Below are 274064 nucleotides of genomic sequence, written 5' to 3'. Positions count from 1 at the left end.
GCATAGTGAGTGAAGTTGTACAAGTCTTACTATGTGTGGTACGAATAGAGGGCATCCTTCAATCTGTCTCAGTCAGGTTAATTGCATGGAGTCTAGTTAAATTAATATATAGTTGGATAAATTGGACATGTCGTGATACAACAAGTTTGATTGAATTAATTGTTAAATAAAATAGATGTACAGTTATAGGGATGGGTTCAACTGTGGATGTTAATAGTCAAATATCGGAATAAATTAGGTTGAGTTGAAGTTGTGACTTGGGAGGATTATGGTTTACGTGGAAGGAGTTAAAAACTCGAAAATTATAATTTGATGGATTTAAAATTAAGTTTTTTACGTCAATAATTAAAACATCATTGTGTTCGGTTAATTTCATATTAATGATAATACATTATAAATTCTTAAACTCGATTTATTTTTTGAGTCATTATAGAGGATTTATCCAAATTATCTATTTGAATGTTGCCAGAAAACTTCCATGATTCCAAATTTCAGGTAAACACCACCCTTCATGAGCATATAACTTCCCAGAACTCACTAAAAGTACCCCTTCAAGAAGTGGTCGGGCACAAGATTTTAGTATGGAAATTCTCATGTTAGAATCTTGGGTGAATGTGTATTAGGTGCGTGAACGTTTCAAAAAAAATAAAAAATAAAATCAAGAATTGATCCTTTAAAATGTATATTTGTCTTTTTTAATGATTAATCAACTTGACATTCGTGCTTATATTCTTACATCTAAGTAATTAAAACAAAACAGCAAGAACGTCACAATCAGCCCCAATCCTCGACATAAAAACACCCACAAAAAGCTAATAGTAAGACGGATTAGCAACATGGAATCGGATTAAGTGATCATTCAGAAAGCGAAATTAGCCAAAAACAAACGTAGTTCCAAAGTAGTTAGAGGGAGCCCCAAACGCTGCCGACTAGTTAGTTCAAAGCTCCCAAAGAGAAGACAAGAAATCTCATACTAATTTTCAGGTTGCAAGATCTCATGGAAATGGGACCAGTTTGGTTGTACAGTTTTGGTTCCAACCCATGTGACATTTCGGTACGACCATATGACAAATTCTATTGTCAATATTATGATGAATGGGCATCAGTATCACCCCCAACAACATTGCACATTAAAGGCCTGGTAAAATAGACGGTGTTTAATGGATCCCTACCCACTTGCATCAAAATGCCCAACTGCTTTTCTTGGATGTTTCACCACTTGTTTATATTTTTTTTTTATTAGACAGACGAGGGTCGATCAGTGTAGCAATTCCACTTGAATGTTCTCTGTATAAAAACTTGGGATCGGACCGTAACTGTTTTTTAAATAATGGGTTTTGTTATATTTTCACTGTAAATGATGGATTTTGATATAATCTCACTGAAAGTCACCGGTCTGGTTATAGTTCTTAACTTGCTGCAAACTGTTGGCAGATCGACAAATTCAAATGCGTAAAAAATAACGAATACTGTAAAAATTTAAGATTAAGTTGTAACTGTTAATTAAATGATGAGTTTTACTGAATTGCGAATTTGATTGAAGTTTTTTACTACAAACCATTGACAAATAACTTCAAACACAAAAAAATATCATGGAAAAGTAATAGGTCAGATCAAGTGAAGTGCAGTCCAGAAAGTCCTTCTGTTTGTTTGAGTTTGTTTTTCTCATTTTAGTGGCCCACACTTGAAATGGACTGTGATAATTTTGCTGGAGGAAGAAGTATTGAAGAGAAGAAAGAATCGCAACGATTTTCTATCACACTTTAGTGTCACATCAATATAATATATAATTTATATGAATCATTTTTTATAATTAAATTAAATTATAATAAGGTCGAACTTTGTGTTAGAAAAGTAGCTAACTAGACGAATCATGTAATCATACAGACTCCAATATAATATTAAAAACACTAAAAAACTATAATTATATTATCCCATTTATGATTATACTATAGTCCCAATTAACTATGCCAACTAAAAATTCTTTTGATGGGGAGACATGGAAACAACATGTGGCATAGAAAAAAATAGAAAAAAAAAAAACACTTAAAGATTCTTGATATTTCTAATAACTGAGAACTAATCATTCAGAGAGCCCATTGACAGATGGGCCCACAGAACTTCAACGGTCCTGATCAATTACTAAGTGAGCTAGCCCAGTGGGTCCAGCAACACCCACCACCGATCTTCATGGCGCCAGCTTTACCTTCTTCTTCTATTATAATACACAGGCAATTTCCGGCATGTGGGCCTCACCACCTGAGAAGCTGATAAGGTATGGGCCCCCACGCAGCCCAATTACCAGCCCATCCTCTCCAACACTAAAAAATATTATTTTTAGAAAAAAAAAAGTAAAAATGACAGTCCGATTTTTTTTTATTTTTAAATTTTAAATTGATATTTTATCTTTATTTCTACATATATATTATATATCCTAAAAATTTTATTTAAATAAATTAATGTATACATATTTAGATCGAAATAATAGATGAAATACTAATTTATAATAATAAAAATTGAAGCAGTAAAAATTAAAGAACCCTCGAATTTCATGATCCAATGCTTAAGGAATAATATATAGTAGTGTGACTATTTCATTTCCCCTGCTACTGCATTGGTGGTGTACAATGTAAGGGTCGGTCCCAACATAGTTTGAATGTGTAATGATGAGATAGTCAAAAGTTAATTACTCTAGAAGTTGGAGATGATGCTTGGTTTACTTCCAATACTATATATTAACAAAAAGTATGCATCTTTAATTAGGGGTCAAGATATTCCATTTGTATCTATGCTCTAGGTTACTTTTAGTAAGTTAAGAGAATAGGTTGTTTTTACTGTATATGTATCTTATTGAGTTAAACTTAAATCATCTGAAGAAACTGTAAAGAAAGACGAAAAACTCACCAGTATTGAGGACTTGTGATTGGAAGTAATTAACGTTGTTTTTTATACACATGTATATAGTTCAATGATATTCAAATTATTAAGAAAAGATCGCAGTTATAGTCGTTTGTGTTGTATGTGCATCAAATTGTGATGAATTCAAGTTATTTGAGTCGAAGAAGGAAAAAATAGTAAGAAGTAATAATGAGTTTATAGTATAGTTATCTGGTTCAGTAAAATTTAAATCATATGAAGAAATAATATGGAAGAAGAAAAGTGGTGGAGAATGGAAAAGGGAGACTAGTAATTTGCAAGTTAATGGGAATTGTTTATATATATGTAGCATATATAATGCAAAATCAAATCATAGAATTACATTTATCTCTTGGGGAAAAAGGGAAAAAAAGAAGAACAAAATCAAGAATGCACAAAGCAATAGTGATAAGATATTGTGTGACAAAGAAAAGGGGTAGAAAAATCAAATGTGACTTTTCAAAAAAACAAAGGGGGGAAAAAGGAACAACCAAATTGTAATCCCAATTGTTAAAAATATTGGCTTCCCCAAACCCTAAATTCCCAAATATTAATCACACAAAAAATTAGGACCACATCAAGAAAAGGAAAAATAATAGAAAATCCAAAAGAAGAAAACCTCAATTTTAGGACAAATTAATCAAACCTCACGTGTGTGTTTTACACATCAAACTACACAAACATCATTCAGGAATGGTGGCTGGCGGCGTCGTGCCGATCGTCGCCCCCTCCTCCGCCGTGTGACCCACTCGCCTGAGAATCCGACACTCCACTGCCTCCAGTCCGATATGGGTTCAGCCCAGCGAGCATGCCCAGTTGCCCTTCTCCCAACCCATTACCGCCACCGCCGCCGCCGCCCAATTGTTGGCTGGGCAACAACGCGACGGGTGCCGGAAAATTCATAAAATGCAATCCGCTAGACATAGTTCCTCTATACAAAGCAGCAGCAGCGGCGGCACTGCTATTATTGATATTAACAGAAGGGAATGTCCATATTGGATCGCCACCCATGACTTGATTGTTATTCGAATTCGCCACCATCCAAAAATTCGCCGGAATCGAAGCGTGGCTCGCCGGCATGGCTCCGGCGCTCGACTGCAGCAAATAGCTTCCAATCTGGTGATGCTGCGGTTGTTGCAGCTCCTGCTCCGCCCTGCGCTTCCGCCCTAAGCTCTCCTCCGTCTCAGTTAAGTCCAAAGTGTTTTCCCGCATTTCCTGCTTCGCTTGCATCAGACTAGGGTTTAAGTTCGCCGCCTGAAAATTCAACAGCGTGGTGGAAGAGCTCTCCGACGACAACCCAATACCCGGAAAAAGCCCCCGGCGCTGTGGCATCGTGTAATTCGGATTGAAATACGTAGATCTTAGCTGAGATGGCACCGACATGCTTGAGCCGGAACTACGCAGAGAGATGTTGAGAGAAGTAAAGTTCGCGGGAATCGTACCGGTACCTGTTGCCGCGATGACGGCTGGCTCGGCCTGTTGGAGCAGCCACTCAATGGTTTCTCCATCGGACTTGTGGCCGAGCTCGCGGGTGAGCTGAAAAACCCTAGCAGCGCAGAGTGCCGGCATGCGAATGCGCCGCCCGCGTCCGTCAACCTTCGTGTGGCGATCTTTGGTTGATGTGCGCTTGGGGGGTGGCTTCTTGGATGGCTCTGCGGCAGTAGTGGCGGCGATTTGGAGGCTGGAGGAGGCGGAAGTAGTTGATCGAGGAGTGGTGCTAGTACTAGGGTTTGATGAGATGTCGGCAGAGATGGCGAGGGAAGGGTAGGCGGAGCTGGTGGATTCGTCTTCTTTCTTCTCGAGCAATTGGAAAGGGAAGTTGGGGCGGCCGTGGTGGTGGTGGTGGTGGTGATGGTGGCGATGGAGGTGGAGATGATCATCACCTCCTTCCATGATCACATTAGAGATATATGAGAAAAATGGAAAGTATTATAACCCCACTTTCTTAAAAAACCTAGCTTTCTCCATTCTTTTCTTTATGAGAAAAAATAATAATGGATATATAGAATTGTAGACCCTTAATTTTGATACTATTTGTGTAAAAAGAAAAAATTAAGGGGGGGAAAAAAGATTAATGCTAATTATTGTGTCTTTTTTTCTTCTATCTTTTTGGAATGGTGCCCTGTAATTCCTATCACATTCTATGTGTTTTTTTTGCTTCAACAATGGAAGAGAGAGAGAGAGAGGATAAGAGAGGAGGACAAGCTTTAAGCAACAAAGATAATGAGTGGAAATTATATGGGGTGAGCTTTAAAAAGCAAAAAAAAAAAAAAAAAAAATGATCAAAGGGGGAAAAAGGAAAATATGTGCTTTTGTTGGGGTCTTTTTTTTATGTCTTTTTGACAAAAACCCCTTTGTTGAAATGCACCAAAAAGAAGAGTTTGTGATGATTCTTGATTTTTCTTTTTAATTTTGATTTTAGGGGGGAGGGGGTGTGTGTGCATACATATACATATATATATATATATAAATAATTTTGTTTTATTGTAAATTTTTATTGTGGTTGGAGAGAGGGTTTGGGTTTGGGTTCAGAGTCCACGTGAGGTGCTCTTTTTATGATTCAATCCATAAAGACAATGGTGGGGGAAATGGGTCCCAAATTGAAGTCAAAAAAATAGAGAAAAAGGAAAAGATTTAATGAAAGGTGGGGGCTCTCCATTCATGTAATCATTTCCTTTTGCCTTTGCCCCTTTCCCTTTGTTCTCCAACTTTGAGCCTACTTCGGGATTCCTGCACCACCTCCATTTCCCAATTCCCCCCTTTGCTTTTTCCCCACATTCCCCTTCCTTCAATCTTTGTTTTCCCTAAATTTACATCTCTTTAGTTACTATTTATATATATATATATATGTTTTATTAAAGAGCTAAATCTTTATATTATGTTTATATATGCCACATCATTTTGTTTTCCAAGCATGGAACTCATATAATGGTTTGGCGTCCCGGTCATAGTCCAGATACCGAGTCCCAACATCCCCGGCTGATTGTTGTATTGGGATTGGGACGTCACCGATTGGGGGTCGAGGGTACATGTTCGGGAAGAATGAGGGTTTCCCCATGTGCGTGCACATCCTACTCAAACAATGCTTGATTTGCTCGATGTCAGACTTCAGCTAGGGGTCTTGGGTGAGGAGGCAAATGTGGAAGGTGCTTTTGTGATCCACAGGCAGGTGCCTCCAAGCTCATGCCAAAGACTCGACCACTCCCTCCGTCCCTCCCACAGCTTCAACCCATAGCTCATCTTCCTACAGTTGTGGGTCACTGCCACCTGATAAGAAAACGTCTGAAGATAGTTATGTGGCATGATCCTCTATTATCTTCTAATGGGCTCCCCCCCACCCCCACCCCCCCCCCCCCCAAAAAAAAAAAAAGAATTAGTTAGCATTTTTAATTTTTTTTTAAAAAATGACCTCATATTTACTTATTGCAACCTCCTTCTTAAACGGGCCGCTCCAGGAGTCGTCCCCTTTCTTTTTATAGCAATCAACGAACACCTCCACCCCTTTAAGGGACTAGCCAATTACTGAGATTGTTACAAAAATATTTAGGAAATATAACAAAAACTAAAAAATATACTGATACAACAATTATTAAAAGTTAATTAAACTTGTAAATTACTTAATTATCGGCTTCCTTTTGTGCATGCCAACCGAGTAGGACCTCCGTACTAGATGTTGCTAGCTGATGCAACATTGACTACCTAATTGACTTTATTCTTGGCTAACTTGCAAGCTTAAGCTCAACATGCGATTAAAAATATTGTGGCCCAGCAGCATCATAAACGATCCTCTGGTCTCACTTCATTTACTGATAATCATCCTATTGCATCGCCAACTCAGGTGCAACAAGAGTTGGCGCAAGAACCGATGCAGAAGGAATATCATTGTACTCCAGTACCATTGGCTTGCTATGCGCAAGTCCAATTGCATTATCCCTTCACTTACCTATTAATTCTTACATATCGAGTATAATCTCATCCGTTGTTTTGAACCTACGGTCCTTTCCTTTCGTCACTAAATTCCAATCACCATCCTCAAATTCCTACATAATTTCCACATTTCTTGACAATTTTTTCTCGTACTTTCTTCTCATCAATTGTCTTCACATTTTCACCTAATTAATAATAAGCATGCACGAACATAAAAGACATTTTTGAAAAAACACTCAGTGGAATTATATGATCATAATAATTAATCTCATGATGCATGGTTTCGTTGTAAAATATTATGTACAACATTTAATCTATCAGGTGAAAATAGATTTGATTGCAGGGCCAACATGCGATGTTGATAAAATATACTAGTGAGGATCCTAGAAATTAATAATATTATTCTTCTCTAAAATCAATAACTACGTAAAAATTACCTTGTTATAATTAAGAACAAGAACAACATAATTAGAGTTTCAGTGTTTTATTATCTCAATAACAATGCACCTTCTTTGGGTATATCACATTTTTGGTCCCATAAGTGGATATATTTTTTAATTTCAGTCCCACACTCAGGCTAGTTCACACATTTAGTTCCATACGTGGTGTTTTTTTTTTTTTCAATTTGAGAACCAAAGAGGGGATTCCGTCCAAAATTTAACGCTAGCTTGAAGTTTAAATATTTTATATATTATTTAAAATGTAAGATAAAAAATATGATATTGAGAGTATTATAAGTTCTTTTAAATAAAATTAAAAAGGTCAACATAAATGCAGTTACATAAATATATGTTGAAGCCAAGAAAGCAATAGATGTTTTATTAGGTGCGTAGGTGAAGGTTAGGGTGTTTCCATGCGTGCTTGTGCAGCCTCACGTCTAATTAATTAATTGTAAAATATCAATATGGAATATGAATAATTTATATATAGATATAGATATAGATATAGGATGATGATTATAAGGCATTGTGGGGGAAATCTGAAATGGGAACTTTACATATTTTATTAATTGGTGAGACGCCTTTTGGGAAGATAAAAATGAAAGAAATGGGTATGGCTGCTGCACCCCACCCCACCCTCAATTTCCACATTCAAATACTTGTTTATATCTTTCATTATAATTAATTATGTCTCTAGGTAAGCGCCTTCAATTCTCTTTTCCTCTCTCTCTCTCTATATATATATATATTATGTGTCTGTGTTAGTATATATACATATATGGAAAAAAATATAATTTTTATCTTGTAACTCATGAGGGGTGGCAATTTTGGTTCTGCACAAATTGATTTTCATAATTTAGTCATGTAATTTTAAAATTTTGATTATTTTTATCATTTTTCGGCCAATTTGGCTGAAAAATTATATGTGACTTGCACATAATCAATTTAAATTATAATTTAGTCATATAACTTAGGGGCCGTTGGAATTTTTAATCTACAAGTTGGAAGAGTTGGCATTTTTTGTCCGTCATGAGCAAAAGGACCATTCTTCCTCTTCCATGCGAGTACCCAAAAATCAAGATGATATTACAGAAATTATCATGTAATTCAAGGGTGAAAATTATAGAGACCGCTATTAGTAGGAAGGAAATCAAAATGGCTACACGCACCAATGTCAGGGTTCAGAACTATAATATTTTATAGTTGTCGCTGGCAACCAATTCAAGAATTGCTTAGCAGATCATAACCACCCAAGTTATTTATCAGATTTTATCAATCCTCCACTTATTTTCTCTCACTATATTCCCTCTACTAAAGTAAATCAATCCATGACCACTCTTGCTAACGAGATATATTGAAAGGAAAAAAAGAAGAGGGACAATGCACTCTCTCTCTTTTCCTGTTATTGCTCTTAATTTCAATAAATACTCATTCATATCAGATAAATAAAAAAGAGAATACACATCTACGCAAGCACACAAGACCACTCTTGCTAACGAGATATATTGAAAAGAAAAAAGAAGTGGGACAATGAACTCTCTCCTATCCTATTATTGCTCTTCATTTCAATGAATAATCTTTCGTATTAGGTAAACAAAAATAAAAATATACATCTACACAATCACACAAAAATATTACGAATGACATAAATAGACCACAAAGACACACAATACCCGTAATGAGCATAAAATATTGTGAAATTATGGTGACATCCTGCACGAGAAAAACGCTTGTGTAGATAGAAATGAAGACTTAGAAATTGAAGGAGAATGACAAATGTAACAAGACGCCGATGGCATTCGTTGGCGCAGAAGATAAAAGTAACACCTCACTTCTTCTATGTTCAAAATGAAAGTAAAATATATTCTACCGTGACACACACACCACACACGCGCACACACACACACACATCCAGCACACACACACACACACCCACACACCACACACACACACATAAAACAAAAAGATGCACAAACAAGAAAATGGAAAAGTCATAACAAGGAGGGGGCATCATTTAGCAAAATTTCTCAAGAATTGGTTAGCAATTCTTAACCACCCAAGTCATTTATCATATTTTACCAATCCTCCACTCATTTTCTCTCACTATATCCCCTCTAGTAAAGTAAATCAATCCAAGACCACTCTTGCTAACGAGATATATTGAAAAGAAAGAAGAAGAAGGACAATGAACTCTCTCCTATCCTGTTATTATTCATCATTTCAATAAATACTCTTTCATATCAGATAAACAAAAATGAGAATACATATCTACGCAAGCATACAAAAATATTACAAAGGACATAAATAGACCACAAAGACACACAATACCTGTAATGAGCATAAAATGTTCGAAACTATGGTGACATCCTGCACGAGAAAAATGGTTGTGTAAATAGAAATGAAAACTTAGAAATTGAAGGAGCAAATGTAACAAGACGCAGATGACATTCGTTGGCGCAGAAGATAAAAGTAACACCTCACTTCTTCTATGCTCAAAATGGAAGTAAAACATGTTCTACCGTGACACACACACGCACACGCACACACACACACACACATCCTGCACACGCACACACACCCCCTTACACACAGCCACACACCGCACACGCACATGCGCACACACACCCCCTCACACACACCCACACACTGCACACACACACACGCGCACACACACACACCCCCCCCCTATAGACACACACACCCACACACCACACACACACACACACACACAAAAAGACTCATAGACAAGGAAATGGAAAAGCCGGAACAAAGAGGGGGCATTATTCAACAAAACTTCTCAAAAATTGGTTAGCAGAATATAAACAACCAACACATTTATCAGATTTTGGTCAATCCTCCGCTCATTTTCTCTCATTATTTCCCCTTTAGAAAAGTAAATCAATCGAGACCACTCTTGCTAACGATATATTGAAAAAAAAAAGTGGGAGAATGAATTATCTCCAGTCCTATTATTGCTCTTCATTTTAATGAATAATCTTTCGTATCAAGTAAACAAAAATAAGAATACACATCTACGCAAGCACACAAAAATATTACGAAGGACATAAATAGACCACAAAAACACACACTACCTGTAATGAGCATAAAATATTGTGAAAATATAGTGACATCCTGCACGAGAAAAACGGTTATGTAGATAGAAATGAAGACTTAGAAATTGAAGGAGAATGGCAAACGTAACAACACGCAGATGGCATTCGTTGGCGCAGAAAATAAAAGCAACACCCCACTTCTTCTATATTCAAAATGGAAGTAAAACATGTTCTACCGTGACACACACACACACACACACACACACCGCACACGCATACGCACGCACACACACACACACACAGATACCCACACACCACACACCACACACACACTCACACACACAAAAAAAAAAGACGCACAGACAAGGATATGGAAAAGCCGGAACAAGGAGGGGGTATCATTCATCAAAACTTCTCAAGAATTGGTTAGCAGATCATAACTACCCAAGGCATTTATCAGATTTTATCAATCTTTTACTCATTTTTTCTCACTATATCTCCCCTCTAGTAAAGTAAATCAATCCAATACCACTTTTGCTAACGAGATATATTAAAAAGAAAAAAGAAGAGCGATAATGCACTCTCTCTTTTCCTGTTATTGCTCTTCATTTCAATAAATACTCATTCCTATCAGGTAAACAAAAATTAGAATACACATCTATGCAAGTATACAAAAATATTACAAACGACCTAAATATACCACAAAGACACACAAAACTCGTAATGAGAATAAAATGTTGCGATACTATGGTGACATCTTGCATGAGAAAAGGGGTTGTGTAGCTAGAAATGAAGACTTAAAAATTGAAGGAGAATGACAAATGTAACAAGATGCGGATGGAATTCGTTGGCGCAGAAGATAAAAGCAACACCTCACTTATTGTGTGTTCAAAATAAAAGTGAAATATGTTCTACCGTGACACACACAACGCACACACAATCACACATCCCGCACACGCACACACACACACACCCCACAGACACACACACCTACACACCACACACGCACTCACACACACACACATAAAAAAAAAGACTTACAGGCAAGGAAATGTAAAAGCCGGAACAAGGAGGAGGCATCATTCAGCAAAGCTTCGCAAAAATTTGGTAGCAGATCATAACCACCCAAGGCATTTATCGAATTTTATCAATCCTCCGCTCATTTTCTCTCACTATATCCCCTCTAGTAAATTAAATCAATCCAAGACCACTCTTGCTAACGAGATATATTGAAAAAAAAAAGAAGTGGGACAATGAACTCTCTCCGGTCCTATTATTGCACTTCATTTCAATGAATAATCTTTCGTATCAGGTAAACAAAAATAAGAATACACATCTACGCAAGCACACAAAAATATTACGAAGGACATAAATAGACCACAAAGACACACAATACCCGTAATGATCATAAAATATTATGAAACTATGGTGACATCCTGCACAAGAAAAACGCTTGTGTAGATAGAAATGAATACTTACAAATTGAAGGAGAATGACAAATGTAACAAGACGCTGATGGCATTCGTTGGCGCAGAAGATAAAAACAACACCTCACTTCTTCTATGTTCAAAATTAAAGTAAAATATGAACTATCGTGACACACACACCGCACACGCACACACACACATACAAACACATCCCGTACACACACACACACCCTGCACGCACACACATACACCCCACAGACACACACCCACACACCACACACACACACACGAAAAAAAAAAGAAGCACGGACAAGGAAATGGAATAGTCGGAACAAGAAGGGGGCATCATTCGGCAAAACTTCTCAAGAATTGGTTAGCAGTTCTTAACCACCCAAGTCATTTATCAGATTTTATCAATCCTCCACTCATTTTTCTCTCACTATATCCCCTCTAGTAAAGTTAATCGATCCAAAACCACTCTTGCTAACGAGATATATTGAAACGAAAGAAAGAAGAGGGACAATGAACTCTCTCCTATCCTGTTATTGTTCTTGATTTCAATAAATACTCATTCATATAAGATAAACAAAAATGAGAATACACATCTACGAAAGCATACAAAAATATTACAAAGGATATAAATAGACTACAAAGACACACAATACCTGTAATGAGCATAAAATATTGCGAAACTATGGTAACATCCTACACGAGAAAAAGGGTTGTAATAGAAATGAAAACTTAGAAATTGAAGAGCAAATGTAACAAAACGCAGATGACATTCATTGGCGCATAAGATAAAAGTAACACCACACACACACACACACACACCCACACCCACACCCCACACGCACGCACGCACACGCACACACCCCACACACCAGACACACACACACAGCACAAGCACGCGCGCACACACACACACCGCACACGCACGCACACACCCACACACCACACACGCACTCACACACACACACACATAATAAAAAAAGACTCACAAACAAGGAAATAGAAAAGCCGGAACAAGGAGCGGGAATCATTTAGATAAAAACAAAACCTCACTTCTTCTATGTTCAAAATGAAAGTATGGTGACATCCTGTAATGAGTATAAAATGTTGCGAAACTATGGTGACATCCTACACGAGAAAAAGGATTGTAATAGAAATGAAAACTTAGAAATTGAAGAGCAAATGTAACAAGACGCAAATGGCATTCGTTGACGCAGAAGATAAAAGTAACACCCCACACACACACACACCCCACGCACCACACGCACGCGCACACACACACACACCCCACAGACACACACACCGCACACGCACGCACACACCCACACAACACACATGCACTCACAAACACACACACATAATAAAAAAAGACTCACAAACAAGGAAATGGAAAAGCCGGAACAAGGAGCGGGCATCATTTAGTAAAACAACACCTCACTTCTTCTATGTTCAAAATCAAAGTAAAATATGTCTATTGTGACACACACACCACACGCACACACACACACATACACACACATCCCGTACACACAAACACACCCACACACCCCGAATGCACACACACACACACCCCACATACACACACCCACACACCACACACACAAACACAAAAAAAAAAAGATGCACGGGCAAGGAAATGGAATAATCGGAACAAGAAGGGGGCATCATTCAGCAAAACTTCTCAAGAATTGGTTAGCAGTTCTGAACCACCCAAGTCATTTATCAGATTTTATCAATCCTCCACTCATTTTCTCTCACTATATCCCCTCTAGTAAAGTTAATAAATACAAGACCACTCTTGCTAACGAGATATATTGAAAAGAAAGAAGAAGAGGGACAATGAACTCTCTCCTATCCTGTTAGTGTTCTTGATTTCAATAAATACTCATTCATATAAGATAAACAAAAATGAGAATACACATCTACGCAAGCATACAAAAATATTACAAAGGACATAAATAGACTACAAATACACACAATACCTGTAATGAGCATAAAATATTGCGAAACTATGGTAACATCCTACACGAGAAAAAAAGGTTGTAATAGAATAGAAAACTCAGCAATTGAAGAGCAAATGTAACAAGACGCAGATGACATTCGTTGGCGCAGAAGATAAAAGTAACACTAGACACACACACACACACACACACCCACCCACACACCACACACACACACACACACACACCCCACACGCACGCACACACACAGCACACGCACGCACACACACACACCCCCCCCACACACACACCGCACACGAACACACACACACACACACCCCACACACACACCCACACACACCACACACACACAGTACACGCACGCACACACACACACACCCCACAGACACACACACACACACACCGCACACGCATGCACACACCCACACACCACACACACACTCACACACACACACATAATAAAAAAAGACTCACAGACAAGGAAATGGAAAAGCCAGAACAAGGAGGGGGCATTATTTAGATAAAAACAACACCTCACTTCTTCTATGTTCAAAATTAAAGTAAAATATATTCTATCGTGACACACAGACCGCACACGCACACACACACACACATCCCGTACACACACACACACCCACACACACACACCCCGCACGCACACACACACAAACCCCACAGACACACACACACACACACACCGCACGCGCACACACACACACACACACCCCACACACACCCACACACCACACACACACACACACACCCACACACCACACACACACCCCACACGCACGCACGCACGCACACACACACACCCCACACACACCCACACACCACACACACACACACACACACACATAATAAAAAAAGACTCACGGACAAGGAAATGGAAAAGCCGGAACAAGGAGGGGGCATCATTTAGATAAAAATGACACCTCACTTCTTCTATGTTCAAAATTAAAGTAAAATATGTTCTATCGTGACACATACACCGCACATGCACATGCACACGCACACACACACACACCCACACACCACACACACACACCCCGCACGCACGCATACACCCCACAGACACACACCCACACACCACACACACACACACACATAAAAACAAAAGATGCACAGACAAGGAAATGGAATAGTGGAACAAGAAGGGGGCATCATTCAGCAAAACTTCTCAAGAATTGGTTAGTAGTTCTTAACCACCCAAGTCAATTTATCAGATTTTATCAATCCTCCACTCATTTTCTCTCACTATACCCCCTCTAGTAAAGTTAATAAATCCAAGACCACTTTTGCTAACGAGATATATTGAAAAGAAAGAAGAAGAGGGACAATGAACTCTCTCCTATCCTGTTATTGTTCTTGATTTCAATTAATACTCATTCATATAAGATAAACAAAAATGAGAATACACATCTACGCAAGCATACAAAAATATTACAAAGGACATAAATAGACCACAAAACAAATAATACCTGTAATGAGCATAAAATGTTGCGAAACTATGGTGACATCCTACACGAGAAAAAAGGTTGTAATAGAAAAGAAAACTTAGCAATTGAAGAGCAAATGTAACAAGACGCAGATGGCATTCGTTGGCGCAGAAGATAAAAGAAACACCACACACACACACACACACACACACACACCCACACACCACACACACACACACCGACCCACACACCATATACACACACACACACACCCCACACGCACGCACACATGCACACACACAGCACACGCACGCGCACACACACACCCCCCCCACACACACACCCACGCACACCACACACACACACACACACCCCACATGCAAGCACACACACACACACCCCACACACACACAGTACACGCACGCACACACACACACACCCCACAGACACACACACACACACACCGCACACGCACGCACACACCCACACACCACACACACACTCACACACACACACATAATAAAAAAAGACTCACATACAAGGAAATGGAAAAGCCAGAACAAGGAGGGGGCATCATTTAGATAAAAATAACACCTCACTTCTTCTATGTTCAAAATTAAAGTAAAATATGTTCTATCGTGACACACACACCGCACACGCACGCACACATGCACACACACACACACATCCCGTACACACACACACACCCACACACCACACACACACACCCCGCACGCACGCACGCACACACAAACCCCACAGACACACACACACACACACCACATGCGCACACACACACACACACACCCCACACACACCCACACACCACACACACCCACACCCCCCACACACACCCACACACCACACACACACACACACACACCCCACACGCACGCACGCATGCACACACACACCCCCCACAAACACACACACACACACACCACACACGCACGCACACACCCACACACCACACACACACACACACAGACACATAATAAAAAAAGACTCACAAACAAGGAAATGGAGAAGTCGGAACAAGGAGGGGGCATCATTTAGATAAAAACAACACCTCACTTCTTTTATGTTCAAAATTAAAGTAAAATATGTTCTATCGTGACACATACACCGCACATGCACACGCACACCCACACACCACACACACACACCCCGCACGCACGCACACACCCCACAGACACACACCCACACACCACACACACACACACACATAAAAACAAAAGATGCACAGACAAGGAAATGGAATAGTCGGAACAAGAAGGGGGCATCATTCAGCAAAACTTCTCAAAAATTGGTTAGTAGTTCTTAACCACCTAAGTCAATTTATCAGATTTTATCAATCCTCCACTAATTTTCTCTCACTATACCCCCTCTAGTAAAGTTAATAAATCCAAAACCACTCTTGCTAAGGAGATATATTGAAAAGAAAGAAGAAGAGGGACAATGAACTCTCTCCTATCCTGTTATTGTTCTTGATTTCAATAAATACTCATTCATATAAGATAAACAAAAATGAGAATACACATCTACGCAAGCATACAAAAATATTACAAAGGACATAAATAGACCACAAAACAAACAATACCTGTAATGAGCATAAAATATTGCGAAACTATGGTGACATCCTACACGAGAAAAAAGGTTGTAATAGAAAAGAAAACTTAGCAATTGAAGAGCAAATGTAACAAGACGCAGTTGGCATTCGTTGGCGCAGAAGATAAAAGAAACACCACACACACACACACACACACACACACACACACCCCACACGCACACACACATGCACACACACAGCACACGCACGCGCACACACACCCCCCCCCACACACACACACCGCACACGAACACACACACACACACACACACACACACACCCCACACACACACCCACACACAACACACACACACACACACACCCCACATGCACACACACACACACCCCACACACACACAGTACATGCACGCACACACACACACACCCCACAGACACACACACACACACACCGCACACGCACGCACACACCCACACACCACACACACACCCCACAGACACACACACACACACACCGCACACGCACGCACACACCCACACACCACACACACACTCACACACACACATAATAAAAAAAGACTCACAGACAAGAAAATGGAAAAGCCAGAACAAGGAGGGGGCATCATTTAGATAAAAATAACACCTCACTTCTTCTATGTTCAAAATTAAAGTAAAATATATTCTATCGTGACACACACACCGCACACGCACACACACACACATCCCGTACACACACACACACCCACACACCACACACACACACACACACACACCGCACGCACGCACACACACACACACACACCCCACACACACACCGCACGCGCACACACACACACACACACCCCACACACACCCACACACCACACACACACACACACACCCCCCCCACACACACACACCCCACACGCACGCACGCACGCACACACACACACCCCACACACACACACATAGTACACGCACACACACACACACACACCACACACGCACGCACACACCCACACACCACACACACACACACACACACATAATAAAAAAAGACTCACAGACAAGGAAATGGAAAAGTCGGAACAAGGAGGGGGCATCATTTAGATAAAAACAACACCTCACTTCTTCTATGTTCAAAATTAAAGTAAAATATGTTCTATCGTGACACATACACCGCACATGCACATGCACACGCACACACGCACACCCACACACCACACACACACACCCCGCACGCACGCACACACCCCACAGACACACACCCACACACCACACACACACACACACATAAAAACAAAAGATGCACAGACAAGGAAATGGAATAGTCGGAACAAGAAGGGGGCATCATTCAGCAAAACTTCTCAAGAATTGGTTAGTAGTTCTTAACCACCCAAGTCAATTTATAAGATTTTATCAATCCTCCACTCATTTTCTCTCACTATACCCCCTCTAGTAAAGTTAATAAATCCAAGACCACTCTTGCTAACGAGATATATTGAAAAGAAAGAAGAAGAGGGACAATGAACTCTCTCCTATCCTGTTATTGTTCTTGATTTCAATAAATACTCATTCATATAAGATAAACAAAAATGAGAATACACATCTACGTTAGCATACAAAAATATTACAAAGGACATAAATAGACCACAAAACAAACAATACCTGTAATGAGCATAAATATTGCGAAACTATGGTGACATCCTACACGAGAAAATGGGTTGTAATAGAAATGAAAACTTAGAAATTAAAGAGCAAATGTAACAAGACGCAGATGGCATTCGTTGGCGCAGAAGATAAAAGTAACACTACACACCCACACACACACCCACACACCACAAACACACACACACACCCCACAAGCACGCACACACACACACACGCCACACACCACACACAGACACACACACAGCACACGCACGCACACACACACACACACCCCACACGCACGCACACACACACACGCACCCACACACCACACACACACTCACACACACACATAATAAAAAAAGACTCACAGACAAGGAAATGAAAAGGCCGGAACTAGGAGGGGGCATCATTTAGATAAAAATAATACCTCACTTCTTCTATGTTCAAAATGAAAGTAAAATATGTTCTATTGTGACACACACACCGCACACGCACACGCACACACACACACATCTCGTACACACACACACCCACACACCACACGCACACACCCCGCACGCACACACACACACCCCACAGACACACACCCACACACACACACACACACACATAAAAATAAAAGATGCAAAGACAAGGAAATGGAATAGTCGGAACAAGAAGGGGGCATCATTCAACAAAACTTCTCAAGAATTGGTTAGCAGTTGTTAACCACCCAAGTCATTTATCAGATTTTATCAATTCTCCACTCATTTTCTCTCACTATATCCCCTCTAGTAAAGGTAATAAATCCAACACCACTTTTGCTAACGAGATATATTGAAAAGAAAGAAGAAGAGGGACAATGAACTCTCTCCTATCCTGTTATTGTTCTTGATTTCAATAAATACTCATTTATATAAGATAAACAAAAATGAGAATACACATCTATGCAAGCATACAAAAATATTACAAAGGACATAAATAGACTACAAAGACACACAATATTTGTAATGAATATAAAATGTTGCGAAACTATGGTGACATCCTACACGAGAAAAAAGGTTGTAATTGAAATGAAACTTAGCTATTGAAGAGCAAATGTAACAAGACGCAGATGTCATTCGTTGGCGCAGAAGATAAAAGTAACACCACACACACACACACACACACACCCCACACACACACCCACACACCACACACACACACACACACACCCCACACGCACGCACACACACACACACACCCCACACGCATGCACACACACACACACACCCCACATACCACACACACACACCCACAACACACGCACGCACACACACACACATACACACACACACACACACCGCACACGCACACACACCCCACATGCACGCACACACACACACCCCACACACACCACACACACACACAGTACACGCACGCATACACACACACACACCCACACACCACACACACACTCACACACACACACACATAATAAAAAAAGACTCTGCAGACAAGGAAATGAAAAAGCCAGAACAAGGAGGGGGCATAATTTAGATAAAAACAACACCTCACTTCTTCTATGTTCAAAATGAAAATAAAATATGTTCTATCGTGACACACACACCGCACACACGCACACACATACACACGCATCCCGTACACACACACACACCCACACACCCACATGCACACACACACACACACCCCCACACACACCCACACACCACACGTACACACACCCCGCACGCACGCACGCACGCACACACACACACCCCACACACACCACCCACACACACAGAGTGCACGCACGCACACGCACACACACCCCACTCTCACTATATCCCCTCTAGTAAAGTTAATAAATCCAAGACCACTCTTGCTAACGAGATATATTGAAAAGAAAGAAGAAGAGGGACAATGAACTCTCTCCTATCCTGTTATTGTTCTTGATTTCAATAAATACTCATTCATATAAGATAAACAAAAATGAGAATACACATCTACGTTAGCATACTAAAATATTACAAAGGACATAAATAGACCACAAAACAAACAATACCTGTAATGAGCATAAAATGTTGCGAAACTATGGTGACATCCTACACGAGAAAATGGGTTGTAATAGAAATGAAAACTTAGAAATTAAAGAGCAAATATAACAAGATGCATATGGCATTCGTTGGCGCAGAAGATAAAAGTAACACCACACACACACACACACACACACCCATACACCACACACACACACACACACCCCACACGCACGCACACACACACACACACCCCACACACCACACACACACACACACAGCACACGCACGCGCACACACACACACCCCACAGACACACATACACACAACGCACACGCACGCACGCACACACCCACACACCACACACGCACTCACACACACACACACATAATAAAAAAAGGCTCACAAACAAGGAAATGGAAAAGCCGGAACAAGGGGCGGGCATCATTTAGATAAAAACAACACCTCACTTCTTCTATATTCAAAATAAAAGTAAAATATATTCTATCGTGACACACACACCGCACACGCACACACACACACATACACACACATCCCGTACACACACACACACCCACACACCACAAACACACACCCCGCATGCACACACACACCCCACAGACACACACCCACACACCACACACACAAACACACAAAAAAAAAGAAGATGCACAGACATGGAAGTGGAATAGTCGGAATAAGAAGGGGGCATCATTCAGCAAAACTTCTCAAGAATTAGTTAGCAGTTCTTAACCACCCAAGTCATTTATCAGATTTTATCAATCCTCTACTCATTTTTTCTCACTATATCCCCTCTAGTAAAGTTAATCAATCCAAGACCACTCTTGCTAACGAGATAATGAACTCTCTCCTATCCTGTTATTGTTATTGATTTCAATAAATACTCATTCATATAAAAAACAAAAATGAGAATACACATCTACGCAAGCATACAAAAATATTACAAAGGACATAAATAGACCACAAAGACACACAATACCTGTAATGAGGATAAAATATTGCGAAACTATGGTGACATCCTACACGAGAAAAAAGGGTTGTAATAGAAATGAAAACTTAGAAATTGAATAGCAAATGTAACAAGACGCAGATGGCATTCGTTGGCGTAGAAGATAAAAGTAACACCACACACCACACACACACACCCACACACCCACACACCACACACACACACACACCCCACACACACCACACACACACACACAGCACACACACACACACACACACACAGCACAAGCATGCGCGCACACACACACACACACCCCACAGACACACACACACACACACCGCACATGCACACACACACACACCCCACACGCACGCACGCACACACACACACACCCCACACACCACACACACACACACACACACATAGCACACGCACGCACACACATACAGCACACACACCCCACATACACACACCCACACACCACACACACAAACACACAAAAAAAAAAGATGCACAGGCAAGGAAATGGAATAGTCGGAACAAGAAGGGGGCATCATTCAGCAAAACTTCTCAAGAATTGGTTAACAGTTCTTAACCACCCAAGTCATTTATCAGATTTTATCAATCCTCCATTCATTTTCTCTCACTATATCCCCTCTAGTAAAGTTAATCAATCCAAGACCACTCTTGCTAACGAGATATATTGAAAAGAAAGAAGAAGAGGGACAATGAACTCTCTCCTATCCTGTTATTGTTCTTGATTTCAATTAATACTCATTCATATAAGATAAACAAAAATGAGAATACACATCTACGCAAGCATACAAAAATATTACAAAGGACATAAATAGACCACAGAGACACACAATACCTGTAATGAGCATAAAATATTGCGAAACTATGGTGACATCCTACACGAGAAAAAGGGTTGTAATAAATATAAAAACTTATAAATTGAAGAGCAAATGTAACAAGACGCAGATGGCATTCGTTGGCGCAAAAGATAAAAGTAACACCACACACACACACACACACCATACACACACACACACACACCCCACACACACACACACAGCACACGCACGCACACACACACACACACACCCCCACAGACACACACACACACACCGCACACGCACGCACACACATACACCACACACACACTCACACACACACACACATAATAAAAAAAGACTCACAGACAAGGAAATGAAAAGGCCGAAACAAGGAGGGGGCATCATTTAGCAAAATTTCTAAAAAATTGGTTAGCAGATCATAACCACCCAAGGCATTTATCGGATTTTATAAATCCTTCCCTCATTTTCTCTCACTATATCCCCTCGAGTAAAGTAAATCAAAAATAATAATACACATCTATGCAAGCACACAAAAATATTAAGAAGGACATAAATAGACCACAAAGACACATAATACCCGTAATGAGCATAAAATTTTTATGAAATTATGGTGACATCCTGCACAAGAAAAATGCTTGTGTGGATAGAAATGAAGACTATTGAAGGAGAATGATAAATATAACAAGACGCCAAGGGCATTCTTTGGCGCAGAAGAAAAAAACAACACCTCACTTTTTCTATGTTCAAAATGAAAGTAAAATATGTTCTACCGTGATACACACACACCGCACACGCACACGCACACGCACGCACACATACACACACATCCCGTACACACACACACACACACACACCGCACGCACACACACACACACCCCACAGACACACACCCACACACACAAAAAAGATGCACAGACAAGGAAATGGAAAAGTCGGAACAAGAAGGGGGCATCATTCAGTAGAACTTCTCAAGAATTGGTTAGCAGTTCTTAACCACCCAATTCATTTATCAAATTTTATCAAACTTCCACTCATTTTCTCTCACTATATCCCCTCTAGTAAAGTTAATCAATCCAAGACCACTCTTGCTAACGAGATATATTGAAAAGAAAGAAGAAGAGGGACAATGAAATCTTTCCTATCATGTTATTGTTCTTCATTTCAATAAATACTCATTCATATAAGATAAACAAAAATGAGAATACACATCTACAGAAGCATACAAAAATATTACAAAGGACATAAATAAACCACAAAGACACACAATACCTGTAATGAGCGTAATATATTGCGAAACTATGGTGACATCCTGCACGAGAAAAATGGTTGTAATAGAAATGAAAACTTAGAAATTGAAGGAGCAAATGTAACAAGACGCAGATGGCATTCGTTGGCGCAGAAGATAAAAGCAACACCTCACTTCTTCTATGTTCAAAATGGAAGTAAAATATGTTCTACCGTGACACACACACACACACATACACATCCCGCACATGCACACACACACACACACACACACACACACACCCCAGACACGCACACACACACTCACACACCACACACAAGAAAAAAATAAAAGCCGCACAGGCAAGAAATGGAAACGTCGGAACAAGGAGGAGGCATCATTCAGCAAAACTTTTAAAAAATTGGTTAGCTGATCATAACCACCAAATGCATTTATCAGATTTTATCAATCCTCCACTCATTTTTTCTCACTATATCCCCTCTAGTAAAGTTAATCAATCCAAGACCACTCTTGCTAACGAGATATATTGAAAGAAAAAAAGAAGTGGGACAATGAACTCTCCCCTATCCTGTTATTGCTCTTCATTTCAATGAATAACCTTTCGTATCAGATAAACAAAAATAAGAATACACATCTACGCCAGCACACAAAAATATTACGAAGGACGTAAATAGACCACAAAGACACACACTACTTGTAATGAGCATAAAATATTGTGAAACTATGATGACAACCTGCACGAGAAAAACGATTGTGTAGATAGAAATGAAGTCTTAAAAATTGAAGGAGAATGAAAAATGTAACAAGACGCCGATGGCATTCGTTGGCGCAAAAGATAAAAGCAACACCTCACTTCTTCTATGTTCAAAATGAAAGTAAGATATATTCTACCATGACACACACACCACACACGCAAACACACACACACACACACATCCCGAGCACACGCACACACACCCACACACCACACACAGACACACACACATCGCGCACGCACACACACACACACACACACATCGCGCCCGCACACGCACACACACACAAAAAAAAAGATGCACATACAAGAAAATGGAAAACTCAGAACAAGGAGGGGGCATCATTCAGCAAAACTTCTCAAGAATTGGTTAGCAGTTCATAACCACCCAAGTCATTTATCAGATTTTATCAATCCTCCACTCATTTTCTCTCACTATATCCCCTCTAGTAAAGTAAGTCAATCCAAGACCACTCTTGCTAACGAGATATATTAAAAAAAAAAAAAAAAAAAGTGGGACAATGAACTCTCTCATATCCTGTTATTGTTCTTCATTTCAATAAATACTCTTTCATATCAAATAAAGAAAAATGAGAATACACATCTACGCAAACATAGAAGATAAAAGCAACACCCCACTTCTTTTATGTTCAAAATGGAAGTAAAACATGTTCTACCGTGGCACACCCACACACCACACACACACACACTCACCCCACAGACACACACACCCACACACACAAAAAAAAAGACTCACAGACAAGAAAATGAAAAAGTCGGAACAAGGAGGGGGCATCATTCAGCAAAACTTCTCAAAAATTGATTAGCAGATCATAATTACCCAAGGCATTTATCAAATTTTATCAATCCTCCACTCATTTTCTCTCACTATATCCCCTCTAGTAAAGTAAATCAATCCAAGACCACATTTGCTAACGAGATATATTGAAAGGAAAAAAGAAGTGGGACAATCAACTCTCTCCTGTCCTATTATTGCTCTTCATTTCAATGAATAGTCTTTCGTATCAAGTAAACAAAAATAAGAATACACATCTACGCAAGCACACAAAAATGTTACGAAGGACATAAATAAACCACAAAGACACACACTACCCGTAATGAGCATAAAATATTGTGAAACTATGGTGACATCCTGCACGAGAAAAATGGTTGTGTAGATAGAAATGAAGACTTAGAAATTGAAGGAGAATGGCAAATGCAACAAGACAGAGATGACATTCGTTGGCGTAGAAGATAAAAGCAACACCTCACTTCTTCTATGTTCAAAATGAAAGTAAAACATGCTCTACCGTGACACACACACCGCACACGCACAACACGCACACAGACACACACACACATCCCCTACACGCACACACACACCCACATACCACACACACTCACACACGCACAAAAAAAAAAGACTCACCAGACAAGGAAATGGAAAAGTCGGAACAAGGAGGGGGCATCATTCAGCAAAACTTCTCCAAAATTGGTTAGTTGATCATAACCACTCAAGGCATTTATCAAATTTTATCAATCCTCCGCTCATTTTTCTCACTATATCCCCTCTAGTAAATATAAATCAATCCAAGACCACTCTTGCTAACGAGATATATTGAAAGGAAAAAAGAAGAGGGATAATGTATTTTCTCCTGTCCTGTTGTTGCTCTTCATTTCAATAAATACTCTTTAATATCAAGTAAACAAAAATGAGAATACACATTTACGCAAGCACACAAAAATGTTATAAAGGACATAAATAGACCACATAGACGCACAATACCCATAATGAGCATAAAATATTACAAAGCTATGGTGACATCCTGCACGAGAAAAAGGGTTGTGTAGATAGAAATGAAGACTTAGAAATTTAAAGAGAATGGCAAATGTAATAAGACGCAGAAGGCATTCGTTGGCGCGGAAGATAAAAGCAACACCTCACTTCTTCTATGTTCAAAATGAAAGTAAAACATGTTCTACCATGACACACACACACACACACACACACACACACACACACACACCGCACACACACACACCCCACACACACCCATGCACCCACACACCACACACACACTAACACATACACAAAAAAAATACGCACAGACAGGAATCGGAAAAGCCGGAACAATGAGGGGGCATCATTCAACAAAACTTCTCAAGTTTGTGGTCGATAAAATTGAAAAAGAAATGCAGTAGCTAATTAGAACATATAAAAATATATTCCTAGACATCATGATCTCAACAGAAAACTGCTACACCAGATCATGATTTTCAAAGAGGTTGATCCAGAAACTGGAAAATATTTATCAAAAAATCATTGCCCTAATGCAATTACATAAATAAAACACACTGGGAAATGCTACAATCTTCTTTGCTCCAATAATAGCACTGGGTTCAAAAGAGCAGCAATAGTAAAGCTTTTCTGGATGCCCACAGGTAGGCTTCCCCCAAAGCATCGAATAACAACCAACAAGTAAAACAACCTTAAACTCAATAAAACTCCAAAGCATTACTGCAATATTTCAACTAATAGGACCGATCACATGTCGGAATCATACATAGCATCAGAATTTTTATAAACAGAAAAATAAAGCAACAAATCCATCACCACACAACAGTTATGATTTAATTTTGCGAGTATGGTTAATATATTTATCATGGTTGACAACCATGGTAAAAATATAGCCATAGTAAAAGTAATTTTTCATGGTGAATAAATTAAGTTTTTGCACTAATTTTATTTAATCATAATTAATTTATTTACCACTGCTTTAATCCAAGCTAATAAAATTGTAGATAATATATAGTAACTTTTTTCTAGTGCATATTTTATTTTGTCAAACTTTTTTTTTTCATTTTCAAAATTCTTTTCTCAAATATTATTAAACAAATCCCTATTTATTACTATACATATATATAATTATGATAAATTACATTAACACTCCTAAAGTTAGATTTAATTACCAAATAATATCTCATGTTTTTGTAAAATTACAAGTAGATTCGAGTTATTACACGTTTATATACATTTAAATTATTATATTAGTTTATAAATATTATATAGACATCTTTTAATCATTAAAAGGTTTGTTATGATGATGTGACACCACTAATTGATTAATTAAATAAATAAACAGTTTGTTAATATAAAGAATAAATGAAGCACTAATACTACACTCTTTTCCCTTTATTTGTAAAAAGGAAAGTTAGAATATGATAGGACTCATCAACAAAATTAGAATATCCACCATGATTTAATTTTGCCACTAACGTATGATTTTTAGGATAGAAGTGACCTCACATTATCATTACAAAAAATATTTTATTACAAAGGAAAATTTGCGACAGAATCAAATACTCTACGTGAACTAATAGTTTTCATAAAAATTCATCGTAAAATCCGTCGTAAATATACAGACAATACTTGTGAAGTTGGGTTTATTTCAGAAATCAACGATAAATATGGCGGGACTTTGACAAGAAAAAGATGTCGTTCCATGTGGTCGCAAAAGTTGTTTTTTTTTTACAAACATAATCCATCGCACGTTTACATGCATCGACATGTATATGTCGTAATATTATTTACATTCATGGGTAAAATTACAAATATCGTCGCAAAGAATTTCAATATATAGATTCGTCTACAACAATTTCCACAACGAAATAATAATGTTGTCATAAGAGTATTCCACCTATTAATTACGATGACTTTTAGTATTTTGCAGCATCAATAAAAGTCATTACAAAATTTGTCGTGAGTCATTTTGCAGCATCGAATACTAATTAATTATGACCGCGCAACGACTATTGAACGTTGTTTCTGTAAGAGGAACCAAAATATTAGCTACAATTAAGAACCACAGCAAATATTTTTGGCATAGACGATGTTGCGTAGTCAAAATTTAAATTTTTGCATCGATTTTGATTGACTGTAAAAATATAACCTGCATTGTTTGCTATTATTTTTAAGTCGTTGTGATCTATAGTGTAAGAAATAGTGCAATCTTTTTTAGTGAAGTTACATTTAATATATAAATTATCTAATAAATAAATATATATCTAGATACATACATCCATATATGTATCGAAATTCGAAAATGGGGGGTTGGGTGTTGGGGGAGAGGGAGTAAGGGGGAGGGAAGGGGCCATGGGCTATTATAGGAATGGCAGTTGTTGAGGATCATATTCATGGGGATGGGGGTAGGCTTTGGTGACGTTAGGAGGCCAAGATATGTATTACCCGACAAATATTATATAAGAGTAAATTAATTGCATTGAGGTTTTTTTATATTTAATATAATTATAAATATTTTTTTACTATTTAAAAAATTATTTATAGCCTATTAAAATAACGATCGTTCAACAATAAATCTATCCCGTTAGTTTATATTAGAAGTGTATCAAGATTTGCGATGAATTGACCTAAATGTCCATTTAAATCCTAAATTATAATTTTACGTACTTTTTAAAATATTTTTATGAACTAAAATGCCTTTTTAAAAATATAAATGGCATAAACAGATAGGAGCAAATGGGACACTGCACAATATTAATAATATTTTTTTAACAATTTTTTTATATATTTTTAAAAAAAATGAGAATTAATAAAATATAAAAGGCATAAACACAGAAACAGAGGAGCAATGGGGTGATGTGAACGCTTCATTCATTAAAGCCTTGTCAGTATTAATTGATAGCATTGTGCAAAAACACTACAAGCAATAATAATATGTATACATCCACACACACACACACACACACACACACACACCACCTTACTCATAGACAACTCATGATAATTGATCAACAGCACACACCTAAAATTGCTATGGTTTAAATGGCATGTGCCTTTGACCTACTCATCTCCAACATTTATACCCAAAAATATAATTTTACTTATGTAATTCTAGCGAGTCACACTTTTTTTTTTTTTTTCAATTTTCAATTAGCAATCGAGGACTATAATTTGAAAATATATACATGACATTTAATTCAAATATCATTGAAAAAAATACTAAATTCCTCGAAAATCAGCACATGCTTTGCTTGTGGCCCTTTTAACTTTTCTATCAATTTTGCTGATGCGACACTTTTATCTTAATGATATTTGGATTAAATGTGTCCCCCCCCCCCCTCTAGTTCTAAGTGTACAATTATTATTTTTCCTTATGCTCGGAAAAATTAAAAAGCCGAAATTAACTGGGTCACATGCAACACATGAGACAATTTCCAATCAATTTAGCATTTTTTTGGACTAAATATGTTATTGTTTTAATTACAGTCCTTAATTATAATTTTTGAATTGAATAGGATTAAAAGTGTCACCACCCTATATTTAGTCGACCAAATATGCACTTTTTCCAAAAAAATGATTATTAAATAAACATTATTTCTCATAAGTAATTTATTCTTTTTTAAAGCAAAAAAGAGCTTGCATTTACTTTTATGAAAAGTTTTATGCAAATATTCATAATTAAATTTGGCTAATTGTGACATATATAGAGGATATATAGACGTTATATAGTAGATTAACAAACATAGGTACACATTTTAAATGGCGCCATATATACATATAGTATTTTTTGTAACAAAAAATTTAATTTAATATATATGATATGACGAGTTGTATATATAAGTAATAACATAGAATTTTAAATTAAAAAAATACACCGTATCCCTTAAAATTCACCATAATTTTATAATTCATTATCGAGGTAATTCATAAAATAATAATATATAGTTGTATATTATGGGTTGAATTTTAATTAAAATATCAAAGTACTTTAATCAAGAAAAGAAAAAACAATAAGATTTTCAAGAATTGAATGATAATTAGGGCTATACTTAGATTTCCTTTCCAAATGCAAAATTACACTTGTAGTCCCTAAGAGAACTTTCCATTTGTAATTGTACCCATAGCATTGAGGTTTGGATGAAAAAATGCGGATATCAGTAATTTCTTTTTTCTATTTTATGTCTCGTTTATCATTTCATATAAGCATTGACAACATGACTAGTTTTTTTATTTATCAACTACTACTTTTTATATAATAATAATTCAAGAACAATATTTTATTACAATTATATTCTTTTGACTTTATATATATATATATTACATTTATCCTCTTATAAGTATAAAAATATTATGATATTTTTATAAAGAATGCTGAATCAGGAATAAAATTAAAAATTTATATATATATATATATATATACATTTTGTGACATAGTCATTTTATGTCCAAACACTAGCGAAAAGGGTATAGTTAAAAATGAAAAATTCTCGAAGGGAGCACAAGAATAATTTTGAAAGCCTTTTAAGAAAAAATACAATTTTACATTTCTTAGGGGTCTTAATTGAATTAATCCTAATAATTAATTAGGCAATTTTCACAAAATTATAATGCTTTGCAAAAATAGGCTGGAGTTAAAGAGAGAGAGGAGAGAGAAATGCGACATAAATGATGTGCCCAAAAATTTGCAACATTAGAACAAATGATAAGTTGTTGGTCTAATCAGAAAGAAAGAAATGGTAAAAGAATTCCAGTTAGGATGTGTGGTGTAAGTTGCAGTTATTTGGTGTCCCATGTGATGGCGCTGTTGGCAATGCTGCTTCTTTTGAGACCACAGCCTTTGCTCAATATCCACACCTCAAACATCATTTTTCTTGTTTCCTTTCACATTTTTATTTTTAATTGGTTCTTATATTTTTTAGAATATTGTATTTTTTATACCATAAATTTACGTTAATTTATAATATTGGTACTATATTTTTTTAAACAGCTTAAAATAGTAACAAAACAAAAAAGATTCTATTTGCATTTTTTATATTGTTATTAGATTTCTAACTGTAAGGTCACGTGCGTTGTACATGGTTGTTATGTCATGCAACAAGGGTGGATAAAAAATGAGAAAGTATTTTAAGAACCACAATTTAGGGTATCTTGCAACATTGGTATCATATTTTTCAATTCCGTTAAAAATTTGTATGTGACTCTTTAAGTTTACATTCAACCAAATTTGGACTTGATCACATATATAATTTATTTAACAGCTCATTTGCCACTACATCAATTAATCATCTTTAATTAACTGCCCTCAATTAATCCCTTAATTGTGTTAATAGGAGGGTTACCCTGTTATCATGAATGCACATCGCCAGAGAATAACAAAAATTTACATAAACCTATCAGCTATATATATATCATGAAGATACAATCTTTTTCCCCTTGACCTCCCGATCAAAACCTAGGACCTGAAATTGGTTACCGATTTTCATCTTTCGCTTCGATAACTATGTATCAACTAATCAAATTATGCTTTTTATTTTATTAACATCAAAAAATCCCTTTTCTATTGATCTTGTGCTTCATAAACGCAAAAATATAGAGATCATATGAAGTTTTTTTATCATTTCACAATGAACAACAATTTCTACCTTGAAATCGATAACTGATTGCCCTTGATCTAACATATCATTAATGATGGGGATTAAGAAAACTATGAAAAAAGGCGAAAATGCCCTCGAGATAAACCAATATTACAGGAATACCAGGAGAATCCGAGATCCGCTGGTCAGCATATTGGGTCAGGTATTAGGTCATGACCCGACCCTGAAGACCCGCACTTATGAACCGTTGATCTATATGTCTTCATTGGGCTAGAATGACGACACGTGGCAGAATATGAGCGGACCTCTCAAGCATGCAAGTGGACCCATTCAAGCACTATAAATACTCTCTGTATAATACATTAATGGTAAGACATTTTATTGCACCCATACCCCCACTTCAGATCACACTCAACTTGCATTTGTCCTCTTTCTTCTATCTCGAACTCCACTAACTTAAACATTAGAAGGTTTTAGCTGAAGGCCTCCCAATGAACCTGCGATCTGCTCTTTTTTCTTAGGTCCCAAAACCACTCCAAGAACGCGAGGTAACTTACGACCTGAGATCTCAATTACTAATTACCACAAATGTTAATACAACAACAAACGTTTTGACTGCAAAAGATATACATACAAATAGACATTACACACACATATATATATATATGTATATATTGGGATAGAGAAAGATATATAGATATAGTGGGCATGTATGTATAATTAAGAGGAGGGATAGATGATGTTGGTAGAAGAGTTGAAAAGTGAGACAGTTGGAATCTTTGGGGGTTGAGTGGAAGAGAAAAGGATGTGGTGACGTCCATCTCAACTTTCTCTCTCTTCTCTCTCTCTACAGCAACCATAGACTTAATAATTTGGAGTCACATCAAACCTAACTTTAATTTCCTCCAAAAACAGTAACCCACAATTCCCATCATTCTCCTAATAATTCACCACTTCATCAATCAATCCCTGCGTTTTCCAACTCCCACCCTCATTCCCTCCTTTTCTTTTTTTTTTTTTAATATGAAATAATTTGAGTAAATTATATTTATACCCCTCAATATTAGATTAATTAGATACACAACATTTTATGAATTTTGTAAAATTCTAGGTATTTTTTTGAGGTATTAGTATAATGTATTTAAGGACGTATTTATGTAAATTTTTATTTTTGAATAAAGAATATAGTTATAATTATAACTATAATTTAAATATGTGTACTTGTAATTTAATAAAAGATAAGATGTGTTTGTATATTTAGATATAATGTTAGAGTTGTCAAAGTCAATTACTCAAATAATTGTTATATACAATGACTGAATTATTTAGAATTAGCGATACAAGAACATTCATATATTTATTTGACTAAACAAAGAATGAGGAATATAAAGTGAATGAATAATTAGAACTAATGATGAATTAATTTCAAATGTATATTAATAGAAAATTAATTAATGAGATGGTTATTTTGTGGATTAAATAAGCAAATTCAATGATATTCACGTAGGATATCTAAAGGCACACGCCGCCCCTCCTCAAGAACATGTGGTGCTCCTAAATGGAAATAACCTATAAATCTTAAAAATTTGGACTCCAGTTGGGCCTTCTTACCGAAAATTTAAGAAGACATCCTTAACTTCAGAAAATACCTCCACCACAACAGACTCTAATCGTTCCCAAGAATCGCGAATCATCCCGCCGTTGGGAGATAAACCTCCACAAAATCTCGGGGTGATCCCCTAACTATTGGAAGATGACAGTCGATTGCCTATAAACAGAGAGCTCTCCAAGCAGCAGGGCCACCTTATACTTTCATCCTACAATTTTAGCTGAAAAGAACACTTTAGTCATACTTAGTGTTTTACTTCAATTTTAATCCCTCATTTATACAAACGAAAAATAAAGCATAACACTCTCATTTTTACTCTCTTAATTCATAACATTCTATTTCACTATTTTCTACTTCAACTAAACTCAATCATTATTTTTTTTGCAGTATCAAGTATAGACATAGATAAAATTAAAATATTTTAAAAAAATTATTGAATCAAAATATATAATTGAATAATTTTCAGTGCACCATTAGAATACATCAAGACTTAAAAATGTCAAATATGTTAGAGACTGGTCTGGCACAACATGTTTTGAACATCGTGTCCAACGTATGTTAAGTTGCGTGTTCATAATTAAATAAATTCAGACACATATGACTATGTATTCTACAAATTTCTAAAGAGCGTCCCACTTGATTTAATGCCATATTTGACATACTTTAAGGACTTGTCTGACATGTTTTTAAACTTAAATGATTTTTCTGAAAAAAAAATATCTAAAATTACTTGAAAGAACAGTAAATAACATCAAAGTTATAATTGTTTATAGTATTTCTTTTCTATAATTACATTGTTATTTCTGAAAAATTATTACCAAATGCTTGAGTGTATGTATATGTATACATTTGTATTCACACACGTGTGTATATTTTATATTAACGTATATTTATACAAGATTTTAATATTTATATACAACAAAAATTGCATCATAGCCATATGATATTTTAATTTTTTTTTAAAAAAAAGTATTGTATTTTATATTTATATTATTTCGTGTATAAAATTCAGACTGGCTTTATGAAATCACTATATAAAATAAAATAAATGTTGAAAGAGGGGTGTAAATATGGTATTGTGATTTGCCGGGAGAATCTTCTTGATTACAAAATTCTCGTTAATAATTTTAAAAATTATAAAAAAATTATTTTTATCATATTATCATATTTTATTTTAGATAAAGTCGCCTACTTAGCATGTTATCGTTTCGATAAAATACTAATAAAATCAAATAAAAGAATTAAAAATATTTTTTTTATATTTATGAGACTATTAATAAAAATTATGTAACTAAGAGACTAAAAATATACTAATTCTAAAATATGCCACAAAAAATGGTAGTTGTCTGAAATTGAGTGTAAAAGCAAGTGGTGGTAAAGGTCATTTTCATAGGCTTTAACCCATTGGGACAATGGGCACTAAAAAGCTGCCAAAAGGACCAATTCAATCGGCATCTTATCTATACAAATTTAAGGATGTCCAATCAAAACCCACCAAATCAGCTTCAAACACCAATGTACAAGCAACAGCCCCAAATTTGTCAAATTATATATACATGTTGGAAAAAGTAATAAAATGATATATCTATATACATATATATATATATACACTTTAAATTATGAAATCTTCAGAAAGAAGAAAGAATGGATATAGCAGTTATTTTTTACATTTATTTTAACTAATTTGTTATGTTGAATAAAGTTAAGCATTAGTTGATTCATTACATATAAATATATATATTCTTTTTTCTACAAAATTAATCGATTATAGAACAGATGGAATATAGCAAGAAATAAAATGATTTTTTCTTTTCCGGTCTTAGGTAGGTTCAAGGATGAATCGTGTTCATCCTGTTGAAACTTTTAATGTGAAAATATTGGTTGAAGGGTTTTTATTTCACCCCTTCAAGGAGTAGCCAATAGTGTACAAATGAATTTTATTTTAGAAATTTACACACACATCAAGTATATTAACATCGCTAATTTAGATATCATATCGTATCCATTTGTTAAATGAATTATATTTTAAAAATTAAAGATGATGCAGCTGCAACCCACAAGTGGTTTTGGCACCACCTGATCTGATCATCCACCGACCGGTAGAATCCTTTGCTACCAGGTGCGCTATCATGGGTGGGTGGAAATCCTACGCTCACACAGCAAGCCATGAATAGAACCTCAAATATTTGGCAGGCACCTAATCCGAACCCTAAAGTAGGATGGCGATAAAAACACAAGGGACATGAATTGATCAATGAATAGGACCCAAAACCAGCTTTACACTAAAAGATAATAAGTTAGCTATATTCTGAATGGCCATAGCAATATTGACTAAACGCGTCTCAGTCGACACGAGACATCCCATTTCGACAACCCCATGAAAAACAGGAAACTAATATAGGACTTCTAAGGGGGGACAGACAGTACGAAAGTTCAGCAAGACGACTAGGGTTTAAACAAAGTCGATAGTTTTCAACTCTATTCCTCTCAGAAACCTCTAACCTGTTTACAGACACTGTTGATAGTGGAGAAAAAACCATGATAGTTAACTTTCTGAAAGAGTTCTGTAGCCTCACTTGTTTAATCTTCTTCGCCATCATCATCTTCGTCATCCTGATCATCATCATTTTCAGATCCATCACTATCTTTGTCCTGCATTAATGAGGAAAAGAATCAGTGGATTACATTACAAGGTTTCCCGATGCTATTCAAATATCAAGAAATGCTAGAATCTTGTGTTTCGATTGGAGGATTTCGAGAGCTAGATTTCAAATCTATAGTGACATTTCGTTTGTGTTTCACCCGGATGGTGCCAACCTTTCACATTTTTCTATACAATTGGCAGACATTAATCAGCTAATAGTTACATTCAGATCAGGTTTTCATACATAGTCTGAAAAGCAAATAAAGTAGCTCTAGTAGAAGCAACACATGATAATACTGTATAATTTTACATAAATTAAAAAATGAAAGGATAATCGACTAAGAACGCAATAGTAACAGGCATGCTGAGCAATAGAGGAATTTATGTACCATTCACCAAAATAGTAGTATAGTTCATAACCTATCTACGACAAAAGAGTGCAGAAGTAAGAAGTAAGAAGCAAGAAAATATAAGGCAATTTTCTCAGATTACCTCATCATCCTCATCCACCATTTCAAATTCCTCTTCATCAGCCTCCTACAACAAAGATATTCAAAATACCAAGAAATTTAAAATAGACAGTTAACAAGCACTTCAGATTTAAAATTGAGAATTCCATTAACATGTATAAATAAAAAAAGTGAAAGCTACAAGTCAAGGAGGAACTGTACATTGTTAAAATATGTGAGAGGATTTGGCCACAAATCATCCTTGATGATTTCAGCAACCTGCTACAAGAAAACAAGGTTCACCATATACAAAAATGTGTTACTTGTAAGAAAAGCATCAAGCTTATGTAGTGATTTAAAAATAATCTCAAGTTCGTGCGACAATCTGCTTGAGACAGAATTACCTCATCCTGAATCTCATCAATATCACCACTATGCTGGGTGTCACTAAACCACGAAAAGAAGCTGCATTTCACAGTGTTATTTAAGTAAGAACGCAAGAACGAAGTGGAAACTAGGAATACAAATAGCCCACAGTTTTCTAAGTAATTCAGCTTATCCCCTGAAAATTATGCAAGTATGATTGAGAAAATGTGTATGATCGGCCAAACTGAGGCACAAAAGGACCTTAGTTTCAAGGTAAGGCATTGACTACAGGTTATGAACGTGAAATCTATTTTTCCATCAGAGGAATAAAATGACAAATATAGAATAGGATAGTTGATTAATATATGCTCCTGTCCTACAGAGAAGCAAGTGGCTGTTAATGCATGAGGCACATCTAGACACCAATGCCGTTTGGCAGATGGTGTCCATTTTATCTCCCAGCATAGAATTTTCATACGTGCACATCACTGAAACTTTCAACAGCGACTTTCAGGCTTTCAGCAAGAGCAAAACCTGATTGCAATACTTATACATATATATCAGCTGACACAAAAACACCACCCAACTATTAAGGTGATAAGAATCAGAATGGTCAATGGCATTTCTTCTGTTAAACAGAATTTAGACGGTGATGTTCAGACATTTTTTGAGACTCCATTAATCCTGAAGCTGTTCGCTTCAAACAGCAAAAAGAGGACCACATTCCTTCTTTGTGATTAGCTTCATGCCCTAGGGAAACTTATAATATGGAAAAGATAACTTTTAACAACAATGAAAACTACATCGGCAGTATCTGCTTATCCCACAGGGTTAAGGGTTTCCTCAACAAGTACCTTCCACAACAAAAGTGATGCCTATGTTTGACCAATCTTGGATGTGAGTAAGAATAAGAAATATTTATACTTAGGAGAAATATGAGTAAAAGGCAAGTACAGGATGTATCTGTCAAATCACATATATTTTATTTGTCAAAGGCTAATTAATTACAATGAAAATGTTGTATAAGTTAGTACTTATCTTGTTATAAAAGAATCGGTAGTAAGATTTTCATTTCTTTTGCTTTTCGATTCCATTTGCAACAAAATGTAGAAGAAAGATTCAACCTATTTGAAGCACATAAGTTAGGCAGCTATAAAACAAACAAAAACACTGAGTGAACAAACTTAAATGAAAGAAAATATGTATAGCATGCACATACTGGTGAATTTCCATCTCAAAGGCATAGAGGTCCAGACAAAGGGAGCACTCAGAATGTAACCCTGGACAAATAAGTAATTCCTAGGAAAGACTTCTCCACAATATTTTCATTTTTCATTCATGGGATGCACACAAAAGCCACCCCTTTGCAACACAGAAATTTGCCTTTAGAAAAGTACCCTTTATAAAGTACGTTGGGTGATTGAGAATCCTTTCCAACAACTGTTTCCAAGTTCAAAACTTTTTAATAAGTCTCCCCTAATATTTGTGCTAATTCAGGCTAGATATCAAAATGTGGACCAATGAAGCCAAATAAATTATCATATTCAGTAACTACAAGAATCTGACCACTGGGCTGTGCTCAAAGAAAACATTACATTTCATCTGCTTCCAGATGAGCCAATTCCGTGGAACTAAGCAACAACAACATTCTAGTAACATAAAATAGGATGTCTAACCGTGAGTATTTAGCTATAACATTTTTTCTTTCTTGAAAACCAAATCTTTTTAGAGCATCAATTTACTGGTTTCCTGGTCTTTATCCCATTTTAACCAGATTCAACTGGCCATAATCTTGTGAGTTCAGTAGCCTCATGCAAGGAGTCACAACCATTCCTTGTCCAGAAAACAAATGGACATTATTTTGTGCTGAATCTTAGCAAGTTTATAGCGACAATTTTTCACGTAGATTATCATCATTAATCAATTCCATTGACAGTGGTTCAGGTGAACATATTGTTGGAGAATGATTGCTACTCAGCTCTGCTTTACCATACAATTAGCGAAAATAATAGAAAGCGAAAAGAAAACATACGGAACCAACCTTTCCTCAGCATGAGATCGCTTGTTTCCTTTCTTCTCTTCAGCTACGCCATTAGAAATGCCCTTCAAATGACAGACATGCACATAGATTCAAAACCCAGGAAACAGAGACATGAAATGCAGCAACCTGTATGTGGAAGCTTACCATCCCTTCTTTCCACTTTATGGATGTTGCTGTGATTTTTGTTGTTCCCTCCTCGAGGAAGGTAAAGGTCTTTGTGAGCCTAGTATCTTCAAAATAAGGATTGGGCTTGAAGTGCTGAAGGGGAAAGAAGATGATCCCAAAACTTTAGAATTTCACATAAACTAGATGCAACAACAGCATTTCCAATTAAGGGGACTCCGAAAAACAGGGTAAAAGATGAAGACTCACAAATGCAATGGAGTAACCAGATTTGACATCTTCACAATCTTTCACTTCCAGGTTACTTAAATACTTGAAAATCTAACACAAGCAAAAGGAAACAACTAAACATTAGAGAGAATACATATGAAGTGTTGAAATTATGTAAAAACCAATGTTGTAAAAACCACTGCATGAAGACTGTAAAGGAAGAACATTATAACTATTCCCATGTTTTCCTTTTCTTGGGGAACTGAAGGGAGAAAGATGAAAACCTTTTGGTCTTCTTCAGTTAAAAGCTCACTGAGAGCAGGATGACTCATGAACTGCAAGATCAGGGAATATGTGAATCAGAGGAAACGACACATCTTCAAACATTGGATGAACTAACAAGCACTATCTGTACCTTTTCCTTAAAGAACTAGTCAGAAAAGATCACTCACCGCAGTCAACCAGAAGTCAGGAATGGTTTTTATGATGTCATTTCGCTTATCATAGACAGGCTTGCGTATCTTATTGTACTTCTGTTCCACTTCCAAAACTTTTTCACTTGCTTCTTCATTGATCTGAAAGCAAAGGAAAGTGAAAGAACTTGTTATCTAGCTTCAGTTGCAGGTTAAATATGGATCTCATTAGAGCAAAGCAAATGAACAAATACCCAAGCAAAGGAGATTTGTGAGTGAAAACGACTTAATGTCTGGCAAGCAAACATAAAAATTAATTCACTTGAACACCAGAAACTCCTGTATACAACCTGGAGAAATAATTATGACAAAGATACAAGCACTACCACCTTTGTAGGACGAACACCTAGATTTTTCTCTGCCCACAAGCATGAACAGAAGCTAGCATAGGCAAGAAAACACTGTAAAGCACATCTAAATCCTGGATATAGACTACAGACTCGCAAATGTAAAACTCACAACTTTTTTAGTTGTGAAACATAAGAGAATATCTTTTAATCCTAACTGCATAACATAGAATGTGGAATCAAGAAATCAGAAACTTTAATTAATAATTACACAGATTCTTGAGCATACAATATATAAAATTGAAATCATCACAAAACTTAAGTATCGTGCATAGTTCGTGCAAATAGAGGTGCTGGCCAACAAAGTGCAGACTTTATCAATTAAAAATTCACTTTGTAATTGATCCTTTTTCATCTCCTAAGAAGTAGCATGCTTGAACAAGAAATGCTAACCCCCAAGTAATTAAATTTTGGAAAAGCTTTATTATTTTCAAATTTCAGGAAAAGTGTCCAACAGAAAAAGCTAATATATTCTGTTCCACCCTAAGGAATCCACTAGGAAAAGCTAGTGTATCTTCTCTTCCATTCACAATTGGTACTCAAATGATTCAGGCCACCACGTTTACGATTCACCCATTGACTCGTCTTCCACAAAAGCCCTTTTAACACCAATTACAGATAAAATTGTTCGACTGATAACCACCGCATTGAATCAAATCCGCAGTCTCTTCACTGGTTGAACACACAATCGGAGACACCTCACATGAAAAAAGTGCTTCTCGGCTCGGTTCAGAAACACCATAAAATCTTTAAAAACAAAAGAAAGATTGAACTTTTCGCAATAAAAAATTCCTCTCTTGATAAATCAATAAACGAAACTGAATACCTTTTCAAGCTCATCTTGAATTTCCTGAAGCTTTTCGATTGAGAGAACGAGCTCTCTGTCAATGTGCTCGGTCCCGCCGTTCTCTTCCTTCACCTCTCCCACTTTCTGCTTCTTCCCTTTGTCTACTCCCATTTCTCGTCCCAGCCCTAGAACTGTAGAGGAAAGAGAGAAATTTGGGTGGGTTTCGATTGTTTGCGACACCTCTGCTTAAACCCTAAATAAACCCTCAAGAGAGAGAGAGAGAGTTCAATGCAAAAGGCAGAGGAGATACAAAAATAAAAGGAATTAGGGTTGTGGTGACTGCACAAAAAGACAGTGGGTTGGAAATAAATAGGCAGTAAAGGGGGGTTAAAAAGCAAATATGAATAAAAAAATGGGTATTTTTCACAATTTTGGTTTTTGTAGAAAAAGGAAATCTACTATAATTTCTTAGTCCTGATTTGGCTGCATTTTATTTTTCCACTGTCCATCGTGGCACGTAATAGTTATTAATATAATTAGATAAATATAATATATATTATAAAAATAAATTAAGTAATTAACACAAGTAAAATTAGAAAATAAATATGATAGTATATTAACGATCAAAAAATAACATGAATTATTTAAAATAAAAAAGTAATTATATTAACACAAATATTTAAGAGTATAATTGATATTTTAAAATTTAGTATTGTTGTGTCACAAATTACTGATTGTAAATAAGAGGTGAGTTAATGCATGACAAATTGTACGAACGATCATTCCTATAAAAATATAGTTCCTACATGATAAGATTTCACTTCAACCAAAAATAACAAATAAGGCGAGAAGTGTAATTTTTAACCGACACATAAATACATGTGACACTTTTCGATCTGTTTTAAATTCTCTGTCAAATATGTCTTTTAATCCAAAATTTTTAAAAGTAGAGGATTAATTTTGCAATCCTAACAAAATAAAGGACTAAAAACTAAAAATATTTTTTAAAAGGAACTTATAAGCTTTCAAAATCCTACTTTTAGATCTTACGAGCTCCTTTTTTTAAAAACTTATAAAACACTATTGAATATTTTATCAAATAAAAATTCAAAATTTCAAAAAAAAAAAAAAAAAGTTAATCCCACAAAAAGTGATGATCTAAGGAAATGTAAACCCATGATATCAAAAAATTATAAATAAGTTGGAAGCTCATAAACAAGTCAATTTTTGGGTGGTTTAGTTAAATGATCACAATTTTTTAATTTTTTTTGCCTAATTATAAGTCCTGAAATGAATAAGAAAAAAAAGTAAAAATGTATATATATATATATATATACTTTTTAGAGTAAAATGTGATTAAAAAAATATTTTATTTTTTATTTTTTATTTTTAAGGAAAAAAAAAACTAAATTTGCCCATACACAAGACTGTGTAGATAACTTTAGCTTCCAAACAAACAAAAAGTTTCCTAGAGACATCCAAGCAAAAAATTTGTTTGATTCATATGTTGTTCCAATAATTGATATTTCTATCCAAACAGGCCCTAAAGTTGGCCTAATACCGACACCATAGCCCACAAATGGTGCCCAATTATGATATGCAACAAATATTAAATTTCAAGCCAGATTTATAAATTGGACAAACTTTTAGGGCCATTATGTAAATTCAAACAAATCTCCCTGAGGTTGTAAGTTTATTAGTTCACATGAAATAATAAATATTAATGAGTTGAGTGTAAAATGTTTATTTTTGTTGATGTCATATGATGTTTCCTCACCAAGTTCATAGATGTGAAGGACAGTTCTCTTCCTGGATCGTTTTTTAATAAAAAATAAATAAATGGTAATTATGAGAATATCTAATTCCCTCTCGAATACTATTTTCTATTTTATTTTATACAAATTAAAACCTTTAATTTTTTTAATTTTTTATAATTTTTTAAACAATGAAAATATTTATAATATGGGATAAAAATGCATAAAACACCCATTTGTTTTAAAAAGTCGGCTAAAAACTCATTACTGTTTTAAAAATATACTAAACCCCCCATGTATTTTGTAAAATTCAGCAACAAACACTCATTCCATTAGTAATTCAATGGACGGTACATTACACGCGCTTTTTGTACATGTGGGGGTATTTTTTAACAGTTTTTGACATTTTTCTTAGGTATTTTTTTTTTACTAAAATGCCCTTTTTGTTTTTGTATTTTTTTATAATTTAAATTAAAATATTAAATCATATTTAATATTAAATATTAAATTAAATTATATTTAAATTCAAATAGTTTTATAATTGTTAAATCTAAAATTATTTTTAATATTAAAATATGTATTTAATTATAATAAATATTATTATAATTATTCTTAATTAGCTAAAGTATTTAATTATTATAATTATTTAAAATATTCTTAATTAACTAAAATATATTTTAGTTAATATAATTAAAATTAATTAAAAAAATTTTAAAAAAAACTTAACAGGTTTCGCCCTTTTTCGCCAGAAACTTGTTTCTAAGTTTTCAGACGCCAATGGTACCATTCGAATTCTCTTTTCAAAATAAACATTTGAGTTTTCGTCAATCGGAGAGACTGGGCTCAAGCCACGACCGACGAACATGTTTGGCATTGATTTGTCGTCGTCCAATCAAATCTCGATTTAAGACTGCCTCCATGAGACTAGTCTCTTCAAGATAATTCTAATGAGTCCAATCTCACTTATTTGACTAAAATATTTGTGAAGATCCGACGATTTGAAGAATTCGCCTTCAATTCTAACTCGACGGAGATGGGATGCGGGGGTAAGGGGGTGGGGTGGGGTAGTTAGTCTTTTTTATATATATAATAATACTATATTTTTTTAATTTTAGATTAGTTTATATATAATATAAGTTAAATAATTTGTTAAATCTAAACCTTTCATTTCTTTTAAGTATAACGGTTGAGATTAATTGATTAGATCTAACGATCAATATTTAATCAAAAAATATCTAATGGTCATTAAAATAAGAAATTATATATTTTAAGTAAGAGTATAACGGTCATAGTATTAAAAAATTAACACCGTTAGTTAGATTTAACGGAGATGCGGCAATTGAGCTACGTTTAATAAACACAGGGGGGGTTTAGTAAATTTTTAAAATAGAAAGGGATTTTTAGCCGACTTTTTAAAATATAGAAGAATTTTATACATTTTGTCCTATAATTATATCAAATTTAAAAAGAATCACTTATAATTTACTAACTATATATATAAGCATCGGAATTTTAAGTGTTCATGACAAATTAAATAATTCCATATCTTACTACCCCTCAACGAATAATTACTACATAATATTCTATAACAATCATAGGCGAACATCCTAAGTCCTAACCTTATGAAATGACTGTAAAATTTAATAACATCCCAAAATTATAAACATTGTACGTCTATATATTTAATATGTCTGTCGAGAATTAAATAAAAATAAGAAACTGGGCGTCAATGATCACTCCCCTAACACCATACAAGAGCAACCATATTTGTAGGGACCAAATTTTTTACTACTTTGTAGACGATCACAAGATTTATGATACATCATCCATCAGCCACTTATACAATTCGATTTTCTATTTTAAATTATATTGAGTTCTTTATTTTATTTAATATATAAAACACATTATGTGTACAAACATTACGTCCTATTTTTTTTTAAATATTTGGCTCATATGACGTGTATATATTAAATAAAATAGAAGATGCAAAAAAGATTTAAACAAAATAAGAGATACAATAAGCTTTAAAATAGAAAGTTCAGTCAACTGCTTATATACCTCCATATTAATTAATAGGTAAAATTACAATTATTTTTCTTGATATCTGACATAATTATAAACACCCCCTCATTACTTAAAAAATTATAATAATATGGACACCAATGCTTTATCCTTGCTGATCTTTTTAAAAAAAAATTAAAATAAAAAAATGAGGATGGGTAAAATAAATAATATATAGGGGCATATTAGTCCACGAAAGTATTTTAGAAAAAAATAATATATCTATATATATAATTCATAATTCAAAAGAGTATTTTGATCAATTTATTATGAAAATTGAATAAAAATTTAATAGATGCTAACGACTTAAATAGACATTAAAATTAGGAAAATATTTTTAATTTTTTAAATAACAAAAGATATTTATAATTATGTTAAATTTGAGAGACGGTGGTTGTAATTTATGAAATGATGCAATAGTGGTCCATTACAAGCTTTAATATTGCATGTTCTGAACAGAAACCTTGATACCTACATTCTTTACTATGACAGTGATGTCCAACCTAAACTGGCCCTTCTTCAGAAACATTCCTATTCCGGGACCTCATCCTCATCCTCATCATCATCTTGTCTTAATTAATTCTACCACTACCTACTACTACTTCACCTTTTTCTATCTTCATAACATGTGTTATGTGGTTGGTTTTCTTTTTATGGAACGGAAAATTTAAATAATAATCTTTTTATATGAAAAAATGTGATAGAATGAATTTTTTTAAAAGTTTTATGGTCAAATCCCATAGAAAAATGTCAGACAAACACGAACTCACAATTTAAAATAGTGCAGAATTGAAATATAATCACGTTTTGCTTGAAAATAGATCTGTAAGATTTTTTTTTATCCAAATCAGGTTTGTTCAAGTCAAATTAAACATAAAGTAGGTGTAATACACTTGTCATGTGATTGGTCAGTTTTCATGAACTATACACTAATTACACGACAATTGTGTTATAATTATCATATAATTAGTTCAAGTTGGATCAAATTTGAATTGAATTAGAATTATATCACAGACTTAAAACATTGAATAATTTTGTTAACCAATTTGATAAGGAACTTTCCTTGTGAAAAGACAGTTTGGGAATTATTCAATGTTGCAAACCATGGCTCTACATGCAGTCACTTGTACCTAGTCTATATCAAATATTAATGCCCACGACGTGTATATTATGGCGAACCAAGCACATTGAATAATTCGTAATTTAAATTATATGGAATACTTTATATTATGCAAATACTTTATATGGAATATAATATGAAACAGAAAATTAGAATAAATGATTTAAATTGAGACATTTTTGTCTGGATACATGCATGCATGGGTACGTACAACTCATTTCTACTCCATAAACTCGAATTTATATATAGGTATGCGTGTAAAAATATATATTACATGGTTTTTTGCACCCAATGCAACCATTATATTACTCAGAATCTTCCTGGAAAGGGAAAAATGGCAGTCCTTTTTTGAAAATACTCTAAATTGAAAAGTGAAATACATACACGCGTTGGGTGACATCATTATATGATAGTAAAGTGGGATGAAAAATCCTTAGTGACAAGAAGAGCTTAAACTTTTCAGATATATATATGCATGCATGACAACATGGAAAAGAACAGAAATGTTGGACCATGATAATTAAACAATTGTCATCTCCAAAAAACCCTTCAGAAGTAGATAAGTTTTCATTCCCACTGTATAACAACTTATACAAAGCATGGATTATGTAGTAAGAAAACACACAAATATCAGACTTAATTTGTTCCATCAATAGATCAAATCCACACACATAATGTTCATCAACGCTCTAATTATGGATAGCAAGATCATTCACCCTGCCTCTACTTGCTTGTGATTTCCCAAATGATACAGACAAATCCAGGCCCTGATTCTTTGTCTTCTCATTACTCCTACAGCACACATTTTCAGCAACTTCCACCGCTTTAGAGCTCTTGCATCCCAAAAGCCCGCCGGCCCGGTTCTTTTGTCCCTCTTTAACCCCTTCCCTTCTGGTCTCTGAGCTTCTATCAGCCACATTATAACTCCTTGAGACTATCATGTCTCCGGAAACGCTGACGTTCATCTCGTCGTTGTAATCAGAAAGAGCAGAGTAGTCTGCAGCACTGGCTGTGACCACACTCCACTGGATGCTGGCCTCGCTTGGTGCATAATGGGAAATGACGGAAACATCGTCTTCTTGTTGCGATTTCAGCACCGTGTACATGGACCCTGATGCTTTTTCGATCTCGAATAAGTCAGAACTGGCATCACTGGCCATATCATCACAGATAGTGGTGCTTGAAGTTGACAGGTTCTGGCCTGATCTGGGAATAGCATCCCAAGTCAGCATGGAGAGTTTCCTCTCCATGTTTGCGGCTATGTTATCTCGTTTCAGCGATGTCGCAGAGCCGAAAACATCGATCGAATGCCTTGCTTCGTCTAACTGTTCAACTCTCAGCAGCTGATTATTGATCATCACTGGCAGGATTTCAGTTCCAGGATCGGAAACCGGCGCTAATATTGCACGTCGATCGGTGCGTTCTGATCCAGCTCGACTACGGTTTGAGGCGTAGCTTGCGACAATTTCATTGATGTGAACAGATTTCCTGTCAAAACAAGGTCCCCTGCAGCCAAATCCTGTCAAGAAATTCCTGCCAACTGCCTTTTTCTGCTTAGTTTGCATTTGCAGATGAGGTAACAGGCCTGTTTGGCTATTCCAGCTGCTTCCTTCAGAACACAAGCTCGGAGTTCTCTGCCCGATATTCAATCCTACTCCAGGCCCTTTATTCTTGAACTCGTGTTTCACCTCAGTTAGGTTCATGTTGAAGTACCTGTCAGCACTGAAAACGCTGATCTGATCGCGGTCTTTGGGGATTTCTCTAGAGAAGCTGAATGCAGAAGTGGGATCATGGACAGGGCCTGGAACCTCAAAAACAAGGTTGTGATCTGATGAATTGTTGAAGTAAGAAAACGAGTCGAGTCGAGGACTTTTACTGAGGCTACCAGGACCTTCCTTTGGTTTCGAGAATTTGATGCTAAAGGGTGGTGGATTTAGGGTAGGGGAGTTAGTTTTTTTTGCTGAGGTTAATGGAATAGGAGTCCGATCCTGAGCTGAGATCCTGTGTGCTATGTTGTTTTCTCTAGCGGTGTCTAGGTAGTAAGAAAACGAGGCGACACGAAGGCTCCCGTTGTCGTGATCAGTCTCCATGATCAGTTCTTGAAGCTTGTCTGATCAGATGTGTGAAGAAATTGGTTGCGAATCAGAAAGAAAGACAAAAACATTCACGGCAGACAAAAGAAAGGGCTTTGTTTTCATTTCGCTTCATAACAAGTTGTTCCTTAAGTAGGCATGGCAAAATGTAGGTGAGTGGGTGTATCATAGCGTGGGGTGATTGGGTATATTACAATAGTTAAAGGGCATAATTGTCATTTCACATGCAACTTGGAATTACTGCTTTATAATTTTTCTTACAAAGAATCTGACTTAACCAAAGAAAAAGAAGAAACAAATTATTATTCGAACATTTACAATAACTTTGAAAATTTATAAATATCGTAAGTCGATTCATTTTATCATTCTATCCAAGAGAAGGGAGTGAGTTGTTTCAGTGAGATGAGTGAATAAAGTATTGATATTATTGTTGTCATGACTGTAACTGAAAATGATAAACATTCATTACATGATCTTGAGTTTAGAAATATTCATTTATTAGGAAGTATGAAATTCTAATAGGTGAGGAGGGGTGGCTAGAAACCAAGATTTAAGAGCCTCCATTCATTCAAGAATTGAGCCCACAAATGTCCAAATCATAATTAAATTTCATGATTTTAGATCTCCAATTACCTTATGGTCTGTGAGTACTTGAGAGAGTTTGGTCTCACAATCTTTTCAGCCGAGTAGAAATAATTGTTAGATTGAAAGCTGACAACATGTTTACAACACAGGGTTTAATGTGGGGCCTCCATGCCCACACACCTACACTATACAATTCTTAAATATTTCAACAATTCGTGTCATTTTTTTTTATGTGATATAAATTGACGAATAATCCAATTATATCAGAAAATCTTTCACTTGATACTCTCCACTCGGCCTTATGTGATTCTGGCCTAGTTATTATATGACTCGTTGAAGCTACGCAAAGCTATAAATAATTTGCTATTTTAGCTATCAAATAACACATTGTTTTTTCTTAATTCTCTAATTTCTACGTTCAATTATTAAGATGTTCGAAATTTATTATTGTGACTTCAAGACTCTCTGTTATCGTAAAGGATCACGGTACTCTATTTTGATACTTAATCGGATCGAATCAATCTAAAAGTTCGACTTCTCATTATCGAAATAAAAAATTTTGTTTTATATTTTTAATATAAAGTATTGACTTTTTAAAATTAAAGAAAAAAGAAAAATATTTTTTTGGATGGTTCTTTACTAACTCACAAAGATGTCATTCTTCGTCAACCAAACATGTCGTAAAAGATTTGAAATAGGATGATTTTCATATTAATTAATCTGAACAATAATAATTAAATAAATAAAAATATTAATCACATGCAAATAAATAAATAAACTCAAGAAGACGCATCAAATATGTCATTGCTACTAAGCCATACTACTAAGAAATTATTTATTTAAGAAATAAAAAATTTTAAGATCAAAATCAGCTTTTACCTAATTGTGACTTCAAAAAAAACTCAAGAGTTTAATAATATCTTTTATTTTATTTAATATAAATAATATATATATATAAATTACGTTATTTATTTTATTTAGAAATAACCATAGGCTATATTTAGAATATGTTTCTGAGTGCTAGTCCCCCTCCTTTCATCATTCATTGCACTACAGACCCCTCAAAAAATTTGATGAATCGCCCTCTTCAAGTTCGATTAGCCCAATTCCTTCTCCAAGAACGACCCTCGAATCTCCTCTCTCCACTTCGACTCTTCCAAGTGCACTCTCTTCTCATCACCACAGGCCTCCAATCTCAGCACCCATCAACTCTCCTCTCTCTCCTTAAGCTCTATCTCTCTCACCCCTCAACTCTCGCCCATGCCACCAGTCTTTTCCACCGAATCCAAGAACCCAGTAAATGGAATCTCATGATCAGACATGCATCAGCTACAAGCCCTTTAAGGGCACTGTTTTTGTTCCAAGAAATGCGGGCTGATGTGGTAAGTGCCAATGGAAGCCCACCTTTTCGTAGCGACCCTTTCATTTATGCTTCTTTGATTAAAGCTTGTAGTAAAGCTCAGGCGTTTCTTGAAGGTAAGTCGATACATTGCCATGTTATTAGGCTTGGATTGGATTACAATGTGAATGTATTGAACAGTCTTGTTAGTTTTTACATGGGCTCTGTGAATTGGATGAGTTACGCAGCTGTGTTGTTTGGTTCGATTTTGGAGAGAAGTGTTGTTAGTGTTAATTGTATGATATCCGGGTATGTTAATAGAGGAAATCTTGATGTGGGTCTGAGCTTGTTTGTTAAAATGTTGGGTGGTTGTTTTGGTTCAAATGTGAAGCCCAATTATATTACTTTTGTGATTCTGATATCCGGTTGTGTTGAATTTGGAGGATGCAGAACCGGAAATGCACTTCATTGCTGTTGTTTTAAGATAGGATTGGATGGAAATACTGAAATATGTAACGCGCTTATTGATTTGTATGCTAAATTTGGATGTGTTGTTGATGCTGTCAGTGTATTCAGAGACATGCCGACGAAGGATTTGATTTCATGGAATGCTATGATTTGGGGGTATGTTGATAGTGGTAATTGTTCAGAAGCATTTGCCTTGTTCAGGAAAATGAGGATTGAAGACGTAGGAGTTGATAGAGTGTCTTTCAGTTGCTTGTTGTCAGCTTGTGCCGCTTGCAAAGATCTTTGCTTGGGCAGGATGATCCATGCTCATGTCAAATCTATTGGGCTGGGATCTGATGTTTCTGTAGGGACAGCCCTGATTAACTTGTATGCAAAATGTGGAAAAGTGGAGTTGGCTAGGAAACTTTTTGATGAATTACCAAAGGAAAATATTGAATATTGGAATTCTATGATACATGCATATGTTGAAAATGGACTTGCTGGAGAGGCTCTAAAGCTACTAGATCTAATGAAGTCCAGAGATTTAGAACCAGATGAAGTAACCATTCTGGGAATAATTATGGCTTGCCGTGATACAGGGGAACTGCATCAGGGTATTCTTGTCCATTCTATTTTGGAGAATAATGTACTCTTAAAACGAAGTATAGTTTTGGGAAATGTTCTTATTGATATGTATGCAAAATGCGGGAGCATGGCAAAAGCTAGAGCTGTTTTTGATAGGATGCCGCAGAAAGATGTCATCTCATGGACGTCAATGATAGTGGGTCATGCCATAAATAGTGAAGGAGTTAAATCTCTGGCTACTTATAGACACATGTGTGCCAAGAAATTCATTCCTAATTCTGTTACCTTCATCGGGGTTCTATCAGCATGTGATCATGCTGGTCTGGTTGATGAAGGAAGAAGATTGTATGATGTTATGCGTGAAGTGTACCATATCAAACCGCAGATTGAGCATTGTGGCTGCGTAGTTGACATGCTTGCTAGAGCTGGAAAAATTGAAGATGCCCAAATGTTTATTCGAAAGATGCCAATGGAACCGAATGCACTTGTTTGGAGAATGCTAATAAATGCATGCAGAGTTCATGGATACATTAATCTTGGATTGAACTTAGTTACTGGCATAGCAGAACTAAACACTTCCTATGACTCTGCAGATTCTGTAATTTCCTCCAATATATATGCTGAAGCCGGAAGATGGGGTGAAGTTATTTCTCATAGAAGTTTTATGGTTGTTCGGAGAGTTCCTAAAATGGCAGGAAAAAGCTCTGTCTCTTATCTGACGGAGTGATGTGAGTCTGACGGAAAGATTTCAGTCAGTTGACTCTTCATCCCTGAGATTACCTTGATCTAGTTTCCTTTTTACATCTTCAGAAGCTAAAGGGTATCTCAGAGAACTCCAAACATGGCAGAAGATCTCTCTTATTTGGAGTTTGCTGGTGGCATTGTGACAATGATAAAATCACAACCTTTCCCATCTTGATTTTGCTGAAGCAATGCCGGGTTTGGATCATATGCAGGAGTGCCAAAGGCGGGAAAGTGAGAAGTGGATTTACAGTTTCATATTTATTATTCTTGAAAAGTAGCCTTAAGACGGTTCCAAACAGCTTTGCTGCTGAAATCAGCCTCCATCTACAAAAGACATACAAACTGAGATAGCATAATCTGATTCATATGCATCATGCAAATAAAAGATTCTGCCTTGTAGCTTCTACTGTGAACAGAGCAATATGAGACTGAACTTGCCTATTCTAGGGTATGAGTAGAATTTTCGTTGAAGTTTTGCTTTTCATTTATCCCTTAATGTTTAGTTTTCCAGTTCTGTTAATACTTTACCTGAGTCATGCGATTGAGCCTCATTCTGATTACAAAGTCTGCCAGTCTCCTGTTTGGGGGATAAAAAAATAACAGTCATAATTTCTGAATAATTGGTATCAGCTATAAAAGTACTAAATATAAGGGAGAGAAGTTCATATTTTTACCATAAATCAGTTTATATATTCTCCTGGTTTGAGAACTGCACCCTGTCTGACTTTTCCAAAATGTGCTCTTGTTCCATACAGCTGTACTGAAAGAAGATACTGTTATTACAAGATCTAAGGTAGCGGCACTTAGGGAACGCTTCAACAATTTGCGATATATGCTGGTGGCAAAGAGGTAATATATTTTTGGTCGTCTGCTTTATTTGTGGTTTGTTGGAAGATTCAACAATATCTACCTCTTGTAGCTATTGAGTAAACATATAGTTTGGAAGATCTTGTGGGGATTATTTTTATTTTCTGTTACAGGAGCGTAATATGTGGTGTATAACTGCTGAAAACAATTCCATGTTTAGCCCTTTCTTCAGAGACATCTTTAACATATTTATCTTCCCTGTCATCTTGTCATTCGTAGTGTTACTTCTGACTTATCGAACACAGGTTGTCATATTATAGCTAAATTGGATTATGCAATAAAAAGTCCATTTAGAATTTATCATTTGATGTTTGTTTATTTTCTTAGCTCTTTTCAAGCCTCTTTGGCATCTATGCTGATTTTCCAATCATAGGGACCCCATAACTCTGTCAGGCTCATATTTTCATCATCCACCAAATAATAACTTTCCAAGAAATTCTCCTATAGCCACGATCTTCCAAGGGCCGCAAGAGAGCAATGAATGTCTCCACACTCTGGGATTGTCAGCTTCAAAGGTTGTCTGTTCTCTGTATATAAGGTGGCAATAGTAACCAAAGAACATCAATTTGAGCAAGACAGAAAACAAATTCACCAGTAATCTCTGCAGGAGCATATGCCATTCTTGAAAGAGTGGAAGCGACTTCTATCTCTCAGCATAATTTCCAATTTATAGACCTCAGAAATCAACTTCATCACAGTATGACAGTCTTTGCAAACTCTCAAGTTCTTCACAATTCTTATGAAGCTACCCTCGGGCAATCTTGCCATCCCAAAAGCAACAGCCAACTTCTCACTATGTGTAATTATTGCGTCTTCTTTTTCTTCCTCTTGAATATCATGCAAAACATTGATAACTTCTGGGACATAACCTCCTTCAACTCTAAGCTTCAGCATTATTTCCTTTAGCTTCTTATAAGCCTCCTTTGTCACATCATCTTGTTTTGCACCTGCTATAAAAGTATAAATGGCCTTATCCACTTCAATCATACTCCAACCAGGAGTTTTTGTCAGCTTAAGCTCAGCCATAGATTTTCTCACTGTTGCAACATCCTTCCATTTCCCTGCAACTGCATAAATGTTTGACAACAAAACATGATCACCAGAATTGTTAGGATCCAACTCTGAGAGCCTTCTCTTCACTTGCTCTGCCAATTTCACATTGCCATAGAAACTACAAGCACCAAGAAGCGTCCGCCAAATAACAGCATTGGGTGGAATTGGCATCTGAGTAACAAAATGGTACGCCTTCAACAGCTGTCCAGCCCGACCATATAAATCAACCATACATCCATAGTGCTCAATTTCAGGCTTAATCCCATACACTTGGGTCATTTTATCAAAAACTTTTTGTCCTTGTTCGACCAAACCAGCGTGACTACATGCATAAAGGATAGCAATGAATGCAATCCCATCTGGATAAATACCAGATCCCTCCATCTCATGAAAAAGAGAGAGTGCCTCTTCACCATACCCTTGAATTGCCAAACCCACAACCATGGATGTCCAAGATACAATACTCTTTTTCCCTGGCATCCTCTGAAATACCAAACGAGCCATATCTATATTCCCACACTTCGAATAAGTGTCCATAAGTGCATTATTTACTGGAGTAATCCAAACTAATCCCACTTTCTCAATAAAACCATGTAATATCTTTGCAAACTCTAGTGCCCCAGCGTGTGCACAAGCAGACAAAACGCCTGTCAAGCTTACCTCATTAGGCCTCATCCCCACCCTCAGCAACTCCCTAAAATATCCAAACGCCTCATCAAAACAGCCATGTTGTGCAAACCCCACAATCATAGTACTCCAGGATACCTCATCCCTCCTCGGCATTTCATCGAACACCCTCCTTGCCAACTCAAACTCTTCGAGTTTTGTATAACCGGCGAGCATCAAATTATAAGAAGCCAAGTTCTTCGCAGGCATCAAATTAAACACTCTCTCTGCACTTTTTACATCACCACACCTAAAGAACGCAGTCGCCATGGCATTCCACGTCACAACGTTTGGTTCAGGAATTTCGTCGAACACCTTTTCCGCGAATCCAACACACTCGCATTCTGCATACATACTGATCAATGTAGTGCCCACAAAGAGGTGAGTATCAAGACCACGCGTCAAAGCCTGGCAGTGAAGCTGAATCCCAGTCCGTAAACACCGCATATTCGCTGCAGATTTAAGCGTAAAGGCCAAGGAGAAACTATCAACTGGGGAATCCATATTCTTGAGCATAAGAGAGAACGTGGAGATTGAATTCTGGGGCAAGTCCGAATCAGAGAAGCCGCGAATAAGTGCGTTGTACATAAACGGGTCGGGATTCGAGGAGTAGCGGAGGAGGCGGGTAGCATAATCGAGTGCCCCACAGAGATGAACAGCGCAGTGGAGGAGCAGCTTCCCGGCGACAAGGGGATCGGAATCGATACCCGTCTTCGCGACGTGAGCATGGATCTGTTGGAGGGATCTGAGGGTTCTGCAATTGTTCAATAGCGACAAGCAGAAATGCTCTGCGCTGTTCATTACATGCAATCATAGTCCTTGCAAACTGCAAACTTTTTTCTGCAGATGAAGAGCTTTCATTTATCTGCGAATTCCCACATTTGTATGAATGCTGTTCTCGGAGAAATCCACAAAATCTAGTACCAAAGCTGTTCGTCCCACTGTCTTGGCGCCTCTTTTCATGATTTCAAAACATTTGTGGGCGTTGTTTGTTTTATCTTTTGTATGTGTTTATTTATCAGAGTTAATCTCTCAAATTTATACGCTCCAATAACTTTGCCCGAATAAGCAATTAATTGAGAAGAAACTCTATTTAGCTTGCTAAATCCGTGGAGAAAGTGTGGAAGCACTTCCTCTTCACATCAAGAAGCAAAGAGAAAGCAGACGAGGCTACTCAACTCTTCTTACCATGTGACTTCATCTTTTGTCTTGTTTTTGTGTATAATGGTAACGCAAAACAAACTAATAGATTAATCTAATGCAACTGACCACACAAAAAAAGCACATCAAGATTGTTCCAAATATTTTCAAGTAGTCATCAACATCAATCATAGATTAATATTTAAGCCTTTTATTCCGTATGCTGAAGTAAACATGGTGTTTAGTATAGAATTATGCGAGTGATATGATAAAATTGAATTAAATGTATGATAAAAAAGGGTCTGAAATTAATTATAAGTGGCTTATTTTTATATATTCACATATGGTATCATATGTCTACTTTGAATGATAACTAGTTATTTTAATTAAAGTTACCCATAGCTCAATAGTGGGCCTTACCCTTATTTACTATGGATGTCGTAAATTCGGACATTTGGGTCTTTGTAGATGCCTGTCCGATGGTGGGCCTTAGCAATGTGGGAATAGATAGCAAATTATATATTTTATATTCGATCTTGTGACAACAAGTCAAGATGGCCGAGCGGTCTAAGGCGCCAGTTTCAGGTACTGGTCCGAAAGGGCGTGGGTTCAAATCCCACTCTTGACATCTGTTTTCACAAATCTCATTATTTTGAGATTTTCGTAGACTTTATAGTATGAATCCAAATTTCAAGAATTAATTACCCCACCACAAAAATATTTTTCAACTAATTTTCCAATTCATATATATATATATACTGAAAAAATCAACTCCCGCGAGCTCCGCCACCAACTCCAAGAAAATCTTGATAAACCCTGTTGGATTCTACCCTCCAGGCTCCAGTAATGGCGTCCGCTGCATTTCTTCGTCTGCCGTCGTCATCTTTTGCGCTTTCGTTCAAATCAAACCGGCCCTTTTCTCCTCAATCTCTTTGCGTCTCGAAAAACCTAAGCTTTACGGTCAAGGCATCAACATCGCTCGACTACTCTGCTCCATCGAAATCTACTTCCATTTCCAAGAGCAACTCCAGCAGCTGGAAATGGAAATTTGAGGGGAACTCTGTGAATATCCACTTCGAGAGACTGGAAAAGGACGGAGCTGATGATCGGCCACGAAGGAATATTCTTATGGTGCCTACAATTTCTGATGTCAGCACCGTTGAGGAGTGGAGGCTTGTAGCGGAAGAAATTGTCGGGAAGAATGGTGAGATCAATTGGAGTGCGACTATTGTGGATTGGCCCGGTCTGGGGTACTCGGACAGGCCGAAACTCGACTATAATGCTGGTGTTATGGAGAGGTTTCTGGTGGATTTTGTCAGTTCCCCTGATAGTCCTATTTCCAACTTTGTTGCAGGTGTGTGATTGAGGTCATTTCTTCTTAAAATTATGAATCTTGATGCGCATCTATTTGTTGTTTGGATTTCTGGTTGTGTGCAATGAATTACCAACTGCCCTGCTGGTATTAAGTTTTCTTCTTATGGAATAAGGATTGATTTTAGTGTCTATTGGTATTCAGCGTCTGTTATTGGGTTCTTAAGATCAAGGAATTTGATATTGGTCCATTGATTGTGAATATGAAATGAACCCCAATAGGCCAGTAATTGTTGGATTTTATACTTCATGATGGGATTGTGCGACATGGGAAATGGAATGAAAATGAATCCCATCATCCATTGTATAGTGTTTGGTTTAATAAGTGTGATATTCCATGTAATAATATAGTTTGGTGTTTGGTTGAAAGGATTATAAAGTATGATTAAATGTAAAAAGAATATTAAGGGTATCATTTTTTTTTCATTTTAATATTGTAGCTTGTGAATAGTTACAAAAGATAAAAATCCTCTCTGTATTTATTGAAATATTGAAATACAGTTTTTAAAATAATAATCTTGTTGAATATTTACCTTTTTTCTATATCCATATGAAGCAGAAGTTCACTATAGACATTTAATAATAATAATAAAAGAAAGAGAACGGATGTTTAATTTTTTTTCAAAAGTCCAAAAAAAAAGTTGAAGTAATATTTTTATTATTATATTTTATTATTCAATTATTATAATTTGAAGTACATTCTTTTAAGCATGCATGCATTTTACAAGTAAGGAAAAATCCAAAGTGAGAAAAAGTGGTTCCATCTTATTTTTGTGAAAAAAGTGAAGAAAACTGAAGGACATATAAAGAAGAGATTTATTAATCCTACCCTTAGTCCCAGTGAGCTGGGATACACTATCCCACAAATTAGGGTTGCTAAGACCGGGCTATGGAATTATTACCGGGTTCTAATACTATAAACCAAACGTGTGATTATGCATGATAATCAATCTTATCGTGCCTAATTACACAAACCAAACCAGTCCAAAGCTTATTATGGCTTTTATGAGATTTTTCACAGGTCTCTGATAAACCATTTGCAGTGTGGCATTATCTCCAGTGTAACCAATTTGTCCACATCCAGTATGAATGAGACTCTTGGGCCTAGTCAATAGAGTACTATGGGTTTTAATTACTAATATTTTTGCTTTACAATGTTAAACGGATATCGAATCCATGTCCCCTGCTCTCATAAAAGACATTGGGAGCAAAAACGTCATCCAGCAGCAGCTGACAGTACTTACACAATTTTTGCTTAGAAGCTAAGATGACAACGGGACCGAGAAAGTGAAAACAACAAGAAAGTTGATTAGTATGTAATCAAGAAGGCTGTGATGTTGCTGGGAAATCAAATGGCTGGCTTAAATTAATGGGAAACAACTATATTGATTAGAAAGAAATGTAAGTACTTGATGGCTGGATATTTGAACAAATGGATTATGGCTTTGCTAAAATAAAAAATCCCATGGAGCCACTTGGAAATAAATAACTGAAGGCTGGAAATTTAAATGCCAGGAAAAAGAAGATATCTTTAGGATGATTTGGAATGGGGTGGAGATGATGGGATCTTTTAATTCTTTTAATGGTAGTTACTGGCTATTTACATCTGATAGAGCTTCCCAAATATCTGGTGGCGCACTTCCGTATCACAGCTTCAAGATTCTGTCATTTGCCAGTGTTGCTCTCTTGCCATTTTTGTTATGCAATGAAATAATATCAAGTGGAGATCATTTTCAAGTTTAGGGCAGCATTATCATTAGTAACCTTCAAAATAATGTTGTGCATTGAACAATCTTGCACTTTGTGCTATACTGCTATTGTCTTTAATTGATATACATCCGTGTATGTTGTGGCTCGCGAGATACTCAAATTCACTAGTTGTAGCGGATGACTAGATGTTGTGTTATACCTTTTGGAGCTTGACAAAATTTCACTTGATATTTGTGGATAGTACATGAACATAATAGTTTTGATATATGCAGAATTTATACATGATATTTCTGGACAGGCCATTAACATAATAGAAGTGTATGGTAGACTGCTACAGATTGTTTGACAATAGAGTTCTGAGAAAGTTGCACCTTTTTTTCCTTCGCATAACCTTCTAATTTTACTGATACCCATGTATGTTGTCCCTCAGTATCTGTACTCGAGTTCTGCAGTTGAGTTATGGATGGCTATAAAAAAATCTTCTTCAATCGATGATAATAGTGTTGTGAATGGGGCCACTGAGTTTAAACTAACTAGAATGCGTAATATTTAGATGTGCTGAGCCTATTTTGCGTTCAGCCTCAGTAAAATAACTGATTGACAATTTGACCAGGCCTAAACGAATGGTTCAAAAACTCAGCCTTGCCTCAAATGAATTCTTGGCTCAACTCGAATATAAGCAGGCCTCATGCTTTTTCGACACAATTGATAGTCTTAGATAATATTCTCATACCAATTGATAGTCGTAGACCAATTGATAGTCATATGTTCATTTTGGTTTATTAAATTTCCATATTGCCTTACAGTAACTTCTTATGCATCATCACTTTGCCAACTGGGTACGTTTGGGATATATATATAGTTGTCAATGCAAAAGTCATTATATTTCTATGTGTAGTTTCTTTACCACATCCAGGTAAAACTCGAACCCCTGCTAATATGTTGTTTGGCAACACAGATAATGAGTATGTGGTCTTTGGAGGAGGGCATGCTGCAACCATAGCAGTTCGGGCTACAAAAAGTGGTTTCTTGAAGCCGAAGGCCATTGCTGCTGTTGCTCCCACCTGGGCTGGTCCCCTCCCTATTGTGTTTGGTAGAGATTCAAATATGGAGACTAGGTTGAAAATTATCTGGAACCTTCTGCATACTTCATTTATCCTACTTTTTATTGATGAAAATTCTTTATCTGGAGGTTTGTACTTTTGTCAGACTGTTCATCGCTGCCCTAACCATGAAACAATCATATGTGATTTAACCTCATTATGTCCTACGGCTAAAAGTATTTTATCTTGGATGCCTACATAGTCAAAATATTATCCAGAGCATTGCATCCTGTTAATTTTAAGTCAAACCATTTCAAAGTCATGCATTTGCTTGATGCTGTGAGACCATGCGTAATGACTTCTTGTTTACCTAAATGAATGTAATAATCTACAACTCACTAATGATTGTACCATTTAACCTTGTCTCCGTTTATCTTGTGAATTTATAGGTATGGCCTTCTAAGAGGCACCTTGAGGGCTCCTGCTGTGGGTTGGATGATGTACAATGTGCTGGTCAGCAACGAGAAGGCAATCCAATCACAGTACAAATCCCATGTATATGCAGATCCAGAGAATGTTACTCCTAGTATTGTTGAGAGCAGATATGAGCTTACCAAACGGAAAGGTGCTCGTTATGTGCCTGCTGCTTTTTTAACTGGATTGCTTGATCCAGTAAATTCCAGGAAGGAGTTTGTAGAACTATTTGCAGGACTAGAGGGAAGAATTCCTGTCTTGGTTATGTCAACTTCAGGCTCGCCAAAGAGATCAAAAGCCGAAATGGAAGCTCTCCGAGGAGCAAAAGGTGTTAGCAAATTTGTTGAAGTGCCAGGTGCTCTTCTTCCTCAAGAAGAGTATCCGAAGGTTGTTGCTGATGAGTTATATAGGTTTTTGCTGGAGATTTGAATCAAAGGCTTAAGAAATTATTCACACTTCCAAAATGGTGGAAAACAGGAGATAAATGGTCATCTATATTTGATAGTTTAGCAAATAGTGGCAAGTGCAGTTTCCTTCAACCTTTATATGATTTTCAAAGTGATTATACAATGTTGTGGATTAAAAATGTTGAACCTGATATATGTAGAGTCACAACATTTACATAATAAGTTCATGGGATATATCATCCCATTTTGTGTAATACCTGAGAGAATGAATTGACTTTCAGTCACTTGAATATTTTCAGGATCTATTAATTTTATTATGAGATGGCATCAAATTTCACATATAGACAGTAGACTTTTTGTTCATCGGTCGTGTTGCATGATGTATTGTTTTGTATTATGTACTTCAGATGGTCACGGATCCATCTTTTTTGTTTTGTTCTTTACTCCCCTGAACTAGTATCATTTGATGATTAATGCTCATTTTATTACATATATATAAGTTGTAGGGGACAAGAATGTAATTATAAACTGTGATGCTACTACAAATGTGAATAGTCACAAGGCATATACGTATTCCCAATGAGATTTCACAAAAAGGCCTTCTAACCACTATAAATGACCAATGTAATAAATTGATAAAACCATATTAAGATGTTATAATGTAAGAAGAAACAAATTCAAATACCGAAACATTAAATGATTCTCCAAAATCAAGGCAAATATATATTTCAACTTTCTTTCCTACTTGTTAATGTGCATTGTAAGTTCAGGCTTTTTGAATTGTACGTCTTTCCTATAGGAAAGTTGTATGCTCCTCTTAGATTTCTCTTAGTTGCTACAAAATTTGTGGTTCTTTTGTTGTTTTCCTGGTGAGGCTACTCCCACCTTAATCACCAAACTTTTCCCTGAACAAGAATCTAAGTACTTTAATGTTTAGACTAAAGCTATTGAAGGAGAGTATAAGCTGCTGATAGTAAAATCCAAACTTGCTGCAGTGGAACAAGGGGAAGAAAGTATTATGGTATTGGTGTAGCAAAATTGTAATAGTAAAGATATGCTGTTTCAAGTAATGTGCTTGACCTTATTTTGTGTAGTTTTGTTTGAGGTGAACTTAGGATAGAAACTTATGAATTTGGACGTTGTCAGGAAGAAGGGAAGTTACCTGTGGTAAGTAGCGGTAAACTGAGGGCGTGAGTGACCATATATGCATACGTCTTTGAAACTCACTACACAGGTATTGGACCATCAATATTTGTCCTAGACCCATCCCACCTGGGTTATGACTTGACTTTTACCGAACTACCTTGAGCACAACTCCCTCCAAAGATAGATGGCTGTCTGTTAGAATCCGACTCTTGCTAAACAAGAGTTCCGAAATAGCTTTATTAAATTGTCGATGCATAATTTCTGCACCAAGATAGTCTACTTCCTTATCAACACCCACTTCTTTGATTCTTTTAGTCAAATGTGAGAATCCAGTTCCACGGGCTAACAACAAATGGTGCTGGTGTATTATCTTGTTTATGCATATAGATGATCACAAAATACGCTTACGAATAACGTACACCTTTTTGTGAGTTACATCAGCAGCTTTAGCCAAATGGATTCACAATAACTGCCCATGGAAAGTCCTTGTGTATGAACTTCAGTATTAAGCTGTGGAGAACTTTCATACTTTTACATGCTAGCTTATACAGGCAATCACAATGTCTGCAACTTTCTCTACTGCAAGTGCTTGTCACTATGAAATTCTTGTTACACTGAAACTGCTGATGATTTCTACTACTTACCCTGCAAAAAACACTACTAGTTTAGACTTCATTTGATCCATTTGTGATTGCAGACAATTATGTGGAAATCACATCAAGGGACAGCTGTAGGGGCTCGTGTTGATATATTTCAATTGACGTACTTTATGTTTTTAATGTGGATGTGACCACTTCTTAATATTGGACCTGACTCTTTAACTAACATCTGCCAGAATTCAATGTCCTAGAGAAAAATTGGTGTTGCTGCCAAAGAAACTGAGGTATATAACTGAGATCATAATGTCAATGCCATAAAGTGAAGCACTGGATGGGATTGTGACAATGTTATAAAATTGTTGATATTATATGTATGATCTAATGGTTCTCGGTTCATGACGTGACCTGTTTTCAAATTGTCGAAAAGGACCTACTTTTGTCCATGTGATTATATTGAAAAGGACAGATTGTTGAGATATAAGCACAGATTGCTGTTTGTTGAAGAAGCAAGATTATGATTGAGATATGAATTTTTGTTCCCAGTGGAAGTGTTTGATGTAGTGCCTCTGAGGAGGTGAACTTTCATCAAACAATAATAGCTGTTTAACTTCATTTGATGCATTTGTGACCATAAGCAAGTATGTTAAATCACATCATCAGACAGCTGTGGAGGCTATGGTTCGACTTAAATTAACCTATTTTACGGTATTAATGTTGATATGGCTACCGTTTCTAAATATCTAACCTGATTCTTTAGCCAACATGTACCAGAATTCAAGGTGTTAGAGAAAATCCAGTGTTGCTAACAAACAAACAGTGTCATGAAACTGATATTTTAAAGTTATTCCATACTGTTGAGATATAACTAGGGATTACTATGTGTTGATGAAGCAAGATTGTGGGTGAGATATGAATTCTTGTTTGGTGGTGAACGTGTTTGATGTATTGCCTCTGAGAGGGTCAACTCAATTGTCATATGTAGAGGGAGGTTTTGTGCCTATGCAAATTTGAGTTTTGCTTCTGGTTTTTTCCAAGTTCATGTGTGTATGCAAATTTGAGTTCTTGACTTTGCAGCCTAATATGTACAATTATAGGAAACAGGAAACCTAATCAAATCCTTTGGCCTTACTTCCCTTTGCTCGTCCCAATCGTTCTATGACCCGATTAGGGTAATGGTTCTCGTGTTTATCTCGATTGTTTGATTCATCTATGGGATATTGCTTAATTAATGTATGAGAACTATACGACTATGTAGCCATCGTCGTAAGCGATGAACTCATGCAACTACAAGCATGTCATAGTTAATACAAACGAAGATTTGGTCAACCCCTCTTTACCCAAAGTTTAATCTCAAAACTAAGCAGTCCGTATAAGCATAACTAATCCAAGATACGACTGAAAAATAAATCAAACTCAACTCGATTAGCGCAAAAATAAGAAAACATATTCAAAAACATCAAATTACTTGCACTTGATTCATGTTTTCATCCATTCAAAATCCATTTGGATTCGATTAAATTAATAATCAAATTAAATTTAAATATAACTTTTTAAATTCAATAATTATTCAAATAAATTTAGATAATAATATATTCGACTCGAATTAAATAATTTAGCGTGCTGATCGAAGATATGGTACAATTGTTGGGTAGACAATGAGAAAGGATTTTGTTCATAACTTAAACTATGAACTGATATGACGTTATCTTTTCCTTTCTCTTTCACTCTTAAAAACTTGGGTTTTAAAGTCAGACTTTGCAGCCTCATCTTTCCCACACCAAATATTATGTGCAAAATATTTGTATGCTTTATTTGGATGTAAGTCGATCGATTTAATTATGAGCTGTTGGATTTATAAATAATGTTTTTCAAAGCAAGATACTAATAATTCAATAAATTACTTTTGAAAAAATATTTTTCTCGCAATGGATATACTCAAAAGGCGTATTATTGCACGCGACAATTAATGTAATATTTTATTTTTATACTTTATAAAAATTTATGGGTTTTACGGATCTCGAAATTATACATATGTGTATAATACGATTGACAAAATTCAACAGAATAATAACGCTCCATCCAAATTGTCTTATTTTCTCTTTGTATTTTTCAATTAGATTCGTTTCATTTTAGCTTTTGGTTAATTATACTTGATTTACAAATTATATTAATATACGTTAAATGATCACCCACTTACAAGTTAAAACTATGAAAGAAGAAATCATTTAATATTTAATATTCTAATACACACATCTTTCATATGTAATTCTCATATAATTTGTACGTAAAATAGTTATTCTTTAAATTGACGGTAATGGAATTTGAATTTATAATCTTTTATAATTAATTTAAATTTGATGACATATGAAACGTCATTTGATCAGAAAACTTAAGTTGCTAAAAGTGAATTTTTTTATTATTTAAATCAAATTCGTTTAAACAGTTTAAAAATAAAAATTATAAATCAAAAATATTTTTATAAAACTTATTCTAATTATAATAAGCTAATAAATATTTATATTAAACGGGTTATAATTATTAATTAGTTTAATTTCGAATTAAAAAGTTTATAGGTGGGCACGTAGTACAGCTAAGTATGCATCATTTAATCTGATGCAACGAATTATCCATATCTAGGGGAACGTGTTGGACGTTCATTGGTAGGGGCCTAGCCTTTAAGTCGGGCCACCGCCCCTAGGAAGAGTAGAGGATATCCACCCAACCCCAGAAGGAACAAACCACGTCAGCACCTCCCAGAATTAAATTTTATTTTTATTACCCAAGTCAACACTGCACCCAATCATTTCACACATGTTTTTTTATTAATATGTGTTGTTATGATTACTTTTCTGAAAATCGGACCGGAGATAGAATAAAATTAAAGGTTTTGTTTGGATTTGTACAATGTTTTGTTCTTATTGGTTTTGATTAAAATTTGTTCGAATTCTATTTTTATAATTATGATTTCGTCAAGTAATGATGTCTTAATTTAGTGGTTGAGTCAAGATAATTTGATCTTACCACAAAATAATTATTAATAATATTAGTTACATTTTAATTTTATTATAAATAATCAGTGAAAAATAATTCTATTATTTTCATTGTATTATCATTATACACGTCAATTATATGAAATTGTCACATTAATTTTTTGTTTCATTTTTATCCTTCTTATTAATTTATAGTAAGTAAAATCTATACTATACTATTATTTTAAAAAAAAAAAAACCTTTTTGTAGTGCCAATTTTTGAATATTTAAATTTACCCTTTATTTCATTTCTTCCCCTTTAAAAAATTTGGTCAGATAAGTAATTTAATATTTTTTAATAATTTCAAAAATTATTATTTTTCTTAACTATCCACTACTCTATATTTCTCTTACCTTACTTCTTCACATTTATAATAATTCGTACTTTTCACAAATTTTTCTTTTTTTATCATCTCACACCAAAAATTTTTTTATATGCTTGCAAGAATCGCGTACGATGATAACTAGTTATTATAAAAAAGAACTTTTTGTCAGCTCAATTTTTAAATATTTAAATTTATCCTTTAATTCATTCAATTACTTAAAAAATGTAACTATAATAGTAATTTCAATATTTTCGAACTCACAATTATAATTTATTTTTTATTTCTTATATCACTCTACATTTCTTTTTCATTTTCCCTTATATTATTATTTTTTATTTTTTATTATAATCTCTTTTATATACTGGTAGGACCACTCAGGACGAGTATAAAAAAAAATCACAATGTCGACAGGCCAAGTCGCAATCTTGCCTAATAACAACAAAACCCGCCACATCAATTCAAAAACGTCACAGCAATTTTGACAACTAAGGGACTTGCGGGCCCGGCCCATTTAAATGCAAATTAAAAATGCCTTTTTTGTGATGGGCTCAATTGACAGCCCAATCATGTGAATCCTCATCCCCATACGTGTCCCCCACTGCCTTCAATTGGCTGCGACGTGGTGTACCACGTGCCCTGCATGTGGTACATCCAAGATTGCAGCATTGACGGGCTGGGCCCATTGGGCCCGCACTTTTGATACTATAAGAAAAAGGAAATTTTTGTTTAATTATTAACACTAATAATTAAATACAGTGGACGTGTGTGCATAATATAAAAAGAAGAATATTTATATAGTTGAGAATTGAATTGAACTAAAGATGATATGCTAAAAAATTGGGTTGTACTATCATTTTTAATATTGTATCTCACTCATAAATAAAACAAATAAATAGATAAGATGGTCCATAATTTGACCTCAGCATCAACCATAGAATGTGATGTGTATCATAAATCATAAAGCTTCTAATAAAAAGATAAAATGTGTAGTATTAATGCTTGTGATTGACATAATTTATAAATACAAATACCAATAATGGGTAATATATCATAGTTAGTCATGATTTAAGTTTGTGCTTATATAATCACCTTAATTTATTATCTTTTTTTTTTTTTAATGTTAGCATCTGTAAATTTTAGATTTTATTTCAGAAATAGTCGTTTTTATCAATTTCTGTCTAACGTTTGGGGTTTATTTAAATTTGTAAGTATAATATTGTAGTATTTTGTATGGTGTATTTTTCTTGGATTTTTGTTATGTTTCATATCCAATTTGAGGATTGGGGAATATTTCCTAGATTATATTGGGATGACAATCAATTAAGGGCATACCTGAGGACCAATTGCTAAGTTATAGGACTATAACATGTTGCATCACATGAACATAACATATTCCCATCATTAGTGAACCGTGCAATGTACGTGTCTAGCAGTCAACCATATTGACGGAAACAACAACACTTAGGGGTGGAATGGAGACAAGGGACTAGATGTGTTAAAATTTTCTAATTTTGAAACAAAATTAAAACTTTTGTAAAGTAAAGAATTAAAAGTGTTGCCTCCTTTTATTCTATGGGACGAAAAATATAATTTTACAGTAGATTTTCCCATCAAAATGGTTGTCTGACAAACACGTGTATTGCATTTATTCTTTCCGTCTAATTTTCTTTTTTAATAGAAAACTTGACATGAGACTAAATGTGCACAATTATCTCAATATTGGATTAAATTAGAACTCCCGTAAGACAAAGGATAAAAATATTGCCCCATATTCTATGGAACTAAAATTGTAATTTTGTCCATGCGGACGTTGGCTACAAAAGTTTTATCATATTATAAGCAGAAAGTATCACTGACAAAATATTGAATGAAAACAATGACATTTATTATATAATAAAAATAAATTTTGTTTTGTTAATTGATGATTTTTAAAATTTTAGTATAATTAAACGTAAACTCTCTGTGATTTAGAAAATTACATCTAGGACCCTTGATGGTTGCTTTTGTCTAACAAAAAAGTCCCGTCGTTGATCAAAATTAATTGAATTTGATGATATTAACAAAAAGCCTGGATGAAAATTGGTTGACTCATAATTGGCTAATTGTAGGTCAAATAATATTTTTCGAACTAAACTACTCTTATAACGGTGAAGATAAACTTCCTCACATGCATTAACTTGTGAAGACATATGAAGATAATTTGATTATAAAAAAATTATTTGACTTGTAACAACTTAGTAATAAGTCAATAAAAGGTAGATAAATTTTTTTTTTATTAATATCAGTCAATTTGGTGAATTTTAACTAACGGAGGGACTTATCTATTAGATGGAAGCAAAGTTAAGAAGTGTTAGATGTAATTTCTCAAACCACAAGAGATCTGCGTATAGTTACGCCAAATCTCAGGGAGGAGAGTGTAATTATCCCTAAGGATTACATATATATATATATATAAAGATATAATATGTTGCGAGCAATTATGTTAGATTATGATGATCTACTAAAGAAAATTATTATTGGCTACAATATTAATGGTCATGACTAAAAATCATGTTAAATAACTAAAACTAGTCACGGTACCGGTCAAATAAAATCGATAAAAAAATAGTTTTCTCATCATGGTAAAAAATATTTGTTATGTCTTTTAACCATATCTAATATTTTAGCCACCTTCCAAAAAATCACAACCAACATCCAATATATGATCGTGATTAATGACTATTTGTTATAACTATTTATTATTAATTATGATAATTAAATTATAATTATATATTATATTTCTTGTAGTGATTCTTTCTTTGATCACACGTTGTACTAACTAAAAACCCAACATCGATCTCAAATTATATATATATATATATATATATATTATAGTCATTTATTATTAATCAATTTAATACGCTCTAGAATTTACAGGTTGTGATAGGTTAGAGTACTTTACCTTAAGATTTAGGCATATGGAATCTGCTTCTTATTAAGATCATTTATCCCTAGTAGTCGAACTTTATTCACCATAGAACTCATAGTTTGGCCTCCTAAGCTACCTTTTATATATATATACCTTATTATTATTGGAGAGTACATGTCCAAATTTTTTATGATCTTTATTGTTTTATTTTTTGAAAAAGTTCAGTAATTTCTTTTATTTTTTTCTTTTCTCAGCTTTCAATTATCTCTCTCCCTCAATTTTCATGGTTTTTTAAATAATTACTCACAATATGTATATTTTTAATATTTTTTTATTTATTTACTTAAAAATATATTTTTAAAAAGTAAAAATTATATTATTTATATTTTAAATGAATTAAACACATATTTGGATGTGCAACACGCACTACTATATACATCACTATAAAAAAGAATATTTTATTGAGATGAAAATTTCGGACAGCTCGTATTGGTTCCAAAATTCCTTCCAAATTCTTACGATTTTGTAACACATTTTATTACTTTCCGATGGAATCCTTCAATAGACAAGCAATATGGGATCAAGATGATCATATCAAAAAGTTGGATTTCAAATTGAATTGTTGGATTGAATTATGTAGTGTAAGGATGGTTGATTAAAACAACATACTTGTAACATTCAATTTTCATATTCTTGTTTTGTAAAAAAGTATGAAAAAAATATTATTTTTTATATTCAATTCAGTTGTGTTGTAATAACAATTTATTACTCAATGATGAACACTTAGGAGTCCTAAACATAATTATTTGGATTTGTTTTAGTTTTTTAAAATAAATTAAAAAGAATTTTCCAACTATTTTGGAACGAAAGTGGAACGGATTCACAAGTTTTGGTAGGAAATCAGTCGAAAATGTCCTCCGTGTTCATCCTAGAAAAGTAACATAAATTTTCAGATACAAAATATTGAAAAGCCAAATTTATGTGAAATTTAAAGAAAGGCAGTATGGGATCAAGATGATCGTATCTTACGGTTGGATTTCAATCGTATTGTTCGATTGAATTATGTAGTTATTTACTAATATATTTTATTATTTATTGACTAATAAATTTTATTTAATTATTTACAGAAACTCATCAAAAGCTGCTCGAGGAGCATGTCTCTCAGCCCGCGTCAAAGGAGGTGGTCTCATCAGATGTTACTGCCTCAATTGTTCAAGAAGACTAGTTGTGGCCTGAGGCCGCTGGTGGGAGAAAGCGGGAGTCTTTGGCATGGTGTTTGATGTTTTGATGTCAGATGCCGCTCAACCATGGACTACAAAAGCCTCATTTGAGGGAGCAATGCAACTAGCAGCCGAGGGTGTTGCTGACCCTGAGCTTTTAGACGATCCAAAAGCATTAGATTATGATTTATTTTAATTTTTAATTTTGCACGTTGTATAACGATACTATTTATATTTTTAATTAAGTGTACTTTTGTTGGACAAAATATGGATCAAAAATTTATTTTTTATAAAATATTAAAAAAATTATGTAAAACATAATAAATATTTGGGACGAATTTTGGGATGAAAACTGTCGAAAATATTTGGGACGATAGTTATCACAAATTATGTTAGAATAATTTGGGATGGAAATTGTGATCTTTTCAGTCTCGAATTCCATCCCAAATTCATTGCAATTTTCAAAACAATTTGGAATGTTTTTAAAAAACATTTCCGACGATAGAATATACGTAATAATTTTTCTGACTAATTTACCGACAAACTTTCCGATGGCAATATAAAAAATTTCTAGAAAGAAATATGTCGAATTTTTATTTTTTGTCCCAACATCCGTCTCAAATAAAATACTAATTTTTGATACGGTGTATGAATTTTTCAATGAACCATCGTAAAACTGTCACAAATATTCCAACAGATATTCATTTTATCGGAAATATCGTCGAAAATATTTTCTGAAGTGCCTTTTTAAAATGGCCTTCTGTTTATCGAAAAACCATCGAAAATTTCGTTGGACCCCTTATTAGTGACGCAATTTTGTCGGAAGTTCTGTCCCTAAAAAACCTTTCTTTTGTAGTATATAATTTAAAGGTTAGGATGGAATAAGTCCATTGTCCGTGACCTAAAAATTCTTAAGTACAAATGAAATTATTTTTCACAAAATAACCCAAATAATTCATAGCAATTAATTGCACGTCAGAAGCAACTTATTCATCTTCCTCCTCGTCAAATATTATTGAACAAATTTTCAATTCATTAATTATTGAAAAAATAGCTAATAATAAATAAGTAAAATAATAATATTTTGTTAATATTTGAACTTTAGGACATTCTAATTTAGAAAGAGAAGCCATATTGATAAGTGAAGAAAAATTAAAATAAAAAATTACGTACTTATATTAGACTAGGCCGAGTCTTTAAAGATCCAGGACCCGTCCTATTAAACATAAGTCTAAAGCAGATTATAATAGATTCAGATTGAATTACCACCCAATAAAGTTTGAATGGAAGACTTTTAAGTGGAAAATTGAAGCACTTGAAGACTAGACCACCATGTCGGTGGTGCTTTGCGTAGTACTTGAAAAGGATTCTCTTGCCATGCCATAATATTTCTCCATCCATTATTTTACCTTCGTTTTTCTCCACTATTTTTGTAACTAATGTTTAAAAAGTTAAAAGCATGAACATGTGAATAATTTATAATAATTAATTAATATATATATCTTCGAACAAGGGCCAGATGTGGAGTCGTACCAAAAGAATTAAATGAGACTTAAAAACTTAGGTGTAATAGAAAATTGAGAGTGTTGGTGGATGGCGGGGTCCCGTTTTTACCACCTCGGCATCGGCATCGTCTAGAAGAACTAGGTCTTAGGTACTAACCCTGTCACACACAGACCAATCACTTCTCTTTTACTCCCTAACCTTAGACTTTTCATCTTCTCACCATTCTCAATGTAGATTGAGTTGCGTATATACCCACCTAATTTTAATTAATATATATGTATATAAAGATTATAATATATATGTATTTGATTTGATGAAAAAGTTTATAATTTATACACAAGGAATGAAATTCAAGATGCAATTCTATCAATCTAATTATATACTTTTGTTATTTAATTTGATTTATGAATTGAATTAATCGAGGAACTACGAGTTTTTGATCACATGACTAAATATTTTAAAAGATGAACATCAAAAGTGAGATGTCAAGTGATAATGAACAACGCTGTGGTAATTTATTTCCTTTTCTTAGTTATGAAGAATAACATAAGATTCCAAATTGGAAGGCTGCAGCCATCTGTAGAACTTAGTGGTGGGGATTAATAGACCAACTTAAGTATATATAGATTAGCTAAATATTTAAGGAGAGGATGATATGTAATTTAAATTCTTTGGGGCAATATTTAATTTTCGGCAAGTACATCAAAATGTTAAGCAACATTGATTGCAAGGCGTGTGTGTGTCCGAGAGAGAGAGAGAGCTGACTTTTTGCAAGCATAAGAGTAAATGCTGTGCTGTCCGGTTTTGACTCTTTTATGGAGGGGATAATACGACGTAGCTCTTTTTTACCTTTTCTTCTGCATATAGTCAGCCAGCTTGCCCTCCACTGCACTGCACAAAACCATTTCTCTTGCTCTTTTCCCTCTATATATTCCCCTCACACCATTCCCACCCCTCCACTTCCACTCCTCTCTCTCTCTCTCTCGCTCTCGCTCTCTCTCCACACAACACACACATATATATATATCTACAAATTAAAATAGAGACAAAAGAAACCCTTTAATTTATATGGTTTTCTTGTATAATTATTAATATATATATAATTATGGGAAGACCACCTTGCTGTGACAAATTTGGTGTGAAGAAAGGGCCATGGACTCCAGAAGAGGACATCGTCTTGGTTTCTTACATTCAAGAACATGGCCCCGGAAATTGGAGAGCTGTTCCTTCTAACACAGGTTATAATTAATTAAAAGAAAACGAGAAATTTCTCCTTTTTTTTTTGGGTTGGTTGTGATCATTAAAAGCTGTGTAATGAATATTCTGCAGCTCCATCACCATCAGTTTCTTGAATGCATAATTTACTGTTTGTTCAGAATTCATTTCTGTTTGAAATTTGGTTAAGAATCATTTGCTTTTCTCTCTTTATGATGATGATTTATATATCCATAAATCTGCAGGTTTGCTTAGATGCAGCAAGAGCTGCCGGCTCCGGTGGACTAATTATCTCCGGCCGGGCATCAAGCGCGGCAACTTCACCCAACAGGAGGAGAAGATGATCGTTCACCTCCAAGCTCTTCTTGGCAATCGGTATGCCTTTCTCTCTCTCTCTCTCTCTACACCCACACATAGATACAGACACACGCCCTTTTCAGTAACTCCAGAGACAAGCACAACACACACTAAATATGGAGGCCATGCAAAGATCCCAACATGTTCAATTGTTTGGAACTAGGGTCAGATAACTAGATCTGAAACACACACTGTTTGTTTGCAGATGGGCTGCTATAGCTTCGTATCTTCCCCAGAGGACGGACAACGACATCAAGAACTACTGGAACACGCACTTGAAGAAGAAGCTGGGAATCAAGACTCAAGGGGATGATCATGACAAGAGCGAAAATGATGGGGGGAGTTGTACAGATTCACAATCAATTTCAAAGGGGAAGTGGGAGAGAAGGCTCCAAACAGACATCCACATGGCCAAACAGGCCTTATGCGAGGCTCTCTCCCTCCACAGATCCGACAAGAATTCATCGACGGATTCGACAATCTGTTCAGAAACTAAGTTGATTCAGACGTCGACGTATGCGTCTAGCGCCGAAAACATCGCTCGTTTGCTAGAAAACTGGTCGAAAAAGTCTCCAAGCTTGTCTCAAAGAGGCTCATGTGAGAGCACTCACAGTACTAGTTCCTTTAACAATTATAACCCTTCAGCTGGAATTAGTTCCAGCGCGAGTGAGGCGGCGATCAGCACGGCGACAACGACAAGGTTCTTGAATTCTCCGAATTTTATTGAGGATCAAGAAGCCAAGTTTGAGAGTGGAAATGCGAATGGGATTTTGTTGCAAGAAGATGATCATCAGAGGAAGCACAATTATAAGTTGGATATGACTCAAGTGCCCCTTGGCCTGCTGGAGAAATGGTTATTCGATGATGCAGGTGGACAAGGGCAGGATGGGGATATGATCATGGAGATGGCCTTGGTGGGGGGAACTGCTGATTTGTTCTGAGGAAAAAATGTTGTCTTAAAATCTTCAGAACAACTTACCAGTTTTTTAATTAGGGTATATTTTCTTAATTTCTGGAGATTTAGGGTTTGATGAACTGATAATAGGTTTTAATCATGAATATAGAAAAATTAGGTTTTGTCCTTTGCAGAAAGTGTATATTGCTCACTTTGTAGTAGTGGATAGGAATAAGCTTTCATATGATATCATCTCATCCCTCTTGGAACAAATTAAAGTGTTTGTACCCTTGTGCATCATTGGGTGTACATTCCTGAGAAATGAGAATTAGGGTTTGACTTTTGATGCTTTGGAAATCACAATATGCTCTGTTTGGCGGCTTGATTAATTAACTAAAAAGCTTTGGAAATTAAGTATATTCAAATTTGATTAGGGATTAGGGTTGGGATCATTTTTATATTTATATAGAGGTTTTATCAACCCCAGTTCCGAGTTAATTAATTAACCTAGCTAGTAAATTTAACGTAGTTTCGCACATCCGAGAAATCAGATCAGTGTGATTTAATTTGCCTGATGTGGGTGGAATATAAAACTCATAAATGCCAAAAGTAGTAATAGGAAAGAAGTACAATAACATGAAAGTAGATCCGATCATCCGAGCATTTTCGTATGTGGGTCGAACCGACCTGGCCAGATCAACCTGGAAACCCACAATTCTGGCTCTTGTTAACAAGATATGTGGCAGAATCAGGAGAGTCCTCATGAACGTCGTGGCATTTCGCCAAAACTGATATAATGATGGTGGTAGTTTCGGTACCTAGGTCATCATTTCAAATTTTACAATAAATGGTCGTAATTTATGAAAAAGAGCAAGTTTGGTAAAAAAATTCCTAATTCTGTCGGAATTTTTCACATGCTGGAATATGACATTTAGCAATTGGGAATTTTTAAACTTCCAGACCAAATTAAGGTTTTTGTATTGAAATTGCTATTTTTCAAATATATATATATATATATATATATGAATTGATTTGGATTGAAATTGACACCACCCTTATGTTAGTGGGCCAAAATTTCATTATTTTGCATTTTTTTCCTGATGCAATTTTGGTTCAGTAACATAGGGGTACATGTATTCACCTTTTTCTCTTGTATGAGAGGTTAGATTTTTCTCTCACACGTAGAGGAGATTTTATTGGTCTTTGCGTAAACGCACGGCTGAAGGAGAAAAATTTGAAAAAAGGTCTTCAAATTGGAAAGGTAAAAATTTTGTGATTATATTTTTGTCACTCTTTATTACAACAGCCACTTGTTTTATTTCAAACATATATTATGTTTGTTGAGTGCCGAATACCTGGAATTAAGAGACTAGTTTCGATTTAGAACTTAAATATATTTATTTTCATGCTTTCTTTGCATTCTTGTCAAGTCTCGTGACATACCGATTCTTTCATAATCGAGGTGAAAAGAGAGTACATTGGGTAGTGTGGAGGAAATTGTGTCGTGCACCGGTGACGGGAGGGTTGAGCTTTCGTGAATTACGGATTTTCAATATAGCACTGTTGGGAAAGCAAGGGTGGAAAATTTAACTAGGCCAGAGTCTTTACTGAGCCGAATCCTGAAGGCTAGATACTTTCCAATGTCATCGTTTGGAGAGGTAGACGTGGGCTCTAGACCATCTCAAACGTGGCAGGGTATACGGGGGTTGAAACAGGTTTTGATACAAGGTTGTTGGCAAGACAAAGAAGGGACGTGGAAATGGCACTTTGAACAGTCGGGACGTTTCTCAGTCAAGAGTGCTTACAGGCAGGTGGTGGCGATGAGAGGTCGAGATATGACGTCGTCCTCTCACTCCAATTTACATTTGACTAGGGGGCGGAGGTCTTTGTGGATGGTACTATGGCGTGTTGAGGCTCCCCCGAAGGTTAGGCTGTTCATGTGGAAGATGTGTATGGAAGCTCTTACCGACATTGAAAGATTGGCATCACAAGTCAAGGGTATTGACGCGGCATGTGTAGTGTGTGGTGTGCCAGTGGAAATCAATAAGACATGTATTTTGGGACTGCCCGTTTGCAAGACAGATATGGGCAATATCAAACATAGCATGGAGAAATATGTCAAATTGGTTTGGAGGACCAGCAGAATGGATTTTACATGTGGTTCAACAATTGGACAAAGAGCAGCAGAAATGGTCCTTTACCTTATGTTGGGCACTTTGGATGCATCGGTGCTAGAGGCTGATGGAAAGTAAAATTGGAGATCCCTGGAACCTATGGGGAAATGCTTGAGAAATATTGTAGTGCTCGCAGTTGTCTGAGGATTCAGAAGTAGTAGCTTATAGTAGATGAAATGTGATGAGTGATTAAGCTTATATGGTTATTGGCTAGTAGGGGTTGTTTTATTCTTAGGCATGTAGAAGCAGGTTCTAGTTGTTGATAGGGTAATTTTAGTTCATCAATCTGAGAATTGCAATAGAAAACAGTGTAATTAATTTATCAAAAATGACAATTTTGGTCTAAGAAATTTTAATTTGGCCCGAATTTGCCACATGGTCTACACATGACACCTAGAAATTAGCACTATGTTTGTTTTCATTTTCAAGTTATCTCCGAAACAAGTCAAAACATATCAATGTTTGCCATCATTCAAAAACACCTTATTTAGGTGTTTTAAACTGTTTTAACATAAATACATACATACATATATATATCAAACATGATTTGACAATAAATAGTAATTTTTGTCTCCCAAAACACAACATTAAACATATAATACTTATTCTAAATTATCTCCAAAAATAAATACAAACATACATACTATCTCTAACACACATTTATTTATCTTTATTTTTTTCCCTCTATCTTCACAAAACACAACAAAACACTTAGAAACATTATGTAGGGGTTTTTAAACTTTCCTAGTCAATCAGAGTCAATGGCAATACCAATATATTGAAAAAGTCATCTCAAATTTTGTACAAAGTTAAATTTGTGACAATTTTGGGGCGAACTTACAACCAATTTTGTGATACATGTGCCGTTGCAAACACTGGTCAATTTTTTGTGATGAAATTTGTGCCGGCTAATCCATCCAAATACATCGTAAATTCCATCGCAAATTGAGATGAATATTTTTCATCCAAAAATTTCATAAAATAAACTATTTTTTCGTATCGCTCTTTCTTCCAAAAATAAAAAAATGATTATCATTCATGTCTTGTATAAAATTGTCATATTTTATATGACGCTGAAATATTTATAATTACTAACCACACGCATTTTCTGGTAATGTGGGACAACATAAATTAAATTATTGATATTACCATTGCTATTATTAATTGATTCATAAAATTTAAAATACAGATATATAATAAAGGATTAAATGTTCACAAAGTTGCTTATAATTGCCTACTTATATGCTTTATTCCCCTTTAATTAAAACAAATACCCAAAATTTATATGTACATTTTGATGGGACTTACGTGGCCTCGAATAATTGAAAAATGAAATTACTCATAAGCTACTTAGGGTGAAAATAAAAATATATATATATTAAATATCAAGCACAGGAGATTGAAAGCATATGAATTAATCAAAATTAATATGTCATTTCAACTCATATCTTTAGAAACGTGATTCTTAATTAATGCGCCACATGTGGAGGAGCTTGACTTTTATCCCATTTTACAATGACGTTTTTTGGGTGCATGAGAAATATTTATCAAACGTCAAATTACATTAAGAATTAGGTGAAGACAAGGCACGATTTTTCACTATTCATATTTCATAATTTCTCAGCTTTTAATATCATAACGATACCGCGGAAACCTTTTTTTTTTATTTTTAAATTAAATTTCCTCTTATATTACACATGATATATATACATATCAAGTCACTATTAATATTGTAAAATTTCTCATCCTTTAACACAATAGCACATGGTGAATATACATATATATATATATATAAATTTTCGATAAAAGTATTTTTTATTAAGTAAAAAAAAATTACCAAATTAAGATCTGTGCTCTCCTGTTTCGGGTCCGGCAAAAGACCCGGCCTTAAAAACCATTTATCCGCTTGACAACACTTAATGAGGGATTACGAAACATGGTTCAAGCAAGTAGATATTTTTTACCCTATAAATACGCCATTTATACTTCATTTATGGGAAGACATTTATTACACCTGCATTCGTATTAAATACATTTAGGTCGGATTCTTCTATCTCGATCCCAAAACTAACTTAAGTATTAGAGGATTTTAGTTGAGGAGATCACAGTGAGCCTAACGATCTCCTCTTTTCTCAGGTCCCAAATACTGTTCCGGATACACTCGAAGTGACCAACAATCCCAACCCGGATCAAGTTCATATCTTTTCTATTTGATCCAATTAAATTTCGTTTGGCATTTATATATATCCTCATCTTATATACACATATTTTAGTGAAACATTTTATACTTTTATAATGTACATATAATAAACAAAAATATTATATACTAATTTGTAAAATAAAAAAATTGAGACAGATGAAAGTATATGAGAAAATAATAAAAAAAAACTTGCAAAAATATCAATCACATAAGTTGCAGGACTAAAATTACAAAATAATCGATTCAAATGCAAGTCAATGCAATTTTTCGACCAAAGTGGTTAGAAAAAATTTAAAAGTACAAAAAAAATTAAATTAATACAGAACTAAATCATCATATCCCCTAAATTACAGTGCAAAGACTTTATTATTTTTTTTTTCCCAAGCTCATAATCCCCATCACATGAAAAAAGACCCTTTAAAGCCCCACATGATTATGAATATGGATCCTCATGAATATCAATTAATAAGAAGATGGAAAAAGGTCCCCATTACCAGTTTCAATTTTCTTGATTGGCAGAAAGAATTTATGGAAGACCTGATAAGTCTAACCTTTTTTCAAGGAAATAAGTTTAAAATAAAACTCATGGTCTCAATTCAACTTCCAGTTTTAATTAATTCAAAAACATTTATTACATGTGTGTGTGCAATGAAGCTGTCATAAAAATTAAAGTTATGGTCATGAAACAGCCTCCCAAATTTTAGATATTCTTATTCCTATTTATTTCTTTTTCAAGAATTAATGTTATCCTCCTATGCCCCATCCAACAATCCCATTCATCTCCCAACACTACAAGAAATTTGTTTTTTTAATTACTATAAAAAATGATAATACATAATAATTAATTTGCAATTTCTGAAATTACTATTAACCATTATTTCAGCCCACAATGCTAAAATATTAATCACAAAAAAATATTATGACAAATGATTTGCATTGTCGTCTTACAAATAAAGGAATTCATTTAAGTATAATTTGAATCACATTTATAATATATTGTGTCTTCAATTTTAGACTGTAATGAGTGAAATCGATATAATTTTATAACGTAATTTTTTTTTGATTATATAAAGTAAAAAAAATCAAAAGTGAAAAAATATTGAGTTTGTGAAGGTTAAAATGATTAGGTGTATTTAATTTTCACAACTAAAAACCTATAATGCGCCATACTCTAAAATATTATCTGCTGTTGAATTGGTATGGGCACCTCTATTTTATTAACTTAGCGGGCTGGCAAGAGTGTACCTATAATGGGCCCATTGTCAGCCCAACACTTATTGAATGCAATACATACCAATGGTGGATTGGGAATTTTGATAAGCACTTTTTTTGTGGCCCAAACATAGAGACATTAAGTATTATTTATTTATTTATTTATTTATTTGGGGGGGGGGGGGGGGGACATGAAGTCTACATAAAAAAAAGTATGTTAGGAATTGGGAAATAAAGATAGTAAATGATAACTAGGGTATGCATTTATCCAAAACCTGAAAAAATTGTCGAGCCCAATTGAGGCAAGAGTTTAAGTCCAAGAAGCAAAAAGCCACTTCCAGCATAGCTGAAATTTGTTAGCGAGATCAAACTAGTTCAAAAACAATTTTAATTTAATGGTGGTTTAACTAATTCAGCTGGCACATCGACAACACTTCTTATCTCATATGACACATCATTAGTAGATAACTCTACTAGCCGAAACTTTCAGAATAAGATCAAGTTGTCTTGGATAGGTAACTAATTCCCCCAAATAGGCAATTTTCTTATTCATGTGATAGACTATATTCCTACTTGTGTAGGACATAAATAATACGGCATACAATTAAATTAATGTTATACCATGAGAATAAACTTTATAAGAAATCCAATAGAATCTAGATTCTGCTCAATCTTCTCATGTGACTCCTATAAGTAGGGGTTAAAATAGGTTTAGGGAGATAACTTAATAATTTGAGATTTGCATGCATTCTTCACTCTTTCTCAGCTCCCTAGCTCACTAATTTGCAGACCCTCTCATTTTTGTAGCACTCCACACATTCTTCACATGTACCCTCACTGAGCCTACTCAATTTCATACATTTTCTATGTATTCTTGCTTTAGTCTTCACTAAGCTCATTACTGACTTAAATATCAAAGTGTTAATTCCTATTTTACATATTATTCCTCCAAAAAATTTTAAAATCTTGTCCTTTGACATTTATAATATTGTTGGACTTCGCATTCGTAAAAAGTAACAATATAATAAAAATGGCCAGATTTGAGAATCAAATATGAAAAATGAAAATCAAGTAGGTAAAATATGGACAAACTTATATGTCAATTGTGATTAATGCAATTTTTTGGTTTAATTTACTCATCAAAAGTGAAATACTTCATTTATTTGATTTTACATCCCATTAGAATTTAACAGTTAATAAGTAAAATGTACTTGAAAAATATGGATCATTATATAGTATTCATTAAAATGATACTGCATTTATCGTTTCTTCCCTAACTTGGATAATCAGAAAAAGAAAAAAACAATCTTGAATTGATCCCTTCATGTCAAAATTCGACAACACATGAACATCAATATTAGGTATATAGGGTTGGTAAGGAACAAATTGTCCAAATTGTCGGCTCTTTGATAATTTCGTTACGTCCCGACTCCCATTGTTCATGTCCCTTGTCTTTGTAAGCTTGATTGCTTGCTTTCTTTTCTTCTCTTTCTTTCTTTTTTTCTTTTCAATTATATAAATAAAAAAGTAGGGGTGTTCTCGACAAACTCACAAGAGAATTAGGGTTGCGCCTATGCCATTTGTGTTGATTAGAGTCATTATAACTGATCTATTATTACTAAGAATCAAATTCTAATTACACGAGAATGAGTCAGTTGGTAGGTTTAGCTAGCCGCATCAAATATCGTAGCGAAAAAACGTCTTCAAACACCAATGAAAATATGTAATTTCCATAGATAATACAACAAAATTAAAAATTTATAATTTTAAATTTACCATCTCAGATTTATAAGCCGCGTCAAAATGCCACCTCCTAATTACATGACAAAAAATGCAGGTTTACCTAATTAGATATAAGGGAAAATCAAGTTTCTTATTATCTACTTTGATATACTATTGAATTTCAATATATAACACCTTTTATTAGGTAAATATAAATATATAATTAATTAAACTCATAATCTAGCTTCACAAAATTACACTATTGAATGATGAAAAAATCAATCTAGAAAAGAAAAGGTTGGCATTCATGAAAACGGTAACTTAAATAAGTAATTATTATTAATATTTTTCGTTATTAAGTGATTAAGTGTGATATGGTAAGTAGCATGATTTTCTCTAATGAATGAAACCTATAAATCGGTCCAACTTTAAGGGGATTATGTATGAAACTCAAATAGCTATCCAGGTTTTAATGTAGTGGTTACTAGTAAAATAACTCAAATGAATAAAGCCCAAAAAAGAATCCAGATTCAAGAAGGTAAATGTAGACATTTCAGGAAAGGAAGGTGTTGAAGAAGGATTAAAGAAAATGGAAAGGTTGACTTACCACCCTTTTTAAAAAAAAAAAGAAAAAGAAAATAGTACTTATATGTTACATTAATGTATCAATAAATTGAACAACTGATCGATGTATCAACATAAATAATAACTATTAAATTATAAATTACAAAAAATTCTAATAAAGTGATATAAATACCTATATATTCAATAGAATTCAAATTCATGAACTGCTATATCGAGTCATAAATCAGACAAATTGGCGTTAAAGATAGGATTTGAGAGGGGGCATTACTCGGTTTTATGCATATCATCAACTGAGGACCCACAAAATGTAGGATTAGATGTCATCACAGCTAAAAACCAATCACTTTAAGCGACATAGAAAGTAATGCTTTCCCATCAAATTTTTTCAGTCTTTGATGGGCAGTTGGAAGATCATTTCCAATGCTTCCTCCACCTCAATTCTCATTGCTTCTTTGTTTGTTTCCATGAGTGTGATTTAAAGAAAAATTGATTTAAAATAGTTTCAAAATGTCAATATCTTTTTATCAATTTTATTTTAAAATCAAATGGGGATAGGGTCATTGGCCTCAAAACTCTCCCTAGACCCCCCACGTTGTCATTTATAACATTATTTGATAGACTTTAACCAAACTCTCATCAACTTGAGAAAAGGTGCAAGGATTACAATGTCACTTCCATTATTTTTCCCATTATATAGCTGTCACATTTCCACTAAAAAAAAAGATTTCAAATGCCTCGACGTGGCATTTTTAGAGTGGGCGTTGGGCTACACCAAAATTTCTGGTTAATCTAAATTTGTTAATACGTAGGGTCTTATCCTATTCAGGTCAAACTCGAAAAAGACTCAAATAAATTAATTTTAAATTCAAATCCTACCCAATTTACTGAATCCCACTAAAGACCCATGGGTCTCTAGACCCGATCAGACTCAAATTTGATTTTTTTTTCTGTTTTTTAATTATATTTTTTAACAAATCGTGCTAATTAAATTTATATTTTAAATTTTTTATTTTTATCCATAACTTATCAATAAATTCAAAATTATTGAGATCAATTTATAAATAACTATTTTGCTTAATATATCATTTATCATACTATTTACAAAATATTACACATTAAACAATGTTATAATGTCTTAAATTTTTTAGATTTGTTCACTTGAAATTAAATTGATTGATGAATAATAATTCAATTAAATAGCAAAGAAATATAAATATATTTCTTATATCCGAATTGGGTATATAGACCCAACCCAGATCCAATCTATATCTTTTTAATGGGCTATGTATTTGGATAGAATTTTACTCTACCCATTGATACTTGTAAGTGAAGCAGAATCTATCATACAAATCAAATTAATTAACTGTAATAAAAAATTTATAAAAAAATATGTGGGTGGACTAGTTATGAAAATCTGTACTTCTTCAAAGTGGCAAGAAAACAAACTTGACAAATATAAATATTGCAGCACGTTAGGGTAATTAGGTTAAGGTCCTGTCACCCCATTATCAATTAGCTTTTTCTTCAAATATTGTTCCATTCTTGACAACAACCGTTCTTGAATTGGAAAACTTATACTTAAGTAATTTTTTATTACGAAGATTAAGATAGACAAGAATTAGGGTAATATATATAGTTTTGTGGGAGAAATAGACAAGAATGAAGAAGAGACAAGTAGTGATGAGAAATGAAGGATCTGAGAGAAGCTCTGCCACGCAGGTTGTCCGAATAGTTGAATACGCCGAATGCCGGAAGAACCATGCAGCCAATATCGGAGGATACGCTGTAGATGGGTGCCGGGAGTTCATGGCCGGAGGCGAGCAAGGGACAACGGCCGCACTCAGCTGCGCGGCGTGTGGCTGCCACCGGAACTTCCACCGGAGGGAAGTGGTTGACAAATGAGAGGTGTGGTTTATGAGAAAACCCCTCATATCTTTATAAAGACATTTATTCCCATGTTGCACAATTTTACATAAAATACAAGTATTTAGGTTTCAAAATTATAACCAGAAGTTGAGTATTTGTAGTTGATGTCATGCATGGTTAATTAGTTAATTTTGAATTGATTGCTTATTGGTATAGTTTTTAATAGTAATCCATATGTATTCCCCCTCCCCTCCCCCTCCTCTCTATATCACAAAAATTTAGGAGGAAGGAAATTGTAAATGACAAGTATAATTAATATGTATTCCATTACCATATGAGGGCCGGGGTTTATTAATTAATTAATTAATTATATATTCAATTAAGTTTCCTTTCTTTTTTTTAATTTCGATGATATTATTTCTGCACACACACACTTGTGTATATGTTAAATGCTATAAAAAATACAACAAGATTTGGATTAGAAAATTCAATTCACCTTTTATTTCTTCCTAAATTTATTTTGAATTTGCAAAAATATGTAATTTTTTATTTATAAATAAATCTTAGCTCTCAATACGTACAATTACAAACTGGTTGTTTAATTAAATCATCCTAATCATCTCTCTCGAATTCCAACCTCCCAAGGGATGAGTTTAGACTAATTTGTCTGATTTTTCATTAATTATTCATCATGCATCGTTATATATATTCGATTTATGTGGGCATTCGTGCAATTTCACCTTCATCATCATCCCATTAAACCCCACAATCAGTATAATACGGATCTCGTTCTTCAATTAATATTGATGACGTAGCAAGTACGTAGAACCCTATTGTTTTTGTAGTTAGTGTGGGTTAGGAGCACATGAATCCAATGATATAAAGAGTTTTGTATGAAATTGAAATGGTGAGGGTGAGCAGGACATCATTTGTATTAATTATCAAATAAAAGTGATTCTCATCTCATGTAAATAGTTAGAAGACAGGACAGGAGAGGACAGGACAAGACAGCAAACCCAATATTGAAGAACAAAGGGGAATTAATAATGCATCACTAGCTATAAATACAGATCATGAATGATTTAATAATGGTTGAGTTTCACATTTTTCACTTCAATCATCCTTTTATTTTTTTTATTAACTTATTATTGTTGAGGGCGTCTGCCAATAAATTTTTAAACTCCTCAATACATCTTATAAGATATTTCAGAGTTTTTAAATTTTAAAAAAGTATTTAACAATTTTTTTAAAAGCTTATAAGCTCTCAAATTAAGATGTTTTGAATCTTATAAACTCTTTTTTTTTAAAAGTTAACTTCTCTAACTTTTTTCAAAATATCTTATAAGCTTTATAAGATTAATATGTCATTAGACAAAAATATCCTTATTTCCCTCTCACATACACTCTCTCTCTCTCTCTCATACACACACACACACTCTTTCTCTCTCTAATTTTTAAGCATTTTATTGCTATTTAATTTTTTTTTGCATTTGAAAAAGAAAAAATATTTTATTATTTAACAATAAATTTTTATAGTTAAACATAAAAAACTATTATTGATATTATAGTTACTGAAAAAATATAAATTCAATATATGACTAGAAACAATCATTGACAAAGAAAATATCAGTTATATATTTGTGTTAATATTCGACTAGCAAAATTTAGGTAATAATTCATTATTTTTTTATTTTTTAAAATTAAATTTTTATTTGTACTGAAATTAATGTGAACTATTTATGAAAGTATTTTTAAAATATTTAAATATAAAATATGTCAAGAAATAATAATTTATTTGATTATAACAGTAGCATGTCCTTTTTGGTCATTTTATCAATAAAATATCTTATAATGCTAAACATCCTAACATTTTATAAGATGTGAAAATATCTTAATAAGCTCATCTTATTTTATCCAAACGGTTTGAGAGCTTATTTTTAAAATAAAATCCAAAATCTTATAAGCTTCTAAAATATCTTATAAGATGTTTTAAAAAAATTTAATCAAACACCCTCCTATTGTATATTAAATAAATTTTTTTTGACCAAATTATCCCTATACATCTTTACACGCTAGTGTATCTTCACTCTTACAAGAATAGTTCGATCAAAAAAAATTTGTTTAACTTACAATAAATCAGTAATAAGTTAATTTAAAGTCAAATATAAAATTTTGTTCATTTTTTATTACTAATTATCAACAAATTCAACGAATTTTGACAAATAAAAAAATATATTTATTAGTTGAAAATAAATGTCAATAGTATTAAATATAATTTGTTTATTATATAATAGATCAAATTTGACCGAGCCGAGCTCGGACTAAAATTTCTTTATTTTCACTCTGTTTTCTATTTGGTTAAAAAAAAGAATTATGGGTGCTATTTTTCCCTGTTTTAATATTCAGAAAAGAAAGCTCCATTTCGAAAACAAAATATAATATTTTTAAAAATATTACTTAAATATAAATAAATATATAGTATGATTGATCTTCAATTATCATAAAAGAAATATAACTTTTTACTATACTTAATACTCTAATTTAAAAAAATGACGAATATAAATTAACTACAACTACATGAAGGGTAGTAGTCGTTGTTTCTACAAATTAGATCAAAATATTAATTATAGTAAAAAATTGTAGGAAATGTTCTGGTTATAACGAAAACCATCATAAAACTATGATAAAAAAAAAAAAAAAAAACTTAAGCTTTCCAGTTCAATTATTTGATTGTGATATATAGTAATAATTTATTATAATTTTTAATTTTAGTTATTTATAGTACAAAGATTAATTCATGTCTTTTTTAGTATGTTTTAAAAATTAGCTGTTGTGGCACGTTGTTTCTGTGTGGGTATTGTAATAATCTTTTATATTTTAAAATATATTATAAACAAGAGTAAAATATATAAACTAATTAATTACATTTAAAAAGAAGAAGAAATAAAAGAAATTTAATTTATCTATTAATGTAAAATTTTAAAAATTGAGTTATTTTACTAAAGGGAATTTTTAACTTTCTAAAAAATAAATATATAACAATATTATTAATCACTATTTATGACTGTAGATGATATCTTTATATATATATATATATATTAGTATATATAATATCGCAAGGGCCAACATTGTATAAATTAACACTTCTTTAACTTTGCATAAGAGTAGGTGATGGGCCACATAGGCCCATAAATTTGATGGAATTCTTAGACCAATAGCAATGGGTTAGGGCTAATAATATATGGATTTAAAAAACTGGCCCAAATCACATTTATTCAAAATATTTATTTGTCTTAAATAGAAATATATATATATATATATATAATTTCAGCTGTTTTAATTTTATAACCTTCATGAGACGAATAAATTAATTAAATTGATGAGGCATAATTAAAGTAGTCCAATTAAGGTCTTAATAAATTGTGTGGTCATGTCATTTATGTTTCAACAAAAAATTAGGTGTGTAATAAATTATTATTAATGATCGACTATTTATTGTAGAAAACATATAAAAGAATTTCCATGTATAAAAACAAATTCTATGATGATATACTAATATTTTTATTATTATTGATGCTTTAATTAGTATAGCAATTTAAACTTAATAAACAAACTATAAAGTCATTGTTCACCTAAATTCCAGCTAATATATTGAGATAAGTACCACCCCATTTAACACCTATTCCATGAAAGTTAATTCTTCCGATATTATTAATTTAAAGAAAGGGAAAATAAAATTTTCCGATGATATAAGCACGCGTTTCATTTTGATTGTAAATGAAGTTTGGACAATTTATAAGTTTAAATTTATTTTTTCTTAATTAATTTATTTTTTCTTAATGAAATATCTTCCAAAATAAAATTATAAAATTAAAAATAAAAATAAATAATATTTTGCATGATGAGATATCGATTGAGTCACAATACTGATAAATTGATAATAAACCTGACTTTAGAGAAAAGACTTCCTTTCCCAATTGAACTGTTCGGGGGACAAAGTGTTTTTCTTTTTCCTAAAATTTTCTATTGGACCCGAAGAAGTCTTGTCCACCTACTCCACCACTAGTCCAAATTACGAACCTAAATCAAGAAGAAATCATGAAACATACTTCTGAATAATGAATAAAAATCAATGTTTTTGTTATGAAAACTTTTAGCTAGCTTAAAAAAAAAAAAAAAAAAAGTTTGCTGTTTCACACAGTTTCTCTTTGATGATCATAGTGAAGTGAGAATTTCAAGAACCGAAGCCGCTTTTAAGTTTTAAGCAGACAGGCCGGCCTGAAAGCTCGGGAGAAGGAAAGAAAAGCTGTGCCGCCATGTGATTTCTCCACTCTACACGAGCTGAGGTATTTTAATTTTCTTCTTCCTCTGGGTTTGTTTCTTTGTTTTGGTGGTGGCTTTTAGGAAAGAATATGATGAATCTTGATAGCCCACATCATAAAAATTGATTCTTGGTATAGTTTTATGCAAGTTTTGTATTCATGCTCAGAGTTCTGAGTTTCTTCTCTTCTTTTCCTTATTTATTTGTACATTTTCTTCACACTTGCAGGTTGATTTTCGGGTATATTGATTCTGCTATTTGCAGTGGAAAAGATTTAAGGTGAGCAGAGGTAATCTATGGGTTTTGGGTTTAGTTTCAGCAGCTCTGGCTGATTGAGGTGGCTGGTATTTCTTGGTTTATAAATACCGCCTTTAGAGTATTTCAAGAAAAGGAAAATCTTTTGTGAAGGATAGTTCTGGATTTGGCATATTAACTGTGCAGGAAAGAAACTTTTCATTGAAGATTGGTGAAATCTGACTGGTGTTTTTAGGATCCATAAGTTGAATTTTGTGTAGGGTGAAAATTTAGTGAAGTTACCATAAAATGGGAGTTTGAATTTAAGTCCATCATCTGCCTCGGATCTTGACTAGAAAAGAGTTTGAATGCAATCTTCCTGGATGGTGGAGTACTCAGAGTGATTTAGATGTATTAGTTCTGATGTTGAAGATGTCTTCAGTTTCAGAAAAGAGCTTGCTGCCCTCAAGGCTACTTTCTTGTCTGATAGCATTTTCGATGTTTCTTTTCATTTCGGCTTCACTGTCCCTTGTACAACTCAGTCACACTTCTTTGACACCTAAATCAGTTCTTCAGTTAATTATTGCCGATAATTCAAAAATCAACTCAGAACCAGATGGTAAGGGCTATGCACAGAGAAGCCCTCTTTTCAAGATTGGAACTTCAGAGAAAGGAAAAATTGCAATTCAAGAGGGGAACTCTGAGGGTCTTTATCCCCGAAGGGTTATGGATGGACCGGGGATATATAGGAGGGAATCATGCGATAAACGGCAGGCTCTTCTTAGAGTGTATATGTATGACTTGCCTCCTGAGTTTCATTTCGGGTTGTTGGGTTGGAGAGGTGATGAAAACCAAACTTGGCCGAGTGTTAATGGACGAAGTAGAATACCATCTTATCCCGGTGGGTTAAATTTACAGCACAGTGCTGAGTACTGGCTTACTCTTGATCTTCTTGCATCAAATACTCCAAGTGTAGTCAGGCCGTGTAGTGCAGTTAGAGTAAAGAACTCGAGTGAAGCGGATGTGATATTTGTACCCTTTTTCTCGTCTTTGAGTTATAATCGGCATTCAAAGATTCAGGGAAAGGAAAACATTAGTATCAACACAATGCTGCAGGAGAAATTGGTGGAGTTTTTGAAGGGTCGGAAAGAGTGGAAGCGAACAGGTGGGAGAAATCATCTGATTGTAGCCCACCACCCAAATAGCATGTTGGTTGCTAGGGAAAAGCTTGGTGCTGCCATGTTTGTGCTAGCTGACTTTGGGAGGTACCCTATTGAAATAGCCAACATCGAGAAGGATGTAATAGCTCCTTACAAACACATGGTGAGGGCGATTCCAGCTGCTGATTCAGCTCCTTTTGATGAACGGCCGACATTGGTTTATTTCCAAGGTGCAATCTATAGGAAAGATGTAAGTTACTATATCCATTTGCTATAAACCTGTTCAAATATTTGATGCTTATATCTCCAGGTGGTATTGTTTACGATTGCTTTTTACTTTAAATGGTTCAATTGAAAGCCGAAAAACTATATTACACGGTGGCCATGTTCAATTTGTATGAACACATCAGTGGAAAAGAACATATAATTTGCCAAATTTTACTTTGCCTGATTGCATATATATTCTTTTGATATGGACCTTAATTTGGCTGATGTTCAGGGTGGAGCAATTCGCCAAGAACTATACTACCTTCTTAAAGACGAGAAAGATGTTCACTTTACATTTGGAAGTGTTCAAGCAAATGGGATAAGCCAGGCGGGCCGAGGGATGGCATTGTCCAAATTTTGCCTTAATATTGCCGGAGACACCCCATCATCGAACCGTCTGTTCGATGCTATTGCTAGCCACTGTGTTCCTGTGATCATTAGCGATGAGATTGAGCTACCGTTTGAAGATGTCCTTGACTACTCAGAATTTTGTTTATTTATCCGCTCGTCTGATGCTGTGAAAAAGGGTTACGTTCTGCATTTTCTTAGAGGGATCAAACGAGAGAAATGGGTGAAAATGTGGGAAAGATTAAAGGAGATCAGTCGACACTTTGAGTACCAATATCCGTCTCAGCCTGGTGACGCTGTTGATATGATTTGGCAGACGGTTTCACGCAAGAAAACGTCTACAAGGTTGAATGTCCACCGGAAGAATAGATACAGCAGACCGCAGTTTCTTTGAGGACTAACCCGAATTATGTTTTTGCCTACTAGGAATTCATAGGTGATGTATTTGCAGTAACCTTCTGGGCTGGTTTTGACAAATTTACACATGATTCTTGATTCAGTAGTTCCTGTATCTCTCTCTATTTCTCCTTTATGTGTGTGTGTGCAAGCACACATTTCTGATGGATGTAAGCACAGCAAGCTGATATAACATATCTAATCTAGCAATGCAAGTTCTAAATTCCTTACAGGACAAGAACATCAAAGGATAAGAGAATTATCTGACAGAAGAACTATATATTTCTATTTGAAAATCATAATCCAAGTATTTGAGCTATGTCTAGAATCTATAACATATGATGCTTACTCTTCCTATAAACAAAAGGAATAAATGAAACAATCATGCCAAAACAAACCTATACTCTGACCTTCAGAAGCAGCAAAATTTCCTCATCACAACCGAATTTCTGCATCCATGACCGAGAGCTCCAAACACTTCTTCTGCATATATATATCAGCTTCTGTTGTGAATAGGGTCTGATCCTCCTCGTACTTGTCTTTTTTCAGATTGATTACGATCGAAAGCCATTGCAGGTGAAGGGGCAACATTTAGAGGCAAGCTCATTGTTTCTTGCAAGGCATCAGTGTTCAGAACATGTGAACTTCTTAGGAGCAATCTCCCTCCTCCACTCCAACTTCTCGAAGCTGAAACATTCTCTGTTTGGACAGACAGAAGCCCGATACAAAAGAGTACAAGGATGATGATCTTGTAGGTTAAGCAGCACATGTTTAGGAGGAAGTTCTTGTTAGAAACAATGATGAAAGAATAGATGCTTTGTCTGGGAATGAGATGGGCTCATTTGTACTTCATCTGTTGTGAGACTAAAGGCAATAAAGCAGAAAAGGGGCCCCAAAGCATCTAGAGAAGCTAGATTCACTCCAATCATAAGCCTGGCACAGAAGCAAATGCAAGGCTGCTGTAGAAGACTCTGACAGGTTTGAACAAAAGTTGGTTGGAGAAAGAGATCATTCTTGAGAAGCTTGCTTCTTTGGTTTTATTTCTCAAGTATTTTTCTTTGTTTTCCAGAGATAGGCAAAGATAAAACTAAGTTTCTATTTTCAAGATGTTTCGTTTTTTATTTTGTATTGGTGTAAATAAACTAAATAAAAATACGTGAATATAAATTGAACTACATACGTTGTAAAATATAGACAAATATTCAGAATACTTTATGTTGTCTTTCGAACGGTGAAAAATTTAAAACAAACAAAACCATGAAGACTTTAATTTGGTTCTCCACATCCTGTTTCTTTCCTTTTTCTTTAGACCATCATGCATAATTTCAAACAAAGATCAATCTTTCGATGTCATGAGTTCATGGCCAACATGTTCATGGTATAATGCTCATGTTTATTTGCACAATATTAGTGCGTGATTAATATGTAGATAGAGTAAATACAACGTTGTATCTTGATAGTGTCGACACATTCGCGGAAATAACCATTAAAGACGACGATTCTGTTGCTTTTTTTTCAAGAAGTAACTCCTAAACGTGTTGCAACTGAAAAGAGTATTAATTATCAATTGATTTTCCAGTTTAATGTAAAAACAAATATAATTGAATATTGTTAAGATACTATTACACAATAGTTTCTTGTCAAAATGTTGTCATTTTTGTTGGATTATTACCATCTAAGTAGGTGATAATTAGATGGAAAGGAATGGACAAACAACAAAAGCCAAAGTTAGGATTACAAGAGTTGCAAGAAAGCTAGATAAAGTGGAGGTGTTGGGGACAAGTTGATGATAGAGGACTAAAAATTCCCTCCAAAAAATACCACAACAAGCAGCTGCTTTATGTAAAACTCTCTACTTTAAGAATTCCAAGCTCTTCCCTCTATGCAACACACAAAATTTGAGAGTCTTGTTCTTATTGGATTTCCTTTATGCTTTTCTTTTGCCCCTCTTTAGATTGTGAAGCACTAAGCCCCTTATATTCAAACTTCTATTAGCCCTTTAAATACACTTCTCTTTCTTCAAAAAATAAAAGGAAAAAAAAACTCACTTACCTATGCATACTCCCTTTTCCTTTTTATTGTTCATTTACCAAAAAAAGAAGGGATGTTTGTTGTTTTCATTATTAGTTATCTAATTATACATGAGAGGTGAATATAATTGGTTTAGTTTTCACTTAAACTTGCAAGGTTTTCTTCAGATTTTAAGTCCATTTGGTTCTGCATTTTGAGTAATAATCTATTTTTTTGGGCTGATGTTATAACTACTTTTATTTTATTTTTGAATCCATGAATTTCAAGTTAAAAATTTCAAATTCGTAATAATATTTTTAATAATAAAAAATTAATTAAAAAAATTATATATTTAATAATCAAATTCGTAATAGTTAAAAAATTTTGAAATCGCGCTCGTCATAATTTTATTATATATTTTAAAAAAAATTTAATAATATAATTTTTTTTAATAATAAAAAATTAAATAACTCTACTTATAAATTATAAAAAAGAAACTATTATTTTAAAAAAATAAAATTAACCCCCGACTCCCTCGCCCACCACAATAGCGGGCGACGATGCCCTCGTCCCCAATTTGGCAAACTACGACTGTGATTGCCCAGAACACATTTGGATGATAACTGCCGTAGTGGTCCAGGAGGCATATTTGGACGACGACAACAAAAATATTAATTTCTTTTAAGTTTTTAAAAAATTAAGAATATTAATTTATTCTTGTCAAAATTAAAAATAATTAAAAGAGTATTGATTGTGATTAAACTTACAATGATAATTTAAATCTAAATATGATTTATAATAATTAATAAAATTTATTTAAATATACTAAATAATAGTTTAAATTAATTAATAATATATAATTATTATAATTAATTAACATTTATATTCATATAGATATTTGAATTTGGGAAAGTGATTTTGAGTATATTATTTTTTGTGTTGTGAATTTAAATTATAAAATTTTATATACTTTTTTGATAATTTGACATTTAAATAAATATATTTGAGAATTAAATTATTTATTTTTTAGAAGTGATGGAAAAAAAAGATGAAATGGTTCATAGGACTCAAATGGATTTGTTGTATAATTTGATAAATTAATAAAAATTATAAGTTGTTTACTGAATTAGATTAAAGGACGGAGAAGTTCAAGTGAAGTGATTTGGGGCCCAAACTCAAACAAAGAAAAATATCATACTCAAAGGGCTATTGCATTACCAGTGCAAGCCCATCCAGAGATCGAGAGAGAGAGAAGGAAGAACTATAAGCATAAATTCCATTCCAAAAGGAAGGGTTTTAAACAGTTAAAAGCTAGGGTTTAAGTTTAACTAGCTGCTACGTCATTCATGGCGGACGAGGCAGCTTCAGAGGTTCCAATGGAAGTCGAGCCCAAAGCGGAGGTCACTGTTGATCCGAAGCCGGAGGAGGATTCTGAGAACGTGGGCTCGAAGCGGGCAAGGGACGAAGATGAGGAGCCGGAATTAAACGGTGAGAAAAGAGCAAAAACCGAGGATGAGAAGTCTGTCGAGGAGGTACGGCTCGACAGTTCTGGCGATGGAGAGGGGAAAGCGGAGGAAGAGAAGAAAGGGGAGAAGGAAGAGGGGGAAGAAGCGGGTGGAGCCACCATCGGCCCGAAGACATTCGGGTCCTCTGTTGAGATGTTTGATTATTTCTATAAGCTTCTTCATGCTTGGCCTGCTAATCTCAATCTCAACAAGGTAATGCGAAACTGTGATTTTCGGTTTATTGGTTGTGTTGATTTTTCCTTTCTTGTTCGTGATGATCGGTGCAATTTGCTGTAAGAAGTTAGCTTTTTATACCAAAATATTGAAATTTTCAATTCAGATGTTTTCAGTAGTGTCTGCTCTGTTTCTCATGAACTGAAACTTTTAGTCATCTTTGAGGCTTGTCGACATACTGGTTTTAATGATGATACAATGTGCTTCCAATTACTTGGAAGTTGAGAATGACCTTGAATTGGATTAAGCTGTGTGGATCAATACTAAACAAAAATGGCATTTAGTGTTGGTGAATTTGCAATTGGATGTTCTTGAGTCCAATTAGTATCCTCACATAGATACTTGTTGCCGATTGTGCTTCCGTATGTTCAAACTATGAGTTTTAAGGCATCCTACCTGAGAAATTGATTTGGTACTTTGCAGCGATAACAATACTAGTTTTGACACTTGCCCCAAATACAAAAAAGTCCCAACTTCTTTTTACTTATTTCGAAAAGATGCACTTGGAAAAACCTTTTTTTGGATTATAGTTATTCTTTAATGACCTGGACTCATTTGTCAAATTCACTCTATCTTACCTTTAATGCTTAAGGAATTAGGTTCTTCATCTTTCAGTTAATTGTTGTGGGTTAAATTTTCAAACTAGGAACTTTAATATTCTTGTATGTCTTACTTATGAACTACTATTTTGTCCATTAGTGTGTGTGGAGAAACACCTTGGTAATAGTTTCCAAATTGGGCACCTGACATGGGCTATACACTGCTTTCCCCAAACCTATATGCTGGCTGTTGGCAAGAATATGATTATTTGCTATTATCTTTTCTGGCTGATTGGTTGAAGTTGACATGTGATTTGCAAATCACGGAGTTAGTTTGCTTGACCTTGAATTACAAACACATTATTGTCTCTTGTTTAATGCGGTCAAACACTGAAGACTAAATACAAAACGAAGCAGTTTTCTTATGTGTTGTTGCTACACCCTGTTGAGTCTGGCAGAAATCATTCTATGGTAAATCACCATAAAAGTTTGCTTGTGAGAGCTCACAAAGTTTAATATGATGTTCCTGCATTTTGCAGATGACACGATAATTTGAAATAATAGGATATCAAAGATCATTATGCATCTATTCAATTCAATTGGTAATTGGAGTTCAGGGATCACAATCTTTTAATTTGTTTTGTTATGATGGGCAAAAAATGTGGTAAGCCATCCATTATTACAAATGACGAAATTTAAGACTCTAAGTATGCCTGACATTATCTATTTGATCATTTCCAGCATTGTTAAATGTATCAATCTGCTATGATGTTGGATATCTTGAGCTGGATTTGTGATAACTGTTGTCTTCTATATAGTCACCTTTTCTGTCTGATAGAGTGTATATTATCTAGTGGCGGATATCTTTTTCTGCAGCTTTGTATGTTGTGAGAAAAATAAAGATTGGTCTTAGAATCTTTAGATCAATATAGCAAAGATTTAGCAATCTTAGAAACTCATGCTTCATTGAAATAGAGATGGTATCCTAGTATAGCAAGCCCCTTGCAAAGTCAAATCTTTGACTATTTAAGCAGAATTATTTTTATCCAGTTTACAGGCATTTCACTAGTTCATGTTGCTTATTGTTTCAGTATGAGCACATAGTGTTGCTGGAGCTGCTAAAGAAAGGTCATTTAGAAGCAGAAAGAAAGATTGGCAAAGGCGTCAAATCTTTCCAAGTTCGATTCCATCCTCAGTTTAAAAGTCGCTGCTTCTTCCTGATAAGGGAGGATGAATCAGTCGATGATTTCAGTTTCAGGAAGTGTGTGAACCACATACTTCCCCTGCCTGAAAACATGCAAGTTAAACATGATGTCAACAAGGCATTGCGTGGTAGAGGAGGTGGTCGTGGACGTGGTCGCGGCCGCGGCAGAGGTGGGAAATGAAGAAACGTCAATTAATCTGGTCTTTTTGCATAAAGTTGCTAAACTGAAACACTTGGAGAGATGTGTTGGAAAATGAAAAATTCAAACTCTTGCTATTTACTTTTGTTTGAGCTTTGTAGTGATCTTTAAGTTGAAGTTGCAGTAGCTTCAGTTTGCAGTTCAATCATTTATTTTGCTACATACAAAATGTTTATACATGCAAGAGAAGAAGATATGAACTTTTAGCGCGTGCAACATCCCACGATCTGTTAATGCAGTAAATACACCATAGTTAACAGGTTTCACCCCTTAATTCACTAAAAATACCCAAACAACACTTGTTCTCATTCCCCACTCAAACTTTGCTATTGGTTTGGTCTGAGTGATTAATCTCAGTTTGAACAAACAGTTGTTCTAGTTCTGGACCTGTGGGCTCTGAAGTTTTGGACAATCATAATCGTATATATCATCACATGAATAAATAACCTAAAATTTCAAGTCCTTAAACATCCGAAAAATGGCTGTAACGTCCTAGTACCCTCTCATAAATCAAAATTATCACATACATTAGAATTTTTATAAATTAATAGTTGACAAATTAATAATTTTTCAAAATAATGATTTATCTCGATTCCAACTTAGACCTAAGGTCTAAATTAAAATTTCAATAAATTAATAAAATAATAATTTTTGGAAGACCCTTATAAATTTACAGTTCCTTTAATGTTATAATTTAATAATTCTATAAAATTACAAGTATAACTAGGACATTTTAGTAAAATATGATTTTATTGTCGATTTTGATTTGGATTGACTAATTAGGAATATATGATGTTGTTTATATAATTGTAATTTTTTTTTGTGATCACACATGAACTTGAATTGAGTTTTAACTAGTACTACGTGCTATGTACAATGAACTTTATTTTTCTTTTTAAGGGGATGTATTATATTTAATTAGTCACATTGTACATGAGCATCATTCAATTAGTCAATACAATACACATGTTTTGTTCATGAATAATAATGTAAATTTGTTAAAATCTCTTTAAATTAATAAATTATTAATTTATCAATTAATTAATATATCTTTAAATTTATAAAATTACATAGTCCCGATATTATTAATTTATATTTGTTTGACTTATATGTGAAATCATGTGGATTTCTTTTATATATATATATATGCTAGTAATGTTTTTTTTTTATTTTAATATCTGTATTTATATATGTAATAATAATATAAATGAAAGCAACAATTCTTATTTATACATATGTAACTACAATACTTATAATTTTAATTATCTTGAAATAGTCATCTTTCTATACGTTTTAATACGTTTTATATTGAATCAATCCCATTTCATAATAGAAAAATTACAATTGATGCGAATAATACAAATGTTTGAAAGCTTTTAAGCAGACACACTACCAGATAATTGGTAAGCGCCTAGTGCACGCAGCGGCCGACGTTGGCTGCCGAAGAGTAGAACTCCGATGAACGCAATCCATCAAGAAAGGGCGATCATTTCCCTTATAAAATCATGTACCCGGAAATGCCATTTGCTCCAGCTCCACTCCCAACTCCTCCGCTCCTCTCATTTTTACAACCCCGCCGTCTTCCTCTCCTTTCTCTGTAGTTTCGCTCTACCTCCATTGCGCGATTTATCCTACTCTTGTAGGATTTTTTCCGAGTTCTCGGAGCCCAATGTTTCTTTATACAACACCATGATCAGGGCCCATTCGTTGAGCCGTGATTCAGCTCGCAACGGCTTTTTGTTTTACCAAGAATTACTTCGAAAGGGCATTTCTGCAAACGCTTTGACATCAACTGCTGCTGTAAAGTGTTGTATGAAGATTGAGTCTTTGTTTAGTGGGATGCAGGTTCATGCAACGATTTGGAAAGATGGGCATTTGTCTGATGGCCTTTTGTTGACCACCTTGATGGATTTTTATTCGTGTTTACAGAAGAGTGCGGAGGCCTATAAGGTGTTTGATGATATGGCTCATAGAGATGTTGTTGCTTGGAATGTGTTGATTTCCTGTTATACTCGGAATGGACGGACTCGCGATGCATTGGCCTTGTTCGATATGATGACAGATTCAAACGGATGCCAACCTGATGATGTCACTTGTTTGCTTGTTCTTCAGGCTTGTGCTAGCTTGAACGCAATGGAATTTGGTAAAAAGGTTCATAACTATATTGTGGAAAAGGGTCTTTACAATGCAAAAAATGTTTGTAATTCTCTCATTGCCATGTATTCTCGTTGTGGCTCCATGGAAAAAGCATATGAGGTGTTTAAGCGGATGGTCAGCAGAGATGTAGTCTCGTGGAGTGCAATGATATCTGGTTTAGCAAGTAATGGCTATGGCAGGGATGCCATTGAAGCTTTCAAAGAGATGCAAAGAGAAGGCATTTTGCCTGATGATCAGACTTTTACTGGAGTTCTATCAGCTTGTAGCCACTCAGGGCTAGTTGAAGAGGGTCGGATGCTTTTCAAGTGTATGAGCAGAGATTTTGGGGTAACACCAAATATTCATCATTATGGTTGTATGGTCGATCTCTTGGGACGTGCTGGATTGCTGGATGAGGCTTATGGCCTCATAAATTCGATGAGGATCAAACCGGATGCAGCAATGTGGAGGACACTGCTTGGAGCCTGTAGAATTCATCGTCATGTTGCCCTTGGAGAACAAGTCGTTGAGCATCTGACAGAGCTCAAGGCTGCGGAAGCAGGAGATTACATTCTCTTGTTAAATATTTATTCTTCGACAGGAAACTCGGAGAAGGTCGTACAAGTGAGGAAAATGATGAAAGACAAGGGAATTCAGACAACACCTGCTTCTAGCACTATCGAGTTGAAAGGACAGGTGCATGAATTTTTTGCAGATGATATCTTACATCCAAGAAAGAAGGAACTTTATGAAATGCTTGCGGAGATTAATCAGCAACTGAGGATTGCTGGTTATGTTGCTGAAATAATTCCTGAGGTGCAGAATAGAGAAGTCAAAACCGAGCCATGTGTATTATCCTACCACAGTGAGAAATTGGCCATTGCTTTTGGAGTTCTTGCCACCCCACCCGGCACGACAGTAAGAGTTGCAAAAGATCTCCGCATTTGCATTGACTGCCATAATTTTTCCAAGATTCTATCTGCAGTTTATAACCGGAAAGTGGTTATTAGAGATCGCAATCGCTTTCATCATTTCCGAGATGGACGTTGCTCTTGCAACGATTATTGGTGATTTGCTAAGAGAAATCTCATGTATCATACCTGGGATGGACATTTTCTTTTGCAACAATTATTGGCGATGTGCATAAAGTTTGAGAAATCTCATACTACAGCAAAATAGAGGCAGCTTGAATCCTCTTGTTCCAAATTGGTATTTCATCTTTATCCCACTTTGCCTATACTCGCCATGTGTATAAAGTACTCCTTCAAATATACAGGGATTTAGACTTTATGCACATTGCAGGTGCACATGAATTGGAATGTTAGATAGAACAATAATTTGAATTTAGAGTATTCTGATTGGAACAGAGGAGGTAAGAGAGCGATCAGATTCACATATCCTATGTAGCTGCCGAAGCTCACCAGTCCTTGTCTCTTGAACGAGAAAACAACCCTGTGCTGCGCTGGTGATTTTCATGCTGCTTTCATCCAATTCATGGAATGGCTAGTGCAATAATAGAAACATTTGGCTATCGGATGAAGGTCTCATCAATGAGCTTTCAAGGTTTTCAGTGGTAATGGCCCGTGAGAGTTTGATGACACGAGCGGAGTGCTGAAGCCTGTAGAATTGAGTTTAACACTTTCAGCTGAATAGTGAAGTAAATAGGTAAAATTGTACTTTTGGTCTCATGCCGTTCTCACTTTTAGTTCCCGCTTTACGGGATTGATATTTCTACTTTCAAAACTTCTAAATATTGACACACGATTAGTCTTGTGCTGTTAGATGTTTACGGCAAAGAGTGATGTAAATCTTAGAAATTCTTTCTTGCGACCTATTGTAAATATATCAAACCGATAGTTATATACGAATCCGAAATCAATATTAATTGATGGTCATGTAAAAACGCAATATATTCGTCTAACATCGATTCAACTTTGAAATATTAATGTAATCACAAAGTTAAAATATATATGGGCGAATTTGCCAAAATCCATAACCCAACCACCAAAAATTTCTTGGATTTGGGACTTAATTTAAAATTTCTACAATGTTAAAAATTATTCTTTAAAAATAATACTGTCATTATATAGAAAATATAAAACAATAATATTATTAAAAAATAAATATTTTTGGTTGTAACTTTATGAACGCATGTCTCAAGCTCTAAAGATATCTTTCGAAGTATACAGTGTATGTTGGTTAAATATACATTAAAAACTCAAAAACTATTCGTACATTGTTCTTGTAATGGTATCATCAAATTTGAAGTACCACATAATTAGCACAACTTCTACAACATTAAATGCTCATCTTCACTTGAATACAGAAAAAGGGAGGACCACATGGTTCAGTAAGTTGCCTACAAAACTGGAATCTGATGCATCAGTGAATGTGCAATGGCCCGGAGTTTATTTTCCATCAAAGATTCTTCAGCTGCAGTATAAACTTAAGCAGTCACTGGTTGCTTCTGAACAAAAGCTACACCTTTCTCAATGCTAGCCTTCAACTCTGGTTTAAGAGCTTCCAAAGCCTTCTGTTCAAACTCGGTTAGTCCTTGAAGCTCTGATGAAATCACAGCCTCAACCCCATTCCTTCCAAGCTTAATTCTTGAGGCAAAGAATGGGAGTTCAGTCAGATCGGACTGGACATAAGAGCATTCATAGACGTCACTATCCCCATCAAGAGCACGGAGGGAGGACTCAACAAATCGTGCCGCAGCATATGCCATAGATAGAGTTGCAGAACCAGCTCCAGCTTTTGCCTCGACAACTTCTGTTCCGGCATTTTGAATCCTTACAGTTAGCTCTTCGACTTCTTCATCAGTGAAAGCAACAGAAGGCTTTGTCTTTGACAACAAGGGCAAAATAGTAATCCCCGCATGGGCCCCCACAACTGGGACATCCACGTCAATCAGCTTCAGGTTTTTCTTCTGAGCAACAAAAGTATTTGCTCTGACAACATCAAGAGTGGTCACCCCAAAGAGCTTTTTTGGATCATAAACCCCTTTCTGTTTCAAAACCTCAGCAGCAATTGGCACTGTGGAGTTTACTGGATTGCTGATAATGTGAATGAAGGCATCGGGGCAATTATAAGCAACAGCCTCGACCAAGGTCTTCACTATATTGGCATTAATGTTAAAGAGGTCATCACGGGTAATACCTGGCTTACTTGGAACACCAGCAGGTATGACAACAACATCTACGTCTTTCAAACAATTGGCCAACTCAGATTCTCCCGTATAATCCGCAACCTGAGACGGCGTGTTGCAGTGACTAAGGTCAGCAGCAACTCCCTTGACATTTGCTATATCATAAAGGTTCAGTGCAGAAACTAGTGGCGACATCTTGATGAGAAGGGCTAGTGGCTGGCCTATACCACCCGCAGCCCCAAGAATAGCTACTTTATATGATGCATGAGGCTGAACATAACTGTAAGATCTCTGGCTGTGTTTCTGGGCTTCTGTATTGTAAGAGCGCTCGAGAACAAGGCTGCTTCCACTGCCCAAGAATGATGATTCTGATTCACAGCTTACAGAGGTTGCTGCCTTGAGGCCGCTGAAACTCCGAAGGTGGTTTTTCGGGTTCAAATTGATGTTAAAGGCCAACGACTGTATACGGCCAACTTGAGGGCCAGTTGGTGCAATAGATCCAATGGAAAAAGTGGTTGCTGATGTTGCTGCCATCCTGCAACCTGCTTGCAAAAATCAAATTTTGACATTCTGAGGACGTTATAATGAAATCAATAACCTTTACAACATAAACCCACTAAAACTAAGCTAAATAATGGCGATTTAGTGTCTGAAGGGAGTCACAGCAAAATAAATGCTGTTTATAGGATTTCTCCAAAACATAAACAGCAAAAAGGTAGATAGACCAGAAGCTCATTCAACATGAATGGTTTATGCACGGTGATCAATACTCTTCTATGGGATCCTGGAGAGGTGAAATAAGTATGGTCATCAACAAGGATTGTGTCCAGATAGAGAGAGAACTTGTTTGTGCACAAGACTCAACAAGAAATTAAGATGCAACATGGAGAAGGCAACAGAACCCGTAAAATGCTATCCACAACTAATCAACCCTTGAAGGATAGTTTTGCATAACATCAAATAAGTCAAAGGAACATCTGATCTCATCCAATTCGAGTTCCCAAAGCTTCAATCTTCTCTTATTAACCTCACAGCCAAAAAGAAAAAAAGAAAGAAAAGAACTAACCTAACAACCCCTCAAATATTTTCTGGGACTGAATCCCCCCGATTCTCAGAATGTCAAATGATAAAGAAGCTGGGATGAAGGAAATCTCGTAATTTTTCATCCAAGACTCAACTGCATGCATAAAATCTCGAGCAGAAAACTGAATGAAGAACTGAACTGAATCAACTGAACGCATCACAATCAAACAAGAACATCAGACCTACCACAAATCTGTTCACATTAATTCTCCAAGAAGATGCACCAAACTGTAAAAATTTCCACATTTCCAAAATCTACAACACCACTTAAAAGTTAAATTTTTTAAAATTAATAAGTGGGACAGGCAGAAAATAAACAAATACAAAAAAGAAAGCATAGAGAAAAGAATTATCTATATACAAGTTGACACATTCTCACCCAACCACTATTCACAAATCCATCATAATGCAACTTATCTACGCGCTGAAACAGGCCGAATCGAATCTAACTTTTATTCAGGAAATTGAGAATGCAAAACATTAGAAATTCCACATAAATGAGTTGAGTAAAGAGAAAACGAAAAAGGAAGAAGAGCGAGCGTACCTTTCGGCCAGAAACTCCGAGTGAACAGAAATGGGATTGGGAGGGTTTTCGGTTTAAAAAGGGAGTGGGGATTTTGGACACAGAGACAGGCTCAAGTGCGTGTATTTGGTTTGGTTATCTCCGTCGAAGGGCCTCCATCAAATCTACACGTGTGTTCCTTTTTGCCTTCCCCCCCTCATTTTTCCATTTTTTGTTGTCTAAACTTTCGGCTGTTTCGTCCAAATATTGACTTCAGCAGTCGTTAATAAATAATAACTTTAAATATATCATTATTTTTTTATATAAAAATATTGAATTAGACGTCAAATTATGAGTTATATATTTTCTTTTTTAAGATTGTCATTTTCTGTTCAATCCGAATAAAAGAGGTATAATTGTGCATAAATTGTCCATTACAAAATAATGTCAATGACTATTATTAAACTCTAATAGAAGACGTGAATGACTATTATTAATCACGATTAAATAAAATTAATGTAAAAAGGTTAGCTTTTGTCATGACTTTTAGTCCTGTTAATTTTTTGGCTACACTCACAAAATCGTGCTTACAGTTAACAAATACGATCGATTTATTTTTAACTATGATAATTTAGTACAACTATATTTCTTGTAGTTTTTTTTTTCCCTTGTGCGTGTGTGTATGTGTTTTTTTTTTTCTTTTCTTAATTAAAGGTCATTTTTCGACGCTAAAATTAGTGTAAATTTTACTGATACTATATGAATGGTTTTAGTTCCAAGGTTTTGATTGTTCTAGCACTTGATTTGTTTACAATTGAATATGTAAGCTCGAATAAATGAGTTTAGATAATTTTGTAACGATTTATCTCAAGTCAAGCTATCGATGAAGTAATGATTCTTGATGAGCAAAGTCCTCAGCTGAAAATAGCTATTACCCAAAATGTGCATGTATCAAAGAAACAATGACAAGTTTTCCAATATCTTAAAATCAAATAATTTAGTTAATGGTAGGTGAACTTGCCATGTCCGATTCTGAAAAATCACTATTACTGCTTTCTCATGAATTAAATTATGAAATTGAATTTAAATATGAACTCACTCACGATAACAAATGCACAATCACTTGATAATCCTTAGTGATTCTAAATCATTTTGGATCACAGTATAGCCATGGTGACCTGATAACCTTTATAAAGTAGTTATAGATCAACTCAAAAAATTCAGAGTAATATAAGACTCCTTATCTCGTTGCAGGAGGATTGTTATGTTCATCACATTTTTCTTGCATATTAACCGGCTATTGAAAGAAAAAAAGAATAAAAACCTTTTGTTCCAGACCAAATAAATAATATTTAGTCTACGTAATTTGTAGATTTGAATTTTTCTATTTCAAATTATATTGTATATTTTATTCTATTTAATGTATTAGTAAGGTGTACAAAATCTTTCTTTAAATAGAATAGACGGCACAATCTTTATACGTCTGACAAATATATGTTAAATTAAATAAGATGAAATCGGATTTAAAATAGAAAATTCGATCTGAAAATTATTTGCAAACTAAGTTTATAAGACATAGATTCAATTTATTGCAACTTGGTCCGGTTAGGCCTTGAACCGTTGTATCCGAAGACAAAGGTAGTTGCAGTAGGTTGGAATCCGTAGCTGTTGGTTCATCAAACTTACTCAACCCCTCACCTCTTTTTGTCTCTCCAGTCCAAAACGATCCCATTTTCACCAAAAAAAATGCAATCCTTCTCTCAAGTATTAAATCCACACCAGGCTGTGCACATTTCCAGCCCTCCGACGTTAAGGACATCTCTCCATCAAAATCCAGACGGAAAAAATGACCAAGACTAAAGTGGAGATGGCGACGTTACTAACGACTCTTACTATCGTTGTGTCGTTTCTTGTTCGTGGACATGACTGCAAGGTAGTTCAGTTCATCTTTGGGGATTCTCTGTCGGACGTCGGCAACAACAACTACCTCGCCAAGAGTCTCGCTCGGGCTAGCCTGCCATGGTACGGCATCGATTTTGGCAACGGATTGCCTAATGGGAGGTTCTCCAATGGACGAACCGTCGCTGATATTATAGGTCAGTAACAACCTTTGCTTGATGTTTTTGATGTTGTACATGTGATGTTTTCTTATGTTATTGTGAATTAATTGTCAGGTGATAACATGGGACTTCCGAGGCCTCCAGCATTCCTGGATCCGTCGCTGAATGAAGATCTTATACTTGAAAATGGAGTCAATTACGCATCTGGAGGTGGTGGGATTTTGAACGAGACAGGATCATACTTCGTAAGTTGAACTCCTCCAACTAACTCTTTACCTCAAATATTGCATGTTTCGCAACAGAAGTTAGAAAATTGCAAGAGAGAGTGTAAACATATGTTGAGTCAGAGTTGGATATATGCAGGTGCAGAGGTTTGGGTTGTACAAGCAAATAGAGCTATTTGAAGGGACACAAGAGTTGATAAGAGCGAAGATTGGTGAGAGAGAAGCTGAGAAGTTCTTCCAGGAAGCGAGGTACGTAGTTGCACTCGGAAGCAATGATTTCATCAACAACTACCTAATGCCAGTTTATAGCGATTCCTGGACCTACTCCGACAACACCTTCGTTCAGTATTTGATGGAAACCCTCCGAAACCAACTCACCGTAAGTCAACACCATCACATCACATGGACCTAGTTTTTCTGTTCAAATTTTGTTGTATTTTCTATTTCATTTAATATATGAGGTAAATTGCATGATAGGTCATTTCTAATTATATAAATATTCCATGATTTTTGTAAAAATTATAAGTACACCCCTCATATTTAGTGGTGAAATTTTACACAAATACGTACTTCTTGAGATACGTAATTACATTAATCACACCACCTCAAGGGTGTATTTGTAATTTTATAAAGTACAAGGAGTATTTATATAATTAGATGAAACATCAAGGATTGTCAATGCAATACTTGCTAATATATATACATCATGTGTATACAATATTTCCTTAAACAAACTAGATGACCATAGTCTTTTTACATTTATATTTACGATTTAATAACAACGCAAATATAATAAGAACTAATAAATAGTATTCACTTTGCATGTGTCATTAATAATTTTATTATTATTATTATTATTAACCTTATGTGAGATTCTTCTGTATGCTAGTTATTGCTAGCTAGTGACAATTTTCATTTCAGAGAAAAGAGAATGAGACGAAACATTAAGTGAGGATACTAAGATTGTAACTAATTAGTTATACGTATATATGAAGTGTCAAGAACTTTTATTTTATCAGTACCATAATATTTTCATAATTTAACGATGACAATATATATGCACTTCAGTAAATGTTGTCGTTTATGGAAAAGTCATAAATAAAGTTGTCACTATAAACAATTAGTAACACATTATAGTGACAATGTAATGACAACAAATATAACGATCATTATACTTGTCTTGATATTAAGTTATCACGATATATATGTATCACTACTGTTGTCTATAATGACAACTTAATGCGCAATTTTTGTCACAATAATTATATTGTAATGAAATTAAAATTATTATGACTTAAATTAAAATATATTTTTAGTTAGTTTTCAATATTAAAACTACGAATTCTCGTTATTGTCTATTGTCTGTTATGTTAAAAGTTTAATATCGTCACTTATTTTTTATTGCTCGTATTGCTTTTTTTATTTTTTTTTCTCTAGCGTGTAAATAATATTGATGTTTATGATGGTCATTTTCGCCTAACCGATAGATATTGCACGGGTTAGGCGCGCGAAAGCTGATGGTGTTTGGATTAGGGCCGATGGGTTGCATCCCCCTTCAAAGGGTTCTGAGTTCATCAGGTGAATGTCAAGACAGGACAAACAAACTAGCTCTTAGCTTCAACCAAGCAGCAAGCCAACTCGTGACTGAACTCTCTAGCAGCCTCCCAAACGCCACCTTCAGATTCGGAGATGCTTATGATGTTGTTAATGATCTCATCTCCAATCCCAACAAATACGGTCAGCAAATATAATTTTCGTTATATTTGTATTGTCACTATAAATGTATTATTAATTATATTTAACAGCAACAACTTACACAAAATTCATGTATATAATAATAAATGTTATACTTTTTTATTTAGTGTCTGACAGTTCTTCTTTGGACCAAATGCATTTATATATGTAGGATTTAGCAATGCAGACTCTCCGTGCTGCTCGTTTGGGAATATCCGACCGGCTCTAACGTGCATACCTGCATCTACATTGTGCAAAGACAGAAGTAAGTATGTGTTTTGGGATGAGTACCATCCATCTGATAGAGCTAACGAGCTGATCGCTGGTGAGATGATCAAGAAGCTCGGATTTAAGCCCGTTAATCAAACGGATTCTCCTTCTCCTGCTATGGCTCCATCTGCTAGCTGACCACGATCAGATTTTTTGAAATTTATTCGTCCCGTTTAATTTATTTACTACATATGGTGGTTAAACTTAATATTTGAGTCGCGTATACACGGTGCAAATTTTCTCAAACATCCGATGATTTGTGTGATTGATAATTGTGTAAAATTTAAGTGCCCTTAATGTTTTTAACCCCTAGAAATTCAAACTTTTTGAGGCTTATTTAACATAATTCAAATTCTACCTAGTCTTGGTTTCTTACATGTGTTGTAAAAGTGTGAAATACATGTAATATGTCAAATTGGGAGAAGATGTTAGTTCAATTATTTAGGTTTTATTAAAAAGAAACAATTAAGAGAAGGGAATTTCATTTATTTTTCCACCTACTACTTATAATTTAAAAAAATAAAAAATAAACTTCCCATAACAATGACACGAAATTTAGGTGTCAGTCAATACCACGATTTTGAACCATGTTCAAGTGAAACACTTTCACTAGAATAAAGAATTATAATAGTCCTCCCTATCTTTGTATTATTAATTGTTTATAGCTAGTGACAATTTTATATATATTATTTCTGTCATCAGTAATAATCAATAATAATAATCTTTTTTATAATTTCCGTCACTCTCAAGATATTTTAAAGCTACAATAAAATAAAGATTATTGTAATTTTCGATACATAAAATTTTAGTGATAATTTTAATATAAGGACATGGATTTTTAGCAGTATTGTAGTTAATATGAACTTAAAAATTAATTAGTTGAAGCGATAAGTGGAATATGCCTAACATCTCAAAATATGCACTTGTTCATATTAAGTAATGGTGAAGTTGGTGGACATAGTTTTCACTCACTATAAAGTGGACCATCCAACTACTTATATCTCATGTACGTATCCATCGTCTCCAAGACACAATCAAGAGACATGTATTGTAAAAAATGAAATAAATTAAATTCCTCTGGTAAATAAATATTTTTTTCTCATTAAAAAAACTAGTGAAATTAATCAATTCAGACCAATTCTTGCAGTTTCTCAATTTCTGAAAAAGCATAAGCTACTTTGATTAAGACATAAGTAGAAAAAAATATATATCACGAGTTTCAATTAATCTTCAACAATTTACATATTAATTATAAGCACCAAATATTGTTGTTAGTAACCAATAACTACTATTACAAAGATAAATAGCTATTATTAAGGTTAACAGTACCCACACATCAATGGAATTAATTCAACGAGCTCGTGGCAATGAAACCTTAACTTCATCAACTAAATTACTGAATATAGAGTGCAAAATTTACGCGAAAATTCATATTATCTATCTATATATATAATCCATATATATGTGTGTGTGTGGTTTAGCAGTCGGTGCAGCCTCTTCCTAGTTGAGGTCTTGGTGTGTGGCGATTGTTAGCCCCCCAACCAGGGTAGTCATTCACTTCAATTCCCATTCGTCTCATTCTACTCTCATCATCACCAGATTTTTCCATGCCCTGCATCAATAATTAATTACCATATTAATAATATTAAATATACAATTACTTATATTGATACCCTTTTAAGTTAGGTCTAATTATACAAATATTTTCTGTCATAAACAAAATTATAAGTACATCCCTTGAGTTTGTAATTGTAATTACAAATATACTTCTATTTAATTGTGAAACTTTACACAAATTCCCCCTGAGTACACTGCACTGACCCCTCAAAGGGTGTACTTGTAATATAAAGGACAGTAAGCATTTATATAAAGAGGTCGAATTTAAGAGGGGTATTGATATAATTTACTCTTAAATATATTATCATTATCTATCAGATTCAAGAACAGTATTCTTTGTGGGGTTATTAATGTTAAATTCTAAAAAAAAAAAAACATGATTAATTTGGTTAATTAAGTACCAAGACAACTCCTTTTGCAGCTAAGTAACTTTGAGGTTTCTGCTGTACCAGGTCTGAAGTTCCTGCAATATTTCAAGAAAAAACAGCAGAATTAATATATATCAATGTCAATAAGAAGATAAAATAGTAATTAACTATAAGAAGAAAAATATGCGAAGGTATTAAAGGAATAGGTTAAATTGCAGGGGGGGGGGGAGTGGAAGTTTATAGATTCGTGAAAAGTTGATTTGACATTAATTAAGTAGACAAATTTATCAATTTTCCAGGATTGACGAATTTCCTTTTTGTCGGAAGTTTCAAAATCCAAAATATATGCCCTCACGTGACATGCACGTGGAAAACTCCAACGAGTTCTAAAGATTCAGAAGAAGAAAATTGTGAGTAGCAAAAATTGATAAATTGGTATGCTGAATAGTGAAATCAAGTTTTGGGGAAATGAAAACTGGGACGCCATTCATATATATAGAGAATGAGGAGTGCAATTATATTTACCAGTAACTGCAGGGATGGCGCCATTCATGCAAATAAGGAAAGAAAGACATAAAACAACCAACATTTCCCTCTCTCTCTCTCTCTCTCTCTGTTTATATGTATAGCAAATTACTGCTTTGAAGAATTAAGGTAGGTAGTTTACACAAATCGATTCAGCCCTGGATTTATATCTATATATATATATATATATATATATAGCAGCTGTACATACATTGTTGTTTTTGTGGGGATGGGAGTAGGTAGTAGAGCACTTTGTGTGGTGGTTCATATATTTATTAGCACAAACAAGTCAAAAAGGTGGTGGGCTTAAGGCCATTGGCAGTGATGCATGCATGCTTCCCCTGACTTCATTTTACTACAAAAACATAATACTTGATTAATTAATGAAATTTCTATGTCTTTGATCCATGTATGAAACCTTAGATAGAGTTGGACAAAAAATGAAATATTTGGACATACTTGTATATATATTGAGTGTCCAATGCACAGATCAAGATGTGGACAGACATTATCTCAATTACCACAAGTCGGAAAGAAAATCAGGACTACATTCATATCAATAATTTTGATTAAATCTTTGCATTTCTTCCTCTTTTCGATGTCAAGGAATGTGAAGTGTATAGTGATGAAATGGTGAGAGGCGTACATGTGTACTACTACTTGGGTTTTTGACAATCAAAGTGGATTTATTTTATATATTAAGTCAGTCAAAAATGGGGAACAAAAGATGATTCCACAATTGGAGAAGTGGAAGATGACAATTACTGCGTCTGATGTGTGTTTCCATAATTGTTCCATTGCTTTTGGTTAGGTTGAAATCGTTCATTTCCAAGTGTCTAGACTCGTCTTTTAATAATTGTTAGCTGTTTTTGTTGCTCCTCACATCACCTTTTTATTTTAAAAATTAATTATTTCATATCATCTAATATTTTTTGTATGTGGATTTTTTTTTAATAAATGAATGATGATGAGATTTGAATTCATCGTGCCTTTTGTTTGATCCGCCAAATGTAATATCATTGAAGGTCGATTCGACTAATGTAATACCGTGTTGAACGAATTCTCCAAATATTTAAACTTTTTTATAAAAAAATTATTTAATTTTTAATATCTTTAACATGCTCCATATAGCATGTTAGACTCTTATTTTTCTGAACGAGGCTCCGACTCAATTTCTTCTTTTAATTCGACTTTACTATCATATTAAATGATCAACTCATCCGAATCTAAAATATTGAAGGAGAAAATTATTTAATTTGTAATATGTCTAACATAGAGCAAGTAACAATATTTAATATTTTTTTATCATGTGAGATAAAAGAATTTCACAAATAAAAATATATTTGCAGGAAAAATATTTTATGGCATGAATACCACGTTGCTACTCATTGTCGATTTTGTACTTCTTTTTCTCTTTAAATTCGATTAATTTCCTTTAAGAATTCATAATTAGAGAGAGAGCCCATAAATCTTTGGGCCTATGGCCAATAAAGAAAAGCCCAATTACCAGCAAGTGGGAAGGGCCTTTCAAATTACTACAATTTCTTCAAGAAAACATGAAATTGCATTCCATTTTATTATTTGTAGAACATTTCTCGGTTGTAAATTACATCCAAACTTTTTCAAATTAATTTTAATTATAAAAATATTTTTTTTATTTATAAAATAATAAATAAGGAACTGTCGATGTAATTTACTTAAAGAGTTGTACTTATAAAATTCTGATCCTGAATAAAGAGTGTATATATAATTACAACAATAATATCAAGGGGGACATACTTCAAATTTTAAATAGATTAGGGAGTGCTTATGTAATTAGATTTAATTCTAAGAGCATCCGTGTAATTTACTCTATTTCTTATTAATTTTTTAAGTTCGATTTACCTATATTAAATATTTATTTATTTTTATAATAATAATAATATAGTAACTAATTCTGGTTGCCAAAATGTATATCGACATAAATATCCCACTTCTTCCTAAAAAATTAAATTCGATTATTTAAATAAAAAAATTTGATCACTCAACTAAAATACACATTTTCAAGCGATCTATGATATAAACATTTTTTAAAACTTCATATTTTCATAAATTTATCTTTAATTTTCTTTTTCTTTTTACAATTGTCATTAATTTTAGATAATTTTGATTTATATTTTATTTAAAACTGATTGCATCATCATCAATTCATTAAATAAGTGATATAAATTTTTATAATTTTCTTTTAGTATAACTATTTTATATATATTCGTACGCATCAAATATGTATAAACTGTTGATATCTATATATGTCTCGACGTGCATATATCCTTTGATCACTTATAAAAGAACCTATTTAATTAAATAAGATTTTGTCCTAAGCTATTAAATGATATATATTTTATCATAAACTACTTTTTGTAATAATCCGACGTGGCCGTCACACATTGGAACACATGTTAATTAACAAATAAAAAAATTGTCTTGTTCGAAGGAGACTAATTGTAATTATATTAACCAATCAATAATCAATTGCCCAACTTTTTGACCTTATTAATTTACGCCGAAAGAGAAAAAAGATATCTTTTTCTATTAAAAAATTAATATTTAAATTAGATAATAGCAAGGAAAAAGCTTTCATAGATCTCAGCCCTTTTTATTTTTTTATTATTTTTTTCCTCCTTTTTTGGATAATTAAATTAGGGTTTGTTGGGACATGTGTTCAACTCCCCAAAGCTTATGGGACAAGATGAGAATATTTATTAATTAAGTTTAATTAGTATTATTTATACGTGTCATCAACACAGATTTCCATATAATAAAAGATTATTATATTTTTTTATTTAAATATGTGTCTTATACAAATAAACACTTGGTAAATGCTGATTTGTTAGCATTATATATTTCTGACATTCTTTTCAACAAATATTTATTTAAAAGTATTGACATGACAATTAGTGGTAGGAATGCAGTTAAAATTAATGATAGAGACCACATTGCAATGTGAAATAACATGTTGGTTGCCAACGTGCTCTTGCTCAGGTTCAATCGACTTAATCCAACCATCATCACTACAATAAAACATAATACTAACGTTAAATATCAAATGATAATTATAAACTTATATATATATATTAAATTGTATAATTTTAATTTCATCATAATGTAATTACAAGTGACAAAAATTATTATAACTATAGATAATTAGTAACGCGTCTGTAGGTACAATTATTTTTCAACACTATATTATTGTTATGCCTGTATCGCTAATTATTCCATGTGTTTTTAATTTTATAAACAATTTTTAATACTTATTAAATCGAATCATATTGTGAAATCGAAATTACGATTATTAATTGCTTACTGATCTTGACCATGGAAGCAACCTACCCTGTGGTCAGCTCAGCCCTTAGCTAAAAGGCGGTGAGAAAAAGACGTTCCAGTAATAAATGCTATATATGAAATATCTGCTCATAAAACTATTAATTATTAAAATCTTAGGACAAGAAGATAAAATAATAGTACAAAAGGAAACATCCCTCACATGGACCATAATTTCTCTTCAATAAATATCTCACACTTATGAGATATTTTAATTCGCTCAAAATATTAATGTATTATGATTTTATATAATATATAACATCGATCGGGCGTAGATTTTGTGAACTTTCTTTTAGAATTAAATGAATAGATATGTTAGTTATCATGAATTTGATGCAATGTATTTACGAAAAGTATTGTGATAGAAAGAGCACTTGAGTTATTTGTTTTTATTATGTTCTGTACCAGTTTCATAGTCTTCTAAAAAGCAACCAGTAGTTAGTTTGTTCATCACAAACATTGAGTTTATTGCTACAACATCATCTGCATGCGAAGCAATGTGGTTAAGCAGGATGTTGGCGCAACTACACCAGAATCATGAGAAATTGACCACTATTTTATGTGATAGCAGCTCAACAATCAAGCTTTCTAAGAATTCAGTAATGCACACTATGAGTAAGCATATCGGTGTGTTTTTATTTTCTTCAAGAGCTAACAAAGGTTGGCAGTGGTGCACTGGTGTATTGTGGTTCACAAAATTAAATTGATAGATATTCTAAACCTCTCAATTTGGATGAGTTCTTGATGTTGCGAAAACTGTTGGGTGTTTATTCAGAAACTGATGTAAACTAAATGCTTAGAGTATTTCAATTTAAAAATTATCTATTTAATAAAATTCTGATTCATTATGTATATTTTTCTAGTTTGTTTCTAGTTGTTGAGTCATTGACTTTTTTTCTTTCTCATTCCAATTGTGGTGTACAATTATATATAGTTGATTTTCCTCTTTCAAATATATATCGTGTCAAATTTTTTCAATTATTTTACTATTCTTTTCAAATATTTTAACACGACGACAAATAATTGAGATTATTATCTGTGATTACTTTTTGAAAAAAATAAAAATGTGGAATATTTATACTTTTTTAACTTTAATTCAAATTTTTTGTACATAATTAAAGTTTACCCATGATCTTGAAACAATGAGAGTACAACTTTAAAGGCGTTTGGGGGTTGGATAGATGGTTTCTGTTATTGCATTATGTGAATCAATAGCATTAATCACAGCCGTCAAATTTCGAAAGATGCGTCACCCAGTGATTGGTCAAGATTCATTCCTCAACTGTCAGTCCCCCTAATCACCTGAACTGAAGTACAACGGAAAATCAAATGCCAGCCAATCGCCTTCCTCCACGTCACTGGACACTGGACAGTCGGGGCTTCCGGAATCGAGTGACAGAAGTTTTGTACAACCGAAATATTGGTAGCACCGAACTCTCCGTGCACCCTCCGTATCTAGTTTAAATTTCTTAAGGTCCACATATATAAAAACTTGTGGCTCAGATCATCAGACCCCTTGTGACGTGGCACCCGACATCTTCATGAGAGAGAGAGAGAGGGGGGTGTGGGGGTGGGGTGGGTGTAATTTTTATTACATAGATTTTAAGAGATCAAAACCATTTCAGTGACCATTGCCAACAAAGCCTTTTCGGTATCTTTTTCTATTCTTTTCTCCACTTTCAAGATTCATAACTATTTGGGCCTCGGCTGGTCGTCGACACCGGAGGAAATGAAGGACGTGAAGGAGCCGGAAATCAAGTTGTTTGGGAGGAAGATTGTGTTGCCGGAGCACGGCGGAGTTCCCGCCGGCGGGGAATCTTCCGGCGAGAGCCATGGAGGGAGTGGTGGCGGCGCCGATTGTGATCGCTGCTCGGAGGTGAGTGGAGGGGAAGGAGAGGAAGAGAAGGCTGATGAAGAAAAGCAGCCGCAGGGGACTGAGGAGGTAACTGATGGGCTATGAATTTTCACACACAACACACACTAACAAAGAGTGATGAACATATACATACGACTGTATGTATATATGTACGTACACATATGTATTGGGATTTAAGGTTATCGTGAAGTTTAGGAAAGAGCCCAGATGCTAAAACAGTGAGAAGATTAATGGGTTCATGTTACTTTTTGAAAAATTTCAAGAACAGTCCGTTCTTCTTCTTTTTATTTTTTTTCCTCGCTGAAATTTGCAAAAAATCTGGGTTTTAATGGGGTTTTACTATCCTATTTATTTAGTTATATTTTCAAAGTGATAGATCATTATCATCTCGAATTTAACTGTTCCTCTTCCTCCAAAATTTAATCATTAATAAGAGAGGTAAAGCAAAAAAAAAATCCTAATTTTAGAAATCAAGAATTTTTTTAATTAATATGTGAGATACTTAATAAATTTAATGATGACCAAGACTTTTCAGAGTCCACTGTTTGAAAATCTTGTAATTTTGTCCGTTTCAGTTTGATCTGAAGTTAACTTGAATTTACATTGTCGGTTCAATTTTCTCTTTGATAAGAATTCCAGAAAGTTCCATTGGGTTTAAGTTGTATGAGTTTTCTTGGTCCCCTGCCACTTTAAAACTATTTGATTCTTCTTGTTGTCTTCTTGAAACCATTGGTTTCCTCAAAAAGGCAATTTGTTGTGGAAAGTTCTGAGTCACCAGTTCTGTTTCTTGTAGTGTTTGAGCTCCTGGATTATTTGGATTTTCCATTCACTAAGGATTCTCAATATATGCATATATATATATAAAAAAAAAAAACAAGAAACAAATATTCAACAAATTTCGATGATTTCTATCTGTTGATATTGTTATTCTATTTGCAAATTGAAGAAAAAATCTTGCATTTTACTGTGGTAATAATAATAGGTTTGTTTGCTTGATATGGAATAGATTCCTGTAATAAAAGCTCGTTTAGTTTGACAGAATGATCTAGAATTGGAGTTGATGGAAACTTTTGCCTGAAAATTTCAGGACCAAGATGCAGAAACCTGTGAAACTAAGCCACAAGGACAGGAAGAAAATCTAGGTGAAGCAGAGGAATCCCATAATCCTGATGCGGTAGTGGAGTCCGATGAGAATCCTAAAACGCCGTCCATTGACGAAGGTATTGTCTCAGAAGAACATCCCAAGACTGAAAACGGGCAAAGTGATGCAACAAACGGGCAGCAGAAGACCTTGAAGAAGCCCGACAAGATTCTTCCCTGCCCTCGTTGCAATAGCATGGACACCAAGTTCTGTTACTACAACAACTACAACATCAACCAGCCTCGCCACTTTTGCAAGAGCTGTCAAAGGTACTGGACTGCCGGAGGCACAATGAGGAATGTCCCTGTGGGGGCTGGTCGGCGGAAGAACAAGAATTCAGCGTCACATTGTCGTCACATTACAATCTCTGAAGCCCTGCAGGCGGCTAGGATCGATGCGCCTAATGGATTTCATCACCCGGCTTTCAAACCTAACGGCACCGTCCTCTCGTTCGGTCCCGACTCAACTCTATGCGAATCCATGGCGTCCGCTTTGAATCTTGTGGACAAAAGAGTGCCAAATGGGGTGAAAAACGGGTATTACAGGCCTGATCATGGATCAGGCTCAGAATCTTGCAAAAACAGGGAGAACGGCGATGATTGTTCTAATGGATCTTCTGTCACAGCATCGAGTTCAGTGCAAGATGGAGGCAAAAATGGGCCTCAACAACCCCTGATGCATAGTATAAACGGCTTCCCATCTCCGGTTCCATGTATTCCAGGGGTTGCCTGGCCATTTCCCTGGAATTCGGCAGTTCCCCTACCGGCCATGTGCCCTCCGGCTTACCCAATGCCGTTCTACCCTGCCCCGTATTGGAATTGCAGCCTTCCTAATGCTTGGAATGTTCCGTGGCTATCGGTGCCGTCTCCCACTGTAAACCAGAAGGCAACCGGCTCCAACCCCAGCTCGCCCCTTGGCAAACACTCAAGAAACGGCGAATTGCTCAAGCCAAAGAACACAGAAGGTAAAGAGCACTTGGAACCAAAGAATCCAGAAAGCTCAATTGTGGTTCCTAAAACGTTGAGGATCGATGATCCTGAGGAAGCTGCAAAGAGTTCTATATGGGAAACACTGGGAATCAAGTATGATACCATCAGCAGAGAAGGTCTTTTCAAGGCCTTGCAACCAAAGGGTGATGAGAAAAAGCAGGCAGTTTCCGCCTCGCCGGTGTTGCAGGCCAACCCTGCAGCCTTGTCTCGATCCATTAACTTCCAGGAGGGTGCCTAAATGAATTCATTTTTCAGGGATCAGCTTATGAGCAGTTGATTTTGCTCGATGGAACGGTCTTTAACCTCTTACCGGCTTCTAAGACAAGCCCATCGATGTCCAAATCTCGTACGTGGAACTCTTAAGATGCTCTTGAGGGAAATGGTTGATTTCTTTTAGGGGTAATTACATTAATATCTCCTGAAACATATATATTACAAAAATAATCTTCAATTTTGAAAAATTACAGCATGCTCCTTGTAGTCTGTTTTACAATACAAGATTACCCTCAGAGACTGAATAATTTGCGGTAATTTGTAATGTAAAACACGACGGTGGCAGAGGATGCAAATGTTATTTTCAAAAATTGAAGGATATTTTTACAATATATTGAGAAAGGAGCTGAGGAGATGTCTATGAAATTACCACTTTGTGCTTTCATGTACATAATTTTGCAGACAATACTGACATATGTGAAGAGTGAGAATATATTATTACCATGGATATAACTTTGTCTGAAAAATGGCTCTCTCTCTCTCTCTCTCTCTCCACAACTTGCAAATGAGTTTTTTCTTCTTTTTCCCTTTTTGGAGTGCGCCTTTTGGAAATAATTAAGATTTCTTGTGCTGCAAAAGGAGAAATATAAAAATGCGACTTCTCCAAACGTGTATGAACGACAATAATTGGTTACATGGAGTTTAGTGCAGTAGCATAATGGCCAATGGATGTCTCACACAATAGATTTCTTCCATAGGATCTCTCTCCCTCGTAGGGATCCGATGCTTACGAGTCCTAAACCGACTCATTTGGATTCTTTTCTCTTTTAAACTTTTTGGTATACACTAAATTCAACCTATCATAAAATTTCGAGTAGGTTATTTCGAACAAAAATTGGATCCTATTTACCTAATCAGATACCCAACACTTTGGGTACCCAATCATACTGAATTTGATCAAAATTTAATACTAAAATTGGTCGAAAGATTGGATTTGGTATCAAACTGTCGGATATGCAATTATATCAAATTGAATCCAATAACTCAGCTCTCAACTTAAACCCATCTATGCCAAATCAACTTAAGTATAAAAAGAAAATAATTTAATATATATGTACTACAATCAAACTCGAATTATCTGAATTCAAGATAGAGCCCTCTTGATTATCAAAATGCGAACTAGCTTCAAGTTATTGAATTTTGTTTTTCTAATATATCAAAAGCAAGCAAATTTAAGAGACAAAGAGATTACATTCCCAATATTTTATAATTTAAAATTTAAGATAAATAATTTGGTATGAAGAAGCCTATTCTATTTTTTATTTATGAAATATTCAGAGTAGCTATGTGAACTTTTTGCTTTAGCAAAATAATAAAAAATAAAAAAGTTTGTGTTGTTGACTTTTCCAAAAAGAGAGATGAAAATATGTGGAGCAAGTGGATAAGCAAGTGAGATATTTTGATTGGTAAGAGCAAATGAAAACCACATGTTTGTATAAGAGTAGTAGTTGTTATGGGGTCCCCCAAATTCCATATGCACAAACTACTCATAAATGCTTTTGGCTTTTTCATTTTGCTTTTTCCTACTTTTCTTTTCTCCTTTTTGCCCTTTTTTTTATTTGCTTTAGATGCATATTTCATGATATTTTTTTCCTTTTTCCTGTCGCACGTGCCATCTTTCAATGTTTGAAGCTGCAAAATAGTTCCGTTCAAAGCACAACAGAAAGTGATCACATTCTAGCCATATCTTGAAAATAAAAAATCTCTATACGAAATGTATTAATATCGTATATATTAAAAAGGGGGACATATATAATCTGGTCTTGTGTTTTTATGTAAATTTTGGGCTAATTATTTAACAACTCTCACATTATTAGGTCATGTACATAAAATTATTTATTCTGAATGCTCATACAATATATTTGCATAATTTGGTGTTTTTTGTATCAATAAAAGATTACAATACAATATTTTTTTCTCGAAATGATTGTTTTGGATTGAGAATTACATTTTAAGAAAGTGCTGGAAACTCTTAAGGCTAGAGAATTTCTTAAGAGAAGTGTATTCACTTGAAACTAACTTATCCGCAATTTGATCACTTTCATGGCACTCAAACGTTAAGACTCATATATATCACATTTTAAGTTCTGTTCTTGTTATTTTTTCGGTCTCTTTTGCAGTTTCAACACAAAGCAAAAAAAAAAAAAAAAAAATGCATGTAATGATTATATTTTAGTGTTGACTCTTTCTTGTATGTCAACTTAGTGGTAGAAAAGAGTGTCACTTGGCTTAGAGGCATCATTTTGGATAATGCCATGGCCAACAAAGCATAGCTTCTTACATTCTCCACAAAGTAAAACATTTGTGTCACATTGGACTTGTAAGTCAAAATTTCCCACTACACAAAAACTTTTCTTGCCACTTTATTTATCCTATGTTTAGTGCTTTTTTTTGTCATTCATCAAGAAGTAGTGTAAAGTGAAGAAACTATAAGTAATTTACACAAAAGTCAAGCCCCACTATGCAATATTCTATGTCTAAGTCATTGAAATGATGAGCATTCCAATTGAATTTGTTTAATGAGATTGACCAATCAGAATCTTGTAAGGAGCACTGACATGTCAAGTATTTCTTCTAATTATTTTGAAAAGTTGTCGTGTATACACCAAGCATGTACTAAATAAATGATTCTCATGCTCTAACTATTACCAAGAATTTGGTCATGAAATCATTTTATTTGAATTGATTATAGTCCTTTGGTTTTATTTTTTTCCATAAGAATGCATATAGTTATTAAAAAGGTCTACTTTTCTTACTTGATCAATCTAAGATTCTACGATAGGTAAATACTATAAATACTATCTTAAATTTGTGTTTAAAATTACTTTAGTTCTTTATTATCATTTTCTGACCCTAAAGTTCATCCTTTGTTAGTCAATTGAAATTCCACATTTTCTAGAACAACAGTCGTAACGACTTTTACCACCCATCACCATGTCATATCTAAACTTTTTTGTTCAATTAAAAACAAATCAAACACTTGAACAATCAGGCCAAATGCTGATCCTGTAAAAGCTAAGGGTAAAAATGAAAATTACATAATTAAGGACAAATATGTATATAATAAACCCAAGAAATTTAAGAAACGAAAAAACAAATAAATAAATCAAGAATGTCATGTCATTGAGCAGAAATAGGTGCAGTGGCATGAATCTAGAGCACAAAAATTGCCCACACTCCCTCTTAAGAAAGGAGGGCCATAAACTGTCTGTACATAAGGGCAAAAGATGGGACAAATTATATGAAGATATTCTCCATTCTTTAATAAATACAACTAATATCAGAAGTATTTATTTAAAAAAAGAAAAAGGTTGTGGATGAGAAAGAACATTTGGGAAGAAAGTGCAGTTGGGGGGCTATCACTTTCTCATAAAGTTAAGCCAGTTATTGAGAAATGAATCAAAGGGCTTCCAACTTTACCTTTGGCAGTGCTGATCAACATATCAAAAATCAAGCAATTTAATAAGTAGGTGATAAAGATAAAGGTTGCCCCCTTTATCAGTAACCACAATTAACAACTAAAGTCAAATCCCATTCACAAAGCTTTAACCAATAAACTAAGCTAAAAGTTTGATGGGTTATTATTTTATAGAGTTTACTCTTTCCTTTATTCTATTAAAGTTCAAATCATTGTAACATGTTTCACATTGTTTTACAGAAATTATCGAGATCGACTTTGCAGGTTTCACATCGTCCAACAGAAATTATGCGAGGGATAGGATTAAGGAGAAAAAACTTTAATGTGATCAGTATGTGAATTTTTTCTCTGTCTGATCATATCACAAGAAATTCTAGTTACATTACATTTGTCATATTATTAGTTTACAGTTTAATGAAACTGACACCAATCACATGTCTAAGCAAATATGACACTATATGACTGAGCAGGGCCTCCCAGACTTGATTGGAGCAAAACGTTTCGGGAACCAATGCCCTAATGGAGGCTAATAAACTAACTATTGAATTTTACATCCGCCGGAATCTTGGGCACGACGAACGTTACCATAGGCCGACAACTCAAGAAGGTCCATATCACGACCTGCACCAATCAACATAAAACCACAGTCACATATTGTTCTCGTTGGAAAGATCCACCATGAAGATAGAACATGTTCTCTTTTCTGGTTCTTGGTTGCCTTTGGGGGCTTCTGCGTCTGACGGGTTTGATACTCGTAACGAAATGTAGAAGAACAAAACATACCAGAAACGCGGCAGTAAGCACTTTTCTGAATAAGATCGCTTTTTGACATCTCGGTTCGGTTTCCCTTGGATCGATTAACAGTTGCCTATGAAACAAGAATGAAGGATTCGGGTAAACCATGTTACCAAAGAAAACATGAAACGGATATCGTCAGAGGGAAACGAACAGACCAGATTGCATATGTGCAACAGTCATCAGACTCGATCTAAAAGCAAATAGTTCACTGTACCAGGCTGCTGGAATTTGTGAAAACCAAAAATACTAAAACAAGGAAATTCTTTTCAATTATGCAAGATAAAATTCATCAAATTTGATGTTGAGATGAGCTAATCTGGTTCCTATTATTCAGCTTTATCTATAACATAACATAATTGAGTAGGAACTGAATAAGCATTATTTTGAAGTCCCTTCAATCTCTTCATATCACCTAGTTCACTGTTTAACGGAGATAAGAACTAAGGTTTTGAAGGTCATTCGATACAGCAACAGTTGCGTATCATCAAATCCATATTTGTTAAGGAAAAGGAAGGAAACTGCTTCACCAATTAACAATGTAATATGACAACCAATTTTCTCTTAGAAAAAGCTAAAATTAAAAATAATGCTAATACTAATACTAATAATAATAAGGTCAAATTACAACTACCTCCCCTAAGGTTTGGCATAGTTACGAATACACCCTTATTGTTTGAAAAATTATCAACACCCCCCTAATCTTAACGGTCGTCTACCAATTAGCCCAATCCATTAGGTTTCCATCTATTTTTTATGTTGAACTGACCAAAATGCCCTTGTAGATTAAAAATTATAATTTTATTTATTTTTATTTTCTTATGGACTAAGTGGATAATTATTTTATAATTTTTAAAATTTTTCCATCCATCCCATTCGATTTTTTTTATAAGTTTTAATATTTTTAATAAAACAAAAAAATATAGTAAGGGTAAAGTTGACAATTTCATACCTACATCCAATGATTACATAATTTCATCAAACATTAGGGGGTATTCGTAACCTCAGAAGAGGTCGTTGTAATTTACTCTAAAATAATAATGATTGCCTCCGAGTAAATTTGCATTCACTGCATGGATATTTTTCCTACAAAATGTAAATAAAGCAGCCAAGAGAAATATGATTAACTTCACCTTGTTAAAAACAAAAAATAAGACTCACGAGAGAAAAGAAAAGGAAGAGGGGAAAAAACAAGCATTTTATTAATGTTAATATACCCAATCAAAATCCCAACCAGATGCTATGAGTAAAAAAGATGTTCTTGAGTAGATTGATTCGATAAATTAAATTGTCTGCAACACAGAAGACATAAACCTTCACCCATCAATCTGAGGCTTCCATTTTGAGGAAAAAGAAAAGAACAGTCAAATGACAAGTTAATACTTAATTATCAAGGAAATTAGAATACCAACAGAAACTCATTGGAACGAATTAGGAAAATAATAAAGCAAAAATTTGAAAGCACTGGAAGCAAATGTATACGCAAGGCTGATATTTCTACGTCTGTGAGCTGATTATATTCACAGATGACCAGATTTGTCCCACATACCAAATATAATAACATACCAACCAATGAACAAAAGACATCTTCAAAATGCTGCAATAACAGCAATTGAACATTTATCCAAACAAGATAAGTTTCTGACTAATTTATGAAGGCTGCAAAAGATTTACCTGCAATACTTGACAATTCTCTAATGTGCTTTTCCCTCCCTGCAAATATAAAAAAAAATGCATTTTACATATGCAGTTCCACCACAAATAACAGGCTTAAGAAACAAAATTTTTTTTTTGATGATTCACGAGTTAAGAAACAAAATTTGGGTAGTATAAAATGACACCCATCAATTCTGACTGTATTTTTATACCCTACAGAAACCAAGTTGATACAAAAAGTAGAAATTTCTTTCTACACGAACAAATTATAGTGCAGCAACCACAGTCCATTAATATGAAAGAAAAAAGAAACCATCATTGGTAAGGAAGAGTAGCAGCCTCCGGTTTGTGACCAACGTTCTCTCTCTTCCTTTTCATCCCCCAGCCCAAAAGAAAAAGAAAAAAGAAGGAACAATCTTTAGGTATGCTGCAAACACCACAACAGATATACCAAAACTTAAGAAAAAAGTTAACTGTATGGTTAGAGATTTTCTACAGTAAATTGTCCTAGCAGAGTAGGTTCTCTCCTCAAAGGCACTAAAATTTTTCTCCTTCCAAAAGTCCCAAAACGCAAAAGATGGGTATTTACTTGATGCATCCACTTCCCATTCGCACCAAGTCCAACACAATTATAATGTCTTAGCTAGACTGCAGAGTCTCAAGTTAAGAATTAGTCCCCTGGGGGGGCAGCTCAATCGTTTGGATCAAGATTTTCTACAGGAGATCTTGTGTTTGAACTTGGGGAGTGCGAGTTTAAGGAGAAAAAGAAAAGGTTAAGAATGCACAAAATTGCAGTTCATAAACAACCAATTATCAAGTTAGTAATTGGATTTGGATGACAAAGGTTCAGAAATTAATTGTCAACAAATCATAGTATAACTTTTTATTGCAATATAATACTTTATTAAAGAAGTCAAAACAGAAAAAGAAAAACATTAAGCTAAAGAACAACATTACATAGGGATCTAGCACCCTGAACTCCATGGTGAGTTAAAGTGAACCAGCTAAGATCTGAACATGTATGGTGTAAAGTATTCCAAATATTATAACAGGTTTGAATCAAACGAAAAACATATGTGTTTGTCTTGAAACCCAAATCAATGGACCAATGACTCTAGTCTTTATGAATTCATATAGTAGTAGATCTTGAATATCAAAAATATTTGTTTATACAAGGTTGATCTTGAGTTTATGCTTTTGTATTTATGCAATTTTTTAAATACTCCTTCACAGCTTGTCTAGCAGACCATCATGCTCCCCATTTTGGTTGAGTATGAAAAGATTTACTTCTTGTACATTCCACCTTATTCACATCAGGAGACATCCTTCATGAACTACAGATATTTCAGGTTCCCAGTCATATTTTGCATGATTATATCAATTCCCTCTGGAAGTATGAATCAACTACAAATATCTAATTTTGCATCATTACCTAATGACTAAGTATATATTTAAAAACTAAGGACTCCTACTGTACTTCTGTATTAAGTTAAGAAAACTAGTTTGCAGTATGTATCAGCGAACAGTTGATCTTTATTTTGAAGAGATTTGGTTAGACACAATAACTTATTTCATGTAGCTACTCACAAAAGCCTGGCCTTTCCTAAATTTCTTTAATGTATGACTAAAATGCTCGATTCTTAACTCACCCCGTCATTGAAGCATATGGAATCTTATGGGTACCACCTCTAGCAGTCTGCAGTCACTACAATCCATTAACATGTAAAGCTCCCTTTCTTTTTTCTCTCCTCCTCATAGACATATCTCATCTTCAATACCAATATTGTAGAGATTGGCTTGACTGGTTTTGAACAGTGGCCAACTCAATTGTTGCCCATCTTTTTCATATACATATTTTGGAAGTGTAAAGTTATGGCTCATTTTGGTGTAGAGACCGTTCAGAATTTTTAGGCTTTATATCGAATGACTAAGGGTGGTAATAGTGGTTGGAGTTTCTTTTATTTAACTAAACTATCTTAATGTGATTCTTCTTCCATCTCCTCCAGTTGACGGAAAGAAAGTAAATTTTCATGTAAGCTCCTCGTAGCCAATCCCGTCCTTCCACAAGTCTGGATAAGCACAATTCTAAGTTATAGTCAGCACCTGGACTGAATTGGGATCAAGGGTAGTAGAAAATGAGTTGACCAGAAAGTGGTTCCAAAAATCGATGAATGAGGAGATTCTTGGTATCTTGGACTTCGTATAATTTATGTTTTGTACTCAAATGAAGTTGCTCCTGCTGCAGTGATTGACAGTAAGATGAAGAAAATATGGTGAAACGAGCACGTGAGGGACAAGCATCCAGCTTGATCCCTCACCGCTCAGGCTTAGCTCCTCCACAAGGTCATGGTCGTTGATCATTACCCCCTTGGTTGAAACGCTCTCTGGTCATAACCAATCAGCAAAGAAAGCCCATTCTGCAACATCCATTCCCAAATCCTAATAACTCGAACTTCCAAAATTGACCCTCCTTCAGCATTATCAAACACGAATTCCTTATAACTACTACACAAACAATGAATACCCACAATTTCCAGTCACCTAAACATCTAAACACACAGAATTGCAACACAGACATACATATACGCTAAAAATTCCACCAACATGTGTACTACTGGAACTTAACGATTACCTTAGAGTAAGGGATAATGTGGTCATAGTCATGGCAGAGGCAACCGGGGCAACCCACAAGCTTCCTGAAGACAATGTTACCCAACGGGTCCCGGCGCCACCTATCCGGGTCACGCCCCTTGATTTTCTCGGCCTTCTCCCAGCATTGCTGCTTCACGCTGTAGGGGAAGCTCCTCGGGTTCGGGTTCTCGGGCGAGATTCGCAGGGCTTCGAACTGTGAGAGCTCTTCCGTTAAGAGTTCTCGATCGACAAGTGAAGTTGCAGAAGGTGGAGGGGAGAATGATCCAGTTGGGGTGGCGGGTCGGGTCCGGCTTGGCGAGGAGAAGCTTTTCTTGTTCCTCCGTTTGTTTTCTCTGGTAGAGGAAGTTGGGCTCATTTTTGGGTCAGATGAAAGTGGAAAATACCCAAAATGGCTATGAAATACGGATAGGATATTTGATTTGTGAATTTATGGTTTTTTATATTTAATTTTTTTAAAATAACTTTTAATTGAAATTTCAGAGAAATTTTATCAAATAGAATATCTGATTTGAGCCACTAAATTTATAAATATTTTATAAAATCAAGTACTCATGAAAAAAAATCCGAACATCTTATGTTTATTACAACAAAATGTTCAACCTAAAAATCATCTTTTGAATAGTGAAAATATTCCAGTAATAAAAAATATTAGGATTAGTTTGCAGTAGAGCAACTTATTGTAAATTTAGAAAAATCAAAATAAGCACAAGTTTTCTAAAAATTAATGAACACTTTTTTAGCCAAACAATGAAACAACAACAACAATAATAATAATAATAATAAAATACTTGAGTTGAAACCTTATTCTATATAAATTAATCTTTTATGAAATAATCTGTTATTAGGGTTAAATTTAAATTTTTAAATGTGAAAATTGAAATGTACACAAAACCCCCCAATAAACTCCCAAAAATAGGTTTAGAAGATACTGTAATATTTTGAAAATGAAGCATATATGTCCCCTCAGGCTTTGTTGTGTTCTTCACTTACCCAATTTATTTTTTTATTTTTATACTTTGTTGTGCATATTATCTATTTTACCCCTATTTAGTAATTATGATAGTATAAATATCACTAACAAAAATAGGTTTTAAATGATGAGTATTGCCAACGGTCGATAGATGTCGCAAATTGCAAACGAAGTTGGCGACATGCTGGGAATGAATGCCACCGAGATGCTCAGAATTATTGCAACATTTGTTGCTAAATCTTGAACAACATAAGCTCTCTCAACTTTCTTAACAAATTTGGTGGGAGAGTATTTCATCGCAATGTTTACAACATTGTGGGAGTTGAGCGACAGGATGTTAATGATCTTATTCCAAGCCCGTCTCTTAATGTAGGGTCAGATTCGATAATAACAAAGATTGCCACACAGTCCTGCTAGGAGCCACGAAGCTCTTAGTCTAGAACTGTCAGAGATTTGGGATCCCTTAAACAGTTTGAATACTCACTAAGCTAGTTAAGCTCCACGACTCCAGCTCGGTTGTATCTCCAAAACCAAGTGTAAATCAAATAGATACGAGAAGCTGAAGGAATGGTTAAACTACTTCGTCCTTAGGGTTGATTCACAAGGTAAAGGCGGAGGTGTTCTTTTACATGGCGCAAGGATCTCGATGTTTGGGTGCAATCTTACTCAACAAACCATATTGACACAACAGTAAAATTAGATGACACTCCGAAAAGGTTGAGATTTACGGACTTATACGGTCATTCTCAAGTTGCTAAACGCAAGAGTCGTGGTCTCTACTGCGTTAGCTTAATCAAGCATCCTCAAATTGAATTTTAAAAAATTAATAAAATTGGTGAATTTTGTGCATAATAAAAAAGAATTAAAAAAAAAAAACTTTTGCAACGAATTCGTGATGGTCTATGCTGTCTTAAAAAGGTAACATGCAATTCTGTGCAAGAACGTCGTAAAAAGACTATCCATCGGAAAATACCCATACCAAAATTTGTGAGGAACAAGGTTATTGCAGCAAAAATAAAAAGTACCCATATATTTTTTGTGACAGCCAGATGTCGCAAAACTCATCTATGGCATTTTGCCGCAAATGCCCATCTTTAAATTCATTCCAAAGTTTCACCATCATCTAAAAATATATGTTTGCCGCAAATTATGAATTTCGTTGTTGGTCAAAAGTTGGTGTTTGCAGTGGACATTTGCACTTGTTGCAAAACATTGCAATGGAGTCATTTGGTCGGTTGCAATTATGTGGTGGGCTACTTTCTCTTGCAACGCCGTTCTATCTGTCTCAATGCTTGTCGCAAAATTAAATTTTTACAATGAATTTTTTATTAAATTCATCACAAAAGTACTTTTGTTTTCTTAAATAAATTTAACTAGCACTTAATTTTATTTTGTCTTCAATCTTGACAAATCTCATTCTTTGGCGATATCAAAATTACCAAAGAAATAAATCCTATTTGGCCAATATAATTTGAATTGAAAAAATTCAACTTACCATAAAGCATCCTTCAATTGCCCAATTAAAATAATATGGATATGTTCAATGTGTGTGAGAATAATACTTTTTTATAGTTTTATGGACAACAAAATGACAAACGTTCAATCAAAACTTAATATTATTTCCTTATTTCATTATCAGAGACGACTACAACATAAGGGTTTACTTCTCGCATTCGAAAATTCCGACCAACTTGCAACTTTACAACGACTCATTTATCAGTACATCACTTTAATTAAGTGGACAGTGGGCTGAGAAAAAAGTGGCTCAATTAATAGTAATGGAACTTGAAGAGAAGTTTCTTAAATTGTTCTTTATTTCTTTGTTCAATAGTTTTTTCCATTTGAAATTGTTGATGTATTGAATCAATTCTTAAATTTGGACGTAATAAATTATATTGTATCTTTTGTGAATTTAAATGTATTTTTAGTCCCGTAATTTTTTTCATCATTTAACTTTTTATGGTAGCATTTTGGTCTTACATTTATTCAATTTTCACAATTTCAGTACTTTTTCCATTGAAGTACACCTTTACTGACGAGAAAACTGAATTCCAACAAAGAAAAGCGACTAAAATCGTAAAATTAAAAAGATATTGGATTAAAATGGTATTCTAGAAGGTTGAAGGACTAAAATGCTAGAAAAAAAATGAGCTAATAGAAAAAATAGCCCCAATTTCAAAAGGTTACTTGAGATGCAATACTTTTTTTCCAAGGGCAAAATGCATCTCGTCCCTCTATGTTATACGAAATAGCATTTTACCCCCTTATTAAAAAAATAAGCAATCCACCCCCTTGTGTTTTCAAAAAATAAGCAAGATACCCACTCATGCGAGAGGTGCAGCACATGCACCCTATGTGCGATTTTGATTAAATTTTACCTATTAAATAACATTTTTACCCTTAATTTGAACCGTTAGATTTTATATATATATAAATATATATATATATATGCATATTAACAGTGGAGATTTGATAAACAGATCGATGGTTTAATTCAATTTTTATTTAGATCAATAGTCCATATTTATATATAAGATCAACGACTCGTACATATTTGAATTAGATCGACAGTTCACATTTATAAAAGTTGTAAACATAATTATAATCTATATATACATATATAATATAAATAAAAAATAAAAAATATTTTGAAATTTACTCTCATATATATTATTTACATATAAAATCTATAAAAATAAAAAATTACAAATAATTAAAAAAGAAAAAAAAAAGCAAAAAAGGTCATCTTCCTCATCCAGCCCCTCTTTCCCCCCCCCCCCCCTCCACCTCCGCGTCTCTGCCACCGCCTCCACCTCTCCCCCTCGCCTCCGCCTCCGCCTCTCCCTTCGCTCCCGCCTCCCCAGCTCCCACCCGTCCCCGCCTCCCCAAGCCCGCCGCGTCCTCGCGTCCCCGCCTCCCCATCCTCGCCTGCGCCTCCGACTCCCGCGGCCACCCTCGCCGCCTCCTCCCGCCGGCGACCGAGGTTGGGTGGTTGGGCTATACATACATGTATATATATAATATATATATATATATATATCATATATATAACATTATTTCAAATTATATTTTAAAATTTTGTCTATAATTATATATGAATTTAAATGTAGACCATTAATTTTTAAAAACAAGATGCCAATCGTTAATTTAAATAAGATTTTATATGAAGTGTATATGATTATAGATGTTCGGAACCATTGATTTATATTAGATAATATTCAACTATTGTAAAAAATACAAAAAAAATAATTTCAAAAAGAAAAGAAAAATAAGCCTGTGTACCACACACTCGCGTAAGTGGGTTTTTTTGCTCATTTTATTAAAACAAAAGAGGAAAATTGCTTATTTTTTTAATATAAAAAGGTAGATTGCTATTTTCGCATAAAAGAGGAGTGTAGGATGCATTTTGTAAAAAATCGAATGAAAAGGGTGAACTATAGTATAAAAAAAGAAAACTAAAATAATAAAAATTAAAAAAATACATATATATATATGGTCGAAATATTACTCTAAAAAATAATAAAAATTAAAAGATACATATATATGACTGAAATACTACTCTAAAATTAAAGCAGAAAAACATAAATTTACCTAAAATTAGGAAACAAAAAGTCTGATTTGTGAGGGTTGACTTAACTCTGAGTGTTGCCTTCCATCTACCTAGAAATAATATTCTTAGGCGTGTTGCCACACATAAATCCGTGGACTCTGGGAACAAGACGTAAACTATCTTGACTCAAAGTCTAGGCTCTTGTTCTTCTTCCTTGAGATGATGGGATGTGCTAAAGCCGAATACCATCTATTTCTCTACTTTTAATTAAACAAATAGCTCTACCAAAATTTACAGGGGATGTTACAAAAGTATGCTCCACAAACCTTTTTTTTACTATAATTTGATTATTTTTAGAATCAAATTTCAAGTAATGTGTACTATTTTTAAAATGAAGTTCAGCAATAAAGAGGTGAAAATATATATATATATATGTATATACGACGACATGAGAGAGACGAAAAAAAAAAAAGAAATAAATGGGTGTCAAACGTTGTTATTCATTTTGGATATTTTGATCACTTTGTCAAATTTTATCTAAGATTTTTTTTCTTTTAATAGAAAAGGGTGAGGTATTTAAGTGGTTTTGCACTTTTTTAATAATATTCTCAAGAAACGTAATTGTAATTTTTAATTTATTAAAGATATATTTATAATTATATTAAATTTTAAGAGGTGCAGATGTAATTTCCTAACTTATTTCTTGCTATTTAGGGTATTAATTTATTGGGACAATTTATTTTTGTTAAAACTCAAGTATGATGATATAATTAATTGAGAGTTCAATCCATTTCAACTTAAAATCACAAACACATCAAGGCCATAGAGTAGGAAAAAAAAAACAAGAAAAAAAAACACTGATGTTTAAGTATTAAATTGAGACTCCAAAAATTCTATACATAGGTGTAGTTCTAATTATAATTGTAATCTTAAAAAATATACTTTTAAATTTATAAAGAAAAACACACACACACACACACAAAAATAATTGTGTAATTAAATTTAACCTTAATTAGGGGGAGGTGATGTAACTTACCCTTTATATTTTAAAGGGTTAATTACTTTTTCCATTCAAACTATGATTATTTTTACATTTTGACATTAAACTTCTTTTTTGTGTCAATTTATCATCTCAACTTTACGAAATTTTACATTTTGCCATTTATAACTATTTTTCCACCAAATTTTTTGTCAAAAAACATCATATGCAGTGCATGTAATATTTAAGAATTATATGATGTGATACTTTCATATATGTACATCATGAATGATGTTTTTTCAACAAAAAAAAAGTTTCATATATAGTAAAATACAAATTTTGCAAAGTTGAAATGGTAAGTTGACACGAAAAATAAAAATTTAATTATCAAAGTATAAAAATAAATATAATTCAAATGACAAAATATAATTTACCCTATCTTAAATGTTAAGGGAAGTATTAGAAATTACGGGTAGACCTAGCTAATATAGTCTCCTCTTTTAGGTAAACAAACAACTCTTAGAGCTTCTTGGAACTGTCCCGTACCACTCTAGGAATCAAATAATTGAAAAGCTCTTGAAAAAAAAATACTATTCTCTGATTGTCTTTTTGTAAACATAAACACTTATTAGTTTCAAAATAGTTGCTCTCAAATGAATTTTTTACTCAAATGAGGTATTATTCAATTAAATTGATCATATTATAAATGTATTATATATTTATTATATAATTGATTATAATTTGATGATGTTCGATTCAAATTTAAATTTCCTATATGTATGATTCGTAAAAAATTCAACCCAATTAATTATTTATATCTAGATAATGTATAATTAAGAGAAAAAGAGAGCCCAAATATATGACTTGAAAAGCGTGTTTCACACTTCCTTCTTGTTTGGAAGTTCAAACTACCACGAAATTCTAATGAAAACTCCCTCCAAATTTCACTTTCATAAAAGCTTTATCTAATTTCAGAGAAACTTCCTCTTATCTTTTCTTCCAGAAATTTTTTCCCTATAAATCTCTTGACATAATCAACCAAGAAAATCAGTGTACTTCACTACTACTTCATACACTGATCACTTGTTCACACATGTCCTACAAGAAAATACATTAAAGAAAAAAACAAATAGAATTAATTATTCACATCATGATGGATTCAAAGATGTCAGCAGCAGCTGGGCTCATCAGCATAGTCAACAAAGCAGCAAATCTTGGCTCCTTCATTTCCCTCATTTTGTGGTGCATCATTTGCAGCTGGATAATCACATTCCAAGACTTCTACACTTGCTTTCGTCGCGTTTTCCATCTCTTTTCTTATCTCCTCCTCGACTCGTGGAAGCGTTCCCACCATCATTCACGTAACGTTTCGACCCCAGAACGGGTGTGTTGCGCTGGGAACGATGTTAGTAGGGACGATGTCGAGGTAGTGATGGAGAAGTTAGGGCTACTTAGAGGGCAAAGGGCTGAAGAGCAGATCACAATGTTATCAGAGTGTTCACTTGAGAGTGTTGTGAATGTGTTTGATGGGGTGGAGCCTAGTTTGGGTGAATTGAGGGAAGCATTTGAGGTGTTTGATGAGAACAGTGATGGTTTTATAGATGGAGGGGAGTTGAGGAGAGTGATGAGTTGTATTGGGTTGACAGGTTTTTCGGAAGAAGAGTGCAGGAGGATGATAATGGTTTTTGATGATAATTGTGATGGGAAGATTGATTTTGGTGAGTTTGTGAAGCTCATGGAGGATTGTTTTTGTTGTTGTTGTTAATCATGCATCCTTCAATTTTTACTTTGCTTTATTATGTTTAAAACCATGAGATTGAGGGTTTTTGTCTTGGCCTAAAGGTTAAGAATGAAACTTAATAAAAATAAAATCGAGATCATAAGTTCGAGCCATATTAAAGGTGTGGATATTTAGCACATTTTATACGAGTTTATTGTAATTTTTTTTATTAATTTTAATTATGTTGATGTATTACTCAATTTATTTAGATATTAATATATAATCCACTTATCATTAAAGAAAAAAGAAAGAAAAATCTTTTTTTTTTTTTTGTAAGTTAATTTAAGTGTTGTTGTGAAGTAGACTGGACTTAGAAAGGCACAAGTGTCCAAAAGGGATGTTTTAATAATATCTACCCAAATCTTACATTTAGAATCAAGTTTGTCGATAGAAATGTCAATAGGGTGAGTCTTAAGATGGGTTTGTCAAAATTGAGAACCCATCCTGTCAAGAAAATTTTGGATTTGTAGCCGACCTGGACCGATTGAGTTGGACCAATAGACTCAATTAATATTTTAATTAAAATACTAAAAAATATATTTTTTGAAATAATACTACCATAACTTTATAAATATGAGATACTAATATTATTGAAAGATCATTTTTTTATAAATCTATACATGTATGTTTAAGTATTGAATATTAAATATCAGTTACTTATAAACATTAGAACGTTTACCAAATATTTATATCACTATTTGATATGACTGGAGTACGAACTTCCTATAAATAAGCTCAGGAGGTGAAACTACTACTAAGTATGAGAAACAGAACCACACACGAGGAGCCCCAAAAACGAAGCTGTAGGGTCATAACCAAAGGAGTACGGGGCTTTAGGATAATGATATGGGTGGAATACAACTTCCTTGTAGAAGAAGCTTGGAAGTAGAAGATAAAGTACGAAGGGTACGAGCTTAGGCAAAGCGCATCCCTTGTAGATAAAATCCAAGAGAAGGGGTTACAAAGGTACAAAGTCTTTAAAAATAAGATACGAGGGATAAGCTGTCGACATGAATACGAGGGGAGAAAAGGAAAAGCATACGAAAGGAGGGGGGGGCAATCACTGAGTCCGAAGCCTGAGTAGGCAGATACGAGGCATTCGATGAGACTCCAATCATTAATCTTTGAAGTAAAGAAAGAAGAGGCTAGAGAAGAGAAACGAAGGGTTTGGTTCGCCCCAAAAATACCCAAGTAAAACTCTACGAGAGGATTAGATCAATGAAGGATTTGCGGGCGTATCTTTTTCTAACAAAAGATCTCTATCAAAGACTTTAGGGGGGATGCATTAAGGAATTTGTTGAGAGCCAACTGATCTATAAAAGGAGTACCTCTTGATAGCAGGAGGATCATCTTGCTTGAGTTTACCAAAATCCACCACATCATTGTTTAATTTATAAAAATATTAAGTTTATCTGTTATATGTAAGTATAAATAAATTTTACTATTTGTTATATATGTACAAAATTACATTTTATATATAAGTATATATGTATAAAATATGAAAATTTTTAAAGAAGTCATTGGAGTTGGTTTGGATCCAAACCATTCAGATCCAAAATCCGCTTAAGACTTCAAAACTCTCTCTAACTGGGGTGGGTCCAACTAGACCCATTGCTATCCCTTTTGTAAAGCGGGATCGGGATCTAGCACAAAGTATATAATTATGATTAATTTATTCAATAAAATCTTATTTTATTTTAAATGTTTGGATAATATAAAATATTTAAAATGGGAATGAATATAAAATATTTTAATAATGAAGGTGATGTGAGCAAAAAATAGTTCTCAGGTTGAATTGGAGTAGAAAGTAATAAACTAAAATGATGGAAAATAAAAGATTGTAGAAAGTGAAATTGAAAGTGTTATTCTTCATATTTTGTGTACAAAGGAGAGATTGACATTTTAGTTTGACGTGTAAAACTCTAAAATATAAATAAAAGTGTTCCTTTCAACTAAAATTGTAATATGAAGGTGAAAGTTGTAGTACGATGGTAAAATTTTCCTCTCCCACTTTGTGAACTCTCAATTTATAAGCCATCTTTAGCCAGTGGATAAAATTTAATCCACCCAGATTTGGTCCAGGATTCATACCAATTTGGTGGAGCATTATAACAAGGTGATTAGATAAGATCGATTTTCTCATGGATTTGGTGGAGGGTCATCTCCTATTGGTTGGAGACTAACAATCCTTGGAGACGATTGGAGGATCCCTCAAAACTCGGTGAAGGGTTATCTCCTCAGAGATCAACAATTCTCGAGGGTGATTGGAGTTCAATGCGGATGAGGACATCTTTTGGGGATAATGATGTCTTCTTGGATTTTGAGTAAGGTGGTTCAGAATATGACTCGAAGGTTACTTCTGTTTGGAACATCTCGTGTCCCAACTGAGGTGGTCGCTATTTGATTCTATATGGTGTTCCCCCAAAAGTCTTGCGTAAATGCTACTTATGCCACTCATGAATGTCACCCAAACTACCCGTAGACGCCTTTGATATGAGCTTTTGCTTTTGCAAGGAAGTCTAAGTTCCTAAATTTCCTTGTAGGCTTACGAGACCCTTTTGGATCTGGGCCCTTTCAGATTTAGATTAATTAGACTTCTTTTAACCAATTTATATTTTTGGACATCTCTTGCTAAACTTTGTATAGGCCCTACTCAGATTGAGCTTCTTGGAACTATCATAGACCCTTACTTGAAATAGGCCTCATTGGGACACCTTGAGCCTTGCATTATATGGACTTTTGTGACCTCTTTTATTTTTGGACTATTTGGAGCTCTTTGTACCGATGCATTATTATGGACATTAAAAAAAATATTTATGAAAAATCAAATAAAAACATAAAAGGGGGGGGGGGGCATGTGCTTGGAATTAGCATAGTTATTCATTAGATAACTAAAAAGTGATCATCGATAAAACATTGCACAACTTTAAATGATCTAAGCTAATAACAATTCTAAATGACATAAATGTAAATCGATTGCACTATGGTAGCAAAATCAAATCCCCAAAACCCGTTTTAAAATTTTGCAGCGGGGATGAAGAGGAGAAATCGTTAATCTAGAAGCCCTTTTCTTGTTTTTCACCACCATACACGTATGGGAAAAGCTGTCTACCAAACAACGTTGGGGGGTTCGTTTCTCCCGCGAGTTTCAACTGCCGAAATCATAGTACAGCCCATTTGTCTCCTCCTCACATCTCTTTTCTCCTTCTCTTTAGCCTCATCTGTCTCTCTGTCTCAGCTTCCGTTGAACCATTTTTTTATTCTTCGTGTGTTCCCTGTTTTCCCTTTCCATTCTTTTTTTCCCTTAAGACTTTTACAAATGATCGATATTATCATGTCTGCTCGTCGTTCCCTCATTTATATGGCCCGTTTCTAGGGCATTTTCCATTTCCAAATTTATTTTAGATGTTGATATATGTAGCTCCGACGCCACCATGCAAATGGGGTTTCGTTGTTCCATGGAAATCCTCAAATGGGATAGTCTGATGCTTCTTGTTCTGCCAGCCATCGGCTAAAATTTTCATTTCTCTTTATATTTCAACCACTTCTTTTTTGTGGGAGTAGACACATTTTGTGAGTGGTATTTACCAATTTGAGCATTTCTCAAGGTTTTACTTAAAGGGTATGGACGAAAATTGGACATAATAGGAAAGATCTTATCTTATTTATTTCTCCTTTAAATGCTTTTTGGAAATTTAATTTTGATATTTATATACGGACTTTATTTTTCTCTTATTATTCTGAATATGATATGAATGATTAAAATGGGAATTCTTTTGTGTTATTAATGTTATTGGATGAAGTGGAAACCTTTACACAGTTTAAAAGAGTTTTGATTTTGGTAGGATGGGAAGGGTGAAGTTGAAGATACAGAGACTGGAGAGCCTGAGCAGCAGGCAAGTTACGTATGGCAAAAGAAGGAATGGGATCCTTAAGAAAGCCCAGGAAATATCAGTGTTATGTGACATTGATATCATTCTTCTCATGTTTTCTCCAACGGGGAAGCCTTCTATATTTCGTGGACAGCGCAGGTATTTATCAAGCATTTGAATTTGATTCTTGTTGCATGTAATTGTGCTTGTATCTTTGTTGCCGGTCCAAGACTTCATTGTTTGTTGAAGTAGGAGCACAGTTACAACACGACACTAGGTAGTAGCTGTAGTGTCTTGTTAGGTTGGGATTAATAATGTTCATAACTTTATCTCAAGCTTGTTAAAGGGAAGGTGCATGGAGGATGTGTGAGAAGGATGACATTTAATGCTTGTTTAGCTCTGCTGCCAACGGAAGTAAGGCACTTCAGATAGTGGTGAAAGTAACTCAAAGGATTTAAAGTCTGGGTATATAGTTTAGTATATATATCTACATTTCTACATCTGTCATATGTTAAATAGAGGAAAAGCTATCTAGAGCTGTCATAAATAATGTTGCGGTTGCTCTTTTGTAAAGTTTTGATTCCATGATAGTGTTGAACTCACCTAAGGATTTGAATCAGTTGGTTATGTCATTGGGCAATGGCAATAGTGAAAAATCATTTCACCTGAACATGTTATATATTTAAAATGGCTTTGTTCAAGCACATGAAGCTTCAACTGTGTAGCTAAGATTTCCTGAACTCAGTTATGGGCTATTCAGTGACTCAAGTTATGATAAAGAATGAGTTTGTAGAAGTATTCATTTTATAACCACAGATTACCTTGAATATCCTTGACAGTGGAGAAGATAAATCTTTCTTGTCCTGAAAAAGTAGAAAGGTTGAAGTCGCTTATGACTGATCATTCTTCATCACTGTGTTTTGATTGACAATGTAGACAAATCTCTGAAACCATCACCAGCACAGTGCACTTTACAGTGTTCAGTATGTTGATGTTTGCTTGGTTGTGATGCTAAAATAAGATATTATTTGGGCATTGGGCTTGGAATTTTGCTCTTTGTGAGTTTGTTTTGTCAATTTTTGTTTGTTTTGTGTGTGTGTGTGTAAGACAGAGAGAGAGAGAGAGGATCTCAGTGTGATCGTGGATCTTCAAACTCTCAATTAGCATATAAGCATTTTGAGCAAGTCAGTGGAGCACTAACATAAGAGACCTAGATTAGTACAGATGACATTGTTGAAGGACAATGTTTAGCTTCTGACAAGTGTACACTGTTATATTGTGTGACCTGAATCCTGATGCTGAACAAATAAGCACCTTTGATTTTCACTTAACTAGATATCATATGGTGAAAAAAATTCAGCAGTATTAAATTAAATTACAAAATTCGTATACGAGAGTTAAAACACACTAAGCATACTAAATAAATCATCATCAAAACTGGTCATTACAACGCCGTAAAAGCATAATATGTTAGCATTGTTCTGTGTAAAACTTTTAGATAATTTTGCCACCCTTTGGCAATGTAAAAATAAGTTCTTGCTTTAACTCAAGAAACAAGAAATGAGGCCCTAAGAATGACTTACTAGCCTCCAGTGATGTTTCAGTCTGAGTTATGATTACTAGATGTTCTGCTTATGAAGTCAGAGCAGTAATTAAACCAGCTGTTTCTGGAATTTGTTGCACAAGAATGATTTTGTGTTTTTTCCTGATGATTTTTCTTTTGGTTTCAGCAACATTGATGAAATGATTGCAAAATATGCTCAACTTACACCAAAAGAAAGGGCAAAAAGGTAGATGGTAATTCTTGCAGTTAAATTTGTCTGTCAATTGAAATTCAGTTACCAAAAATAATTCTGTTGATTTCCTCCTTGTTGAATTTCTAACAGGAGGTTGGAGAGTCTTGAAGTAAGTTTGTATTTTTCTAGTCCACTGTACTTCTTGAAAAGTTTGATGAATTTGATCACTTCTATTCATTGGCGTGATAGACTTTGAAGAGAAACTTCAAGAAAGTTGACCAGGATGTGGATATAGAAGAGTTTCTTGATGCAAGGTAGGTACTTAAATCAGTATATTTACTAAAGGTTTATGTAGCATCTGGTTGATTCTCTCTTTTTTCTGCCTTTTCCTTTTTGCAGCAGTCCATCAGTAGAGGTATCTTTCACTTTTCAATATAGCGTCCTTCTTTTTGAGAATTTGAGCCGACTATAGTGTGGCCCAGTCCGTTAACATCTTCTCATGGTGATGTGTTACTGATAGGAAATGCAAAACCGAGTAATGGTGCTGCAGTCTCAACTTACTGAAGTACATAAAAGACTAAGGTGCAAACTGGAACCTCCAAAATCAGTACCTGCTTTTAAACTTTTAAGAATTCTGTACTATTATTAATCTATTGACTTTGTTCTCATGTTAAACTTCGACTTCTACTATATAGTTTTGTGGTCATCGATATATATTGAATGAACTCTTCCCTGAGTTTTGTTTATATCTATTTAAGTATTTCCTTTTTCCTCAGCTGGTGGACTAATCCCGACAAAATTGAGGACATTGAGCATCTCAATCAGATGGAAAATTCACTTAGGGAATCCCTGAATAGGATGCGGCTGCATAAGGTAAGTGATGGATGGCTGACCGAATGTGCTAATAGTTGGAGGAATATGAAACAACAATCATATGTTGGATGGAATAAATTGCTCAATGGTTTGAATAGTTCTTTTGGACTAATCTGCCTCATTGTCTTTCAGCAGGAGAAGTTTGCGCAGAACCCAATTATTTCATTTGATTGCACAAGCCAGGTAATTAAGCAATCTAGTGGCGTAAAGTTCTCTGTCTCTGCTTCTATTTGTGTTCACGAGGTATATCTATATGAATATTTGGGTTTTGGATGATTTACGAGAGTCTAAGAGCAAGTATGTCCAAAATTGCAGTCCCAAAATGGCATGCATTTTCCAATAATGGCATCCAATGATCCAGATTGCCAAACACAGACGTGGCATCCAGGTGGTGTGAGGGAACATATGATACTACCAAATGAACCCCATTTCTTGACTAGTAGGTGAGTCCATTTCTTTATTCGTGTCCTTTTGAACATCTAGCAATTAGTGAATTTCTCTGCTTGTTTACTTTTTCTGCATCCGACAATTCTATCTCTCATGTGAGTTGGCGATGTCTTCATTTTACATAATAACTTAAGCAGCTATTATATAAGGCTATGGATTAATGGTAGGGAATTTTTCATCTATCTAGATTCTCAATTTTTGCGTTAACTTGTTTTAAGTCTTGTTTTCTAAATGTACCCAAGTTGACACAATATGATTTTTAAATTCAAGTCTTAGTTGTCTTTGGTATCATTTCGATTTTTATTTTTTCAGTTTTTAAGTGGAAAGATTTTTTTTGGGGGGGGAGGGGGGAGATTTTCATGAGAACTAAAAATGTGTTTAGATTATTGATGACGTTGTATTTTTACTGTAGTGGTGTCATCCACATAAATTTTATTTGAATGAAATCGACAGTTCTAACTTTAATTGATGTAAGATAGCTAATTATGTCGCGATATTTGCTAAAAGTATATATTATTATTTTATTAAGTTAATGATAAAAACATATGTACATATATACTGAAAACATAATGACTTAGGTACAAAGATGATGAAAATATATTTAGCGGAAACACATAAAAACAAACACGTTTTAAATTTCCAAGCAGCTGGAAATTGCAAACTGAGAACTGGAAATGAAGACGAACAATGATTTACAATCTTATGTTTGCCTGAACTTTGATATTAAACTAGACTGAAGTTTCGGCGATTGCTTACTTTACTGCTAACTTTTAGCCTTAAATGTAATGTCCTGCTCTTCTTTTCAGAGATATGGAGTGCTCCAGAGATATGTCCTTTCCTAGCTGTTCTGGTTTCTTTGGAAATGTGAAAAATCAAGATATCGACAAAGCAATACCACAGAAAAATGACAGACAAGATGATGGCATTACTATCGATGATTACGCCGGCTCATCTTTCTTGAGACTCCCTCTTGCCGAACAATATCCCTTTCATACATTTGGAAACTTTAGTTTTCCAGATATGATAGAGCCTGGAAGAGACGCAAATTTTCAACCGGCCCCTATAGACTATCAGATAAACGGCAATTTCGAACTTCCAAGATCTGTTTACAACAGTTTGGTTCCTCCAGCTGCTTCCTGTGCCATTTCTATCTTTAATGACAACTCCTACCCACAGGTCAGTCTACATCGAATTATGAGATTTCTTGAAGCCTTTAAATTACTGAGCAGTGTTATGATTTGATCTGTGAACTGGAAAGTGGGCTTGAATTTCTTTGACCCTTCTGTCCTTTTATAGTTGAAAATTGACATAAGAAACATGTCTTTGCTTGGTTCTATTTTTAAGGCGTTTCCTTTGTTGTGGGTAGAGAGAGAAAGTCAAAATATGTGTGTGCACTTTTGAGTATTCTAATATTTTCGGTTGTGTTTTGAACTGATGTAAGATAAATAAAAAGTAAGTTGACTGCCTATTTTCTGAAAACATCAGGATGTCTTATGCTGTTCTTTGGGGTTTGTAGTCTACTGGTTTCAGTATACTCAGAGAACGGCACTGTATTAGTTTGTGATCCTTTCAGTATTCTGACCCCTAATAAATTGGTAGTTAACCCAAATCTGCAACTTCTGCAGCCACCAAATCAGTTCAATGCTTAAGTCAAAGCTCATCAACTCATTGGCGCTCAAGACAATCCGAAGATCAATACTTTAAAGATGGCTCAAAACAGATAGCTTACTCAACCGCAAACGACTGCCCAAACAAAGAGATCTGCTGTTCTTTACATCACAAGATAATAAGAAGTTGCTGTGGTATAGCCAGGCATCGTTGTTTGCCGTTCTCCTTGCCTAATTTTAGTTCAGCAGTACTCAAATATCCTATATATATAGATATGAATGTATGCCCCAAACCAGGGTGAGAAATGAACAGTAAGAACTTGAAAAACTATGGAAAAAATATATATATATTGTAACAATAATAATTACTAAGTTGTTTGAATGAAAGATATGCTTGTTCTCCTGAAGTGTTTCTTGAGACCATACTAATTGCTGTTGATGATTTGGTTGGGACTATATGAATGATAAATCCCTGTACATTAAAGCTTGCCTTGTTTACAAATACAACTCAAATCTCATTGAAAACCATCCACTCAAGATTACAGGAACAACATTTTGTCTTTCATTCCATTTTCAGTATGAAAATTTTAGCCCTTGAGTGTTTGGATAATTGTGTTGTGCCATGGGTCAGAAAGGTGCTGCAACAGGTTGTCAAATGGCCCTTTTCCGGTCACATTGTGCTGAACAATGAACCCCAAGAATGCCAACATTGCTAGCCTTCCTGCAATCATATATATACCACAAAATCACTACTTAAATCTTCTACATAATAACACAGGCTGAAATTTAGACGCCATTTTCGAACAGACCTGGCGAAGGTGTGCTGTAATTTTTCAGACATAAAAGGTTTTCTGCAACCTGTTTTAGAAAGAAAATGGTGTCTTACCGTTGGCGAGCTCTTTCTCCTTAGCCTCTGTAGTCGGGGCGAAATTGAGGGGGTTGAAGATGCCGCCAGGGTAGCCGACCTCGTTAGGAGGTAAACTGTAGTTCTTGAAGATGGGGTCTTGGTTGACACTTCCGGGGTTCTTGATGTCTTGCCATCTCCTGATCTCGACGTAGTGGAAAAGGATGAACTCGATCACGAAAAGGGTAGACGAGGAGGCGAAGTACTCGGATTTTCCAGCATCGTACCACTTGGGAACGTTGATGATGCCGATTGATGTGAAAACTTCCGGCAGCAGCATTCCAGCAACCCCCAACATTGCCCATCTGCCGTTCACAAGCTCAGCCTGCACAAACCATTTCAAGTTCTCCGGGTCCTCCGCGAGTCCCAATGGATCAAATCCATTGTCTCCTGGAAGACTGCAGAAACAAAAGAGATAATTACATTTGCACCTCCTTTGAAAATACTAACTATACCGACTCCTGATTCTAACTTCTGAAGTTATAGCTATACAATCTCTACAATGCAATGCATGTAACTTCATATGTGGTAATAGTTTGCATTGTACGACGTAACTGAACTGAAACTACACATGAAATGACTCAGACAATGCTCGACGAACCTGCCATCAAGATAGGTGGGAGAGGCCAATCCCGGCAGCCATTCACCTTTCTTGGCTTCAACCTTGAACGAATTGTAGGACGATACGGCCTGTCTAACAGACACTTCCCTGTTCAATTTCCCAGAAGAGCCCGTCAAGAACCGAGTTCTGGACGCGCACGCCGGCCGGAAACCCGCGACGGAAGCTTGTGCTGCGGCCATTCTCTTCCCAACCTGAAGAACTTGGACTCGAAGTTGAAATTTTGGAGTGGTTGGTTTCCTGTTTTCTGGGGTTCGATTGAATCTTTTTGGTGTATGTTATTTGTATTTCATTTGAGTGGGGGACATGTGGCGCTGGTTGGAGGTTGAATTCTGGCTGTTGGTTTGCAAGATTTTTGGGATCCAACGGCTGTTATTTGATTGTGAAATTTGATGTAGCCAATGGGAATGAGTAGGGCTTATCCTTATCTGGGATGGGATAATCCACAAATCAATTTCTTTGCTGCTGTTGGAGTTTTAAGATCATGCGGGGCCCCTTTTTTGGCTTCAAGATTTTAAGATCTCAGAGAAAGATTTCACCTGTGTGGAATATATTGTACCAATTGCTTTTTGACACTTGTCAATTTGAAGCTTATGTGGATATTTTGATCAGTTTTGGTGTTGTAAATTAATTCTTATACTAACTTCTACTTCTTTTGCTTTTAGTAAATCGATTACAATTACGTTATGAATTTCAAGCGTTATAATTAATATATATGAATTATTAATATAAAATATATTTAATTGATCCATAACTATTATTAATAGGACTCAAATTTATACTCTCTTTATTGAGGTAGCTTAATTTCACCAACTGCAGCATGCCACATTGGCTAAAACATAAGTTGCATTTGACAACACCGAAAGAACTCAAATTTTGGATTAGAGAGTAAATTTTATATTGGTATCTAATTTATCATTGATATTATTGTGTTATTTCAGTAATAATAAATAATTTAATTGGTATTTAAATTTGATCATTAACATAATTTTGTAATTATATAATTTAATCGGTACTCAAATTTTATCTTTTAAAAACCATTTTGCTATCCCATGAAATGACCATTTTATGCCTCAAATATAAAACACAAAAAGAAATTCAGAAATTTCAATCATTATATTTTATTTTTATTTGAGTTGTTTAACATCTATTTTTGTGCATTTGATTATTATACTTAATAATAACTAATATTTTTATTTTTTTATTATAGTTCACTAACTTTATTTATCAATATTTGTAAGATAATTTAATACTTAATAAATTCTATCTTGTTTTCATTGTGTTCAAATAGTTCGGGTATTTAGCTGCCAACATCAATACTAAATACTAGGGTGACACTCTAAAAAATTTGGTATAATTACGAATACTTTTTATTATTTAAAAAATTACTAATACCTCTAATTTTAACTATCGTTTAACAATTAGTCAATTCCATTAGTCTTCGTTAGGTTTTTATCCATTTTTTATGGTGAACTAATCAAAATGCTCATATGGACTAAGAGTTATAATTTTATTTATTTTTTAATTTTTTATTGACTAAATGGATAATTTTTTATTACTTTTTAAATTTTTTTATCTATCCCGTTCGATTTTCTATAAATTTTTATTTTTCTTAAAAAATACAGCAATGGCATAGTTGATAATTTTATACTTTCATTCAAGAATTACATAATTTCTTCAAATATCATGAGTGTATTTCTAATTTTTTAAACAATGAGGGGTATTCGTAATTATGTCAATTTTTTTTATATTTCAAAAATAATGCAAAAAAGTTTTTTGGGAGAGGAGGCTAAGTGCATCATTTTTCAAACGCCATGTCTTTTTTGTTTTCTTCTATAGGAGATTTTTGAACTTTTCAAATTTTACAAGGGTTAAAGTGTATTTTAACTTTTCAAAACACAATAATATTTATAAAAATATTAAATAAGAGGCAAAATTTAAAATTTATGTAAATATTTTTTGCTAATATTAGTATTTTTCGTCCAAATATAATAAGAGGGAGTGAGATGTAAAAAATATTTTTTTTTTTTTGGAAAGGATGTAAGTGGTATTTCAATATTTCTTTGAAAGAAAATATAATTTCACATTTTTAGAGCTGATCTAGCTGCAATTTTTTTAAAGAGGTTTAAATGTTATTAAACCTATATATTATATCTATTTTTTGTGCTTATTTTATCCCTTTCTACTACTAAAATATATTATTCTTTTTATTTTTTTGTTAAAAGAATTTTTGTTTACAGGTTTAATTTCTCAATTTAATTTTTATTTAACTTTTTTTTAGATAAAAGTAATTTTCATAAAATAATGAATAATGTACAACAAATTAAGCTGAGTTTGGTATAATGATTTTTCAAATGTAATTTATAAATTCATTAGGAGTAATTTCGAATTATTATAATAATTATAGTAAATAATAATAAAAAACCAATTTAATAATTATAAAAAATAATAATATTCCACTCCACTTATAAGGAAGTTCCTTTTGAACATATTAATACGGATATACCAAACAGGGGACCTCCCAACCTTTGCCAATAAGGCTGCCCAGCCACGCCGCCGGCCGCCCCAATTTCCGACGCCGGTCTAACTATCTCCCTCTATCTCGCTTTTCATCTTCATTTGCTTACATATTAATCTATTCAGTCACTCAACCATTCCGTTTCCGAATTGGGACTTTTTATTTGAAGTTGCAACTTGCTGCACTGGTCCGCCGGCGATGACTGCAGCGCGGAGCTTTAAGTATTCCGGTAACTTGCTATCAATTCTTTCCTATTGGATTTCTTCAATTGATGTTGTAGGTATGGTTTTACGTCGATTGCCTTCAAATAAAGTTTGGTTTTTTATGTCAGTTGAGATTACTTTTGGTTAGGGGGATGATTCTTCTTGCTAGTAGTGTTGTTCTTAAATTAAGCTCATCAGTTTACATGTTAATTGAGTTGGGTTCTGGTGGTTCCGAAGCGATTATTGCTATTTTCACGAGTTAAAGGTTGGTGTTGTTTGTCTCATAGTTTTGGACGCCTAATTAAATCATCTTTTACTGCCTCTAATCTAACCGATTGTCTCTTAATAACGGATGGCTCAGTTACCGGAGATATCTTTGGGATTCTACCTGAGTTTTGGTCTAATCATTTTACAATTTGAAAATTAGCATCTGAATTATGCACATAGGCTTGCACATTGCTCATGTGCAGTGTGCTACACAAAGTAGCATAATCGTAAATGATGACTTTCTTGGCGTAGGAAGCATTTGGTCTAAGGTCTACTTGAAATCTTGATACATAAGGGTGGTTTAGGCTCCAGGTAATATGAGTAGATCTTTTTCAAATTTGATTTCATTTTTCTTTTTGGTCTAAAAGTCTGTGTAGTAGCATAATAAACAAGATGCAATATGAAGTATTTACTTTTTGCTTTAGGGTTTTAGTGAGTTGAATTAGTCACTCAATTTGCATATATTTGATCTTTAGCGAAAGTGGTTCAGTCCAACTCATCTACAGTTTGACTTTTACAACTTGTTTCTCAAAGAATTTGGACTAGCTAATACCTTATTTCATCTAAATATTACATTTTCTAAACTAACAAAAGCTAGTAAAATGATTAGTTCGGTTCTTATTTGATTATTTCCAAATACTAGCTAGTGTACGCAAGGAGATTCTGAAATTTGGCATTATCTTGGAGAAAGAACCTTGTTAAGCTAATTTAGTGCCCCATCGCATCCATATCTTGTAATTACTAAATAAGTCGAAATGAAAAATGAGCATCGATTATTATATTCTCATAAGCACGGTATTTTCACTCCATTGGATGGAAATAATGAAATCCTTTCAACATCAAGTTCAATAGACTAATTGATATTTTGAATTATCAATTATCCTTTGTGGTTACGTTTGGGGAGGTAGAAGTTTTGTATACAGAACTCTTGCAAGAATCTTCTTATTACCAACCGCAAAGGGATCATTCAGAAATCGCTCGCGTCAAAGTCTGTGTTCGGCATCTGGTGGTGACATCAGTAGGGGGCATAGGTCTGGGTACCCAGTTTTTCTTTAATGGTGTATTTCCATATTCTCTGTTTCCCACTGAGCTTTTTTTTCTTTTTTCCCTAATGAAATAATATTTTACTTTTGTTTATTTGATCTTTCATCGTGCTAAGAATGTACATTGAAGTATGCGAAAAGATTGTGAAAATTCGTGAGTTTTAATTGTTGGTTCCTTCTTGTCTTTGATAATGCACAAAAGTTACCAGACTAATTGGATTGCTATTCGGAAGCTATTTCTTTATCTCGTTTCAAGAATTTACTTCTCATGGCTCCATAAGCATATTCATACACGTAAAGAAGTGTAGGTGAGAATGAGGTGCTTTATTGTTCTGTACATACTAACACAGTTGAGTTCCAAAATAATTCACTACTTGGAGACCTTATATCTTAAAAGTTCAAAGGGGAAAAGTGACCTAAAAGATGGTAGTAAATGAAATATATAATTCTACAAAGGTGACAAGATTGAACGCCATGAGCCTATTCCCAGCAGGATCAGTTTCTTGCTTTATTTTGTAACCTGATATCATAAAGGTGGACATGATAGTTGATGAACCCGGTGGTCTGGTTTTTTCTTGCTTTATAGTTTTGTATGTCCTGTCCTCCAATTAAGGTGTTGAGCAACTAATTTGGTGATGTTTACAGATTGAAGATCCAATGCAATCATTAGTCATGAAACCCATATCAAGATTCAAATGCTATAGCATCAGCTTGCAGAGAACCTCATTCCCTCTATCACTAATAGCTATCTTTCTTGGTCGTTCAAGCTTCTCTTCTGTGGCAGCAGCTGGATGGAGGACAGAACCAAGTGCATTGCCACGTAATCCTCTAAGTATAGTGAATGACTTCACCATGTACTGCTACCAAAGGGATCTTGGCAAGGCAATGGAAGCACTGGACTCTATGCAAAGACATAAACTATGGGCTGATTCCATCACTTACACAGAGCTCATTAAGTGCTGCATAGCCCATGGTGCTGTCAAACAAGGCAAACGAGTTCACCAGCACGTTTTCTCCTATGGCTATGAGCCCAAAACTTTCCTTATAAACACACTTTTGAACATGTATGCGAAATTTAATTTGCTAGATGAAGCCCAAACCTTGTTTGATCAAATGCCTGAAAAAAATTTTGTCTCCTGGACAACAATGATTGCTGCGTACTCTAACGCTGAGCTTAATTATAAGGCCTTGGAAATGTTGATTATGATGCTTAGAGATGGTGTTAGACCAAACATGTACACGTACTCTTCAGTTCTGAGAGCCTGTGAGGGGTTTTCAACCCTCAAACAAATTCACTGTTGCATAATCAAGGTTGGTTTAGAGTTGGATGTTTTTGTTAGAAGTGCTTTAATTGATATTTATTGCAAATGGGGTGAACTGAAAGCGGCACTTTACATATTTGATGAGATGGTAACTTCAGATCTTGTTGTTTGGAACTCCATTATTGGTGGGTTTGCCCAGAACAGTGATGGTGATGAAGCGCTAAATCTGTTTATAAGAATGAAGAGATCTGGTTTTTGGGCCGATCAGTCAACTCTAACTAGTGTCTTGAGAGCTTGCACTAGTTTAGCCCTATTAGAACTGGGGAGACAAGTTCATGTTCATGTCATCAAGTTTCATCGAGACTTGGTCCTTGCCAATGCACTTCTAGACATGTATTGTAAGTGTGGTAGTCTAAAAGATGCTAACTGCACCTTCACTCGAATGATTGTAAAGGATGTGATCTCTTGGAGCACCATGATAATAGGTTTTGCCCAGAATGGTTACAGCCGGAAAGCGCTGGAGTTATTTGAGGAGATGAAAGCTTCAGGAACCAAGCCAAATTACATCACAATTTTGGGAGTTCTCTTCGCTTGCAGCCATGCTGGGCTGGTGAAAGATGGCCAATATTACTTCGAGTCAATGAAGATGCTTTATGGCATTGATCCTGGAAGGGAGCATTATGGCTGCATGGTTGATCTGCTTGGGAGAGCAGGGAAACTTGAGGAAGCTATGAAGCTAATCCACAAAATGAAATGTGAACCAGATGCTGTGACATGGAGAACTTTACTTGGCGCCTGCAGAGTTCATCGTAACATGGATCTAGCTGAGTATGCTGCCAAAAAAGTTTTGAGCTTGAATCCTCATGATGCAGGAACCTACATACTGCTGTCTAATTTATATGCTAATACTCAGAGATGGGATGATGTTGAAAGCTTGAGAAAAACCATGAAGCATGCAGGAATCAAGAAAGAACCTGGATGTAGTTGGATTGAAATAAATAAACAGGTTCATGCTTTTATTTTGGGCGATAAATCACACCCGCAGGTGAATTCTATTTATCAGGAGTTGAATCAAATCATTTGGAGACTAAAGGCAGAGGGCTATGTGCCAGACACAAATTTTGTCTTGCAAGATCTTGAAGGAGAACAGATGGAAAACTCGCTTGCATACCATAGTGAGAAATTGGCTATTGTTTTTGGTATGATGTGTTTGCCAGAAGGGAAGACAGTAAGAATTAGAAAAAATCTCAGGATATGTGGCGACTGTCATGATTTTGCAAAACTGTTGGCCAAAATGGAAAATCGAAGCATTGTCATTAGAGATCCTATTCGCTACCATCATTTTCAGGGTGGAATTTGCTCTTGTGGTGATTATTGGTAGCATGAAATCATTGCAGTGACAAAGCTTTTATATCACAAGCTGATACCTACTCCAACGACAAATTGAACTATGATCTTCCTTTTTCCAGGTATGCAACTGAGGTTTTATGATCAGTCTATCCATGTATTTGTGAGTGATGAAATATAAACTCATTCTTGTGCACTTTGTCCTAATTGATCTCATGAAATCCAGTGATATGCTTGCCTCTAGGTATATGAGAAGAAGCAGAAGTTTCTGGAAGGCATTTGTGCTTGAGCTATGTTATTTTGCACATTTCTTTGGACCCATGTTCATGGATGGCTAATATTCATCTTCTGATAGGGATGACATGTGAATGAAGTCAGAGTGACCATCATGCATCTCTATGACTTCAGGCAGGTTTCTTTATGCTTGTTTGCATAGATAATATGATTAATCTTTCTAATTGGGAGTATGCACCATCTCTGATCATGGTAAAGTCCATCAAACATATGGCATGTCATGTTTAAACACCTCTTTATTTTGATTAATTTTTTCATCACTAGAATGTCAGTTGACTTTCTGGTACAAACCCCCATGGGTTGTCAGAAGCAAAAGGCAACAGAATAAAGCACCGGTCGGAAAATGTGGAGTTTTATAAATTTGGGACCCGTTTGACGTTTGAACTGAATGATTTGAGACCTAAGCATCTCAAGTTCATAACAATCAATCTGATACTTGTTTGGATAATTTTGATTAGAGTCATTTAATATCCTTGGCTCCAGATCCTTCAAGCCAAACGCAAATAATGAACTTTAGGAATTATCACCAAGCTAGTGAGAGTCTGGAGCAGAATAGTATTATCTTATCCTCAACAAAATCATTTCGTAGAAAGTGACTGTCTATTAATTGGAAAGAATCATTTGTATAGAACAAAGCTAACCCTCCACATCCTGGTTTCCTGTTAGACTAATTCAGAGACGTAAAATTACCATCAGGGAAAGTATTCTTACAAATTGAAAAGAAATACCATCGACGATAAAGGTCATTTTCTTATTTTTCAGAAAAGGGAAAGCCGTCCAATATGCATTGTCTTCCTCCCATTATAAATAATCATGTGGCTCTGTTAAGTTCTTTTCATGGGATCAAACTAGTTCACTTTGTTGCATTTTACTCTAGAAATAATGACCATCCAAGAAGTTGGTTGGAAAAATTAGGTTAGCACATTTATGCTGGTGTGAGAGAGTAATGAGAGGAGAGGGACAATTCTTCTCTCATTTACAAATCTGTATTTACTATATTTGATCTTTGCTTATAGTATTTTCATTGTCAGAAATTAGTTAGCACCTCAACTGGGATTAAGATATTAGTTTCACAGCTCTCTCTTGGAAATGCATGGTGATACTGATGCAAATAAAACATGCGAACCATTTGCTCTCTTTGAAAGAAGTTCAAGAAATCTTCATTTTGCTATAAATGCTTTGTGAAGTTGGACCATTTCAACTATGATGTAGTTCACGATTGAGGAGTCCTCAAAAGTCTGTAATGTGTAATAATTTTATTTTGATATGCTGATGCCCCAATTGCTTTAGCTAGTAAGATTGGCTCCAAATCTGCATGTGAAGTTTTACTTCCATAGGTCCCATCCCTTCACTAACAAAAATTCAGATGTTCTTCTGCTCCTCTTTTTATATCCTCTCTTGGAAGATTATGCCTCTCATCATCTCTCTCTTCTCTACTCCATTGGCGTCGCATGAATAAATTGAAGTTCTTCTAAGCTCTCTTTCACTATTCCAGAATTCTTAAGAGGTTGGCATTGACTGATATGCATTGATTGATAAAGCAATCTAGAACACACTCTAGTTGCACCCCCGTTACTTGTATTGATTTTCGTTATTTATATCATCTATTGGTTTACAAATAAATTATTTGCCTTTGTCATTTTAATGTTTTCTGTTTGTTATGTTTGTCAAGGGGACTGAAGGTGAATGCTCGTCTTCTGGGAGAATCAGATTATAATTCTCATAAGAAATTCGCATGGTCTAAGACCTCTCATGTTTTTTTCTGATGAGCATTGTCCAGTGAAGTACACTTGCTAAGTTAACTATAGCCTCATTTTCGAGTTCTTTTGACATGACATCTGCCGGCTAATGAATAAGATTCTAGCAAGTATTTCTGAGCTTTGGAAAGATAGGGTGGGTGATCGAAGCATAAATTGATAGCTCATGTAGGCATATTTTTGGCCTTTGGCATGTACTGAGCTGCCCATCAAACAGAAAATATAGTTTGTTAGATTTGTTGTACTTGAACATTCTTTTGTAAATTAACCTCATGGACTGCGTTATGAATTATAATATTGGAAATGAGATGGGAGAGTTTAGATGCCATGTAGTGTTCCAGATATATCTATTGTTGGCAGGGAGGCTTTTGAGTTTCTTGATTTTTGTACAAACACTTTGTCCTTGTGGGGTGTTTTTGGAGTTTAAAGTAACAAGATTAAGGCATAATAAAGTATCATCTTAAAACATTTTACTTTGTAGTTTTAGATGTATATTTAAAGATTTTTAGTTGGATTGTAACTTTAGTTGCAGTGAAAGTTGGTAGTATTTTAAATAAAAGTGAAAAGTAGAAAAAATTGAAATTGAGTGTTTGAAAATAAGATAGTCAAGACAAACTTTAAAAGCAGTTGAAAAATATTAATAAGGTGAAGTTTATAACTTGTGGTTTAAATGAATTTAATTTAAGTAGTTCAAAAACATAAAGCTAATCTAAACTTATTTTTAACAAAAACCATAAGCTATTGCAAACACCCACTTTCAAATAAAACAATTACAAAGTTGAAAATAACAACTCACAGAGGTTTACAAGAGAAAAAAACAGCAAGCTAGCTACTCCATGAAGACGTAGCGGCAAGTGGTGATAAAAAACCTAACCACTGCCAAATTTCCATCAATCCTAAGACAGAACCCTTCATGGATATAATACCAATTCTTAAAATAAAACCTTAGCTCTCCCCATTTCTGACTACATTATTCTATGCAATTTGGCTTAGTTTACATGCATAGCTACCAGACAACAGTAAACTACCTAACAGAACAAAGTTTTCAGACGTAAGGGCAAAACTTCGACAATTAACTTGGTATTCTTTCCTTCCCACATAGTCGTGAAGGTTGATGAAGTTTAAGTGAATTGTCCGCCCGTGAAGGTTTGGCCGAAGGACCAGTCAGCGGGGGCTACGTTGTTGCAAAACACGGTGCGACCGTTGCTGGTGGTGACCTTGAACGAGAGGGACTGGCCGTTGAGGTAAGAATCGCTCTGCCAGTTTTGGCCCCAGTTCCTGGACATGGGTTCCCAGTTAGTCCGTGAGCCTTTGATTGAAACGGAGTGGACATCACCAGCACCTCCAACGTTGGTGATGAGAACCAGGTTGAAGTAAGAGTGGCCGTTTATTGTGAACCTGATGCCTCCCCTCTTTTGGCATGCTACCCTGAAAAAAATTAATTTATATATGTAACAATTTAGCATAACGAATTAAATTAACTTAAATATACCAAAAGTAATATTGCAATATACGTATAAATATATATATATATATATATATATATATAGAGAGAGAGAGAGAGAGAGAGAGAGACACCTTCTGTAAAGAACAGGTACAATCCCAGCTTCATACTTGGCAATTTGCTGGAAAACAGGCTGAGAGAGGTCAAAGTGGTGGTGTGGAGGATTGCACCACCCCCCAGCATTGCTTGGTAAGGCGTAATTTGGAGGGCAGAAATTGGTAGCCGTAACAACAACCGAGCTTCCCAGGCACCACCTTTGGTTATTCACGCATTTAAGCTCGAAACAAGCCCCACATTTCTCTCCATTCTTGAACATGGCTGTACTCAACGCTGCTGTGTTTGTACCATACCCTTGGCTGTACAAATTCCCATACCCACAAGCCCCACCTGCATCCAAATTCATCATTCTTGAAATCAATCACTACCATTCAATTTTGTATAAATTCATGAATATACATGTATATATGAGGAAGTTGAATATATTACCCATAGTTCCAGAAGCATCACCACCTCCATAGAAAGTGGCATGAGCCTGTTTCCATATTCTTCCTTGTCCGTTAATTCCATGGCTATTTGAGAGTGGAAGTAAAGAGAGGAAAGGTGCAATAATTAGGACAATGTGAGCCCCCCTCATCACTTCTTCCAGTAACATAACAAATATATATATGTATATGTGTGTACTTTGATTTTTGCTGTTTTCCTCTTTACCTTAAACTATAAGAAAACTCAGTACAGGAAAATGTAATGTGTGTGAGAAGTAGGCTTGGTGATAGAGGTTAGAATATATAGATGCTTTGGGGGGGGGGGGGGTAGCCGGGCAGAGTGGGGTTACGGACAGAAGTCAGAATTTTGATTTTGGTGAGTGTTTTGTTGTGTTTTATAGGAATATATGGAGAAAAATAAAGATAAATAAGTGTGTGTTAGAGATATTATGTATATTTGGATTTATTTTTGGAGATAATTTAAAATAAGTATCGTATGTTTAATGTTGTGTTTTGGAAGACAAAAACTACTATTTATTGTCAAATCATGTTTTTTTTATGTATATTTATGTATATATATATGTGTATAAAAATGTATATATTTATGCTAAAACAGTTAAAAATACTTAGATAAGGTGTTTTTAAATGATGGCAAACATTGGATATGTTTTGACTCGTCCTGAAGATAATTTAAAAATGAAAACAAATATAGTGAATATTTTTGGCTCACACATGATAAATTAATTTAAATCTTTAGAAGAAAATCAAATTTTGAGTTTATTTAAGTTGCTTGTTCAACTTGAGATTTGTAAATAATATAATAGGTGACTTGTTAGGCCAAATTTATAGTTCAAAGTATCCATCGAATAATTAAATATAATATTTTGCTAAAAGAACATCATCATAAATATAAATTAATCATAAATCAACAACAATCACTAGCATTTATTTCTGCAAAAAAGATCAAAATATTAGCTATGACTAATACAATGACAGATATTGATTAATCATGGTAAAGTTTTAAGTTTTCATATTGATTTTGTTTGACTGTGATTAATCATATTAATTTGTTATGATTTTTAAAAGTTATGATAATTTTAGTATAGTGAAAAATTAATTATTATTTTTTTTGTGATGGGTTATTTGATGGAGTTAATTTTAATCCCATATTATAGGATGTTTTACAGAATTAGTCCTATACTTTTTATAATAGTTAATTTTAGTCGAAAATACAAAATTGCCTAGCATATTGATATACATAAAAGAAAACAAAAATTCCATAAGGAAATATGGAGAATACAAATTTATCACAATTTTTTCATTTTGCATCTCATCGAGTCCTAAATTAAAAGCATAGAAAATACCATATATTCAGAAGCATGTAACATTTATAAGGAGACATTATTTAACCAATTACGTGACGTATTATGGATTTATCAACATACGTATCCGGTTCAATTGTTGTCAATTTTGAAAATATTCTGTATTACAATCTTTTTGGATTATTTAGCATCTTATAATATATTGTTTTATTTTATATGACTTGATAATGTCGCACCACACATCATATTTAAAATACAACACCATCTCTCAATATTTTCGATCAAATCTGAACTATGATACAAATCCCTGTATCAGATCTTATTTCATCGTCAATTTCATTTAGTATTTACACATTATGTATGTAGATATTTTTTAAAAATAAAATACATAGCATAATTTTTATACAACGTAATCTAAAATAAAAAATGGACTCCTATCTTGTCATTTTGTATAGGAATATAATTGGGGGAAGGGAGGGGTGGGATACACGTTGAAAGGGGTATTGTGTTTTTGCAGTATTCATAAGAGAACCAAAGTCATCCCCATCCCCATGCACCGTTTCTGCAAATACCAACCCACATTTCTTGCTCTCACACTACCCTATCCTACTTCCAAATTCACAACCCCCAAAGTTACTGTAAATTTGGTGCCTTGTGTGTACTACTCATAACCTTAGACCATCCTATCTATATCAATATATGCCGCTTTGAATTTGACTTCGTACTGCATTAGTTGTAGACAATAAATTTTAAAATTTCGATTTCTAATTAGACGTTTTTTCAAAATAAAATCGTACAACTTTGATCAAAATATCAGTACCTCAAACAAAAATTTCAATCCCAATGCATGATGAAATTCGAGCTCGTAGCATTGTTAAATTTGTAACAAAATATAGAAAGACAATAAAATATCAAAGTTGTGAACGAAATTCGTATTGCAAAAGAGGTAACGGCGACTTTATTGATCTCTTTTACTAAACATTTGGGCAATTGCAGAAAGTGAGGAAAGGGTTTGGGAATTTGGTTGACCCCATTTGTCAACAGCTGCAGCTGAATGTGAGTGACAGATTCCACATATCTTCATTGGACCGATTTGATCCATATCAGGACTTTGAGAAAAAAACCAAGTGGTGAAAATTTCAATGCCAATTTTTGGCTCATTAATTTATTACTTTTGACAAATTGTTGTGGCAGCAGACTGCAAATATTTCTATATGCACATGCATTCTGATTTAGGGTTGAAAATAAAGGTGAAATTTCTTCACATTTTTTATTTATTTTTTGTTGTTAAATCAAAGAGTGATGGTGATAGGCTTATGGACCCAACTGGCTCAGATGAGAATATAAAAGTGCCCAACACCCATCCCAACCTGATGGTGGAACGTGATGGGGGAGAACTTAGAAAAAGTCGGATATACTCCCGAAGAAGGGTAAAAGTGACTTTATGCGCTAAGATGGTCTGACCTAAATTTGATACGATTTCAAACAAAGCAAGTAAATGCTTAAGGGCGTAATTAATGGGCATAATCACGGATTTCTAGCACATCACGTGTGATCATGGTGCATAATTTAAGGAGATGTGCATTTAAGTGGGATCTAAAAGTCGGAGATCGTGGGCAAGTGGCATTTCCGGTATGGGAGCTTCATTCAGTATAAGAAGGGGAAAATCTCTCCAACAGAGGTAATTTTTGAGATTCATAAATAATCATATCTTACATCTCAGCATTTTTACATTTAAGAACGGTAACTGACTTGAGCGTCGGAGTGTTTTCGTCGGGTGTCAACCCGACTAGATAACGTTTTCTTTTGTCCACAGTATTTCAAGGATTTGGGAGCGAAACGCGATCGTAGATTGACCTAGACGATTTCGAGCCCGATGGTGGAACGGAATAAGCTCAATAGTCCAAAAGACTTTGAAGGATTGAACGGTCATTGTTGAGAGGGCTTGCTAATGACTACTACTATTAATAAAATAAAATTCTATATAGAGTACAAAAGAATTGTTATTAGGACAATTCTAAGGACTTAAGATCGAGTCACTTGATCTATGATCTATTTATACAAATATTTTTATATTTTATATAATTACAAAAATTATCCCATAGTAATAAATGAATAGGATGTTGTTTTTTAGAGGGTATACGTATAATTTTTTAGAAGGTGGGAATAATTCATATAAACAACATTGATGGATTACGGTTTCTAATGAGTGTATATATAATTTTAAAAAAAATATATAAATAATTTGTATAAATAGATAGCAGGTCAAGAATTATAAGTATAATTATCTGGGATTCAAACAATTCAGAATTGTCAAAGGAAAGAATTAAAAGAAGAGCCCATAAAAGTAGTGGATTACTGAACAAAGTAGAAGCTTCCGGGAATAACGGGCCAAAATTAAATTACACTATTATAAGGACATCCCTGCACACACGTCTCTTTTAAACATCAGCAAGAATCCTCTAGAGTTAGGTATCTCTCTCGCATATGATCAAGCAGCGTCCCAGCCTATTTAACTTCTTGGTAATTTCTCTCATCATTCTCATTTAAATTCATGAGTGACATCTTTTCATATTTTCTTGGGTTATTGGGGTGTGTGTGTGTTGTAATTTTTCTGTATTTGGCGTTTGATTAAGTCAAGAGTTGTTGTTTTGAGCAAGTATTGTGAGATTGATTGGTTTATCTTGTCTGAATCTTGCCTTGGGCCAATGATGAACAGTTGTGTAATTATGAGTTTATGCTTTGATTATGCCTATAAAATCATCGCAGCAGCTGAGGCTCTTAAAACTCTTCAATTCTTGTTCTTGTTCGTGTGGCGTTAGTAGTGTAGTCCAACTGAGAACAAATTCGACATCTGTTTTTATGCCGGCAGTGGTATCTGTTGATTCACATTGTGGGCAGTTCCAAAATTGGTTTGCCGATGATGTATTTGTTATTGCACGTATTATCTGAAACATAGATGATGATATGCATATAATTGTGAGTTCTGAGGCAAACCTTTTGATGCTTCAAAATTACATGATTCTTTTCCATCCTATTGGCTATGAATAACTTGGTTAGGGTTACAGTGTACATTAGGCTTAGAGGGTGTTTAGCTCTGCCTAAATGCAATTTACCTTGTGTTATGGAGAATGAGCAAAAAACACACCTTGTAAAACAAAAGTTAGCAAATTTTCCCATTACGTTTTGATAAATGAAGCAAATTACCTTCTATCAATAATTTATACGGGGTTTTCTTTACTTTATTTTTCCATACACATGGGTATTTCGTTAAAAAAATTCACAAAGAGTTTTTTTGCTCTTTTTCCATGTCAAAGAGGTAAATTGCATTTTACTCGTTTAGCTCCAAATGTTTTAAGAGCTTGAAGATGTTTAAATCTTATTTTAATATTAAGTTTTTTGGATAAAATGAGGCGTTAGATTGTTTGGTACGGTGAGCTTCTCATACTATAATAATAGTTGAAAAAAAAATCATAAAAATATTGAAATTTAAAATCATATAAATAAATAATTTTGCTTTGGAGAAGTCAATTATACAAAGGGTAAACTTGAAATACAACAAAATTATGAGTGTGTTTTCTGTCTATTGAATGTAAAGATTACAGAGATTATACAATCTCCTAAAGAGATAATTAGGTGAAGTTACACTTGTTTTTTAAAAAGTTGGTAAGATCCAAAAAACTGTCAAACAGTTTTGGTCATAGTATTCCTTCACCCTTTTCTTCTGGTTTTTGTTTGAAGCCTGGCTGTCAGTTTGGCTTCAGAATGCATTGATGTAATAAACATATTCCCAGAGGATGTTGCTAATTGTGATTCTGGCTTCTTTTTGCTGTGTGCTACAGATGTTGCTGGTGAAGATTCACAGACTATGTGCTAAAGTTTTTGTCTGAACATAAATCTTTGTTAATCGTGTTACTAATGAACTAATCAAAAGCCACCTACGTTATAAGATTTCGAGATAAATTTTCTTCTATCAATACAATATGTTGAATAAATATTTTTTAAAATAATAATCTTATAAAATATGTTTGGTTGTAATATTAGCATGCAAGGTCATATGAAGTAAAGCATTCCTACAGCTTCTTTGCAGGTAAGCTCTTTGAACATGTATACTTTGTTAATCAAGTAGCAAACATAAGGTTCAGGACAAAATTCTGATACAAAGCAAGTTATTGAAAGTGAAAGTTGATGAGAAGAAAAAACAAGAACAGTAAAGCAGGAGAGATATGCCAAACTGCTAATGCATTGCAGTCCAGTGCACAGTTTGTCATCACTAACCTCACTGCAATATCATACAACCACCGATAAATAACACAAAATGCAAACAACTATGAGGTGTTTTGGAAAATTAGGTCCATAATTTTTATAATTTAATGGCGGTGTGTTTTTGCACACCATTCACTAATATTTATGGCTAAAACTTTTGACATGTTTTTTTAGCTGTGTCGGGCCTTGCTTGAAAAACCATAGTTAGTTGTCGTTTCACAACCGTGATTAATTAGTATTTGTTATGATTTTTTATTTTTAATAATTGTAATTTACTATGTCAATAAGGTCTAATTCAATTGGTAAAGTTGAACCCAAAGTCATGAGTAGTGTGAAACTGTTATACTGCATAGTAAATGTTGTCTTTCCGTTGAAATACTAATACTCGGCTTTGTTTAGATACAATTTATTTGATATTATTGATCATCGTATAATCGTTGTAATTGTTTTTGTTAAATATAAATATTCAACATGTATGATTATAATTGATTTTTTTCAAATAATAACAGTTCATCGTTTTCATCTTAAATAAAAAAGTAATACTAATTAACTAAAATAAGAAATCCTATTTCTTGTATAGGTGTACTGATTTAACATTGTAAATGGTCACCTGTACTTAGATTTGTCCCTTAGTTATCTATTGGTGATTATGTAAGAAATATGTTAGTTATAATTTAATTGTAAATGTAGGTTATATTGGTGGTGAACGAAGGATCCATCACCAATTTGGGTTATTATGTAAGAAATATTCTTGACTAAAATTCTGGGCTAAATTATTGAAGGCAAGTTGGCTATTAGGTTTCTAACTTTATTCATCAAATAGTAAGGAATATTAATTTTAATATTGCAAAAAATAAAATCTCAGAATACCTAATACATATATTACTACTTCATTAACTCATATTTGTCACAAAATGACGAGCTTATACAAATGATGGCTTATATTTGATTAATGTTGAGGTTTTATGAATAAGTTCAAGGTTATAGGTCTGAGTTTTACTAGACGTATTGATATTTGTCTCATTTGATATGAGTTTATTCATTTAATATGAGTTTATTCGTAATGAATGTTTGTCTCACTTAATGCAAATTTACTGTAAACCCAGTTTGTAATGTAAATTTTAAATCAATGTAATACTGAATTTACAATATTGATATAATTATGCAATCATTGTTTTTATACCATAATAAATGAATAAAACGAGCTTCTTTTTCTTCTAATTCTTGTCTCTTTATTCCCAGCTTCAAATTCATCCATGTCTTTCCAATTGATTTAAGTTAGTCCATTTCATCAAATTGTGGGCATTAGTTAATTTTCTGATTAAGTTTTCTTGAATTACCCTAAAAAGTTTTACCTTATTGACATAAATTGTTTTGAATCATCACATTTAAATTTCCCTTGCTACTAAGAGGGTGTCTGGGTAAGTTTATAAGCTCTTACTCATTTTAAAAAGATGTGTGGAGATTTATAAGCTCCAAAAAATGAGTTTTACCCATTATCTTAATTATGAAACTAAATACTAATCGAATAATATTATCAACAAATATTAGTTTTTCAGTTCTATAAAAAACTTAAAAATAATGTTCACATAAGTATATAATACCAAACAAGAAAGTTTATGAAATTAGTTTTTATTATAATATATCTTAATAAACACGAGCGCGCACGCGCGCGCGCAGACACACACACATATATATATATATATATATATATATACATTAAAAAAAAAATGTAATCACGCACATCCCATGGATGCCAACCACTCTTACACCTCATTGATTGTTGTAGGTCCGGTGATTGTGTACAATTGGGGCATCATATCCTAATGATCAGCTCCAACAATATCCACTCTCATTACATCTCTAATTATGTGGGGGTATAAATCATTGGAAATTTAATTTCACATTAGTTTTTCTTTGAAAAATCTATTATATTTTGTGTCGAATTTAACAAATTCACATTTTTTTATATAAACTTAGGTCAGATATTTATCTAAAAAAAAATTTATACAAATAATGTGTATATATTAAATACAATACATTAAATCTAACAACCACCAAAGATTTTTTTTCCTCAGAATTCATTGGGGTTTTGCTTATTTTCCTAATCATCATAATCGTAAAAGCACACCCCAAAAGTCTTGATTGAAACTTATGCTAAAAAAAATTTTGTGTATTAATTATTTTCAGTTTTAGTACTAAGGTAAAATGGCCATTACCTAAAAAATAAAAAAAATCATTTGGCTATCAAAGTCATATTAATGGTGAAATTTGCGCACCAATTGAGTCATTTGTATTTAGGTATCAAAGCGACGTTTAACAAAATTCGAATATCGAGATGAATTTGCTTTATAAATTAGACCCCTTGGAATATGAAAATTTGTGCTAAATCTTTTTGGCTCTAAATTGAATAATTCAAATTATGTTTGAAGGTGATACTGTTGCATATTAGTATATTTGAATAATATAATTTTGATTTATTCAAAAATAAATGCTTTTTCCCATAATTTAAGAGAAATGAAGGATAATATTAATTCATATGATGTCAGTAATCATCATAAAAACTTAGTTGAATGCTACAAGAAATATAAATCTTTATCATGACTAATTATGATACCTAAAAGGAAAAAAATATGCCAAATTATCATTAGCCCCAATTATACAACGACTATTAATTTTGTTTCAGTAGGCGAGGCAAAAAAATTAGGCATAGTTGGATAAAACTCTCATACTTTTTCTGTCGTAGCTAGTTTAATATATTTTTAAGGAATCAATTTCATTTTTTTTTCATAATTAACTTTTTCATTAATCATACGGCAATAACGTTATTGAAAGGAAATTCCTACACTATTTTATCATATTTAATTAAAATAAACATACATTAAGTAAATATTACCCAAATATTGTTATTAATTGTGTATGATGCAATATCTTTTTGCAAAGGCATTTGATTAATAATTTTAGTTACTTTGTTTTTAAGAAGATTAATTTATTTAAAGCTCAAAAGACCTTGATTAAATTTATCATAAGCATATAAATATCGCAAACTAAAATAATATAAAAAGAGTAATAAGTATGATTAATCAATTGCGGTTCATTTAATTTTTAATATGTGTCAAGTTGGTAATTTTTATATATTTGTGAATAACTTACCGGAGGACCTACTTAATAATTATATTTACAATGTCTATTGCAATCTTGTTAATAACTGTATCAATAAAGTTATAATATGTAATATTAAAAAAAAAGGTCAATTACACTTACGCTTTCTGTAAAAATGCTAAATTACATTTTTCTCTAAAGATGTTTTGAAATTGCATTTATACCTCCTCTGAAATTTTTTATTTACACTTGACCCTTTTTCGTTAGGGTTTGAACAGAAAATGCTAACATAAGCTAATAAAACTCACATAAACTTTTAATCTTTCCCCTCATTAAACAATCCCCATGTATATTTTTATACTTATAAAGGGATATATATATATATATATATATATATATAAATAGATAGATAGATTGAATAAGGTTAACATTATTATACTTTTTTTTTTAAATTTTAATTTCTTAATATAGAGTTATTTGAAATTATTTTCTTAAATTTTTACTCAATTTTCATATTTTAGTAATTTCAAATCAAAACGATACATATATATATTCAAATAAATTTAAAAAGAATAGAAACTATCATAAAAATAAATATATAAACACATATATTCATGATCTTGAATCCCCACATTTTTTAATTCTAAAATCTCAACCTTAAGATCAATGAATCCACTTCAATTCTCTATTACACTTTAATATGTACACTAAAACGTCCTTCACCAAGACTCCGAATTCATAATTTTCAAGACCCCACATAAATAAGTATTATCATTTAAATATACATGAAATCTTGATAATTTCTTCACATTAATTAATCTAATATCTAAATTAAATAATTGAATATAGTCCACAAGTGTAAAAAATACACGTGACATGCTTTTCGATAAAGGCTAATAATGTAGGCCTTGGGAAAATATATGGTATTCAATCAAAGCAATCTTGTCTCTATCCTTTCATAACAGACAGCTGTTCTCTATTTGATTAGGCACCTCATTTGTCCTAACGTTAATGATGTCTTAATTTTGTGTGATTAGTGATCTACTTCTACTGTTAATCATTTTGTTGCACTTTGATTTTTCAAGTGTTATGGGATCCACATAATATTAATACTTTGTCAATTAGGACAAAATTGTACAATGATTCAGCATAGCAGGTTCACTACATGACCAACGAATTTTTGGCTTTTCTTTGAACAATAATTTAAGTGAAGATAATTAATTAAGGTTCCATGTTCTTGGACAAGTTATTTTTTGTCTTTAATTTTTTGGGGTTTAGTAAATCCAAATTTAGTTGGTGAAATTGAGATTTTGAAACTTTAGACGTTATGGATTCAAATTTTACCAATGTGTGAAATGTTGTTTTATTCCATAGTAGATATTGTCTTTCTACTGTAATTATATGTGGTGTTTAGATATAATTTATCTAATATTGTTTATCTGCAGGGTATGATTGTTATAAAATTGTCTTTATTATATATAAATATTCGACTTCTATGATTATAATCAATTTATTTCAAATACATAGTTTTGCTTTTACTTTTAAAAAAAATTATTTGGGGCAAAAATTGATTTTCTTTTTTAACTTTTGCATTTGCAAGAAAATGCTTTGGAAGGAAGAAAAATCGTTTGTACCATCTAAATAAATAATAAGGAAAAATACATCGACACCCCTTAAGTTATAATTAATTACACAAATATTTCATATATTTTGCAAAATTAAAAGTCAAACCCTTGAATTCAGGTTTGATTGTACAAATATTTCTTATGATTTACAAAATGATAAATAAACTCCCTGAGGCTGTGCTGATGCAATGTATTTTAGGGTATTTTTCTGCAAGATTTTTTTTTCTAGAAGAAAGTATTTTATATAAATTATAATTAAAACTTCGAATAATATACTCATAATTAATTATACAAAGGGCAAAAATATTTGTTATATTGACCCAACATAGGAATGTCATTATAATATATTGAAATAATAAAATCATGGCCTATTACTTTATAATTACTGTGAATTTTGTAGACTTTTATGACCTAACATCCAGGGAAGAGAAAATGGTATATTATTTGAAGATAGATGTCTGGCTGTGGCCTTTTGCAAGCCAAATTCCTTGTACATGAAAAGACTTGCTGGAAAGGCCATCATATGTATTTTGTCTCTTTACTTTTCTTCTGTGTTTCGGTGCAGTGTCTTATCCAACGCCTTCTCATCAAATACACTGCCACGTCTCACTCCATTGATCTCTTGATTTTTCACTTTTTTCAAAAAGTAATTTATATTATAGTGGGAAAAAAAGTTGAAAATGACAGTGATAGCAGAAAAAATGAGACATTGTTCAACCACCTGCTTCATTTCTAACCATAAAGTTTGGGACCGAATCATATGTCTGAAGTGAAAGATTTTACGTTTGTCGTCCAAGAATATGATGACGGATATAATATCCAGTGAAATTTTGGTAGTAGAATCTGGTTCGTTCAAGTGGTAAGATTGATCCCGTTTATGAGATCATGAACACAAACAAACTAATAATGCCCCTCAATCCCCACAAGTGCGTCGTTTGCGTTTGATGTTTTCTTCTTTCCTCTTTTGCTGATTTTATTTGTCCAATATATGTTTTTTAGCATAAATATGCAACTCGATTTGATGAGATTGCAGAACGTAACTCTATATGACCCTGATATGTTCTAACTGATAGAGATTAAATTGGTGAAGAACGCATTTTGAATGGTGTGTTTCCACCATTGCATAAAAAAATTAAATAACATTTTGAAGTCCATAATTGTAGATTATATTCTTGGCAATCCTCTAATGCCATATGGTTGCCAGCGCAACTGCAATAAAAGAAATATGTACTTTTTACAATCTGATAATCGATGTAGGAGATTTTATGATTATGTTTTTTTATGCAGGGAAGGGGGTGGATAATGTATTTTAGTAGGAAATGTAATTATAATTTCAATGAGTGTCGCTTTAGTTTTACAAAAAATAGAAGGTATTTATGTATTTTGATCTATTCTCAGGGAGTGTCGCTTTTAATTTTACAAAAGTAGAAGTTATTTACGTATTTTTTATCTAATATTAGAGAGTGTCAATATAGTATATTCTAAAATTTACCATCTTATAAACTCAAAAATCATCTCATTTTATAAGATGTATTCAAGGCAAAACTAAACAAACACCCTTGTCTTTTGTTACACTCCTTAAGGCGTGTTAGTATAATGTATTTCAATAAGAATTATAATTATAATTACAACTATAATTTTAGAGGTGTCACTTTAATTTTGCAAAAGATGAAAAGTTTTTGTATATTTTAATTTAACCTCAAAGAGTGTCAACGTAATTTACCTTAAAATCTACCATTTTATAACCTCAAAAATCATCTCATTTACAAGATGTATGATTACGAGATCTTATAAATAAATTTAACCGAATACCCTTTAAACAAAGTTGAAGTAAACCTAAACAACACTCCTCCAAAGAATTGAACACTGCAACTTCCGGTGGATAAAGAAAGAACAAAAGAATACACACTAGAACTGTACAATATGAGACAAACATTACATTAATCTCTTGCATCTTCAAAAATACAAATCAAAGTATACAATACCACCAAAGAGACACAAGTCTACAGTCGTCTCTTCAGTGAAATTTCGACATCGAACCCCAGAAACGACAGGTTCTCCATACAGACAGGGCTTACCATCTAAAAACCAAGAGCCCTGGCTTATACAAAAATACACATACATATTACATATATACACATCTCCAACAAAGGCAGAAAGAAGAGAACAAAACATTGACCCTTCTTCAATGTTGAGTCTCTAACTCTATGCCATCGCCATGGCATTCCCTTCTTCCACTGCAATCTTGCTGTCATCTTTGATGAATGCGGTGGAAGACTTGGCAGTTTCTTGCAGAACCAAGTCCTCCACCTTCTCTTCCTCCGTCGGTTTCGGTGCTGTGCTTCTTGATATCTGACCAATTGAGGCTAAGGCCAGCAGCTCTGATTCATCCAGACCCTTTGCTGGGCCAAGACTGCATCGCTCCGTCCCGTGTTTGGCCAATGCATCTTTAAATTTCTTGATCTGCACACAACATTTGATTGTGAAAACTCAGATATTTGGATACTGGAAAATGATGAACTCTTGATTTGTTTCCTTGGAGTCTGAATGCTTACTGTTGCATTGGTGCAGCTGAAGCTACACACTCTGCCGTCTGCACCTCTGTAGAATCTGAAGAAGGGCAAGACATGGACATGAAGCGCATAGCACATTGCCTTGTGTTGTTCATAATCGACCTTGAGAAACACGGCGTCCGGATTCAATTCAGCAAGTTGGCAGATCTGTTAACATGGGATTATTGTAAAACGATATAAGTGAAATGTTTCTTAATCATAAGAGTCCTTAATCAAGATGAAAAGCACAATGTTAAGGGCTAGAATAGAAAACAGGCCAAGAATAAACAAGAACATAAACAGGTCAAAGTATGTATATACCTTAGGATGCAAAGCTTTGCAACCACCACAACCAGGGGAATAAAAGTCTACTATAACCAATCTATCACCAGCATTTAACAAAGAATCCACCAACTCTTGAGCTGAATTGATCTCTATCATGTTTGGCTGAAGGGATTTTTCCCACCATCTCAGAGCTTTCCCAAAAGAAACAGATGCTTGTGCCTAAAAATAGCCCACAAAAATTCTTTTTAAATAAAGGAATTATATTTAAATTCAGCAGCAAAACTAAAAGAAAAAAGTTTACATCTGAAGGGGCAAGAATAGTTAAAAGAAAACAAAATACTCACATAGACAGGGTCCAATTTTGGGGCTTTGATACTCAAATTGCAAACAGCTTTCTGATCTGAGAATTCAAGGGCTTTGCCCCAAAACTCTTTTGGATTCGATTCCTTAAATTGGAGAGTCCCTATTGTAGAACCAACCCTAAAAGACCCTTTCCCTCTGTTCTTGACAAGAATCTCACTCGACCCAGAAACGGAAAAACCAGCCTTCAAACAATAAGACATCTCTTCAAAATCTATGAAAAACTCTTTCTACCTAATAGCATCAAAACCCAGAGAATATATCCTCTCTTGGAGGATCAAGAACCCGTTTTTGAATCCTTATTCAAGAAAACAAGGCGAAACTAGAGCTAGGAACTTGAATTCAACGAAGACCATCCAATGAAAATCACGCTTTTCCGTTGAGTTTGGTTGTTGTGAAAGAGCTGGAAGAGAAAGGGCTTGCAGATTTTGTGTTCTTGAAGCTTTGAAATGGGAGGAAGCGAAAACGTAAAGAGAGTTCAAAGGAAATGTGAGGCAATATATCCAAAAAGGAAAAGGGAAAGGAGGAGGAGGTGGGGTCAAAAGATTTTACCCTTATCCAAATGTTTTTCTTCATTAAATTTCCGTGGAAAAAATTACTCCAATTTCAGGTTTTGTCCAGACAAATTCAGTAACCATCAAAATATTGTTCTGATTGTTTGATACACGATTAATTTTCAGAGGAAATAATTTCTGGGATTTGTTGTAAATTTTATTTGGTAATGATTTTACAGAGGTTTGGGTTTTGGTTTGTGGATAAGGAATCCTAAATTGTCGGTATGTTAGTTACCAATATTTTGGTAGATATAGTTTTCCATATAAATCGGGGTTTCTTTTCACCGCGTATATATAGAAAGAAATGGGATCAGCGAATGACTATTATTATTAGGAATTATTATTGGGAAAGGAAAGTTATTTCATGGATATACAGAGGAATTGATGATTAATTTAATAAGTCAAATGAATTCAGTAAGTTCTCAATTAATATGTGATTCTTTCGGATAATGATGAATTATATATTTATCTAAATTTAATTAAATAAATGAGTTCATATCCAAATATGAACACACATCATCTTCTTAATTTTCTTTCTTTTATTGTACATAGATAACATGTAACAATGAGATTAAACAATTATTTATTCATTTTTCTTTGTTTGGTTTTATTTTCATTTAAGTTTTCAATTTTTTGAAATAATGGTAGGAAAATAAAAATATATTTATTTATGTGTATTTTCATTCAAAATATTTTAGCATCATTCCCATCTTAATAATTACTTTTTGTATATGCATGCATTTAACCTTTTCAATTGTTAATTTTAATTAAACGCTAATAATATTTTTTTCATAAGCTTTAAAATGAAATCATTAACAATTCTAATTAATTAAAAAATATAATTAACTATAAATTTCATTTAAACAAAAAATGTGCTTTATTTGATATCACTAGCGATTGAAAATAAAAAGTACCAAATAGAAAATTTCTTGACTTAATCCTACTAATAACATACATCACAATCTCATCTCCATCCAAATATATTTTTATTTTTACATGAAAATTTATACAAAATTAAAAATGAATATTTCCCATTTAAATAAAAATACAACCAAACATGGGAAGATCTATTGTCCGCGTAAATTCTTTACATATCATAATAACAAAATCATTTATAGTTATACGTATTCAAATAATTACAATAAAAAATAATATTAGTGATAATATTTACTTAAATATCGTTTCTTTTATGAAAATTATTACATGGAGAAAATAAAAAAATTCTTACACTTAAAACATATAATTAGCGATAATTTTAATATCATCACTCAATATATTTCTTTAATGTAGTGAATAGATTGAAACAAATAAGGCACCTTCACACATCTTAGCTAGTAATTTTATGTTTCCTTAAATTGGTTTACAAAGATGCAGTAAGTCTTGTGAAATTAAATGTCGGCTTCAACATAGCATGTCCTATTTATATATATATTTAATTTGATTCGTATATGAAATTATAAATAAAAGCTGAAAGATAAAGAATTTTGTATAAATTTACAAATATGACTAATATACGTAATTTAGTAGTAGATTTTATTTGTGTCGCTCAGTGGAGTATGGCTCATAAAAGGTATGAATATGCCCTAAATTCATCCTAGTAGAAGACTTATAAGTCAGAAAATAATAAGAACCACACTAAAAGACCCATATTATATCATTCTGATGTGTAAGTTAGAGATGTCGTATAGAAGAAACGCTTAAGGTCCTGAGAAATATTATGATAATAAACCTTGTACTTGGATCATAAACGTTGAATTATAAATTAGTCTATTTATACGATTTAATGTGAACCACAAATTTGTGAATGATACGTACGTTGGATGGTTATGAGTCTATTCATACTCAGATTTGAATCGGACATGGATCGGGTCGAAATGATCCAAAAAAAAAGATTATGATCTTGTCATGTCCGCAATTTAAATTAGAGTTGGGAACATTAAGTCTATATGCGACCTTCAAGAGATTACCTTCATATCAACTATTAAAATAAGTGAGTCATATTTCATGAAATAACCACATCTAGATTTTTTAAATTGGTGTATATTCTCTTTCATTTATAATTAAAATTATGTTACAGTTCAATTATAAATTATTGATGATTTATATATTTGAAATTTGAATATCTTACAAGGAAATATATATATAAACAGCTCACTGCTTTTCTATTCATGTTTAGTCTGATATGTTTTTTATTAAGACAAACTTATTGAAAGTAGAGCAAATAATAAAATAATTCTGTATTGACAGAAAATAATAAAAATAATATGATATTTATATTTTCGTATTAGTAATTGGGGGTAAAATAGATATAACCTAAATAAGAAATTAACCAATCTTTTTATTTGCGTCAATACAATTAGTTTTATTTCTTCCATTATTATGACATCATTTATTAATAAAACGAATTTTACCATTTTTTTTTGTTTATTATATAGACTTATAAATTTTGAATTATTGAAAGTAGAGCAAAGAATATAACAATTCTGAAATATAATATGATAGTAAGTCCAGTAGTCGTCGCTCCTTTCCGTCAAATGTACTGCAACAATTCTTTGGTAGTATATGTCCTACAAATGCTCTTAGAATTCCGTTCTACACTTTTTATTTTTTCCACCTCGAAATTTTCAATTTCACTGTCTCATTCAAATCATTGTTTATTTTGTCTCCATTTTTTTTTTTTTGAAATTTTTAACATCTATAGATTACATTGGAATTTCTTGAAATTATTTAGAAATGACAATGGATTAGGAATCGCCTCGATTGGGGTGGATTTGAATATCAGTGCCTTGAAGACGAGTTTAATATTACAAATACTTTTTCGTCTTCTAAAATTAATAATCGTCTAACAAAATACTCTCTATAATGGGTTGTCAAAAAAAAAATATTTATTCACTAATCGTTAATATCAAGAATATTTATAATATTTAAATAACAAAAAAATATAATTATAACTAAATATTTTGTGAAAAACATTAGAGAAGAGTGGATGAAGAGGCAGGGCAGCATAAAGCACACCTGTGTGGATAAAGCATAAAAGTTGGCCCATTTTATCAGTACAAACATGTGAATTTGGAATTAAATTGTGGATTAATTGACAGGGGACCAAAATTTTTTTTGTAGCTATGCACTTTAGTTTTGGAACACTCTTGTCTTCAATCAAAGACCCAATGGTTTGAATTTTTTGAGGAAAATGGTAGCTTCTAGATGCTACATCTATTTATTTGTGGGGCCCTGGAAAATCTATTTTTGTGGTTAAAAATCTTACGTCGTGTTTGATTCTGTATTTTATAATTTGGAATTTTTTCAAAATATTATATTGGATATTTGGATGAAAATGTTCACATCACGATAGGGTGCAGCTGGGCGAGTTTTATTTGGGTATAAGTTATTGAAAAAAATAAATTTAATAACTTATAAGCTGTTTTCATACTATTTTATCAAATTTTATGGGAGGGGTTTGTGAGGTTTTAAAACAGAAGGAATGTTTTGGCCACAATTAATATATATTGGCCATCTCTATAGCCAAAAAGTTTGTCATGGTTTTAGCCGCAACTAATATTTTGACTTTGGTTATAGAAACAACAGTAAATAAACATTGCACAACTATAATTAATTAGTAGTCATCATATTTTTTTTACTTTTAACTATAATAATTAAAAAATCTTAATTCTTGTAATGTTGCAAGTTGTAATTATTGTAACAATACAAGAATTTGGCCATTAAAGACATAATTAGCAAACAATTTTTATATTTTGAGACTTGAAATCTTGTTATTAATATCGCTTTTTTAGTAGCAAAATCCTCTATAAATATGACAAAATTTAAATTACACATATATATCGAATGTGCTCTGATAGCTAGTTAGTAATTATTCACCCTTTGATAGTGACAAGATTTATTTTTGAGGAGCAATAAAACAAAATTCCATTTCTAAATTTGGATGGTAAATGAGACAGATTGGAGTCCAAATTCTTGGGCTCAAATTCAGACATGAGTTTTTATTTTATGGACTTCATTGAATGTGGAGGTAGAACTTGTATCTTGTCCAAAATCCACTTTTGGACTCCCCTGGAATAATATTTATAAACATATTTAACTTAATCAAAATGTTTAACTTTATTCAATAAATAGTTGCAAATTATTTATATTCTTAACATAATAACATCTTTTTATATGTACTTATAAACAATAATTCTAATTCTTTTAGAAACTTATATTGATTAATTGAAAAAAAAATAGAAATATTAATGTGGTTTTACATATTAGATCAGTCAGATTAAAAATAGAGGCATTTTTCCCTTATTCACCCTATCAAATGTGGTTTATATATTAGATCAGTCAGAATCATCCTTATCAAATGGCCTATTAGCTCAGTTGGTTAGAGCGTCGTGCTAATAACGCGAAGGTCGCAGGTTCGAGACCTGCATGGGCCAAAATTTACATTTTTCACTTATTCACCCTGCTGTGGTTCATTTTGGACTGAGCTGGGTTTGATTGGGCTTTGCATTGCTAGTAAATAGGCTATATTTAAATTATGGATACTACAGAAAAGCCCAACATCTTACTGAAAATTTTCCATATCTTCCACTTAGCTTTCAACATCAAATTATCAACAAAAATGAATGAATTAATAATTAAATTGATTAAAAAAATGCCATTTATTAGTTCCTCCTGTACTTTAGGAGAAAATCAAATGTTTTTCAAAATCTCGTAATATTGGCATCTTTAATTTGTTTTGTAATTTCACAAATATTAATTGTAGAGCTCACTCGATACAAATGCATATTTTAAATTTTTATTATTTTGTTAATTAAATTAAAGGGAAGGAAGATAAAATGAGTAATTGATCAAAATCGATATTATAATGCAAATTGAAATAAAATGACCTGATATGGTTAAAATAGGTAAGGTCCAAGATATTAAACGAAGATCCAAAATATCCCAATGATAATATGGGCCCAAGAACGAACAAGGCCCATCAAAGCTCACTAAGTACATAAGTCAACAACAGATGCTAGATGTGGGACACACATCCACATCGCCTGAGAGGACAGATGTCGTCCTTACAAGTGGTTTTCGGTATATATCTGAAATATTTATAAAAGTTAAGATAATTATTCAAAGCTAACTTGAGTGTTAGAGTGATCATACTGAATTAAGTTTGACACCTCCTTCTCGTATAGATTCTGAGCTTGTTCCCTTTCATTTGAGTCCAAGAGTCTCACGACCTACGACCTGTGAAGATCGAACTACATCATAACTAATAATACTGATATAGAATAAATGAAGTTATTAACTACTGTCTTTTGTTAGTATTTACTTTTATCTTGAGCATTTTGACTTGTTTTCCTCAAAGCAAAAGTATATATTACATAATTTTAAAAATTTAAATAGTTTGATGGTCTTTTTGGTTATTAATACAAAATATGTTAAAAGTTCTAACGTCTTATAAAATTTGACTCTGACATCTTATTTATTTTATCACTTTAAAAGCTTGTTTTCAAAATAAATTTAATATTTTCAAAATTTTAAAATCTTATAAATATATAACCTTATAAAATATTTTAAATAAATTTAGACAAATGTCCTCTATGGGACTCCTCCAGTCCTATTTCAAGGTGCACAATGGGTCGGACCATTCCAAAACTGACATAAAGCAACTCGAAAAACCCAATACAAGACTGTTCATGATAGCTTATGGGGTGATAAATAGACCGGTTTGGTTGAAACCCAAATCAAGTTTGAATGTGCCTGTTTTATTTCTTTTTTGTGAAATTAAGGTATTATTTTAAACAATTACTTAAATTTTTGTTGGTCTTATAAAACAAATAATAAATTAAATCACATAAAAATCTATAATTAGAAAAAAAATAATAGTTTAGACTATAGAATGAACTTAAAAATAATAATTTGACTAACAAGTTTATAATTAGATAATAATAAATTCAAAAAGAATTTAAAATAAACTTTGAAAAGAATAAACAAAGAGGATTGATGAATTAATATACTAAAAATTTAGAAATAGAGCAATAAAGATAAAAAAAAAAAATCAAGAGTTCCACAAGTATAAAAAAGACTTATTAATTAGTCAACTTAAAAGAATAGAATAAAAAATATATAATATGCATTAAATGAAAAAAAAAAAAAAGGCCCAACAAACCTAGCGTAGGACAAAATGGTCTGGGCCCGATTCAGGATATCAATATTCGGAACCGACCTAAGATCAGTCTTATTCTAAACGAACTTAAATTGAACCAATTTACTTTTTTATTGAAATAATTCGATTTTGGATTGAGCTAACCTAATTCGATTCACAACACATCTTGAATCATATCCTATGCAACTAGCTTTGGGTTAGATTGATCAATTTGCCAATACCATCCATAATGTTTAAACATAGAACTTTATATGTAACTAGCAATATCTGAATTCTGAAGCTCAAATTATTTGTTTGTTTTCTGTAGAAGTAAAACTAGCATGGAAAGAGGAGCAAGCGGCCTATTAGCTCAGTTGGTCAGATCATCGTGCTAACAGTGCGACCTGCATCTATATTATTTTTTTCTCGCTCTCTACACACCCTGTGTTGTTTATTTTTATGAGCTGGGCCTCTATGGGCTTTTCCTTGATAAAAAATGGACTCTAAATATATTGTAGCCGAACATCACTACCTTTAAATTCTCACTGGCAAATTTTCACATCTTCCAACCCCTCTTTCAACATCAAATTATCAACAAAAAATGAATAAATGAACAATTAAATCTTAAAAAATTGTAATTAAATTGATAAAAGATGCTATTTATTACCTCCTCCCATATTTCAGGAGAAATCTCATAATCCCCCTCTTTTTCTAGCTAGTTGTATAAGTATCGGAATGAATTTTAAAAATTCTGTAATATTAACATACCGATATAGTATATTTTGTAACTTCATGCATATATAGTATAAATGAAGTTCTAAACAGTAAAGAAAAGAATAATGTAACTTAGCTTGAAAAATGCATTTAACAATCCTAAATTAATAATCAATTTGATCATTCTATTGTCCGTAAAAGTTGAAAATTAGTTCAAGGTTATGAATTTGAATTCCGCTAAACATGTGTGATGATTTTATTTTTATATGAATTTATTTTAATTTATTATTTGATAATTCTTAATTATATTTTATGTAGTAATTGAACGATGTAGCATTCACTCATTCATTTTATTGAAATATTGACTTAATAATGTAATTCTATAAAATTGCTCAATTACAACAAATAGTTTGAACCAAATTTCCGTAATTGAACCGGTCCTAGGTATCAAAATCTTATAAAAGTAAATTCGTTTTTCAATATTTAGCCTAACTATAGTAAATTATCGCCCAAACATCAAATTTAACTTTTTCTCTATAAATGAAAATATCTTAGATCATGTTTACTTCGGCTGATATGAGCAATATTCGCCTAATCTTTTTACCAAACCAATCATTTACTTTTCTTCTTTTTGTGAGTCCGTGATATTTCAACTGGATTATGGCTTGAATCCACCAGAAGAGATTCCTCCCCCCCTCCCCTTCCTTTTTTAATTTCTACAACGAGCCTTTTACACATTACCCATATCACAAGAGATAAATTATATTTAATCATTTATCGGCCAAGTAAAATTTAAATAATTTTGATTTGTTGGCCTAACTCATTGGAGAAGATTACTTATTTTATCTCCATATCTTAGTTGAAGCATATCAGCACCTAACTAGCACAACTATATTTTTTCAGAACTTTATTACAAGTCAGAAACAATTTTGCATACCATGTACTTGTAATAATTGGAGATCAATAATACTTAAATAATATTTCAGCCTAGTTACATTGTAGCAGTGGAAGAATTCTGGATGCAGATAGTTAATAGGGTTTGTGAGATTGGTAGAGAAGTAGCATATGCTTTGCTGCAGGTTTTATACAGCTTCATTAATTTAGTGCATATTTGAAGCAATTTCTGACATCATTAAACAGATCAGTTTTTTGATGTTCATGCAGGTACGCGGTCTGCATCTTTACAGTCATGTCTACCTAATTTATATACGATTTTCTTTAAAATACCGTTTAGATCATTACGTCTTTCCTATTAACACATCATCAATTTTTTTTATTTTTCGAGACTGAAATATTTACGGAAACTGAGAAATTGAGCATAATTAACGAAACTATACATCACTTTATAATTTACAATAACATATTAATTCATATATTGGGACTCTTAACTTTATAATTAATTTGTTGAATAATCACCTTTGAGGTGAAGGGGTTTTATGTTTTAACCTAATCAATTAACACTTCTATATTAGTTAAGCTGAAGTTCATGATTAGTCAATTAATCAAGAGAATTACATCCGACGTCATGTAGAGATAATCTATATGTCACTTTGATACTTGAAATAATAAGTTAATTAATAACATGGTTACATAATTTAATTTTAGGGTATAATTAGAACTAATAATATTGAGGTTTCACATAATTATGAATATCTTTTGTCAAGTAGTTATATTTTTATATACTTACTAATTATTATATATAATTTATAGGTAAATTACAAATATGCTCTTCTGAGTTTGTCATAATTACAAATCCCTCTTGTTGTTTGAAAAATTACATCTATCCTTAAAATTAGAAATACCCTGACAAATATTTATAATTTTAAAAGAATATTTATAATTTTTCAAACAATAAGAATGTATTAATAATTACAATAAATTTCAGAGAAACTCATTGTAATTTATCCTAATTCATATTACATATGTATACATATATATATATATATGTATTAAGCCTTTTTTAATATATACATAATGCAATGCCATTTTATAATAGAAGATCGAAATTGTCATATCGGATATATGTCATAATATTTAATCTATTACTTGAGAAGCATAGCCACTAGAATGATACTGAAATACGTAATGCTAATTAATAATATATTATTGTTCCTTACGATCCATTATTTATTAAATATGTTTGTTATACAGCTCTAAACCTATCATAATCACACTGACTCATGCAATAAGTTTACATTTAACCACATAGACAGAATCTTATATAAAAAAAGAAAATATTATCTTCATATATACTATAATTTAATTAAAAATAATTTTATATATTGAGAGAGATCAAATTATAAATTAAAAAAATATTGTAACAGTGTTAAAAAAAAGATTTATAAAAAATAAAAATATCAAACAATAAATCTACAGAGAAAATACAAAGAGGGTTTTATGGACCAAATTTTAGTTAGCCAAAATGAAATGGTCAATGATTCCAATAATTTTCAGAATTATTAGAGGCCAGCATTGCCTAATTCTAGTAGCTACTAATAATAATTTAATTTAATCATGGTTTGCGGCTTCTGATCCAATCCGTGCATGCCACGTGTCAGGTGTCTCTTTTGATGTTACATGTTGGAACCAAAGAAGCCATCTACCAATTAGCTCTGTATTTTATTTATTAATTCCACGCACAATTAATAGTCAACCCTTGAGTTAGTTAACTTAACCATGGTTTAATTAGTTTAATGTTCTTCGATGGATAGATATATACAAACAATTGGCATTTGAGAGGTGAGTTATATTTTTCTTTTTTTCTGAAATAAAAACTATGAATTATTTTTTTTATTATAACATCAAGATCTGACAACTACCAACAACAATAATAATCATATACTATTTATTAATATCAAATAATTATATCTAATTAATACAGACTGTGAAAGTAAAATTACATCTATTACTAAAGTAAACTAACATCTCATACGTTTATGGATTTCGAACAAAAAAACTTGGAATCATGGGATCTTAATTTCGTTAATTGAGCTAAACACTTACATCTCATACATTGGTGGATTTCGAACCCAAAACCTTAGAGTCATAAAATTTTAATTTTGTCAATTGAGCTAGATCTTATCAAAGCCTACTATTATAGTAGAAACAACACACCTACTATTCAGTAAAAACAACATCCCACGTATAAGGTAGGGTTCGAATTCATGACATGATCGAGGCATCAACTTCGCCAATTAAACTAAGCATCAGGTAGTGAGAGGTGAGGTTGCATACTATAAGTCGACACTGTCAATTTCCTTTATTAGTGCTAAGGGATGTGTGGTAGACATATACGAACATGGACTATATCTGTATTTCATAAATTATTGTATGTGATTATCCATAGGTTAGACTTAATAATTAGTTGATCAACATAACTAAACTAACATGCTGTCCCAATGGCAGCGACATTTATCTTATAATACATGATTTTTTTATGAAAATTTTATTATTGATTCCAGAGTTTATTCTTTTTTTTTAATGATAGAAATAATAATCATATAATTACATCATATCTATATAAATTGAGTGATATATTCAATTACAAATAAAAATTATATAAATTACAGAAGAACTCACATAAAGTGATCAGACAAATGCCCATAATCTAGTAGAACTTCAATTCATGACCTTAAATTAGTTCATAAAATATCAACCCCATTACTAGACTAAGACAATATCGATTAATGCAAGATATTTTTTTGATTGATGATATATTTAGTAGTTTTTTCTTTTCTGTTTATGTTTTGTTGATTTGTTATTATTCTTACTTTGTTTGTGTCTAAAAAAATTATCGAAGTCATTAGTTTTTTAATTATTGACGGATTTTTTAAGTATATGGTCATGTACCATAGAAAGATGTATAGAAGGGATGATACACTATTACAAATTTACAATGTATTTAAAAGATGGAAGGATTAATTAGATTAGAATGAAAAGCAAATATTATAAAAAGTTCAATAAAAGACTTGGTTTGAAACATAGTATGTAATTATGCATATAGATTGGATTAGTTAATTAAAATAACTGAATCGAACATGTTTCAAACACTCAATCGTGAAAAATTTGTTTTATATATATAGAAACATAAGTCAAATTTTTTTTTACTTAAACTAGATCTGATCAAATCTATTGATAATTTGTGATGTACAAATATAAATGTGAGGAAAACAACATATAGTATGATGATTTTTTGAAATTTTAAAATATGATATTACCCAAGACAATTTTATTTTATTTAAATATTTTTATAGAAAAAGAAAAATAGACTTAGATGCTACTTACAATTTTCTTGAAGTAGTTTAAAGTATATCAAAAAAGAATGCATCGAGTTTGAAAATATGTTTCGACACGTTACTGTAATGTGTTTGATGCGTTAATAAAATGTATTATACACACCATCAATTACATTTTAACTCATTTAATAATAAATATATATCAGTTGACGTATCGAACATAGTACTGCTTAAACCTCTCGTATATGTCCAAACGCAATGCATCTGACATGATATGAAAATGTTTTGAAATTTCAGCGTATTCTAGCTAGCTAGCCCATTGTATTAACAAAGCTGGTAAGGCTGCATTAATAATTAGAATCGGACACAAATTACGTCTCATTACAAACAAGTACATAAGTAGTTAATCTATTTCATGTTGCGCTGCAAATTAATATGATATAAAATTGTAAAAATTAGGTATAGATACAAGTAAATATGCAAATATTTTATTTCTTAATTTTTACTTTATCATTTATAATTAAAAAACATTACATGCATTGCACATGTGATATTTAACAGTTATGTTATGTGATATTTTTTACATATGAACAATATATGATGTTTTTTTTAGCAGAAAAATTAATTAAGAAAAGGTCATATATTACAAAGTGCAAATTTCGCAAAATTAGGATGGTAAGTTGATGCAAAAACAAAAAAAAAAATCGATGTCAAAATATAAAAATAAACATAATTCGTATGGAAAAATATAATTGACCTTAATAACAATTTGATCGCAATATATAGCTAAAGCAAGAAGGTGAAAAAAATAATTATTTACTTGTTATAATTTACAATATACAGATCGTATCTTTACTAATAGCTCAAATCAATCTGAGTTTCTCTTTTTTTTTTTTTTTTGTTTTTTCAGATTTGACTTTAGTGTGAGTTTACATTGATAAATAGAGTTTTTGGAGATGAGAGGCATTTGGTCAAAATTTAAAGAAAGAAGGGTTAGAAATAAGAAGTTTTGTTGGCACAATCTATATACAATATTAGTATGAGCAACTCAAATCAAGCTGAGCTACCTAATTTTTGGACAATAAGTTTGACTTAAATGTGAAGTTGATATATATATATGGTCATTTTGGGCATTATCATGTGAAAAATTACAAAACAGTTTCTTAAACCAAAACAAAGGAATAATGCTGCCTATAAACTTTTGAAAAAGGACATCACAATCCCCTAACCCAAAAATTCCTTTTAAAAGTTTAGGGCTTCTGTTTGTCTTTTCTTTTTCTTTTTTCTTGTTTTTGTTGGTGTGAAAAATAGGTGATAAAACATAATTAACCCTCTTTTTCCAGAAGAGATATACCCAATAAAATTAAAGAAGAAACAAAGGATTCCCCTATGTAGATCGAGCTTTGAAATACCAAAACATGCAAATTCTACTATTAATATTATATAATTCATTGTTTGATATTTTCAGGATGGATTCATATGATAGAAACTCCAGAAACAACCTTTCACTTGCTTAAGAATCACGTGTCTTTCACCCCGGAAAAACACCGAGTATTTATTGGCCTTCTGTTGCTCGCGCTGCACTTTTTTCCAACCTTTCCTCTCAGCTCTGAGTTCAATTTTCCTCTCCCTTTTTTCTCCATATTTCCCATTTTTTCCTCACTTTCAATTACCTTTTCTTTCCCACTTCAGTATCCATACACTTTCCACCCAATTATTTGCTGGATTTGGAATCCCTTTTTATTACTTCTCAAAGTTAGCAACTGTTGGGCAATAATCCATTCATTTCTAAGCTTTTCTCCACAGAGCTTGAACATCAGGAGCCTGGAAAGCTGGTTCAGCTTTAAAGTCAAACTGCACCAGTTTCTTGAACCTCAGATTCTTCTTCTGTCAAGTTTGAATTAATTGATGGAAAACAATCGTGGAGTTGTCAAAAGAGATGATCACATGGAACTGCCCCCTGGATTTCGGTTCCACCCGACGGATGAAGAGCTCATCACTCATTATCTGTCGAAGAAGGTTCTTGATTCCAGTTTCTCTGCTGTAGCCATTGGAGAGGTGGACATGAACAATGTTGAGCCCTGGGAATTGCCTTGTGAGTTTGCTCAAGTATTTCTTGCTCTGAATGATCTTTTTTTTTTCTTTCCCTTCAAAAACTAGCGTTCAGATTGAAGGATTTGGAGTTTAAGATTTTATCTGATCTAGCTTGTTTGAATGATGCAAAATTACGATGAATTTTTCCCCAGTCAGCACCGTTTCAAGTCATTTTTCGGAATTCGTCATCCAAATGCAACCATGGTTCTTATATATATGCGTATCTTCTATTTTTTTGTTTTTCACGATTAAAGGGTTTTGGAATTAAAGAATTTTTTAAATGCAACTTGTTTCAATAATGCAATATTACAACGATGATTTAACCCGTCAGCGCCCATTTTATTTTATTCTTTTTCAAAACCTGCCGTCCAAATGCAGCCATAGTTCTTTCATTATGTGTTTCTTTGTTGTTGTTTTTGTTTTTTTTTTTTTCAGATTGAAGGATTTGGAAAGTGTATTGTTTTTCAAATTCAGCTTGTTATATAAGTTAATATTCAAAATCTGCGGTTCAAATGCAACCTTAGTTTTTGCATATATGTTTTGTTCCTCCCATTTTCTGGGTTGCTAATTATGAAAATTTATGTCTATTGATGAAGGGAGAGCGAAACTCGGGGAAAAGGAATGGTATTTTTTCTGTGTGAGGGACAAGAAATATCCAACTGGGACGAGAACAAACAGGGCTACAACATCAGGGTACTGGAAAGCCACTGGAAAAGACAGAGACATATTCAGGGGGAAAGCCCTGGTGGGAATGAAGAAAACTCTGGTTTTCTACAAGGGGAGAGCTCCCAAAGGCGAAAAAACCAATTGGGTCAATCATGAATACAGATTAGAAGGAAAATTCCATCTCCAAAACCTTCCAAAATCAGCGAAGGTAAATACAAAATTCTTCCCTGGTTTTTTTCCTGTTCCAATCAAGAAATCAGTTTCCGTCTCTTTCTCCTGCAGAATGACTGGGTGATCAGCAGGGTGTTTCAGAAGACTTCCAGCGGGCAAAAGGTACACATATCAGGCCTGACGAGAATGGACTCTCAAGGAAATGAAATGGCTCCAGAGCACGTACACTGCTTCTCCAGTTCCCTTGCAACTCCCCAGAAAATCCAGGAAGATTCAGTCACCTGTTTCAGCAATTCCGTTTTACAATCCTCTTCGGATCCTGTGGGTTCTTGTTTTAAGCCTGATCCGTTTTCCAGGGGACAATTCGTTCAAATACAGGGGGAAACAGGGTTCGGGTTCCCCGGATCAATTCCAGTCCAGGATTCATCAATTTTCAGGACTTTGGTCGGGAATTATGGGCATAATTACATGAATCAGGGATTCAGAAAAGTGAAAGAAAGGGTCAGTGTCTCCCAGGAAACTGAAAATTCTTCTGTTGTGTCTAATCTTGGAATGGGAAAGAGATCTTTTGAAGAACAGGAAGCTCCATCATCCTCGGTCGGGCCACATGATCTTGATTGCTTTTGGAGCTACTGAAATTTAGCAGTAATAGTGGGAAAGAAAGGTAGACGATATAGAATAATACATTTCTATATTTTTTTCGCTATTATGATCAGAAAATGATTGTCTGTGCATAGAAATTATGTAGAATTTTTTTTATGTGGCATGAAGTTGTAGTAATTCTTATTTATTTGAGTTTTTATCCTTTTATTTTTTGGTGATCCCGGTCCATCCATTCTTTCCTCTTGTTTCGGTTCAGGTTGAGGTTTACGGCGACTTTACGGTGGTCTAGTGATAACCTAATGATGACTTCAAGTGTAAGTCTTGATTAGTATTTCAAATTGAACTAGTAAGGTTGACATGCACATAAAGCATTAAGCTAGTTGAGGTGACCTTCAACTAAAATCCTTTAAAATTTAAGTCAGTTTAAGGTTCACAGAGTTTAATCTGATAAATAATAAATGTATACTTGTCAAATGGACCATTCATGTATTGATAATAATAAATGCGTACATATCAAACAGATTCAATCTAATAAATGCATCCGTACGGATCACGTGTCAACAAAGTAGTCCTTGGATGGGTTTTAGATCAATAGCTGATACATTAGGCCATCAGGTCAAGCAGGTCGAGTAGCACAAAAAGACATACATTCTTGAAGTGTTTGGGCATTTTCTAATTTTTGAAGAGCGTTTTCTTATTTTTGAAGAGCATTTTGGTCAATATTTCCTTTATCACCCCCAATAATTTACAATAAATTAAGTTAGAGCTGCATTAAGTTTAATTTAAAAGAGTGCACGAAATTATGAGAGTTCTTACTGATTTTAAGGAATAGGCAGGAAAGTCTAACCTCATCCAGGATATGAAAGTTGCTTATATAAATGTTGACTTAAATTTGGTTATTCTGATAATTATCTTTCTTGAGTTAAAGATTACTATGTCTTTTTGCATCTTTGGGAATTTAATCTTCATCTTCATGGCTTGAAGACAAGTTATACAACCTATGTAAATACGAGATTTGCAAATTCCTTAAAAGTTTATCCATCTACTCCTCGCAATCGGTATGATTTAATTAGTCAATTATGAACTAGATTTTTGTCCAAAATCAGCCAGTCTTGAAGCCAACAAACACTTTGAACTGAATCATTATTTGCATCATATGTTGCCGGGCGAAGTTATTGGTTGAGACATTCCCCTCGTTGAATGAATTAATTAATCCTTTATGAAAAAGAAATTCCTCCTATTCACAGAGATTCAAAGAAACATTTATACTTGAGCTTTCCTTCACTAAAAAGATTCATCCAACTTGTAAACATGCAAATTAGTTTCACATGCTACTACATTTTTGCCCTAATTAATTATTATGGCCAAAGATGAAAAATTATGATGAGTAGTAATTAAATATAAACGAGATCAAAATAGTATTCACAGAGTAGAATTATGGTAAAAAGAAATTATAGTAGATAACTAAAATCATAAATATTAATTTAATATGGTCAAAATGTAAGTTTTTATATTGTTTTGTTTGAAGTGTGATCTCAATTTTCTTAAACAAACTACGTAAATATATATGTCAAGTGTCATGCCCATAAAAATAGGTTGACCTTAAGAGTTTCAAACGATCCAAAAAAATAAAAAAGAGATCGCAAATCCCCCATAGGAATGCAACTTAAGGTGCCTCTTAGGAGGCTCAACTCATGTAAGGGCCCAAGACATTTTTAGGAAAGCAAGCGAGGTAGAGCCCCTAGGGAGTTCAGCAGGAGGGGGCCCCAAAAACTAAATTGTCCAAAAAAAAGTTCAATTGGCCCAAATTCAAGAGGACCCAAATCTAAGAAGGTTTCATAAGTCCATAAGAGAGTTTAGAGACTTGAAATCCTTCGATCAAAGTCAAACTTATATCACATTAGCGTTCATGAGTTGTCTAAGTGTCATCTACGTAGGATCTGTGGCGGCACACTTCACAGAATCAAATAAGGACTAGCAACCCTCTTGGGGACACATAGCTCCTTTAACCAAAAGTAACACATACACCCTAAAAACTTGGACTCCAACTACGAGAAGACGTCTCTTCAACCACCTCACCTAAAATCTGGGAAGGCATCCTTATCTCTAAAAGATATCCTCATCCCCAACAAACTCCAATCGCCCCCGACGAATCACATGTCTCCAACTTCTAGGAGATAATCCTCCACCGGATCTGGTAGACCCTCCAACCACTGGGGGCCTCCACTGAATTCTTGGAGAATTCATCTTTATCTAACCATTTCGAGTTCGTGGTCCACCAAATTTTTGAGAATCTTTCACCAAATCAAGGGGGGGAGGGGTTAAGAAGTGAGTCGAAAACAAGAAAAAAAGCATACACATTTAGGGATATCCGAGCTAGTTTTCAAGCAACCGCGTGTCGTGTCCATGGTATTCCATTTTGATGCGGTAGGTTATATCCCACCTAGGTGTTAGACAATGGTGTCACAGCGTTTATATGTTGTATGGTAATACGCACTCTTATTTTTAAATTATAATTTAATTTAATTATATATTTTAATTATCAAAAGACACACATATCAATCGCATATTGATGTAATACAAATATGTGACATCAAAATGTAATAAGAGAACCCCATCATTTCAATTCTACTGCATCGATCTCATTTATCCTAAATACAAATATAGATGATCTGAAGCATCTCCATCAGGAAAGCTAATGAGACTTGGAGGTATGAAAAAATATAAATGAGAAAGACAGCTATCAACACAGGGAAATTGAAGAGCACGTATATAAAGCGATGGGGTTGAATCGGGCGGGGCTTCGTTCCAAGCAGCTATAAGATCGCAAGCATCATTATGCACAGCATTGCCACCACCTTCCATCTGCTGTATTTGGCCTCCACTCACCCCATTTTGTTATGGGATATCTATAATTTTTTAAATAATACAGGAAAATTGTAATTGTTTCAAATTTTAAGAAAACTCAATATAATTTACATGCCATTTTTGAATAGGTTAATTTTGTGTTGAACCATTAGAAACAAGCCTACAAATTAAAATTTAATTAGTGTTCCAGCGTCGTAAGAGAAAGCTCATGTTGGGAAGCAAACAACCAAACTGCCAACAATTTTTAGGCAATCCAACATGCGACGGTTTAAATCTGTATCAAGGGACTAACTGCAAATGATGTCAATATCCCATGTTGTAGTGGGAATGAGAAAGTATTTTGACAAAATTGATTGTCCAGACATCATCACGGTAGGCCGTATGAAAGTGGGGAATTATTAAATTTTAGGAATCACACGAGAAATATGATTGTTTTAGTCAATTATTATGATTAAAAATAAAAAAAAATGTATAATTTATTATGTTTATACAACAACCTATTGGTCGTTGTTTTAACACAAGAAACAAAAACATTAGCTATAGTTAAACATATTAGACATAGCTAAAAAAATAAGATAAATACTTTGATTATAATTGGAATCATAAAAAATATTAATTAATCATGGTGACAACTTGAATTTTTATATTTATACATTTGATTCTGGTTATTAAAAAATAAAAGAATATCGACATTTATAGCCAATAAAAAAGCAAATACGAGTCCTTACAGAAGTTTACATCAGCATCAGGGGATTCTTCGGCTTTGGCAAAGTGCTTACCACTTTTGCTACTTTAAAATTAGGACAACACCGTCCCTCTGCTTTTCTCACTCTCCACCCCCATACTCTCTCTACTCTTTACCTTTTCTCTCTGAAATTAACTGTAAGCCAACCAACTGCATCCTCACCCAAACTCCACTTCACACGCTAACATTAATTTGCTGTCTCTTCAAATTCCTGATCCTCTCATCCCACTTTGTCCCAGGAGGAAATTCAATTAGGACATGGGGGGTTCTGGAGCCGAAGGCTTCCTCAAAGTGCTGGCCCAGAATTTTGACGTTCTTGCTGAGTAAATTCTGCTTTTTTATTGGGGTTGTAGATTTATGTTGTAAGTATGGTGATATGTTTATGTGATTTCTGTTTGTGTTTTTGAACATTGCAGGCCTGTGGTTAGTCTGGTCTATCCTCTGTAAGTTGCACTGTTTTTCTGTTCTTTACATTTCGATTTCAGCTTTTCAGTGCTTCTCCATGTTGTCTGAGCTGAGAGTTGGAAGAATTTTCAACATGTTTCCTGATAGAACGATTTGGATTTTAGGGGACGATTTGAGGAAACGCTTTCAAACTTACCAGAATGACTTAAAAAATAGTTTAAGAGATTAAGTATTTGAAATTCATTGTATCTAGAAATTATTTGAACAAGTTCAATTGATTTTTTTAATACGGAATCAATATTTTTAAATTCATAACCCAAATTAAGTATAAGAGTGGCCTACCAATTTTGTTAGATTGAATTTTCTACTATATTCATGTTGCATCATTTATTCCATTTATATGTATGTGCCATGTATAGAAAAATCACATCATCTATCTTATTTAAGAAAAAAATCTATAGAAATGACGAGTATATGTTAGATGAAAATGAAAATGCAATCTCTGATTTTGTATGCATCATGATTTGAGGGTGATTTGGGTTAATGGCGGTGAAATTTTGAATTCTTGGGCAGATATGCTTCAATTAGGGCTATCGAGACAAGATCAGCCGTTGATGATCAGCAATGGCTCACGTATTGGGTTCTTTACTCTATGATTACTCTCTTTGAACTCACCTTTGCAAAGCTCATTGAATGGTATGCTACATTTCTCATGGCAACATTTTGTCAAATTTCTACCTTGATCTCTAGGTTCACATATTTTATGTTGTACTGTTTACGAATATGCGTTTTCATTTGTTTCAATATTGGATGAAATGTTTCTTGGTCGGAAGTTCTTGATTTACCACCTCATCTAAAAGTTTAAGCTCTCACATAAGAGAATTTGTACAACAAAACAAAGAGGAATAAAAGAATTCGATGAAACTGAGATATCCAACTATAAGTTGAGAAATCTCAAACATCAAATATTCAAACTCTTTATTGTAGATAGAACAGTCATACATCAACAGCTATGCTTGATGTTATTGTCTCGATGCATGCTAGGCTTCCTTTCTGGTCATACGCAAAGCTATTTTTCACCTGCTGGTTGGTGATACCGTACTTCAGTGGAGCAGCATATGTATACGAGCATTTTGTCCGGCCATACCTTGTTACCCGACAAAAGACTGTCAACATATGGTATGTCCCCAATAAGAAGGACTCTTTCAGCAAGCCTGATGACATCCTAACCGCAGCAGAGAAATATATGCAAGAAAATGGAACCGAAGCATTTGAGAAGATGATTCACAGGGTATGCAATGAACTGCTTCTCTACTAATTATTCCCTGATATATTTTTGCAACTGGAGATCTGATACGTTCTCTGTGCAGGGTAATAGAGAGACAACCTCGACAACTAACAGTCACGCGTTCTATGATGACAACTATACATATGAGGACGACCTCAGGTACTGACCATGGTTGTTTATAGTACTTTGTGTTGCCCGTCAGTGCCGATAACTTGATGCTTTATAGGACTATGTTTTCAGCGTTGACTTAGTTTTTCAGGGATGGTTGTGTTCTTATGTAATGCAAGTTGCTGATCACAATAAGATGCCTTGATGGCAGTTTTTCTGTTTGATAATTGAATGCATGCAGACATTTCAGGCGTTCAGCTAACCTTAAATGCAACTGTTTTTTGTTTGGGATATTTTCGTTCTTTATGTTTCATGTTGACATTTTAGACATCATCTATGTTTGGATTGGTAACTTACAATATTCGATCGATTGAATTGACAGAATGATTTGACATTTGATAATCTCTATTCCCAAACTTGAATGAAAACTATTTATGGAGATGTGGTAAAAGCTATTCAGAAACAAAGTGTAAACTAGTGAAATGGGATTCATATTATAGTGTAGGCTTAATGTCATTGTTTTACAGAAATATTTACAGGAAATGAGCAAAAACATTGATTTCCCTGCAAACATTTTTTACCAATATACTTCATAATTAGCTAAAGAAAAGGGGCAAGATGAGATGCCGTAATCACAAGAAGATTGAAAACAACCTATAATCACATTTCAAGATGCCTTAACAAGCGATCCATTACCCTCGAGTCAGGCTATTTATATCCCAACTTAAAGTTTCAGCCAACAAATTACACCATCAGAAACTCAGAAGTTGGCCATCATTATTATCGTACTAAACTGTTGGAATGACAAATTTCAGCAAACAAGCTATGACAAACACATTGCAAGTACCATATACTTGGAAGTAAAAACTTATCTAGAGATTGTATTGGCGTTGTTGTTCCGCAAGTCATGCAAACATGAAAAGAAAATTCCTTTGGCTGTCTTTCGAGGTTCATGCCCTTTGCTCAACATAAGAACCAGAGAGTCCAGAAGTTCCCAGGACTGTAACCTGCATCAAGTTCAGAACAGAAAAAGGATATGATCATGATCAAAAGCAGAAAAGAACACATTTAAAGAAGTTCCTCGTGTGTTAAAAGCAGCAACAGCATTTTCTGAATACTCAAATTTTATCAACTTTGGCAATCATACATGTTCAGTTCTAAGACGTTGAGTACAGAAAAGCAAGCTCCACATGACCCATTCCTTAATTCTATCTGATGATTTAAGTTTATGTGTTCTTTCAAGTCCCAGTGAAAATAAACATATCTACAGGCTGATGCATGTTGTATTAATTGAAGCAATATGACAATCTTCGGAAGAGCAAAACAGCATCATATCTGGTCGGTTGTTCTACAACCTGTTTTTGTTTTCTATTTGAAAGATAGCATGGTTATTTACAATGCTGAAGCTCAGAACAGAACATTTGACGAGCATTAGATATCACTCTTGCATATACCACCTATTTGGAAAGAAACTTCAGTTGTCGCATCAAATCATTTTGCAAAAAGAAACTTTACCTTTCCCCACTCAGCATTGAGGCCACTGCACCTCATTTTCAAATATATCATCTTTGATCCCAACTCCATTTCCACTTTCTTCTTCAAATAGGTCTCTTCTGGCCCAAAAGCAGCCAAATATGAAGCATATCTGTTGAAGATTGTCTGCATTGCCTTCACATATTCTTCTGGCAGTTGTTTCACATTCTGCCAAAACCTAATGATCAGAATCAACCAAACAAATAGTGACTGAAACCATCAGATCCATTGCATTTCATGTTACCTCGCCGCTAGCCCCAATGGCATCATCCATCTCCATTTTCAGTGACATGATAATTCCTGTGAATTCCTCAACCGCCTCTGCTGCTCGGAATACGTTTTTCAGAACATCCTGGGCAGCCTTGTCCTCAGTATTCTTAGACAATGCATTCTTTACATCTTCAACGACTGCAGGTGGGAGCTCATTCCAGTTTGTGGCCATTAAGTCCTTAAAAGCACGTTCAATCTCTGGGTCTTTTATAACAGGCATATGCGCAACATCTTCGCTGAAAGAACGAGTACCCCCGAGGTGCATTGCAAAAGGATGCGGGTGATCTATGCGAAAGATATATCGAGTACATAAGAATTTCAAGATTAACCCAACAGAAAGCTTTCAACACAGGTCATAAAATAGGAATGAAACAGTATGAAGATATAGTACATAGGGAAACATGAAACCAATAAATCACAACATCCATTGTTCATTTTATTTTCAAGGCTTCCTTATTATCAGCAAGAGGGATAGCCTAAGAACAATCTGATACATCAGAAACAGATAAGAAGAACATTTCAGTCTTCTTATCCCAGACCTGTCAATGGAAAATATTTACCTCAAGTAAATCAAAACCCAAAAAGAGAAGTATTTACCGCTTGGGAATCAAGGATGAGTACCGGAATACAAGGACCAGTTTTACATTCTTCGAAGAAGAATTTACTGGTCATCTGGTAAAACAGGGAGATCAAGTTTTCCCAGACTTCCTTTCTTTCCCCCTTTTCTATCCCCTCCTAAGTTAAATCATAAACCGTAAACAGATATAAAACTCAAACTCTGGGATGACAAGCTTTCTATTAATGAGTTCTGGGAGAAAATTGAAAGGCGCTTCTCCACAAACAGTCATTAACATGTCCACAATTATAGCAATTTAGGGAAAAATTTACCTTTTCCTTTTGCTAGACAGAACCAGAATCAACATGACTAAAAAGCCACTAATTCCAAACTTCATATTATATGTTAAACGGGTTATGTGATTACTGCTTTGGAACCATGCTAAGAGTTTGCCCCAATTCCACCTCCATATTCCAGTCTATATCTGACAAAAACTCTCATCAAACTAAGTTTTAACTCATTATTCAAAGTCCCCAAACCCTACCATATCTATAATTGGGATTCGCCAATCCTAGCTCAAAGCCTCACGCTGATTACTAATGAAAAATCGGGCAATTTCACTTAACGCAATAGAAATCACAGAATCTTAAATACATATTTATATATATCAGAAATGAACAGGTGCAGAGCCATATCTATCGCTCATATCGAGAGAGAACAAATATTCAACACATAACTACAACGTCCAACTCGGATAAAAGTAGAAAATGAACGGGATACATAAAAAAAGGTACTTTGTCTAGGTGAAGAGGCGACGGTTGAAGGGGAAGAGAAATGGAGGTGGCGCATATGGTGGCTGACGGCGGCGCCAGCAGCTACGGTGGAGGAGGAAAAAGCTTGAGATCTGCGGAAGATTGACCGGCACAACGATCTCATCAGCATCATTTTCTCCATTATTTTCTATAACTTTCTCCGAAATGCTCTGCTCGACGATTGAGTAGAGAAGTTTTGCGAGGTTTTTTGGAATGAGATTGATTGATTTCGACACTTCTATTCGGAGTACTCTCGTCTTAATTCTTTTTATTTATTCAATATTTTGCCTCGCACAACCACCTTTTTATCCTTTTAACCCTCATAAAACTAAGTATCGCACTTTTTGCCCTAAAATTTGGTGTAACTTTTAGGGATGCCAATCGATCGAGTTTGAGCAATATCTTAAATAGGAGCATCAAAAATATTTAAAACCGTGCGGAACCACTCCAATCCAATTGAATCGAACTAGTTTTTATAATTTATTTTTAAAATTATAATTTTAAATTTAGAGTAAAATCAAACAGCACTATTGATTTGGTTTTAATTTATAACTTAAAAAGATTACCAAAAATCGAACCGCGTCTCATAATATATAATTAATTTTTTGAATTATATATATAATAATTTCATAAAATAATTAAATTTTTAGAAGAATTTCATATTCGAATTATATAAAAATTCATATGTTATTAAAGATCCACATTACAAAGCCCATTTTTATCAAATTTATATTTGAATTTTTATACATATATATATAAATAATTCTTTAAGGCATTCAAATTTTAAACTCATTTGATGATTGTCTCAATTTTTTATTTATTTTTTTCTCTTTTTTTTTTCTCCCCCTTTTCGTCATTTCTCTTTTCTCTCTTACCATTTTCTTTTTTCTATTTTTCTGTTTTTTATTTTTATTCTTTCTAAAATCGACTATTGGCATTTGTTAGATTAAGTGTTTCATAATGTTGGTTATTCTTGTATGCTACATACAAACACTTTTTTCATTTATTAATTTTTATTAGTCTCAACATCTTATTTTTGTTATAAATATTAAAACCGCCAAATCGCCCGAACCCGCATAAAACTGCACTTTTAATTTTAATTTTAAAAGTGACAATTTAAAAAATTATTTTATTAAACCGTTAATGCAAATTCAATTTAAAAATAGGTTTAAAAAATTGAAATCGTATTATGAGCACCCCTAATTTTAAGCATTACTAGTTGTAGTGGTACGCCGTTTTTATGTGAATATAATAAATAATTTATATTTCAAAATATATTATAAATAAGAATAAAATATATGAACCAGCACGTCACATTAAAAAATAAATAAATAAATAAATAAAAAGAACTAACTAATTAAAACTTAACAAGTTGATTATGTCAATTATCTTATCTGTTGAACGGTATTTTTTAAATCATAAAAAATTAAAACGACAATATGCATTAACCGTTATTTGAAGAATACAAATGATCTTTCTTTTTTTCATATTAATTTAGATATTGGAGATCGAATTGAATAAGTTATCAACTCACTACTTCATTGGTCAATCGAATTTAAAAAAAAATAATAATTGACTTGAACATATATATAAGTTAACTAAAAAGACGGAGCCAACAAAATATAAGTTTTATACAAATAAATGTTTCAATTTAACATAATATATATTTCACTTGGAAATAATAGATAAATTCATATTTTGATATGTTAACAAACTAATTCATCATTTAGTTTTCTAATTTAATTCGTCGTCCTCAAAATTCAAGTATTAAGTCATATAACGTAAAAAGAATAAATAATGTAAAAGAAATCATATTTTATAACAAAAAAAAATGGCAAGATTCATATTTCAATAAAAATTACTCGACTAAATTAAATACTTTCAAAAATCGCATCATTACAAATCAATAAATATTAACTAGTTTAATTCTAATAAAAGCTGCAAATTGATCCAAATATTAAAAAAATGAAATTGAGTTTGACTCGCTACATTTGATTTATATTTTTTAAAATTATTACAGATTATATATTTTAAACATAATATTATCACAACCTCCTAAATAAGATATAGTAATATTATTGAAAAATCTGTAATAAATTTTTATGATGATGTTTTAAAGTTTTAAGTAGAAATCATTCTAGAAAATGCATATTTTAAGAAGTCCCTTTGGACCTTTGGTGTTAGTACAACATGTTAAGTAAAACGCCACCAATTTTAACATTTTCTTAAAACGTAAGAAAAAGCCAATAATGATTTTTACTTCCTACAAACTAGATAGAGACGTGATTTATTTTAAAAGTTCATTTAATATATAACATGTCACATGCGCGCGCACACACATTTATATATATATATATATTGGATAAAATGCAAGTTACTCTCCTAATATTCAAGAAAAGAGAAAAAATTAATAAAATATCTCCCGTGCTTTAAAAAACAAAGCAAAAAAATTCAATCTAAAATGGGTTGATAGTTGATAGGGTGTTGATATGCTTAATTTTTCAAAATACTGAATGATAATTTGCTAATTTTTTTTACAGAATTTTTTAATTATAGGAAGATAAATTACATTTGACATCTTCATTTACAAATAAATTTTTGTAATTGAAAGCTCATTTAGAATGTTGTTCGAAAAATTTCAAAATTATCATATAAAACCGCTAAACATCAATGATTACTTGTAAGAGTGATACAATAAAATCACAGAAAACTGACATTTCATATCAAATCAAAATAATCGACTATTAATTTTAGGACAGGGGCAGTATTCTTAATCTCGTGTACGACTATATTTGGACTTGACGTCGACAAACTTGAGACCTATGTCGTAGTCACATGCGATGTTGATTCGGACAAAGTGAAAATATGTCTGGAGATCAATGTAGCAAACATAAAGAAAGAGAGAAAGAAAAACATAAACAAGACTGTCTGAAACTGCAGCACATCTGAGTTTATACATTTTCCAGAAGTTCCAAAAGTTCTCATAATAGAACAAATTGTTGTACAGTTTTTCACAATACAATTCCCAAATATTAACATATTTACTTAGTTATATTGATCGAATACAAGGTAGCTCGCCAATGCTGATTTCAGTTAGTATTCAGTGATTCATCAGAGAATTCGATTTTTCATACACCGATAGATTGAGCGGTCTCCTCCTCGTCTGCAGCATATAATATTTTCTTGACTTCCACAACAATCTGCAACAAGTTCGGAGAAAATGCAAATGCTTAAGATTCGCGATATATTTACAGCTTGTTGAGCAGTAAAGAACAGATAATTTCATGGAAACTGCATAAATCTTGTCAACATTTGATGCATCAAATAGCTAAGAGTAGAGTGTGTAACTCAATCTTTTTTTACTCTTGAATATTAACTTGTCACAATATAAAGCCTGCCCCAAGACCAAGCGACTGTTGGTTCATCTATTTTAATACAAACCGATCTTGAGCAAACGTAAGAGAATTCTTTCAAAGCCACACAAATCTTTTGTCTTGCAATTACCTACATTACACCCCTCTTATATAAAACATGACTCCGGGAATGCAACTTACTATTCAGTAATCACAAAATTTTGGAATAATTGCATCCATTCAAAAGAGAAGAGTTAATGTAGTGTTTCTAGTCCTATGAAATATTTTTCTGCAATAAAATCATGCTTTGATGTTCAAAGCATGCCAGTAGCTGTTAGAAAGCAAAAGTCAAAAATTACCCCTGAGTAACCAAATCATTGAAGCTACTCAAAGGTCGACGTCGAGGTTATAAGACACCACAAGCACAAGCATATAAGTTAAAGCTTACATCATTACATGATTCTTTGGAGTTAAACAATCCATAGATTCATAAAATAACAGAAGTTCGTACCGGATTATCTTCTACCTCAGGCGACTGACAAAGTATTTCTATGTCACGTAATTTTTCATAGTAAAAGTCTCGTTCCTTTTCCAGGCCTTCGACAGAAAGCTTGAGATCCGAAACCTGGATATCGTGCAATCTCGTCAAAACAAAGCACTAAATCAAAGTTCGAAAAGAAAGCAGAATGTTCCGAACTAAATTTACCTCCTTTGTCAATGCTTTAATCTCCAATGAAGGATTGACAGCTGAAGGGACACCTGACTTCCCTTGTTTGGCGCCTGCAAATCAATAAACATGTTAAACAAGAATGCTAGCATTTAAAAGTATGAAATAATAGGCCAAAAGGAAAAAAAGAAGGATAATAGATGTATTACTTGTACATCTTCTAAGAACCGTATAATCTCCTTCAGATGAGCTGGAATTGACGGAGTTGTTTGTTTGTAATGACTTGTGGTTCTTCTGAGAACCCTTGATGCTTCTCTCCTTTCCACCTTTAGTTCTGCGCTCCACGGGGTCGTAATTCCTAGGAAACCCGATGCCATTAGAAAAAATATAGGTAAGGTGGGAACTAATATTAAGTGAGACGAAGGTGTAAAGGAGATATTACTCGTTCATTAGGCCACCGTTAACGGAATCACAATAGCGCTTCAGCCATTGTAAGAACTCCAAGTTGTCCAATGGTCGCCCTTTGACAAGTCTGTTTACCTCAATATGCTGCAACAGTTTAAGTAAAAGATCAACTTTGTGTACTAGATCCAATGCACTGTATTGTAGACCAAAAACACAAACACCGGAAGACATGAAGAAAGAAAAGGAAGAATAGGGATGCAGAGACCTTGTCGATTTTGAGTTTGTTAAAAACATCCTGAAGTACTTTGTAGTTCTGGATGAAATCGTATTCAGTCTTAGCGTCGAAGTTCACCTACCACAAACTGATGTCAGTAACGCCGTAAACTATTAGCACATTGCGGAACAAGAAGTAAACAGTTGAGTTGTCACCTTGTGCATTGGAACAACTCCTGGGTAAGTCATGTCCATCATCTGACATTGGACAGCTCCAGATGCAGCCTAAGTGAAATGCTTTTAATGAGAACGTATTGCAATACTAATTACAACTTGAGATTCTTCAATCAACCACGAAAAGGGACATCATTTCTCAGACAATCTCACATGAGAAGATACAAAGAAAAAAGATACAAATCATTGCACCACCTTACTCTTTAACAAAAAGTTGATGAACTGGAGGATCAATTGCGCTTTCAACGTAACAAAGGATTAATATCCCATCTACTCCTTAGGCTGGTCTAACAAAGATTGCAGGTAATTTTAATATGTCTCAAGTTGAAGAAAACATGTACAACAGATTTAATTAAGCAACTGCAGGTTTTCTCCTTTTGAATCAATTGTTGAGCATAGAAATCTCGATTGACAGGTTAACTCATGGTTGCAGCAGAAAAACTCATCTTCGAATAATTCAGTGGGCAAAGAGCATACGTTACAACATATAGGCTATTCTTCGATATGATATATCATTATATTGGCATCATTTATCGAGAAAACATATGGAAATACCTCAGAAATCAATGATTATCATTGTCAACTTAATTAAACAACACAAAGGTATCCTTCATTTTTCGGCATCTATTAGAATGAATAAGAAGCCACTGCAATGGTTTGTCGTTTGGAAAAAAACCCCCAAGAAAACTCAGGATTACATAATTTCAGTGATTCTTTCAAGATGGACAAGATTGCCAAAGAATGTATATAATGCTACATTTGGGTTGATGGATTTAAAACTAAAAATTTCAGGTCCCTAGTAACAAATCCATAGAATTTATTTGGATAATTCTAAATAGAAAAGATTTCAAATACTTCACCTCTAAATTTGAATTATGTTTAATTTGTTTCAAATTCTTCTAATATGGAGTAATTTGAAATCCGTATTCCAAATCCTCCTTTCAAATTCAGATCCATCAATCCATATATAGTCTAATAAAATTCCAAAAAATTGTCAATGTATTTGATTCAGTCAACATATTAGCCAACAAGCAGATTTTACAGCAAAACACCATAACAAAGTTTAGTAAATGCACCTATTTTCATGGAAAAGGTACCCCTTATTTCAGATTTGGAAAATAATCACACAAACTAATTACCTTCTCTTTATGTAAAAAAAAAAAAGGAAAATAACATCCCATCATGAGCCAAAAGAAGAAAAGGGAAAATAAATATATAAATGAAAAATAACAACCACCATTGCAGACACCAATGAACCAATTATTCAAGAAAATAGAGACAAGCTAGAAATATCGTGTAAAATTCTCTTCAAGAGAACAAATTAAAGCAAAAAAAATTCATCAAGCATCCTCATAAAAATATAAATCAAGAATCACAATACAGGATCCCAAAATTGCCACATTAATCCAGAATTAAAAAACAACCAAGTTGGAGAAAACCAAATTCCAATTCATCAAAGGGGGGAATGGGTTTCACTTTGCTGGCATTTCTTAATTACCTCTTCAACACGAGTGAAATTAAGCTGAAGCCTGGCGTTGATCCATGAAAGAATCTCATTCCTCCCAACAAAGTATGCACTATCCATCATCCCTATATTTGACGCCATTATTTAAAACAATAACAAGAATTATCCCAAGGAAAAAGAACAACCCTTCAGAATTCTTCACCAGCCGCTTCAAGACTTATACATGCAAATGCATGTACCCAGCGTGAGAGAGAGAGGGAGAGAGACTCTTGGCTTGTAACCCCAAAAAGAAAAAAAGAAATTGGGTCGAAGTTAAAAGGAGAGTTGATGAATGAATTGATGGAGAGGAAGGAAGTGCTGATGAAATTTGGATATATTTGCTGCAATAAATGTTCCAAGAATAGTAAACAATTCAAATGAAAGTCACCCTTTTCAGGCGAAACGCCACCCCAAAAAAAAAAAAAAAAAAAAACAAAACAAAACAAAAGAAGAAATTGAAAAGCTGTCTGTGATTTATCTTTGATTTCCGATGATTTGTCAAATCATATTTCATACCAACAAGCATGTATGTAAACTTTTTTTATGGTTCTTGAGATTTTGTGTTTTTTCTTCCATATTGATTCTTGACCGAAGAGATGAGAGATTGAGTTATATTTTTATTTTTTTTATGGTTAAATGCATTTTAGACCCTTCAACTATACGTTTGGTTGCATTCACCCTTCAACTAATAAAACGTAACACTTCTATCATTGAATTAATTAGTTGAATGGTATCGTCCTCATGTCATATATATATATATATGTCGCTCCTAATTAATTATCTTGAATACTTTTTCTAGTAAATTAATATTAAATTATTAGAAGGAAAAATTACATTTTTATTATTTTAAAGAAAAAGTAATTCATAAGTTAATTAGTTAAAATTAAAAAGAAAGAAATAAAATAGTATAATAGATATACAACAAATGGTAAAGATAAAAATTATTCGGCAAAAATACTCTTTTAGTCTTTTAAGTGAGTAGTGGTGGCAATTTTCGTTCTGTGCAATTAAAATTCGCAATTTGATTCTGTAACTTTAATAAAGGTGATAATTTTAATTTTTTCCGGCCCAAATTTTATATCATCAGCTATGTCAAGACTTAAATTGGGGCTTTGGTGAATTTGATGATATGACAAATTTTTTCAAGTTGTATTTTTTTTTTTTGGCAAGTCAATTTCTATTAAAAAAGATATCGATGTGTGATTTGATCAAAATTCTGATTTTACAGATTCGGAATGAGAAACTGTCATCCCAGTCAATCCAATTGGGATGCCCTGGATCTGACATGTCACTTGGTAAGAGTAACATGAAGCTCAGAATTAGGGGTGTAGTCAATACTCCCAAATCAAAAGGGGAATTGACTATGGTCGATTTTGTAAGAAATAACTAAAAATTTAGATTTGTACGGTAAAAAATCTTTTTTTGTTTTGTGGAATTAACCATTTACTTTCTTTTGGAAAGCATCGGGCTGTCATATTATCAAATTCGCCGAAAGCCCTAATTTAAGTGTTGATCTGATTAATTATTGGGAATTTTCTAATCAAATTGGCCTAAAAGGACTAAAATTGTTTTCAATATTTAAAGATACAAGATCAAAATTGCTACCCCTAATTTATAGAGCTAAAATCGCATTTTCTTCAAATTATTTTATTGACTATTTGATCTTAAAAAAAAGTTAATAATTAACCAAAATAATGAGTGCATCTTTAAAAACAAACAAACATTATATCTCCTTCAACTTAGACATGCTTTTTTTGGAATAAACATTGACAAGATATATTTAACAAAATTTTGGACACTTTGTGGGAAAAACGGATACATATACTTCCATTAATCTTTTAGAAATACATATCTAAAATATAAAGACCTTATTCATCTTTTACCTAAAAAAATCTACTAGTTAACTTAATTAAGTAGTTTATAACTTAAAATTTAGAACAACTTTTCATGTTGAATATATATGTGTATAATTATTCTCACTTATTATTTAGAAAACGTCTTGTGACTTATAAATTGCACAGACTCCTTATTTTGGAGTAGTTTATTATAAGAATGATTCTAGATATCTGTCCCCAACCTCTCACTTTGGGATTTATGATACTATCAAACGTCTTAAGATAGTCGTAAATTAAGAGTTGTGCGGCTTATAATAGATCCACAAACATCCCCTTATATTGAAAAGTATTTTTTTTTTTAAATAAATCCATAAAATTCCAATTAAAGGACACAATATTTTACGCATTGACTACGTTTGAAGAAAAAGTTTCATACTCGTTTTTGGTATTTATCACCTATAATATTATGAATCATAACAGTGAATTTCCCAGAACTTTCAAAGTAAAATTCCTAGTACTTGTCACGAATCATGAATTCGATTTTTTATGCAATTTATGTTGCTTTTTCTATTTTATTTTTTATATACACTCCATGTATATAAAAAATATATCTCACTTTTTCTTAAAAAAAAGTATATACATAAACATATATATATATATACAAAATGAAATAAAAAATACAACAAGAATTGCAATAAAGATGGGCACAAAGTATCTATCAAAACTCTATTTTGGTGGACTCATTTACTGCAAAGAAAACTCTGTCCCAGTCCGACGTCAACCATCCAATTTTTCAAGTGATTATCATCGTTGTCTAGTGACATTCCACCAACTACTTCACATTAAACCAATCAATACGTTTCTTACATCCATAAATAAATAAACAAATAATAAAAAAATTCCCAATTTCTTTTAAGAATTATCTCCCAATCTCAAAGTTGGTATTCGCACTAAACACTATGGACCAAGCCCTAGTGAACTCCACGGAAGATCAATCCTCAAGACAGAAGAGAAAGCAACTCTTCATCCTTTTCTTGATCATCCTCTTCACCCTCATAATCTTTGCAATAATCTCAGTTTTCACTGTCCTCAAACACCGCACGGAGTCCCACTCCCTGTCTGTCCGTCCAACCGCAGCCATTCATTCTGTCTGTCGTTTCGCTCGGTACTATCAAACCTGCGTTGATTCTCTGTCACCTCTCAGCAGTTACGGCCACAAGATCCATGCATCTTATATATTTGGACTCTCCATCAGAGCAGCTTTTTTCGAATTTTACAGCATAGGGACACTTGCTAAAAAACTCAGCTCAAAGATGGAGAACAAGCACATCGGGCTCGTGTTAACTGACTGTCAAAAACTGTTCACTGACACGATCAGTCAACTGAACAGGTCCCTAATCATGATTGATAATTACCTCGACCTGGATGAGGGAATCTTGGCTTTTGATGAAGTGATGATGAGAGAACTGAGGAACTCGACGGCCCAAGCAACGAATAACCTCGACAGGTGTTTAGAGGGATTGGGCGAGGAAGGGGCGACACCACGGGAGGTTGTGATGATCAAGAAAGTGATGGTGAGGATTGAAAAGGCTCAGATGTATATGTTGAATAGCTTAGCCATTTTGGAGAAGAAGGATGTGATTAAGGAAATGTTTGATCCAAGTGTTCAAAGTATTTTGGCTTCTTTCATGTTGGCTAGGGAATACCATGTACTAACTATAGCTTTGTTCTGCTCACAGTACTTGGTGTTGGTTTTCATGTTTTGCTCCCTTCTGAGGGTATTTATGTCAAGAACAAGGAAATGAGTGTTGATTGTTTACAAATCCTGAGCATTTTAGTATTAGGTTTGTGTATCTTTGCAATTTAAAAGATGTACAACTATACAGTAATAACACGAAATGAGGGGCATTTTAAAAAAATTCTTCTTGTCTCTCCATTGGAGCAAGTTGGTTGTTGAGTATTTAAGGGCAATAGAGTAAAAACATTGTAAGAAATACTATAAAAAAAAAGAATAAAAATGGGAAAAATGTAAATTATTTAAACAACCTATGGCTATCATAGAGCAAGTGTATATTCTCTTAAAAGGTACATGATTATTTCATAATTTACATCAAAACATTTCATGATTAAATTCCTATGCTATAAATGCCTCTTCTTTCTCACCATTCACCGAAATTCACCATTAATCACATTTCTAGTTTTCCATGTCTTTTCATACTTATTGCCGCCTCCTCTCATTTTATTTAATGATTGAAAAATTCTTGAAAGATATATTCTTTTTTTAAATTATTAATATTCATGGCAATAGGACGTGATTTCCACAAGAAAATTCAAAATTTTATGATAGTGACGAATTGCAAGGAACACTACCCCTTCTACACTCAACTTCACAATTATTACTAGTTACCAAGAATTGACTTCAAGTCAACCAACAAATTTCCAACCTCCCAACCTCGTCATCTTCCAAAAATTATATCTCCAACTCGAGTATAATTATATACGAATTAATTGTATTATAAATATAATATATTTATTATATATTAAATATAAAATTTAATTAATTACGTTATAAATATATATATATTTAATTGAATTTGATTTAATCTGGACGAAAATTACCACACCCACTCAACAAATTATTGCCCCTTGATAAACTCAAAATTTCCTCCAATTGCACATTAATTCCCACACCAACTAACCCACTCAAATTAGATGACTTCCCAATTAGAACTAAAACCAAAACCATGAATCAACCAATGAAAGCTTCACCATATCTATCAAAGATACCCTTCTTGAGAACCAACAACCCTCCCCACAAAAACCACACAACACTCCACAATTCTAAACTCTTCTTCCTCTTCTCCTCCTTGCTACTTCTAACGCTAATCCTCGTCTCTAGTACCTTGATCTTGTCTTCCATATGCAAGAAAGAAAGACAAGAACACAATCATCGAGTCTAACCCTACCCCATTTTTCTCTGGTTTGATCCAAGTTGCCATCCATGAACTCAACCTCATCAATATTTTCATAACGGAAAAAATTCAGAGATCCCCCTGTGATAATAGGAATGTTTAAAAAGCCCCCTATGAAAATTAAAGTATCAAAAACCCCTCTGTGATACAAAATAAAGTTTAAAAAAATCCCTCCGTACAAAATTTGTGCCACACGCGCTTTGACTGCGATTTTTCTATGAAAATACATTTTTTTTGACATTTTTGCCCTTCTCTCACAGTTAATATATAATATTATATATATTTATTAATAATAAAATATTATCTTTATAATGATTATTTAAAATATATAATAATTATTTAATTATTTATATAATAAAATATTATTTAAATTAAATTATAAAAAAAAATTGCAACGGCGGCGGCGGTTTCTGAAGAAGAGGGCCGCGCCCGGCCCTCCTCACCTGGGCGACGGACTTCGAAGGCGACCGGCGTCGCTCAGAAGGGCGTGCGGGGAGGGAAGGGGAGGGGGGAGGGGGTTGCAGGCGAGAGGGGTGGGGGTGGGGAGGGGGTTTGCAGGCGGGCGGGGGGAAGAAGACAGGGGTGGGGGGTTGGGGTGGGTGGTGTGGGTGGGGTTTATAATTATTTTTTTATTTTTTTTAAATTATAATTATATATATTATAAATATGTTTTAATAGTATTAAATTCTACTTATTATAAATTAAAATAATTATATATTAATAAGCTTAAGTTTGACTAGTTGACTAGAAGGGGTATTTTAGTCATTGTGTTTAAAAAAATAGGCTCAAATTGACCAGGGGGCGGGGTGACTATTTATTCGTAACATGAGGGTGATTTTTGATATTAAAAATTTCATAAGGAAATTATTGATATTTTTATATATCACATGGGATCAAAATGGATTTAACCCTTTCCATATAAGGTTTTGTCCTCCACGACCAATAACTCCCTAGTCAAGCGACGATTGTCCGAGAGTAGGACATGGGTGCAAGACTCGTTGAGCCGTCTCCACTGATCCATGAGCATGTTGGCGTTTACACGGATGTCGAATTGTTGACTTATTGGGAGATGGACAACATGAAGGTTTGGACCGTGGCTGTAGCAACTAGTGCTTTTAAATGTTTGTTGTCTTTGTAGATGTTGATATGGTGGTGGAGGGTGGAGAGAGGATGGGAGTGCATGAAGTGAAATTGGGAGTGGAGAAAGCAAGGAGGTATATGGTGAATAGCATTGGATTCTTGAATGGAAGAGAGTCTATCCTTGTTGATTTCAATAATCCTTTCACGGAGAGCCACTCTGACTACTTCGATTATTATTTCCACAGTTTTGATTATAGATTTTTGTGGTGTTTGTATTATATGCTATATTTGTACATAGCATTTCTTTACTTTTTGTTCCGGTATAGTAACTAATGCTATTAATTAAATGTAAGAAATTTTCGTTTATGAATGACGTGAAATTTTGTTGCAAGAAATTACATTTCAAATACTATTACATGCCACCAATTATTATTTGTATATATATTTAGGCTTGACAATGAGTGTGAGTAAATAGGAGCCATGTATATCCCGACATGTTCGGAATGGATTGAAATTGGGGCTAACTAAACTGATCCTGAATTGGCTCCGATCATAATTTTACAAATTTATTTGGTTTAGAGCGAGTCTCGAGTTTCTGACGGACACATCTCTGATCTCCGTACGTTTTATAAATAATTCAGCTAGATTCATATGATGAATGTCACATAATTTGAATTAAGAAGATATTTATTATTTTAAAATTTGAAAAAAAATGGCTTTATATGATTAATCGAGTCAAGGCGGGTTGGGGCCGAGGACTTGGACAGGGCTACTACTACAAAAAAATTATAGTATTAATAACAAAATATTAAAAATTGTATATAAAATTATTGCTATACTAATAGAACTGTTGTTGGTAGCCCTCTCAACAAGAGAAGTCAAAGATACATGTGAGGAAACTTCCTACACTTTTTCCATAAAGGATCAATCTCAACCATTAAAGAAAAAAAGATTATGTCCGATCTCACACCAAATATTTTGGAGTTTTTCAAGGATACTTACATGAAATGATCGTCTGTGAAAGAAAAAATAATACAAAACCTACGTTATTATCTGATCTTATAAACGGATAATTAATTGAAAAAGTAATAAAACATTGTATCTTGAAATTATGTACAATAATTTTATTTTAGATAAAGTCGATGCACTCACGGTGCTTCAAATTATTTAACGGTGTTAGCAAATACTAAAAATTTCGTAATTTTGGATAACAAATGCAAAGTACTTCCCATTTAAATTTCAGTTTTAAATCACGAGTACATCTGAATGTTTTCATTAATCGACAGATAAATGTCAACCAAGCACTCCTAGATCTATATACAGATGTTGTTCATTAAAGAAAAACTTTATTTAAAATAAATTCATAATTTCACTCTTTGTAAAATACGGATACTATATAATTAATTTACAAATTGAAGAAAATTAAAATAAAGCACATATAATAATATGTGAAATGTTACTTGGATTCCACATATAATAATAATGTGTGTTTGGATGCCACAAATATTGGTTTATATATTTTTAAGTAATAATTTTTTATCTATTTATTTTATTTGAATGTATTGTCAATTTAATAAACTGCTTTTATATTAAATATAAGGAATTATGCATCTATAAACTGTTTCCACTTTTCAATGATTCAGCCGACAAGAATTTCCCCTAATTCTCGTAATTCGTAGTAACTATGCAAACTCGGCATTCAACGCTCTTTCCTCCGAACCCCATTCACTACAATTCCACTCTGCTTGGTGGAAGCAGCAATGGATGCTTCAAACCCCTCCTCGAAACCCACTCTCCTTCAAGAAGACCGCCTCTCATCATTACGCCGAAGGAACAGAACCTTAATCCTCGTTTTCTTCTCCTTAATCATCCTATTAGCGCTAATCATCGGCGGGATAATCATCTCCCTCGTGCGCAAGCACTGCTCGGACTCATCGTCGCCCCGCCGGACTCCAGCAGTCCGAGAATTCTGCGCCCCATCTGGAACCGAATTCTCCTGCATAACCGCGTTTTCCGCCATTAGAACCCCACCCAGTGCAGACCCCAACGATATTTTCATCCTCTCTCTACAAACCTCCGTCGGGGATCTCTCCACCATTATTTCGGCGGCGTTCAACGAAACCCAACCTGGACCCGCCTCGGGGAACTGCACGAGGTCGTTGGGCCACGCGGTGGGTCAACTCAGCAACATCTTGCGGATAATGCGGGTCAACCCTGATGTGGAGAGGCAGAGTAACGAGGAAAGGAGCGAGATGACTGCGTCGATCACCGAGGCGATCGAGGACCTGACGTCGTGCCGGAGCGATCTGGGGAAGGTCGGATCGACGGCTGCGGGCGAGGTCAGTGCGCAGATTTACGAGGTGGCGGCGATGGTGGGCTACGGCAAAGATTTTCTCCTCAACTGCGACGCCGTGAATGAGAATTTCCGGTTGGGAATGGGATTGGCGATGAAAAATGAAGATCAGAGTTCAAGAAATCAGATTGTCGAAAATTTGATCGACATGAGTTTGTTTGGGTCTCAATACGTTGTGTTGGTCCTGTTGTTTTGCTTGTTTTTACGGATTTATTAGTTGAAAAGAATCTCTCTCTCTCTCTCTCTCTATTTCTTTTGGGGTTTTTAAATAATTTGAAGAATGTGATGAGGCTGTAATTAAAGATGGGATCCAGTTGAGCAGCATAATCGTTCTTGTTTGGTTTTATTTTTAATTTTCAAAATGTTGATGAAAATAAGAATTATTTGTTTATACTTAAATTTCATTGAAATTTTTTTATTATTAATATCATTTTAATCATTGTTTTAATAAATGAATACATATATATATTTAATTAGTACTTTAATAAACTAATAATACATATTTTTATAATGCGTTGATATATATCACTATTGATTTCAAATCAATAAAAATATAAGTATCAATTTAATTTAAATTAAGAAATATATTACTCTGACACCATTATGAACATAAAGTACAAAATTGTCAAATAATTCAAATATATTTTAACTTTGGAAAGAAAACTTACAAAAAATTGAAATTTAATATTTTTTATTTTGAAAGAAAAATAACAAAACTCTGAAAATAATATTTTTCATAAAAAAATGAAAATTTAAATAAAAACAAAATCAAGCATGGACAAATAATAGTTTGGGATTTGGGCTTTTCCTTTTGTTTTTTTTTTTTCTAAAGTAACTACGAGTTTTATCACTTCATTAGTTATATTTAAATACAAATTTAATTAAATATATTAATAATTTTAAATGAAATGATACATTTAAAAAAATAAACACACATTTATACATATGAAATTTAGAACTATACTCTCTTCATTGTAAAGTTTTAACTTTACTGTTTGAGCAAGGTTTTATTCATGAGAACTGACTCCACTCCATTCATATTGGAGTGAATCTAATGCAAAAAAAAAAAAAAAGTTGAGTTTTTATTATATTACAAATAATCACAACTTAAAAATTATGATAAATTAGTATTATTAACTATGATTAAATAAAAGCAAAGTAAAAATTTAAATTTTTACCATGTTTTATCAATATCGTCGTGATTTTTGGTTATAGATAAAATATTTGCTATGATTTTGACTCTAACTAACATTTTAGCCACCCTTGTAGAAACAACGACTAATAACTGTTATGAAATCATAATTAATTTATATTAATTTACCACGACTTTTTCCTCAAGGACCTAATCCCTCACCATTATAGTCATGCGAAGTAGTTGTTTGTCAATAAATATCATCATTTCAACCACTATCTGAATATATTTTTTAATTTTTTGTATTTTTAATTCATTTCAGTTAATTTCATTAGTATATTTTAGTTGTTTGTGCATCATATTTTACCACATTATCGTTAGGATGTTTCCTTAGTTTTTGGCTAAATTCATAGCTTTATGAGATTATCCAAAATTTACCCATTTAAAATTTATTTTATGTTATAACTCTTTTCTCAATACATGCAAATACTATTATGAGAAAGAATTCATTCAAAAATAAATTATTTTCTTTCAATTTCGAGTTCTTCCATTATTCTCTCAATTTCTATTGCCTCTGCGAAATTCAAAAATCAATTTAAATCCAGCTATTGTGCGTTGTTTAAATGGTATGTAACAATGTACATTTTCAGGTGGAAAAACTGGAAAATCACAGAAGAAATGATACAAAAATGAATAATATTAGGGGCTCATATTAGAAGGACGAGCATTCATGGGAATTTCCTCCATGGGTATATTATCCTTGGGGTTGCTCGGACCTGTTAAAAAAGAGAAAAAAAAAAAAAGCAATTTAGCCAATTTAGTTTCCTTTGTTACGATGTTGCTATATTACATCTTATAAGTTGAAAATTTTCACAATTTAGTTTTCACGTGTATTTTTCGTTCAATAATTATTCGAGTCATTAGCATTTTCTGTACATGTCCCGTTAATTATTGGACGAAAAATACCTATTAGAACTAACATTGAGAAAGCTTTCAACTTTTAGAATATAATACGAGAAAATCATAATAAATGAGACTATATTTAAAAAGACACTAACATATGGTACCAAAAATGTAATTTTTCAGAACTGATATTTTAAACACGTAAAAAGTTTAATAAGTTTACAACTGACCTGGTGGTGCACAGGCTTCAGCAACGGCGGCCGCTGTTCTAGCTTTGTGGCGAAATATCGCAAAAATCCCAACAGCAATCCAGAAAACCACGAAGGCTGAAATCGTGGCCCCGAGTATTACGGGCAGGTTACTCTTCTTTCGGGAGGTCGTTGCCGGAGTCCGGAAGCTGCCGGTGCTGCTGCTATCAGTGTTTCTGTTTGCTGTTGGAGAGGGAGTGTCGGATGTTGAACATGAAGTGGATGTGAGCAGGTCGGCATTACCTTCCACACTGCCGGAACAGTTGAAGAAATTATTAAACAATGTAATAATGAATGAAGGTTATGTAATGATGAGAGTGCATGTATGGTAACTAATTACGAGGGTTTTGATAATTATATATCTTACCTTAATTTCAACTTGTCGTTGCATGCTAGAGAATCAGGTACTGCTCCAGTGAAGAGGTTGTATGCCAAGTTCCTTTGAGAAACACAATGTTATAAGTCCATATGACATTTCAAATTCCAATAAATTGTTGAAGTAGTTGGATAAAATAAAATTATTAATTAACCAATGAAAATGTTTGTAATTACAATTTAATTTTGTGAATGATATTTTCAAAATTGAAGGGGTTTGGTTAAAACTTAAAAATAAATTAACAACTTTTAAGTTTTATAAAAGGGGCTTATCAGTTATAAGTTCCCGATATCTATATAAGCTATGCGATATTTTATAGGGTATTTTAAAAAACTTATAAGCTCACCCAAACCCAAACATCCTCTTAATTCTGAAACTATAGCAATGTAATTAAAGGTTTCAAAAACTTATGAATAAAGAGGTGGAGTATAGAGTTAACTAACAGTTCCTGTAGATCTGGAAATGTGCCAAGAAATGAAGGAATGGGTCCAGACAGACCGTTCTGCGATAAATCTCTGCAATTTAAATAGAAAATGGGAAACTCATCAAATTTAACTTAAATAACAAAGATAAATTAATACATACACATTGAGAGAAATCAAGGAATTTGCATATTTACATTATCTGAAGAGCATCCATGGTGCTGAAGTCTGGTAGCTGTCCGAACAGAATTTTGCTGTTAAGATCCCTGTCATGTGTTTTTATTTACATCAAAATTACCAAACATTTCAAGAATTAACAAATTAATTGATGATAAAAACAGTATATATATATATATATATATATGTGTGTGTAGCTGCAAAAATTGACCAAAAAATGGTGAGGAAAAGATATATATATATATATTTGGGGGGTGGCGAAAAAAAGACTAAGTATACAATTACTTCCCTCCTGAAATAGTTAAATATATAATTTCAATAAGCTTTTGTTATGAATAAGGTGGATTTGAGCATTTATAATTATGTTATGAATAAAATGAACTACTTACAATTCAATAACGCGTGGTGAGACATCAGAATTACATTGTATCCATGTCCATTTGGGTGGAAGGCATGGATCCTCATTGTCCTCCAACAGCCACGGATATTGTGTGCATAATGCCGCCAACCCTAATACTGAATCAATCAACTACTACATCGTCAAAATACGACAACTAATTGACGAGCACGACAAAAGAATGAAGTATTCCTTATTTTGTAAATACTTATAATGTTAGGATTATTAGGAGTCGTTGCTATATCCATACGATCAAATGAAATATGAAAAATTACGTTTGGTCGAGGATAATTGATATTTTTTATGGTTTTTAATTATAACCGAAAGATCTATAATGAATTTTAGTTATAATTAATATTTTAGGTCTATGATATGTGGAAACAATGACTAAAAGTTATAAAGTAATAATTAATTAATATTTATTACAGTGTTTCTTTTGGACCATCGTAAGCTGGTTTAAACTCAACTTTATTAACAATCAGACTCAACCCAAATATAATATTTAAAGTTGGGTAAAAATTGAAAAAATTTTGAACTATGACATACCAAATTGGACTCGATTCATTTACATTATAATAAAATACTAGCATAAGAAACAAATAACTTGAATACGAACCATCGCTGTAATTTGTTTTCCCAGTGTAAGAATCCGTGGCCAGGGAAACTGCTTTAACTCTCATATAGTCAGAACTTAAAACTCGTTCGAGCTCGGTTCTTACGTTGGTGTAGTTCGTCTGCAACGATCTCCCTGAATTCAGTAAAGATGTAAGAAAGCAAGTACGAAAACGAAATAAAAAATGAGAGTATGAAATAAAGAAGAGAATTTTCAGGCAAAGTGGATGGTTCTTTAATTACCATTAGCAGATACCAAGAAAATTAAGAGGAATGCGAAGAGAAGAGAGACATTGAAGGCCATGAATGGAGACTGATTCGGTGCAGCAATATTACTGTCTCTTCATGGACATGATCATGTGTGTGCATGTATGTATATAAATATATGTATGATCAACATTCTGAAGATATATGCGACTTTTGACATAGAGTTTTTGTCTGGTTCAGGTTTTGTCAGAGTCTAATTATTACACATATTTCTATCCTAATAATTGATAGCTTTGTCTGAACTCAGCTGGACTGAGGACAAAGAAATGATGGAGAGGAAGAAACGGAGTTATTTATGTAGTTTTGGAGTTGAGATTTCTTGTAGTCCGAATTGGATTTATTTATTCTAAATTTATTCAATTTAATATACATCACCATATGTATAAAATTATGTAATTTATTTTATTTAAGATAAAAATTTATACACATAACGCGTATATATTAAATGAGATAAAAAAAAAGTATAATGAAATTTTAAATAAAAAATTCAGTCTGATATTTTCCACAAGTCGACGACCAATAATATGAAAATTGATAGCAGACTTTGAGGGTAAATGACACTTGTGGTCTCTATAATTTGGGCAAAAAATTAATTATAGTCCCTAAAATTTTTTGAGGCACGATTTTGGTTCATAATTTTACAAATTATTATGATTTTAACTCAATAGATAAAATTGAATTTAAAAATATTAAGAAAAAAGCAACTGAATGGAAGAAAATCATAATATTTTATAAAACGATGGATGGATATAATGTTTTAAAAAATTAGAAACCAAAATTAATTTGATCCAAAGTATAGGACCAGAAATATAGTTTACCGCAGACTTTGACTTAGTTTGCATTTCCGACGGGGGCTGTCTCTTTACACAGCTAGAGGAATTTCATATTGGAAGGTGAGTGGAATTATATAGTTTGAGTGCTATAGTTGACTTAATGCACCAACTTGTATTTTACCAAATTCTTTTAAGGCCTACTCAAGTTCGATTAAAATATATAGAATAAAAATTGTGAATTATTATATGATTGATTATTTATTTTGTTCCTGTATATATATATACTAATTACACAATAATTAGATATTTTAAATTATCATATAAGTTGATCATATTTTGAACCTAATTAATCTAAATTCGAACTTTCTGTATACCTTTCTTTGGAGTTTATGCGTCTCGGTTTGGTATTTAAAATTAATCATACAATTAACTTACAATTTAGATAATTTCTCTTATAATATGTTAAAACATCGTAATATCAACATTATAAAAAATACAATAAATTTCTTGACCTTGTACCAATTTTTAATATTCAAATATAAATTGGCCGGGTATATATTATTATTTATTGTTCTAAAAACTCTAATGGGGTAAAGTCGGATTTGATTTTCTATTCTAAATGCTATTGCATCTTCTAATAATTCATTTAATATATAATGTCATGTGTATACATTATTTTTTTAAATATAGAATAAAATATAAAATAAAAAAATTCAATTCGAAGATAACTGAGCTGTCGAAGACTTGAAAGAATGCAAGAATCACACCATATGCACAAAGTCTTCCAAGTATTACTCGCAAGCTGTAAGTCAACTTAGAAACTGGTGACCAGCTAAGTCATCTGCATATTTTTCAAACTTCCGTTTCATTTTTCCAAATCCATTCATGGAGGAAAAAAAAAAGCACTAGGTTTCGCTTGACGATTCAAATTCTAAAAAAATAATAATAATAAAATTGTTGGTCGATCTATAATTATCCAATTACTCTTGCATAATGTTCTATTACAAGCTCTTTAGTTAAATACTGCCGGAGTTTTTTGGATGATTGTGTTCGTAACGTTAAGTCGTTAATATTTAACTTCATTTCAGGATATAAATAAATAGAGTTAAGGGACTAATTTAATAATTTTATAAATTTAAGGGATTAAAGTGATAAGATCAAATGTAAATTGATCCATTTTTTCCTCCAAAAAGTCAAAAAATGGTTAGAGGGACCAAACTGATACAAAAATTAAAGTTTAAGAATGTTGAAGTCAAGAAATGAACTTGAGGGACTAAAATATAATATTTATCTTATTTATTTATTACAATTGAATCACACTTTGCTACCCTTATAACCTCGAACTCAAACTAACTTAAGTATTAAAAAAAAAATTTAGTTGAGAGCTATCATAACAAGTCCAACGTTCAATCTTATTCATTTAAATCGAGTTAATCAAGTGAAGCTATACTACTGAAGATCGTCAAATCAACATCAAGTCATTGTGGAATCGTTGAGTATATTGATCGGGATAAGAGTCATTTGAAATACTTTTACCGAACCGTTATCTTAAATCCCGATTTTTGCATCAAAATGTAGTCTCAAGAAAAAACAGGAAGGAGGTGAAAAAACCATGTACCCCCTCCACAAAATAAACAATTTAAATCCAAAACATATGCTTGGTTAAGAAGTTGTTCACTAGGCCGGCCTGGCCCAGGATAGGACAGGGTGGCCGTTCGGGTCAAGCCCTCTCTGTGATTGGGTGGGATATGGCCCAAGCCCACATCGATTGATCCGGCATGGTGAGCTGGTCCCTTTTTGGTTTGTGTGGGCAAACGGGTAGGATAGGACTTTATTTGTCCCAGATTCAATGAAAACACACAAAATTATTTTATAATCAGACCCTACCCAAGCTCTTAAAACCCAAACCAAGACTCAGGATCTCTAGATCCGACCAAGACCCAATTTCCGAGTAGTATCAGACCTAGTCTCACACCCAGTTTTTCTTAAAAAATTATTTTTTTTCTGTAAATCATGCTAATATATTTAATTTTTTTATTTTTATTTCTTCATAATTTATCAATAATTTTTTAGAATTATTAATACTAATTCACATATAATTCTTTTTCAATAGAATTTTTTAAATATTATATTTTTTATTATACCTTTTACAAAATCATCTTATGAAAATATCAAATCGACATATTTAATAGCTATCAAATTTAATATTATAAAATTTTAAAATTTGATTTTATCACTTCATGTCTTCAAACAAACAATATTACCTATGAAGATATTGAAAAATATACTCAGCATAACAATATAGTTATATAATTAATTATTTAATTATTTATGATTTTAAAAAAGTACATAGTTGAATTAAAAGAAAAATAATATTGTTATGATGTCTTAAAATTTTTTAGGTTTGTTCATTTGAATATAGATCGTAGAGGTATCCAATTCAGTTAACTGAATGTACCGAAAGTTCAGTTAATTGAAATTTCGGTATGCGGAAATAGCGACTAAATATTGAACCAAAATATTTGATTTGGTTTGATAACATTTGAACTTATTTTGGTTCAATTAGATTTTTGTACCGAATTAATTGAAAGTTATAAAAAAAAATATAATATTAATTTATTTATTATAAAATATTAATAATTAAGTATGTATTAATAATAATTATTATAATATTTATTTTAAATACATATACTTAAGTTACTTAGTATTTATATTTTTTATATTTGAATTATATTTATATATATATTTTAAATATAATATTCGGTTAGGTTCAGTTAACATGCATAAAAAATTGAAACCAAACTGAATAATCAAAATCTAAAAAAATAACCAAAATTAAACCGAAATTTTGATTTAGTCGATTTTCGATAGATTAACCAAAAGTTGCACAATTCTAGTAGATCGATCGATAAATGATAATTAATTCAATTGAAAAATCTCTTTGGATCCAAATGGAGTACAAAAACCCATGAGTATTGATGGGTAGAGACCCAACTCAGATCCAATCTATATTTTTTTAATGGGTCTAGATCTAAGAATATTCAATAGGTCTGAATTTGAGTTTTTGAATTATGCTATGGGTTTGGGTACCCTACTCATTGACACCCTTAATTTACACTAAATTAATTATTGTAATTTTAAAATTTGAATTTTCATCAATTAATTATTTTTATACTAAAGAGTCTCAATCATTTATATTTATGATTTTTTTGTTAAAGATATGTTCATTGTGTATCTTGGCACAGGATAGTAACTAGTTAATCATATTTGGTATGAGATATATATAGGTAGAGTTTGAGGACTAAATTGTAAATACTTGATTACATTTCCAGCTTTCCCCACCACAATTTTCTTCTTGTCTAATCAACATAAAGTTAATTACGTACTTGAGCATCACTATGATCCAATAAATAATCTAAATACGTATATATATATATATATATATATATCTTCATATTTAAGCCGACAAATCTTTGTAAGCAGGACATTCTTTCTATTCTTGAGTCGCTAATATTTGACCTTTTTTCCTCACTAGCAACATCCATTAAAAGTATGAACGACTTTTGCTCAGCCGTATATATAATAATGGCGCCGTATTAAAAAAATATAACCTTTTGTTGTAATTAATTAATTTATATATAATTAAAAATTATAACGAATATTAATTACACTTGTATAATAGCTAGCTACTAGTCATTACTGCAACATGTAAGGCAAAAAAACTAGCAATAACTCAAATCCGTTTTAGATATAGTTAAAATTATGATAAATATTAATTAATTGAGGATAAAACTTAAGTTTATGCTTCTTGTTGACTTTAATTAATAGCTTTAGTTAGAGCCTAAATATCCAAAATTAGTTGTTGAACAAGTATCCAAAGGAAGTTTGGCTCATTGGATGTGTGGATGTTTGTCCGATTATTTAATGTTAGTTTATTATAATTTATATTTGTCTATTTAATATAAATTTATTGATCGAACTGATATAATATTAAATTGATTAATAGTAATGTAATATGAAATAGGGTTTCTATTAGGTAGGAATGGGGTCGGGGGACTATTGGCAATTTCTGATGGATATTGTACATACATATCCACAAAGGGATCCACCAGATTTATCGGCAGAAAGAATAACATGTTGTAGTTAGGTTGATTTCATATTTCCATTTTATAATTTTCACACAAACACACACACACATATATATATATAATCCCTCCAAAATGGCAAAGATCAATTTCTTGCCTAACACAAGGAGGAAAATATTATTCGATTCATTAAAAAGATTATGTGAATTTACCAGCAAAATTGCGAAACTAATCCCACAATTTAGGGTTATTTTAAACTTGATCCATGCTTTATGAAATTTTAAATTTAACCCCGTGTTCAATTAAAAGTTGGAAAACAACACAAACATATTGCAAAAAGAAAATCCCAACGTTGATAGACATTAAAACTAATGGCAAAAAAATCTTGTAAAGTCATGTGCACGTGGGTAAAATAATTGGTCATCCTAATTTTAACTTCTGTTGGTGGAAGGGGGCTTTTTTTGGTAACATTTTGGCCTCTTTTTGTAATTTTTAACAAATATGGGGTTAAACTTAAAATTTCGTAAAGCTTGTGGTCAATTTTAAAATGACCATAAATTGTGGGACTAATTTTATAATTTTGACTGAATTTACCCTGCATATATATATTGAGGTGGCCAATGAACTGAAACGCTTGATATCATTTTCCATCCTCTATTATGCTTGTTTGGCATTTTAGTTCTTTATATATTGTTACGGTTGCAAAATAATTCTACATAATTTCAATTTTTGTAAAATTAAGATATATTTGATTAGAAATTTTAAAATCGTTTGAAAAGTCTCATGTGCCTTGCACGTGCTGGTGGAAGCTAAGCGACGGTTGTTTTTTAAAGTTTTTCGACCAAATGTATCCTAAATTTACGAAAATTAAAATTTACTGGATGAAAAATATAATTAGGCGAGAATTCAAATATTTATTTATGGTTGGAGAAGGAATTTAATTAAAAAGTTTTAATGCATGTGAACCGAAAGATAATCTACTTTCACACGTGATTTATTATATCATGAAAAATAAAGAATCCTGGTGGGGTGGGGGACATATATCTATATATATTTTGTGCGGCTGATTTACATTTAATTATGTATTTAATTATTTAGGTAGGCACTACCAATAAAAATGATGATACTGATAAAATATTAAGTTACAGTTAATTAATTTTATTACGTAAAAGAAAATATATTAAATAGTGAAGACATGCAATTTATGTTTTGCCATAATACCAGTTATAAATTCTAGTTATGAAATGTTTTTTTTCAAAGTTTCCATTGTTACTAATTAAAGATATATCTATACTACTTAGTAAATTATCAAATATATGTAATAAGAACTATATTTGTTAATTTATATATTTTTCTCACCCTATTGTCGATATATATATGCATCACTAATTATATATGACAATAGTTTTTTACAATTTTTTATTCAATGATTATCGATAGTAACTATTTTTTTACATAACATTTATCACTATCAAAATTATGATTATAATAAAATAAAATGTTTGATCAGGTAATACATAATTAGTGACAATATAATTACTATTATCACTTAATTTTTATCAGCGTGAGGGTCCCTCTCTTCATCTTTATTTCTAATTATTAGGTGATGAAATTGGGACAAGAAAATCCAACATAAATGCTTTGGTCAGCTATATCTAATTAAGCTTTATGTTGGACCCTCAAAATCATGATTTTGGTAGAAAAAAACACCAACAACTTGTCGTCCATCACAACAATATCCATGAAATAAAAGCAAATGAACAAAATACAAACTTATATATATCAACAACTACATGAAAAATACAAGAATTAATTCCACCTAACTTGCAGCACACAAAATCTGTCAAGTGAACATCTTGCTAATTAACCCTAATCCCTTTACCCCATTTCTTGTTTTTATTAGTAAAAAAGATGGAGGGAACGCTACGAACATAATGATGATCACATGTATAATATCTGCGTCGAGCTATAATTGGTTTTTGGAAGTTGAGCCTGTCACCACATTCCAACAAAAGTAACAAATGGGCGAGGAACGTCCTGATCCCTATATATATAATCATCAGGTCGGCTCAATAATATGCTACTGCAATTGAATTCGCGTACGTTGATTTATTGTCGTAAAAGTGAACTAATAGCATCTGCATTAGTACTAGTGATGGCTCCTGAAGCCAGAAGTTGAGATAGTCTCTCACTCAGATCATCCACCTCTTTGTGCAGTTTTTTGAGGTAATTGCATGTCTCCTTCACAATCTTTGATGCAGATACCTAATTTTGCAAACCAAAACGAATAAGTAAGGGGTTCAGCAATTGGCATTTCACTTTCCTGCTGAATATGCATAACACCATGTCAGCATATGCAGTGAGTGAAAAATACTGTTTATCAAGTGAATAAAGTCATCTCATGCATGCTACAACTTTTTCTGCTTTAAAAAATTACGACTACTCTTTGAAATTGGACCAAATTTTCTTGCTTTTGGAGAAGTCTTGTACCATTTTTCTTGTTCATTGTATCAGTCCCAAAGTGTCTCTTTCCATGTTTATGCACCTCAAATTGTTTAAGCCCTGTACTGCAACGCATGTGATTTATGACCAAAAAATGGATTCATTCAGCTAGAGGGGGTGACCACCGGTTTTCATGGCTTAGGCTTCATTCTACGACCTTTCAGTATTTAATATGAATTTAATTTTGTACCAAGTAGTCATTTAACATAATGTCAAAGTCAAAGTTTGGCGGAAAAAAAAAAGTTTTAGATATCCGTGTAATTCATTTATGAAAAAAAAGTTAGACTCTAAAAAAGAAAATATTATCTCATCTCAGTTGACGTATTATAGAGATCATGAGATCATGACGTTTAATATCTCTATTCATTACAAAAAAAAGAAATGGATTTTACCTCATTATTATAAATAAGTACCATTACAAATTCAGAGTAATTAATCAAATTAACCGCGATCATGGTCAAAGTATTTACCATATTTCTTAGTTATGGACAAAGCATATATATATATGTCTACCGTTGTTTTTAGTCACGACTAATGCATGTTTTAAGTTTCATGTGCTAAAATAATGGTCAATACGCCATGGTTAATTATTATTGATCATGATTTTTTACTTTTATCAAATAATACTTAGCTATCAGAGAAAAATCATATTTCTTACGATGATCGTTGATAACAGTGGAAGCAAGTTAGAATCAAAAGCAAGATGCATGCATAGTACAATAACTTACCATTGAATTATGAGACCTTGAACTAGAATCAGGCAACAAGGCTTGCAGCTTCAAGATGAGATCATTGATCTCATCTTCTGTAATTCTTGAAACTCTTGCTCTCCTATTTGACATTACCTCAACTTTGAAAGAAAAACACACACTCACACACAAATACACACACTAGTATATATAACACTATTACTATCAAGAATGAGTTGGGGTTTGTGTGTGTGTGTGTGTTGGGGGGATGGGGGTGGGGGTGGGGGGGGAGCTTAAAGGAGAGTGATGAGGCTCTTAAAAAGGAAATCAAAGTGTGAGGGTCTGTTAGAAAAGGCCAAGAACAAAGGCAGTTGAATCCAAATTAAATGTCAGTGGGTCCCATCTAAGGCCCCACGTGTGCTAACCCTACAGTACAACTGGACCCACAAATTTTGGCCCCTTTTGCCAAAGAAGCAATTACAAAATCCCCATTGTCTGACGAGGGTTTCTTTCGCCCTAGTTTCACTCCCAACTACTGTATACATTGTACAAATGACAAATCCCCTACAAGGGAATTGAACACGTGTCCTCACATGATTGATCAATCAAGATTATTAACATTGTTGTTCACATCCCACCAGAAAGATACCTTTGTTTTGTGATTTTATAGCGTTTGGGCTGTTGGGTTGTCTGTTGGACTGCTATTTAATTTCTGGTTTAAGAAAAAAGAAGTCTCAGCGTAAAGACAATTACTATAAGAAAGGAGAATATTTAGTACCAAAAAATTAAATGAGGATATTAAATGTGTTATTAGTATGTATTAATAAAAAACAATTTTTGTATTATTATTACGTTATAATATCTGTAGTTTTAGTGGTATAATATTTGCACAAAAGTTATCATCACCAACAATTAGTAATGAAAAAATCATGTACAAAATTATCATTATAAATAATTAGTGACATACGTATATAATTGTAACTATATTTGTGTTGTCACTATTGGTGTACCTAGGATTAATTGTTTGCAACGATAATTTTATGCAAATAAATTTTTGTTGCTAATAATTATATGTGTTGTGATAAGATCAAATTATCATCACTTCATATATATATTTTGAATAAAAATTTTGATATTATTACTTCATATTTTTTCATTGACATCAAAATTTCTTCAAGATGTATATATATAAATACATTAAAGTTTTATTTTGCCTATCAAAATCTTATAAATTAATGCCGTCAATTCATTCAAATGTTTCGTACTTAGGATAATTTTGCTACGATGGTAGAGTCTCAAGATTTGAACAACAGTATAAAGTGCATATCATAAAGAGGTGTGTCTCTAAGTTTATTTGAAAAATATTATACGAAATATTTTTAAAATTTAAGATATTAGAATTTATTTTAATAAATTCTTTAAAATGTTTGAATGCAAAAAGATAAGAAACTAATATGACTAAATTTAAGAACTTTTTCAAAATCAGCTTATATACAAATTCATAATATTTTATTTTTTAATCTGAAAAAGTAGCTCATTTTTTGAACAATTTATCAAATATTTTGTTATATGTTATAAGTTTTGAAACATTTTATAAAAGATTTTAAATTGTTGATAAGCTCATCAAATACCCTCTAACTAAGTCAGTCTTGTGAATTTAGCTAAATAGTACTCTTTAAGTAGTATTTAATTGGCAATTATGAAATGATTAATCAACATATATTCTATGGTAATTTCTCTAGATATGAAAGGAGCATACAAACCAATAATTAGGTCTTGGCTCTATTTACCAACCAATTCAAATTTCAACCCTAAATTTGGAGTTAAGCCCTCTAGTTCAAACTTATACAGGGGCATAACCACAACATACTAGGGGCTTCTGACACAGACTTGTCACTTTTGGAATAAATGTTCATTTTATGTTTATTAAGAGGGTGTTAGGGGACAATAACGTCTAGTTCAAGTTCCATCGACGGATGATTATTGATTTACGTATTTTATTAGTAAATTAATTAATTATACACTATACAAAAAAGTGGGATTTGGAAGGAATCCCGTGATTGTTCTAAAGCCCGTGCCATACTGAAACAGTTGGAACTCAATAGGAATGAAAAATAATTGACGAAGTCATGATTCACATTTTTTATGTCTGAATTTTTTAGAATGGAAAAACTGTTCTATTGAGTGCAAATGGCTGCAGTAAGTCTTCTATTGAGTCAACATCCTTGCATTAATAGGCCGACAAAATTAGAATGAGATTTTTTTTTAAAAAAAAAAAAAAAAGGAAGAGAGATTAACTTTACACGTTTTTACGTTATTACCCACAAACTACAGATTAAAGAATAATTTAAAAATATCATGTGTCTTTTAATAAGTAAACTGTTACGGTAAATGATGTCTAACTCAATTGACAAACATAAAGCCGCATATTTTAAGGTTATGAGTTAGAATCCACCAACGTGTGGAAATATTATTTCACTTTAATAATAGTTAGTTGTTTATTAGATATAACAATCTGATATTAATGATTAGTATATATATGACTGTTATAATTAATGTCTAATATTGTTCGATATAAATATTTGATATTAATGATTATAATTAATTTATTTAGTAAATAATAATTCACCACTTTTACTTAAATAAACTGCTACTTCACATCATTATGAATAGATTTTTTTTCTTGAACTTTTAATATGTTTTTTTTATTTGATATATGCCCATTAATGTGAAAAATTATACTATTTATTTTAATTTAGAAAAAGAAATCATATAATTAACATGTCCTAAATAAAACAATAAATATAATAGAATTTAAAAATAAAAAAATTAGCCAGCTTATAAGATTCAAAGATAAAATTTTAACATCTTATAAGATTCTATAAAAAAAAAAAGTAAAAAATTCCTAACTTATCTTAAACATTTTAAAAAGCTTCTCTAATTTTAATTAATAATATTAACTACAAATTATCATTGCTAACACCCTGCAGGTTTAACGATTTTATTTTATTCAAATATTATAAAAAATTACTTTTAAATAAGATTTATTATCTGATAAAACGGGTTCAATATAATTAATCCCTCTTTATTATTGAAAAAGTGCAAAAAAACCTCTAAAAAAAACAAAGTGCAATTTACACCCTTATGATTTAAAAAATGATACAATTTACCTCCTTCGTCATAGGAGTAAATTGCACTTTATTTTTTCACAAAATTTTTTTTACACTGTTTCATCAACACATGAAGTAAATTGTATTTCTTTTAAATAAATTTAATGAAATGGGGTCTTTTATTTCCACAAAGCGCTACGAAAGCAACTTCCTCTTTCTAAATACAGTGTTAATTAAAGTAGTGATCATAAAGCGACGGCATTTCTTCATGTCGAAGAAATAAAAATATATATGATCAAATCCTCAACAACTAAATCGCATTTTTTGATTTTAGAGGTTTTAATTTTTTTTTTTGAATTGAAAACTCCGAACCACCAAAATTCCGAAAAGTGATTAAATCCTTCCCACATATCCAAAATTTAGAGCCCAATTCCTTCTTGGCAAGTTGCTCTGATTTTTTGGATTTCAGTTAGTTTTTTGGGCTAGTGGACAATCAAACAAAACACACCAATTCCTCAATCATTCATTCATTTCAAGTTAATTTGGACACTTCCTAATGACAATACCAAAATATGGATTTTCCTAATTAAGTTGTAAAACAAAATTAATTTAACTTCTTTCATCTTTGGAAAAGAAAATTGACTTTTTTTGAAGAGAAAATCAACTTTTTTTCTTCAACTTTTGGGGAAAAAAAACATGTTGTCGTCCTTATTTTTTGACTTTTCCTCTTTTGATTTTGCAAGAGAAAATAAAGTTTTCTTTCTCAATTTTTTAAGAGAAAAGAAGTCTTCTTCCTTCAACTTTTGTATTCAAAATATAATTAGGAATAAGATACTTTGTTCAAAATTATTTATTTGGACATTTCAAATAATAATCCCAATCATATTATAAATAAATTTGAGTTTTTCTAATCAAATTAAAAGTGAATTCTTTCTCAACAGTATATCAAATATAAATAAGAAAAATAATATTTTTAGCAATTTAAAAATGTTTGGAAATAAAAATATAGAAATTAAAAATTTTGATGCCCATGTCAAAAATGGCCACCAACAGCATGCAGGCAAGGCCGTGCGCGTGTGCAAGCTGGCTGCACGCGGTCACGGGCGCCCGCAGGCAGCAGATGCCTGTTTGTGTGCACCGTGCCATTTTTTGCTGTTTTTAATTTTTTACAAATTAATTCTAAATTAAAAGAAAAACTCTTAGAATCAAATTTCAACTATTGAAATATGCACCAAAAAAATAAATTCAACACACCATGAATTTAACACATAAAACTATACTGTTAAGCAATTTTAATCCGATTAAATCACATCACATTCTCATAATAATTTCAATTGACATGCATGCTCGGGCTCCTCAAGACATTAAATTCAATGAGAAATGGAGTTTAAATATAATATAATATTATAATTAGTGATCGAACCACCATCTCATTGCTATTACGATGCGGATCTTATCCATAAATAAGTTAATTGGATCGTTTAGGAGACTAACTTTGGTGAGCGCTGGTTAATGAAGATGATGTCAATGTTCTCAAGAATGATTCCAGATGGCTACTAGCCCTCTGATAAGGTGATACTGTTTCGACCATAGTATACAATATACAGGAACATACGTATCTTTGCTCTAAAGATAGTCCACACCACTTATGGTGGAATATCCTTTAATCCTATGTTAGTAGGCATCACAGGATTATAATAGATAAACAATTGATCAATGGAGAAAAAAAGACAACTTGTTTCTCTTTGAAAAGTTGGAGAAGAGCAAGAGAGAATAATAGTATGTTGTATTGCAAGTTTGCAACCAAAACCCTTTATCTATAGACTTCTTTGAAGGCAAAGTTCAATTTGTCATTTTCTTATGGTAAGAATAAGACAAGTTTGATTCACCTCCTTACAAAGAGTAAGCCCTTAGTAGATTCCCTGGATGTGAAAAAAATTATTAAGAACCTGTTGTCTGAAATCTTCATCTCTCTATCTGGATTCAGCATTGGTCCTTTCGATGCCTCAAAATTGTATGATGGCCCAGTAAGAACCATACCCTAGTAACATAAGTCTATTATGCTTTTCTTTTTTCCGCACATCTGTTTCTTCCTCCTCAGTGAGATTCAGATCAAAGCTTAGATTTGTAATTTCCTGTGCCACAAGGCTAAAATGAACAAAACAGTATGGCATCAAAGGCAGAATGTAATACAAAGATAATTCGTTCTACATTAATCCCTATCCGAGCCAACATACACTGAAAACGAAACCACCTAGAAAACTTAGCCAAAATAATATCAAAGAAATCAGGAAAGATAATAATGACAGAAATCTAAGATACAATAAGAATGGATCCAAAACCAATTAAAGAGAAAGACAAAGACAGGAAAGAGCAAAAACACAAGCAAGAGTAAAGTTGTCCATGATGTGTCCAATCCTGGTCCCACCGGAAAGATGGCTATTCAGACAAAAACTCCGACAAGAGGAATGTGGAAAACTCTAATACGAGAGAAGAGAGGACTCTCATGCAAGAGAAGAACGACACACTGTTATTACGGTCTTTTTAAAAGATGAGAAATTAATTAATAAAGCTTAATCTTTTATCAAGTTAATGTTTGAAGTATTCAATTAATTTGAGTGACAATCAGAATAACATTCAAATATTCAACACTGCTATATGTCTGAAGTCAGGTGCAAATATACCAAGACTTTTTACTTTTTGTGAAATTACAACTACGGTGTTCCTATTCAGTTGTAAAATTTTACTCAAAACACTCTCTAAAGGAAAAAATATTTTTTTAATCTTATAAAATAAGAGTAGATTGTTTTTATACTACAATTATGACAGGTAACGCTTTTAGTCCCATAAAATTCAAAATCATGTTTTTTTAGTTCCAAAAATGTGATTTTGGGCCTTTTTAGTCCCGAAATTACAATGTCTTTTTAGTTCCAAAACCACAAAATGCACATAATTTTTTTAGACTAAAAATACGTGATTATGAGTTTTATGAGACTAAAAGCGACATCTGTCAAAGTTGTGGTACTAAAACCTTGTTTTATGGGATTAAAAAAGTATTTTTCTTGCCTCTAAAATACATTGCACTATCAGACTCTCAAGGGGTACACCTATAATTTTTCCTAAAGAATAAAAAATATTTGTATGATTAAATATAATGTTAAAAAATATTGATGTAATGATACTCTATATCATAATAGCATGAAACCTGCAATCATCACAATTCACACAATATAAAAGTAAAAAACGGAAGAGAACACAACACTTCAGCCTACCCCTTGAAAACAAGTAAGAAACTTCTAGATTTCATTAAACTACAAATCAATCATGGTACCATCTACACATTCTTGAACCCGTAGAGCCAAAAACCCTAATTATTAAATCTAATTTTGTTCAATCTTTCAAGACAATAAACCCTAGATCCAAATTGATCGATTCGATATTTTTTACCATCCACTTGCAAGAAATGATTGTGCAAATGTGCATATTTTAGGCAGGAAGATTGTCTTGGTTAAGGGAATAAATGAGGTGAATGTTTCCACGTACGAGGCATTCTCCCAGTTGATGGTATTAAATTCCGGAAACAGCTCTGCGTACAAGATTTGCAGCCACCAATCCTTTTTTAGAATGCCTGAACCCAAACTATGTCAAGTTGGCCAACTACAAGTGGAATGTAATTGCAACTTGGTAACTAATCTGTGGGGGTCTTACGTGATATCTTTTTTCTATTTTTTTTTTTTTTTTGAGTGAAACGATTATATGTGATATTATGAAATTATGTCAATATTTAAAAACTCTTTCTCAATATATTTCGACAAACATGCTCATCCGTCATTAATTATGTTTAAAATGTACATGGCCATTTGCGACGAATATGATGACACGATTCATATGTACCAAGAGGTACTGATTGAGAATTCCAATGGCTACTCTGTTTGCGTGTCATTTTATATCAGTTTGGTAGAAATTTTGATGTGAATTAGCTAGGTGTGGAGGAAATTTTAATTCAAATTGAATTGGCTGTAACTTTAACAAATTATATACAAATGAAATAGATTTGTCTTGTGATTGGTATACAGTTCAAAGAGAGTGACTAATCACGTGATAATCGTATCACACTTGCTCTGTAATTAATATAACTTGACCAAAGTTAATTTGGATAAGATTTTTTTTCTAGGTATTGTGGGAAATGTTTGCTTATGTATGTGAAGAAATTTGAGACAGCATTTAGCGATGGCTTCACTATAAAGTTTCATTGGTTCTTTTACACTTCTATTGCGATGTTGCATTCACGACGAGAGATTGTCGAACTATTGCGACGACTTTTACGTTGGATTTGTTTATTCAAGTTGGCATGGCAGATACTTTTAATTTTTCTTAATCTTATAAATCGACGGCTTTATATATTTCATTTGTGATGATAATATTGCGATAATCCGCTATAACATTTTGAGATGATAATCCTCTATAACACTTTTAACAAAATAACTAGACACCTTTTCTAGTAAATTGTAGAATGTAGAGTGGACAATCAATCGTTGTGGCTTAAGGGTGAAAGTCGACTGTTGTTATACGTGATCTAAAATCCTCGTCAATGTGTTTGATGAAACTAAAACGTGCATCTTGACCCGTGTGCTTGATTCCCATGTGGTTTATATCTTAATTATTAGCAATACTAAATCAACTTTAGGACTTCTAATCGACACATATAATATAGATGTAATTTTTTTTTTAAACGAATCTGTTGGGTGTCACCCTTATTTCCCTGCTCTTGTAGCCAGAAAAGAGTAGGAGTGTAGAGGGGGATGAAGCAACCTGGAAGAGAAGTCATAATTTTGTCCGGAAGTAGAGTATTAATGATGATAGCAAAAGCCCTCTACGTACAAGGAGCAATTTATTTGATTTTAGCTACTCTGAAAGTAGAGAAGTAGTGAAGATGCTGACGAATTAAAGTCCAGCACATGCAACTGCAGTGGTTTTTCTCTCAACTCTCTTCTACTTGGTTCCACCCTCCAAATCCCTTCAACTGCCAACCTATTAATTTCATATTCAAATCCCATAGAAGGAATATTTCCTGTACTATTTTATTATATTCAATTTTCGAATTTATATACTCTATAATTAATTAGTGTTTTCAGAAAATTTAATATATATATATAGTATTAGGTTATATGAAAATTTGGAAAGACATGCACATGAGAGAGAGAGGTATTTGCTTTGGATTCCGACGTACAATAAATCATAGTACAGTTAAGTATGAGTTTTCTTCGGCAACTTGATGAGAAATATGCAGTCATCGTGATCTCTTTTCTTTATTTTATAGGGTTAATTAACTTCTAAAAATTAATGTAATTACTGATCATATATACTCCTTCCTTCTGATTCTAGAATTGTTTACACTCCGCTATGTTTTTGCATTTATTTTTTTTAAAAAAAAGTTACTTAATAACTAATACACTTATATTTTTATGAAAATAAAGTATTGGCACCCTAATTAAATCTTAAACATTATCATCTGTTTTAATTAATTAAATGCAATGAATGGTACCTAACTTAATAAAAAATATTGTATTTTACCTCCCATAGCTTGAGTCATTTTCGATTTTGATCCCAGTATTTTTTACCTCAGCACATTGCATATATTGCCTTTACCTTAACAAGATTTGCTGTTTTCATCCCAAGTCAACGGTCTATTAATTTTTTGACGAAATTTGCACTTGCCAATCACATGCTCTATTAGCTCAACCATGTAATTAACGAAGCATGAGACTAGCCCAAGCTTATTACGTAAAAAAAAAAATAGCGAAAAAATTGACTTGGGATGAAAATTATAAAATTTTTTGAGTTATAATACAGTATGATAAAATAAAAAATATTTCATAATTTCAGGGACGTAAAATGTAATTTTTCGAATTAATCATTTCTATCCAAAACACCAACATGTGTGGTCGGTAACGTCGACGGTTTACATTGGCAGTTAAACTCTAATTTATGCTAATTTTTCTAGGGTTTCTAACAGCTCCTTCACCGACCATCAAAGCACGAGAAATTTAATACTGAGCTGATCAGACAGGGAAAAAATCTGACTGACTTAGTATAAAATAATGATAAGTGTCGTAAAACAGACCAAAACGTCTTAACAAAAGAATAAAAAAAGAGAGTGATGAGTGCGCAGCATATGCTTAGGAAGATTAGCAAATATCTTTCTTGGACTCTCAAAAACTGTCCCATAAAATAGTCCTATTCCATTTGAAATAAAAACAAATAAAAATAGGGGTCTTGGCTGTCCATTGGATCCAAGTCATGTGCCCCGGGATGCACGCTGACCAATCTCTAATTTTTATTTAATCCTCCCCCCTGCAGGATTTTTTTACTTCTTTTTTATTTATTCTACTATTTAATTCATATATATATATATATGTATGTATGAGAGAGAGAGAGAGAGAGAGAGAGAGAGAGAATTGAAAGTGATAATGAGGGCTATCGATTGACTGATTTCAGTGAGGTTAAAAAGATTGTTGGGACAAGGAGATCACTAGGGTTGTTAGGATGAATGCATTAAATAATTCTTACATGAATTAGAAATTAATTAGAGTGGTTAATGATGGGACCATGTTAGACTTGTTTGCAACTGACCATCTCTAATTTTATATGAGATCATCATATTTTATTTGTTTAATATCTTAATTTGTGTTAGTTATGATTTATTTTTTAGTTTAAATTGACATTTTTCTTATTTAGATTAGGGTTCTTTATTTTGTAAGGTTATAAATATGTAGGTTAGAATTTTTATATTACCACTTGAGATATCGGATGAATATTTCTTTAGAAGTTCTTGGTTAACTTAATCAATCGATCAAGCACTGTTTTTTTTTGTAGAAATACTTAAAATGACGAGGAAATTAAATGAGGAACAATCAATCGAACATACTATTTAAAGAAAAAAATTAACACCTTTATTTAAAAATGAAATATTTTTTCCCTATGCATGCGTGTATATTCTATATTTGAGATTTATGAAACTTTAAATTAATTTAATTGTGTTCGTATGGTTATATTAGGAAAGGAATATTGCCTCTTCTTTTCCTAGAGAATATGCAAGTTTCTCTTTTTATTGTAAATTACCTTTTTAAAAGTAATTATTTTTCTTTTGATTAAACTCTATCACATTTGATGTTAATTTCTTTTATCTTTTCTATTAAGAAATTATAAGAAAGAATTGAAGTACGTGCCCAAAGGAGAAGAAAAATCTATTATTTTTCAAGTTTCTCATATTTAAAATATTGTGATAGATAATCACTCATCAATTATATATTTAACATGTTTTCAAATTTTATTAAATTAGAAAAGTATCGAAAAGTTGAATTAAATGTATATCAAGAGTTTCTCGAGGGGTCAGCCCAACCTCCCACCTGAGCGCCCTTTGCATTTCCCGCAATATTCCACAAATTTAAATATGTAAAAATTGAGTCAAAATATAATATTAGATCAAGTTCACATGCCAATTCTTTTTTTTTTTTTGGTTTCTTGAAGCTTTTATTATTGGGTTCTTTTCGTTTGTTAATTCTTTCTTTTCTTTTCTTTTATTTTTTTTTCCTCAAATAGAGATTAGATGAGAGGGAGTAACTATTTTAAGAAGAAGAATACAAAGAGCTTGCTTTCATCCATAATTTTACCAATAACCAGCAAAAAATTATTACAGAGGTACGTATTTATAAAGTTTGGTCTAAATCAATTTAATTTAAATAAATAATATATTAAAAATGTTATTATTTTTATTTATTTTTAATAATAAACTGATAAATATATTTATTTGAGAGCGTTGAAACCCTGTTTCTTGACCATTCTTCAACCTCAACCAGGAAGAAGAGAGCAGAAAAGAAAAAGAAAAAAATCCATCATCAAATGAAAATCCCAATAAAAAGAATAGTTTAATTAACTTGCTGAAATCAATACAGATATTGGGATTTGAATACAATTGAAAAAGAGTGAGGTAATTTTGACCAATAATTAACTGCCTCCAATTACATAGTCAAATTATCTTTCAATTATTGGAATCTCATACCCTATAACCATTGGATGCCTTCAATGCACGTGTTTATGCATGTACAATAGCTCACTTCTGCTTAAGAAATTAATATTATAGTAGAAATTTTAAAAAAAAATAAATAATCAGCCTCACCAATATTTGAATAAAATTATCAGAAATAGTACATTAGCAGCATACCATGTTAATTTGCCAACTTAGAAATCAGGCTTTTTGAATTTTTAAATGATGAATCAAAGTTTAAATATGATAATATATATTTTAATAATTCCAGGTGGAATTATGATTAAAATATGCAGATATGCAGGATAATTTTAACTTATTTCGTTGATCATGAGATTCCTTTTAGCCTCTTCCTGTTGATCACTTTTGATCATGTAATATCAACAAATAGGTAGACGCCTAATCTCGATTAACAAAAACGCAATTATTTTTTCATGATTTTGAGAATTTAGTGTTTTTTTTCGAGCCTTTGAGTCTCTTTATAGAAGCGGTAATTACATGATTATATTAATATTTTAATAAATTAACTAACTGAACAATAAATCAATTCAATCTATACGTACGTTAATAAAATTTATAATTACGGGCAATTAAACAATTTACAATACATTTGCATATAGTGAAACAAATATTCACACGTTTAATAAGACTCAAAACCGTAATTTCAAACTTGTTATGATATCCCAGACCCAATCACTAGACACACTTGCATACACACATACATATGTCTACTTTTTCCTTTTTAATATTTTATTGTTTGTCCGGTAATAATTTTAGCAGATCTTAAATCATAACATTGGTGTTACAGTACTAATTACTATATGCATCAACGTCTCAGATAGTGATTTTTCTTTTTCATCTTTCCTTGTTTCTTCTAGCTTGGCTTGTTTAAATTTATTCACTTAATTCATTGATATACTAACATCGTGACACGTTATTTTTGTCTGCATATAATCAATAATTTTTTATATTTTAAAATATATTATAAATAAAAATAAAATGTATAAATCAACTCGTTACAATTCGAAAAACAAAAACAGAAAACTAACTTAAGAATATTATTGATACAACAAAAAAAAAATTGTGAAATAGTATCAAAAACTACTGTTTGTAAGTGAAAAGAGCCATTGTTTTTCTTATAATTAATATCGATAACACGAGAAAAAATACTCAAGTTTTGTGAGGAACTATGTTTGCGAAGGAAAATTTATGTCAGCAGTTTGCTACGGATTTCGTGGACTGGAATTTTGTTGCAAACAACCATCAGTAAATCACTTCTAGTCCTTCACAGACCATAAAATTTGGAGTAAATTTGAGGGAAAAATGCAATTTAGCTCCCTGTGATATTGTAAATATGCAAAAGTTAGCAATTCTCTCTCTGCATCTTTTAAAATGCAGCAATTTAACTCCCTGTATTTTCTAAAATTAAGCTATTTACCTCCCTAAACAGGAGGGTAAATTGTTATTTTTTTTCATAAGGGGATAATTTGCTCATTTACAATATCACAGTGGGATAAATTACAATAAACCCATAAATTTTATATAGCGTACCAAAATCACTTCTGGTCCGTCAAAAATCATAAATATTATATTGCAAACTTTAAATTCACATGTGCAAACCATAAATTTTTGGATTAGATTTCTATTGCAAACCTTATTCCCTCTTTTAGTCCATTTAATATATACACACCAAGTGCATAAAGATAACATCATGTACTTATTTAAGAAAAGATTTTATACACATGACGTGTTAATATATGTTGAATGGAGTAGAAGATAGAATAAAATTTGCAACAGAAAATTCAATCCGATAAATTTTACTGTAGTTTACTTATGTTGTATAGTAAATCACTTATAATATCAGTCATGCACGAACCGTAAATTTTACAGTAGATCACTTCTAGACAAACAGAAACCATAGGTTTTACAAGACAGTATTCAAGTTCAGCCATAAACATTGTTCATTGAAGAAAAAAAACTAATAAAAAATATTACGACGAACACCAAATGTTCATTGCTGATTTGTTGTTAATGTAGGTACGTGTATGTTTACTTTTATATTAATTTGTTGTTAATTCTTTATCACATTTGAACACAATCGTCAATTTGTATTATTTATTGAATTTGAATTTAAATGTATTAAATGACGTAAAATAGTGCACATTATTAAAAAAAATTAGACTCGATTTATTTAAAACCGTACCAAGTGACAAGTCTTTGACAAAAATAATAGGACCATAGCCAATGAAAATGGGGGAGCAGTCATCAAGAGATAAGAGCTAGGGATTCAGTTCCACCATTAATTACTAGTCATGACCTCACTGCAGTATTGCAGACATTACCATGTTATAGAAATACTCTCCTTTGCTGTTCGATCCGTAACAAAGACGCGGGATTTCCCTTTTGAGGAAAATAACATGTTATTTTGACTAGAAAAATTACTAAATTTGGTTGATTAATTCTTGAATTTAAATGGAAAAATTGATGGTGTCAAGGGATAGTGCTTCAAAAACTATTATTTCAAGTGACGAAAATATGTTTTTTCTCAATTAAAAATTCAACAACTAAATATAGTTACAGTAATTTATAGCTTTATTTGAATAAGTATTTATTGAAAATATGTTTTTAGTATTTGATGTGAAGTGCGTGGCTAATTGGAACAGTTCGAGATAAAAGGAGTTGATTTTGCATATTTAACGTTCATTTTTCATCGCCTAAAACTTAATTATTGGAACTAAAATTCCAACATCTTATTTTTATTTTATATATATGTATATATATACATGCGATGTGTATAATTTTTTTTTTAAATAAAATAAATGACATAATATTTATATATATAGCATGTATATGCTAAAGAAAATAGAAGACGCAATATGAATTGAAAATCCAATTTGGGCGACGGGTGTTCCACTTTAATACATAGAATATATGTATGATGAATTTTTATTTTTGACTTATAATTTAATTTAATTATATATTTTAATTAGTAAAAAAGAGATGTATATCAATCACATACTAGGATTATGGTATTAAAATATGATGGATAAAATATTTTTTTAATCCCATAAAATAAGAGCAAAATTTATTTTGGTACCACAATTATGGCAGGTACCGCTTTTAGTCCCATAAAACTCATAATCATGTATTTTTAGTCCAAAAAATCATATTTGTTGTGATTTTGAGACTAAAAAGGAGTTGTTTGGGACAGGACTAAAAGACATTGTAATTTTAGGACTAAAAAGCTCAAATCATATATTTTGAAACTAAAAAGACGTGATTTTATGTTTAATGAAACTAAAAGCGTTACATACCATAGTTGTGGTAACAAAGAAATTCTGTACTTATTTTATGGGATTAAAAAAGTATTTTTCCCAAATATGATAGAAGATCTCTATTGACCCACCCCACCCCACTCCAAAACCCTATTTAAAGCCAAGCATTCCCATTTCACACTCTCATGCAGTTGTCTTCTTCACTCCAAACTCCAAAACACCACTGGAAACCTAGTATTGTGTCTTCTTGTCACTCCCATCTTCTCCTTTTCAAAAACCTCCTTCACATTTAACTCTATAACTCTGCCTATATCTGTATCCCTTTCTATACATTTTCACTAATTAGTTACACAGTCTTCTTGCAACATAGTACATATAGAGCCTCATCTTCTACCTAGATTTTGTATCTTAGTTTTTTCACATAATCCATTACATAGATATATATATATATATATATACCATGTCTACCCGAAGGTCACGATCAAGACAGTCCGGATCTGCAAGAATCACCGATGATCAAATCAACGAACTCGTCTCCAAGTTGCAGCAGCTTCTTCCTGAGATGCACAATAGGCGCTCGGACAAGGTACGTACATTTGATTTAAGGTTAATTTTCTCAATAATTAGCTCTCGCATTTTGTATTTTATATAGAGCCTGATCAAACTTTAATAAGAAAATAAATAATTAGCATAAAATTCCGCACCATCTGACTGCGTAATTATCTCAACATCGACTGAACCTTTCACTAAATACATTGTAGATTTCTTGAAATTACAGCCCAGAAAACAAAAAAAGATTCTTTCAAATGTAATATATAAGTGTGAGCATAATTTTTCTTTCTTTTTTTTTTCTTTTACGTGCATATCCCTGATATTTAATTTAATTTTTAATACGATCACAACACCCAACGCTTTAAAGTTTTCAGGTTTTGAAGATGACCTTGGAATTGTGTGATCCTAATATAAAACTTAAGATTCCTTTCAATCTTTATCATCATAAACACTCTCATTAAAGTACCCTTCAAACCCCCCCCCCCCCTCCCCATGTGTGTATCTGTCCTTCCTATAATTTTTTAAATAATATAATAGTGGAATCACACTCAATACATGTGCATAAAACATAATTACAACTAAATATATCTTTAAATATAAATAAAATTATAGACAAAATAATATTCGCTTCCAATATACTCATTTTATCAAAATTTCACATAATTAATTATATATTCATTAATATTATTAGCTGCTAAAACCATACATACATTTTAACCTTTGCAGAGGTCAGCAGCCAAAGTGTTGCAAGAGACATGCAACTACATTAGAAGCTTGCACAGAGAGGTGGATGACTTAAGTGAGAGGCTGTCTGAACTGTTGGCAAACACAGACACTACTCAAGCAGCTCTCATCCGAAGCTTACTTACGCAGTAGTTTTTTTTTTTTTTTTTTTTTCTTTTCCCTTTCATAATTTTTGTTTTAAATTTTATCATTTCCTTTTCTAATTAGTTGCAATTTTTCGAGTTATTTGTTTCTAGAGTCTTTATCGACGGAGGAATTAATGTAATAGAATGGTATTTTTCTCATTTTATATATAACTAGTCTTTTTGTACTTGATGATAATTGAATAATAACAATATTTTTAGATTTCTGAACAAGGTAATTAACAGGGACAACTTTCAATTTGGACTATGATTTGGTACTGTAACATGCACCGACCGAATATGAATAAGGATAATATTATCATCGAAGGGGTAAATCAGTCTTTTCATCTTTAGTAACGTACGTAGACAACATTTTGCATTTTTAATACTAATGGGTCGTTTATTTTGTGATATGAGATAAATGATGAATAAAATTGGAATAAGTTAAATATTGTGGAACGTGATTATTTAATAAATTTTAGGCTTCAATAGACTTCACCACTTTCAACTATATCATGTCTTATTTAACTCATATAAATTAAAAATTGTAACACTTAACCCTTTTTCCATTAAATATTTGAACAAAATTGTTCTTGTAAATATAAGTATATATATATATATATTTAAAGCACAAATATTTTTTAAATTAAGGAATATTATAACAGATATATAGATATGAGTTGATGACATGATAGGTGCAATGTGAAAGTTTATTATACCAAATCCAATCAATTGGTGCAAATATAAATACCTTCACCTTCTATATTGATTATTCATTGATAGCTACTAAAATATTTGAGTTTTTTTTTTTATTTTGATTACTTCTTAGAGGAGATTATGCTTCTGCATTCAAGAACAAACTTCAAGCCCGATCGACACTCAAGAAGAAGAAATAGAGGATAATATTCGCTTTAGAGATTAAATAGGAGGAGTGTGTAATAACTATCATTAATTGACAATATATGTAAGTATACTTATTTTTTTCCACCATATCTTAAATTATTTTTTGGTTCGTGCATATTTAAGGTTAATTCATTTTTATCAATTTTGATTAATTATTTATTTCTTAATTTTTTTTAAAATATAATAAAAAAAATTAAATTATTCGCCCAAAACACTTTGATAAAACAGTGTAATTATCGGCCCACATATACATGGGCCTACTATTGTATGGCTTAATCATAAAGCCCAATTTCGAAGAATTGTTGAAACTTGAAAGTAAATCGTGCTTATGGCTTAGCTGTAATGAACTGGGAAGAAGTAATAACACTTTTAGGCCCTAAAATCTAGTGACTGACAACTTTATGATTCCAACACGCTTTTCAGCCGCATTTTGGAAGGGAAACAATCGAGCAAAACGACATCGTTGTCGTCTGCATTACTGCAAAACAATAGCACGCTGAAGAGCGTCAACGAGAAGGGTTTGATCTGTATGCGCTTCCCGTTCTGATGTAAAAGGGGAAAAATTTCAGGTAGATCAGAGGCACAGGTACTAATGTGATAGCTTGGAGTACTTCTAATGTTTCATTGCGTACCTAAATTTGATTGATTGATTTCTTGAAAATACTTCTGGTTGATTATGTTGATCTTGTCGGCATTTCATAAATTGGGTTCTCATTTAAACCTGGAGAATTTTCGAACGATGATCACACAAAGACGTGGTATAGAAACGAACTCATTTTTAAGTATTACATTTACTGTACAATTTTACTCGTTTATCCTCCTTTCAGGCGTTTCGGATTTTTGTGTTCTTTTTGCCCCCTTTCTCGCAGATTCCGAGTTTTGCTTAAAGAATGTAATACTAGGGGTGATCATTGATAAAAATTCCTGGAAGCCCATTTATCTCTAATTTTATGTGTTTCTGTATAGTTTTTAGTATTATATGGATGGAAATTTCACATGTTATATGTAGGCAAATTCTTTGCTCAACTCTGAACTTTGGGTTGCAGAATTTTTGAGTTGTATTGAGGACTTCCAGGAAGAAAGGTTGAATTTTGATTACTCAAGTGGTTAGAGATGGTGCTAGTACTAGCATTGGGTGATTTACACATACCACATAGGGCGCCGGATCTGCCAGCCAAGTTCAAGTCCATGCTCGTTCCAGGAAAGATCCAGCACGTCATTTGCACGGGCAACTTATGTACGAAAGTAAGTATTATGTTCTTTGATGAAAAGTTTCAGGGAGTATTTTATGCTGGAGAAAATCTGTCCATGGAATATAGCTCTGCTGTAAACTTGATGCTGTTTTCACTGGATTGTGGTTTTGCAGCTTGATGGTTTATCTATATTTAGCTTGCACTAATGTAGTAGTATATATTAGTTTTTGGAGTAATTAGGGTTGGTGCTTTATTTATAGAAGTACTTGTTCTTTTCCATTGCATCTTTAAGACTAGAATTGACATCTCGATGTTCAAGGGGCTTGTTTTAAACTACAAAAGTGGTTTCTTGTTAGTTTGCTATAGGTGCAGTTTAAATACCATGATAAGAAAGACCAATTTCTTCTTGAAAAGGTATTTGTGGATGGGTTACTGGATGGTCACAGAATACTGCTGGTGTTCTGGGAAATGGATTATGTAATAGTTAATACACTTGGATGTAGCATTTGAACAATAGCTCCCCTTAAACTTCAGCTTCTGTTGTAATATCCGTGAAAATAGGTGGTGGAAGTCCATTGTGTCTATGAACTTATTGACTGCATTGAATTCTCATCGTCACTGATCCGATTGCCCTTTTCTTCTTTGTACCTTGCATGTTATTCTCAAGTTATTGTTTGTTCATACTCATTATGGTGCTGGTCCTTAACTTTAAAGTTTGAGGTGGAGAAAGTGTCATTTATGCATTATTTGCCAATAAATATTGAAAAATCCTAACACACTCTGCCGTGCAATTGCCGTTAAGAACATGTGGTGCTGAATTAACCCATTCTTATTATTTGACACTCTTCTTACGGTCCTTAGTAAAGACCTTTCTACTCCCCTTGGGCCTCCATCTACGACACAATTGAATCCTTACATTTGTTGCATTACCTGGAGTTCACCATCAGAATCCCATCAAACAAAATTTCAGTTCTCCATATTCAACTTTGAAGTACTTAATCATCATATCAACCTTATTGGTAAATCTCTTCTCAATCTCTGAAACCTAAGTGCGTCTACATGTCATGGTCAGTGATCTGAACATGCTGCAGTTTTATGATTTATCAGGCAGTTTAAATTCCTTATAGGTCTTATGGGGGCCATTGTGATCCTATAACTCAAGAGTGGAATCTAAATGCTGAAAATTCCTCCTGAGGCCTTCTTCATCTGTCCCTTACACTTCTTTTTCAGTTGACCGGCAGGGTGCAGGTCAAACAATTGCCTGATCTTCTCCTAAGTAAATTGTTCAAAGCAGATAAGTACTGTTGCCTTGATTCCTGATCAGCTGCCAAGTTTTAAACTACTTGCTGATGTGTGTCATAATGTGGTTTCTGCGTTGCTAGTTGTACATGTATTATCAAGTCTGCTGCAGGGGCTAATCATCAAAACTTATCAGTTATCCCAACAAATTGAAGTGGGAAAAATTACTGTGTAAAATTTTAAATATTCTTGTGAAAGAAGAGTTAGTAGAGCATTCTTTGATGGGGGAAAGTGGAGTAAGTAATATATTGAACCACAGTTCGGCATGATCACAACATCCAAGAAGTCCAGAAATGCATTTGTTTGAAAGTGTGATTTCAGTATGTAATACGACAGACTACAGCTTGAAATCATCAGTCTTGTACAAATTTTAACTTTTGTGTTGTATGCTTCTTTTATTGGTACATATTGTACTAGTAATTTGGGTACTTTTTGGGACTCTGACGTCTAGACTGACCTGGGAAACGACTACTTTTGGAATTATTATACCTTATCGACTTTATACTCGCAGGAGGTTCATGACTACTTGAAAACTGTTTGTCCCGACTTACACATCACTCGTGGTGAATATGATGAGGAGACGCGTTATCCAGAGACCAAAACATTAACAATTGGTCAGTTTAAGCTTGGTGTATGCCATGGACATCAGGTGTGTTCTCATTCTTTTTTTCTGATATTTTCTCCTGAAAAACTTGGGCGCCTTATATTTGGCGCATTGATGATTGGTTTCCTCATACTTAGAACATTGCTAAAACATTTTCCTTTACTTGTCCTCATAGCGGTCACATTGATGCTCATTCTCTTGTTATAAACTTTTCCTAAAGGTTATTCCATGGGGCGACTTGGACTCGTTGGCCATGCTCCAGAGGCAGCTGGACGTCGATATTCTTGTGACTGGCCATACACACCAGTTTACTGCTTACAAACATGAAGCTGGGGTCGTTATAAATCCCGGGTCAGCCACTGGTGCCTTCAGCAGCATCACCTATGATGTCAACCCGAGCTTTGTTCTCATGGACATCGATGGTTTACGTGTTGTGGTCTATGTTTATGAACTCATTGACGGAGAGGTGAAGGTCGACAAGATTGATTTTAAGAAGACAACAACAGCAACAGCTTAACCTACTGATCATGGATGATGTACTGGTGGATGTGTTTATCTTGGATTTCGGTTTTTCCTTCTGTTTTTTGGTTGACATTGTACAACATAGACTTCATGTGGGATTTTTTTTCTTTTCTTTTCTTTTTTTTTTTTTGGGGGGGGGGGGGGGGGGGTTGTGATAATACCATCCACCTGCTGGTGGAAATGCTATGGTGTGAAATGAAGATGGGAAATTGAGAAAATGAGAAAAAAACATGACTTAACGAAAATATTTCTCCGCTTTATTTTAATATTTCCTTTCTTAATTATAGAAAAATTTATATATATTGCTTTCTTCCATTATATATCACGTGAAATTTTTTCTTCCCTTTTCTCTCATATCATATTCTCTGCCGCTGCTGCTCATACAAGCCGAAATTGCAATTTTCTGAGCCATTGGCGGCCTCTTCTTGTTAGCAATTGTTTTACATAAACTGAAATAAACTTATTTTACATAAAACTAAAATGTCAAAATATTAATTCATAATTATTAAATTCATTAATTTTAGGGATAACTACACTCTCGTTTTTTGAGATTTGGTATAGTACATATAAATTATTTGTAGTTGAAAAAATTACATCTAATAACCTAAAGTTTGCTTCAATTTAATAAACAAGTTTTTCAATTAATCAAATTTATCGAATTTGTTGATATTAAAAAAAAATAGATAACTTTTTTTTATAATTAAATAAATCTTTTTATGAATCAGATCAAATTATTCTTGTACATTTTCACGTTAACGTTATGAGGAATTATATCTTTATAATTATAAGGGTAGTTACGTCGGAAAAAATTATTTGACCTGCAATAAATCCATAATAAGTAAATTGAAGATAAATATCAAATTTTATTCACTTTTTTTATTAATATCAACAAATTCAATGATTCTTAACTAATGTAGAACCTATTTGTTAAACATAAACAAACTTTAAGAATACTAAATATAATTTTTAAACTATAAAAAATCTACTTGTAATTACATCAAATTTCAAAAAGTGTAATTATCCCTTAATATTATATAAACTCATCACTTAATTTGGTACCATCTTCATTATTTGATATTCTTACAGTTGCATGTAAGAATTTTTGGATTTAATGAGTTCAGAAAAATAGTTAGGAAATGATTATTAAGATCAAGACCCCACCTTACTCATCAGCCCTCGCCTCAATCCTCACCGGAAAACCACCCTTCATTTTTGCTGTCAACCCCATTATGCATACCGGCTCGGTCTAACAATGTAAACTAGGTCTAAATCTTTTTTCTATTTTTTTTTTGCACAAAATTATATTTTTGATCCTGCAATTTAAGGGTTTAATGTATTTGATTCCATTAGCTAAAATTGTAGCATTGGGGTACAAATTATGCTATATTTTTTATTTTATATGACCAAATGTGCTACAATTCTATTCTAAAAACTCCCCATATTGAGAAAAATATATTAAAATATTATTATCAAAATATTGTTTTTTAATAATTTAAATTATAGACGAGACAATCATTCAATAAAATTAGAAATAACTATACTTCCCGCTCCTAAAATTTGATTAATTACACATAAACCTCTTGTGGTTTGAGAAAATCACATCTAGCACCTCTGAGGTTTGCTTCCGCCTAACAAATAAATCTTTCCATTAGTCAAAATTCACCGAATCTGCTGATATTAACAAAAAATTTTCAAAAAAACTTATATTTATCCTTGATTGACTTATTACTCACTATAGCAGGCCAAATAAATATGTTTTTATGACCAAACTACCCTCATACATTTTCCCGCATTAATGCATGTGAAAGAGTATATATTCACCGTTATAAGGTAGTTTAGGTCGAAAAAAATTATTTGATTTGTAATAGTTAGTTTTTAAGTCAATTAAGAGTAAATATCAATTTTCATTCATTTTTTTTTATTAATATCAGCAATTTAGTGAATTTTAATTAATGAAAGAATTTATTTGTTCGATGAAAATAAATTTTAAAAATACTATATATAATTTTTTAAATAATAAAAAATTTATATATAATTACATCAAATCTCATGATAAAAAAATATAATTACCCATAAATTTAGGGTCCAACACCAGCAATACTACCACCACCCTACGAATCCCTGTATAAATTTAATCACTTATTTTTGTCTACTCCTTTCCTTTCATCGGGAAATGCTATGGTTACCGCCCATTCGACAATTGTCATTTTGCCTGTGGATTTTGGGATTCGAGGATATCTTGGTAAATTACATAACCTCTGCATGTGGGTCCGACAACACACCACTTTGATCACCATCACCTCTAACCACAGAGAGAGGCGCCGTTAATTGTGTAATTTAAGTTATTAGGGTGATGGAAAATATAATTTTATATCAAATATTATATATTTATTTAGTTTTGCCTTTTTTGAATTTAAAAAAAAATAGTTTATATATATGTATTAAATATATATACAATCTAATAATAAAAAACAAATAGAATCTAAGGGTGTGATGTGACTCTTTCCATTGAACTAAATAATTGATTTTTAAGGATTTATTTGATCATTTTATTCATCAAATTTAAATAGCAAACTCGTCTCTAATAGATAATAGTATTTAAAAGAATTGATAATCATCACATTTGTTTATGAATTACTAAATCAAATTTGAAAGTCAACCCATATTGTTTTGTTTTATGAAATCATTTTTTGTCCTTTCAAAATAAATAAATATTATAATAAAACATATTGATATAATATCTTAATAAAGGAAAATCCAAGCGATTTTATAATATTGCAAATAAGTATATTATCTCATTGTGAAGAAAAAAGAGTAATAATTTACTTTTTTATGTGGGGAGGTAATTTTTTTTATTTTAAAAAGTACAGATCGGATAAATTATTTTTTTTAATAAGAAAATAATTTACTCATTTGTAATATAATATTATATAAATTGTATTGAATTTTACCTTGATAAATAAGATTGATAAAATAAAATCTTTTAACGTGAACCTAAATATCAAAATATTTATATTGCATAAACTTAATAGTAATATGGTACCATTTTCGTCGTTTGATATTCTTAAAATAATATCTAGTATTTGATTTTCATGAAATAAATAATAATTAATTATGGAATTCAATAGTAAAGACATTCTTAAGAGAATTTAATCAGGGTAAAATCAAAATCAAGACGCCGCCTCAGCCCTCGCCTCAATTCTCACCGGAAAACCACCCTTCATTTTTGCTGTCAAACCGGCTATGTATACCGGCTCCGCTCCTTCCACCACCACAGGCACGACCCTAAACCGCCGCAAGACGCCGGCAACCACCCTCTTCATCTGTATGAAAGCCATCTCTTTCCCCAGACAAATCCTGGGCCCCGCCTGAAACACTGAATAAGTATACGAATCCCTGTTCACAAATCTCCACTCCCCCGCCGCCTCCTCCCTCTCCAGCCACCGCTCAGGGCCGAACTCCGCCCAGTCTTTGCCCCACACCTTCTCCACCCTCCCCATAGCATAGGGATGATAGGTAACCCTCGTCCCCTTCCTCACCACCGTCCCGTCAGGCAAAACGTCGTCACTCAGAGCTTCTTTTGTATCCACAGGGACTGGAGGATAAAGCCTCATGCTTTCACAAAGCGAAGCGTGAATGTAAACCATTTCTTTCACTTCATCATAAGCTGAAGTCGCTTCTTGCTTCTCTTTAATCTCTCTCAGTATCTCGCTTTCTACTTCTGGATTAATTGAAAGCAGATAGAAAAACCACGTCAATGCAGCAGAAGTCGTGTCTCGGCCTGCCAACATGAAACTTATCACTATATCAGCAACAAAATCTTCATCAGAGTGGCCTGAGCTCAAGAATCTGGACAGGAGATCGTCAGCTGATGATGATTCCAGGCCTGATTTTCCATCAAGCTGTTGCTTTTTCTCCCTGATTATTTCTTTCGCGAATTCTCGGACTTGCCTGACAGCAATCTTGAGCTGCTTCTCTGATCCGATGTTAAGGCACTTCTTGATTTTCCAGAAATAAGGGATAAACGAGCCGAACCTGTCGCTGGAGAGCTTCACAGCTTTTTCAAAAGCCACGGCTAATTTCTCCTCCGGCAGAGACGCCGACAGGTATCCAGGATCATAACCGAACGCGATCTTGCAAATGTTGTCAAACGCAAATCTCTGAAGAATATCCTGAAAATCCAGCACAGTTTCGTGGGCCGCGGCGTTTTCCAGTACCGGAACAAGACGGTCCGACAATTCAGAATCCACGACGGTTTCCAGGAATTTCCTGAGGGATTTGGTGTTGAACTCGTGGCTGGAAACCTGTCGCTGGAACTTCCAATTTTCGCCGTCGGCGTTGAAAATGCCGTCGCCAAGAAAGTCCCTCAAAGTGCTCCTGAAAAAATCGCCTTTTTCGTAGTTGTTGAAGTGGGACTTGAGGATGTGCTGGACATTGGTGGCGTTGGCCGTCAAGACCAGCCGCCGCCCGAAGGGACGGCGGAGGGTAAAAGTTAGATTGGGTGTGGATGTGATGATCTCTGATGTCCACTGGGCGTACCTTTCCCTGTTTTTCAAGATTGCGAAGAATGAACCAAATATTGGGTAGGATTTCGGCAACTTTGTGGGATTGGAAGTTGAGGTTTTCAACTTGGATATGACGAAGAACAGTATAGGAATAAGAATGGAGAAGACGAGTGAAGCTGAAAAGTGAAAGTCGACCATATTCTTTTGTAGAGAGAGAACTTGTTTTAGATAGATATGAAGAATTTGTGAGTAAGATCATGACAGCATAGGTGGGTATTTATAGAAGAGCCATTTTGTGATACATCACTTCTCCCAAACTCATCGAATTTTGGTAGAAGAATATGATTAATTCATAATCCAAATGAAATGATTCCAAGAAAATGTGGAATATACACGCAATTACCATCTATAGCTTTTCTTCTTTGCCGGGTTTTATAACTAATCTTTCACTTTCATTTCCAACAACAAATAATAATTAATACTTATGTTGTGATTAATTAAGATCAATTATAATTTTTAATATTAATTATGAAAATTAAAAAAACAAATTATATTGCTTCTGACGAACTTTATGTCACTCTTACTTCTTGTTTAAAAATTTCAAAAAAAAATTCCAATTGTTTGTGTTAAAAACATTTCATTTATATAATTTTATAGCATAATAGTGAAAGGACATAACTGATTTTGTTTCCAATTCTGAAGATAATAATAATAATACAAAAAGCTCATAAACTTTTTGACCTAATGAAGTTTCATATAAATTTTCTTCTTAACTAAGAAAGGAGTGTGTGCTGTATTTTGTTGATGGGTGACGCAAGAAATGAGGAAAAGAAAGCAGTTTTTTGCCAACTTCTCTTCTCCTTCTTAAGGTAAAATAGGAAATGTCTTAAGAGTACTAAGACCTTCTAGTCTCTACACATTGGGACAAATATCCAAACAGGGCAGATGCATGTGTTCTAATTGCATTCTGTATTTCAAATTCTATTTGTTTTTTATTTTATTTATTCAATATGAATAGATTATGTGTATAGAAACTTTTTCTTATCATAAACTATATAATAAAAGTATCATATACACATAATGTGTGTATATTAAATAAAGGAATAAATACACTTTGCTCATCCTCAAATACTTTTGATGTAACATTATTTTTAAATTAATAAATATACACTTATCCCCGAGTACTAAATATTTTGATAAATTTGTCTTATAATAACTCTTTCGATAAAAACATTTTGTGATGTTTGTAAAATTTCGATAAAAATAGATAATATTTCACGTAAAAGTATTCGATCAAGATAAGAAAATATATACCAGATTATGTGACGCTTGTCGTAGGAACCAAACAATGTACCATTTCAAAGTCCTCTTGATGATAATTTGGGTAAAAACGTTCAACTGAAACAAATGAAATAGGAACCACATTATTTTCCCTGTCTATGGAATAAACTGCTATATACCTTTTTAAACCCCTTGTTTGGAAGCTTATGATGACGAATATATAATGCCGTACTACATTGAAGAAAAATGATGCTTTGGAGCAAACATATATTCCTGAAACGGAGCTTCTTTGTGTGCTACCATTTCACATCAGATAGTATGATAAACTTGAGCAAATATAAATTTCCAAGGAAGCTTCGACCAAACTTTAAAAGTTTAACCAAACCGAACAATACCTTATGCAAAAATATCTTGTCCGATGGAGAAATAACGCACACCACATTGATGGGGAGTCAATAAGTTTAAATCCAAGACATTTCCCATGTCCAAGAAGTGATCCTGTTCTACCAACTAGTTGGTAACTTAAATAATTTTTATTATATATACATATATAAAATACGTATATATCATACATATAATCATATGCAAATAAAAAAAATGAGCTTTTTAGATATCAATATAAGAATATAGAATTAATATATAATATTTAATAATATAATAGAAGATCGACGTCAACCTTTTGCAGCTTTGAAAATGGGTCTAGCACCTTTAATGGTGTAACCTGTGGGACTTGTAAGGGCCAGTATGGCTGGTTCTCTCCTGTGGACAAAATGACACTTTATGTAGAGCAAATTTTATTAGTAACAGTAACGCAAGCAACAGAGAGTTGCCAGTAAGCGGGAGCTCGTCGCCAAGTAAAATTGTTCCCAGCAATACGTTTCCGATACAATGCCAAAAGCAGTCTGCATAAAATTGCAATTTATATGATACAATCCAACAATCTTAACATAATATATAGGCCTAACAGGTCACGAGGAATTCAACAAAAGCATCCCAGTCTATAAGCCGTTGGCACAAACAGTAACTTAAGGAGTAATTTTAGTCAGATGAAGGCTTCCAAATGCCGGCACTGGAGGCTAGTCGGCCGTCCAGCTTTGCTCCACAATCTCCCTTACTCTGCGATTGTATTCTCGCTTATTCTCACTGAACATCCGAGCCGCTTCGGAGTTCGCAGGGGAATTGGGGTTCGGGTCGCACAACAATGACTGCAGAGTTAACAAGAGAAGTGATTCCAAGTTTGTTTTACCAACGATTCACAAGTTTCAAATTTAGGAAGCAACTATATTCGTGGATAAGGTAAAGGGTTGATTAAACTGATATTCAATATAAAATGATATATACAATCTTTAACTTCTATCAACTAAGAAAATATATTACTTTGATATATGTTCATGTCTTGTCCATATCAGGTGCTGCATGGGACATCAGAAAGCTGATTAATTATTCTCATGTTCACACCATTTAAATCTGAACACTTACAACCTCAACACAGATGGCTCCTCTGGAAGTCCAGGGAAAGCCAGTTGTGGTTGTGGAGGAATTCTTATGGATTATAACGGAGTAGCTGTGGCAGCTTTTGAAATGCATTTGGATGCCACACAAATAACACAGCCGAATTACTGGCCTCAAGAAACAGCATCATGCTTGTGGATCTGCTTAAGATACATGATTTAAATTTAGAAACCATTCACAAGCTCTTATTCACATTGTGCACAGCACAGGATCCACGACCCTCCAAAGGATCTCATCCCACTACTGTCAGACTTTTGGAGGATCTCAACTAGATTTTGAGCTCTTAGGCTTGTCTTTTGCTTTAGAGAGACAAATGCATGGCAGATCTACTAACAAAGCGAGAGTTGTTCAATGTTTTGGCACCATTACATATTACTGATGCCCAAACTTTTTGGTCACCTTTTGTACAATGATCTATACGAGTCGCATACTAGACTTGACTCTCCTGAATGAATCCAAATAACGGCAGGCACTTCCTTTCTAGTGTTCAAAAAAATATCTAAGTTTTCCTTAAAATTGTAAAGACTAGAATTTTGGGTAATCAGAGAAACACATTGTCATAAAAGATATTTTTATTATTAAGGTCAAACTAGTAAAGTATAGGGGTTAAATACTTTACCTCCTTCAACAATATGGCAGGTCTCATTCACTTCCCCTAAACGAATAAGTTTAACACTTGCCTCCTTGGACTAAGTATTTTAACAAGATTGTCCTCATATTTTGTATATATTTATGTATATATAAATCTGTATGTATACAATATAGCACGAAGATTTCTTAACACTAATAAGTTTAACACTTAAACTCCTAGGACTAAATATTTAAACAAGATTGTCCTTATATTTTGTGTGTGTGTGTGTGTGTATAGTGATACATGTATACAATCATAAAGATTTCTTTACACTTTGCATCCTAAATCCAACATCAATTTTTTCTTAATTACAGAAATATATTTTTAATTATATCAAGAAAAAAGTAATTAGTGAGTTAAATAATAAATGAATAAAATAGATACTCAAAGATCCTGCATGAAGACGTTATATTAAGTTGTAGTAAAATTAATTTATTAACTATTTAATCTAAATTTTCTTAGATAACTATGAATAATTACATCTCTTTTTTTTCAAACTTTGAATAATAGAACAAAAATATATATTGATTCATTTTCTTCCCAAAAGTGTTCAAGATATGGTTAAGCATATTTCATCATTATTTTTTGAGGAAATATATATGAGTTGGTCTGAGATACAAGTATCCATTGTTTTCTGAAACCGAATCTCGTTTAGTTAATAACTTCTTTTTTAATTCAAACAATCAAAATCATTCTCTTTATGTCTAGTATTTATTGTGTATCTATTGCACTAGTTTATTACTTTAATTTTGATCCGAGTTCTTAAGTTATTAATTAATGTCTCAAGATTTGGATTAAAAAACTATGAATAAAGAGCAATAAATAGGGTAATACTTTATTAGTACTATATACCCATACTTTTAGTTATTACTATCAACGTATGTTTTAAAGTATTCTTTAGGAATAGTTGCAATAATATGATATATGATAAGTTACATAACTCTATTAACAATTTCATGTAACTGAAAAATTTAAGTGCTAAAAATTATTTATATTTTTTGAATTTATCAAGACAAAGATGTATACATTCAGTCATTCTATTAACAGTTCAAGCAATAGAAATGGCATGGCAATGAAGCAGTACAATCACATGTTTAATCAACAAATAGCTGGATACCTGGATTGATGTAAGTATAGCTGCAACATCATATATGGGACTCCACTGATTCTGAAGGATGTCCAGGCATATACTTCCATCCGCATAAACTGATAAAAAAGGTTCAATTGTAGAAGTCTTGGTTCAAATTAAGCTAATAACACAACCATTTGAATTAGTTATGCAATGTCTTACTATTTGGATGGAACATCCGAGAAACAAATCGAACTGTTGGTGGCTTGTTCGGATAATCTTCTGTGAACTGAAGGGTCAATTTGAACGTACCTGTCACACCCAAAGCATGGCCATGGCATTTAAGTAGCCCAGCATAGCATAATCATGAACAAAGGATAAGATGTAAATGAAAACATTTTAAAGAACACAAGATATGATGAACCCAAATGAGCCCAAAGAAATATAATTTTTCCTTATTCTTTTACTCAAGAACCTGCATCAGTCCAAAAAATATGGTTTTTCCTTACTCTTTTACTTTTCTCTGTAGTTTCTTAGCCTCTTTTTCTTTTTTCTGGTTTTGCTTTTATCCTGTTTTATGTTTGGCCTGATGGCAGTTTTATCATATACCAGGGAATGCTTGCAATTTGTTAGTGTATCTCAAACATCAAACTGCATATTCATAAGAGCACAAGACTATTTGCAGGTAGAATGTGATCCCGATAAAAAGAAGTAAGGCAAGCAGAAACTAGAATACACCCTTCTCAAAATATTGTTTCTACATATTCGTCTCATAAAACTTGCTCTCAGATGAGAAATGTATATGCATATGTGGTTCTAGAAGCACATCCATTCACTGCTGTCAATTGTATTCCTCATAAATTCAAAATTAACAGACAAATTGACAACTATCGAGCATGAAAATTGTCTTGTATAACTCTATCTGCGAAGCAATATGAAACCAGAAATAGTTTGCTTTTGAGCCCATTGTGAAAAATGAAGGCAAGTGCACAATTATTAGATGGTCTGATCTTCCAAAGATTTATGCTGCCAAACCAAAAAAGACATTCTTGGGAGAGAACAATAACATAGACCAACTCTACAATCCTATGCAGCATGGTTATGGCAGATAGACTCTTTTATATAGAGAATCAAGTAGGATCACCTACCTAACCATCTTCTTGAATTTAGAAAAGAAGTTATAGTGCCATTAACCTTTAGTTCATAGTGTAAATTGACAATCCAGTACAATTCACAAGAGTCATCACCAGGAAGCAAGACATAAGCACCTTAACAGTGTCTAAAGGAAAAATAATCTCAGCCACAAATGCTCCATGGGAGAGACTTATAGAGTACATAACTCATCCCAAAAACAGTTGGTTGCCTAAACTTATCATCAGAAGTTAGCAGAAAGTGTTTGGAGAAGATAAGACCTAAACATTTAATTCATAGCACACATTGCATATGAAGAATAGAAGATTATCATAATGAGAATCATGAAGCCGGCAGCATTAAATCCATGGCTTGTAATTATCCTAATCATGGAAATATCTGTGATGCTAGATAGCCACAGCTTTTCAGTGTATGTTGCATATAAAGGAACATCGGAATCCAGAAATGTACAGTCTGCAAACACGCTTTCGTTTATATGAACAAGAAATGTTAATTGGGGATTATAGGCAATAAACAGAAGGATAGACAAATACATGAGCTCAAGAATGACTCACCTCCATCCCATGGCGTATCATCAGGACTGCAATCCACACAAGAAAAGAAACCACGAAATGGCTTATCCAACTATACTTGAAAATTAGCATTGGATGAAACAAATAAACCAACCTATAAATGCAATTATACACCAAAAATAAAAGAGAATCCTGCTTAATTTGATGTGTACAGAAATCATGAACTTACCCAAATATAACTGCATTCCAGAGCATTATATTATTGTCTTGTGGTGCTCCACTAATACCCGCAGGTGGGTCCTGCTGCAGCCTCTTGAAGTCCCTCATCAGCCTCTTCCTAGCTGGAGTCGACATCTTAAATGCCTAGAGATCACAACGATTTACAACATCATTTAGCATAATGATCACCAAAAATGTTAATATATCAAACAGGATTGCAAAAGAAATGATTTATGTCCTAAACAATAATTTAGAATTCAAAATCAAATCTATTTCCAAGCATCAATTAGCTTATCACCACAAGAATTCACCGTCTACAGAAAATCAACATTTGCAAAAGATAAAGTTCTTGAAAAAGTAAGATTAGGTCGTCGGCCAGGGTACACAATATCCAGCTATGAATTCTCAGAATCATTACCCATTCACAGAGTAACTATTCAGCTAAATTTACTCAACCAAATTACTCTACACAAAACCCACAAATAGTTATCCATAAACACAAAATCCAACAGCTGAAATAAATAAAAAAAAAAAAGAAAATCATTGAAGGGTTTCTCTCCATCATAATCAAGATTCTGAATCATTCTTGAATCAGAAGATCCACTTTCCAATCGATTCATAATATTAAAAGCATACAAACATATCATCCATGGTAAATATTAAAAAGAAAGAAATGATTACATAATAAGCTACCTGTTAGGGGCCTGGCCTTTTCAGTGAAGTCTTGTTGGTGTAGAGGTGGGAGCTTGTAAAGTGAAGAAAGGAGAAGGAAAAAGAAAAAAAAAATCGAATCTTTATATTTCTATTTCTATATACATACGTACAACTACATAGATTATTATTATATCTATATTCTATATCTATATATTATTATGTGTATTATTGCTGGGGTGGGGTTTGGGTTCTGTCAGTGTCCCCACAGTCTCACTGGCACTCACCATTTCCGCTCTCAACTCTCAAATCTCATTCTCAGTGGGCCTTCCCAAACGACGCCTCTTCGTAGCTTTGGTCTTTTTATTTGTTTTTAGGGTTTATTACAATTTGACCTCTTTAAAAATAAAAAAATATGTTTTTTCTTAAAAAGTACTTTTCAAATTGATTTTGCACCTTATGTTAATATTTGAACAAAAACTGCCATTCTCAATATAAAAAAACATGTAAATTTTTATCATTACCTTTTATCCACCCTTCTATATAAATTATTACCACTATGACTAGTTTTTACCTCGTCAAAAGGTACGTTTTTATCAAATGATAATAATTTGGGAGTATTATTTTACTACAATTACACCCTTCTGACTTTATATATGCTCGTATTATATTTACACCTTTCAAATGTAGAAATATTATTGAGATATCTTTTTTGATAAATTATACAGAATATTGTTGAGCTAAAAATTAAAAATTTATATGATTTTAATTTTTTATGTTAATATTTTTCGTTCATATCTTAAAAGGAGTACATACTACGATTAACAAAAAAAATTCTTGAAGGGAATGCAAAGATAAATCTAAAAGTTTTTGGAGGAATGTGTGACTCCGGATTTCTATAAAAGATTTATGTGTAGTTAACTGTTATTTTTATTTTTTCTTCTGAGTTTCTTCTTTTTTTTTAATTAAAAGATTATGTTTCAAATTGTTATAGTCCCACTAATATATCAATAACTTACATCTAATTTTTATTAAATCAAGCATTATAAATTAATAAAAAAAAGCCCAATTTTTATGAGATCAAGAATGATAAATTGGTCATGATATTTTATAATACATCCGCATATAAAAAATCACGTCATTACAAAATAATAATAATAATAATAATTGAATAGTTGATCAACAAAACAACGCGTGGTCGGCTCTTTGTCTTGAGCTCAAAAACAAATATAGGTAAGAAGGTTGTCAGTGGGTTGGACCCGACAACAATTTAATAAGATCCCACTTGAATCACATTAGATGCTCAACATAATGACATGGGTTTGGATTCTAGAAACGTCCATAAATCAAGATTCTTGAGACTATTATACAAAATTAATTAAGAATAATTTATTCATACCCCTACTATATAATCATTTGCACAACTTTTCTTTTTTCACGTTATTATAGAAACTATCCTTTTCAATAAAAGGCTAAGGATAGTTTATATAACATTGTTAATGTTTGTAGGGGTGTACGTTTAATTTTTCAATAAACAGAGATTATTTAAATAAATAATGTGAATGTTTTCAATTTATGTGTATGTAGTTTTTCAAAATATAATGATGATTTGAATAAATAAATTATAAATCAGAAGACATAAATAAAATTGTCCCAATTAATTATTGCTAGAGTTATATATGTTCCACAGAGTTATAGCCCCATAAACTTTGTAAAGTTTTGAACAATTATATATATTGTTCCTAACACAATCGATCGTTAGAAGTACTGACGGTTTTATTGAAATGACCTTGTTTACACAATTTCTTTCTTTTTCTTTTTTTGATAAATTTATATTTTTTGTTCTGTAACCTTAGATCATTAGTATTTTTGGTCTTACAATTTATTCTATTTACACATTTAATCCTTTTTTTTTTTTGCAAATTTAATTCTAAACAACTCATATTGGATTCTTTTTAGGCAAACTTATTCCTGTATGACAATTTTGATTCTTACGTTTCGTTGTTATAAAATAAAAAATAAGCTCTATTACAGTGTGAAAAGGACCAAAATTATAAACATAGAACTAAATTTGTCAAAAGAGTATCAGATGTGAGATGCTCAGGGTTAAATTTGTCAAAAAAAAATGATTAAATATGTAAATGGAGTAAGTTATAGGACCAAAACCTGACGACCTAAAATTATAGGATCAAAAATGTAATTTTGCTGTTTTTGTTTTTTTTTTTTAATAAGTTTGTTCAAATTACAGTACTGATGCTAAGGTTTATTATATTACGATTGCTCCAATTCAAGTTTTTCGATTTTGCAATTTAACCTTTATGTTTAGTTATATTTATTCAAATAAAATAATAAAATATCTCAAATATTTTAAGGCAATTTTGATCTTCGACTAAGTTATATTTCCCGATTCAGTTCAGATCCATAACACTATAATTAGATTTAACTATCAATTTACTATTTTTCCTAAATTTTCCGCTTTCTACTGTATATTATATGTTTATAATTTTTTTTAATATTCTCTAATAATTAACGGAAAAGATTAACATCATACTTCTTGTCAATTTTAATTGTTTAAAGAAGTAATTATATCAAGAGAATCAATTTATTAGTTCTTAATTTAAGGCTGCTAAAAGATAAATTATTTCATCAATAATATTTTAGCCCCTAGTAATTGGCTAAGGTTCCATAAATAAATTTTATGCCATGTTTAAATTATAAATCAGGAAAAAATATAAATTAATCATATTTAAAAAAAAGAAAATAAAATCAACTAAAAATTGGTAACAGTGTCATAAATTATTATTTGTGATTGAGAAAATCATTTCTTTTTTTGTATTAGTAATGTCCATGACAATGTTCTTTTTGCAATGAAATTTTATTATATGTATCCATCACAAATATATATATATATATATATATATATAGCACAAAAGGTGTCCTTTTGAGGTGAATATATTTATAGTGATCTACTATGCTTTCTACTTCATATGGCAGAGAAATCTTGATTTAATTATATTTACTATGCCGTATATTTAAGAGGTGGCAAAAAAAAGATTCTATATAAAGGGGTGACAAATAGTATCTCAAATTAAAAATTTTTTGGTAATTAAAGGACTTCGAAGCTCCAATTTTTATAAGTGTTCAAAGTTTACTAATGTGTAAAAATTTAGAATTTTTTTAAATTGGGGGATAAAGATGACCAGACATATTTTAAAAACAATTTGTCACATAATCGCTGATATAAAAAATATTTGTATAAAATAAATTTTAAATTTATATTATGCATATAATTATAAATTATAAAAATAAATTCACTATATAATATGAATTTAAAAAAGAAATTTACTCATCCCTCCGTGCTCTCCGCCCACGCCTACCGCCAGTAGAGGGGGGCGAATAGGTCGCCGCGAGAGCATAACTGAACGACGTTGTTGTCCCCCAACCGTGCTGGGGGGTGGAGTGTTCGCCCCCCTCTGCTGGTCAGTTTCATTGTCGCCCCTATGGGGCTGTGGCGAGGGCAATGGATTGGGGGACAAAGGTTTGGGGTCATTTTTTTATTTAAATTCTATTATATAAAATAGTATTCTAATATTTTTTTTATAATTTATAACATATATAATTTTATAATTTATTTTTTTTAAAAAAATTAACAGACAATTTATAATTGCCTGTAAATAATATTTTTTTTATAAAATTATTTATTATATGAACGGATCATGTCATGACAACTAGTATGAAAAGTAAACTCAAAGTTTGCTTTTATAATAGAGGAGGGATAAAAAAAAAAATGAAGTCCAAAAGAACTTCAAATAAAAGAAGTGTTTCATTCCTTTTTTCCGCGTCATGGCTTATGCGGCAGGGGTTTTTTAAAATTGAAGCACTTAGGTGGAAGTTGGTTTTTAAAATAAATCCAAGTAAAAACCCCAATTTGTCCATGTAACAAATTCTGATTACTTTTAAGAATTCAATAGTCGGAGTGCTGCAATTATAGAAAAAAAATTTAATTTTAAGGTACTTTCCGCTACTCCTATATTTAGGGTCTTTGTTTTGCTACCTCCTATAATATATTGGCCAGTAAATACAATTAAGTCGATAAACCTCTTTGACAAACCAAGCACAAGACTTGAAACAAGATTTGTGGACAAATTTTTAGCCCAAATCTTGTTTAGTTAGACCCAAATCAATTATATATACATATTGAAAAGTGTATCAAACTAATTGTATATATAATTGGTTGAGCTCGATCAAATCTTATTTAATTTTAAAAAAGGACAGGAAAAAAAATTAAAAAAGAAGCCGATCGGTCGCTAACCAACAGCTTAGTTGGTTGAGTGCGTCGTGAAAACACACATGCATTATCCACATTTCTTCAATTCTAATTCACCGTCTATGTGCACAATTTCTTCATCATACATGATCAATCTAGAAAAACAAAGCAAATCTAAAATTAAGTGCATGTTTGCATCACATTCAAATTAATTCCACCAACTAACCTAACTAGTAAAAGAAACCAATCAACTCAGACAAAAAACCTCTGAAAAAAACAATTAAATGAGTTCATCTCTGTTATCACCCCGAGAGTTAGATTTACTCTTTGAGTTTGACAGTGGGAACGAAGGCGAAAGAATTGTTAACCCTCCCAATTGTGAACTAGTTGTAGACGATGACTTTTCCAGAAAACCTGGCGAGCATTTCTTCACAATATTGGTAGTTGATGATGGAAAGCTAGAGAGTGTAGGAAAAGGGTCACTAGACTTCACACTTTGTTTAGAGTTTTCGACAACATTTTGGATACAGGTGGTGCTATTATTAGCGCCACCTGAGCCCATGATTGATGAAAGAGCAGCTGCTAACGCTGATTGGAAACTTGGGTTTAATGTGATTGCTTTAGTTGCAGCTGCAATGGTGTCTGGTGCTAGGGTTTGCTGGTTAGGGTTTATGGTACTCTTTTGCAAGTAGGATTGGTATAGGGTTTCATTAGGGTTTGCTTGAAAAGATAGGGAAGTGGTAGTTTGGTTCCTGCTGCATGGTTGAGTTCCATAACTTAGGATCCCATTATTGCTCCAAGAAACTACGGGTAGAGCATTTGACTGCGAAGAGCTGAAGTTGAGATTCGTGGTTGGGTATCGTGGAGGAAAATTGCCTAGTCTGCTTAAATGAGATGAGGAGGAAGACGAGCTAGACGTGAGGTCAAGAGTGATGGTTGGATATGCAGAGGATGAGGAGATCGATGAATTTGGTAGGTAAAAGGGCTTTGATCTTGAATTCTCGGAGAGATAGAAGTTTAGTCCATTGAGGCTAGAGGTGGTGGATGAGGAGCCTGACCCTCCAGATGTTGATGAGCCAGACAATAACATGGAGGCAGCTGCAGAAGTGGTGGAAGCCATGGCCGTGGCTGAGACTGAAAGTGGATGATTGTGCGTTCCTTCATATGTTGTGATCAAGATGGACATGTCTTCCATACATCGTTGCACCTTTAAATGAAAAACAACGAAGATACTATCAATAAAATGTTACCAATAAAAAGAATTGTTTCCTATACAAACTTACAAATACATACCCAATATTTTTATATTAGCTCATATACTAAAGGATAATGTAGAATTAACTTAATTATACTTTGTTTCCTATACAGAATTAGAAATACATACCCAATTATCAATCAGTAATAATTTCAGCATATATATGTCAAATTCACTACTATACTAGCAACTTGAAATTAAAAACGATTAATGTACCTGTTTCCTCACCGGACAGGATGGTGCAACAGTGCAACGATAGTATGCTCGAGGGCATGGATTTCCCTTGGCAATCTTCTGGCCATATTTCCTCCATTGGCATCCATCATTCATCTAAATCAACGTCAACACAAAAAACACCATCATTTTACAAGCATTTTTGTGACAATCACGCTTATTTGAAAAGAACAAATTTAAATCTCACAGTTGGCGTGTCGCATCTAACTCTCACAGAAACCCTAGCCCTCTTGACGGGATTTTGCTGCAAGATCTCATCATCTCCACCATCACCAGCATTATTCATTGCTTTATGTTTCCGTGTCTCCCCCGCATCTTCTTCTTTCACTTCTTCCAAGCTATTTTCAGGGCTGGGATTCAGGGATGTCGTCTCAGCCTGTGACAACATCTTAGGCACGTCGTGTTTGCATTCTAACCCTAGTGTCACCCCTTCATCCTCAACAGTTGGTATTTTATTGAGCTCGTCTCTTATCTTGTTACTCGACGTTCTCCCAAGACTGAGGGCGATAAGTTCAGGTTCTTCAGTGTCATGATCTTGATGAGTAGGAACTGTAGTAGGAGACTTTTTAGCCTCTTGTTGAATAACATCTCTGTATTGCATTTCTAGGGTTCTGTAATCCTCCAGAATCCTATTTAAACACATCCTCAGCTTCTGATTCTCCTCCATAACTTCATCCATCTCGGATTTGGCTGATACAAGTTTATCCTCCAGCTTCAGTACATCAAAACAAAAGGACATAAGAGATTTTCCCCAAATTATATAGAAAATAAAAATTCGAAGCAAGATTTTAAATCGTAATCAGAAACGAATTTAATTAACCACTCATCAAAGATCAACATATGAAAATAAAAAATAACTTAAATAGTTAATGATAAACATCTAATATATGTTTAATTACCTTTTATGCTAATTGTTCTATTGAGAGACTCGAACCGAATTAATTTGTTAAAAATAGGAGTTAATTAATATGGTCCTAATCAAACCTTATAACAAGTTGCATATACCCGATCGTCTTTATTAAATGGTCAATGGTGTACAAGGGCTGCTATATTGATATATAGCTAACAAATTTGCCGACGACTATGACTTTGAAATGCATTAGACATCCTTAATCTCTGTGAGGTTCTTGGCGCACTCTTTTTGTACAGTAAAAATAATTAACCTTAATTGTACGAGAACAAAAGTTTCTTCAGTGAATAACCTTTTTCTTACCTTCTAACTTCGTCTCATCTCATCTATTATCTTCTTACCTGTTTGCTGCATGTTAGCTTCTTCTGATCAAGATTCTTTTTTATTAATTTTCCAACAACAAACTTGGAAAATAAAATTTTCAAAAGTATTGTATAAGGTGTTTCAGAGCACTTTAATAATATGTTATAACATGTTTGATAATTCTCTTTTTTTTTAAAAAAAATGAGTTTGGCTAATTGAAAAATAAGATATCTATCTCAGAAAACTTATATGTATCTGAAGAAAGATCTCTTCCACAACTTTAATTCTTCCAAATTCTTATAACCATTCTAAATGATTCAAGAGATCAAGAATGCGAAATGATTTCATGCATATATATATATAATACAATTACACGACTCAATAACGGCGAAATAACTTAGAACCCTTTTCTGCTTTACTTAATTTTCGATATATATCTATGTAACAACTTAAACTTTTAAAACTTGACGAAGAATACCTGAAAAGCAATCTCTCCTCCGCGGCTTTTCTTGCCACGGTCAGATTCAGAAGCTTTGTTCTCCTCGAATGCACCGTCAAGAACAGCAGCTTTATGCAAAGAAGTACTATCCATCTCCATATATAATAGCTACACCCTCCGTGTGTGTTTCTGTGTGTTTTTGTCCTGACAAATTCTTCTTTTCCTTGTGGTGATCTGAAGAGCAATTAATAATCTTCTTCATCCGAGAAAGGGAGGCTGCACTGTTTGACTTGTTTAAACTAATTCAAAGAAAAGGGCTTCTTGACAGCACACTTGTGCAAAAATGTCAATGCCCCAATTGCACATAACTTATGTCTACCCAAATAAGATCGTTGAAATTAAATAATAAAATCACTGTCATATATATATATATATATATATATACACTCGTATATATTAATTACGTAAAAATACAACTTGAAGAATTCAACTTCAACGTTTACGTCTTTGAGACAACATGTCTATATAAATTACAAAATTCAGACATATATACTATATATTATACATACTCCCTTTTCTAAATTCATTATTCTTGTATATATATCTTTTTGTCTTGTTTCCTCTAACTAATTCAAATATGCCAATGGTTTAGCTTAGTCGGCGAAACTGTAGCGGATCATTTTTTAAAGGACCATATTTACACATGTTTTTAGCATACTAATGTCTGAGTGTTGGTCTACTTTAATAGTAATTACTGGTTTACTATCATAGTATTTTATATATTTTTTTAGATAAGCCTCCTGTATCTAGTCGAGGGGTTTGGTATACACTCCTACCTGTTAATTAATTTTCAAGTTGGTTTACTATCATAGTAGTTATTGATTAATTATATATAATATTAATATATAAGTGGTATATTGATTGTTGGTGATTGAAATTCATAACATATTTGTAATGATTACTGAAAAAAATAATTAATTAGAAGAATTATATTGTAAAGCCAGCAATGACTCTAATCCTCTTTTTTGTTTTTTAATATTAAAATCACACAAAGGTTTTTAAATGTAAATTGTATTTAAACATCACTATTAAATTCTTATACAATAACTTGACATTTTTCCTATTTAATTTAAAAATCAAGTTCGAATTGAATTTTAAATTTATTAAACAGAAAAAAGATGCTCATGAAATATATATTGTTTACTATAATATAATAAATGAAGCTTGAATAAAATTTTCAGGAAATTAAAGAAGAGGTATATATAGGCAGACAGAAAGAGGAAGAGGGGTTACGTTTGAGCCGTAAACGTCGGTTCCCCCACCCTCCAGTCTGAACAGCTATATATCGTTGAAGTTTGTAGAGTAGTTAGTCACATGGTCAGACCGGCCACCAGTCAAACTTGTCCCTGGCTATTGACTCTGGTGATGGGAGGTAAGAATTGAAGAGCATGTAACAGTTGTGAAAAGTCAAATCTTGGTCTGTATACAGGCTAGGGCTTGTCTCCCATGAATTATAATTGGGCATTGACCTCCACTAATTGGATAGGTAGATTTGGTCACCATTTTATGGGGGGGAAATAAAAATTACTATCTTCTCCACTTCAATATTACTTATTCAACTTGACTGAATACGAACATTTCATATAGAAGTTTTTAAAAAGATACTGAAATTTTTTAATACAACTATCGTAAAAGACATTTATAACTAAGCAACACTGCGACTTGTGGGATTCAACGCCGCAGCAAAAACGGTATACTTAGTACATATTAGCTATTAGGCCTTGGGATTGAAAATCTAGACATCTACACTATATTTGTTTTCATTTTCAAGTTATTTTTGAAATGAGCCAAAACATAAACAATGTTTATCATCATACAAAAACACCTTATCTGAATGTTATTAACTGTTTTGGCATAAATACATACATATATATACACACGCATATACATAAATATATATATATAAAAGAATATGATTTGATAATAAAAAATAATTTTTTTTCCTCAAAATACAACATTAAACATACAATACTTATTTTAGATTATCTCCAAAAATAAATCCAAACATACATACTATTTCTAACACATACTTATTTATCTTTATTTTTTTCTCTCTATCTCCATAAAATATAACAAAACAGTGCGAAAACGAGTCCAAATACTATGCTAATGTTTAAGTCGTAGTCTTTTAGAGAAAACTTTGCCAAAAAAAATATAGAAAAAGTTTTTTACATATAATACAACGTATCTATCAACTGATGATAAGAAAACCTTTTCCTTATTATACAGTTAACTAATTAATTATGATTTACATTCAGTATATAAATACAAAATATATTTTTTAACCCGACATAATATCAATTTTAGTACTATCAGAAAATGTAATAGAATATGTTGTATAAAATATATTCCTTGCCATTTAATTTAAATTTTGTTCGATGCTCAATTTAAGATTGAGAGTTCATAAAATAGTTCAAAGTCATGGATACACCGAGCTGATTTATTTGTACAAAAATTTTGGATTTTTTTTCGTACTTACCCCGTATAATTCTAATTAATAATCGATGTTGCACACATATATGTTCAGATATAATATATATATATATATATATATATATTCAAATTTTCTATTGCTTTGACTTTCGATGCCCTGTATTTTTATAGTAGACTTTTCCGTTTATTTTTCTATTATTGTTCTTTTTTCACATGTTTGACGAACAACATGACTGATTTATGAAACGTTATTTACTTATAAAAAAGACATCGTCAACAATTTATGCATTAAGAAGTACTAGATTTTGGAACACGACTTTGATAGGATAATTATACACATCAGACGCGTACATAAATACTATAGTAATTGACACGGTTTGATTCACCATTTCAACCTTTGAAATAACTAATTATGGTACGTACATAGCTACATCCGCTGTCCTCCAATAAAACATAGGATTGACTTTGAGATAGAATAAATTTTAATGCATATATTCAGAACTTCAGTCTTTTTTTTTTTCCTTCAATTTCTTTTAACCTTTAATAACAGTCATCCAACAATTAATCTATTTCATGAGGTCACATAAGGTATTATTTAAATTTTGGATTGAATTATCCAAAATACACTTTTGGACTCCGAATTGTAATTTTACATATTTTTTAAAATTTATATATATTTTTTATAATAATATTTGTCCAGCATCATATTTTTATATTTTTTTTATAATAACGTCCGTTCAAAATTAAATTTTTTATTATATTTTTTCAAAATTTCTTTTATATTTTACCAATTTTTTTTTTTTTTTGGTAAAAAATATAACTTCCGTTAAGAGTAAAGTTGAGTTTTTCACTTTACAATTCAAGGATTACATAATTACATCATAGGAAAAAATGCAATTTTCGTCCACTTAGGGACGGTGGCATTTTTGGTCTATGTCTTTTTCAAAATAGAAGAGTAGAAAAGTATTTTAAATATTATGACAATTTTAGGACAAATGACCCTAATTTAGCTGGAATTGTGCATGTGGGGGGCACGTGATCGACTGAAATTGGGGGAAGGCTGACGTGTCCGGTTAAGTGGCTGATGTGGGTCTAATTTTTTTTTTTACACATCAACCATTTAACGGGACACGTCAGCCTTCCCCCAATTTCAGTCGATTACGTGCCCCTCGTGTGTACAATTCCAACTGAATTAGGGTCATTTGTTCTAAAATTGCCATAATTTTTAAATTATTGTTCTACTCTTCTATTTTGGAAAAGATATGGACAAAAAATGCCACCGCCCCTAAAAAAATGGACGAAAATTGCATTTTTTCCTATATCATACACTAAAAGTAGTTGTAATTATATCAATTCTCAAGAAAGCTCAAACTAATTCTAAAATTAATACTTCAAATCACAAATTACAAGTCAAATTCCTAAAAGTACACAGGCTTCAAGCATCCACGTATTATATATATATATATATATATATATATACGTAAAATAGTAATTATGCATTTTGTATTTTATATTCAAATTTTTTTTTTCTTTCTTGTGTTTTAGATGCTAACAAGGTCTTCTGAATTTCAATTATAACTTTATGTTTTATTTCGTATTAGGACTCAGGACTCAATCCGTCAGCAATAAAGGCTGGGAGCTGAAAACCAGCCCTTTTAATTTCTGTTCGTTTTTGTCATATTTCAATTATATATTTTCCAAGAATTTTCAAATAAAGGTAAATTAATTACATTGATATTTTTAAAATTAAATTAAATTAAATTATATAAATTTCATATCATTTGCAATATTACAAATATAGCTCTTGATATTACAGTTGAAATGACAAGTGAGCTCCATATTCAATAGCGTAATCTCACAAAAACACCCGTAAAGTACATTACACTAATACCCTCTTAAGAGACATATGCAATTTTAAAAAGATACAAAGTATTTATATAATTAGACTTAATTTCAGGAGGAGGGAGATCAATATAATTTATTTAATCGAATTAAATCAAATATTATAAGTCACCCACTGTGAAGCAGTCACGAATAATATAATTTTACTTGTTATCTTACTTAATTATTTGTCTTTTTTAGGGAATTATTGTAGGTTTAATTTGAATGAGTATGTCAAGTTGCAACCGACATTTCAACGCTATGAAATTATCAAAAATCGTGGTAATGATGTGATTAATCTGATCGAAATTTGTGGCATGGCGGCGATTAATACAGATAAAGAGTTGACAATGGAGGCTGAAATGGTCATCCATCCAGTCTTAAAATAAATTAGCAAATTAAAACATAAAAAATACTTATAATTAATTAGTGTAACGTGTGATGATAGAGCCATCAAATTCAATAGTCCAAAAGCCTTTTTTTTATTAAACAAAAACGAAAGTTTCGCAATTTCTTGTCAATTTACAAAGAGTATTTATGATATATTTGTGTGTGAAATTATAATTTACGTCCCACAACTTATATTGTTTGTGATTTTGATTCTATTATTTCACTCCTTATCATATTTAGTCTTATAAATGTCAAAAGAATTGTATTTTTTACACCCCACTCACATTTTTCATTAGATCATTGATGGAAGGAGCAATTTGCTCCGTTAACTTAACCAATGTTTGACTGCAATAGTGTGAAAAAATACAATTTACGTCCCATAACTTACACCTTTTTGGATCAAAATCACAAACGGTAGAAGTTGTAGGATGCAAAATAACAATTTTCCGCACTATTGCAGTCAATAATCTAACAGTAAATGTGAGTGGAACGTAAATTACAATTCTTTTAACACTTATGGGACTAAATATAGTGAGGGGTGAAACAATGAGACCATAATCACAAACAATTTAAATTGTAGGACATAAATTACAATTTTCCCACAGTGACATTCGTGATCTAGGTTTGGTGTCCTAATAGTCAAGAAAATCTATTCTAATTTGCTAGGACTATATTAGTATGGTCTAATTAAGTAATAATTTAAATAGTATATATATATTAGTATTAAAGTGTACATGTAAGAACTTGTTTCCTAATGTTCATAAATTAATCAATTAGTTAATTAATTAATACTTAAAGGCTTATAAATGGAAGCGACAATCTTATGATTAAATTATTTTAATGGTAGTTGCATGCCTTAATTAATTATAGAGATGACGATAATGGAGAGGCATAATAAGCTTGAGACTTGCGCTAGATTCTTGGCAATCTAATCTGAGTGCTACCATTATTACTCTATTGAATTCTTGAGGTCAATGGCTTCGTTTGCTTATTACTTTATTAGTTATTGTTGCATGCGATTCCCGCGAGCATATAAAAAATTATAATATAAGATGAAGAAAAAATTTTAATAAAAAAATACGAAACATAGTGAGATGATGAAAAAGAAAGAAATATCTGAAAAAAATAGAATAAAATAAGAAAGAAAGAAAAATTATAATTATGAACTTATTAAAAATATGAAAGTTTGTAAGAAAAAATAAATATAGATAATGTGAGAGAAAAATTAATTATAATATAATTTATTAAAACTATGGAGTTTGTGGGGGCAAAAGATATGGAAAACATGAGAGAGAAAAATAGAGTAGTGGGGTTGAGAGAAAAAAATTATAATTTTAAAATAATTAAAAATAATAAAATTACTATTATGGGTATTTTCTTTAAAAGAATAAAATGAATGAAAGGGTAAAATGGGACAATCAAAAATTGGTATGATCAATAAATTTTCTATTATAATAATTAGATGTCGTGGCACGTCGTTCCTACGTGCATATAATAAATAATATTTCACGTTTTAAAATATATTATATTTAAAAAAGATATATATAAACCAATACATCACATTTCAAAAGAAAAAAATAAAAGAAAAAAAGAAAGCAACAAAAAAAAAATTGAGATATTATCAATATAACAATAAAACGGTGTCGCAGTATCATAACTGTTGTTTGTGAGAGAAAAATACATTCTCTTATATATTAATATAGATATAGATGGTTACATTTTGCTTCTATACTAGTTATCATGCTTATTTCCTTTTTAGTTATGGTCTAATAACATCCAAATGGTATATCTATACTATTAAAAAGAAAAAAAAATCCTTAGATTTATAAACGGTAGTTAGTGGTATTATAGCACTAATTTTTAAATATAGCTGGACATCTATGTACTAATCTATACTAACATTAAAAAAAAAAAAAAAAAACTTGGCCTGTATATGACTCACAAATTAAGTTTTGAAGAGGTTATAAGCTTAGCCAAACACCATCTTAAGTATCCACCGTTATCACTTTTTCTATTAATTTGAAAAATATTATAAATATGGTCCAATTACAAAATTAACATTTGGCCAGAAAATAACAAAATATAATTGTTATTGTATTTATTGACGTTTCACTAATTTTAATAGTGATAACTTTATACACTATTCTGCGATTAATAATTATGTTATGACAAAATCAAAATTATATTATTTTATATATATTTTTAGTGACAGTTCTAAAATTATCATTTAATCTCTATTACTGATATTATTGTTTATCGTAATGTAAGGGTTCGACTATTGAAACCCAATAGTATTAGTTTTTTTTTTGTTTTAAGCAATCCAAATATATAGTATAATTTATTCGAAATTATCTTAGTTCAACGTTTAAATGTTGAAATTTAAATTAAGTTGACTTTTAGTGTAAGCTCGACTTGAATTACGCCCAAACCATACAACATTATAATATGAAATATCTACCACAAGTTGTTAACTATTGACAGGCTCTCAATGATAATGATGCTTGTACACTAATACATTTTGGATTATAAGTTACTGAGATCTCTACGTGTATATAATAAATAAGTTTTAAAATTTTAAAATATATTATAAATAAAAAAATTTTTAGATCAACACATTATATTTCAAAAAAAAAAAATAAAGAAAAAGAAACTAATTTAAAGTTATTATTAACACAACCAAAAAAAATGATGAAATAGTATCACAAACTGTTATTTATAAATGAAAAACATATTTTCGTTTTATATCAGTACATGTCGTCTGCATTGTCCCAAAATCCAAAAGCAATTACAACTATAACTCATACATGAACACGAGGACTCAAGCGAAATTGAGGTCAAATAACTATAATATAATGGGTTTGAATTCTTAACGTTGATGTGTACGTGTATATGTACATCTATTTTAATTATTAATTATTATTATAAAAATAAATAATTTGCAGCATATTCATAATATACACTCTTAGGTTTCAAATTGTTTCTCATTGACAGAGTAACAACTATAAGAATTAATTGTATTTACATATATAATTGTATATTATATTTAATTTATAATGATTATTATATTAATTTAACTTATAATGTATCTAATATCTTTATTTATCAAATTAATTCATTAGATTTTGATAGGGCTACATTGATCGATTGAGTTGTCATATGAGTTTAAACTGATCAAATTACATTGGGCTCCCACAGACCAAATCATATTCGGCCGCAAGTGACAGCTTGGAAACTGAAGTGGGCTGCATATCAAGAAATCAAATGAAAAATCCATAATATTTGGGGCGCGCTTGGACCCAAAAAATGCAAACATGGCCGGGTCGGGACGAGTCTCGGATTTTACCTCCAAGTCCCACCTCGAACCTGCCCCTGTTACTATTTTTTTTTTATTAATTTTTTAATATTAATATACTTATATAATACTAGTTATTAAAAAATTATTATATTAAATTTAAATCATTAAACAATGTTGTATATATGTATTAACGGTCTATATGAAAAATACAAAAAGTAAAAGATTAACTATATGTGTTGTTTGCATATTTAATCGAAAAACTATGTTAAAATATCCAACCTAAAAAGATATTACTTATTAAAAAAATAAAATTTTGGTTTAATATATTATTTGTGTTATACAATCCATGATTTTAGATAACAAAAAATATATATTATTTAAAACCTAAAATGCTATTATTTATTAAAAAAATAAAGAAAGAGTAGAAACTTACATTAAATAAATTATATGAAAGACAATTAAAGGATTTAGAAAAAAAGATAGAAGGATGAAGAGAAAAATTAATTTAAAATAATTCTAAAATATGAATATTCTTTCATCAAATTGGACCAAAAAAGATACATAAGTTATTATGAATAAGAAAATCATATAAACATAAATGTAATATAAGAACTGGTGTGCTGAAAAATAAATATATTAGTAACTTACATGAATGGTAAATGATAAACTAAATAAAATATAGTTAAAAATTTAGACAAACTTGTTTTTCTTTTTTTTTATTCGTTCAATATTCAGCATGTAAACAATTATATCATATCATGCAAATACGTAGGCTAATAAAATTAAAATATACATCACGTTATTAAAGATTTGGACTAAAATTAAATTTAAATTTACAATAAGAAAAACTCAAAAAAAATACTAAATTGAATTATTTGAAGTGAATACAATAAAATATTCATTAGCATTTATTATATCAGTCAAAGAGTGAGAGTCAAATAGAGAGGTACCGTATCGGACCCGGGGGGGGGGGGGGTGGGTGCCTTCATTGGTTTAGTCAATGTTGAAACAAATATTAAGTGAGATTTTTTGATAATGGAGTCTCATTCCCGGCACCTGAGAAACAGCAAGGAAACATCAAAAAGTATTAGATAATGTTTGGATTTGTATTTTGAGGTAATTTAAAATATTTTAAGATAAGTGGTGTAGGTTTGATGTTAGGATTTGTGAGTTAAAAATCACTGTTTATTGTCAAATTATATATAAATATTGTATTTTAATGTTGTATTTTTTAAAGACAAAAATTACTATTTATTGTCAAATGATGTCTCTTTTATATTAATATATATAAGTATATATATTATATATTAAAAGTTAAAAAATAAAAAAACACACAAATAAGGTGTAAAAACACAAAAACAAATATTGGGTGTATTTTATTTTTTCTCAAAAAATACAAAAATATGAATCCAAACATAGTGATGAGGTTTGAATTAGAAACTGTATGACCAAATATCCTTAATAATTATTTGGTATTTATTGAACATAACACAAATTGTTTAATTAATATGGTTTTTACATGCAAAATCAATGGTCAAACCTCAATGTAATAAAAGTCTTTGGTTATGGTAACGGTATTTTCTGTTTGTTGTTTTTTATTGACAAGTTATGTTATTATTCTTAAGATGGTTACTTAGATTTCGTTTCATTTTTCCCTTTTACCGTCCTCCTATATCTAAATAAATAAATTATGTTTATTATTATTATTATTATGAATAATTACATTTATACGCAGTATCTATAGTTTATTTATATAAATTATTTCTGCATTTTGCATAACTATAGAAATCAAGTAGAGGTATTTTTGGTGGTGTATATGTAATTTTTTAAAAATAGGAATAATTTATGTAAATAGTTTTAGTGGAATATGTATGTGTCATTATTCAAGAAGTAGAGATCATTTGTGCAAATAAATTATAAATCTCTTATTTTAATTATCATGGTCGCGATTATTATTATTATCATTATTGTTCCTATTCACACATTTACAGTCCAAGTACGGAAGCATATAGAAATCGACTTTGGGAATAGTCATATAACGTGAATATTGACATTGACGAGGAGAAACGTATAATATGGTTTTGACTATTGTATACAGCTTGAAAATGTATCAGTTAAGGGACGAACATGCAAAATTTCTGTCAGAACAATATATTTATGCATGCCCTTGACATGGCGTCTATTATCTTATTATTTTGACTTCCTGATATATAATAATTATTAAATTTTGTACAAGTTTGAATTTTAGTACCCAGCAAAATTATTTTTTTTTGTTTTTTTCCTGTTCTTGCACTATGAGAAATATTGAGCATTTATCCACAATTAGAGATAATTTTATAATCGGGTCGATTTTATCATCAATTGATGAGATAGATAACGATTGAGTATATTTTAGCAACCGATAGAATTAAAAGAGAATTTGACGTCGGTTTGCAAATCTCTGTGACTCCGCTTTCAATATGGAAACCCACAAACTCAAGTTAGAAACCAATAGATCTTTTGATCTCTCAATATCTCTAAGTCGAAATAGTAAACATAATAGGTCATTTCTTCATAATAGAATCACATATTTTTATGGAGAACCAACAATAGACTCCAGAGTTCAGAACGTAGACGTTGGAGAAGACACCGATTGCCTTCTCTTGACAAATGAAAGATTTATTGCTGAATCCAAAGACAGATTAGATCCTTACATGGTTTGAGAGGTGTCGAGGTAGATCCATTCATAACACGAGACAAACAAACTAAGCTGACTTTAGTAATACTAGCCGCCATAACACGTCATCCCTGCGTGCATATATTTCTTTTTCAACAGTCAAAGTAAAATAAAGAATAAGTATATCAGTTTCAACAACCCTTTTAGATGTAGAACATCCTCTTTTGGAACTTGTTAACTAGGGGCAAGTCATTATCCGATTATCGTATTGATTTGTACACCTAAATGACTACATATAGCTCTTGCAGTGAAGTAAGCTACCAATAGATATTGTAAACCCATAAACACATGTAACTTTTTGACCCCCACTTGGTCATTTGGACTTGGTCGAACCGGAAGCTTGACTAAACGAAAGCCGACTTATTTTGAAAAATTATAATTTTAGTTTCATAATTATATGGGGTTGGAATTTTAGTTCTAATGGAACTTAATTTGATAATTAAGCCTGTAATTTTAAAAAATTGGCATATTGTCAAAAATTGCAATTCAATCGAAATTGCAATATTCTCCATCTTTTATTTTGATCTCGCAGATTGTGTGATCCAATGATTTTTATAGGCAACCAAGATTTGTAAGATTCTTCCCCTTTTACCTAAATATAAAAAAAAATATAATTATCATCATGATGATTACTAATCTATACATTTAGAACCCAAGAAGAATATAAAAATTAAGTACTCTTACCTCAATCCTAAGTTTTGACAACGAGAAAAGAATAATTAATAAGTTGAACTAATTAAAACAAAAAGGCATACATTTATTTAATAATACCACTATCTTTCCTCTAATTCCGTCAACATAAAGTAATTGCACTATTTCATTTGCAAATTAATTAATCATATTGGTTTTTTTTTTTTATAATTACAAGATTGTCAAGAATTGAAACTTAGTAATTGTTATATAATATTTTTGAATCATTTCTACTTGGACTGAGGGAAAATTAACTTATTTTTGTTATTGCACAACAAAAATAGTCAGACTAATTGGTAAAATATTACATTGTTAGAGGAAAATAATGCCATCAATTACCATATATTTAATTCATCTATTCAACAGTCAAAATGGAAGTCCCTTCAAACTGAACAAGGTAAATTTAGTCCTTGTAATGAAATAAACTATCAATAGCTTCAAATCCATGATACTTATATTTGAATTCACCCCCCCCCCCCCCAACCTTGTTGGTATAAATGAATGTATTTTTGGTCTCGTAACTCGAGACATTTGATATTTTTGTCCTTAAATTTTTTTAGGGTAGCATTTTGATCCTATATTTTTTTAATTTTTGCTATTTCAGTCCTTTAGTTCACCCAAGTTTATCTCCATCGTTGAGAAGGGTGAACTCTAGTGAAAAAAGGATTGAAATTACAAAAATTAAAAAGATTTAGGACCAAAATACTACTTTCGAAAGTCAAAGGACAAAAAAATGCTCATAAAAATGGACTGACCAAACATACCTAATTTTAAAATATCACGTGAAAGACACATGTATTTTTTTGGTGGAAATGGTGAACTCCGGCCAAAAAAGAATTAAAATCACAAAAATTAAGAAAAATGTAGGATTAAAATACTACCCTAAAAAGTTAAAAGCGAAAAATTAATGCCAAATAACTTACGTTGTTGGACCAAAAATATATTTAAGTTTATTGAATAATATACAAGTTGGGTGATATGTACTTTCATTACACAAATTAAGGGTGTATTAATTTGATTTTATAATTTAATGATAATATCAACATTTCACTTAATTTAATTATAATATATATATCATATTGACATTTTAAGCTGTCATATATATATATATATATATATTTATATACTTGCATCATAAAATATGCATGAATTATATACAACTCATTTTTAAGGTGTATTCGAGCTAATAAATCTTAATTTTTTTTCAAAAACAAAACCTAAATATTTCGAGTCAATAAATATTAAAATTTTTCAAAAACATACACAAATCACTATAGAAAAAATTGAATGAAGAAGGATGCAAAATGATTGTGATTCGTGAAAAATAAAAAAGAATAGATTGTTCATTTTAATTTAAGCATATGTAATAATTTTTGTATTATTCAACACCGTAATTGTAATACTTAAAGTTGTGTTTGATAGTTGTGATATATATTGCAGCTGGTAGCGATCAAAGTTTTACTATTGATTATACTATATATATATATATACATGTATATACATTACATTGCTAGACTCTAGAGTAATACGTACTATCAGTAATTATCACTAAATAAATTACTTATTTTATGACACAAAATATTCTTATATATATATATATTCATCATAATTAGAAATATGAAATAAGGGTTTAGTTGAAACATTATGTATTGCTTATTTTTATGTGTCTAATATTATTATATATAGGAAACATTAAGTATGTATGAATTTACTATAAGGAAATAGTTCTATAGCTATAAAAGAATGTTTTCCTAAAATCAACATCAAGCTATTAGTAAGTAAAATTTTTATAGTTAATCTATATTATTATATATATATATATATATATATATATATATTACTAAATTTGTTAGAAAGTAAATTTTTCATCGCTAAATTCATTAGTAAGTTTAATACAAATAATATAGATTAGCAACAAAAATTTTACTTGATGATTAGCTCAAAATTGATTTTTTTTTTCATAGTTGTTGAGTTATTTTCTTATAATGATTTTGATGCGTGCAAAATTAGCACGAATCTAATAAACTTGGATCTCGCTGATGGAATTGGGCCAATTGAACAAAAGAACTTGAAGAATAGAACTTGCAAAACAACACGTTAGCACTCCGACGCTCATTTTAGTTTTGAATTTAAAAATAAATAATCGTAAAAATAATTCATAATGAGAAATTGAGATAAAATTCGTGAAAGAAATCGTATTCAGAGTGCCGTTTGGATGCTAAAGCAAGAGCTGAGAGTAATTTTCCAAATGTAGGAAGGTGCCCTGTTCAGAGGGGTGGGGGGGGGGGGGGGGCTGAACCTGTACTTATAAGGGGGCACCTCCGTCTGATGGGATTCTTCATGTCCCCATTATCTCCAGAAAAATGGTTGAAGGTTGTGTGGATAAGTTGTAATTTGGTCTTATCTTCAACTGATTCCACCAACAACAATACATCTTTGTCTTAGGGAGGATCCTTACACGTGAAGACTCCTAATCTACAAGGGGTCCCTCTAGGTTTAGGAGTCCTAGGTTTCGAAGGCGCTTCCCTTACCCTGGGCCATCCTGGTAGGACGCTTCATGTTTGAAAGATTCTCTATGATGCCTCCTTCTTGGCCCATATCCATGATCATTTTGGTGGGCTACCCTTTTTTTGGGATGTTGGGCAATCTTCATGAGGTCTTGGGCTTCATTGTTCCTTTTTGGGCCAAGTTTTCTTGGGCCATACACATCATTCAGTCCCTCCTTCCCCCCACTCTAAGGAGGAAGGGTGCCCTCGTTATGCAGGAAGGGGGAGGGGGTTCCCCCTTCGAATTTTTGCCGCTTGTTTGCCTTCGCAAATTTTTGCAACTTAGGGACGTGAGTCTCTATTTTTTGTCAGTGATATAATTGTCATAATTATCTGCTGTGTGTGGGGGATGGTGTTTGATAACCGCCCTTCCCATGCGCTTAGTAACCGCCCAATCAAAAGCAGTCATAGACGAAACCTGGTTTAACTCTCCTCACCCACGATTTTAACCAGGGTGTAACTTCTCTTTGCCCTTCATCTTCCCTCCACACGCTCCTTTTGAAGAAGGAGGGTTTTCCACCTCCATATTTTGTAAGTATCTTCCATCTTTGATATCTTCTCAAAATTTGTCTTCTAATCATTCTTTCATGTCTTCTTCCGACGGATCAATTCCTTTTGTTAAGAAAACTCTTCCAAGTGGCAGGAGGAGGAGCTTGCGGCAGGCTGCGGCCGCTACCTGGCGATTGATAGATGAAGAGTCGGAGGAGGTAGGGGTAAAAGAAGGAGAAGGGTTTTCCCTTGAGGAAGAGAGGGGTTTTAAATCTTCTCCTGGGGAGGAGGAGGAGAGGGTGCTTCAGTCATCGGTAGATTGGGGGTCCTCCATCCTGAGAACTTCCTATATTAGCCAATTGATTCACAAATTCGCATTTTGCCTTCTTTCACTATTTATACGTCCTTCCTCCCTCAAACTGTCTTTGTTTTTTCTCATCCCAACTTGTTCGAGTTTGCATTTTTCAGTCCCTCTTTTTTAATCTGATGTTGCTTGTCTTTTTCAGGTTCCTTTAAACCAGTTAGTTCCTAATTCCTTTCGGACTTTGGCTAGCTTTTTTATGATTTTTTGATTCCATAACTCTCCTGTAACTGCAAACATTTTTGCTTAATGTTATCGCCTCAAACGTGCTGAGATGGGTTTCTTTTATTCCGTGCCTCGCAATGGGGTATCCTCCTTGCCAACCCCAAATCCCCCCAAACACTAGAAAAATAGTTTTTTTTTTTTTTTCTATGTCCTTCCTCCCCATTCTTGGGCTTTTCCTGATCAATGGGTTCAAGAGACTCCGCCCCTAGTGCATGTGGGGGTGAAAATAATCGTCTTGTTCTCCCTGTTGGCCACGTTGAATGAGACCCCCTATGATTGCCGCTCTCTTATTGATGAAAGACTGTTGGGGCAATTTGGCTTGGCCCCTTGAACAGAACCCTTGGGGGATCCCTCGGGTATTTTTTTGGTTTCTATTCAGTGCTTTATTTTTCTTATGTGTTTTTAGATCATAACTTTATACTCTTTGAACTTTCTTGACAGAAAACATTATGTTTAATAAGTTGATGTGTGAACATGTGTTGGGAGACCGTGCTGGGAGGTCCCTCCTTCCAGATCATCTAGGGGACCCCCGCATCCAGTGAGTCAAAAGGTAAACGACCTGCTTCCTCCTCTCCAGTACCTACGCTTGTTGTCTCCTCAAAAAAAAGCCTGATGGATTCCATGGAGACCCCTCCTACCAACTATTCCCATCCATAGTCTCTGCCTTTCCCTCCTCTTTCTCTTAAAGATGAGAGGGATACCACCTTTAAGTTTTTTTGCAGCTTTTCAGATTGTCTCCACAACCGCCAATCATTGGACCAAGAGAGGGGAATGAGTTCTCCCTTGGTCGCTGAATTTAAAAGGGAGGTCCTGTCCTTGGGGGATAAACATCTCCTGCGCCCCCTTTCTCAGGAGGAACTTGAGGGGTGGCAGCCTCATATCTGGTCAAGGTGTGTTTTACTCATTTAAGTTTTTTTTCTTAGAGGTGCTCTTTTGATGCCTTTAGTTTTCTTTGCAGGCGGTCTCAATGTATGAAAAGATCCTCTCCAGGTCCCAAGGGGTTCCCCCCATCCCCCAAACCGACATCTAAAAGTGAAAGTTGGAGGATAAAATGGAACATGTGGAGAATGAGAATGCCAAGTTGAAGGATGTCGAGAAAGAAGCTGCCAGCCGTTCTCAGCAATTGGAGAAGGATTTGAAAAAATTGCAAAAGGAGGTTGCCCATGAGGGGCCATCAAGAGGGCGGTAGAGAAGACAGTGCTAGATTTTCTTGATTCAGACGAAGGAAAAAACTAGTTGAAAGCCTACTGGGAGAGTCGCCTCAATGAATTCAAGAAATTTGAGGGCTATCAATAGGAGGTAGCTAAACTAGTTGGGCTTTATTTTGAACATAGCTTCCTGGCTTGCAAGGAGCAGTTCAAAGCTCAAGGGTATCCCCCCCTCCGGAGAAGAGCCCACCTTCCTCAACTTTAGGGCCGCTATGTGTAATGTGCCGAATCCTTTGTTGAGCCTCTGATCCCCAAAAATGAGAATCTCCCCCCTAAGTGGGTTTGTTTCTCTTTCTATCATTTGGTCATGTTTTACTCTCAATTCTGTTAATTCTAACTTTGATTCTGCAAAAGAGGACTTAGATCACCTATTGGGGAAGGTAAGGAGTCCCCCTATCGAAGCGGCAATTGATTCTATAGTGGGGGACATCTTGGGTGAAGGTGCGGCTAGACTAAAGGTAGGCGATTCCCTTCTGGCTACTGATGCTGAACCCCCCCCCCCCCCCACTTCTTTGAATGTTCTTGATAGCCAGCCTGAGAAGGAGAAGAAGTCCTCACCTGTGATAAAAAAAATGATGATGTAGCTTGACACCCTCCCCTTTCTGGTCTGAAACAATTTTACTTTTCCATGCCCTACTCTTTTCCCCCATCCATAATGGGAATGAGACAATTCAATT

General features: G+C 33.0%; 34 protein-coding genes, 1 long non-coding RNA gene and 3 other non-coding genes across 54 annotated transcripts; 21 read left to right on the top strand and 17 right to left on the bottom strand.

Moving 5' to 3' along the window:
* Positions 1-3319: 3319 nt before the first annotated feature.
* LOC105168802 (transcription factor TCP15) lies at positions 3320-5125 on the bottom strand. Its single transcript, XM_011088955.3, has one exon. The coding sequence runs from the start codon at positions 4807-4809 to the stop codon at positions 3604-3606; it is 1206 nt and encodes a 401-aa protein (XP_011087257.2). The 5' UTR covers positions 4810-5125; the 3' UTR covers positions 3320-3603.
* A 30330-nt stretch (positions 5126-35455) lies between these two features.
* LOC105168799 (NAP1-related protein 1) lies at positions 35456-40980 on the bottom strand. Of its 2 annotated transcripts, none has more exons than XM_011088953.3 (10): positions 40676-40980; positions 39482-39604; positions 39314-39364; positions 39069-39140; positions 38841-38954; positions 38697-38758; positions 36694-36754; positions 36512-36571; positions 36333-36377; positions 35456-35848 (listed from the first exon to the last, which is right to left on the bottom strand). In XM_011088953.3, the coding sequence occupies exons 1-10, from the start codon at positions 40805-40807 to the stop codon at positions 35777-35779; spliced, it is 792 nt and encodes a 263-aa protein (XP_011087255.1). In that variant the 5' UTR covers positions 40808-40980; the 3' UTR covers positions 35456-35776. The 2 variants fall into 2 exon arrangements, with proteins under 2 accessions (XP_011087255.1, XP_011087256.1); XM_011088954.3 differs by having other exon boundaries at positions 36512-36568.
* Positions 40981-46023: 5043 nt separating this feature from the next.
* Positions 46024-47853, bottom strand: LOC105168830 (protein PHYTOCHROME KINASE SUBSTRATE 3). Its single transcript, XM_011088986.2, has one exon. It carries the CDS (start codon positions 47659-47661, stop codon positions 46261-46263), a length of 1401 nt encoding a protein of 466 aa, XP_011087288.1. The 5' UTR covers positions 47662-47853; the 3' UTR covers positions 46024-46260.
* A 1425-nt stretch (positions 47854-49278) lies between these two features.
* Positions 49279-52443, top strand: LOC105168797 (putative pentatricopeptide repeat-containing protein At3g05240). The gene is made up of 2 exons (XM_088883995.1): positions 49279-51812; positions 52120-52443. Exon 1 carries the CDS (start codon positions 49323-49325, stop codon positions 51345-51347), a length of 2025 nt encoding a protein of 674 aa, XP_088740121.1. The 5' UTR covers positions 49279-49322; the 3' UTR covers positions 51348-51812; positions 52120-52443.
* On the bottom strand, positions 51549-55186 carry LOC105168796 (Tetratricopeptide repeat (TPR)-like superfamily protein). 4 transcript variants are annotated; one of them, XM_088883994.1, is made up of 4 exons: positions 52824-55186; positions 52039-52124; positions 51893-51941; positions 51549-51688 (listed from the first exon to the last, which is right to left on the bottom strand). In XM_088883994.1, exons 1-3 carry the CDS (start codon positions 54749-54751, stop codon positions 51922-51924), a joined length of 2034 nt encoding a protein of 677 aa, XP_088740120.1. In that variant the 5' UTR covers positions 54752-55186; the 3' UTR covers positions 51549-51688; positions 51893-51921. The 4 variants fall into 4 exon arrangements, 2 of the variants coding, with proteins under 2 accessions (XP_088740120.1, XP_011087251.1); XR_016066863.1 differs by having other exon boundaries at positions 51598-51688; positions 52039-52119; positions 52824-55185; XR_016066862.1 differs by having other exon boundaries at positions 51589-51688; positions 51893-52124.
* Positions 55187-55638: 452 nt separating this feature from the next.
* TRNAL-CAG (transfer RNA leucine (anticodon CAG)) lies at positions 55639-55718 on the top strand. Its single transcript has one exon. It is a non-coding gene; the product is annotated as a tRNA-Leu (tRNA).
* A 95-nt stretch (positions 55719-55813) lies between these two features.
* Positions 55814-60412, top strand: LOC105168795 (alpha/beta-Hydrolases superfamily protein). The gene is given in 4 exon segments (XM_011088948.3): positions 55814-56444; positions 59130-59289; positions 59664-60110; positions 60112-60412. Coding segments are annotated over 4 exon segments (1134 nt in total). The 5' UTR covers positions 55814-55936; the 3' UTR covers positions 60131-60412.
* An 11329-nt stretch (positions 60413-71741) lies between these two features.
* Positions 71742-73642, top strand: LOC105168794 (myb-related protein 306). The gene is made up of 3 exons (XM_011088947.3): positions 71742-72067; positions 72290-72419; positions 72607-73642. The coding sequence occupies exons 1-3, from the start codon at positions 71935-71937 to the stop codon at positions 73340-73342; spliced, it is 999 nt and encodes a 332-aa protein (XP_011087249.1). The 5' UTR covers positions 71742-71934; the 3' UTR covers positions 73343-73642.
* Positions 73643-82662: 9020 nt separating this feature from the next.
* On the top strand, positions 82663-83270 carry LOC105168828 (mini zinc finger protein 2). Its single transcript, XM_011088985.3, has one exon. It carries the CDS (start codon positions 82849-82851, stop codon positions 83089-83091), a length of 243 nt encoding a protein of 80 aa, XP_011087287.1. The 5' UTR covers positions 82663-82848; the 3' UTR covers positions 83092-83270.
* Positions 83271-87031: 3761 nt separating this feature from the next.
* Positions 87032-91063, top strand: LOC105168793 (Exostosin family protein). Of its 2 annotated transcripts, XM_011088945.3 has the most exons (4): positions 87032-87401; positions 87605-89020; positions 89270-89821; positions 90331-91063. In XM_011088945.3, the coding sequence occupies exons 2-3, from the start codon at positions 88034-88036 to the stop codon at positions 89777-89779; spliced, it is 1497 nt and encodes a 498-aa protein (XP_011087247.2). In that variant the 5' UTR covers positions 87032-87401; positions 87605-88033; the 3' UTR covers positions 89780-89821; positions 90331-91063. The 2 variants fall into 2 exon arrangements, with proteins under 2 accessions (XP_011087247.2, XP_011087246.2); XM_011088944.3 differs by lacking the exon at positions 90331-91063 and having other exon boundaries at positions 89270-89884.
* Positions 91064-92996: 1933 nt separating this feature from the next.
* LOC105168792 (uncharacterized) lies at positions 92997-95617 on the top strand. Its single transcript, XM_011088943.3, has 2 exons — positions 92997-93509; positions 95161-95617. Exons 1-2 carry the CDS (start codon positions 93138-93140, stop codon positions 95452-95454), a joined length of 666 nt encoding a protein of 221 aa, XP_011087245.1. The 5' UTR covers positions 92997-93137; the 3' UTR covers positions 95455-95617.
* Positions 95618-96810: 1193 nt separating this feature from the next.
* On the top strand, positions 96811-99472 carry LOC105168791 (Pentatricopeptide repeat (PPR) superfamily protein). 2 transcript variants are annotated; one of them, XM_020695618.2, is made up of 2 exons: positions 96811-98817; positions 98976-99472. In XM_020695618.2, the coding sequence occupies exon 1, from the start codon at positions 96931-96933 to the stop codon at positions 98677-98679; it is 1749 nt and encodes a 582-aa protein (XP_020551277.1). In that variant the 5' UTR covers positions 96811-96930; the 3' UTR covers positions 98680-98817; positions 98976-99472. The 2 variants fall into 2 exon arrangements, with proteins under 2 accessions (XP_020551277.1, XP_011087244.1); XM_011088942.3 differs by having other exon boundaries at positions 98911-99472.
* Positions 99473-99792: 320 nt separating this feature from the next.
* MDH (malate dehydrogenase) lies at positions 99793-102579 on the bottom strand. 3 transcript variants are annotated; one of them, XM_011088940.3, is made up of 2 exons: positions 102384-102579; positions 99793-101298 (listed from the first exon to the last, which is right to left on the bottom strand). In XM_011088940.3, exon 2 carries the CDS (start codon positions 101288-101290, stop codon positions 100055-100057), a length of 1236 nt encoding a protein of 411 aa, XP_011087242.1. In that variant the 5' UTR covers positions 101291-101298; positions 102384-102579; the 3' UTR covers positions 99793-100054. The 3 variants fall into 3 exon arrangements, with proteins under 3 accessions (XP_011087242.1, XP_020551279.1, XP_020551278.1); XM_020695620.2 differs by lacking the exon at positions 102384-102579 and adding an exon at positions 102026-102195; XM_020695619.2 differs by lacking the exon at positions 102384-102579 and adding an exon at positions 101823-102014.
* Positions 102580-104040: 1461 nt separating this feature from the next.
* Positions 104041-106935, top strand: LOC105168827 (GDSL-like Lipase/Acylhydrolase superfamily protein). The gene is made up of 5 exons (XM_011088984.3): positions 104041-104437; positions 104516-104646; positions 104765-105004; positions 106113-106362; positions 106532-106935. The coding sequence occupies exons 1-5, from the start codon at positions 104188-104190 to the stop codon at positions 106765-106767; spliced, it is 1107 nt and encodes a 368-aa protein (XP_011087286.2). The 5' UTR covers positions 104041-104187; the 3' UTR covers positions 106768-106935.
* Positions 106936-107823: 888 nt separating this feature from the next.
* LOC105168788 (uncharacterized) lies at positions 107824-109353 on the bottom strand. Its single transcript, XM_011088939.3, has 3 exons — positions 109140-109353; positions 108648-108709; positions 107824-108241 (listed from the first exon to the last, which is right to left on the bottom strand). The coding sequence occupies exons 1-3, from the start codon at positions 109201-109203 to the stop codon at positions 108107-108109; spliced, it is 261 nt and encodes an 86-aa protein (XP_011087241.1). The 5' UTR covers positions 109204-109353; the 3' UTR covers positions 107824-108106.
* A 4746-nt stretch (positions 109354-114099) lies between these two features.
* CDF3 (cycling DOF factor 3) lies at positions 114100-117245 on the top strand. Its single transcript, XM_011088938.3, has 2 exons — positions 114100-114441; positions 115463-117245. Exons 1-2 carry the CDS (start codon positions 114229-114231, stop codon positions 116741-116743), a joined length of 1494 nt encoding a protein of 497 aa, XP_011087240.1. The 5' UTR covers positions 114100-114228; the 3' UTR covers positions 116744-117245.
* Positions 117246-120499: 3254 nt separating this feature from the next.
* On the bottom strand, positions 120500-125694 carry LOC105168786 (HNH endonuclease). The gene is made up of 4 exons (XM_011088937.3): positions 125280-125694; positions 122666-122704; positions 120980-121064; positions 120500-120817 (listed from the first exon to the last, which is right to left on the bottom strand). Exons 1-4 carry the CDS (start codon positions 125652-125654, stop codon positions 120735-120737), a joined length of 582 nt encoding a protein of 193 aa, XP_011087239.1. The 5' UTR covers positions 125655-125694; the 3' UTR covers positions 120500-120734.
* Positions 125695-131859: 6165 nt separating this feature from the next.
* On the top strand, positions 131860-132864 carry LOC105168826 (putative calcium-binding protein CML47). Its single transcript, XM_011088983.2, has one exon. The coding sequence runs from the start codon at positions 131949-131951 to the stop codon at positions 132561-132563; it is 615 nt and encodes a 204-aa protein (XP_011087285.2). The 5' UTR covers positions 131860-131948; the 3' UTR covers positions 132564-132864.
* A 2714-nt stretch (positions 132865-135578) lies between these two features.
* LOC105168825 (agamous-like MADS-box protein AGL65) lies at positions 135579-141520 on the top strand. Of its 5 annotated transcripts, none has more exons than XM_088883969.1 (12): positions 135579-136151; positions 136424-136609; positions 138181-138240; positions 138337-138355; positions 138436-138500; positions 138586-138601; positions 138707-138768; positions 138963-139059; positions 139192-139242; positions 139375-139502; positions 140313-140682; positions 141132-141520. In XM_088883969.1, the coding sequence occupies exons 2-12, from the start codon at positions 136425-136427 to the stop codon at positions 141153-141155; spliced, it is 1077 nt and encodes a 358-aa protein (XP_088740095.1). In that variant the 5' UTR covers positions 135579-136151; position 136424; the 3' UTR covers positions 141156-141520. The 5 variants fall into 5 exon arrangements, with proteins under 5 accessions (XP_088740095.1, XP_088740098.1, XP_088740097.1 ...); XM_088883972.1 differs by having other exon boundaries at positions 135579-136200; positions 138589-138601; XM_088883971.1 differs by having other exon boundaries at positions 135579-136200; positions 139195-139242.
* A 51-nt stretch (positions 141521-141571) lies between these two features.
* LHCA4 (light-harvesting chlorophyll-protein complex I subunit A4) lies at positions 141572-142907 on the bottom strand. Its single transcript, XM_011088936.3, has 3 exons — positions 142619-142907; positions 142000-142415; positions 141572-141834 (listed from the first exon to the last, which is right to left on the bottom strand). Exons 1-3 carry the CDS (start codon positions 142816-142818, stop codon positions 141701-141703), a joined length of 750 nt encoding a protein of 249 aa, XP_011087238.1. The 5' UTR covers positions 142819-142907; the 3' UTR covers positions 141572-141700.
* A 2228-nt stretch (positions 142908-145135) lies between these two features.
* On the top strand, positions 145136-151655 carry REME1 (Pentatricopeptide repeat (PPR) superfamily protein). Of its 4 annotated transcripts, XM_088884157.1 has the most exons (5): positions 145136-145383; positions 146533-146655; positions 147313-149398; positions 149521-149684; positions 151243-151655. In XM_088884157.1, the coding sequence occupies exon 3, from the start codon at positions 147325-147327 to the stop codon at positions 149308-149310; it is 1986 nt and encodes a 661-aa protein (XP_088740283.1). In that variant the 5' UTR covers positions 145136-145383; positions 146533-146655; positions 147313-147324; the 3' UTR covers positions 149311-149398; positions 149521-149684; positions 151243-151655. The 4 variants fall into 4 exon arrangements, with proteins under 4 accessions (XP_088740283.1, XP_020551276.1, XP_020551271.1 ...); XM_020695617.2 differs by lacking the exon at positions 146533-146655 and having other exon boundaries at positions 147435-149398; XM_020695612.2 differs by lacking the exon at positions 146533-146655.
* Positions 151656-152066: 411 nt separating this feature from the next.
* LOC105168783 (expansin-A1) lies at positions 152067-153597 on the bottom strand. Its single transcript, XM_011088931.3, has 3 exons — positions 153318-153597; positions 152906-153218; positions 152067-152755 (listed from the first exon to the last, which is right to left on the bottom strand). Exons 1-3 carry the CDS (start codon positions 153481-153483, stop codon positions 152449-152451), a joined length of 786 nt encoding a protein of 261 aa, XP_011087233.1. The 5' UTR covers positions 153484-153597; the 3' UTR covers positions 152067-152448.
* A 3341-nt stretch (positions 153598-156938) lies between these two features.
* On the top strand, positions 156939-158724 carry LOC110012413 (uncharacterized). Its single transcript, XR_002287602.2, has 2 exons — positions 156939-157158; positions 158478-158724. It is a non-coding gene; the product is annotated as an uncharacterized LOC110012413 (long non-coding RNA).
* LOC148787326 (small nucleolar RNA snoR122) lies at positions 157551-157629 on the top strand. Its single transcript, XR_016067080.1, has one exon. It is a non-coding gene; the product is annotated as a small nucleolar RNA snoR122 (small nucleolar RNA).
* A 6819-nt stretch (positions 158725-165543) lies between the features above and the next one.
* Positions 165544-167309, bottom strand: LOC105168782 (thioredoxin-like 1-1, chloroplastic). Its single transcript, XM_011088930.3, has 4 exons — positions 166810-167309; positions 166502-166684; positions 166184-166348; positions 165544-166091 (listed from the first exon to the last, which is right to left on the bottom strand). The coding sequence occupies exons 1-4, from the start codon at positions 167026-167028 to the stop codon at positions 165834-165836; spliced, it is 825 nt and encodes a 274-aa protein (XP_011087232.1). The 5' UTR covers positions 167029-167309; the 3' UTR covers positions 165544-165833.
* A 4429-nt stretch (positions 167310-171738) lies between these two features.
* On the top strand, positions 171739-171812 carry TRNAI-AAU (transfer RNA isoleucine (anticodon AAU)). The gene has a single exon. It is a non-coding gene; the product is annotated as a tRNA-Ile (tRNA).
* An 8177-nt stretch (positions 171813-179989) lies between these two features.
* On the top strand, positions 179990-182216 carry LOC105168780 (NAC domain-containing protein 100). The gene is made up of 3 exons (XM_011088929.3): positions 179990-180559; positions 181155-181432; positions 181507-182216. Exons 1-3 carry the CDS (start codon positions 180373-180375, stop codon positions 182029-182031), a joined length of 990 nt encoding a protein of 329 aa, XP_011087231.1. The 5' UTR covers positions 179990-180372; the 3' UTR covers positions 182032-182216.
* A 3414-nt stretch (positions 182217-185630) lies between these two features.
* Positions 185631-187705, top strand: LOC105168779 (HVA22-like protein a). The gene is made up of 6 exons (XM_020696243.2): positions 185631-185748; positions 185851-185934; positions 186028-186054; positions 186590-186712; positions 187061-187307; positions 187387-187705. Exons 2-6 carry the CDS (start codon positions 185870-185872, stop codon positions 187468-187470), a joined length of 546 nt encoding a protein of 181 aa, XP_020551902.1. The 5' UTR covers positions 185631-185748; positions 185851-185869; the 3' UTR covers positions 187471-187705.
* A 350-nt stretch (positions 187706-188055) lies between these two features.
* SDH5 (succinate dehydrogenase 5) lies at positions 188056-190847 on the bottom strand. Its single transcript, XM_011088926.3, has 4 exons — positions 190566-190847; positions 189190-189500; positions 188928-189113; positions 188056-188419 (listed from the first exon to the last, which is right to left on the bottom strand). The coding sequence occupies exons 1-4, from the start codon at positions 190723-190725 to the stop codon at positions 188363-188365; spliced, it is 714 nt and encodes a 237-aa protein (XP_011087228.1). The 5' UTR covers positions 190726-190847; the 3' UTR covers positions 188056-188362.
* Positions 190848-193498: 2651 nt separating this feature from the next.
* On the bottom strand, positions 193499-197533 carry LOC105168777 (microtubule-associated protein RP/EB family member 1A). The gene is made up of 8 exons (XM_011088924.3): positions 196954-197533; positions 195438-195506; positions 195274-195360; positions 195046-195152; positions 194813-194961; positions 194643-194716; positions 194448-194561; positions 193499-193783 (listed from the first exon to the last, which is right to left on the bottom strand). The coding sequence occupies exons 1-8, from the start codon at positions 197059-197061 to the stop codon at positions 193712-193714; spliced, it is 780 nt and encodes a 259-aa protein (XP_011087226.1). The 5' UTR covers positions 197062-197533; the 3' UTR covers positions 193499-193711.
* Positions 197534-204476: 6943 nt separating this feature from the next.
* Positions 204477-205598, top strand: LOC148787324 (uncharacterized). Its single transcript, XM_088883225.1, has one exon. The coding sequence runs from the start codon at positions 204607-204609 to the stop codon at positions 205414-205416; it is 810 nt and encodes a 269-aa protein (XP_088739351.1). The 5' UTR covers positions 204477-204606; the 3' UTR covers positions 205417-205598.
* A 1315-nt stretch (positions 205599-206913) lies between these two features.
* LOC110012469 (uncharacterized) lies at positions 206914-209987 on the bottom strand. Its single transcript, XM_020696320.2, has 8 exons — positions 209710-209987; positions 209471-209602; positions 208847-208973; positions 208478-208546; positions 208302-208373; positions 207850-207921; positions 207465-207733; positions 206914-207107 (listed from the first exon to the last, which is right to left on the bottom strand). The coding sequence occupies exons 1-8, from the start codon at positions 209768-209770 to the stop codon at positions 207031-207033; spliced, it is 879 nt and encodes a 292-aa protein (XP_020551979.1). The 5' UTR covers positions 209771-209987; the 3' UTR covers positions 206914-207030.
* Positions 209988-216348: 6361 nt separating this feature from the next.
* LOC105168776 (transcription factor ILI5) lies at positions 216349-218050 on the bottom strand. The gene is made up of 2 exons (XM_011088923.3): positions 217822-218050; positions 216349-216856 (listed from the first exon to the last, which is right to left on the bottom strand). Exons 1-2 carry the CDS (start codon positions 217933-217935, stop codon positions 216701-216703), a joined length of 270 nt encoding a protein of 89 aa, XP_011087225.1. The 5' UTR covers positions 217936-218050; the 3' UTR covers positions 216349-216700.
* Positions 218051-232385: 14335 nt separating this feature from the next.
* On the top strand, positions 232386-233820 carry LOC105168775 (transcription factor PRE3). The gene is made up of 2 exons (XM_011088922.3): positions 232386-232800; positions 233493-233820. The coding sequence occupies exons 1-2, from the start codon at positions 232675-232677 to the stop codon at positions 233640-233642; spliced, it is 276 nt and encodes a 91-aa protein (XP_011087224.1). The 5' UTR covers positions 232386-232674; the 3' UTR covers positions 233643-233820.
* A 1129-nt stretch (positions 233821-234949) lies between these two features.
* MAG1 (Calcineurin-like metallo-phosphoesterase superfamily protein) lies at positions 234950-238398 on the top strand. Of its 2 annotated transcripts, none has more exons than XM_011088920.3 (4): positions 234950-235104; positions 235582-235780; positions 237539-237676; positions 237852-238398. In XM_011088920.3, exons 2-4 carry the CDS (start codon positions 235649-235651, stop codon positions 238146-238148), a joined length of 567 nt encoding a protein of 188 aa, XP_011087222.1. In that variant the 5' UTR covers positions 234950-235104; positions 235582-235648; the 3' UTR covers positions 238149-238398. The 2 variants fall into 2 exon arrangements, with proteins under 2 accessions (XP_011087222.1, XP_011087221.1); XM_011088919.3 differs by having other exon boundaries at positions 234964-235121.
* Positions 238399-241235: 2837 nt separating this feature from the next.
* Positions 241236-242941, bottom strand: LOC105168773 (cytochrome P450 94A2). The gene has a single exon (XM_011088918.3). It carries the CDS (start codon positions 242854-242856, stop codon positions 241324-241326), a length of 1533 nt encoding a protein of 510 aa, XP_011087220.1. The 5' UTR covers positions 242857-242941; the 3' UTR covers positions 241236-241323.
* Positions 242942-244710: 1769 nt separating this feature from the next.
* LOC105168771 (ubiquitin-conjugating enzyme E2 2) lies at positions 244711-249882 on the bottom strand. Its single transcript, XM_011088917.3, has 6 exons — positions 249728-249882; positions 249045-249178; positions 248858-248883; positions 247374-247463; positions 247200-247288; positions 244711-245144 (listed from the first exon to the last, which is right to left on the bottom strand). Exons 2-6 carry the CDS (start codon positions 249167-249169, stop codon positions 245016-245018), a joined length of 459 nt encoding a protein of 152 aa, XP_011087219.1. The 5' UTR covers positions 249170-249178; positions 249728-249882; the 3' UTR covers positions 244711-245015.
* Positions 249883-253987: 4105 nt separating this feature from the next.
* Positions 253988-257386, bottom strand: LOC105168824 (WRKY transcription factor 72A). Its single transcript, XM_011088981.3, has 4 exons — positions 257133-257386; positions 255629-256153; positions 255424-255537; positions 253988-255159 (listed from the first exon to the last, which is right to left on the bottom strand). Exons 1-4 carry the CDS (start codon positions 257250-257252, stop codon positions 254233-254235), a joined length of 1686 nt encoding a protein of 561 aa, XP_011087283.2. The 5' UTR covers positions 257253-257386; the 3' UTR covers positions 253988-254232.
* Positions 257387-274064: the final 16678 nt, after the last annotated feature.

This window comes from Sesamum indicum, linkage group LG8 (genome assembly GCF_026168435.1).
Source record: "Sesamum indicum cultivar Baizhima isolate 11 linkage group LG8, ASM2616843v1, whole genome shotgun sequence".
Lineage (NCBI taxonomy): Eukaryota > Viridiplantae > Streptophyta > Magnoliopsida > Lamiales > Pedaliaceae > Sesamum > Sesamum indicum.
Note: the sequence above shows the minus strand (reverse complement) of the source record. Positions and strands in the feature narration are given on the sequence as shown.

Coding starts and splice junctions, on each gene's coding strand:
- LOC105168793 (XM_011088945.3), top strand. CDS start 88,034: ATGTTGAAGATGTCTTCAGTTTCAGAAAAGAGCTTGCTGCCCTCAAGG. Junction 89,021..89,269: donor GTGCAATCTATAGGAAAGAT/GTAAGTTACTAT, acceptor GCTGATGTTCAG/GGTGGAGCAATTCGCCAAGA.
- LOC105168776 (XM_011088923.3), bottom strand. CDS start 217,935: ATGTCAAATAGGAGAGCAAGAGTTTCAAGAATTACAGAAGATGAGATC. Junction 216,857..217,821: donor CAAGGTCTCATAATTCAATG/GTAAGTTATTGT, acceptor TTGCAAAATTAG/GTATCTGCATCAAAGATTGT.
- LOC105168777 (XM_011088924.3), bottom strand. CDS start 197,061: ATGGCGTCAAATATAGGGATGATGGATAGTGCATACTTTGTTGGGAGG. Junction 195,507..196,953: donor ATTTCACTCGTGTTGAAGAG/GTAATTAAGAAA, acceptor CATTTCACTTAG/GCTGCATCTGGAGCTGTCCA. Junction 195,153..195,273: donor ACAAACTCAAAATCGACAAG/GTCTCTGCATCC, acceptor AAACTGTTGCAG/CATATTGAGGTAAACAGACT.
- LOC105168786 (XM_011088937.3), bottom strand. CDS start 125,654: ATGAGCCCAACTTCCTCTACCAGAGAAAACAAACGGAGGAACAAGAAA. Junction 121,065..122,665: donor AGAATTGTCAAGTATTGCAG/GTAAATCTTTTG, acceptor CTTGTTTCATAG/GCAACTGTTAATCGATCCAA. Junction 120,818..120,979: donor TGCTTACTGCCGCGTTTCTG/GTATGTTTTGTT, acceptor TGATTGGTGCAG/GTCGTGATATGGACCTTCTT.
- LOC105168796 (XM_088883994.1), bottom strand. CDS start 54,751: ATGAACAGCGCAGAGCATTTCTGCTTGTCGCTATTGAACAATTGCAGA. Junction 52,125..52,823: donor TGCTCCTGCAGAGATTACTG/GTGAATTTGTTT, acceptor ATCTTCTTTCAG/TACAGCTGTATGGAACAAGA. Junction 51,942..52,038: donor AATATATAAACTGATTTATG/GTAAAAATATGA, acceptor TCCCCCAAACAG/GAGACTGGCAGACTTTGTAA.
- LOC105168779 (XM_020696243.2), top strand. CDS start 185,870: ATGGGGGGTTCTGGAGCCGAAGGCTTCCTCAAAGTGCTGGCCCAGAAT. Junction 185,935..186,027: donor AATTTTGACGTTCTTGCTGA/GTAAATTCTGCT, acceptor TGAACATTGCAG/GCCTGTGGTTAGTCTGGTCT. Junction 187,308..187,386: donor TTGAGAAGATGATTCACAGG/GTATGCAATGAA, acceptor TTCTCTGTGCAG/GGTAATAGAGAGACAACCTC.
- LOC105168799 (XM_011088953.3), bottom strand. CDS start 40,807: ATGGGAGTAGACAAAGGGAAGAAGCAGAAAGTGGGAGAGGTGAAGGAA. Junction 39,605..40,675: donor TTCAAGATGAGCTTGAAAAG/GTATTCAGTTTC, acceptor CTTTGCTTTCAG/ATCAATGAAGAAGCAAGTGA. Junction 36,572..36,693: donor TTGATGAGATTCAGGATGAG/GTAATTCTGTCT, acceptor GTTTTCTTGTAG/CAGGTTGCTGAAATCATCAA.
- LOC105168797 (XM_088883995.1), top strand. CDS start 49,323: ATGAATCGCCCTCTTCAAGTTCGATTAGCCCAATTCCTTCTCCAAGAA.
- LOC105168802 (XM_011088955.3), bottom strand. CDS start 4,809: ATGGAAGGAGGTGATGATCATCTCCACCTCCATCGCCACCATCACCAC.
- LOC105168775 (XM_011088922.3), top strand. CDS start 232,675: ATGTCTACCCGAAGGTCACGATCAAGACAGTCCGGATCTGCAAGAATC. Junction 232,801..233,492: donor ACAATAGGCGCTCGGACAAG/GTACGTACATTT, acceptor TAACCTTTGCAG/AGGTCAGCAGCCAAAGTGTT.
- REME1 (XM_020695612.2), top strand. CDS start 147,325: ATGCAATCATTAGTCATGAAACCCATATCAAGATTCAAATGCTATAGC.
- LOC148787324 (XM_088883225.1), top strand. CDS start 204,607: ATGGATGCTTCAAACCCCTCCTCGAAACCCACTCTCCTTCAAGAAGAC.
- LOC105168827 (XM_011088984.3), top strand. CDS start 104,188: ATGACCAAGACTAAAGTGGAGATGGCGACGTTACTAACGACTCTTACT. Junction 104,438..104,515: donor AACCGTCGCTGATATTATAG/GTCAGTAACAAC, acceptor ATTAATTGTCAG/GTGATAACATGGGACTTCCG. Junction 105,005..106,112: donor CCCTCCGAAACCAACTCACC/GTAAGTCAACAC, acceptor CCTAACCGATAG/ATATTGCACGGGTTAGGCGC.
- CDF3 (XM_011088938.3), top strand. CDS start 114,229: ATGAAGGACGTGAAGGAGCCGGAAATCAAGTTGTTTGGGAGGAAGATT. Junction 114,442..115,462: donor AGCCGCAGGGGACTGAGGAG/GTAACTGATGGG, acceptor TGAAAATTTCAG/GACCAAGATGCAGAAACCTG.
- LOC105168782 (XM_011088930.3), bottom strand. CDS start 167,028: ATGTCTTATTGTTTGAAGGCTGGTTTTTCCGTTTCTGGGTCGAGTGAG. Junction 166,349..166,501: donor GCAAAGCTTTGCATCCTAAG/GTATATACATAC, acceptor CCATGTTAACAG/ATCTGCCAACTTGCTGAATT. Junction 166,092..166,183: donor TCAGCTGCACCAATGCAACA/GTAAGCATTCAG, acceptor TGTTGTGTGCAG/ATCAAGAAATTTAAAGATGC.
- LOC105168825 (XM_088883969.1), top strand. CDS start 136,425: ATGGGAAGGGTGAAGTTGAAGATACAGAGACTGGAGAGCCTGAGCAGC. Junction 139,243..139,374: donor CATTTGATTGCACAAGCCAG/GTAATTAAGCAA, acceptor CCAAAATTGCAG/TCCCAAAATGGCATGCATTT. Junction 139,503..140,312: donor CCCCATTTCTTGACTAGTAG/GTGAGTCCATTT, acceptor TCTTCTTTTCAG/AGATATGGAGTGCTCCAGAG.
- SDH5 (XM_011088926.3), bottom strand. CDS start 190,725: ATGGAGAAAATGATGCTGATGAGATCGTTGTGCCGGTCAATCTTCCGC. Junction 189,501..190,565: donor CGCCTCTTCACCTAGACAAA/GTACCTTTTTTT, acceptor TCTTTCGCATAG/ATCACCCGCATCCTTTTGCA. Junction 189,114..189,189: donor CCATTGGGGCTAGCGGCGAG/GTAACATGAAAT, acceptor AGGTTTTGGCAG/AATGTGAAACAACTGCCAGA.
- LOC105168792 (XM_011088943.3), top strand. CDS start 93,138: ATGGCGGACGAGGCAGCTTCAGAGGTTCCAATGGAAGTCGAGCCCAAA. Junction 93,510..95,160: donor CTAATCTCAATCTCAACAAG/GTAATGCGAAAC, acceptor TTATTGTTTCAG/TATGAGCACATAGTGTTGCT.
- LOC110012469 (XM_020696320.2), bottom strand. CDS start 209,770: ATGGCCTTCAATGTCTCTCTTCTCTTCGCATTCCTCTTAATTTTCTTG. Junction 208,974..209,470: donor GAAAACAAATTACAGCGATG/GTTCGTATTCAA, acceptor TGATTGATTCAG/TATTAGGGTTGGCGGCATTA. Junction 207,922..208,301: donor TTTCCAGATCTACAGGAACT/GTTAGTTAACTC, acceptor TGTTTCTCAAAG/GAACTTGGCATACAACCTCT.
- LOC105168828 (XM_011088985.3), top strand. CDS start 82,849: ATGAAGAAGAGACAAGTAGTGATGAGAAATGAAGGATCTGAGAGAAGC.
- LOC105168788 (XM_011088939.3), bottom strand. CDS start 109,203: ATGTTGGTTGTTTTATGTCTTTCTTTCCTTATTTGCATGAATGGCGCC. Junction 108,710..109,139: donor CGCCATCCCTGCAGTTACTG/GTAAATATAATT, acceptor GAAATATTGCAG/GAACTTCAGACCTGGTACAG. Junction 108,242..108,647: donor CTGCAAAAGGAGTTGTCTTG/GTACTTAATTAA, acceptor TTATTGATGCAG/GGCATGGAAAAATCTGGTGA.
- LOC105168826 (XM_011088983.2), top strand. CDS start 131,949: ATGATGGATTCAAAGATGTCAGCAGCAGCTGGGCTCATCAGCATAGTC.
- LHCA4 (XM_011088936.3), bottom strand. CDS start 142,818: ATGGCCGCAGCACAAGCTTCCGTCGCGGGTTTCCGGCCGGCGTGCGCG. Junction 142,416..142,618: donor CCCACCTATCTTGATGGCAG/GTTCGTCGAGCA, acceptor TTGTTTCTGCAG/TCTTCCAGGAGACAATGGAT. Junction 141,835..141,999: donor GGAGAAAGAGCTCGCCAACG/GTAAGACACCAT, acceptor ATATGATTGCAG/GAAGGCTAGCAATGTTGGCA.
- LOC105168780 (XM_011088929.3), top strand. CDS start 180,373: ATGGAAAACAATCGTGGAGTTGTCAAAAGAGATGATCACATGGAACTG. Junction 180,560..181,154: donor TGAGCCCTGGGAATTGCCTT/GTGAGTTTGCTC, acceptor CTATTGATGAAG/GGAGAGCGAAACTCGGGGAA. Junction 181,433..181,506: donor ACCTTCCAAAATCAGCGAAG/GTAAATACAAAA, acceptor TTTCTCCTGCAG/AATGACTGGGTGATCAGCAG.
- LOC105168824 (XM_011088981.3), bottom strand. CDS start 257,252: ATGGAGATGGATAGTACTTCTTTGCATAAAGCTGCTGTTCTTGACGGT. Junction 256,154..257,132: donor GAGGAGAGATTGCTTTTCAG/GTATTCTTCGTC, acceptor GATGTACTGAAG/CTGGAGGATAAACTTGTATC. Junction 255,160..255,423: donor CCTGTCCGGTGAGGAAACAG/GTACATTAATCG, acceptor TTTCATTTAAAG/GTGCAACGATGTATGGAAGA.
- LOC105168771 (XM_011088917.3), bottom strand. CDS start 249,169: ATGTCGACTCCAGCTAGGAAGAGGCTGATGAGGGACTTCAAGAGGCTG. Junction 248,884..249,044: donor TGGAATGCAGTTATATTTGG/GTAAGTTCATGA, acceptor TGTGGATTGCAG/TCCTGATGATACGCCATGGG. Junction 247,464..248,857: donor TGATACGCCATGGGATGGAG/GTGAGTCATTCT, acceptor TGGGTGTGACAG/GTACGTTCAAATTGACCCTT.
- LOC105168783 (XM_011088931.3), bottom strand. CDS start 153,483: ATGTTACTGGAAGAAGTGATGAGGGGGGCTCACATTGTCCTAATTATT. Junction 153,219..153,317: donor TGATGCTTCTGGAACTATGG/GTAATATATTCA, acceptor ATTTGGATGCAG/GTGGGGCTTGTGGGTATGGG. Junction 152,756..152,905: donor GTACCTGTTCTTTACAGAAG/GTGTCTCTCTCT, acceptor AATTTTTTTCAG/GGTAGCATGCCAAAAGAGGG.
- MAG1 (XM_011088920.3), top strand. CDS start 235,649: ATGGTGCTAGTACTAGCATTGGGTGATTTACACATACCACATAGGGCG. Junction 235,781..237,538: donor CGGGCAACTTATGTACGAAA/GTAAGTATTATG, acceptor TTATACTCGCAG/GAGGTTCATGACTACTTGAA. Junction 237,677..237,851: donor GTGTATGCCATGGACATCAG/GTGTGTTCTCAT, acceptor CTTTTCCTAAAG/GTTATTCCATGGGGCGACTT.
- LOC105168773 (XM_011088918.3), bottom strand. CDS start 242,856: ATGGTCGACTTTCACTTTTCAGCTTCACTCGTCTTCTCCATTCTTATT.
- MDH (XM_020695619.2), bottom strand. CDS start 101,997: ATGCGTTCAGTTGATTCAGTTCAGTTCTTCATTCAGTTTTCTGCTCGA. Junction 101,299..101,822: donor AATATTTGAGGGGTTGTTAG/GTTAGTTCTTTT, acceptor TTTTGCAAGCAG/GTTGCAGGATGGCAGCAACA.
- LOC105168794 (XM_011088947.3), top strand. CDS start 71,935: ATGGGAAGACCACCTTGCTGTGACAAATTTGGTGTGAAGAAAGGGCCA. Junction 72,068..72,289: donor AGCTGTTCCTTCTAACACAG/GTTATAATTAAT, acceptor ATAAATCTGCAG/GTTTGCTTAGATGCAGCAAG. Junction 72,420..72,606: donor CAAGCTCTTCTTGGCAATCG/GTATGCCTTTCT, acceptor GTTTGTTTGCAG/ATGGGCTGCTATAGCTTCGT.
- LOC105168791 (XM_020695618.2), top strand. CDS start 96,931: ATGAACGCAATCCATCAAGAAAGGGCGATCATTTCCCTTATAAAATCA.
- LOC105168830 (XM_011088986.2), bottom strand. CDS start 47,661: ATGGAGACTGATCACGACAACGGGAGCCTTCGTGTCGCCTCGTTTTCT.